Genomic DNA, 262,598 nt, shown 5'->3' on the forward strand with positions numbered 1-262,598 from the left:
TTTGACCTGAGCCCTAAAGGAAACTAGCAAATCTAACCAGAGGATAGAGTGCATTCTAGGAAGGAAGAACAGTAAATATAAAAAACCAAAAAGATATGAGATATATGAAGGAGAGAAAACAAGGTTAGTTTGACTGAATTGTGATACATTTATCTCAATATAGAATGATGCTAAAAAAGAAGATTGAAGTTAGGGCGTAATGGATTCTAAATGCTAAATAGAATTTATATTTGATTCTTGAAGTAGCATAGAGCCACTGGAGTTTGCTGAATAAGGGAATGATATAGTCAAATCCACAATTCAGAAAAACCACCTTGGTGGTTATGTGTATGTAGGTAGGAGAGAAGAGGGATTTAAAATAGGGAAGTCAATTAGCAAACTTGCAAAAATCTAGGCAAGAGGTGATGAACAAATGGTTTTACAGTTGTGGATGTGTGAGTATTAGGGGCAGGTAAGTGCCAGCACTCTCTTAGTTCATTTTTGAGATGAAATGAAATACTTGAAGGTCACTGAGAAATTATATATATACCATATATATTATATATATATATATATATATATATATATAAATATAAAGTCATTGAGCATTTAACAAAAAGAGACTATGCTTTGCTCTACCATAGTAAAAATGTACCCCCAAAAAGATATATAGCATTTTTCTTCATTTTTGTAAATGAAGTCTTTTTTGCCTCTTGGTTTTCGTATTATATGCTTATAGGGGGAATTAATGATACAAAATTCAGTGTATTTTATAATGAGTTTCTTAGATTTTCTAGGTGAGCTCAATGAACCAGGAGGTGAGAAATTCCTCCAAGTATACTTGGACTTTTAATGTTGTGTGTGAGCCTCTGAAACAAGGGTTACACGTATGTATTCTTTTCTCCCATGGCATCATGACTTTAAAGCACAACTGGGTCCTCTTTATTGCTTTTTCTATATACATTAATGGATATAGTTCATCATCTTTGTTTTATCATTGATGGTTTTACTCCTGTCTTTCCCCATCTCCTCCCAACTACTTGGAAAAAAAAAACAGTTGTGATTGCTACTATATGTCATTGGGCACACAGCATAGTCTAAAAGCTCTCTCTAGCCACACAGCCACTACCCTAGTTCATTGCCCTTATGATCTCTCAACTGGATTCTTGAAATAGTCTTTTGATTGATCTCCTTGTCTCAAGTCTCTCTCCAACCCAGCCTCTATACTAATGTTGTCCAATTCAAATAAAAACAGGACATTGAGCCATATGCAAGGATCCCTGGGGGCTGCTTATAAACTTAGAAAATAACAAAGCAATGTAGTCACTGTTGTTCAGTCATATCCAACTCTTTATGGCTCTATTTTGAGTTTTCTTGGCAAAGATCCTAGAGTAGATTACCATTTCATTTTCCAGTGGATTAAGGCAAATAGGTTAAGTGACTTGCCCAGGGTTACACAGCTAGTAAGTGTCTGAGACCAGATTTGAAGACAGATTTTCCTAACACTCTATCCACTGAGCCATTTAACTACCTCAAATAAAATAAAATTATCATGTTCTATTGTATTTTGACTCTTTTGCTAAATATTTCTTAATTACATTTTTATCTGGTTCCCAGGACATCAAAGCAATTTTCCTAAATCTCAAGTCTGACCATGTCATCACACTATTCATTAAACTCCTTCTAATAAAAACCTCTAATATAAACTCTATTTTGGCATCTAAAACTTGTCACAACCTGAGTCCATGCTATTTTTCCAGTTTTGTTACATATGATTCTCCCTCCATGTATTGAATGGTCTAGTCTTGTTCTACTTGCTGTTCTTCTCACATGGCATTCCATCTTCTATCTGTGATTTTGTATAAAGCAAGGAAGAAATATGAACATTAAGAAAAAAAGACAAAGCCACAATTAGAATCATGTAAGACTTAGCAATTGCTACATTAAAAGATTGCAGGTCCTAGAACACTATATGTCTAAGAGCAAAAGAACTATATATCATACTCAGCAAATTTAAGCATAATCCTAAATGAAGAAAAAAAAGGATATTCAATGAATTGCCAGACTTTCAGGATATTTTGTTTCATATTTTGGCCATAGTATTCCTGTAGGTTTTCCTTACAGGATCTCTTTCGAATTTTTAAAATTTCTACTTTTCCCTCTTGTTCTGACATTTCAGGACAATTTTCTTTAATTGTTTCTTGTATTATTGTATCATTTTTTTTAAATCATAGCTTTCATGTAGTCCAATTATCCTTATGTTTTCTCTTCTTGTACTCCACTCTCTAGATCAGTTGTTTTTCTTATGAGATATTTCACATTCTCTTCTATTTTTTCATTCTTTATATTGTTTTATTATTTCTTAGTCCCTTATAACTTCACTGGCTTTTCCTTGCCCAATTCTAATTTTCTTTTTTTTTTAATTAAAGCTTTTTATTTTTAAAATATATCCACAAATTTCATGCTGCACAAGAAAAATCAGATCAAAAAGGAAAATAATGTGAAAGAGAACAAAATGCAAGCAAAGAACAACAAAAAGAGTGAAAATTCTATGAAAATGTGGTCCACATTCAAGTTCCCACTGTTTTTTTTCTGGGTGAACATGGATTTCTTCATTACAAGACCATTGGAACTGGTCTGAATCATCTCATAGTTGACCAGAGCCATGTCCATCAGAACTGATCATCGTATAATTTTGCTGTTGTTATGTACCATGATTTGGTTCTGCTCATTTCACTCAGCATCAGTTAATGTAAATTTCTCCAGACCTCTCTGAAATCATCCTGCTGATCATTTTCTATAGAATAATAATATTCCATAGCATTCATATACCATAACTTGTTCAGCCATTCTCTAACTGATGGGCATCCACTCAGTTTCTAGTTTTTTGCCACTACAAAAGGGGCTCCCACAAACATTTTTGCACATATAGGTCCCTTCCCCTCCTTTATGATCTCTTTAGGATACAAGCTCAGTAGAAATACTGCTGGATCAAAGGGTATGCACAGTTGGATAGCCCTTTGGGCATAGTTCCAAATTGCTCTCCAGAATGGATCTATTCATAGTTCCACCAACAATGTATCAGTATCCTAGTTTTCCCACATCCCCTCTAACATTCATCATTACCTTTTCCTGTCATTTTAGCCAACCTAAAAGGTGTATACCTCAAAATTTTCTTAATTTGCATTTCTTTGATCAATAATGATTTAGAGCACCTTTTCATATGACTAGAAATTTTCCATCTGAAAATTGCCTATTTATATGCTTTGACCATTTATCACCAATTCTAATTTTCAAGGAGTGATTTTTCTTCCTTAAGATTCTGGATTTCCTTTTCTAGTTGGTTGTCTTTCTTTTCATAATCTTATTTTTTTTCTTGAATTGTTCTTATTTTTAATTTTTCCTCAACTTCTCACATTTGATTTTTAAAGTGTTTAAAAAGTTTTTTATGAATTCTTTGAACAGGTGAGGTTTTTGTTGTTTTGCTTCAGTATCTTCTTTTAAAGATCAACCCTAGTCTTCTCTACTCTCATAGTAATGTTTTATACTTGTGTTCTTTTTCCTTTGCCTGCTCTTTAAATTTTTTTTTTAAATTATAGCAGATTATTATAATCATCACTAGTTCTGGAGTGTGGGGGCTGGTTCTACTTCTGGTTCTAGGTCCTTCTTTCAGGTCTCTCCTCCGGCCTGGAACCTAAACCAAGAACCAGCTCTCCTCTAAGTTCCCATAGCCAATAGCATTCCTGCCCCATTGTTTCTGTAGTCATTGGACAAGTGTGGATTACTTTTTCAATCTAGGCCCTATTTTGTCAGCACAGCTTGGTCTGACTGCCCTTATCAGCAGAGGTTCCCTCAATTTTTCCCAGCTCAGTTATCCAATTCCCTAAACTGTTCAGGAGGTGAAAATTCCTGTAGCTGGGACTGAGGCTACCTCCCAACCCAGTTAACCTCAGGACTAGTCATTTTCTGTTTCAGGTAGCTAGTCTGGAGATGTTTACCCTTCACATATCCAAAACTCTGTCCTGATATGTTTCTTTTGATTTTCTTTGGTTGTTCTATGAAGACCACTTTTCTGCCCTAACTCTTGTTTATTTTTTTCCAGCTCTGTATTCAATCTATGGTGCTATTTTGTCTTGTTTGTAAAGGGCAATCTAGAGAGCTTGGTGTTTTCTGACCTATTCCTAGAGCTTCCCAGAATCCTCTCCAAAAATGTCTATTTTTTCCCAACTATCCTTTATGTGACTCTCTTGTTATATACTCTGATCTTTTTTTTAAACATGTTCTGTATTTTGATTTTCATTCAGATATCACTTCTGCCTCAGTTAGGGATTTTCCCTCCAAGACATTGTAATTACATTCCAAATATTTCATTAGATGTAAACTGCATTTGATAAAATCCCACAATTTAATATAAATTCCATAATGCATATTTTATTTTATAATATATTTTATATGTTATAATATTTTATATTTTGTAACATCGATTTCACCTTTTAAAAGTGGTTAAGTGATTAATCTCAGAAAAGGAAAGGTAGGAAGAGAAATTGGTGGCTACAAAAATGATTACAATATAAACTATCACCAATAATCTCTTCTCTAATCCCAGGGGAAAAAGAATACTGGACTGGTAAGGGGATAGCCCTGTCCAGCAGAAAGAAGGGAGAAGAAAGGATCAAGTATTAGCCAGCCAACTATCAATGATGTTAAAGCTATATAAACATGTTATCTCCCCTATAAGAATGTGAGTTCCTTGTGAGCAGGGATGTTCTTTATTTCTGCACTTTAGTTTCCAGTATAATGCCTTTAACAGTTGTCACTTAAATGGTTGTTGATTAATGATAATAGTAACCACAAAAACTAACACTGCTCTTTAATTGTAAAATGATATCACATCTATGACTTCCTTAATTCTTGTAATTATGTAGACAAATGGCATGAAACATGAAAAAAATTCCTAGATTAAACAACATAAACATATTGCTCACATCTACCTTAAACAGATGCTCATTGAATACTGTTTTGCTTGGATCTCTTTAGGGGGAAAAGAAAGAAAACTATATAAAAAGTTCTTTGAATCTCGTATTCTAACTTGTTCCCTTGCAAATTAAGTTTATTTTTCCTTTAAAAATATTAAGACCATCCTTGAATTGATTGGTTCAGTCATCTTGACATCATTTCCTTGTTTTCTGATTATAAAACAACCATGAGAATCTCCAGAGCCTCTCTCCACTGACTGTCTCTTAGTGGGCAATGACAGACAATTTAGATATGGGAGCTTTGTTTAGCTGAATCATCTCAGTGTCTTCATTGCCTAAACTTGTTCAATTTCCTTTTCCTGTTATGACCAATTAAATTTCTCTTCATTAATTATTGAATTACCAAGAGTATCTCATTTTGTTCTAATATCAAACACAGACTATAAAGAGACTGACCTGAATCAGGCTCAACACCAGAATATTTTCTTTAATTATGTAGGCAAGAAATCACAGTAGTGTTAGGCTTCAGGAGACCAGACACATGAAGAGATTAAGAATCCCTGCTCCAGAGGGAAAATTCCTCCTAACAAAACTTCCAGCCTAGAAGAGTTATCCATGAGATATTGTGATGGAAAGATTTCCTTTCCTTCTAACATTCATACTAAATTTTCCTTATTTACATATTTTATTAAGTTGATTATGCATTATGTCCATAGCAACACTATGCAAATATTTTTTAAGGAAGAAAAGAGACAGTGAAAATTAACACTGTGTGTATATGTGGGGGAGGAGAGATGTTGAGATGCAGGGTTAGAAAACTAATTTAATAAATACAGATTTTCAGGATTCTGTTTATGCTCTTACTTCAAAAGATTAATGTCTGAAATAAAGAGAGAAAAATACTTTTAAAGGCTTCTCTCTGTGTAGCAGATACCAAGATTGGAAAAAAACCCAAACTACCATGAGTCAAGAGAGCAAATACAGGTTGGCCTAAATCCATCTGGCTCTGGTAATAGTAAAGGTCAATGGTCTTTTACTTAATAACAACTGATAATTTATATAAACAATTACATTCTGTAGTTGACTCTCAGCATAGAGAAATGAAAAACCATGAACATTTAACTATTATGCAGTTGTACTACAAACTTAAGTTATTCATTTTTTACCTTAAATAATAATAATTTTCAAGCAGTGTCCTTGGATCATCCATAAGTGGTCCGCAGTTTGTGATAAATTGGACTACTTGGTTAGAGAATAGTGTCAATAAGACTAATGTTATGGAATCAAACTTCAAATGGAAAAGTAAGGTAGGTGGTGCAACAGATAGAGTCCTGGGCCTGGAGTCAGGAAGACTCATCTTCCTGGATTCAAATCTGGCCTCCGATTTTAAGCTGTGTGACTTTAGGCAAGCCATTTTACTGTGTTGCCTCAGTTCCTTCTTCTATAAAATGAGCTGAAGGAGCAAATGATACACCATTCCAGTATTTTTATCAAGAAAACCCAAAATCGGGTCAAGAAAAATCAGACATGATTGAAATGACTGAATAATAACAAGTGTATAAATCCTCAAGTCACAAATAGGCCCCCCAATTCTGGTTATCATAAAGTGCTATTTATCAGAAGAAAGACCTAACAAACCCGGATGGATGACATAGTATAATTTGCAAGTTAATCATTTGTTCATTTAACAAGTTTATTAAGTGACTACTATTTCTCTGGTACAAAAAAAAACTGAGACAAAAATCTAGCAATCCCTTCCATCAAGGATTTTAATTTGAATTGAGGTAAATAGCATGTACTCTTATAAATAAAAAAAATTTTATGTATGTGTGTGTATAGTGAATACAAAGCAATTTGGGAAATCATTACTAAAAAATTAGAGATCAGAAAAGGTTTTGTGAAAGAGATATCATTTGAACTGAGTTAAGTGACAGAAGTAAAGAGGGAATGCATTCCTGGCTTGAGGAGTACAGAAGAGAAAGATGTAAAGTAATGTGCTAGCATAAACAAGTGAGGTAGGCAAATGGAATAGAGTATACGAGCTGTGTAATGTAGGATTAATGTGTAACACCTGGAAAAGTAACCTGAACTAGATTGTGAAAGGCTTTAAATGTCTGCCAGAGATGCTGATATTTTGTTCTAGAGATAGTTGGGAGATGCTGAAGATTTTTGACCATTTATTAAATACTATGTAGATTCCAGGCACTAAGTGTTGGAGGTACAAAGAAAGCCAAGGACATGGTCCCTGCCCTCAAGGAACTCATAGTCCAATGGAGAAAACAAAAAAGTGGGCAACTATATAACTACAAGATATATACAATGTAAATGAGATGTACTTTCATGCAGAAGAAACTAGTTGTGGATGGGTAGGAGACCAAAAAAGGCTTGTTACAGAAAGTGGAAACTGAGATGATTTTTAAAGAAAGCCAGAGAAGCAAGGAGTTGGAGGTGAAAAGGGAGAACATTCCAATCATGGGAAAGTCAATTAAAAGATACAGGGTCATGAGATGAAGTGTCACATACGAATAATAACAATAAGACTAATTTTGATGGATGATAATGTATGTGGAAGAGATTAAAGTAAGAAAAGATTGGAAGAAAGAGGTAGAACTGAGATTATGAAAGGTTTTAAAAGCCAAAGAGAGGTTTTTATATTGGATAATGGAAGTAATAGAGAGGCACTGGAGTTTATTGAGTAGGGAAATGGTGTAATCAGGCCTGTACTCTAGAAAGATCATTTTGGAAATTGAGTGCAAGATGGACTGCAGTGAAGAAAAACTTGTAGAAGGGAAGCAAACCAACAAATTTTCTTCAATAGTTCAGGTGTGGAGTGATGAGCCTGTACCAGAGAAGTGGTTATATTAGAGAGGAAAAAATGTACATAAAATTTACTGTACATAAAATTTTTTATTGGGAAATGTTATTAAAGAAGTGACAAAACTTAACAATGAACTGGATATGTGGAGTGAATATAAGTGAGGAATTGAAGATGACATGATGTTTTCAGCTTGGGTTACTGAATGGATTGTAGTACATTTAATAGTAATAGGGGACTCCAGAAGTAGGTTCAATTGAAGGAAAAGATGAAGAGTTCTGTTAGGAAGATGATTTTAGCAGATAAGTGGAAGACATGACATAAAATAGATTAGAAGTTATGAAACCAATTAAGACTACTTTGGTCCAAAGAGCGGTGATAAAATCCTTAAGAAGGTTGGTGGGGATAGAAAAGAGGATTTGAGAGATACTATGAAAGTGGAATCATCAGTTCTTGGCAACTAATTGTATAATGAAGATCAGTGGGAATGTTTGAAACTTCAAATATTATTCTGAGGTTACATAACTAGATGACTAGAAGAAGAATAAGAGCCTCAATTGAAATAGAAAGTTTGTGGCAGGAAGATAATGAGATAAATCTTGTATATGTTGAGTTTTGGCAGTCAGTCATGATGTAAGATGGGAACTCAAGGGAAAGACTTGTATTTCTGAAGTTAGGGATTGCAGAAATGATAATGAAACTCACAGAAGTTGATGAGAGAAAGTATGTGGAGAGAAAAAAAGGGGGAAAAATCCTAACAAAGTTTCAGGATAAGTCAATAGTGTAAAAGCATGCCCTTAAAAGTGAGTTACAGAAGATGATCCAGCAAAGAGAGTGAGGAGTAATTACACATATAGAAAAAGAACAAGGAGGGAGCAACCTAGAGAAAGTAAGTAAAGGAAAAAGGTGATCAAGGGAATAAAAAAATCAGGGAGTTCAAGAAAGATTAGAAGAAAGTCATTGGATTTAATAATTAAAGATCTTTGGTAATCTGAATCACTTGAGTGATGCAGTCAGAAGCAAGATTATAAGAGGTTAAGAAGTGATTTGGAGGTGATGAACTAGAACTTCATACAGGGCCGTTTTTTGTTTGTTTGTTTTAAATTTGGCTTTGAAATGGAGAAGAAATATGGGATAATGGCTTGAGGAAATGCCAAGGCAAGTAAAAGTTTTACAAAGATGGAAGAGATCTAGACATGTTTGTAGGTATTGGGGAAGAGCCAAATATATAAGGAGAGATCTAAACGTGTGTGTGTGTGTGTGTGTGTGTGTGTGTGTGTGTATGTGTGTGTAAGGGGGTAGAGTTAGGAAGATGATCCAGTGATCAGAGTCCTGAAGAGAAGGCACAAATAGAGTGGTTGATCATGGAAATAGGGGACAATTCTAGCATTTGAACTCAAGAATAGAGAGGAACTTAAAATGAATGAGGAGGAGAAAGAAGCTAAGAAAGCAATTTTAGGGAAAATTTGGGATAATTTGAAGAATAATTTCTTACGAAGAACAAAAAAGAGAAGTATTCAAACTGAAGAACTTGTAAGTAGTACCTATGGAAGAAAAGGAAGACTTAAGGAGAATATAGTTGGGAAGTCAAGTTAAAATGAAATAGTAATAAGATAAAGTAAGAAGCTAATAAGATAATAAGAAAGATAATTATGACTGTCAAGAAATTGTCATGGTGTTGACAAGAAGCCAAGAAGGTGATTTGTGAGCACCCTCAATCTGAAAGACAAAGATTAAGTATCTCATTCATTAAGTATTGGTTCTCAGTGACATATGGAGTATGAAGCTAATTAAGTTAGTTAATATATGGAAAATGTTTTGTAAACCTGAAATCAGTGTATAAATGCTAAGGGTGATAATGATGGTCATGGTCATGGTCATGGTCATGGTGACACTTATATTCTTGAAATGGCCTAATTGGTCTCCTTGCCTCAAGTCTCTTCCTACTTCTCCTGACCACCAAAGTGATTTTTCCTAAGGTATAGATCTTAGCCATGTCATTTCACTTCATAATAAACTCCACCGAGGGGAATCCCAGCAATTCATCTTCTTCAACCTAAGGCAATCAGGGAAGATCCAATGGTCTTTTGTATTTATGTTCAATTTAGACTCAGCAATCAATTAAAGTCTTTGCTCATCAGACAACAGAGAATAAATTGTACTTAGAGCACCTACTTAAGCTGTAAAGTGCATGTGAAAGTTTGCTTTAGATAGGGAATAAACATTACACTGTGCATGTTCAAAACAAAAGGAATTTTATTGGTCAGTGATGTAATATGTCTCCCATTACATAGCCAAGACAGAAAGTCACCAAGACTAGTCAAAATAGGTGGAAAATATTCACTTGGGATGATGTATATGAAAATGATATTACCATAAGTGACCCAAATTTTTTCAAAGAATATAGGGTAAAAAAAACTGAAGACTATAGGAGAAGAAGAGAGAAAGGAAGAAATAGAAGAGGGAGAGAGAAGGAGGAGGAGGAGGAGGAAAAGGAGAGAGAGAGAGAGAGAGAGAGAGAGAGAGAGAGAGAGAGAGAGAGAGAGAGAGGAAAGAAGGAAAGAAGTGGGAGAGAGACAGGGAGAGTTTACCATTGCTGTTCATTAAAGGAAAGGGATATAAAAGTGAAAATCAGATTTAAGAAATAGATGATTTTAAAAAGTGATTTCTGATAATGGTATTTAAATTTTTAGACCTTAGTTTAAAACATAAAAATGAAAATTTCTTGGCTGTATATGGAGTTCATTAAGAGCTATTGAGAAGGTGTATTTTGTTTTGTTTTGAAGGGTTAATAATAAAAGTTAAAAAGCCAGAATGCAGGGCTACAATGACACACACCTATACAAGTATGTCTATATTTGTCTCATTCTGTCTTCTCAGGCCTTAACTTCCCTATTAGGAGACAAATAGAATGTTTTGTCATTAATCCTCTAGAATCATGGTTAGTCATCATACTAATAGGAGCTTCTAATTCTTTCTAAATTGTCTTTACTCTATGACTGCATTGGATATATTTTTCTCCAAATTTTTCATGCTCATGTTTATATGCTTTCTTGGATTTCTCTGAAACATTCCCCTTCATTAATTCTTACAACACCATAGTATTCCATCATATTTATTCACTATAACTTGCTTAGCCATTCCCCAATTATGGGCAACCCCTCAAATTCTCATACTTTGCTACCTACCTCAAAAAGAATTATAAATAGTTTTATGCATATTAGGGCATGTTTTACTTAGAATTAATCATTCCCTTAATCTATCTTCCCTGTAATCTCTTTTCTCCCCCTTTCCTTTCTATTTTTTTTAGCAGAGGCAATTGGGGTTAAATGACTTACCCAAGGTCACACAGGTAGGAGGTGAGGAATGATTTGAACTCGGGTCCTTCTGTCTTCAGGGCTGGTGCTCTACCTACTGTGCCATTTAGCTGCCCTGCTATTTTCTAAATGATTGAAATACATTTTTGTATCTGGTTGTGTGTGCATGTCTTTCCCTCTTTAATTCAGATAAGACTGGTGTTCAGTGTCAGCCACTTCCCCTCACTCCCTCCACATTTGTCTATATGTCTCTGAATGATTATACTCAGCCTTGCTGGATTGGTTGTGATTCATTCTTATGAAAGACCAAAATGATGTCACTATTATAGGGTCAAAGTATAGTGTCCAACTGTGGCTAAGCAGACCTGTGTTATCACAACACAGTGATAGTTTATATGAACATTTGGAGTGGAGATGTTTAAATCTTCACATTTCTTTTTTTTTTTTTTTTTGAGCTACTGAAATTCTGCTTTGCTCATAGAACACACAACACTTTCCTTGCTAAGGGCATACCATATTGGATGATCCTGTGCCATTGTTTCCCATGTCTCACAGTCAACTCCAAAGTTTTTCAGATAGACTTAGAGTATCTTTGTATTGCTTCCTCTAACTTCCATGTGAGTGCTTGCTGTGTATGAATTCTCTTTAAAATGATCTTTTAGGCAAATGAACAAATGTTCAGACAATGTGGGCAACCCGTCAGAGTTGCATTCTCTGCAGTAGAGTTTGGCAGTTCAGCTTGAGAGACGGCCTTGTCTTCCCAGGTGATCTTCAGAATCTTCCATTATTATATTTGTTTTCCAGGGGAACACTCCAGGTGATCAGATTTCTTGCTGTGAGATTCTCTTCTGCAATGATTCTCCTCACTTTGTCATGTCTATTGGAATGCTGGAAAGAGGCCATCATTGGATAATCTACTTCAACAAGCTCATTTATCACATTTTTGACTCAACTCATAGATTTTGATTCCCCCCCAGCTGCAGACCACCCACCCGCCTGCCTAACAAGTTTATCAAGTGTTTTAAATTGAAAATAAAGATAAATCTTTGTGCATGTCTCTGGCAATCTAAATAACACAAAGTGGCTAGCATTCAAAAAAGAATAACAGATAGGTAAAAGTTAACAGAAGGCAAAAAATCAAAAAGGGGAATAATAGTCAGTGGCTTCAACTGCAAATACACAGACATAGAGTAAAGACAAAAAGTAAGATGAACTAAAATTCTTAATATAATGATGTAATTATAATTGAAACTTAAGGGATGAGATTAGTGAAAGGTATAGGGCTCTAGACGACTTATCTTTGTCATAATGCATATAACAAGCAAAGCAGGGAGGAAGTAGAGAAGTAGTAGTATTGAGTAAATATACATGTGAAGGAAAATCTAGGACCCAGAGAGGTGAAGAATTAGAAAACGTTAGGGTGAATTAATGGAAACAGAGCCGGAGTTCTAAAGGGTAAATTTAACTAAAGATAGCTACTTTTTAATCTGCTCATGTCTTAGCCTTTCTGGGTTGGCAGATGTTTAGAGAGTCTAGAATTGACAGGCCTTTTGACCTAGATTTCTCTAAAATCTGTCTTAGAAATATATCTGTAAAAAGACACAGGGATAAGAAGAAAAAAGAAGGTAATTCAAGCAGTAGTGGGAAGAGCAAAATCCTAATTACTTTACCCATGCAAGTTAGACTAGATTTTCTTTAAAAGATATTGAGACCACCCTTAAAAACCGCTTCAGGATCCTAAAGGCTTAGCTTAGGTTGTTGACGTGATTTCCTTGTTGTCCCCATACAAAACAGCCAAAAAGATCTTCAAACACTCCTGATGCTTAATTAGTGGAAAATAATAGATAGCTAAACCAAGAGAATTTCATTCAGTTGAATCAACTCAAGACCTCAAGTCTATTCTGGTTAAATAATCTTCCTGTTTTGGCTTAGTAAATCTCCTTTTGTTAATTATTGAATGATCTCTAAGTATCCCATTTTGTTCCTACATTAAACCTAAACTCATAGGATACCAACCCAAATAAGTATCACCATTAACAACCAGAATCTATAATAATAAGGAATATTGTGAGAATCAAGTCACTATCACCCAATTTGTTCCCAAGAGCCAGGATTAAAGTTCCTGCCAACGGAGAGTTTTCCAGTTCTGACAATAAATATCAACCATGCCTACTGACAAAACCTAATATGACAGAAAGATTTCCCTCTTCCCTCTTTGGTATGATAGCAAAATGTGTAATAATGTTGCTATGAATAAGCACATGCAATTCACTTTAGTCAGGGGATATTAAAGCAAGTGATGTATTACTGTCCATCACAACACTAAAAATATTAGCTTATAGCATTACAAAAAACTGGTAAAAGATTTATTAAAATAGAACCAGAGAAATCAAATTCAAAAATCCTGAAAAACAAAACAAATATGGTGTTTGATTTAAAAAGTAATGAATATTTAGTAAAATCTTCCTTAAATTTATGCAGAAAAAAATTTAATGAAGTGAGTAGCACTGGAAAAGGATGTAAAATAAAAATAAAAATAAAAGCAAGGCAATCCAAGCAAAAATCCAAGCAAAATCATGTACCTTCTCAATTATCTTTTGAAAGTTATCAACACATTAATTAAGAGAAACACTAAAACTAAACAAATTAAGAGTATTTTAATATATAAAAGAAGAGTGGTAGATGGACACATCTTCTGAAAAGAAATAACTTTATTGCATCACAGGTGAAGAAATTGCATCAGAGAATTTAAATGGGTTACCTATAATCATACAGCTTGTGGTAGAATCTAGTTTCCTCACATAATTCATTATCTTCCAATTATGTCATGCTACTTTCATATTAGATGAATTCAGAGATTCAAATGATACCCCAAATAGAATTTTAACCCCTTCATAATTTTAGTAGATGATGACTGCCAAATGGTTGTACAAGTGGAGAAATAATTCAACTTGTAAAAGGAAATCTAGAGAAAAAATATTTCTTTGAAAATTTCATTTTATAACAATGAATCAATTATATTTGATACATGAACTTGTACTTTTTTGGTTTTTTTACAAACATCAAAGAAAATTAAGGATGTAGATGATTTTTTTTCATTTAAATATAGATATATTTATGTTTAGAAAAAGTTTTTTTTTCCTTTTAAGAACTCACTCATTTATTTAAGAGATACTGTAACAAAATAAATTACTAATACAACTGAATAATATAAAAATCACTTTCATCCATTCAGGGCAGTTGTGGTTATCTACTCAACTTCAATGATTCACAATTATAGGTGATATTGACAACTATTAGAATGGTTAGATCAGTTAATGACTTTAAACTGATTTTGTGGGCTTGTATTTATGGTGGTTGCATTAGCACTTCATGATATGGTATCTTATATTTTCAGAGGGAATTACAATGTGCCCTTATAATTTGTATCACAGACTACATTACAGATTTCTAGACTGATAACTTTATGAGCATAGGAATTGTGACTTGTGTAACCTTAATATCTCCCTAGAACCCTTTATAGTACTCTTCACATAGTACATACAATAAATGTTTGTTGAATAAATGTCTGCCATTATGTCTTTTCTAAGAAAGTATAAGCTAAGAGAAAGAGACATTTCTAGGCAGTCAAGAAGTGAACCAAATCATTATGGTAAACATTAGTGGTTCAGAGACATATTATGAGGCTAGTATATTTTTGGAAAATATTTACAAAGCTTGATTATAGATGGCTAAATTGATTCTAGCCAGTTTTAAACAATGTGAAAAGGGAAAGTTATTTAACCATGTTTGCCTTAGCTGGAGAACAAAATGGCAAACCATTCTAATATCTTTGCCAACACCAAGAAAACCCAAATGGGGACATTAAAAGTCAGACACGTGCTTAAAAATAATCAATATCAGAAATAATTATCTCTGGACTACTTCTGTACACAATTATATGAGAACTTTTTACCAAAAGAAAATTGAGTTTTATTATATTTCATTTGATGCTTTTAGGTTTCAACAATAGAAAAACATTATGCAGGTAGAGAAAGTGTTAAACATTTTTATACGCTTTCTACATATTCATTAAAATGAGATTTGGACAAAAATGGGCTAAAGACAAAGTTTCATCAGCATCATTGGACATTTTTATCTAGAATAAACAAATTTTACTAGATTTAGACCAAACACAAATAACTTTGGCAAATAATGTTTTTGGATTTAGAATACATTGACACTAGAGAACTTCAATGTTCTGAATCCCATATAGAAGACTATAATGTAATCTATATTTTAGAGTATTTCTTTGCTGAGGAGAAGTAAACAAAAGAGAATGAATGAGGTTTTGTTCCTGGCAGATACACATATTAAGGGGAGGAATGTGAACTAAGGATGGAAAGTGATGACTTTTATTTCTTCACTTAGCTTTTGTTTCTACCCTAATTTCATTTACATGCCAAAGTGGGTACTAAACTCATTTCAGAACATAGGCTTCTATATTGTACCTGGTTCTTTTTGTTTGTTTGTTTGTTTTCTAGCACAATCCCTGAAATAAATTTTAGAAACACAGGCTTATAATTAGGTAGATAATTGTAGTTACAAGCAATTTTTTTAACCCTAAGTCAGACAATAGTTTGATACCAGAGACTTTGAATCAACTTCACAAGTAAATAATAAAAATAATAGACCACCTCACTTTGAAGTATTCTATTAGCCTCATCTGTCTGTTTTGGATAATAGTAACCCATAAACTCTACATGAACAGAAGCATAGCTTAATTTATCAGGGAGAAGCCTTCTAGCCATTGCATTTCAGAAAAAGATAGTAGAGATCCTTGAAGAGGCTGATTTGCTGAAACCCAGAAGATGGTAGAGGATAGTAGCTTGGCAAACAAGAGACCACAGAACACATCCAGAAAGACAATTTGAAAGTGAAGATGTGATATCCATCACAGAGACATGATACATAGCAGAAAGTTGTCACCACCAAATGACATCTGTACTTTTTCAATGTTGAAGTGGGAGTTGTTCCAGCTATGCATGTGTCCCTAATATATGGATCCATATTAATGTATTTCTTGCAAGTTTCTTGGCTATGCATGTATGGGTACCACCCCCATCATCTGTTCTTTCCACATGTGTATACCCTATGTGTACTTGAGAGGGCTTTTTCTTACATTATGTTGCTTGATTAAATGTCTTGTTTTGAGCTAATGTATCTGCCTATCTGGAAAAATAAATGCATCAATGAAGAAGCTGGAGCTATATTTTTAAGTAGATACCCAATTAAATAAATCTAAGGTAGTACTTAGGAGCTTACATGTGTATAACATGTAGAGTATATAATTGGTCAGTCACTAAATGCATAAAGATTTATTTTTATCCTAGTTAACATTTGAACCAGTGACTTCTAGTTATATAAGGTAAAATTCATTTATCCACAAACATTTATTAAATATTTGCTAAGTGTGAAGTACTATTTTCAGTGTTATGGGGGAATATAAAAATAATTAAGTAGCAGGCTGATTTTAGAAAGACCTCAAGAGACTTACATGAACTGATGCTAAGTGAAGTGAGTAGAACCAAGAGAACATTGTACACAGCAATAACAAGATTATGTGATGATCAACTATGATGGACTTGGTTCTTTTCAACAATGAGGTAATTCAGGCCAATTCCAATAGACTTGTGATGGAAAGAGCCTTCATCATCCAAAGAGAGGACTATAGGGACTGAATGTGTAATAATATTTTACATTTTTTGTTGTTGTTTGCTTGGTTTTTTCTTTATCATATTTTCCCTTTTGATCCGATTTTTCTTGTGTAGCATAATAAATGTGGAAATATGTTTAGAAGAATTATATGTTTAACCTATATTGGGTTATTGTTGTCTAAGGAAGGGGAGAAGTGAAGGAGAAGAAAAATTTGGAACACAAGATTTTACAAGGGTGAATGCTGAAAACTATCTTTGCAAGTATTTTGGGAAAAAACCTATTATTATTTTTAAAAAATTATTAAGATGCCTAACATCAAGAAGCTCAAAAATATCAAGTCTCAGAAAAGAAAGTGTTCTTGGTCTAATTCCTCTTTTCTTGCTAATTATAGATGAATGAAAGATTGAATATTGTTTTTCAAACCCTTCAGTAGTTTGAAGAACTGCTATATTAGAGTGTGATTTAATACTAGAAATTTGATGACTTTTTTTCTAACAGGGCAAAACAAGAGATAGAATCTTAAGACTAGAACTATTGATATAGGTAAGAATTGCACAATATATAAAGAGTGAATTGTTTTTCCCCCTTAATTTTCTGAAGACATCAGTAACAAAGTATGATTAATTTTGATGTTTAAAAAAACATATTAATACAAATAAAATGGTTATATTGCTGAGCATTTATGGCAAATAACTACAAAACTTGGTTAGATTAAAGCATGACTTTTGTAATCCTTCCCTCATAAGTAGTCTCACCATTCCAGTATGATATGCAATTCTCAAAATTACAGCCTTCTGATCACTATGTTAACAATGAAACCATCAGAAGTAATTAATATCTGGAAGAAACATAAAACATTAGTAAAGCTGGTGCTGGGAACATGTGTATGCTCTTTGGTGAAGTGATATTTTTATTATTTTTAAAATTTTATTCATATGGGAAAGACTTTTCCTAAGCTACAAATTGAGAAAACCTAAAATGACACTTTTTCCCCCAAAGGTTAGAAAAGAGATTCCATTAAACAGACGATGGTTGTTACATTCTGCTTTAACGATGTAAATCACATTCAAGCATTCTTTCACATGTCTGCCCGAACAAAAGAAGCAAATACACCATCTTCCTGAGCCAAGAGGCTTTCTGGGGTATCGTATTCTAAAATATTGCCTCTTCTCATCACGATTACCAGGTCTGCTGTCAGGATAGTGTGAACCCGATGCTGCATGGGGAGAAGACGAACCCAATATGTTATCATTACAATCTCTCATGAGCATAAAATAAATAAATAAATAGTTCTGGCAGATTATCAAAAGCATTTACTATTCTTGGAATATAAGTGGAGAAATACAGAAGATATATTAACTTTTTCGTATAGCAAGGTACTATTTACTTGCAGATTTTTAAATCCTGGCTACTTTGGGCTAAAGATATAAAAAGACCAGAATTTGATTTAGATTCTGACAAAATCTCTGCAGCTTTTCGCATCTTATCTTTATGATGATGTGCTAGAAAATCAAGTGAACTTGTTCAATGTTGACTGATTAATTGAATGAAAGAACATTTAATGAATATTAAAAGGAACTGTGTTCAGAAGCTTAAGTAGGAATTCTGGTGTCCAGGATAGAAGGTTACTCTTGTAACTTAGGACAGAAGCACCAAAATACTATGAAATGTGGGGCTGGCAGATTGAAGGTCTGCTGTGAGGAGAAAGCATGTTCTCTGCATACACTGATACCCCAAGTTAGAGCTCCAGAAATCACACTCTGGTTGTAGTCCTATCAATGTTATTCTATTGTATAATTTTGTATCTCTACCCTTCCTTATCCTGAAGCAGCCTATGCTATGGGCCATGTTACAATTTAAAGTATTATGGCAAGGTGATGAATGATAGGAAGAGATTTTTGAGGGTACTGCCTGCATGCAGTTACAGAACCTCATTTGAAGCAATAATGACTTCCACAAGGGTACAACTGGAAGATCTCAACTTTCCCCAAGTTTTTGACTTCCTTGCAAAGCCTAGTGTGGTGATAAAGTGGTGAATGCTGGGAGAGCTATAAAGTGGTCTTTATCTTACAATTAAGAAAACTTGGAAGAGAGCCTTACTATAAATGCATTTGTCATTCTACACTATGAAGTGCAGTAAGTCCAACAGTATTTCTTTTACTGTCATGTCTTTACTTCAACCCAATAGTTTGTTGGGGCTCCTCAACAATGAGTAGTTTGTTGGGAAAATTTCCATTGTCTAAGTATGATCCTGTAGTTGTCTCCCACAGAACAGATTATACTCGTATAGAATGTAATAAGAATTAGAAGTTGCTCATTAATTTTTTCTAATCTGTACATTGATAAATAAATATGTTCACAAAATAAATACATCTTAAACTGTATTGGTTTTGAATGTACACAACCATGGTGTATTTAAAAAGGGAAAGGGAGGAGAGAGTGAGTTGCTTTTCTTTTTATAGGGACTTTTCTTTGAATAAGGTCAGCCCCTCATGTGTGTGGAAAAAATAGACTTAATGGGCTGTGGAAGATTTACTGTAAACTTTTATGCACTTTAATCAAAAGCAAAACTAAAGTAAACTGTAATTCTCCCATTTTCCTAGCAATTGATATTTAAAAGAAATAATTCAACCATTCACTGAGAGAAACAAGTAAGTCTCCAAATCCATAAATAGATTGTCATAAACATTGGCCTGGTATACTAAAACTGTGTTTACATTAAAAATAAAGACTAAAAAGTTAGAAACTGGCCAAAGAAGCAAATGTTACTTAGTGTCATCTGATTAATCCTAATCATCATTATTATTATTTTACAAAATGCTGCCAGTGGTAATAATGTTGATGAAATTTTCAATTCTTTCCCAAGGAATTAATCTAATAGCCATTGGAAATAATCCTTCTTAATATGTAATTTAAATTTAATACTTCAGTACTTGAGAGTTATTGGTTAGAAAGAAGTCTTTTTTAAGACTTTCACATAATTTTCTAAGTCTTTCAATGAAATCAACAGAAGGATTCTCAGTAAAGGAAAAAAATAGATACCATTACATTATAATAGAAATGTATTCCATTTCTATTTCATTCCCTAATTTTTTTTTTCTCAGCCTACAGAAGGCAGATGGTCTGACCTTTGTCTCCAATGTGATTCTCTCTTGCAACAAGATCCATGGTTAGTTGGAAAAAAAGATTTCTGTTGAGCAAATGATACCTTATTCTCCAAGTGTGTTGAAGAAAGGAAGGTGGTTAAAAAGACATATGGATAATGTAATGGGGAAGTATTAACAACATACAGGAGGAGCAGAAATCAGGCAAAAGATTTATTGTTTCTATCTATAGCAATTCATGTCCAGTTAGTCTTCTAAAAATATACCATGCCAGACTATGCAGTAACCCCATGTTCTATGAATAACGGAAATATGGCCAGCCTTCCAAGATGTAGAGTCAATGATTGAAGTGACACCATTCATTTAGATGATCCTTCCATGGAATAAGGAACAATGATGGTATCATCCTCAACAAAAATAGTGACATTTATATAACATTTTAAAGTTTGCAAAATGTTTTGCAAATAAATTATCTCATTTTTAGCTCATGGAAAGACTAAGCATTTGGACAAATAAGATAGAAGAGGAGAATGAAAGAGTACAGAAAGTTAGATGAGAGGAGAAGGGTGCAAAACACACCAAAACCAACTCTAATTCTCAATTTTGTCTTTATCAACCTTGATGGGGAGCAATTCTTTCCTAATTTGTTTAAGTAGTATACTCTTAAAGGACTTGTCCTTTTCCATCCTTATCCCTAATCACACACAGAACCAAATTAATTCAGCAGAGCAACTTCATGTCACCTTTTCTAGACTTTAAACCACAGAAAATGAAATTCATTAAATCATGCACTCTTCAAAAGCAAACAACATGCATAGCATAGCATTTATGAAAGCATATGAGGAACACACTGAGAAACACTGAAACTGACCCTTTAGATGAAAAATCAATCTGGTGGCAATAGATATACTCATGACATGCATATTTGAAATTATAATTTTATTACAATACATATACACACATATATGATACATACACACATATATCCATGTATATATGTATAATTTACATGATATAAATTTATCCCATTTAGATAAATTTTTTTTTTATTTTGGGCAAGATAGGCCTGTGGCAAGCCATCTTCTCCACTGTACTCCCACACCTTTGCATACAGCCAGTACAGTACATTTGTCTTATAGTAAAGAAGCTGGTAATGTAACTACCAGAGAATGAGGTGCTTTATATGATGAGTTGATTTTGGTGTTCTATTTGTTGGTCATCACCAAAGTGGAAAAGAGGCCATTCTTGTGGGCAAGCAAATTTGGAACAGAATCACATTCCACTAAAATACCCTCAGAAAAGACTAAAACAAGGCCTGCATCCATAATGGAAGACACCCGATGCTGGAAAGAAAAGAAAAGAAAGAAGAACAGGACGAAGAGTCAGCAGGAAGGAAAACGTGCAATTGGTTTACTAAAAAATGTTTTTTGTTGTTGTTGTTGTTGAGTGGCAATGCTGAATAGAAGCAAGAATTTGCACAACAGCCAGTGAAAGGGAAGAGTCAGATTGAAAAAACAATAAAAGTTGACATTAAATAGGCAGTAGGATATATTTCACAAAATTTTGACATGAAGGTGTAACACAAAAATGAATTGACGCTAGTCTTTTTGTAACCTGGAAATAAGCACTTTTCAAAATTAAAGTCCCTAACTATACTATAAGGTAGGACAGTGATTATTTTTCCCTAAATGTGTCAATGAAAGCACTTAAATTAGGTGCAGAAAGACAGTATCAGAATTGGCAATCAAATTTAAGAATCCTCATTCCTAAAATGCTACTAAGACTACCAGGTTATGCTCCTGGAAAAGAAATTTAAACATCTTTTGAAGGGTAGAATTAATCCATATGAATAAAGATCTGTGTTAGGGAAGAACAGCTTTGGACTGTAAAAGAATGGGATTAAAGGCATAAGCATTAGATGAATTGCTTTGTATTCTATAGAGCTAGGTCCATACTTATAACTTAATTTTCAACTGAGGCACCCAAATGTAGTTTGGAAATGCTAATGAATAAAATTTTAAGCTGTAGATGATTTTCCCCTTTTGGGGGGAGGAGCACATGTGCAGTAACTATTAGAGGGATAATAAATTAAATATATAAATATATTTTAATCATTTAAAGGTAGCTTTAAAGGTAGCTAAAGATCAAATTAGCAAATTAACTAAATAAGTTCAAATTAAAATAATGTCTCTCATACTTACAGCAATTGTTACAACTGTACGGTCTGCAAAGGCAGTCATTACAACTTTCTGCAAAATATTTTCCTGTAAAAATAAAGTGTCACAAGTTGCTTATTTTCTCCCATGCCAATATAGCTAAGAAGAAAAACCACTTTTTGTTGTCCTTAATTTCCCCCTCATTATAGCTTTAAAAACATCCATTTTTATAGTTCTTCATTAACCTCAGCTCTTTCTGGGATTTGTAACTATACACAATTTTATAAGACATTTTCTCTCCCTTTTGTTACCTGCTCTTGATTTATCGTTCATATTTTTTAATTCTTTAAAAATATCAAATTAAATTGACCTTTCATTTTTATATCATTCTTATTTTCAAATATGTCCATCTCTCCTCTCAGCCCCAGCAGCATTTCTTTGAATTGAAATTTTAAAAAGAAGAGGAATGAAGGCTATTTAGGAAAACCAATAACATGAATCAATTGTATCTGATAGTATATGTAATATTCCATACTCTTGGGTCCTTTCCACCACATACACACCTTTACAAAGAAGGGATCAAGATGAATTATTTCAAATTCTATAGGGCTAATATCGGTAATTATGATCTCTTGTTGACTCTTATTAAACTTTTTTTATGAGGAAGGGTATACATATCTTTAAAAGACTAAGTTAATTGATGGTTTCTGTATGCACATACATAAGTATAAATAGACAACTCCAATTTTCCTTTTCTTTTGAATTGTTTCTCTTTGTTTCTTCAGAATGTCATTCTTGAGATTTTGCCATTCCTCCTAGCCCTATAGAATTTAGTCCATTGATTATTCCTTTAATCTTTAACATTTGCTTTCCCCAAATCTAAATTGCAATTCTTATTACGTGTTGCAATTATTATGGTTTGTCTCTCCTTTTCAGTCACAAACTCTTCTAAAGAATGGTTACTTCTTTCTTCCTTAAACCCCTAAAGTACCCATGATTTTCTTCTGTGTCTAGTTCTCCTTGCTGGTGAGAACAAATTCAAAACAAAATACATTCTGATTGATTCCTCTACCTTTTGAAGAATGGAACTACCATTAAAGATAAGATAAAAACTTATTAGTTGCTTTTTAACAAAGAGCTCCAGCAGATGACTGGATAATTGAAGTCTCCATTACTCCTATAATGTATCTGCATGTTAGTTTTATTAACCTAATTTGAGGATAATCCTTTTTATTTCATATTCTTTTTTCAAATTACATGCAGTATATGGTAAAGTGAAAAAAATCTCTTCTACTTTTCTCTTTTATTGCTCTTCACACAAATATTTTATACTTTACTTCCCTGCTCTAACTCATAGAAGTCTCTAGAAAAGTAATACATATTATTTTAATAGAAAATATTAAATATATAAAATATTTCAAAACACTTATACTGTTTCTTCATCAGTTTCATCCTACCAAAAATAAGTTAAACCTTTTAAGTGAATTTGTCTCCATCTGTTAGGATCCTTAGTTCCTTTTGCTTGCTGCTTAAATCTTTGTTTCTATTTATCTATGGATATTTGGCACCATGGGTTTTACTTATGGCTCCTTCTATTTTTGTCTCCTTGAAATTCTGGCTGTCTTACTGTTTTCCTCTTCTGTTGCTATTCTATAATTTGAGGCTTGAAAGTTTTATACAGTTTTCCCTACCTTTTATTTTAAAGCCATTTTTATTAGATTCTGAAGGATCCATTAGTAGATAGTATTGAATAAGCAGAATAAGATGATGTGAAATTAGCATTTCATTATGAAATAGTACTTTTTCCATTGCTTGAGAACACCTGGAAATTTTGTGTTCGTTTCTCTTGTTTTTCAAATTCAGAAATGAAAGGAGGTATTGCAAGCAAATGTATTGTTTCATGATATTATAAAGTTTGTCTTTAAGGTTTGTAAGAGGAGAATGTGAACGTGGGGGTAACTGAGAAATAGCTATTAGATACTTTATTACAATTTGCCACAGTTACTATAAGATGGGCTCAATATTTTTCAGTTATCTTCTTTAGTAATCCTATAATGCTTTGAGAATTGTGTGTGTGTGTGTCTCTGTGTGTTATTGACTATAAAATCCACACTAATATATAAAACAGGAAATCATGAATCTAAATAAACACTATTACATAATGATATTAAGAATTTTAATTATTTTCATGCTAATTCAAAAAATTAGTTCATTTGGAATCCCACAAACCAGACTTAGATTTTTAAAGGTTGCTTATTCTTGTCAAAGGAAATGAAAAATTATTTTAGAATGATATAATATGCACTGATTGCCAATAAATTATTTGTACACAAAACCACATACATACACAAATACACAGTCCTACCCTATCATATTGTGAGCTTTCTGAAAAGAGGTCCATATCTAATCTTTATAATTCAGAAGGTCCTCTGGAACATAATACCCTCAATAAGTCATATTAGTTAAGGGGGGTGGTGTAGTGTATGTGAATGTTTATATAGTAATAGGGTAAGTAGATATAAAGCTGACCTCAGAATCTGAAAAATCTAAGTTCAAATCTCACTTCTGATACATGCTGGTGGTCACTTAAACTTCTTAGTGACTCAAGCAACACTGTAGTCCTCTTTGTTGCTGAATAGTCTCAAATATGCTTTGATAAATGGAATGCCTATACTCAAGAGTATTAGAGAGATAGATATATACATATACCTATATATGCATACATAAATATACATATATGTATAAATTTTTTGAATAGTTTGTTTATTGTTGTTGTTATTTACACAGACAAGTAATTTAGGCCAGCTACCTAGGCTTTTAAGAAGTTTAGATCCTCATTTACACACTCCCTTAATCAATAATTAATGTCAACTCTAAAAATTGACATTCACTCACTGTTGCCATATCAATAGAAGCTGTGGCTTCATCCATGATGAGAATGCTGCTTTTGCGGACAAAAGCTCTGGCAAGGCAGAACAACTGCCTTTGTCCCACACTAAAATTTTCTCCACCTTCAGTGACGATTGCATCTAGACCAAAAAGAAGCAAGGATTATATCAGAAGAGTGCAATTGAAAATTTCCATAAACAAAATAGTAGGATATGTTGGGAAACAGCCACTGTGTTCCAAGATAATACAGTAACTTACTTACATTTTCTAGAGGCTACATACCATTTGAAGTGTTTCCAACAAAGATTTTTTTAATTTTTTTTGGAGACAGGAAGAAGCTTAGACAAGGCAGAAAAAGTTAGATTATCTTAATTTTGGCAAAATTAGTTTATCTCTTAACCAGTAGAATGTAAAACCCTAGAGGGCAGGGATTGTCTCAGCTTTGTGTTTTTATCCTCAGCCCCAAGTACAGCCTTTAATAGCTGCTTGTTACTGGCATATTAAGTAAATTTGTTGGTACCAGAAGTATATGATTACTGAATCATAGATTTTTAAGCCTGGAAGTGACCTCGGAGTCAGTGCAGTTTAATTAATGTTTAACAAATGGGGAAATGGAGTTGCAGAAAATGGTTTGCCTAAAGTGACAGACTAAAACCAGGATTTTAGTCTCATAGCATATTATTGCCTTTTCAATGCATTCTTTTCCTCTATTTTTACACTAACATTTCACAAAGTAAATATTATTAAAAGCATCTTTGTCAACACAGAAAATTTGTTACACATCTACTTCTTATTTACCATATAAATGAAGAACAGGTTCTGACTGTGTATGCTGCTGTAATGTAGATCTCTTAGTGATGTGGACCTTAAGTTTACTCTCTTCCCTTGTGAAGAAGAAGTCTATCTGGCTATTAATAGGCATAACCAATTCCCAGACTATCCTATTTGGTTAGAGTGATTTGTAAGGATGGAATTCTTCATCAGACTCCATTGTCTATCCCTCAAAATTCTGGACATCTTTAAACAGTCTTTAATATATTGATTAGCATATCTTTTAGATAGATTTGGGACCTGATGTGCCAGATCCATTCTGTTTCCTTGATCCCTCTCTCTGAGCTACCAGATTTTTTTTCCTGGAACTTCCCTTCTCCCCCCAAGAAAATCCAAGGTTGCATTTCCTCTACAAAAAAATGTGCCCACAATGTACATTTTTGCTAAGATTTGTTTTTTATGATTAAGTCCACTATGAAATACTCTCTCTCCCCTCCTTATAGTATCTTTCCTTTAATGGCATATTTCTTCTTACTCTAGCTAACTCTGATTAATCTTCTAAATTCCTCTATGGATTTAGGCTGCAAGTCAATGGCATACTCAGGCATATTTCTTTTTTTTTTTTTCTGAGACAATTGGGGTTAAGTGACTTGCCTAGGGTCACACAGCTAGGAAATGTTAAGTGCCTGAGATCAAGTCAGGTCCTTCTGACTTCAGGGCTAGTGCTCAATCCACTCCGCCACCTAGCTACTCCTTGATATATTTCTTTAATGGATTCTTCCAAATTCTTTTCCTTGGTAACCATATTGCTCTCCCATATTTATTTAATGTTTATCACTCCTGGTGCCTATTTTACCTCTTCATTTTGTCTGTAACCTCTTCTCTCAAATAAATCTAGCTTTTGGCAAAGAAAATGGCCATTATGAATTTGTCATATATTTATTTCAAAATAGGAATTCTTATTCTGACCTCATCATTAAAACTGGAACAAAAAAAGGAAATGGAAATGCAAAGGGTTAATGTTTACCTGTACACCAATCCTTAAGTTTGGCTAGCTGGGACCTCAGAACAACAGAAGTATTGTGATACTTAAGATACTTAGGATAACTTCTTTGGGACTATCCCTAAAATTCATTGTAAGGCTTCTCAAGCAAAGTTCTCAATTTTTGCTCCTATGACATGACATTTTTAAAAAGTTATTTCAACTTCTGCTCAGAATGGAGACCATCTAATTAGAATTCAAAGGTGGGATGTATTTTCCTCACAGCTAAATTAGGATTGCAAAAACTATCTATCTGCCTTGAATAAATAAATATACCGCAATATTTTTCAGAGATAAATGAACCTGATTTTTACTACCAGATAAGACACATGGGCAGGGGCAACCAGGTGATGCAGTAGATAGAGTGCTTGGCTTGATTCATCTTCCTAAGTTCAAATCTGTTCTTAGACACTTACTAGCTGTATGATCCTATGAAAGTCACTTAATGGAGTTTTTCTGTAATCTGTAAAACGAGCCAGAGAAGGAAATGGCAAACCACTCCAAAAGCTTTGCCAAGAAAATCACAAATGGGGTCACAAAGAGTTGGATACAACTAAATAGACTGAACAAAAGACACGTGGACAGCTAGATGGCACAATGGAGAGAGTGCTAAGTTTGCAGTTGGGGAGACATTAACTGGCTGTGTGATTCTGGACAAATCACTTAACTATATTTGCCTTAGTCTTCTCATCTGTAAAATGAGCTAGAGAATGGCAAACTACTCTAGTATCTTTGCCAAAAAAAATTAGAAAGAGGTCACATTTTCAACTGAAAATGACTAAACAACAATAAGAAGGTACATTTAACTCAATAATTGTGGACTTTATTACTTTAGATATGATGGGCAATAACCTCAGTTACCTGTATATCTGACAATGATTATATATTTGTATTAGATATTCAGATTGGGGTTAGAGGTTATTCTTGGCAAGCTAGTGTTTCAGAATCTAGAGAACCTGAAAATGAGGATTCTATTTCCTGGAAAGTACCCAGAATATGATTAATTAGATCACAAGCTAAACAGTGGCCATCGTGATGGAAAGTTTCTGACTATAATTGAAGGTGGGGGGCAAGGTAAATGATCAACTTGGAGAATAAAATTTACCTTGAAATAACCAAGTAGGTCATCAAATTAAAGAATATAGGTTAATATATATTTATTATCTGTAAATATTCCTGGGACCTTTTCTCCCTAAAATGAATGGGACGGGAAAGATTCCTTTTTTTCTTGACCCACTCTCCCATATTCTCAGTGACTCTCTGAATGGAAATGAAATTAGGAATGTGCTATGTTCTCCCTTATACCAAAGAGCCCGTCCCAGTATCCTCCTCTACCTGAGACAAAGACCAAAAGGCAGCAGAATAAACTTGTAATAAAAATAAGACTTACCAAATTAGGGCTTTGTATTACAGCCCAAATGGACATCCACAAACTAATCTATGAGTCTGAAGATCTAAAATATCTCAGACCCATCCTTTCCATCCCTATCTCTCTTTAGAAGTTTGAACTAGCAAAGCAATGCTATGCGGCCAAGGAAGTCATATTTGGACCTAAACTAGGCACTATAATAAAATGCTCATGTGTTTCACTCATTAAGTACTATATTTCTATATTATTTCAGTATTTCCTTAGTTTGAAATTATTCCATTGGGATTCTCCACTTTTTCCCCTCAATTCTCTCCTCCATTAACAGCGTTAGAACACTTTAGAATCTGAGATAATTAAAAGGAAAAAAATTAAACAATACCAAACTAACAAGATGAAAGTTAAACATATTTCCACAGAGGGAGGGACCATGAGGTTAAAATGATCCCTACAAAGTTTACCTTCCCTGCTTTTCCTAGAGAGCAATTCCATCAGTACTTCAGGCTTTCTCCACCAACCGTACTTAGTATCTCATGAGGTGCAACCAATAAAAATGGCAGAAAGTCAGAAGATAGAGTGTCACAAACAAAAATCAAGACAGTTTCACTGGATCATGGAGTAAGTGTAAGAAGACTAGAAATATAGAAAGGTTCAGGTTATGAAGATGCCAAACGTTCAAATCCCAAACAGATGACTTTATATTTGATCTTGCAAGCAATAAGAAAGAGTTTTTAAGTAGGGGTCTGATCATGTGCTTTGGGAATTACATTTTGTCAGATAAGAGGAGGATGAAATGTCCAACCAGCAAGCTATTATAATATTACAGGAGTGAAATGATGAGGGACAGTTCTGTAAATATAGAGAAGTGTTGAAAATGATAAAAACTTAAGACAGATTGGATCTATGTAGTGAATATAAGTGAGGAACTGAAGCTCACCCAAAGGTTTTGATATTGCATGACTGGAAAGATGGCTATGCCCTCAACACATAGGAATTTCAAAAAAGGAAAGGAAGTGGGAGGAAGCCTGAGAAGTTTTGTTGGGGGATATTAAGCTCGAGATTTCTTTGGGAGATCCAGTTGGAGATGTTCCAAAAGGAGTTAGTGATATGAGACTAGAGCTTAGTCGGAAGTTTAGGAATGGATGGATAGAAGTTGAAATCATCTGCATAGAAATGATTATTACAGGCAGCTAGATGGCACAGTGGATGGAGCTCTGACCCTTAAGTCAGGAGGACCCAAATTCAAATGCGGCCTCAGACACTTAACATTTACTAGCTGTGTGAGCCTGCACAAGTCACTTAACCTCGATTGTCTTACAAAAGAAGAAACAAAAAAAGAACTGATCATTGAAGCCATGAAAATTGATAAGATCTCCAACAGAGGAAGAAAAGAAGAGCACAGGGCAAAGCCTCGATATATTCCTAGTTACTCAATTTACCTAGGTGAAGATCTTACAAAAGAAGTCCAGGAAAGTCTGGCATAATTTAGTTTTAAGGAAACTATGTTAGCTTTTGGCAATTACTGTTCCATTCCTAGATGTTAGCTAGCCATCTATTTAATAATCTGTTCTGCAATGTTGGTAGCAGTTATTTTTAGAATATAATTTAGACTTATCCCATAGACATACCATAAGACATATCTCTATTTACCAACAATAAACTTTCTATCTTACCTGGGCCCTAGCATGGTGCTCTTCAGACAGTAGATGTACATAGTGTTCTAATCGAATTGAATCTAGAAAGTCATACAATTCAGTCCTTGGTATGGTAAAGAAAGAAATATTCTGATATGATAATAATAATAAACAACTAACAGTTATATAGCACTTACAATGTGTCAGGTACTGCACTAAACAACATCTTTTACCTCATTTGATCCTCACAACAATTCTGGGAGATAGGTGCTATTATTATTCCCATTTTACAAATGAATAAACTGAACAAAGGTTAAGTGACTTATCCAAGGCCACAGAGGCTAGTGTGATATGATGTAAATCATATTTTTGATATTAAAGTAAAACATTTTTACAAATGAGTATACTCCCGCTAGCAAATTAAAAGCCACTCTATGAACATTGCAATATCTAATGATCCATTCATTTAAAGTAAATAGTAGTGTGTATTGTATGAACAAGGAATACTCATTTAAAGTATTATGTGTTTCCATTTATAATTTGGTCAGATTGGGAAAAATGTATAGGTTAGCATATTTAGATCATTTTTTTTTCAAAATGTGCTTAGAATACATACAAAACAACCCTGTTATAATTCTCTGGAGCAAGATGTATTAGTATAAAGCAGATTCTCTTGGACATCATTCCAAGTGATTTATCTTCTGGAGAACAATTAAAAAAAAAAAAACCTTGTATAAAGTGATAGTGTAATGAGGCTAATTCCATGTCATTCTAATGAATTTACTACAAATGAACAGCCTACAAATATAACAAATATATGTTTAAAAAACAACAACCACACAATTAAAATTGGAGTATTCAAAGACATACCTAGACCTCCTGGAAGTGACTTTACCATATTCTTGAGTTGAGCAATTTCTAGAGCTTCCCAAAGTCTATCATCTGTACATTTGCATTCAGGATCTAAATTAAATCTGTAGGGGAAAATTAATTAATTTATTAATGAAGTAAAATATTTAAAAAATGAATGTTTATTTTGTTCATGATATAATAAATAGTAAAACATTTTGCCAAATTAAGATAATAATATTGGTGGTAATATTATTAAATATTTATAATATGATGTTTATTTGTTTTACTCAACTATACTTTATTAGGGAAGAAGATGGAATCACAGAGAAGTGACAATGATATTTTTAAAAAGATAATTCAGATGGAATAGCACAGATATGTTGTAAAAGAGAAATATGAACTACTATCATGCCTGGCTTTGTCTTAGGTTTTAATTCTTCAGGAACATTCTGTTTTATATCTTTCAGATAAGACTAACCATAATAAAAATTGGTTAATCTAAGCACTACATTTCTGATGGGAAAACTTTGAACATAACCATTTGGCTATTTTTGTCTTGTATAAACATTCCTAGTCTCAAATTGCAAATATCTTTATACACATACTTGAAAAGAATAGCACCTTCTGTGAACTTTAGCAAAGTTATGCATATTATTTCTTGACTTTCCCTCTCTATTCACATGTGTAATATGTATCCATTTTTTAAACCCAACTTACATGTGAAGTTACCCTAATCTTGAACACCAGCAACAATTTACTTACTCCTTTGAAGCTCATAAGGCACTTTTTTCTAGAAGTTTTTATAAAGCAGTCAACAAGTATATTTTAACATCTATTTTTGAGAAATTTTTTAAGGATGGGAGGAAAAGAAGGCATGTTTATGGGCAGAGGAAAAAGAGAGAGTAGATAAAAGGAAGAGAAGGTTAGAGAGAATGTGGGAATAAAGGTAAGGATTGCTTGACAAGGAAGATAGGAGGAGATGGAATCAAGGTTGACTGTAGAGACTGACTTTAGCAGAAAGAAGGGGCCCCTCTTTCTCGGGCCACTTTTCACTGCAGTGAAGGATGAAAAAGTAGGGGAAGATATCAGAAAGGTATGATATGAGAAAAAGTGCACAAAGAAGGAACTCTTAAAATGGCTTTATGTAATATTATGTGTATTTGCATCTATCTTTCCAGTAGATGTAATCCATCGAGAATAGGGACTAGATGTTATCTAAACTTTATATCCCTCCCATCTCAGCCCACATTATATGCTTAATAATATTTCTTGACTGAAGGCTATCTTAGCACTCTTTACACAGTCAAGGACCTACCGAATAGAACCACTGAATAGTATTGGATCTTGTAGAATGATCGAAAGTCTGGAACGTAGGGTGTGTAGTGGGAGTTTAGAAATGTCTATTCCATCAATGACAATCTTTCCTGTTTAAAATAAAAACACATGTAATAAATATATGACACAGATAATAAAATTATATTTGTTTATTAAAGATTTTGCCTCATATTTGACTAAAACTATCATTTCCACTGCTTTCTATATGGCTCACAGAAACCAACGAGGATGATTTTCTAGGAACTTTTTATATTGTATGAAAAGAATAAGAAATGGTAGAAATGTCAAGTTGGAAATCATGACTGTAGTGTTATTAATATCATGTGTTAAGTGCCAAGCTTTTTAAGTCTAAGGCCATTATAAACGCCATAGATCATCTGTTATTTAGGTAAGGGGGACTAGAAAAGTTTGCTACAATGCCAGCAATTCCTGGCAGAGGTCATTCACTCTGCCCTTGACCTTGCAGTGCTGCCAGTGTTTTCTCTGCAATTTGTCAGAATTTTAGGGATGCTTGCTTGGATTGAAAATGTGTTTAAGTATTAATATCACTCTTTGAAGTGTTCAAGATGAAGCTGGGGTCATAATATCTAGCCCCCTGGTACAGGGGGAAAATTTTTTTTAATTGCTAAAATTCAACTAAGAAAAATGGCTGTGTGACCTTCCTGAATTGTTCCTCCTATGGAATTTTATAACCCTTACTCTTAGTTGAACAACAAATCTAGAATTTGGGTGTCACAAAACCCTTTTTTGGAGGCAACGAGGTGGTACAGTAGAAAGATCACTAGACTTGGAGTCAGGAAGACTTGAATGAAATCTAGCTCAGACACCTACTAACTACATCCTTGGACAAAAGGCTAAACTTTTGTTTACTTTGGTTTGTTCAATTGTAAAATTGGGAAGACAACAGCACCTACCTTACAGGGTATTGTGAGCTATTTGTAAAGATCTTAGCATAGTGCTCAGAACATAATAAATTCTATATGATTATTTATTCTCTTTTTTCCCTTCCCCTCCCTCTCCTCCTTTTTCTTTCTTTTCCTTTCTTTTTTCTTCACTTCTGCTTCAAAAAGATGAAATTGCTAGTCTACAAGGTCATTTGTCCCTAACATCTCCCCTCACATGATTTCAGAACTAGAAAAGATCTAGTCAACTTTATAGGTACCTCCTTGAGCTAATAGTTAAGCTGGGTAAGTGGAACTTTTTCAAGAATATCACCTTGAAATTGTTAGATCAAGCAATATGATGGGTCCTCTTCAGATCTAAATTTATATTATTTTCATGGTTTTATTATTTGTCATAATAATAAGAATTATTAATATTAACAATTAGCATGTCAATTTTATTGAATGAAATATTTTATAAAAACATTGTGCCTTCCTCACAAAATATGAAATTTCATTTGACAAGTTTATATATTTTAGAAGTCCAGTGAAATTCATGCACAGGATTTATTATTATTAAATGTTATTCTGCTTTCAAACTTCCCTATTGCTGTTGGTTCTAGTCACTGAGATTTGAAACTTCAGGGGCCTCTTATATTTCCTTTCCCTTTTTCTCTGCATTCAATCAATTGCCAAGTCCTATTGATTCTATCTCTACAACATCTTTTCATTCATTTATTTTCCTCCATAGAAAGTTGCCTAAACTACAATATCTTAATCCAGTTAAACACGATTTCTAGGGTAGAATCTATGGAAAGGGGAAAAAAAAGACTAAGTGATTTATTTTCTTAAATGCAACAAGCCGTGGACTTTTCTTTCCTATATTTAAAACAGGATTTTTGACCCTGACATGCTTGATGTGGGAAGCCAGACGCAAAACCACTGGGATTTCAGCATACTTCACTGCATTTGGTTCTAGAAATATTTTATTTTCATCACTATATAAATAACAAGTCAGTAAGCAAGTATTTTTTTCAGGGAAGAAAAAAGGACAAAATTCCTAGGAACTCACCATCAAAGATATCCACCATTCTGAAGAAAGCCAGTGATAATGAGGACTTTCCGCTTCCAGTCCTACCACATATGCCCACCTAAGACAATTATAAGAAGCATTTAGGTGAATATTATATAACAATTCAAGGTACTTGGCTCTAGGAGTAAAATTACCAAAAATTATGCCCCACTAAGGATTTATATTCTCATGGAAAGTGGAGAGGTAAGGATGGACCATATGTACAGGGATAAGTAAAGACAAAGTAATTTGTGGGGTTTAGGGAATAGGACTAATAGTAAAAGAATTTGGAAAGTTTTCTTGTAGAAAATAGTACATGATCTGAGGCTTGAAGGGAGATATGGATTCCAAGGAGATGTAGAAGTAAATGTGGAGGTAGAACATTCCAGGTATTGGGGACAACCTGTCTAAATGAAGAGATGAAGAAGATGGATTATTCTATATGGACAATATCAAGAATGCCACTTTGGCTGAGTGAGTAACGAGAAACCAGACTAAGAATGGACTGGAGTCAGATTGTGAAAGATTTTATATGCCAAACAGAGGAAATTATATTTTACCCTAAATATAATGGGAAGCAACTCGAGCTTCTTGAGCATGTGATGGGGGTGGGGTAGAAGGAGTTTAGAGAATATGGTCAGAGAAACAACCATCTTTTCTTGAGATAGAGAAATTGAATCACAAATATTAAGTTAATTAAAAAGAACAGAAATTGAACAAAATCATTTTAACTCAAAAACATCATGATAAAAAAAATGCCCAAACCCTATTTACATACTCATAATAAAATTATTTATTTATAGTCTTTCTTTCCGATCTTCTTCTTCCATGATGTCATAAATTGTCATTAACAAGACACAAACTTGGTTTCTAGTTAATTTCTCTACAAGCAATCCCAATGTACATCAGCTTTCTATGTATCCACTCACAGTTTTGTCATTTCTTTATCATTGATTTCTGTATTTAGGTGATTTCCTGAACATTATAGTCTTATTCTATCTTCAAGGTGGTCATTCCAAGAACAATGACATAGAATAAGACTGAAAGTTCTTGGTTTTCAAATTACTAAAATAATTAAGGGATTAAAATCAATCTAAATGCAAAAATTCTTAAGTGGCTGCTTAGTGAAACTTCAATTCAAAAAGTTGCCTTATTGCCTGCCTGCCTGCCTGCTTTCTTTCCTTCTTTCCTCCCTTCCTTCTCTGTCTCAGTGTCTATGTCTGCCTCTTTCTGTCTCTTCTTAAAGGCCAATATAAGAGAGGTTTTTTGCAAAAGAATGGGCTAGAGATAGAGATGATGGCAAATTCTGAGGTATGAGGACAGCCTTCTAAGGAAACATTGCTGCTATTATTCATTTCTCCCCCTCTTCAGGCCAGTCCCTTGAAAGCTTTCTCTTAGGGATCTTCACTGCTTACTCTTCTTGTGGAATAATTTTGTATTCATAAATGTCAGTGGCAGTTTTCCTCCTATACTATATTTAACACTCAACCAATTTCACTAGATGCCAGGATTCCAGAAACTCTGGGATTTCTGTGGGCACTACCTATCTATGGTAAAGTTTCTTATTATACACATACCCAATTAAAATTAAAATACCATTCCTCTGCATATATAAGTCATTACCAAAGAAAAATCATGATGAAAATCAGTTCTTAGATATAAGAAAAACACAATTGTAAAATTCAGGGGTTGGGATTTAATGAGATAGTAAATAAAGATTGGGATGGGGAAGTCAATCGTTGCATACTTTCTATTCTACTAATTTTGAAAATATACTTTCTACTTGTATTTTATTCCATAGTGCAGATGATCTGAATGTCAAAGTGCATAATATGTGAGATAAATGCCAGCAAAACACATTTGGATAACATGGTTAACCTTCTTGGGTAAATACCATTTCCAAGTAAAAGTACTTTGGATATATCAAGCCCAATATTCAGAACAAAACTTTATTAGCTTTTCTCAAAATCAACCTTTCTTCTGAACTTTCCTACATGATGGTGATTTAGGTGTCATTCTTGCTTTTTACTTTCATTGATACTATAACCAATCAATTAGCAAATCAAAGGATGATAGTGAGAGCTCCCATACCTTTTGCCCTGGTTTGATATAAGCCTTAACATGTTTAAGAACTGGTTTGAGATTATTTTCATATCTGACACACAGATCATGAATTTTGATCTCTCCTTCCTGTGGCCAATGTTCTGGAACTTGAGATGGATCTGGGAAAAGATATACAAAATTTAAAACAATAAACCATATACTTCCTTTTCTAAGATTAAGCTCTTTTTAAATTTAAAGTAATATTGATATGAGTTTTGTGATATTTATTTAAGTAAAGTTACATACTGAGTGAGAAATTCAAAACAAAAACTCTCTTTTTTTCTCTATTTTGGGATAGTTAACAAGGATCCCACCTCTTCAACCTTCAAATACTCCTTCCAGATGCCGAATTTGAAAATCCTGTCAATCATTTTTGTCCCAGCAAAACTCAGAATCATAGCTAAAAAGACACTAATATTAAAGTCTATATCATCTAGCTTTATAAGTTTAAAGAACTAGAAGTCTTCTGAACCCGAATACTACTCTCAGCTGGATAATTAACTTAACCTCTCTCAGACTTAGTTTCCTCATCTGCAAACTGAGGAGTTTGGACTAGATTGCTGTTAAGGTTCACATCTAGGTCCAAAATTATGATTCTTTGGTATTATACTTTTAGAATAAGTAATTAGGAATCTATGTTAGATGGGTACTTCAACCAGTAAAAATTATTTTAGAAGAATTGATCTACTATTTTCCTAGTAAATGTAGGAATGGTTTATTTAATTTTTAATAGTATTTTTATTTTTTCTAGTTACATGTAAAGAGACAAATTGTAACATTTATTAAAAAATTTTAGTTCCAAGTTTTCTCCCTCCCTCTCTCATCTCTGTCCTCCCTAAAATGGTAGGTAAGTTAACATAAGCTTTATATGTACAATCATATAAAACATATTTCCATATTAGTCCTTCTGTGAAAGAAGAAACAGTAAAATGATTGTACATGTGTAATCTATGTCAGATTGTTTGCTGTCTTGGAAAGGGAGGTGATAAGGGCAAAAAGGAGAAAAAACTTTGGGATCCAAAATCTTTACAAAATGAGTGCTGAAAACTCTTTTTACCTGTAATTCAAAAGATAAAATGTTATTGAGTAAAAAAAGAAACAGCTCAAAAGAACCTCTACACACACACACATACATACACACACACACACACACACACACACACACACACACAAAAAAGAAATTAAAAATGTATGTTTGATTTGAATTCAGACTTCACCATTTCTTTCTTTGGATGTGAGCAATTTTCTTCATGAGACCTTCAGAATTCTCTTAGATCATTGTATTGCTAAATATAGCTAAGTCATTCATGGTTGATCAATATAACAATGTTGCTGTTATTATGTATAATGTTCTTTCTGTTCTGTTCACTTCATTCAGTATCAGTTAATGTATGTCTTTTCAGATTTTTCTAAAATCTTCCTGCTTGTTATTTCCTATAGCATAATCGCATTCCATACCATTCATATACATAACTGCTTCAACCATTCCCCAAATGATGAGTATAACCTTAAATTTTTAATTCTTTGCCACCATAAAGAGCTGCAACAAATATTTTTGTACAAGTAAGCCATTTTCCTTTTTTAAAAAATCTGTTTGAAATAGACCTAATGGTGGTATGTTACTGGATCAAAGGTTATGCAAATGTGATTGCCTTTTGGGTGTGATTACAAATTTCTCTCCAGAATGGTTGGATCAATTTGCAACTCCACCAAATAATGTATTAATGTCTCAATTTTCCCACATTCCTTCCACATTTAACATTTTTCTTCTCGGTCATATTAATCAATCCAATAAATACGAACTGGTACCTCAGAGTTGTTTTAGTTTGCATTTCTCTAATCAATAGTGATCTAGAGCATTTTTTCATGTGACCATAGATAGCTTTGATTTCTTCATCTGAAAACTGCCTATTCATATCCTTTGACTATTTATTAATTGGGGAATGACCTATATAATTATTAATTCATTAATTCATTTCTCCATATATTTGAGATATCAGGACTGTATCAGAGACATTTGCTATAAAAAGTGTTTCATAGCTTTGTGTTTTTCTTCTCATCTTGTTGTGTTGGTTTTACTAATGCAAAACCTTTTTAATTCGATATGTGCAAAATATCCATTTTACATCCTTCTTTTGTTTGGTCATAAATTCTTCCATTCTCCATTGATTTGACAGACAGTTTATTCCTTGTTCTCCTAATTTATTTATGGTATCACTCATTATGTCTAAATCATATACCTATTTTGACCTCATCTTGGTATATGGTGAAAGCTATTAGTCTATATTTAGTATCTACCACACTGTTTTCCAGCAGATTTTTGTCAAATAGTGATTTCCTCTGAAAGAAGCTGGGATCTTTGGGTTTAATACTAAGAAGTGTTCATCTTTAATAATATTTCCATTTGTTAATTCTTTAGACTTTAAATTAACTGTAACTGTTCATACATTGTATATCTTGCAAAGTCTCCATAGCTAAATAAAGTTAAGATTTAAAGCTTTTTTCTGATTAATTCAAACAAAAAGTTCTTTTTTAAATTTGAATGATCAAAACAATTTCTTTCACCCCATTCCTCTTTTGATGAAGAATTTGGTTTTCCAATATAGCTTTACCTAGTTATTAAAATGAATAAGTAACATTCAAATTTTTAGCTCAAAGCAAGGAAAATGAAAAGATGAAGATTACGAAAATAACACATAGAACAATACCCATTGCTCCTTCATAGTTTTCAGACTCCATTGTCAAGAAACTGTTTACTTTTTTTACTGCTCCCATTTGGACCTCCAAATCAGCCAAATTTCTCACAACCCAATTCAAATAGTTGGTTATCTATAGTAGGAGACAAGAAATACATTTTAAATGAACTATTTGGTATTTGACATTTTAAATGAACTATTTGGTAATGACACCTCCCATTTCCCCCTATGGGGGAAAATTATTCTATCATAATATAAAACAAATATGACATGGTATAGCTTCAAAAACATGTAATCTGGAAATAAACCAATATCCAAGACGCATTTGGAAAATACCATGAGAGTAGAGATCCTAAGAGCTAACTTATTCATCAGACGATTTAGCATTTTAGAAGTCTATCATGATGTAGAAGAAGAGCAAAATAGATGATATAGGAGATCATTAAGTGTCAGAACTGCTGGAAAGACTTCATGGATCCTGTGACCTTGAGATAGACCTTGAAGAATGAATAGGGATTATAAAGTAGAGGAGAATGGACTTAGGGCAAATGATTTGCTACAAGTAATAATATCAAAAGGAGAAAGACACTAAACTAAAAATGTTCATTTAAAATTATTTTCTAAAAGAATTCTGAATTAAATTGTGAAAACTGCAATTTTAAACAAATTATTTATATTTTACTTTAATATGATAAAGGAAATTATATAACAACCATATATGAAGAAGACAAAACAAAGCAGAGAATCGGTATTTAACCAAATTGAAATATAAAAAGCTGAGGACACCTGAGGTTGTCTGGTCCACTTCCTTCATTTTACACATGAGGAAACTGAATTTTGGAGAATCTGCGACTTGCTCATAGTCAAATGATTGGCAGGGCAGATGGCCATCTGATGACAAATTTAAGGCTCCTCCTACTCAGTTACACTGACAATCCGACTGATTCAGGCCTTAAAGTGTAATTTTAGCCAGAATTACCTAATTAACACCAAGACTTACACTTGACATTACATATTGAAATGAAACCTATAGAACTTTGTTGTTATTACAGAATAACTTCATATAAGAGATGTAGTCTTGAAAAGTAGTCTGTAAAGAGACTTTCTAAAAATCTAATTATTTATTTAAATTTTTCTATCATAAAACTAAAACTACATTTCAATACAAATAGGAATACATAGTACTATATATTTCTGCCTCCAAGATACGGAACACACTGAAAACAAGAAACCTTGACATTCAATCAAAAATGAAAATTCTCAGATAAATATATTTTATTACAATACCTAAAGAACTCATGATTTTATAATTGTGACTGCATTTCCAGACTATGGCTCAAAATGTAAAATGATAAGTGTCTAGGAATGGAAAACAACAAAGTCTGGCAATAAAGTATTTGCTGCTGTCAAAATCAAAATTAAACTGAAAAAGTGTGAGTAAGGAGGAGAGATAGGAAGCTGCCTACATTTATATATCAAAATAAATTCTGTAGACAGTAATTACAATGTAGGAAGAATAATTGTAATGATACCCAGAAACCCACACAAGACAAAATTCAAGAAAGGAACCTAATAGAAAATAACAAACAAATCCCATTTTCCTTTTTGATAGGGTTATTAGATTGATAGGTCAATTATGGTAGGGCAAATATGTTGATGTTACTCTAGAATGAAACAAAGCAAATTTTTTTCTGCTATTCTTGTTGACAGAAAGGAGAGTTTTAAGTTAGAGGACAGTACAATTAGGTGAATTCAGAGGGACAGATTGGACATATCCCAAAGAATAGTCTAATGATTTAATATAGATGCTGAAAAAAAGGAAAATTAAGGCTTTCTGAACAGAACATTTTACCAATAATTAGAGATATTCAAAAGTAGAATATATTTTAGAAGTTTGTGAGTTCTCCTTCCTAGTAAATCCAAACTAAGGCTTATTGACTGCTTGCCAGCTATATTGCAGATAGGATTTTTTGGACTGAATCTTAACCTTTTTTATAGCATGATCTAACAAAATCTATGGACCCCTTCTATTCTGTTATAAATGCATAAAATAAACATGATTGCAAGGGAAACTAATTATATGGAAATACACCTACTAAAATTAAACACACATACAAGATTTTGTAAGGGTGAATGTTGAAAATTATCCATGTATATATTTTGAAAATAAAAACCTTTAATTAAAAAAAAACTCAGTAAACACTTGCATGGTAACCTCATCTATCACCTTTTTATATACTGTACAATAGACATTTATCCCTTTATATTTAGCTAATTTATGTTTAATGTGACCCTGTTTTGTCTGCCTGTTACATATACAATATTTTAATTTTCTTACAATATATGCTGTGCTATTTTGATTTTTATTTGGTTTGGTTGAATAAACTTGTGACTCTCAAAACATTTGAGGAGAAATTTGTTCAAATGACATCAGTATTTCTTTCAAGTTCATCTCTCAACTATGATAAACCTGGGTATTTTATATGTTTATCAAAGTATTTTATTGGGACGAAGGTAACTGTGTTAAATGCACCTATAACATTTCTGAGTAACCTTTGCTCTAAACAAACTCTTGAATAAAATTTAGTTGATCCAATTTTGGTTCAAATGAAAAAGCATAATATTTAAAATCTCTGAATGCCTTGGTTTTCAGTATTCTCTTTCTTTATTGAATTTGTTTCTTTTTAAAATATGTTGTTTTAGGGGTAGCTAGTGGCACAGTGGATAGATACTGAAGTCAGCAGGACCTGAGTTCAAATCTGATCTCAGATACTTCCTGGCTGTGTGACTAGGCAAGTCACTTAACCCCAATTGCCTTAGCAAAAAAATAAAAAAATTAAAATTAAAATATGTAGTTTTAAGACTTTTTTCTGACACTATTATGTAATTTTGAAAGTAGTAAGATGGGTATATCATTTATATGGTACCATACACGCTGACATGTATTTTGTCTGTTCTTTATTATCTTAGTACTTACATGCTTTGTATGTATGATAACAAACCTATTGTCTAGGGGGAAAATGTAAGATAATATATTTATAGCCATTGTTATATAGTTTATAATGTAATTTTCTACCTTGTTTTATATGTCTGTTATATAGCATTCCAAACATTCTTTTTTGATTTCTTTTCCTGATTGATAAAAGGGTACAAAATGCAAAATCCACAGTTTTGATAACTAATAAGCCAATTGTGTTTATTATGTTGAAAATGTTGTCTTTCTTGGGCTTTAAGTTAGTTACTGAATGAATACATTAGACACATTTCAGTTTTACATAGCTTGCATTTTAATTCTTTGGTTCTTTGTTGTTTCTATTAACCATTAGCATTATTTTAATAAATGTTATAATACCAGCCTAAAAAAAAATTAAACATACACACACACACAGACACACACATAAGTTCATTGACCTTTATTTAAGAGTCCCTGAAACATGGCTTCTGATTCTACCTTCAAATCTGAGTGTATTTAATATAAGTTCTAATTATTATTAAATAATGTCACATGCAACAATATATTTTCCTTATCCAAATGAAAATTCTGTAAATGAAATCTATATGTCTAAGATAATCTAGGAAGGCCTAGATACTTTAATAGTCCAATTGATCCAAAAAAAGAAAAAAAAAACTTTTGAAATATTTTTGGTGGCCTACATTAGGCTAATAATTCATTCATTTCTCCATGTTTAATTAATAAATACAGTCTATATAAAGTATTATGTGGCAACACAGAAAACAGAGTGTGATTAAACAAGTAGTGTCTTTTTTTTTTATAGGTTAGGAGCACTTTGAGTATGAGTGCGTGCATGTGTGTGTGTGTGTGTGTGTGTGTATGTTCCTGTGTGCACTGGGGTATAGGGAGAGGGGAAAGGTCTTGCAATTAAAAAAAATTGGCTCCTCAAGTCTGTATCTACTCCAAGTTGTCCTAAACTTGTTTGGCTTTGGTTTGAATCCAGTGCTTACAAGACAGTCATTTTGCTATTTCTTTCGAGTTCTTCCCCTACCACACATTAACAAGAACAAACCTTGAAAGATATCCATATGTTGGATTAAAAATATATATGTGTGTAATATGTATATATTTGTATATTAATATATATATACATATGTGTAAATATAGGTCTAGATATGTGTGTACACACATATGTATCTCTCTGTGTGTATATATGTGTAAATATATAAAATCTTTTATACAAATCCATTTTCCCCTAAATTAGTCTCTTTCATACATACCGTAAGTGCATATAGGAGGCCCAATCCTACTAGACCAGAATAAGATGTTTCAGTAATCGATGCAATAGATGCAACAGCTGCAGTGAGAACAATGCATGCTCCCAGATAATCCTAAAAAGTAATAAAAATAGGTTATTTCCAAATTTTCAAATCAATGAGACTGGACTACCTTTTTCACTAAGGAATGACCACCAGAGAAAGTACTATTCTACATTTCCCATATGTCTTATAAGCCTAAATACCTACAGTTTCAGAGGAATGTCAGCAATGACGTTAGGTGGAAAATTTCTTTGTTCAGATTGGCAATTCTTTGTGTCTCTAATTTTAGCACTTTGCCTTTATTTGTGTCTGTTTTAGTTCATGGCTTTTCACCAATGTACTGTGACTGCTATGCTAGAACTCTTTAGTATGCAAGCCACAGCCTTGGCAAGACTCTATTCCAGGCTGCCTATTAAAATTTGGACCATTTATCTCTCAGAAACTCAGAAAAGAATGAAGTTGCTGAAATGCCAGTCAGGTTTTTTTGTCTGGGGTATCACATAACATCCCATACTATCATGCACATTCTCATCATTCCAATGAACATTTATTAGTCATCTTCAGAGTATAGAACACTATAAAATATGACATGGCTCCTTCCCTTATGGAGAGAGGCAACATGCACAAAAATAACTATAATATAAAATCATACAGAATAATCACACAAGAGTGGTACATGCATAGGATTAAGTAAATGCTTTAGGAAAACATATCTAATAACTTTTTGGAATAAAGAAAGGCTTTAGAAGCAATTGGATATTTTTTTTTACTTAGAAAGAATTCTAAAGTCATCAAATCCCAGCTCCTGATTTGACTGATGAGGAAACTGAAGCTCAGACTTCAGCTGCATATGTTGCAACCAAAATGGGGTTTAAACATGTCTCAAAAATGCAAATTAAGACAACTCTAAGATACCACTACACACCTGTCAGATTGGCTAAGATGACAGGAAAAAATAATGATGATTGTTGGAGGGGATGTGGGAAAACTGGGACATTGATGCATTGTTGGTGGAGTTGTGAATGAATCCAACCATTTCGGAGAGTAGTTTGGAACTATGCTCAAAAAGTTATCAAACTGTGCATACCCTTTGATCTAGAAGTGTTACTATTGGGCTTATATCCCAAAGAGATTATAAAGAAGGGAAAACGACCTGTATGTGCACGAATGTTTGTGGCAGCCCTTTTTGTAGTGGCTAGAAACTGGAAACTGAATGGATGTCCATCAGTTGGAGAATGGCTGAATAAATTGTGGTATGAATATTATGGAATATTACTGTTCTGTAAGAAATGACCAACAGGATGATTTCAGAAAGGCCTGGAGAGACTTACACGAACTGATGCTGAGTGAAATGAGCAGGACCAGGAGATCATTATATACTTCAACAACAATATTATATGATGACCAGTTCTGATGGACCTGGCCATCCTCAGCAACGAGATCAACCAAATAATTTCCAATGGAGCAGTAATGAACTGAACCAGCTACGCCCAGAGAAAGAACTCTGAGAGATGACTAAAAACCATTACATTGAATTCCCAATCCCTATATTTATGCCCACCTGCATTTTTAATTTCCTTCACAAGCTAATTGTACAATATTTCAAAGTCTGATTCTTTTTGTACAGCAAAATAATGTTTTGGTCATGTATACTTATTGTGTATCTAATTTATATTTTAATGTATTTAACATCTAGTCATCCTGCCATCTAGGGGAGGGGGTGGGGGGGTACGAGGTGAAAAATTGGAACAAGAGGTTTAGCAATTGTTAATGCTGTAAAGTTACCCATGCATATAACCTGTAAATAAAAGGCTATTAAATAAAAAAAAATAAAAAAATAAACATGTCTCAAATCCAAACTGTTCTACCATACAACCTGCCTCCTAGAGATATGACATTTAAACTGGGCATAGATAATTAAAGAGGCATCAAGGCAAAAGCATTCTCATACTCAAATGGACCTGTGATTTCATCAATTTAGGAACTCCCTCCAATAATTTTGATCTTGATTCATCTATGCTTCCTCATTATGTGATTGTTATGATCTGTCATGCTATCCTAAAAATTTACTATAAAGAATTTACCCAGTATGCTAGAAACCTTTCTCAATTTCTCATGCAATTTTGAGGGACAAGTGAAGCTCTTTTTTTTAACTCTTGTCATGTATCTAACTTCTCTTTTCTTCTTGTTAAACAATTCACTGATGATCTCTTTATTCCTGCTTTTCTGCAGAATTCTTCACTGGTTACATGCTGCAGCCTATTCATTTTAATCATATACCCCTTCACAATTTAATTTTAATTCTTTAGAATTAAAGGTGCTCCTTGTCATCTTGACATATAGCAACATTGGTAGAAAAGTAATATTAAAAAGATAAGACTTTACTTTCATGGAAACTCTGGGGTCAATAAAGAAGCCTTGTAATTTTCCAAAAATGTTGCAGTCCCATCTTCTTCACTATTTCCAATCAGGGCTCAACTCATTGACCATCTATATTATCTGTCCAAGAATCGTACCAATAAACAAATGCCATGGGATGTTAATTGAAATATGGGCAGTAGACATTCCTTATCCAATTAGTTTTTACTGTGTTGATGAACCGGTCAAATTACTTTGAATTGTTACAGACTTCTTCCAGGAGATCCTTCTTACCTGTTCTACAGCTTGATGCAACAAATACAACATTATCTGTGAAAAGTAGCATCTAGAGGCATTTGCTATCCACAGAGAATTCCTTCTCAATTTGTACTCTGTCCTGGAGCTCCATCATGATGACCTCAACTGATTTATTATCAAAGCCTCATTGAATATGGTTATTTCTGTTGCTGTACATCCTTGGGAATTCTGAATGATCTTGTTGTATGGGTAGGAGACATTCTGCTTTAAGAATTTTTAGGCAACATTTTGTCCTGCCACATCAAACACTTTTTGATAGTCAACAGATGATAATCACAATGGGTTGTTATAGTCTCTCCTAAATAGTCTCATTCGAATGCTTCATTATGGTATAGAAGTGATTCTGAATTTTAGAAGGATATGTAAGCACATCATATACTCTAGTGCATTGTAATATGCTACAAAGGTATCAATTTTAGCTTAAGTAACAGATTAATGTCTCTTTCTAGTACTAACTCCAATAAGTAAAAAAACAAAATAAAAAACCATGAACAGTAAGCTAACACTTTGTGATGAATTTTTTTTTGGCTATGGCAATCCATGAGTATATGGACAGGATAAAAAAGGAGAAGCAAAGGACACAGAAGCAGAAAAGTGTGGGGGTGTTATGGAGGAGATAGTACAAAATCCAACATGACTGGAGTATTATGGAAAGATATACTATGCTACATATAAACAAAACAGAAACTTAAAACCATAGATTTTTAGAACTGGAAGGAACTTTAGAAGTCACTTACTCTAAACAAGATGGAGAAACTGAGGCCTGGAAAGTACAAATGACTTTCCCAAGCTAGATATGAAAATCTATTTATCTATCTGCCTGATCAGACTCCTTAGAATAAGTACCCAACTTCTTTGAAAATTTCTGAATATGAAAAGTAATGCAGTTCATTCCAGAAGTTAGTTAAAGCCATATGTCTGGCACAATATAGAAGTTGTATAACTGATATTTTTTCTTGAAAATGTAATCTTTTTATAATACAAGGGTGATGAGGCTGAGCAAGGCAACTTCTGTTGACATACATGCTTTGGGACCTTGCTAAAGTGTATATATGACCAGAGACTACTAGTTGTTCCCTATGACAAGGGTGGAAAGTGTTGGAATAGGAGGTGTGCCAAAGAAAAACGTTCACTGAGGCAAGAAGAGCTGTCTATTAACCCCAAATTTTTGAATGTCTGGCTTAGAACATTTCCAACAACTTTCCTTTGAATTTCCCCAATGGATTTTGCTCTTTTCCCTGGAAACAGTTACATACATATGACAATAGTACATATGGATGAGTCTAAGACTTTATCATATATCCTTGGCTTTCTCTTTTGATTTATTTCTTTCCTTGAGAAAAGGTGACTGAATGGTGATCATGAGATGGATGTTTCTAACATTTATGGTGGTTAGTTTATGATCTTAAACTCATGACTTGGGGTATTTTGAAGTTCATGTACTGACTGACAACAGTAGATACTCATTGCAATAGTGCCATTTCTTTGAGGAGCTAGATTATCACTGACAGAATTACTTTAGTGCCTGAAAGCCCCAAATATGATCTGGCTAGGCAGAAAATCTGGACCTTGAACTGCTTTTCAGACAATACAGGCTGAGATAAAAAGGAAAACTGTTCATCAGTCCCCTGAATCAGTTGTCTAGGAATCTTAATCTCCTGGAAGAGCATGATAGAACAAGTAAATAGGCTTTAGTATCTGTTTGTGAATGTCTTCAGTATGAGTCCTTTGAGTGGTTTGTGTGTATTATGTATCTATGGGTTCCTGTAAGTTATTTGTGATAGGTTACTGTTTAATATTTTGTTTCTTTTATGGTTGATGAAATGTATACTATCTTATTTTTGACATCTATTATTTTGTACTTTGAATAACTTTTCTAGAAGGGCCTCTCAAATTCTTTTGGAAAGACTCTGGCCATAAACAAATCTGAAATTTGTTTAAGGAGATTTTCCTGAAATAACTACAGGTGGAGATATGATGAACCAGAGGGTTAGATCTGAATCCTATCTCTATGAGTTTATAAAAGTAGGAACCCTTGTGGGAGAGAGGTATACCTCGGTTTCAAATAATGTTTATTTCAAATAAAATCCTAATACATGAAAGATTCCTGCTTGGTGATTTTTGTGCATCCTCATTAGCAAAATAAATGTAGCTTATTTTTATTCTGTTTGTCAAAAAACTGTTGGTCACAAAGAGGACTGGAAAAGAGTATGGATACATATGATAAATGAATCATCACTATTGAAAACAATTCATACCCTGCTTATGGTGAATTACTAGAATCATCATTCTGCTGGAAGAATGGCAGGTTACAAATTATGTTGGTGCATTTTAATTACATTGATAATCTAGAGTATTCAGAGTAGGGCACCCAAAATATTGAATACATACTACCTCAGGATTAGTTGAAAGAATTAGGCATGTTTAGCTTAGAAAAGAGAAGAGTGGGGATGGGTAGCTAAGATAACTGTCTAAAAGTATTTTAATTTTTGTACTTTGGAGAACTAGACTTGTTCCATTTGACCTTAGAGGGGAATCAACTTGGGGCTGATATTAGAAATATCTTCCTAAGTATGAGAACTATATAAAAATGTGATGGGTTGTCATTAGGGGTGATGGTTCTTCCCTTTAAGAGTTTCAAAGCAGAAGCTGAATGATTAATTGTTAAGTATAAGATGTCTTTTGGTTAGGGATTGCAATAGATAGTGACTGAAGCGCCTTCCAACTCTCAAAATCTGACTTCTGAAGCAAGGATGCTTGAGCAGACCAGCAGATGGAAGATTGAAAAGAAGCTGTGTTGTTGAAATCTTCCTGAGATATAGACTGCAAGGTCAGTATATTCTCTCTTTGGGCTCCATTATGTGCCTTTACTTCTAGACACTAAAAAGTATGTTTACCTTTCTTTTTTTTTAAATACTTGCTTTATTTTAAACACACTGTTAATCATAGACCTTTGCTAGTCTTGGTATATTTATTAAATTCGCGCCTTCCAACTCTCAAAATCTGACTTCTGGAGCAAGGATGCTTGAGCAGACCAGCAGATGGAAGATTGAAAAGAAGCTGTGTTGTTGAAATCTTCCTGAGCTATAGACTGCAAGGTCAGTATATTCTCTCTTTGGGCTCCATTATGTGCCTTTACTTCTAGACACTAAAAAGTATGTTTACCTTTCTTTTTTTTTAAATACTTGCTTTATTTTAAACACACTGTTAATCATAGACCTTTGCTAGTCTTGGTATATTTATTAGAAACAAGAAGGCAATGGGGGTATTTTCAAAGAAGAGAAAGAAACAGATCTATCATTGAAATGTTTTGAAAGAACACTGTCTCTGGTTAAAGTCTTGAAACCACAAAAACACAGAAAAAAATACAGATGATTTGATACAATTTCCTAGAGCAAAGGAGTGTTTGCACAGGAAAACTAATCTGGACCCGGAGTAAGAAAAAGGCAAAACAGAATGACTCAACAACACTGTTTATCACTCTCACCAAGGAACTTCTATACCTATACTTAATGTTTACTTATCATATTATCATACTTATCATATCCTCTAGGAGAATGAAAGCTCCTTGGCAGCAAGGACTGTTCTTACTTTTTACATTTGTATCCCTGGCATATAAAAGACGCTCTCTGCTAGGAATTTATTCCCAGAGTTTAATCATAGATTTATCTCCTTCTTATGACCATGAAATTTAGATTCTTTGTTTCATGGGTGGACCAGATTATATAATTGAACTGAATATGAAGTTCATTATGTACTTATATCTTGAGTAGTTAATATGGAGAAAATGGGTGAGGTTCAGAATTAACTAGAAGAGAGAATGGAATAATTTGCATTTAGAAAATTGCACAGAAATGTCAACAGTTCCAACCTAGGCAGCTCTATACAACTAACAATTATAATTAATAATCAACTGATCAAGATCTACTTAATTGAGACATACCATGTGTTATCAAAGGGATAATGAACACAGATTCAATACCTCACTTTCTTCTGTCCCATACAAGAGGCAAGCAAAGCAATAATTACACCACCTGTGGAATTTACTGTCAAAAACAAGTTGGTCAACAATTGTTTTTAAAAGATCATTGGCAGTTCTGTGAAGCTAAAAAGGTAGATTCAACCTTCTGCATTTTGTAGTATATATGAATTTGTGTACAGTTTTACATCAGAGATGTAAAATTTTTGCAGGAAATGAAGTGATGATGATCTAAAATTTAACACTGATCCTTTATCCTTCTATAGTGCCTTTATAGTGTTTCTTCAAACCACTTTTTTGTGAGGCAGACAAAGCAGATATATTAATTCAATTTTGAGGCTAGAAGGAATTGTGAATTACAAGGATCATCTAACAAGTAGAAGAGCCAGGATTAGAATCCAGACTTTTTGATTCATTGTCTGGTATGCAATTTCAGTGTGCTAAAACTTGGCCATGGCAGGTGAACTATTGGTGTGGAATTGTTTTGTTTTGTTTTGTTTTTAGAAGGGCCAGTGACTTTAAAGAAATCTATTGATCCTGGTTTCAGGTTAGAATGAATAAGGGTAGGTGATGGTGGGAAATACTTTCTGGAGAAGGGAAGAAAAATCACAGCTATTTATTATTTTCAAAGTATGATTTTAAAAATATCTTGACTCGTCATTGAGATAAAAAGTGAACCATCATTTAAGTATTATCAATCATGGCAGAAGTAAATTAAACATTTTATCTTAAAAAGTATAATGACAAAACACATATTCTGGTTCTACCACTAACTTCATGTGAATATGAATAAGTCATTTCAAACCTATGAGCTTATTTCTTCACATATAAAATGAGGAGAATGAATCAGTGGACTTTAAGATTTCTTTCAGTTTAAAATCTACTATCCTTTGTATCATGTTTTTGTTCTTGTTTTTTCTCTTTGAAGCTTTCTTTAAAAGGGCAGGGTCATGTAATTGTTTATTTGCTAAGACAAATTCCATTCCCTGAAAACAACCTAATTAAGCACCCTTCATAATCATAGAATTCAGGAGTTGGAAGTTTCCTCAGTAGCCATTTAGTCTAACTGAAAGGAATTCTCTAACATACCTGATAAATTGTTCTTTCAGCTTCTGATACAGAACTACAAGAAGGGAGGACACATCATCTCTCAAGGCAGATAATTCCATTTTGGGACAGTTCTAATAGTTAGAAAGCTAACTTGACACCATCATTAAAACCCTTTGTTCTTATCTAATTCCTGCTCACTATTGAGATAGTTCTTGTGCAGCTAAAACAGGCACATGATATGAGGTATGTTGATATTCCCATTCTACCATTAGTAATTTGTGCTTTATGATTAAGCATTGCCTTTTTTTCATAGACTATTAAATATATGATGATTTTTTGGACAGGGTGGCAAATAAAATTCATAAAAATTTGGTGTGGATAAGTTAATCAGACCACTTTCCTTTTTGACAGGAAAGGCCAGCATCATGAGACTACAGGATACCTGGAGAAGAAGAGAATGCTAAGGCAAAGTAAAAAGACATTGAAATGAGGTAATAGATCCTGGAGACATATCCTTGGCTTTTCAATTTCATGTAAGGATAGTGTTGACTTGGAAGGCTAAAAAACGGTTTTAAAGAATTCTATTCTAGTCAGTTATTAATATGTATATATGCCAATTTGTGAGTTGTTCTATATAACATTCTTATTTGCCTGGAATCTGGAAATTTCTATGAAATCCTTCTTGACCTTACCATATGTGCTCTCTCTTTTTTGACTTTTAGACTCTTACACGTCATTGGTCCTTCATACCTCCTTTTTTGACACCACTGAAGTTTCCTAATTGTCTTTCTAACATCTCTTCTTTCCTTTAGTAACTTTTAAAAATTGAATAAGAAACCTTATTCAATGCTATGTTTTCATTTAAGATGCAGCTCAAATGTCATCTTCTATCTGAGGTCTCTATTAGTTCACACCCCCCCCCCCACTGCTAGGGCTAACCTGTTCTCATCACAAGGCTACCTTATATGTGTTTTGTACATGTGTATTGTCTCTTCTGATAGAAAATAAGCTCCTTGAAGGCAGAAATTATTTTACCTTTGTCTAGTAAAGTAGATATCAAGCTCTTAAAAATTTATGTTGCTTTACTGATTTCCACTATTAACTCTAAACAGATGATCTGCAAATCTGTATTTCAAACCACAGATTTCTTTTGAGAGTTCCTAATCTATGGTTCCATTAATCTACAAGACATCTATACTTAAGTGCATTACTGGCCCTTCAGATTAAAGATGTTCAAAATTGTATTGTCTAAAATATGCTCTATTTAATCTAAAACTATTTTTAGGCAATGTCACTACCATTGGTACCATGATACCAGTCTATTATGTTTGAAATCTTATACTATTTTGGTCTTCTCTCCCTCATATTTCATATGCAAACTAATTAATTAACGAGTCATTTCAATTCTATCTTTATGAGAATTCTGATGCTCCTTCCCTTCTCTCTATTCCCACTGCCATTATTTTATATACCACATGCTTTGTTCTTATCATATTGTTGCACTATCCTCCTACAATAAGTTTTCCCATCTCTATTCTCTACTTCCTCTAAATCATCCTACATACTCTCTTCCCTATGCATAAATCTAGATATGTTACTCCTGGTTCTCTACTGCCTAAGAAATGAAGTCTCTTTGCATGTGATTCAAGGTTTGACATAATTTATGGATGCCTGAACTTTTTTCATATTTTATTTTGTTTTTCTCTTTTATATATAGCAAAGGATCATAGAAGTTATCACTGAATAATTTCCCAGTGAAAATCAAAGGATATCATGTTTTTTTTTTCTATTTCCTTCTTTTCTGTAGTAACAGGTATAGTAATACAGAAGACTGAGGCTCTTGATTAGATATGGCTTTCATCTAAGCTATGATTTTAAATTAGTTATAGATCTCATTTAAGTTTCTTATTTCTACCTCCTTTATTATTTAAAAAAAACTTTAGTAAAAAGTACAGAATAATAATATTGCCTGTATAATTTTTGGTGTCAATAAATAGGCATTAAAAAAAGTCAAAGGCAATCATATGAATAGAGAAAACAAAGTCAGAAATTCTGGATAACTTCTGATGGGATATTTAGTCTAGATTCTTGGTTTAATGGCATTGGCTAGTTACTGTGGTTACACAATGCCCAAATCATCAATCAGCACAATGAATTCAGTGAAAAGCAAAACTTCCTCCACTGCTGCTGACTGACATTTTCAACTCAAGAGAGGAGTTTCCATGCTTCTAAATGAACTAAACAGAGGAACCTAAATGATTCAGACTTTTCAAATCTGACATACTATCAAGAAAAAATAAGGCTTTGTTTCCTAGCAATAGAGACACTAAAAAATACCTGGTCTGACTTGTAATGGTTCAAAAACACTTATGTGGATTTCTAGTGAAAGTAATTATTATCTACAAATCTGGGAAATATACAAAAATCACAGAATTTAACTCGTGTTGGATAGATCTTTTCTTGGGCATATTAGTGCCCAAGGGGTAGATAGATTTTGGATATATTATCCTGGATATTTGATTTGATAAAAAAGCAATACAAACTCTCTAAATGAAGATCCTTAAAATATGACCATTTTAGACTCCTGGAATCACCTAGAATTGCCTACAACACAACTTTCCCTTTGTTTCACAATCCCTCATATAGACTCGCTCATGGGAGTATTTTAATTTTAAGTCTGTTGACTCTAAAGACATTCTTTCATTTTTTTGGCTTCATTATATGTGAATATTCTTTTATCCTTTCACCACACAGCAAGACAAAGCCTTGGAAAGACAGCTTTTAGATAGAGTTACACAATTTTTGCAAATGGAAATGCAGATGCCAGAGAAGCTGGAATTGTTTAGTGCAAAGGAATGAAGAGAAAACATTGGTTTTTTTTAAACATAAGCAGCTTTCAAAGGTTATGTTGTAGTGATACATTTCACACAAGTAAAGTCCTCATTACTTGGCATACAAAGAAAAAAATACTTAGTTTTCTGCCAGAGCAACTCGGGTGGTCATACTCTAACTCATGTTTCTACCAACCAAATGATTTTCTTCTTTTAGAATTTTATCATTCTTTGATTTGTTGGTATTTTAACCTTTATTTTTAACATTTCAAATTAAATTTGATGGATAGAAAGAGGGATAAGAGACAAAAGTCTCAATGTCAGAGAGAGACTTCAAGCCAATATTGCTTCTCCTTGTTGTGGTCTACCATAGAGTCTACTGCTTCTATTCTTCAAAAGATAATCTATATGTGGCAAGAGAAAGAATTTCTTTCCAGCCATAGGACATTGATTGGGAATATTCTTTCTAGATATTGGGAGGTTTCTGTTCACACCAGAGCTAAGACATCCAGATTTTCTTGGTCTTTGCCTAATGACGAGATCTCTTGTATATGCAAGTCAATCATCAGTTGTGAACTGTGATGTATTGTCTACATACCTTTACTCACTTATGGGAGGGATATCTGTGGGCACTAAGAAAATGAAACAGCTTAGAACTCTTGATTTTGGAACATTCTGTCTATTGTCTAGCTATTATCTGGACATGTGAGAGATGTGAAGCATTGTTGTAGTTCACAGGATATTTTATTTGTATTGTTGTACTACTTTTATTGATTCTATGTCAAACAAGAAAAGCTGTAAATACTATTTTAAAATATTTTACCTTTTCTGTAGATAAGTGATTCTATTATGTTAATGTCACAGTCTAAAATTCAGTTAGGTATATATTAAGTTAATTTTTTAAAAAGTCAGGTTTTCCAGAGGTGAGGGAATTCTAATTGTCAAATCTGCAATAATGTAGGTACCATCCTCCAACACTGAAAAAAAGGGATAGATGATCATTTATGTTCTGAAAGAAATAAATAGATTGGTACTCTTCCAGTATATATGCTGAGTGCACTAAAACATCACTGGAATTATTAGAGTATGAGGTAACCTATCTTATGAAGTAGGATCAGTGGAATGACCAAAAGTGCCACCTTGTGGGTAAACATAATTGTTATTAACTTAATTTAATAAAGGCTAAAACATGATTCTAAAAAAATTAAGTAACTTGCTCAAGATCAAATAAATTAATAAGTATTAGTTCAAGACTTGAACCTAGGACTTCTGAATCGAAGTCAAATGAAATTTCTATTATATTGCTACTGCTATTCAATTTGTTAACATGAAGGGGAAGAAAGCAATGGTGAAGTCACCATCTATTACATAATGAAGTTATAAGTACATTTGGAAAAAACCTATTATTTAAAAAGGATATTTTAAAGTGCTAAAAAATAATGGTTACATATGCATGTGTATGTATGTGTGTGTGTGTGTGTGTGTGTGTGTGTGTGTGTGTACTTTAAAATGGTCTTTTAGACATAAATAAAAAATGAAGACATTATACTGAAAATATCTTGAATTCCAAGTTATATCAAAATATGCCCCAATATTCTTCCAATATATAAACACTAAAACCATTTTTAAAAGTAAAAAGAATTATAAACTATTAGCAATCATATAAAAGAATGCTCCAAATCACTAATTATAAATGAAAATCAAAATATCTCCAGTATTTTCCCTAACATCCAGCAAATTTTCAAAGGCAACAAAAATAAGGTTTATCAGTATTGGAGTGGTTGTGGAAAGATAGTTATTCTTGTGCACTCTTGATGGAATCATGAACTATTATAATCATTATGGGGAACAATTTGAAATCATGCTAAAAATTTTGGCAAAAACATCAACATCCAATGACACAGAAATTTCACTACTTGTCCTATCTCCTTAGAAGATTGGTGCTCCCCAAAGATCCCACATACACAAAAATATTTATAGGAACACTTTTTGCAGCAGCAAATTACTGGGTATAATGTATATTAGATGCTAATTAAACAAACTGTGGTACATAAGCATAATGGAATTTTACTGTTATCTAAGGAAGGATGAAAAATCATGAATTAAGATAAGCATGTTCATAGGACAACAACAGGATTGTAAGACAAAGATTAGAAATAGTAGCTATCACAGGAAAGTCTTTTCTTGGGGAGGTAAAAATTGCTACCATGTAGTCACCCTGGTACAAAGCTTTCTATCCCCATGTTAGTTATGCCTCTGAATATAATACCAAAGAGCAATTCATTACTCAATTAAGTTTAAAATATATATATTAAGAACTGTGAGTAAGACACAAGGAGCAATATGCAGTCTTTCACATACAAATTGCTATATGTATGTGTGTGTGTGTGTGTGTGTGTGTGTGTATCTATGTGGGAGATAAAAAAAGAGAGAAAAAGACAGGGAGAGATGGAGAGACAAAGAAAGAGAAAGATCTCTGGTTTTAATACACAAAATACCTTCAACCATTGTCTGGGAGATTCACTTAACAAATATTTTCATTCTGAGTACAAATGAAAACTTAGGTTTTTTTTTCTTTGATGTTTTTGCCTTTCTATTTTTTTTTTCTTAACTTTTCTTTTCTTGGAAGACTTCAGTCACAAACACCTTTCCTTTGGGTCATGAGAAATGAATACATGGTTTACTTGAAGATTCATACAAAACTCTTGCCCATTAGCCTGACTTTCTACTGAAAGTGCTAAAGGGTAGAAACCCAAGACATTAGTCAATGCCCACTCACTTGAAGTTCAAAGCAAATATACTTTTCCCCTAGAAAATACATTTGCTCTCCATGAATTGGAGAAAAACAGATGCAAGGCTATTTTTATTCTCCCCTTCCTGTGGACAGCATATTTTTACTTGACCATTTTAGAGAATTCAACTCAGTTTTTAAGAAGAGAAATTATTTTCTTCTGAGAGGATAAAAAACGAGCACCTAAATAAAAATTCAGGTTCTGCATGAGAAATGTGAAAAAATACTTTTTAATATCTAAAAGTCACATGGGGGGAGCTTTTCCTCTCCATTCATTCTGAAAGGAATTTAATACTGATGGCTAGTCATTAATTTAAATGTGAAACTTAGTAATATTAATTCAGCTGAGTTATTTTTTGCTCAGCAGGGAATCTGTGTCAACAAAGTGAGGGAATATGGGACACTAGGAGGAACTTGAGTTACCAAGTTTAGCATAAATCTGTATCTGTGAAATAATTAGACATTCTATCTTAGGTGGATTTTTCTATCATCCAATGGATTTTTTTCATTTCTTCTAAATCTCTTATAGAAGGAACTACTTGATATAAACCTAAACATAGTTAAAATTCATTGGGAATGTACTGATAAAAAATACTTCAATGAAATATATCACTTGCTGAATAAGTGAGCATTCCTTTTTTCCCCCCAAACTTGTAGACAATTTAAAGCTATAGCATCAAACCATCATTATTTACAATAGCATTGTTCATATTTCATAAATAGGAATAATTATTACTCTGTGGCTAGTGCTTTTTCATCATTTAGCCACCATACCCTTAGGTACTTCAGTACCTCTTTCAATACCAGCCAAGTTTTCAATGTGGGCCAAATGTCAGTGGATGAACCTTCCCCTGGGCCATTGTGTTTAAAAATAACTGAGATTTAGCATCTTGAAAGCCAGATTAGGAATGAGGATACTCCTTGAACAGAAACAATGGCAGAAGTAGAGAAAGAAAAAAAGAACAGAAAAACTGGGGTAGAAGGAAGCAAAGAACATGAACACATAAAAAGGAACTCAGAACAAGTAGCACAGAGAACAGAGAAAAAAGGGAACAATGGATTTACTTGAGCTAATAACATCCTTCCAATCAAATGGACAATGGAAAATCAAATGTATCTGTCAAGTAAGTACAATGAAGTAAGAAAATTAGTCTATCTGTTCACTTACAAATTTATTCAGTTGAACACTACTTTCTTTCTGAAGGTATATAAATATTTGTCTTTCCATTAACTTATGTAATCAAAAGACAAATGTGGCACAGGTGAATTGTTGCAGGGGGGAGGTTGTCTTACTATTAGCTGGAATAATAAAACAAATTTAATGTAAAATATAAATAAACCTGGTCTATTTTAAAGGACAGTTAAACCCAAAGTTGGTACTAAATTTCTGCATGAGATGGGTTCTTAGTATTGTCTCCCTCTTTGTATTAGACCACTTTTATTTGATTTCTATTTCGAAATTAAGAAATGAACGTACCGTCCTGACCTCCAGCCATCTGTTGGCAGCTGAGAGAAATAAATAGGCTATGTTGTTTGTGTCTGTCAGCTCTAACATGCGTTGCCTAAATCTGGTTTCATGCCTGCAGAAAACAAAACCAAAAAAAAAAAAGTTATGATGTTAACCACACAATGGGAAAAATAATAAAAAACAGCCACTTACTACTACTTCACTGCTTGCTCAACATAGTGACAAATTAATGGAGATAGAAAGAATAGTAAACGGGCTCCTACTTAAAATAAAGTTCAACTGCTACTGCTTTATTGTAGAGTTAATACAGATGGGGCAAACAGAGACTTTCCTTTCTTGCCCTACAGCTGAAAAAAGAGAACTTCTGGAAAAAAAGTTTAAAAATGACTCCAAATGACTGTAATGCAATCATATAACTTTATGTGATATTTGCTAAGAGAAAAGGAAGCTATTTGTTTTTATTTAATAAGACAGTGACAATATTATCCATTGTATTTAACCAGTTTTGTTTTATCTGGTTTTTGTTTTTTTGGGTTTTTTTGCTTTTTAAGGTAGTCTTTATTTACATGATCATAAAGTTATTCTTTTGGATTTTCTTTCCTCACTTACCATAAGTACTTCTTTCATATTATTTATATCCATTATTCCTTAAAGCACAATCATATCTAATATATTTATATGGCACAATTTTAAAAGATTTCTCTAATTGTTAGATATAGTTTATTCCCAGCTCTTTGAATTTATAAAGTTTGCTTTTATTAATAATTTTATACATACAGGTCTTTTCTTAATGTTGGTATAAATCTAATATTGATAGGATTGATGGATCAAGAAGTGTGGAAATTTTCATGTTACTTTCCAAAGTAGTCATTTATAACTCCACACATTCATACCTCCAAAAGGAATAGCAAAAAAATTAACATGCTGATTTTCCAATAATCCTTCAATTTTTTTTCACTTTTTACAATGTTTGCCAACTTGATAGGTAGGAGGTAATAACTCAGAGTTTTTTAAATTAGCATGTATTTGAATATTAGTAATTTTGAAAAATCTCAAATAGCTTCTGATAGTTTTTTTCATTCTCATTTTGAAAACTACCTGTGTAAATTTTTTAATTGCTAGACTAGTTGGTGTAATGGATATTCATCTTACAAATTTAGGTATCTATTCAATAATCTGGGTATCTGTTTAAAGGAAAGATTTTCCTTTTAGAATTTCTTCAATATCCTATTTGCTTAAGAATATTTCCCTTCTCCCACATTTATAATTATGAAAAAAACCTTTACTACTTTCCTCTTATTTTTTATCATGTAACTTTTTATATTTGGTCTATATATCCACTTGGAACTTATGGTATAAAGTATAAAATTATAAGTGAAATTGATCTTCCATCAAACAGCACCCAATTTCCTCAAGTTCCATATTAAGTAATTTGTGATTTTAAATATACTGCATATACACTACTGTATTATTCTCTTATAAATCTTACTAAATAACTCAATGCACTGATCTATTTGTCTATCTTTTATTCAGGATCAGATAATTTTGGTAATTACTGCTTTAATTTTTTACTTGAGATAATAATACTATACTCCCTCCTTATTTTCTTCTTCTTGTCCTCCCTATTCTTGAAGTTTTCTTCTTCCATATGAATTTTGGTATTACTATGTCTAATTATTATTATTATTTTATTTTTATTTTTTGCTGAGGCAATTGGGGTTAAGTGACTTACCCAAGGTCACTTAGGAAGTGTTAAATGTCTGAGGTAAGATTTGAACTCAGGTTCTCCTGACTTCAGGGCTGGTGCTTTATCCACTGCACCACCTAGCTGCCTCCACTGTGTCTAATTATATAAAATATCTCCACTTGTATTTTGATTGATATAAAATCCATATGCTAATTTGGGAGGCTAACCATTAAATATTTAACATATTTTGTGGTTATTTTACATGGTATTCCTCTTTATATTCATTTTCTAAGTAAAATAGAACAATGTTGATTATTTTGTGATTTGATTTTGTTGAAATTCCCCAAGATGGGTTGATTTATATTTGTATATACTACTCAGCCTATCGGACACTACAACAATAAAATTATATTATTTTTATATCAGTTCTAATTGATGTATTGATTAGTCAGTGATCTACAGTTCTAATTCCTGTTTTATCCTTCCCTGAGTTGTGCACAGAAACCATATTTATCACATAGAAATAGTAAGGTGAAGTGTAGGTCTTTTGATGCATGATAAAATTCACTTCTAAGTCACTCTTATTCTGAAATTTGTTTCTCAAGGCATTGCATTTATAACTTGTTGAATTTCTTCCCCTGATATTATCTTTTTATTCAATCTATTGCTTTGTTAATTTGGGCATTTTAAAATTGTAAATAATAATTTCAATATTTTCAAATTTATTGGTATATAATTTAAGTATAAAAATATTGATATTTTAAAATCTCTTCTCACCATTTATTGTGATTTTTCTTATTTTTTACTTTAGTGACTTGGTTTTTCAAATTAAATTAATGGTTTCTTTAACATTTTTGTTTCAATATATTTTTCTCCTTAAATATTAAAATTTCTCCTTGTTTTGGATTTATTAATTTGTTGATATTAAATTTTTAAAAATTTTAAGTGCATTCTCAATTCAGTTATTTTTTTTCTTGCAAGTGTTTAGGAAAAAATTGTCCCTGAAGATAGGAAGTTAGAAAGATAGATTTAGTTGCATTTAACAGATTTATATATGCATACATATATTGTATACACACACATATACTACCATTGTTATGTTTATTATAATTTTTGTGGTTTCTCTGAATTGATTTTTAATTACACTCATTAGATAACAAAGCTATTTACTTGTTTACTTATTTATGTTATTTTTTTAGTCTCCAATTCGGCCTACTTTTTCTGTTTTCTTTATTGATTTCATTTATATGTTCTACAAAAGGATCTTATATTAATTTAATTGCACAATGATTCAATCAATCAATCATCAACATTCATTCAAAACCTAATATGTGCCAGGCACTGAGTCAGGCAGTAAGCATACAGAAAGAAAAAGTAAAACAGTCCCTGCCTTTAAGGAATTTCCATTCTATTGAAGAAAACACTACTACAGATAAGGATATAAGCACTTGTCTCTGTCCTCCTATAAGTATGCCGTCTCCTGATATTGTGCAAATAATAGTAGTGTACTCTGGCTATCCACCTTTCATTCCTCACCCTTGACAGATAACTGGCTAGACCATCTTTGCTTTCTAACATATTTTCTTGATATTTTCCATTCCATTTCTTTGAAGTTTCCCACATCCTCCACGTAACTCTCTACTGCCCTTCTGTGTAAGCATTTTTATTTTTCTTAAGATATTCCATATCTATCTGACCTACAAAAACAAAAGCAGAATGCTGATATTAAAAAGATAAGTCTTTGTTTTCACAGTAATGTTAGTACCACTAAAGGAGCTTTGCAACTTTCTAAAGCTTTGTTATAATGTAGCTTGCTATACTGTTCCTAGTTAATCCTGAATTAAACTCACTATCCACCTGTATAGTCTTTCCCAGGCATACATATTAATGGAAAAGTTCTATTGATCACATGCAACAGATTCTTTATTTCATTTGGTGTTTCTTGAATATTCTGTCAAGTCAAACTCTTTTGAGTAGCTATATATTTCTTCCAAGAATTTCTAATATTCTAGGGCTTGAAGAAACCAGCACTATGTTTTATGAAAACAGTAGCATCTGGAGAATTCAACATCTACAGAGATATTCTCTTCAATTGTGACTCTTCATAGGATTTCCTCCACCACAATAGCAAATCTATTTCTTAAAAATAAATTTTATACATTTTATTTCACTATATTTACCACTTTAGTACTTTCCCCTTCTATCTCAGGATCATTCCTTACAATAAAACCTTTTTTTTTTAAAGCAAGGGAAAAAATCTGCAAAAATAAATAGCACATCAAAAAATCTGATGTCACATCCATTATCCCCCACTTCTACAAAGGAGATGAGAAGGCAACTTTGCATAATTTCGATTTGAGACCAATCTTGATCACTATCATTTTGAAGCCTTCAGTTTGTTTGCTTTGTTATTTGTATTTATTATACTAGTATTGATCATTTTTGCTCTTTCCATTTCTTCTGCAATAGTCATGCATATTGTTTTCCAGGTCTGCTTGCTTTACTTTACATAAATTTCATATAACTATTTTGAGGTTTCTCTGTATTCATCATGTTCATTCTACAATCAATGGATATGAACTTTGTTTCTAGTTCTTTGTTACTACTAAATGTGTTTTTATAAATGATTTGTTATACACAGGGCCTTTCTTTTCTTCAGTGACATTTTTATATTACTACTAGTAGACTAATTTCTGGCTCAGTAGATATGGATATTTTAGTAATTTTCTTTGGCAAATACTTGACAAGAACACATCTCCCAATTTTATGCTTTGGTTATTATTATGATGAAGTAATTGAATAGTTTTTATTTTGTCTTATTCGTGTTTATAATGTGATCACTGAATAGAGTTATTTATGTGAACTTATGAAAGAATTTTGACTGATTTGGATTGTAAATTGGGAGAAACTGCTGGAAAAGAAGCCTTTAAGGTGGACAATTTATTCTACAGAATCAAATACTTCTTTGTCATCAATAAACAATAGCATTTGGAAGCTTTCAGTTTCTACATCTTTCATTTGAGAAAGGTATGATATTGCATAGTATTAGATGATATAATATAAAGTATTCCAAAACCTGAAGAGATGTGGTGTAGATAGTAGCATTTGAGTTGACTGTTGGAGTGAATTTAGTATTCTAAAAGGTAGAAATAAGGACAGAGTACATTGCAAGAATAGGGGACAGTCTATGGGCAAAAAAAGTGTGTGAGAAACAGAAAGGGGCTAAATTTGGATGAAACATAGTGAGTGTGGGGCAGCTAGATAATACAGTGAAGAGAGTACGATCCTTGGAGTTAGGAGGACCTGAGTTCAGATCTGGCCTCAGACATTTAACACTTGTGAAACTTGGACAAGTCACTTAACCCCAACTTCCTCATCAAAACACACACACACAGAAACATAGTGAGTGTGAAGAGAGCTGATATATTATGAAATTAATCTATCTAAAGTAAGATTACCAAGAGCTTTAAATGGCCAAGTGAGGAGTTTATATTTTATGCTACAGGCAATTGAAATCTAATGGCGTTTCTTGAACAAGAGAATTATATAGTACACTCTGTCCCTGAGGAACATCAATTTTGTAATTATGTCAAAGATAGATTGGATAAGAGAGAGAATGGATACAGAACAAGTAATTAGGAAGCTATGGTAATGGTCTAAGTCAGAGGTGATAAATGCCTAAATGTGTAAATGAAGGAAAATAGTTTGATATAAGAGGTATTATGGAAGTAGAATCAACAAATATTGGAGGTTAGGTAGAATGAGGAGTCAAGATGAGTCCAAAACTGGAAATATGAATGATCTGCAGAATAGTGGTGCCCCTCAATTGTAGACTGGGTTTGAGTAGAAGGTAATGAGTTCTTTGGATATGCTAGATTTCAGTACAGTTCTTTAATGTCTTAGGGCTATGACCTGCAATATTTTTCAATGTGGCCTAAACCAGATTAAAAATAGAATTGCTAAATACTTCACAAAATAAATAAAAATACAATAACATATAGATAATGTTAACATATAGTTTTCTAAGTTAATATGTAGTGCATATAGATTCTGATCTTTTAGTAATTCTTATTTCAATTGAGTTTAATACTACTTCCTGTAGATCAAAATCAAATTTTATAAAAATATAATGTATTAAAGAAAAAAAGTTCTACATAAATCCTGTTCAAATATCTATATATAAAATTAATATCAATAAAATTTCTCAACATTTTGGTCAATTTTTTAATTGCATTTTATTTTTCAGTTTTATTTGTCAAGATCTGATAGAGAACCATTTGATTCTGCTTTAATAATGTCTTACTATCCAATTATTTTAGCATTTCAGTTCATCAGATATTTAAATGCTAAACACAGGGAATACAAAACCAAAAATCAAAATAATATTTACCCACAAAGAACTTACATTCTTCTGCTAAAGAATGACATGCACACACACAAGCAAATACAAAATAAAAAATGCTATTTGTGGGTGGGGAACATTAATAACTGGGAATATCTGGACAGGTCTCAGGAAGGAGGTAAAATTCAAGGTAAGCATTAAAAGAAACTAGAATCTCTAAGATGCAAAAGTAAAGATAAAGAGACTTCCAGGCATAGGAAATAGTCTATGGCAAGGAAAAACAGTGAAAGGTAGAACATCATATAAGAGAAAGGCAAATAAAGCAATTTGATTGTAGAATTGATGAAGGAAGAATAATTGGTATTATTTTAAAAGACAAAACAGTAGTCAAACTATTATGTTCTTTAAATGCAAAACAGAGGCATTCATATTTTATCTTATAAGCAAGAGAGAAGCACTAAAGCTCCTTGACCAGTTTGGCAGACATGTAACAGCTGGATTAGAGAAGGGAGAGACCTGATTCTCAGAAGACAGGAGATTATCGTATCATGAATTTAAAGTTAGAAGAAATACTACAAATCATTTCAACCAATCTCCTAACTTTTTGGATTAGTAAAGTAAAGTCTAGGGAGGGGAAGTGACTAGACTAGACCATGCAGTTAACAAGTGATTGGACAATTTTTGATGTGACATGTTTGTTCCTCAAGGCTTTTAATATCGTTTTCTCACTGAAGAAATGGAGACTAATGATTACATTTGAGGATGAATTACTTGGGATTTCTGTTAAAATTTCATGGATTTTATATACTTGGACTTCATCTTCCCTTTCCAATGCTTCCAGGAAACATGTATGCTTTTTTTAAAGTATGGCATTCAGATGATTAGTTCTCTCTATTTTTTCCTGAGTAATAATTTTCAATTATGTCTTGACAAGCTATGCTCTCTAACTATTGTTTCTTGAATTTGCAGCAATCACAATTCTTCCAGTTTAATTTTTTCAAATGAACTTTGCCTCTTGTCTTCCATTTGGACCATTATATTTCTTAGAAAATCCACTCATTTATGAAGATCTTCCACCTGCTATTTTAAGATGCCAAGACTCATGTCATTCTTTTTAATTACTTTTTTTCTTACTGATTTTAATTGCATTTTTACACATGCCAGAAGTTTCCTATTTCTCCAATTCACACTTTGAAATTTCTTGCAAGTTCTGATTTTACTTCTGGGGATTTTGTATTTGTTACATTATTCTTTCTTTTTTAAGCTGTCTTTTTTTTTCTTTTACTCCTAAAGTATTTATTCATTGTATTCAACATTATCATGATAGATGACCTCTAAGATCATTTCCATCATTAAATCTTATCATTTTACAAAACTGGGTTATTGAATTAAAAATAATCTCAAATTTTACAATGACCTACATTCTGCCTGTATATGAAAAAAAATATCGTGCAGACAACTTAAATATTTATCTATGATCAACTAAGTTCATTCTGCATTCAAAGTTTTCATGATAATTTTTCCATAACCTGATTTACAAATGAAACTGTTAATGAAAACCTTATTCATTTGAACATGTGTTCTATTCTCTCACAAAAGTCATGCTATGTGGTAATAAATCTTTCATAAATTACAAAAATAGTGTCTTTTCATTTTTCCATTATTTTCCCCTGACGATAGCAACAATAGAAAGACTGCATAATACAATCACAAAAGCTGGTTCAGATCTTGATGAAATGCCAAATCAAAGTAGTGAAGTTTGTTCAACCTCAGCAGCAATGAATCATCTTGCACAGATTTCGTGTTTAAGGATTATGTTGAAATAAATAACTCAAATATCACTCTAAAGCCTGAGGTGTTTCTATTTGACCATTCCAGAAATTCATTTTTTAAAGATATAAGACTTTTAGATAAACCATTACTTATATCTGATGATCAAAGCATAACTCATGAAGTATATAGTAATTACAATCTCCTTGATCTTTCAGCACAATAAATTCATATATACAGGACAAAGTCTAATTACATGATCAATGTAGGTGGCCAAATCAAAGAACTCAGTATAATTCAATGTCATTAATTTCTTATTTCTATTAATCAAATTATTAACCTACATATTTTATTTGTACTAAATTATTACTTCACTGTATTGCACAGATATAATTTGAATGTTATGCAAAATAAAATAGGTCCTGTATATTCGTACACTAGTAGATGAGGTAAGGGGAAATGAAAAATATCACATTACCATAAGATCTCAGAACTGAAAGATCAAAAAAATCTTTTCTAATGTTTGTGTTTTGTTTCTACTTTTCTGTTTCTACACTTCTATTTTTAGTGAAAATTCAGAAATCATCTTACCAATCCCATATTTGAACCCAAAACAATTTTATTATATGCCAAGAAGGGATCACTCAGATATTAGTGTGTAGGTCTTCAGTGTCAAAGAACCTACTGGTTTCTGAGGAAGCCCATTTCATTTTTGAATCATACTAATTGCTTTTTAAACTTTTAATGAACAAATATCCATTTCTCTCTTTTACTGCCTCTCTTAGCAGAAGTCTCTAACAAATATACATAGTCAAACAAAACAAATGGATTGTTGCTACTTGTGCAGTATGTCCATATATCCAGATGAAATATGCCTTTGTGTAATTTCTCCCCAATGCTTCTAGTTCTGTCCTCTAGTCTCAGTAATATAAGTCTAATCCTTTCTCTATATGAAAGTCTTGTAAATACATGAAGACAACAATTATGTCCTCTTATTTAAATAAAAGATCAAGATGAAAGAGTATTAAGACACGGATTAGTTAGGAGGATATCATACCATGAATTTAGAATTGAAAAGGACCTCAAAGATCATTAATCCCCTTGTTTCTCTTTTCAGGTTATATATCTTTAGATCCCTTACCTGATCCTCTGACAAGATTTCCAATATTCTTCTATTAATATATCCCACTGTCCTAAAATTTTTCTAAAATGTGGCTCCCAAAATAAACATATCTTCATATAGTTTGAGCAGGAAGCCCATCTATCCAACTTGTGATAAAATTTGCAACTTTTTCCATATCATAACTATTAGAATATAACAAAATGCTAAAAGTAGGGTTCATATACTACCTAACTCCCTTCTCCAATGCCACAGTTAGCATTACAATTCAATTGAAGCAAAGCAATAACATCACAGTGAAAAACTTTAAAAACTGCCTTTTCTGACACTATTCTGTTTCTTACTATTTCTTAAGTTTTGTAGTATTATCTCAGTTGCACTTTTAAACCATTCGTAAGTAGATTTGGCAGCAACTAACACGGCAATGAGTGGGGAGGGATGAAAATGCAGTGAACATTCTTTCTGTGTATTTCTATTTGGCAAGAAACTTTTTGTTTTCCTAATGGAAACTCTGACACACTCAATCTGCATCTTTTCATCCATATCCAGCTCATCTTTTTGAACATTCCTAGACCTTTATTCTATCAGACTGCAAATAGGAAAGGATCCTAAAATCTTAGTCTAATTGAACTGTGATACTTTGTTGAGCTACTTGAGGGAGTTCATTGTTTCATTCTAGTTTATGATGAACTTGGAATACAAGGGAAGGGAAAAGTACGACCAGTAAATATCAGTTTTCCAACAGAACACCAAGACACTAGAAAATTTGAGTGACTTGAATGAAGAAAAAATAGAAAAGGATATGGCTGATTTATAATATTACCAAAATGGAGAAATTTTTGTTCCGACAACAGAGCAGTGACCTTATTCCATTTTCTGAATATGTATGAAATCTTGTTATATTCACTTTTCAAAATACAGCCTAAAGGACTGCTACTTGTAGGAATAAAGGGCAACACTCCTTTGATGTAAGGCAAGTTACTAGTTAATTTACTGTTAAGATTACTCTTATGTTCATGGGATTAGGAACACCTGAAGCAAAAAAATAATAATCTTTTCTTTTTCCTATTACAAGAATTTTGGATCCAAAAAAAACCCCTTATATTTGAAAGAGTAATAGTAAAGCTCTGCTTGGGTTACTAATGCCTATGAAAAAGGTACCTTTTAGAAAATCTGAATCTTGACTTATCTATCATCAATTTGGCCAAAGTAATCCTGGAAAGATGATTAGTTCTGGAACCAGAAGCCAGAGTTCAAAACCAGGTTCCTGCCAGATGTTTTATCTTTGACAAACTACCTAATCTCACTAAGCCTCAGTTTCTCCATTTGTAAGATGATTTTTATATTTGTGCTACTTAATGCAGAGGGTCACTGTGAAAAAAGCAAACCTTAGAACTCCATATAAATGTCAGTAATCATTATTATCTGTTTCTTTCAAGCTACTCAGAGTCTCTAGAGCTTTGAGGTTTTCTTGGAAAGCTAATATCCACTGATTAGTAACTATTTGGAAGGATAGCCTTCTTTCTGGTAAATATATTTCTCTTTTTGTTGAACAAAGAAGTTCTGAATGTAGTGTTGCTTTGTCATTAGCATGGTTATCATATATCAGTGATAAGTGATTGGAATGAAAAAATAATACCTAGAGCTTGTTTTGAATACCAAATTTTAAAACCTGCACACTTTGACAGGGAAAGTTTCCTGCTATGGAAAGTTTACATATTACATGAAAGTATATATATATATATATATATATATATATATATAAACTCAACTTTATGTGTCATAGAATTTTTGCTTCTATCTAAAAGTTGTAGTATATCTACTTTACTACAACTTTTAGATAGAAGATATACTACAACTTTTAGATAGAAGCAAAAATTCTATGATACATAAAGTTGAGTTTAACTTTATATTTTGGATCCAATTTTGCTTTCATTATTCAAGGGAAATATAATTATAGAAATCAATATTATATTAATATGTGGATGTTTAAAGCCTTTTCTGATTTCACATAAATAAACAGCTCTATTCCTGCACATAGTAAATGCTTAAAATTCTATAAAAGGCAAGGAATATGGTTAGACAGGTAAGAGAGACAATGACCTTGTTTCATGGTCTTATTTTTATCTACATTTGAAAGAGAAGAGATTTTGAAGTTAAAAAATATTGGAAATCATGACTCTCAGAGCTGCTTGGCAACCACTAGACAAGTAACCCCTACATGAATAATGACTAGTCTTCCGAAAACAAAATCAGGAAAAATAAGCTATAATATGGTCTTTAAAAAAAAACCAAACCCAGTAACTGAGAATCCAAGTAAAAGAATAAGCTTGAGGGTATTAGTTAGGTGGAAGGACCAGGCCACTTTTCCTGTGTAAAGTCTACTAGCCAAAAAGAGATAGACCACTCTATAAAGGGAAAAAGTTGAAAAGGATCTTTGTTTATTTGTTTTGGAATTGCTTTTTTTTTCATGACTAACAAAGGGAGCTGCTTCTCTTAAATAAATAAAAAAAAAGGCTGGAAAAACCTTACTAAAAGAACATGGCAGAGCCTCTTCTTATGAAAAAGAAATGGCATTATAGTTGAAGACTTAAGCTGAATCTAGAAACTGGAAACAGAGGGAACCTGCACAGAGGCATATCCAGTGGATGTTATTCCTGGATGCATTTGTCCCCCAGTGAGGAAGCAGCTTTGCAGAAAAGTGACTTTTTAGGTAAGCAGGATTCAGTGGAATAGGGTCTAGAATAGTAGCTTCCAAAGACTCTAGAAGAGATCAGTTGGTAGCAGGCACAATGGAAGCAATATAATGATATCACCAGAAGACATCAAAATTCCTGCAGAATTGGAACAGGTGTTCCCTACATGTTTGTCTCCATGAATCTTTGTGTGCCTTTACTTCCCTCTGATGGCATATGTGTTGGTGGAAGAAAAGGGCTCATGGTTATGGGAGCAGATATTTTATTGCTACTTTTCTTATTATTCCATCTCACTAAATGACTTAGATTGGATCCAACTGTATCTTTTGACTTACTGGTAAAAGTAAACTTATTAGTGGGAGCTTTGGACTTAATGAATATGGAAGTAAAGAGTGCCTTTAGCTTGAAATCATCTTTGGGGAGCTCACATTAGGAATCAGGAGATTTTCCTAGATGCTATAAAAATAATATATCAAAATAGGAATATCCAAAAATTGATTTAAATATTTTAGATTATTTAAAAGATTTAAAATTCTATAACCATTTCTGCTCTTGGTTTTATTGACATTCAAAACAGAAAATTCTAGCAAACAGTTGAGGACTTGAACTCATCCCTGATACTAAAGAAAAAGTATAAATGCCCTAAATGATTTATTTTTTATGTTTACACTTTTCTAATTTAATGAAGACATTTTTATACATATATGATTTATCTTATTTGAAACATTTTAGAGCTTGGTGCAGTGAAAAGAGTGGCAAACATAGAATCAGAGAACCAAAACTTTTTAGGATAATTATATTTACATTAGGACATGATTTCCCATCTATCTCACTATTTTGGTTGCAGCTCTTCCCTCTTTCTGTTTGAGTTCAAGTTTGTCAATTTCCCTTTTAAATTGTGGGTCCCACAAACGAAAACAATATTTCAGATGCAGTCTGACTAGAGCAAAAAACTACAAAGTTTTCACCCACCTTTTCCTGGAGATTAGGTCTACTTAAAGGCAGCCCTGAAAGCCAATTAGCATATTTTGTTGTGGTTGCCATTGTAAAAGTGTTTAATTATATTATGTTTAGAGTTCACTAAATTCCCATATGTTTTTCAATAACATTGAATAGTGTGTAATAATAAGAATGATAACAATGATAATAAAGATGCATATTCATTGGATATGTAGGTTCTCTCTGCTTCCAGTTTCTGGCTTCAGCTTAAATCTTCAATTATAATGCTGTTCCTTCCTCATAAGAAGAGTAGACTTTGCCATTTTCTTTTAGTTAGGGTTTTTCTAGTCTTTTTTTAAAAAAAAAATTTATATAGTATTCTAAGATTTTTAATGCACTTAAACTATAAGATTATAAACAAAAATAAATAGCCATATTTAATAAAATGAAAAGATAAATGGCAAAGTTTTACAGTAGGTCTTGGAGTCAGAACTGGCATCAAATGCTATTTCATACACTTACTCGCAGAATAATTCTGAGTTAAGTCTTGTAACCTCTCAGTACTCCACATTGGTGGAACAAAATTTCCAAATGGGCAATTATTTATGCTGATAAAATCACAGATTTGTACCAACTCCCCCCAAAATACTGTTTCATAGAAGGTGGTGTCTTGCCACATTTTATGCCTGTTCCATTCATTTTCTGAATCTAAATATATACTTTAGTTTTGTCTTTATTAAATTTCATCTAATTAAATTAGACTCAAAATTTTAGATTTGGTGATCATTTTGGGTACTGATACTGTCATCCAACATATTAGCTGTCCTGCCAAACTTTGAGGTATTTTCATATTGATAATTATGCCAGAAGTATCTTCATCTATCATTGATTTAAAAAATATTAAACAGCATTCAGCCAGTTCTCCTTCCTGGTTCTTCAACATTGCATAGAGTTAATATGTACTGGTATTCTGAAAGTTTAGTGGTACTTAAACCTCCTTTTGGTTTGGTAAAGACTATACCTGTAGCACCCAGTTATTTCAGGAACATCAAATGATAATCAGCAAAGTCACTGTTTGTCATGATTTTTGTATATAAGAATTGTTTTTATGTGGCATATATTGTGTGCTCCATAATGATATGTTTATTATTTTGATAAAATTCTCTATTTAGTATTTCAAGAATATATTTACAAACCGAAAAGCTCGAATGGTGGTGAGGCCTTCAGCAGTTTCTGAAAAGTGACAAAGCAGAGGGAGCTGAGTACTGTCATCAAGCTCCTGGAGATCCCTAAAAAGGGAGGAAAAAAACAAAAATAAAGAAAAGAAACTATTAGGATGTCAAAGGCATAAGTGTACATTCTATGATAAAATCATCAATATACTCATCTATATCAGATATGAGACCAGATATGAAATAGAATCATAGCTTGAGAGCTGTAAGGAAACTCAGCAACCAGGTAGTTCAATTCCCTCTTTTTAAAACTAAGAAATTAAAACTAAGAGAGATGAAATTACAAAGGTCAACCAAGTATTAAATAGCAAAGTCAAAATTCAAATCCAGGTCTCCTGGCTCAACATCCAATCTTCTTTCTTATCCAGTATATACTTTTAGTCATTCTCTTATTAGACTCTTACTAAAGTTTCATTAAAGTATACATTCACATTCTTTTTACAAATGAAAAGATATTAGCTATAGAATAGATAATGAAATTAATACCATGTGTTTCAAAAACCACGATCTCACTGTTCCCATTCTTTGATTCTCTTATGAGTATCTTATATAACAGAATTTTAGGCATATGATTGGTATATTATATAGCAACTAAGTGATGAATTCAATAATAGCATCTTTGGAGATGAATTTGAGACCTTCTTGGCAACCAGTACAACATGACAAATAGTATAAACCCCTGACTTACCCAATTTTGAAAAAAATAAGTTCATATTCCCTAAAGATAGTACATGAAGGTAAAGATTAAACATTAAAAAAGAGAGCCTTTCTTACTTGCATAACATATATTGTATTTAATCTTATCAAGTACCATTCGTCTGAAATTCACTATCTTCATTTGGTCTCAGGATGATCTCATGGAATAGCATCTAACAATTGGTTTTGTTCCTGGGGTCTACTCTGGTAAGAAGGTACCCTTTAAAGACTGGTATGGCCCCTAATCAGTGTCTTATGGGGAAGACTAAAAAGACTTTACCACACATACATACACTTGCTTTATTAAAGGCTCTTCAGTTATGTACTGCTTATATAGGAGTCACGTAAATGACTTCCAGACCTATATTTCCTAGTTTTATTTTCTCTCCTGAGCTCTAGTAATGCATTATCATGACTTGGCATTTGCAAATGGATGTTCCCTAAGCATTTCAAAATTTATATACTTAAAACAGAACTCATTATCTTTTTTCTCACAATCATTTCCTCTTCCTAACTTCCCTATTTCACCCAGATTTGCAATCTCAGATTTTCCCTCAACTCTTCCCTCTTTCATCTCCCCACTATATATTATCAGTTCCTCAGTTTTATTGAATTCACCTCTCCAAACAACATTAGCATTTGGCTCCTTTCAACATTATAAAAACCTTCAGGAGTTCAAACTTGAACTATTGCAATAGTTCCATATCTCCAGGCTTTCTTTTCAACATGTCATCTTCCACATAGTTTCCAAATTAATATCTCAAATGTGATGATGTCACTTCCCTGATCAAGAAGCTTCAATGGTCTCCTATTGCTTCTAGAATAAAATAAAACGTTCTTCATGCACTTTAGCTGTTAACTAAAGTAGTAAACTTATTGTTCCCTGCATCATTGCATCTCTTGATCCCTTGCACATTCTGTATTCCATGCCTAAAAGACATTCCTTCTTCACCACAGCTTCTCTGAATCCTTAGCTTCCTTCCAAACTCAGCTCCAGAGTCACTTCATACACAGACTATTCAGATTCTACCAGCTGCTATCACTAACTCTCATGCTTAGAAATTATTTTATGTTTATTTTATCTAGATTTTGTATGTCCTTGTCTGTGTTAGTGTTGCTTGCTCCCTAATAAAATTTAATTTTGTGGAAGACAGAACATATTTCATTTTAGGTACCTACTATGTGGTAGTAGTAGGTGTTTATTAAAATCAGAAGAATAAGATACATCAAAGATTTTAAAATATATTTTTATAATTATACTGTGATTTATCTTATCTGTGCAAATATACACTAAATACAAATAAGTACATGCAGATATTACAATTTTGTCTTGAAATAAAAATTTTCATCCTACTAGTTCTAGTATGTAGAAATGGCAGTTTGGTCCTTTGAGGTATTCTTAAATTCAGATCTAAGTAAATCTTTTTTGTACTGTTCACTCATTTTCAAAGATAATAGTTTCATTTTTTACAAATGTAAATACATAATTACAATTTAAACAAATATTTTCTAGCAATATCTTATTTCCTTTTTCTCTTTACAAATGACAGAGCTTCACCCAAATATTGCTAAAGGACCAGGCTGGCATAATAAACTACGTTATATGTGCATGATGGGACTAATCACTGAATCTTAGTAGTGTCTCTAACACAGTGAGAAAGCAAATAAAATACTCATGGGAAATTTTCAATTGTAAAGAATGATGATGATGATAGAGATGACAACGACTAATTTGAATGTGACACAAACACTTTACCTAGACTATCTCAAATATCTTATTTTCCTGAGCAAGGAATAATAGCAAGAACACCAGAAATAGAAAGAGTGAGGTTAACAGTTATGTTTTTTGATACAGATTATGCCCAATGACATAGATTAAAGTCTTCTGGTGAGAGTGAAGTCTCCATACTATATAGGAAAACTTTACAAACAAAACATATTTGATTTGATTATTTGACCAATTTTAATATGGATTATCAAAATAATAATGAACCTCAAAAAAAGGAAGCAACAATTACAGAGCCAGAATGGTTTCCTCAAGAGCAAGTCAAGCCAGAATAATTTTATTTATTTCCATTTTTGTTGTTTTGAAAGGGTTACTAAATATATAACCATAAAAATGCTATAAATATAGTTCAACAATTTTTTGGCAAAAACATTTGGTACAATTTGTCATTCTGTTCTTATGCAGGGGGATTGGGGAATGGAGAGATGAGGATTGAACAACAGAATTAGGTGGGTTTTGTTGTTTGGTAGTTTTAAAGATACTGTAATATTTATCATTTCTTCCTCACTTTACAGATAAGAAAGCTTAGAAAAACAAAATTAAATGACTTGGTCAGGGTCATATAGGTAGTAAGTGATTGAGCCAGATTTACATCTTGGGAAGATGAGTCTTCCTAACTCTAGATATGGCAATCTATCCACTCTGCCACCTAGCTGCCCCATCTCTTCATTAGAACTATCTAAATAAAGGTTGCACGACCGTTTTTTCCCAAAGCTGACATAAATGTTAGTTTAGAAGATCTTCAAAGTCTCTTCTAATTCTAATTTGGTTCTAATATAGAGTAGAATTCTGTGAGTAAAAAGGCTATTCATCTGAAATTCTAAAAATTTATCTCATTCTATGATAGCCCTATTTATAGATTGATGAAACAGTAACACAAGCTTTTATTTTCACATGAACTAAATAAAAATATTCTAATTTAGAATTATGGATCTCCAATGATTCTAAATATATTTATTTATTTGATATTTATAACTATAGTAAAATAAATTTTCTCAGGGAGTCTACTCAATATGCATGGGAGCTTCCTTGTTTTCTTACAATTTCATGCTAATAACAAGGAAGTATATAAGTAAGATTTATTGAGTACTGCTATATCCATTTTATTGCTATGCCTTAAATTATACCAGGAAGTATAGTACATTTTATCATTCCTGGATTTCAGACACGATCACATTCAGAAAATAATCTGGGCAGTTGAAATTGCTGTATGAACTAAAGGAATTGATGGAAATTATAAAATTCAGTGCATTTGTCCATATAATTCCTGAATTATAATATTTTTGAGTGGTTGGGTTTTTTTTTTGTTTTTTTGTTTTTTTTTTTTGGTGAGGCAACTGGGGTTAAGTGACTTGCCCAGAGGAACATAGCTAATAAGTGTTAGGTTTCTAAATCTGGATTTGAACTCAGGTCCTCCTGACTTCAGGGCTGGTACTCTATCTACTGAACCATCGAGCTGTCTTGGTCTATAAACAAGTATTTATTTCATAGCTACTTTATGCCCATCACTATTAATCTCTATAACCAATTATACATTTAATACTGATTATAAAGTGAAAATTTGGGGGGTTAATTAAACATTTATTACATGTTAAAGACTATATACTTATCTAGAAGAAATGTACTTTTAATCACTTGGGGAAGATAGATTTTGATAGTTTGAAGAAATAGCTTTTTGGGGGGCAATACTCAAACCTTGTTTTATTTACTTACTTGGAGGCCACACGGAAGTATTTCTGAATGAAGTAAAAGGCAATTCCAAGAGGTACAAGAGCAACCAGGAATACAGGGGTCGCATATGAGATCATCCCAATGGCAGACAGGCAGAGTAAAGTTGAGCGGGTTAAAGACTCCAGAGTAGGAGGGATGTGCTATTCAGAACATAATTTGAGAAAAAAAATATCCTAGGTCAAATTAAACACATTATTATGTAAAAGTAAGTCACTGTATTTTTAGAGACAGTAGACAACTTATTTTCAGTTTCAGTGGGACCATAATTAGATAGCAGCTATACGATATCTGAGTTTACAATATCTGAGCTGTGTAGAATTTTCCAGTAGAATATACTGGAATATTTATCATTTCTTCCTCACTTTAAAGATAAGAAAGCTTAGGAAAACAAAATCAAATGACTTGGTCATTTGATCAATTGTGTGGGGGCCCTTCATAGCTTGAATCTTGAACTATTAGGAGAGTAAGGGCAAGACTTTCCAGTCACCCTATTTCATGCTAATATTTTCCTCTTGGTCTTGGACTCAACCCCCTTTACCCTCCTCAGGAAAGTCCTAATGATTCTAGACTAAACAGAATATTTCTGGTATTCTATTTCTCTTCTGACATTGAAATATCAGGATAATCTTTGGATGGTCAGACTTGAGAACTTCCAGGAAAGATCAATGGCCTTTTTGTTCATGATATACATGCTTAGGATGTATTCACATCTTTCTAATGTATGAACCTTTAGGAATGCATTAATTCCCTCATCCTAATAACACTTATTAAGCTTTATTACAGGCAAGATTTTGTATTAGGTATGGATCTGCAGAGATGTAGTCTCTGACCTCAAGGTGCTATTGTTTTTGGAAAGGAGGGATAAAGCATGCACAATTAAGGAAATCTAAGGAGAGAAAATTGTACAGGGTCACCATCCTTCCATGGAGGAAGTACTGGAACATAAATTTAGTGAGAGATTAAATATCAAAATCTTACTTAAAAGAAGACACAACAATGTACATGCTTACCTGGTCAATAATATTTGTGTCAGCTGAAAAACGATTTAGGATCAGCCCCAAGGGTGTTGTATCAAAGAACCTATGGAATAATCACACTTAAAATTACATATTTAAAAGATGAAAGGTTAGGCTTTTCTTGCTGTCTTGGTATGGCTATCAGACTTTTGTGGTGATATCTAGTATTAATCCCATGGAACTACAGAAAGCCTTTCCCACTACGCTACAAAAATAAATATAATAAAAATTTTCTGTTTTGGTGAAATGACTATTTCTGTACCTGATTGGTCCAAGAATGATCTTATTGAGGAGGTTGTGGTGAAGATTTTTGGCAGCTGTGAGGCCCATCCATTCTACAGTAAGAGATGTAACAAGGCAAAGGAAAATACCTGTTCCACAAAGGATAGTAAATCCAGCCACATAATAAGACTAAAGAGGAGAAAATAACCAAAAAGCAGACATTCATCACCAGAAACAAAATAAGATTCCTATTAGTAAAAATTGCAAGTCAGAAACACATAAGATATGTCTAAATTTTCAGTGACTTGGTGAGTTGTCAAAAACACTTCCAAAGTATTTGCAATGTCCCCTTCCTCATCACTTCTTTAATCACAGCTCTAGTTTTTACCTTGCCCTTCCTGGGTTTTTCTAAAGAAAAACTGTGCTTTCTAAAGGAAAACTGACTTGTGAATTTTTCTAAAGTTTCAAAATGGTTCTTCCCAGATATTATTCTATACTAAATATCTGATATATGAAATAATTTCATCATATTTTTCTGTCTATTCTAGTACCTACTAGAAAACATAATAAACACCACACAGAGTAGATGTTTAATAAATGCTTATTGAATGATCTAGTCAACCTAAGGACTGACAATAAATCAAAGTAGGGAAGTTCAAATAACACAGCACTAGAGTTTAGAATCAGAAAACTAGAGTTCAGAGTCAGGCACTATTATTATTCCTTATCTTGGATAAGTAATCAAATCTTACTAAGCCTCTCTTATCTAATCTAAAACATGAGAAGATTAGATTAATGATCTCTTCTCATTCTTAAAATGATGACATTTTGCTTTTTAAAAAAAATCTTTCCTTTTAATCAGGAAAAGTGCTAGGTCTCATTTGAGACCACTTGATGGGTGACTAAAGCAGTACTTGCACAGTATTTGGTATTTCCCATGCACTTTCTATAACTTTAGCTTTTTCTTACTACTCTAATGCATAAAATAGCTAATAATAACATATCTTAATCTAACTGAGCCCATAATGCTATAATCCATAATAAATCCAGTTTTAGATATTACTAATATCTATTTTTTAAGCTTCTTAAGCCCTAGAAAGTAGAAATCATCCCCCAGTATGTATTCATTTCTATCTCAATGCTGCAGTCCACAAATTAAAACTAAGACAATTTTTCTAATAGGATTTTTCTGAATAATTATAATTTTCTGTTATTCCTCTTGGTCATATTTAGTTATCATCACACTTAGAGCTGAAAGTGATTTTAAAGATCACCAAAAGTACTATTGTTGACTAAGCCAAGATTTCACTGCTTTGTATATTGTTCAGAGTTAACAAACTATTTTTCAAAAAGGATCCATGATTTCTTCAGCAGAGAGATCTTGCAATATCAAAGCAGATTAAATCCTAATAATGACTTAGTAGATTGAGTCCTAGTAATTTGTAATGTCACATAGGATTTATGTATCTTGTACAAAATCATGCAATTATCATATCAGAGGCAAGATATGAAGCCAAGTTTTATCTACTCTCTAACCATTAAATCACACTAATTCCACAGCAAAGAAAAATTGGCTAGAACATCAAGGCATGGGTTTAAATTTAAGGAGATTCTAATTTTCTATAATTTCAATTGGTACTGGCTTTTGTTAAGCTATTAGCTGACAAAATTTTAATTTTTACTATGTAATTTACATTTAAGCCAATTTTCAAAGAACACATATAAAACAGGCAAGAGAAAACCTCTCAAATATATTAAATTTAATATTTAATATAAGGCAGTTGTTAGTGAGATAAGAGGATGGGTGAATTAAAAAAATACAAAGCATATCTCCCTCCTACATTATTAATCAATATTATTAAATGATTATTATACGCAAAACATTGTGCATAGTGCTATCCCATCATTATAGTATGGGTACTATCATGAAAAACTTAGTATTGAAAGAAATTTTGATATGAAGATTGGTTTCAATATGTGATTATAACCAGGTAGTAAGATATTAATGATTTCTCTCCTACATTTTCTTTAGTGATTTAAAAAAAAAAAAAAAACTTTCTACCTGAAAACCACTTATGCTATCCTTTCCATTAAGGTCAGATGTCCATGTAGCTAGCCAGTAGTCTATAGCCACAATAACTGAATGCTTCAGTAGTTTGGAAAAAATCATTAAAAAAAGGAAGAAGAATCCTCCAGAAGTAAGGTATCTCCAGCAAGTCTTCCATGGCATTTTAGTCCTGAGTCTCAATACAGTGGACATGTTATCTTCTTCATCTTCCTCTTCTTCTTCCTCTGAATACCAAAAATGTAATAAAGCTTCATGTTGGTAACAAGTATTAAAAAAATTCTATTTTTCCTTAATTTATTTTAAAACTCAAAAGAAATCTATAACCAACACCTTAAATTACTTTAAAGCAGCTACTCTGGACAGGGAACCATGTCTTATCCTCTAAAGCAACTTGCTTTGGGTTTTTTGAAAAAGTTATCAATTTCTAAGGTATTTTTTTTTAATCATACTTTCCCACATATATCAGCATCATATATATGTTACTTCTGGTCATGGTGATTACCAGAAGCCTGAAGAAGTATTGCAATATATATGTATGAGATATAAATACATATATATTGCAATATCTATATATACATAGTATATATAGATATGCATATATGTGTATGAATATATACTCTATATTTTTAAAAAATTCTATTGGTTGAAACTTTTTATTCTGGTCTAATTCTTTAATTTGCTGTATAATATAGAAATAAATTAATTTTTATATAAAATAAATATGTATGTCTGGCAATATAATTCATAATTTGATTTATAATTTATAATTCCTACTTAAGAAATTGAGGATCTGTATATTTGTGTGTACATATGTATGCTAGATGAATAACACTTGCTAATAATCTTCAAGTCCATATGTAGATAAAATTGAATATGTAACTACTTGAGAATTCAAAATTAAAGATTTAGTTTTGAAACTATTCCATAAATATTATTGTTCTGTAAGAAATGACCAACAGAATGATTTCAGAAAGGCCTGGAGAGACTTACATGAACTGATGCTGAGTGAAATGAGCAGGACCAGAAGATCATTATATACTTCAACAACAATACTATATGATGATCAATTCTGATGGACGTGGCTCTCTTCAACAATGAGATGAATCAAATCAGTTCCAATAGAGCAGTAATAAACTGAACTAGCTACATCCAGTGAAAGAACTCTGGGAGATGACTATGAGCCACTACATAGAATTCCCAATCCCTCTATTTTTGTCTGCCTGCATTTTTTATTTCCTTCACAGGCAAATAGTACACTATTTCAAAGTCCAATTCTTTTTATACAGCAAAATGACTGTTTGGACATGTATACATATATTGTATTTAACTTATACTTTAACATATTTAACATGTATAGGTCAATCTGCCATATGGGGGAGGGGGTAGGGAGAAGGAGGGAAAAAGTTGGAACAAAAGGATTTGCAACTGTCAATGCTGAAAAATTACCTATGCATATATCTTGTAAATAAAAAGCTATAATAAAAAAGAAACTATTCCATAGCTTTCTAAAATACATAAAAGCCAACTACCAACAGAGAAATTTAAGTAGATAATTCTGAATAATTATAATCTATTATTTATTACCTGTTATTTAAATGATCAAAGAAAATATTTGGGGGTTAGTTTTTTCTGTGAATTTATAATCATCATAATCTTGTTTTTCATTTGGCTTGCTTAAATTTGGCCAAATATGAAAACAGCCTTAAAAAGGATGGAATGTTGTAGTAAATTTACCCTATGGACTTAAGTGACTTATCTTACAAACTTTTTGTCAACACATGTCAAGGCAATATAAATAGTTCATCTTGTTTCTCAAAATTCCCAATGCATCTCTTTCCCATACCACTAGTATTCATTCCAGAAAATTACAACAAAATAAATAGCTTTCTATTCCTCAATTCCATTATTTCCAAATTTGCCATGAGAACTTCATAAGGGTGATACTGCTCTAATCAAAATATGATTATTTTAACCTATATCTTTACCTCTATTCATTTCAAAGGGATTAACATCTTTCAAATGTATTGCCATAATAATCAACAGCTTCCTAGTGAAATGATTAGGTCATTATGGAAGAACTTTCTATATTTCTTTATCCTACTTTTGTTCTATTTATAGCTATCATACCTACAAGTTTAGTGGAATGAAAGGCATCAGATGAGTGACCTATATGTGTTTGTTTATTGTCTCACACTGTATTCTTCAGATCTCATTATTTCCAGAATTTCCCACTAGAATCAATATACTTTCTCTAAAATTTTTCAAACACTTCTTTTTTGTTCATCATATCTAAGACATACACATATTCAGTGTCCAAAGACAAAAGTCTGAAATCCACAATATCTATTCAAATTATCTTTATGAAGGATATTCTAAGAAATTGTCTACCTTCATCTTCATCTTCCATTTGTGCTTTGGCTTCTCTTGAATACATAGCTCTTCTGAGAGTTTTTCTTTCCAAGGTTGTTTGGTCAGCTTCCATATCCTATGATTAAAATTGTATAATGATTTGAGAATATTAAGACGTAGAGCTAAAAGATACCTTCACTTTAGAAAGAAAGAAACTTGGCCCAGAAATGTTAAGTGACTGGACCACAGTCAAAAGAGATAGGGAACAGCAGAACCAAGATTCGGACCAAAATCTTCAGACTCAACCATCGATCAATCAGCACTAAGTGTTTATGTGCTCTAGGAATACAAAAAAGGATGGAAAAGAACCAGTTCCTTTTGCCAAAAGTTCATAATCTAATGGGAGACAACATGGAAACAACAATAAATATATGATACATAGAGAGATAGAGAAATGTGGATAAAACATTAAAATAAGTCTTAGAAAGAAGGCACTAATATTTTTTTCCAGGAAGCTAGGAAAACCAGGAGATGAAATGAGAGACAGAGTTCCAAGCACAAATGACAGCCAGTGAATTCAGTGTCCAGTACATGAAAGAGTAAGAAAGCCAGTCACTGAATCACAGAATATGTGGAAGAGAATAAGGTGTAAGGAAATTGAAAAGGAGGAAAGGAACCATGACTCTTGCTCTACTGTAATTGTGTTATCTAAGGCAATCATTGATTGAAGAATCATTTTTATTTATGAACTACTAATTTATATTGGGTCTTTCTTGGTCCCTTAGCTGCTAGTGTCTTCTTGTCCTCCTAATTATCTTGTATCTTTCCACTGTATTTAAATATTATTGTTTTGTTATCCCTGAGAAATGGCAGAGGAAATTTTACTTTTTTCTTTGAATCCCCATTGATGAGCACAGTGCCTAGAACATAAAAGATATTTCATAAATATATTGATTGATTGACTAATCTTCCCATCCATGTTTTTAAAATTTCTTTAGTGTATTAATTGCTGAGCCAAGCAAGTATAAATTGATATGAAAATATGAACAAATCTTATTAGAATACATCATTCAGGCTATTATTCCTACTAACTTTATAAAGATATGGATTCATAGCATTCAAATTAGAACTATTCTTGAATAATGTTTTATAGATCAGGCTCAAAAAATCTCTGATCATTTTTGTCCTTTCCAGTTCCCTCCCTTCTAAACTCTTCCAGTTCCCTTTTAATTTACATTTAACTTTTTAATACATTTTTTCCTTGTACATCTGTGAATCCTTAACCTATAAAGCCTTGCAATAGATCAATTTCATTTCTCTCCTGCCTTGTGTTCTTTCTTATCCAACCCATTGTGCTCTAATACTGTGTAATTGTTGCTTCTTGCCATAAAGCAAGTAATACAAAAATTATTTGTTTAAAAAAAGATTCATTGTTTTATACCTAATATACTGTCATAACTATGATTTTCATATATGAAGAATTTAAGTATATATATGCATACATATATATATGTATATATATATATATATATTGCAGCCCATATTTCATTCTCTCCCCAGGTCCCCCAGATATCTACATAAGTAAATATTTTTCCATCATATCTAAATACATTTAAATTAACATTACTCCTGGCCTGTATAACACTATTGCTATAAAAATCTGGCCAGGGGTTCTCATTTTTTCCAGATATGTCTTCCAAAGTAAACCATAAATTGCCCTACTCCTAAAGCTTACATCATACACTTTTGTCCCTGGCATCTAATCCTATAAAAATGTGTCTTGGAGTCATCCCCAATAAATATATAATCAAGGTTCCCACAACACAATCCCTAAGTAGGCACTTGCTGACTATTCCTCAGAATCTTACTTTGTTAAATCCTCATTTGAAATAGCTCTAATCTCTTCATATATTTTAAATATATCTTTTCCCCCTGTGGGGACTCCTCATGTTATTGCGGTATGTATATTTCTCCTTTTTTTTCAGTTACATTATAATTTTTCAGCAATTACTTTTAGGAACTTGAATAACTTTTCAGGGTTAGATATCACCAGAACAATTTCAGCTATTCCTTCAGTCAACTTATAATTGAATACTCTACAATTATTTTTTTGATCCACCTTCATTCCTTTCTTTCAATGTCAGATTGGCTCTTGTCTGTGATTCTTTACTTAAGAAATATAAGGTCTAAATAAGTTCTTATTGTGTGAATGAGGAAAAAGAAGAGAAAGAAATGGAAAATCTTAAGACAAACCAGATCATACAAATAATATTTGAGGCCTAAACTTAAATTTACATATATTATATATATATATGTATATATATATATATATATATATATATATATATGTAACTATATATTTGGCCACTATTTCTACAGTAATATCATTAGAATTCTTTGTGTTTACTTATACTATTATTTTGATTAAAGAAATAAGTATGTACAATATTTTGATTTGAAATTAACAATTGGTGATATTTTTCTTAGGAAGTTTTATGAATTAGAGAATATGTTATCCTGCCCATCTTGATTTTTCAGTACTATTTACAATTACCTTTTCTAATTCTTGGTCTTGGCGATTCATAAGTGTTTTCCAGTGCTCATAAAGCTCAACATCTTTGTTTTGAATATCCTTCAAAGTTCCTTCCCTTAGTACATTACCATCCTTCATAGCTATGATCTAAAGGAAATAGATTATACATAAATTACATTTGCAAATTAAATAGCAAAATTTAATTTTCTTTATCTTTAAAATCACTGAAAACATTTTCAAGTCATTAGTTGTATAATTTTGAGAAAGTCATCACTAAACGTTTTTTCTCAGCTCTTACCCAATCAGCATGTGTCAGGTACTGTAATTTGTGGGTCACAAGTACAAGTGTCCTCTTGTCCTCTTGTAGAAATTTCAAAATCCCTTCCTGCATCAAATGATCACTCAAGTGAATATCCAATGCAGAGAATGGGTCGTCCTGAATCACACAAAGTTGCGAGAGAGAAGAGAACAACAAGTTATATTTTAGAAGTTGGTTTCTTATAGAAAATTTTAGTGGAAATTATTGGTATAATATTATTCTCCCAAACTGTCTCTAGATTGTACACTATCTTTTAAGTATTCATAAATTGTCACTTATTTACTTAAAACTCTTTCTTACTATGCTGTATTCTCTTCTTTCCTCTACTTAATTGAAGAAATTTGGCCTTTCTCTCTCTTTTGTCAAGGCCAAATCTCTCTCTGTTACTCTCTCTGTCTGTCTGTCTCTTTGTCTCTCTGTCTCTGTCTCTCTGTCTCTGTCTCTCCTCTCTCTGTCTCTCCTCTCTCTCTCTCTCTCTCTCTCTCTCTCTCTCTCTCTCTCTCTCTCTGAGGCAATTGGGGGGTTAAGTGAATTGTCCAGGGTAATATAGCAAATAAGTATTGAGTATCTGAGATCAGATTTAAACTCAAGTCCTTCTGACTCCAGGACTAGTGCTTTGTCTATTGTACTATCTAGTTGCCCCATCTCCTAAAGCTCTTTAGCCTTTCCTAGTTAAATACTCAGAAAGAATCTTCTAACCATCTTCTATATTTTCCCTCCATTCTCTTTCATTTCTCATTCTCCAGGATTAATTTTGATCCCACCACTCTCCTGAAATTTCAACTTTCAAGATTAAAAGTCTTCCCTTAAATATTAAGTTCAATGAGTTTTCTCTCCTCGATTATTATACTGCTTGCCTTCTTCTGACACTATTGACCAGTTCCACTCCCTGATCACTCTTCTCTGACTTCATGAATTTTGTGACACTTCCCTCTCTTTTCTGTTTGCTTGACTGATTAACTCCATGTTTGTCTCCTTTCATGGACCATCATTCTTCTGTGGCCCATTAAATAATTACTCAAAACTTCTGAATCTGCCTCTCTCTGTTCCTCTTCTCTGGTGATCTTATAAGTTCCCAGGAGTTCAGTTATCAATTGTGTGCAGGATATTATTCAATCCACATGTCTAGCCTTGCTCTCTTAATTGAACAACAATCCCATATTATCATCTGCTTATTGACTATCTCGAACTGGACATAGGTAGATAAAGATATTTCAAACTCATCCTATCTGAATTATATTCACATTTTCCCAAAATTTATCTCTTTGCAAGACAATAATTCTTTTAAAATCAAAACAGTCCTCATCACAATCCTTCAACTCACTGAGATTCAAATCTGAGAATCATATTTATTTTTTTCCTTTTCTCTCAATACCTATATCAAAGCAAGCTTCGTCAATTTTTAAAATTTGACTTTTTGTTCTGTCCTCTTCTTTTGTCTTATGTAACAAATAAATTAGTTCCTAGTTTGTTAAAAACTGTACTATTGAACACCGAGCCTGGAGTCAGTAAGACTTAATTTGGCCCCAGATACTTACTATGTGACCCAGAGCAAGTTACTTCCTCAACTTGTAAAATGGGATAATCTATCTCAAGGTGTTGTTGTCAGGATCAAATGAGATAATATTTATAAAGTGCTTAGTGCTTATTCCTTTTTCCTCCTCCCTTCCCTCTTACAACAAACTCTTAATTGATTTCCATGTCTCTTTGTTGTTCAGTTATTTCAGTTATGTCCAGCTCTTCATGACACTATTTGGGGTTTTCTTGGCAAAGATACTGGAGCAGTTTGCCATTTCCTTCTCCAGGTCATTTTATAAATGAAGAAATTGAGAGAAACTGGTTTAAGTGACTTGCCCAGAGACATCCAGCTAGTATCTGTGGTCACATCTGAACTCAGATCTTTCTGGCTCTAAGTCTGGGACTTCATCCATTGTGCCTCCTAGTTGCTGTCATCAGAATGTCTCTAATCTGCCATCTTCCACAAACCAACTACAAAGAATCCTTGTTTGGATGAAAAAGGAAGGAACAACATAGAATAAGAGCTATTGGGGATGGTAAAAGCTACTGAGGGATTTTTTAAAGATAGGGATGACACATATTTTTATAGTTTAATAGGGAAGGAATCAGATTATTGGGAGAAACTAAAGATTGATGAGGGAGAAATTACAGTAGTGGAAATATGTTAGAGAAGATGGGAAAGGAGGAAATTAATTAATTAATAAAGAAGGATTTATGTGTCAGGCATTATGTTAGGCTCTTGGAAAACATTAAAAATGATAACATCTATTGTTAAGGAGCTCATATTCTATTGGGGAATACAACATGTACATATGTAAGTGTGTACAGAATAAACAAAATAAATAAAAGAGATTTACATACAAACCAATAATTATTTAAATTATTATTAAAGACACAAGTAGGTAGGAAAAATTTGATATAGGATAAGGTAGGGTAAGGAAGGGTGTTTAGATTAAGGGGAATGAGATAAAGTATGTAGATTAATGAGAATGGGATAAAGATGAAGGGGAAAGGTTAGAGAAGATAAAGGAAGGATTCATTGGTGGGGAAAGTTAAGTAATGGGAAGGTAAGTTAAGATGTAGAACTAAAATAGGAGACTTAGCAGGGATAGGAAATAAGATATCTATCTATCTATCTATCTATATATGTATATATGTATGTAAACGCAATAACAATGATCAGTAGTAGTAATCTTGATCTCAAATTCAAGTTTAAAAGATTCAATCAAGAGAAAAATCTAAATTATATGTCAGTGTCTATATATATGGAGATATGTATGTATATATGTGTGTGTGCATATAAATATGTGTGTACAGGTATGTAGTGTATACAAACATATAAACTTAATTAGCTTGCTTGGGGGAATTGGGAGGGATGAAAAAGGGGCAAAGAATAAAGTAAAAAGTACACAGCAGATAACAAAAAAAAAACCTATAATGAAGCAAATGGACAGTCATGAATATAATGTCTTCTGTTATTATATAGGTTTTCTTGAAATGGAAATTTATTGTTGTATATTTTGAATTTTCCTTAAATTCTTCTGGGCACATGACAGTTTTTTTTCCCTTTGTTTTCCTTTTTCTATTTTTCGTTTCTTATTTATGTTGTTTTAAGTAAATTTTTTTAAAATAAAAAAGACACTAGTAGCAGATGTGGAAGAGATTAGGGCAGGCATCTTGTAGAAGATTTGACCTGTCTTAAGGAAAGTGAGAAATTCAGAAAGGTAGGAAAAAGGAAGAAGCATATTCCAAGCATGAAGGATAGCTAGTGCAGAGGTACAAGAGGGATTTTATAAATTAGGAATCCACTGTAATGATCTAGGAAATAAGTGATGAGGCTATGAACTAAGGTGGCAATTGATAGAAAATGGTAAGTTTAGTAGAGGAAAAGGACTATGGAAGGACAAATAATGAGGGTTTTTTTGGACATGATAAATTGAAAATATAGAAGACAAAGTGCATATATATATATATATATGTATGCATGTGTGTATATATATATATGTATGCATGTGTGTGTATATATATATATATATATGTATGCATGTGTGCAGAATTTTAGGGCACAACTACATTGATGGTATTAGGTATATAAATGATCATCTAGGAAATTATTAAAGAACATTTATATAAATAAGAAGAATTCAAGAAGTGTATCACAAGAACTCAAAGAGAAAAGAGCATCCAAAGGGAAGAAGCAGTGAACAGTGTAAAATATAGCAAAGGTCAAGGAGGATGAGGGCAAAGAAAAGAACATTAAATTTGGCGATTAAAGATTTTTGGTGACTTGGGAGCAGTGATTTAAGAGGAATGAGATTATAAGTCAGATGGCAAAGGAATCAGGGTTATGTATAAAGGCAGTAACCTAGTGAAAAAGATCAATCTCTTCAAAAAAAAATCCGGGATAAAACAGTCATAAATTAAATCAAAGTATCGTGAGGTTTGGAAAGGGGAAAAATAAGCTCAGGGGAAATGGCTCATTAGATAAAAATGGCAATTCTAGTCGATATTGTTATATGATATCCTCTATGATGTTCATCAACACATAAATAGGATCACAGAATTTGGATGGTGGGAATAATTCAGGAATGGGGGTTGGCAAGGCATAAGCAAAGATATGACAAGAGTTAAGGAATTCAAAGTCAGAAGATAGTGTACACTGAACCAGATTCAACAAAGGTTTAAGTTTGGGAAGGAAGGAGAATATAGTCAAAGCAGAGGTGATGAACAGCTCAAACTACATATACAAATACTGGTTAAAGACTTTTCAAGTAAAGGTATTCTCGTCTAGGTACAGAGTAAAAACAAAAATGCATGTTTTAGGTTTATGTGAAACACCAGCTAACACTTTCATCCAAATGTTTGTTTCACCTAGTATGGTTTAACTTATAACAAGTAATAAGTAATATAAACTTATATGGCTCCATATGATCTATAGAATGAAAAATAATATCTTGTTTGGCTTTCTCAATCCTTTGCAAACCATTTCTTACTTTTTGCTCCTTTTGTATTTTATTCCCTTCCCCTACTCTATGATCTAGCAACACTATCTTTCTTCTCTTGACATTTGATCTTTTTGTTCCATACTTTTTTACTGGCTGTCTCCAATACTTTCTCTACATACTTCTACTAATAGACTCCCTAATATTTACTTTCTGTGAGAGATCTCACACTCCTTTTGAGATTATCCAATTATTTATACACATGCACATACATGAGTATATGCATTTGTATATGTGCCTGTTGTATATCTATATAGTTATTTGTAGGTTAAATGAAAAACGTGAGCTTCCTATGGGGAGGAATTATGATTTTTTACTTTCCTTTGCATCTCTAGTGCTTAATAAAAGCACTGGTATAGAAAAAACTAAATATATGCTATTTGACCTACTGCCTTACTGAGAAGGCTTTATTCCACCCCTTCTGAGATGTCAATCATTTATTCAAGGTCATTCTTGCAAAACTGAGAGAAATTACAAAGTTCAGGTTTCCCATACAGGTAACATCCTATTACCTTAACTGGCTTAGTTCATTGCATCTGTGTCTTGATACTATACAGACCTCAGAATATATCTCAGCTGCATTTAAAAGCTAAATCCCTAATAGATAAATATGGCATGGAAGCAAGCTGTTTTTAGAAAAATTAAAAAGTATAATATTCAAAAGCAGAAAAATTCTGGTTATTTATAATTTCATAAATGGAAATATCACCAACATATAAAATGTTAAGTTACACTAAAGTTACTATGACATATTAGAATTATTCATTGATAAAAATAGCATAAAAAGTCTAAATATATATATTTTTAAGATTTACATGAAGTGAAACCAATTCATATTATAGAATACTCTCACTACTGAGGATATATTTCAGTAGTCCATTTAGTCAGACTTCAAGGCAGCTGCATTTATTCAGACTGAATCTCTAGGAAAATGCGAGTTTGGGGTAATTCAGGAAGCCACTATGGTTATAATCCAGATGTCTTTAGGACTTATTTCTGGCTCCAGTAAAGCAGAAGAAAATATTTCCTTTTGTAACAGAGACTAAAGAATTCCCAGAGTACTCCCCATTTTCTGGTAAATTCTGAGCGTGTAAATAAGCAATATAAAATGGATTTCAGCTGAGTTTTCATAATCTAGTTTCTCTGGATTGTCTATAAAGGTATAATGGTAATAGCTTGGTGGACTAAATTCAGAACCTTGGCTCAAATACTGTGGGTAAGTCATTTCATCTCCATGGACATTTGTTTCCTCATTTATAAAATGAGGGTAGACTGGTTTTATGGAATAAATGACCTCTGAGATTCTTTCCAGCATGCTGGAACTGGCTGATCCTGGCTCATAAGAATCAGTTTCTAAATTTTTAGCACAAGCATTTATGCCTTGAAAATTGGCAAATTAGGGCTAGATTTATTGTTTTGGTGATTGTCTAGACTTAAGAAAATGAAGGAGAAAATGTTAATTATACATTTTTTAGAGAGCCAGTTGTAAAACCTTTACCAGCACAACCCTGATTCTCACTCTAGTTCTGTACTCTCTCTTCTTTCCCTTTTGACAAGTTCAGGTGGTAGTAATTTGCATAGCAAGCAAAGATTTTATGGCAAAACAAAGGGAACGTCTATTTCATTGGGCCTTTTGTTTTGGTTACTGATTACATTTTAATAGGAATGAAATTCGATACATTACAATATTATTTACTATCATGTTGCAATTAGAGTTTATGGAAATTTAAAGATTTGTAGTTATAAAAGTTCTTAAAACCATCATCATCTAGCCCTCTCATTTTACACTTAAGAAAACCAAGGTCCATTGAAGGATAAGTGACATTTTTAATACAAATATTAAATGGCAGAAACAAGATTCAAAGCTAGATGTTATTGTAGAGTTCATGTTCCTTCCACTGCAAATTGTTACCTTGAGTTAATAAGATGAATTAAAATGTGGAAAAGAGTGTATTTTTATCTCTGAAGGAGTTTTCTTGTTATTTATCCATTTTTCAGTCGTGTCCAACTCTTCATGAACCCATTTGGGGTTTTCTTAAAAGAGATACTAGAGTAGCTTTTTTATTTCCTTCTCTTACTCATTTGACAGATGAGGAAACTGAAATTCAGGGTCCAGGGTCACATAGCTAGTAAGCGTCTGAAGTCTGAAATTTGAACTCAGGTTCTCCAGGCTCCAGGCCTTTTTGCTCTATCCGCTATCCACTTGGCTGCCCTTCAGGGGAAGATCATATATTTTTTCTAGAAGTTCCAAAGCCATAGCTACATTTTCTATTTAGACTCATGACCTTGAGACTATTCTTTGGTCCTATTTGGTCCCAAATACTGAGTCTGGGGGCAAAGTTTATCTAATTCCATCTTGTTTGCATGATTGTGAGAGTGGGAGACAGATTACTAACATGTCTGTGATACTACAAGACAACTGTAGATAGAGGCCTTCCTGGGAGTTGGGGAGGTTGTGGATGAAAAGAATAGGGGGTGCATTAAGTGTAGCAAAAATAAGGCACATAAGCAGACCCGTGAGAAAGGAGGCAAGCCCATATCCTGAACATATTTTGCTTATACCCTTTTGTTTGCTAATTTTCTCCCCATCACACTGTGAGATTCTTGAAAGCAAGAACTATCTTCTATGTTTCCTTGAGTTCCCAATACTTAGAATAATACATAACATATAATATTTAATTTGATAAATGTCTACTGACTGCCTGAGACTATGGCAAGACTGTCAGCAAAAAGAATCATGAACTCTTAGGGAAGGAAACATATTAAAACGTATTTCCATTGTTTAACCAATTAATTCTTGTTATGAATAAATTTGAACTGTTTTCAGTTGAATTATAATAAAGAAAATACATTTAGGGTAGTTTTTAAGAGATATATAACCAGGGTATTTTTGGTTACCTAGCCTACCTAGCCATGTAAAATAAATAAGAATAATAATAAATAATAATAATTAATAAATTAAATAAATCAATTAATTTAATTAATAATTAAATAATGATTAATTATTGTATTATATTATATATTATATAATTATATATTATATTATATATTAATAATAACAAATAATTAATAAATTTAATAAATTAATTAAATAATAATTATAATAATAATAATAAATAAATAAATAAATAAGAATATTTCTTAATAAAGAACATAAAACTTTAACAAGGCAAACTAAAATAATCATATGGTAGAAGATGAGGGTAGTGCTACAAAAAAGTAAAACATCAAATACATATTGGATTTAATTTATTGACAACTTCATTTGTCCAAAAAAATATATAATGGAAAATTGGACTCTGGATATGGTTTTGATAGACAAAAGAAAGAAACCCTGAAAGAAAGTGACTACCTCAGCTTGTCATTCACAGTATCAGATAAAGACAACACTACAAATAAATATTAAAATAGCTTGATTTATAAGCATTTACAAATTAATACAGAAGTCACTAAGAACCACTATGGGTTGGCTAAGAACAAATCAGGTAAAAATACTTCCTTTCCATGTTTGATTCATTTTTGTAGATCATAGACCTGTCAAAGAATTTGACAAAGTCTCCCATATGTTTGTCAAAAAATATAAACTTGGTACACTTGTTGAACATATGACTAAGAATTCTTATTAGTGGGTCTATAACAATTTAAATTGATATGTGTTCTTAAGTTTTGTTATTTGTTCTTTTACAACATGGGCCATAATGGTATTCCTGATAAACTTATAAGTCTGACATTTTAAATCAATGAATGTAGTCAGTGACACAAAAAGGTCATGGTAAGTAGCTATTCTAATGACAGAAAACTGAGAAATAAAGTCAATATAACTGATGACACTCTCAATGTTTAAAATTATTACATAAAACTGGGCCAAAACAAATCAGATTTGATTTGACAATAATAAATCAGAATTCCTGCAATTGGCTTCAAAAACTAAACTACTGAAATACAGGATGGAAGAAAGCTGTCTTGGAATAGTTAATGTGAAAACTACATAAAATTTTAGTTATGTACAACACTAATGTAACTATCAAAAGAAAATGCAAATTTAGGCTGAATTAATTTAAATATAATTAATAGGTTATCTAAAATACAGAAATCTGCATTTACCATAATATACATGCAATAGTTTGGAGAGGAGGATTTTAAGAAGAGTGTTGACAAACTGGAATTGGCTCAGCAGTAGGGGAGGACGGACGATTTTTATCTGACTCATTGCAATTCACTGTTCTGTCAAAAGCACTACCATTATTCTAGTCACTCAGGTTGGAAATATCACTTTAGATTCTCTACTTTTCTTTACAACTCACATTGAATCAGTTACCAAATCCTGTCAATTATATTCTTATATCTCTCACATCTGTCCCCTTGTTTCATTTATACTGCCCCCACCCTAATATAGGTCCTTATCACTTCTTACATAGATTATTGTAATGTCTTTCTTACAATTTTCCTAGCCAGTAATCTCATCATTCTCTAATCCATCCTTCATATTGTCACTGGAATAATTGTAATATTCAGGTCGTTAAAACCTTTCACAATTCTTCTAAAAAATTTCAGGAGCTTTCTCATTTCTTACAGGATAAAATACAAACTATATGTAAAGTTTGACACAAAGCAAGAAAAAACTTACCTATTTCATAGTTGTGGCATATTATTTTCCTATATGTACTTTAAGTAAAAATCAAACACTCTGGACTACAGCCTATTAAGCAACCTTTGTTCTATTGTCTCTGAATACTTTAGTTGTTGTTTGCCCTTTATTTTCAGAGAAGACCAGTGATCTAACAGAATGATTTCTTGACTTGCATGTGAGTTAGATATAAGTAAGTCTGAACCGCACAAACTCATCAGCCTTATTTTTTCTTCCATAGCCATCAAAGCACAATGGCAAGTTGAAAGCCCAGGATGCATGGAAAGACCTTGACATCTTTGACATCTAACCAAGCTCTAAGCACTCCACAGCACCTGCTTATGCTACTTTTATGGCCATTGGAATAAATCACCTGCCCATTTCTTTGAGAAAAGTCTTAGTTTTTAAATACTTTCCCCTCATCTTCAACTATTGAAATCTATTTCTTTCTTCAAGTTACAGCTCAGACACTGACTCCATGTGCTGGATCTTGGGTCAGAAGATTTGGGTTTAAATCCTGTTTTTCTCACTTAACACTTTACTATTCATGTTACTTTCCATGAATCATTTAAGTTCCCTGAAACATTGTTACCTCATCTGTAAAATGACATGCTTAACTAGAAAGTCTTTGAAGTTCCTTCTAGCTCTGTATTTATAGTCCTATTCTTCTCAAAGCTATCCTAAGTCTTCAAGTTGAAAGTTAGCTCTTCCTCAAAAAATTTCCCTAAAACACTAATTTTTTTCTCTGCCATGATTTTTGCATTATTTATATTTATATTCTTTGACCTTTATTTTATATTTATTTATGTTCATACCATATTCCTCTTTTAGTCTGCCCAGTGCAATGCCTTGCGCAAAATAAATTTAATATGTGTTTTCTGACTAGTCTCAGAAGGCAATATTGAACAAGCCATTGAAAATCTACCTTCCCAAAGATCATTTTTGTACATCCAGATAGACTTAAAAATTAATTCAGTAAAACATTTAAGAAGCACCCATATTTATTGCAAAAATTATTTTAATAATTAGGGAAATAAATATTTTATCAAATTCTTTCTTTAAGACAACTATGCTTCTAATATTGGTGGAAAATGTTCAATAAAATCTTAGCACAAAAGACGATAGGAAAATATCCAATAAATTATTTATTATACAAAATTGAATTATACTAGAAATACAAAGATAGCTAAACATCAGGAAAACAATTAGACTAAGCAATCTTTTAGCCTACAACAACCAAAATCACATAACGCAAAAGCAGTGTCTGACAAAATATACTCAGTTAGGCTACACCATACACAAACACATAAACACACGTACATATGCATGCTACTAGAAAAGAAAGGTAGGCATAGAAGGTCAATTTTAAAATGTTTGAACTGTATTGGCATAAAATTTCAATTGTTTTATTCCATAAATCTACTTAAAATACTCATTATCAGTATATTCCAACTTAGTACCCTTTTATATTAACTTAGTTAAGTATACCTACTTTTTTTGCTGCGGCAATTGGGGTTAAACGACTCAGGTCCTCCTGATTTCAGGACTAGTGCTCTATCCACTGTACCACCTAGCTGCCCCAAGTATACCTCTTTTTTCTTGCTCCTAAAACTTGTTTTTAGACCCAGATGCAAAAGACAATAATGAAAAACCTTTCCCTCATTCCAAATAATTGCATTATCTTGGTTTAAAATTTTGCAAAATATAGCTTTTTGGAAATATCCACAATTTTTTTAAGTACTGCCCTTGCTTATTGAGACTAAAGATATTCTCAGTTTTTCTAAAATAAGCAATTTTAATATGATTTTTAAAATGTGTCTAAAGCCGAAAGTTATCATTATTTGCAATGGAAAAATCTTACTCGCTTTCCCAACAAGTTTCCCAAAACAAGATCTCCTTATCTTTTTTAAGTGACATGGTTTTAGAAATGCCAATAATAACAAGTATGACAAATTTAAAAAGTTAAAGGTAACCACATTAACAGAAAAGAAACAAAACCTATTTGCAAATAATATGATGGTTTACATCAAAGACCCTAGATAATCAGCAAAGAAAACACCTGAGTCCATTTGTAGCATTAAGATATATGAATCCTGACATGAAATCCTGAAAATTGTCACATTTCTAATAAAGCGCAGGGACAAGTGGTGGCCCTGGGGGGTTAGAGGTGTAGAATGCTGGGCCTAGAATCAGGAAGATCCACATAAATCAATGTTCTGAAAATATTTGATGAATTAAAATTATAGCACTGAAACTTTTCCACGTGTATTACTATAGTTCAACAAACTACTTGTAATTCCTTGAAATACTTAGTTCTCTGGAAGGAAAAACTTAGTCATTTAGCACTGATCCCATAATGTTGTGTGCTGTCCATATTCAGCACTATGGCTCTCTGTTATCTTTCTCCATCCCCTCTGCCTGATCTAACTCTGTGTTCTATAAATCCATAAATTTAATCCATGTTTTCTTGGATAAATGAAGACTCCTCTTAGTCTCTAAATATTTACTTCTTTATGATGAAAAAAATTAAATATAAAACCAAAAGGAAATATTCTTACCAAGAAGACAATGTTGGTGTTTTGATAGAGAGCTCGAGCTACACAGATTCTTTGTCTTTGACCTCCACTTAAATTAATCCCCTAATAAATATAATAGATCATAAATATCAGTCATTTGAGCAAACAAAATGATTTGTGTACAACAAGTTATAAAAATCAAAACTATTTTTTAAACAAAATCATCCTTCTTAATATCAGGACTTTAACAATTTCTAATACTATAAGTTTAAATCACTTCTAAGGAGAATGAAGGGGGGAATAAGCATTTAAATGATGTCACCTACATGCCAGGGGTTGTGCTAAGAAATTTACAAATATTATTCAATTTAATCCTCACAACAATCTTGCAACAGAGGTGCTGTTATTTTCCTCATTTTACAGTTGAGTAAATTGAAGGATAAAAGCTTAGTCACTTGGTCAGGGTCACACAAATTATAAGTAACTGAAATCAGATTTGAATTTAGGTCTTCCAGACTCTAAGACCCACAGTTCTATCCACTGCACCACTTAGCTACTTCTTATGTTAATGGTACATTCATATGATAACTCTCCTGACCAAAACTTAATTATGTCAAGATAAGTTTTATATTTACTACTGAATAGAACTTTTGTTTTATAGATATATGACAAGTGAATAGTAATGAATCAATGAATGGTATTATGTATAAAAAGAAATGTAATAAATAATAATGAGTATTATATAGTTTTATTATCACTTTTTTCTGAAGCTACTAATTGATTCTTTACTTTAGATTTATGTTATGTTAATATCTCAGGAAAGATCTTCTGCTTAGCAACATGTTCTTCTGGTAGTCAAATAGCTAAGGTTTCAGGCTGGAAAGGTATTTAGGGTTTTGCTTGAATAGCAGAGATAAGTCTGAGGCAATTTTTACAAAATGATAAAAAGACATTCTGTCAGGGAAGAAACATTAGAGGATTGCAGAGGAAAAAGTTATAAGTACCAATCTTGATGCACAAAACAATGCATAGCTAACAAAATACTGAATAAAAACATTTTAGTCAACATGAGGATGTAATACTGGTACAATATTAAGAAAATAATGATCATCTAATAGACACTTTTTGGACTGAATCAAGCATTGAACATCAGTTTCTGCCAAATTATGTTTGTGAGGATCTGTTATAAGCAGTCTATATTTAACCCAGTGACTAGAAGAGATGGATACAATTATTCTGGAGATACTTAAGGAATACTAAATCTTACCTGAAAACTGTTGTCTGGTATTCTTACCAAGGACACTTCTTAGTCCCTCTATCCCAGTATATTTATAGCACAGAATTCTATAACAATGGGAAACTAACTGTTCCTATAAGTTCATTTCTCTCTACTTGCTTTGATTCACTAATCCTAGAAACAGGACTACAAATGACCTCTAATGCTGGACTTTGGAAATAATAATCCCAAACTTGCAATACCTGAATCAACATGAATATTTAAGAAAATTGCCTGAGACCTCATTTCTTACATAATACCTCCCTTCCCCCCCAAAAAAATGTAATTCTGTTTCAGAAAGGCTTTCTTATGGAACCATTGAAATGATTTTGAAAGTCTGAGTAAGAGTGCTCAGGATGAAACAAAGCAAGTAGAGAGAAATTAACTTATAGGAATAGTTGGTTTCCCATTATTATAGAATACTACTTAGGTTATCAGCTCTTATTATATTTTATGGAACATTAATGAAAAAAGTCAAAGGCTTTTTTATATTGTTTTTTAAATAAATTATAGATTAACAAGGATTATATAACTTTTAACTTACCCTTTCTCCAATTTCAGTCTGGTCTCCAAATGGTAACAAATCAATATCTGGTTGAAGGGAACAGGCATCAGTGACAGCTTTGTACCTGCAGAAAAAAAGATGAATTTTAGTTCTGGGTTCAAAGCTTAGTAACTAATTTTGGAATCCTGGTAGTTATAAGTTGAAGTCTCACTAATTTTGGGTAAAGATAAAACTAGACAATATAAGCTATTTATAAATATTAGTGAAAGTTTCATACTTTTTAAGATCTGTATGCACAGAAAGTGAAACATAGAAAATTGCTTAAATATATATGTGAAGAAAAGAGCCAAATGGTGAAAGATAACCTTAGACTTCCCATTGAATCCTATTTTTCATGAGGAGACTCCATTTATCATGATGATATATCATATAAACAAGCATAGAAAGGGGAAATCGTGGAAATGCAGAAACTATTGGATCCACCATTTGAAAAACGTTAGTCACATTAATTAAAAATATTTAGTAGTTTATGTTTTGATTAGTATTGATGCTGAATTCATAATCACCTCTGCTTATTGAAAGGACTCCCAAAAGTAATATTTTCTTCCACTGTAGCATTCAGTAGCCAGGGCTTCTGAGCTGCATAGGCCACAGAGTATCTGCTCCTGCTGCAAAATTGAAGGGGGAAAAAGTAAATAAAATGACAACAGGGTGATGCAAAGAAGATACTTTTTTTTTTTTCATTTGTAGCTGAAAGTCAAAAGGTATTAAAAACAAATTAAAAAGGATCTAAAGGGGACATTTTCAAAACCCACTAATCTTGTTAATTAGTTGTGTTGTTAATATCTAACCTAAAAGTTCTAAACATTTGATCAAATTGGAATGGAAGGTGCACATTTTTGTGTAGAAAACTTATAGATGTAAAAATTACATTTAAATGTAAAATTTTTAACTTTAAATGTCCAAATTATAGAAAAGTAAAATTTAAAATATAAATTTTGTTCATGGATAATGTAAATAAATATATATGCAATCCTGGAGTCATCAAATAGAATAGCCATGAATTATCTTCAATAGCCACATACCTTTAAAATTCTATTTAAGTCCTGTCTCTATACATTGATTTTTTTTTCTGTAGATGACTCTTTAAAAAAGGGCAGCAATAATAACACCATAATAGATAAATATGTTTTGTGGCTTAGTCATATTTTAAAAGTATGTTTTGAATGCTTATATACTGTATTAAACTAAAAAATCATTATTGTAAAGAATATTTAGAGAAAAATTATATTTAAGTAAAATGCATTTTAATTACAAATTGAAAGAGTGTACACACCAGCATGGTTACAAAGTTACCTTTTTAAGTCTTGGAAATTATACCAGATGTCTATACATCAGATATCAGTAGTTAAGAAACTATTCCTGAATTTAAATAAAGAAGAAGATGGAATTTGTGGGCCAGTTCAGTTTGAAGTCAAATTTTCATTGTTAGTTTGGAATCAGTAAGTGCAACTTAAGGTTATGAAAGAAAGAGTATTTGTAGTATATGGAATATTAGTTAAAAACACTATTTTCCTATAATATCAATTTCACAAATTTAAAATATGTGAGAATGTAATTTATGCAAGTATTGTTTCTTAGATAGATGTATTCATACTCATACAGTGGTGACCAACCTTGAGCACAAGAACCCATTCTGATTTTTTAGGTTTTTACCATGCTGTTTCTGGGTCTTCTTTCTTATCTGAATGGAAGACTCCAATGCTACCTTATTATTTAGCTCCCATATCTACTTGTAATTTTATGTGAACAGAATCCAAACCCAATTTGATTTTAAAAAAAAGAGAATGAGCTTTAATTAAGATCAAGATGTCTGCAACTTGATGTGAGCAAACTCTCTGGTTAAGATTATTTCTGTAAATTGATAATTGTGCCTAATCAGGTTGAGAACCACTGCCCTTAAATTTGGCTAACACATTCTCATGAATGATTTGTTATATGAAGAGAAACAACAAAATGACTAAAGAGTAAAAGGTTAAGTTTCAAGGAAAGTTTGAGAAAGTTATTTTTTATTAAATACAGTTAAAACAGAAATAATACCTTCTGATTGCTTCACAAGAAGGCTCTGATTCATTTACACTGCAAGTATGGTAAAAAATGTTCATTATTCAAGAAATGGGTTTAATGAAAGTGCATACATTTTATGCAAGGGGAGAATTAAATATTAGGTATTTACTTAATTCTTAAATTCCTAATATAATTTTATTTTTATTTCAAAGAGAAATGCAGCTTAAAAGTGATAATAATAAAAGACATAAATGTTAAGTTTTTGTGATATCAGCTAAACAACAGATGCTAAGCTCATATTTAGTAAATAATACTATTCATTTTCATAACAAATACTCATTGTGACTAGGTTTGCATGGTTATGGAGATATCTACCCCTAGCATTGTTACAAATCAACCAGATAAACTATTTTATATTTTTTGGTAATATTTTCTTGATTGCTGTTGAAGTCTCTTCCATTTCTAACATTCTAGGTAGAACTATCTAATCTGCTAAAAAAAGAAAAACAACACAATATTCCAATAACAAGATATTCCAAAACTAATTTCCACTTGAAAGATGAACATATAACATGGCTTTAGGCTATTTTTATTTGAACTGTGCTCATATAACTATTTTCTGAATAGATACCAACTCATTGATAGTTATCAGAAGTATGCTTTCTAAGGGATCATGTTAGCTATTAGTAAGCTAGCATAGGTTTAAAATAATACCAGAAGTAATTAAGGTCATCTATAAAAGAATAAATCTATTTAGAACTAACCATTAGCTTTCCATCACTACAGTAGAGGCAACTGACTCAAAGTAAATAAACTAGTATTGTTACTGTGAAACTTTATATCACTACTGATCATATTTGGCATAATGGTGAGGCTTGGAATCAGAAACTGTCAAATCCCATCTCTGATGCTTACTACTACTTTATCAGCTAAATCATTAATTTGTCAAGGTCTGTATGGTTGGAGGGGATGATATTCTAGAGCCAATGGAACAGGTTCCCTACATTGTTGACTTTCGTTGTCAATAAAAATTATATCTCCATCACTTTATTCACAATTGATTTCTATAACAAAATAACTGCCAGATCAACTGTTTGACCACATTTTATTGTGTCTATTTTAATTCATTTCCTGAAAAAAATAATTAATTATTCCAAACATCATAAAATAAATAAATTTCAGGAGTCTTTAAATATTCTCAATATATAAACATATGATTTCCTCAGGAAAGGAGAAAGATAATTTTTTGCTTTTAAAAATAGGAAGAGAGGGAATTGACTAATTACCTTCTTCTATATTTACCTTACACTAAAGTCATCTGAAATTGTCATTGAAATTTTCTTTTGGTCAGTTACATTATTCATTTCACCTATTCCACATAAGCAGCTAATAAGTACTCATATTCTGAAGAAAATAACATCAAAAATTTGAAAAAAATTAAAGAATATACTATGTGTTCAAAAGGATGGGCTAAATTGCACAAGGAATTCAGTCAAAAGTATTCTATTACTAGAATATAAAAGAAAGAATAATTTAAAAAACACTTGAAATCTGAAGATTAGGTACAAAATCAAACTTTTAAGTTCTGTTCATTTTGTTCCTCTGTAATGCTAAGTACTTTTTGAATTGTGATCCCTCCCATCTTTTAACATTCTCCCAATTCATTCATTTAATAAACACTTATTAAGTACTTTCTATGTATAAATCAAGAAATATGAAAAGTTCAGAAGAGATATGGGAATTTAATGGGAAAAATAAGAAGTTCCACTTTGGATGTGTTTCAGATAATGATGAAACATCCAGATAAAAATCCTAGTAATCAGGGGAGAGATAAAGGGTGAATTATAGTTTTGAGTCATTCGTGTAGAATCTAACAAATTGAATCTAACAAATAACTAAAAAGAACATCAGAGGATGGATAGACAGAGAAAAGAGAAAGAGACAGAACAACAGAGACAGACAGAGAGGCAGAAAGAGAGACAGAGACAGTAAAAGGGACAAGTATCCAGCAAAGGATACTGAGGGGTAGCAAGACAGGAAGAGGACCAGGAAAGAATCACAAAATGTCAGGAATAAGAGAGCATCTGAACTTTAAATCTCTACTCCTGTAATTTTATAGAAAGTGGGGGGAAACAAAAATAAAGATGGAAAAGCTCTTCCAGATCCTAAAATATATTATGGAAGAAGTATTCACTAAAATTATTTATTATTATTTTAAAATAGAAAAGCAAATCAGTGGAACAGACTACCTAAGTAAAAATAAAAAACAAATCTACTTAAGAAGAACAAGATCTGCTGGAAAAACTAGAGAGAAATTTGTCAAAGTAACCGATTTAGACTAGCATCTTAGGAAACAAACAACAAGTTCCAAATGGGTACACAATCAAAATATAAAAAGGACAGCTTTTTTTTTTAAATAGAAGACAATGAATGAAGAAATGCCTTTCACAACTGTGGATGTTGGTGATAGTCCTTAACCAAACAAGGATAAAATTTTATGAAAAGAAATTATAGTTTTTACATGAACAAAATCAATACATTTGATGTGATAAAGAAAATTGTTGACTAGAAAATATTTTTTTTCAGATGTTTCTGATAAGGATATGACATCAATATATAGGTTATAATATCATATACAGGGAATTAATACAAATATATGACTGTAAAATGCTGTAAACATTCATTCCCACAGCAGACAAGTGATCAAAACAAATTAATAAACAGAAGAATTTTTTTTAACTCTGAGGATGCTTTATTTTTAACAGTAAACTGAGAAATTATAAATTATCAAAAGCCATAGGAAAGATTGCTCCAAGATGTCAATAATAAGAAATAATAAAATTTAAACAATTTGGAGGTTTCATGCTTTAACTTTTAATGGGCAAAGATGACAAATGAAAACAATAGTCAAAGCTAAAGGGACTACAGGAAGATAGATGTACTAATACACTATTGGATAAACTTATGGATTAGTCCAACAATTTTAGAAATATAATTTAGGAATAAGTGAAAAAAGATCCTAAAATATTGATATAGTGAATGATATATTCCAATGACATTAAAAAGAGAAAGATCTTATATATACCAAAATATTCAGAGCAACATTTTTGGTGATGACAAAGAACCAAAAACAAAGTGGTATTCATTGATTAGATGATAGTTAAACAAATCATAATATATTAATAAAATGGAATATTACTATGTCATATGAAATGATAATTGAGGAATTCTGAGAATATAAATAAGTCATGTATGAATTGATGCAGAGTATACTAAATGACAACAGGTAAACAGTATAAGAATAATGAAAACAACATAGAAAAAACAATGAAGAAAACTATACTGTTAAATTATTATAAACAACTTTGTCTCAAAGAAAAAGTTGGAGAGATAGGGAACTATAGACTTAGAAGGTTAAATTTGCTTTCAGAAGTAAATGATGTCTAGATGACTTCAATGAATGAGTGAACCAATGTTTAAACACACACACAATACATATAGATGTGTATATGTGTATTTTTTTTTTGCAAGGGAATATTCATTGAAGTGGAAGGAAGCGGTATAAAAGAAAATAAGAGACAAGAAGCTGTTTCAGGAGTATAGTATCCTCTACAAAAGAAATTGCCACTTCAAGAAAATAAAGTGCTTAAAAAAATTTGCTATTCTAGAATCAAATCAGAATGCTACTAAGTAAATTTAAGAGAGGAAGATGGCAGATGAGGGCAATGCCATAGATAATTTGTTTATATTTCAACATAACATTTGATTAAACATCATCTTCTGTGCTTGCATAAAATATGGGAGAGATGTGAGCTAGATGATAAAATATTGAGATAACTTCAGAAACGGTTGAATGGAAGGACTCAAAAGTAATGATTAATAAGCCAATGTCAATTTGGAAGGAAGTCACCAGTGAAGTGTCTTGGGAATCTCTGCTTGGTTCTATGGTTTTTACAATTTTTATAACATACTTTAGATAAAATCACAGGTGGTAAGCTTCTCAGAGTTATAAGTGACAAAAGGCTAGGAAAGGCAGCTGAGACACATAATGAAGGCAGCTCCAAAAGGATCTTGGCAGATTAAACAATGGGTCAAAGATAAAAATTAATAGGAATAAATATCTTACATTTGAGTTCTAAAAACTGACATTATAAGACAGGAAAAGCATGGTTAGATAGCAGTCTGTCTGGAGGAAATCTGGAAATTTTAATAAAACATTAGCTCAATATGGATCAAAAGTTAGTTGTAGCAGTCAGAAAAAAAAGTTAATATGATCTTGGATTGTATCAAAAAACATAATTTCTAGGAATAAGGAATGATAGATTCGTTGTACACTGCCATACTCTACCTGTAGTACTAGCATCAATAACATATACTAGAGTTTAGGAAGGACATCAATAATCTCATAAACATACAGATAAAAGAGCCCAGAATAGCAAAGAGTTTCTAGTGCATGTCATAAGAGTTTTGGTTGAAGGGTTTGGAGTTGTGTACTAGAGAGAAAAGAAGAGTTAGGGAGAACAGGGAAGCTGACTTCCAGTACTTAAAATCTGTCATGAAGAAGAGGTATTTGATATGTGCTGCCTGACCCAATATTTTGTAGAAGTGGAACAAAGGTAAAAATATTCTGAACATCTGGTAAAACTTACTTAAAATGTAGCTATCCAAAATTGAAATGTTAACCTTAGGATGTAGGGGACTCTCATACAACATAAGTCTTTATGCAGATGCTGGATGACAATTTGCCGTGGTGGGGATTTTATTTTGTCTATGGTTGAACAAAGTTGTTACTGAGCTCTCTTCAAATTTTGAAATTTGGTGGTTCTGTCATAGTGAATGAGCTGCCCATCCAACTGTGTAGTATAATATAGACAACATATATTTTTCTTAAAACTGTTTTTTTCCCTTTTTGAATAACTCAGCTAAACTCTCTTAAATGAGTATAGATCTCATTTAGAAGGATCTCCAGTATTCCAAGGCTTGATACAATTAACAACTAGAGATGCTCATCAAGCATAAAGAATCCTTTTCTATTTAAAATCTTTCCTAGTATCCTCTAAGATAATAGCAAATACCTTTAGCCAGCACAAGTCTCTCTGTTTATGTATTACTTCAAAAGTTTCTCTGTTGCTACTTTTTTTCTTCTATGAGATTTGGGTATATGTAGTAGATTCTTTACTGGAAAAGAATACTTAAAGAAATATTTTACTGCAACAAAAGAAATGCTTTTTTTATAGTTAATAATAATTAATATGGTAAACTCTTTTACACTCAATAATTTCAGTCAAACTTATAAAAATCTGTTCCTCTTGACAGCATAATTTTTGAAAGTTTATTTTCCTTTTATTAATCTTCAACAAGGAAATTCATCCCAACTTCATCATGCCCCATCAAGAATGTACATACTACTTATCCTCATATAATCTCCATGAAGACTTGCTTCAGTCTTGCTATTCAAATTTCATCAGTTGCTGTTTCTTCTCTAAAAGGCAGAATTTAGAATTTCCTCCAGTTACCTCTTTTTATAGAAGGCTCAAAATGGCAACCTGTTCTTTTGTTTTACTTGATTTCATGTCTTGGTGCTTTATTCTTTCTCTATTAGATTGTAAGTTCATTGAGGGAAGAGACTGCCTTTTTTTCTTATTTATATCTTTAGTACTCGCACAGTACCTGGCTCATAATAGAAACTCTTTTTTAAAAAATTTTGTAAGACAATTGAGATAAAGTGATTTGCCCAAGGTCACATAGTGTTAAATGTCTAAGGCTGAATTTGACTCAGGTCCTTCTGGCTCACGGGCCAGTGCTCTATCCATTGTGCCATCTAGCTTCCTCACAGCTAAATAGAAGCTTAATAAATACTCATCATGAAGTATACTATTGGGGTATCCAGAGAAAAAACTGATACTGTTTGAATAAAGACTGAAGCATACTAATTTTCACTTTCTTTCTTTTTTTCTTTTATTCAAATCTTCTTGCACAAAAGTTTACATGATTGCATTGATATACCCTAAATCTGATTGGGAAGAGTTGGGAAGGATAAAATTTGAAAATCAAAACTTAAAAAAAAAAACACAAATGTTTTAACATATAACTGGAGGCAGGGAGAAATAATATATATATATATATATATATATATATATATATATATACACTTATATGTGTGTTTATATGGCTATATGTAATAAATGTTCAACATGTAATTTTCATAAAAATTTTCTAGAGATATAAATAGGAATTATTGGCCATAGATATTCTCTCACGATTTCATCCACAATAAAAAATTGTTTAAGCATTTGATATGTTCTATTTTTTCAAATATCTTGAGAATTTATTCTTCATTGTCTTCAAAAGCATGTCACTTCCAACACAGACTTCTCCTTTGTTAGCCTGATGTGACCCAAAAGTACTTTCCATTTTCCTTTTCTTTAGGTTCACTGATATTGTCTTTGTTGGGAGATTGAGGATTGCAGAGTTTATATATGGTAGATATACTGTTATTGATGAAAAAAATGTTATAAAATACTTAAGGATTTTCTTCCTTTTTTTTCTTTTGTTTTGTCCTTAAATGCCCCGAGTACAATCTGGCTAAATTGAGCTTCTCATAAAGCTTTGTGTAAACTTGTTTTTTTCTATCCACTGCTTCTCTCCATTTTATGAGGTGATACCAGTTATAATCTTCTACACACTCCTTCATAAGACTTTAAAAACCAAGTTTATGTTCTAAACTGGTGTTGCCCTTGACAACACTTGTCAAGGAGAAAATGCTCACTAAGATATTTTTCTAGACCCTTTTAAAAAGTCTTATAATTGTGACAGTTGATTTATATTACTTAAATTTTCTAGGGAAATGGTGATAGTTTTTGTTGATGTCTAAATTTTTACCAATTTTCCATTTCTGACTGAGTCAAGAAGAAACTTCCTTAATTCTTGGTCATGATTTCAACTTATTTTTTATTTTATTTTGATATTAATTTAGATTTTTACTCTAACTGCAGAGTCAGCTGATTTGATAACTACTCCCATATCAGTAACAAGTCATTTTCTGTTTGTTTTAAAAGTATTAATTTTATTTTTTCAAAGATATTCTATTGTTACTATATCTAACTCTTCTTGCCTTTCTTTTTGAAAAAAAGAAATATAGGCACTTGCCTTTTAGGCCTGTTCTTTTTCTTATTTCTAAGACATGTTCTCTTTTTTAATGTTTAAAAATAACATTATACTGAAATCTTTTGTTTTAACATTCCTTAAATTTCCCCATATATCTTTCCCCTTCTTTCCTTCCAGAGAACTGCTATAAATTTTTAAAAGAAAAAAGGAAAAAAAGACAAAAAAATAATCAAAATGAAATAATTTCTTTTTTAAAAGCATGTCTCTCTCTATATATAAAATCTATTCATACACACACACACACACACACACACACGTGTGTGTGTGTGTGTGTGTGTGTATACATATACATAAGTGTTTGATTCTCATGTGCCACACATGTCTGCAAATGAGTCTTGGGAAGTATTTTTAATAACTTTTCTTTGGGTTGGTTGTGCTTGTTCTTTATAATTTTTGATATACCAGTTTTGATTATATTGTGGTTATTCTTTCCACTGCATTGTTATCGTCACCAAGTATATTTTTTCACGATACTGCTTATTTTACTCTGCATCAATTTATTAAAGTCTTCCTATGCTTCTCTATATTCATCATATTTGTTGTTTTTTATAACACAATACTATTCTATCACATTTAAAGATCACAATCTCTTTGCCTTTTCCAAAAAATGGGCACCTCATTTCTTTGCTAATACAAAAAAAAATGATACTAGAAAAGACTTCTTTGAGTTTTATGCTTAGTAGCAATATTTCTGGGTTAACAGATATGAATATTTTAGTTACTTTGCATAGTATCAAATTGATTTCTATAATGATATAATAATATATATAATAATAACGCAGTAGTGTGTTTTTTTCAGTACCTCACCAAATTGACTATTCTTTAGTTATCTTTGCCCATTTTCTTGGTGCGAGCTGAAATTTCCAAAGTTGCTTTGATTTGCATTTCTAGTACTATTAGTACTTTAGGGTGTTGTCTCATATAATTTTAATAATAATCCTTTTAAGAACTCTTTGTTCATATTTCTTTGACCATTGATCTATTGAGGTCAGGGAGCAGAGCCAAATAGAAGGAAGCAAAAGAGTATAACAGAGGACAAGAATAACAGTACAAGGGATCATTACTGGAACAAACAAAATGACTATGGAAAGAAAGGTCCATGATCTATTATAGAAGCTCCAACAGAGGGGAATTGCTAGTGAAAGAGCAAGCAGCTACAAAGTTCCTGGTGAAAGAACAAGGTAGACACCTGTCTTGTTAGGACCCTCTCTCAGGCGATACTGTAAAAGATCTGACCATTAATATGATACAGTGAGAAGAATAAAGGATAAGAAATCAAAAGGTTAGATTTATAGCCAGCTTGACCACTTCCTAACAAAGGCTTTAGGTATGTCACCTAACTTCTTTGGATCTCTGTTTCAATCAGTCAACTAATCAAAAGTATTTATCAAAGTCCCTACCATGTGTCAGATGCTGTGCTAGGCAATGAGAATAAAAGTATCAAGAATGCATCAATACCTATTTTTATGAGCTTATGTTTTAATGGAGGAAGAGAGAAGATAGGCCAAAAGTAGATATAAAATTAATAAATACAAATATATGCAACATAGTTAAACAATAAAGCAATATTTATTAAGTATCTACTATATGCCTTTCCCTGTTCTGGGTATACAAAAAGAGGAAAAAGAAAGCCCCCTGATCTCATTATAGTCTAATGAGTGGATAACCTGCAAATATTTATAAAGGAAATCCTACACAAAAAATAGAAAAGAATCAAAAGAGGTAAATGCTATCAGTCTATTTCTGCTATAGATGTAATGATATAGTAGAAAGGACACTGAACTTGGTGATTTGGGAGAAAAGGCATTACCAATTTGGGAGGGGTTAAGACAGATTTCATGCATTATATTGTGCTTGAGTTATATCTTGAAAAGAGAGGAGGACCTGTAAGGCAGAGAGGTAAAGAAGGGATGCATCTTAAACATGGAAAGCAAGCAGAGCAATGACAAAGAGATGGAAGATGGAGTGTAATGTGTAAAGAAAATGGTGAAAACCAATCTGTCTGGACTGTGGAGTGCAAGATATGAAGAAGCATTCAGGGGGACTGGAAAAATAGAGGAAACTTGTGTAGGGCTTTGTATTCTAGCTTGAAAGCAAATTGGAAGGCACTGCAATTATTTGAGTGAGAGAGTAAGATAGCTATTGACCCATGCTTAAAGGAAAATTAATTTGGCAGTACACAGGATGAATTGGAGTGCTGAAAAACTTGAAGGAGGGAGACCAAGGCTAATGTGATAATACAGGTGAGACTTGATGAAGGCCTGAGCTATAATGATATCTATGTGAAGAGGACAGATAAGAGATGTTGTGAAGGTAGAAAAAGGAAGATGTAGCAATTAATTCAATATATGTAGTGAAGAGCATAGAACATAAGAAATGCTAGAAATTATGAACCTGAAAGACTTAAAAGAAGTTTGAGAAAAGGGAAAGTTTACGAGGAAAGACAATGAATTCAGTGTTAAATGTAAGATATCTCTAAAAATACTAGGCAATTGGTAATGTATTCATTGAAGCTCAGAAGAAATACTAGGGCTGAATAAATAGCTCTAGAGAGTCATTGGCATAGAGATTAAATCCATGAAATTGAATGGGGAAAGAAAGTGGAATAGGAATGATCAACTAGAGAAGGAAACTCAGAAGGGGATCATAAAAAAGGAGGCTCACTAAGACAGAAAAGTATCCTGAAAACTTAGCAAGGAAAGTGGGTACTAGTATCAAAAAAAAAGCAGAAAATGCTTAAGACTGAAAAAATGAACATCATATTTAGCAATTCATTTGAAATTTTAGAGAGGGCAGCTTCAGTTAAGTGACATTAAAATTTCCTCAAATTTTAAAAATTCAGGTTTGAACAGATGCCTTTAAGACTCTTCCAGCTCTAAATCAATGATCCTATGACCCCACTGGAAGGGAGTTTCTGGTCAGATTTCATCCTTTGCCCTGTGTAAATAAAGTTTTTCTGAAGCTTTATAAGCATGAATGTATATGAGGGATGTTGGTAGTCACTAATAGGGACTGTTAGATACTAATATTCACCATCTCCTTGGATTGAAGCAATGTTCAAGGACAGTGAGAGATTCTGAAATTGTATCTGGACTTTTTGTGTCAAGCCTGAGCCTCTAATCCAAGAGTTAAATTTGTATTTATGTCATAAATTCTTGTCATAAGAAAATAGGATTTCTAGTAACAGAAAGAAGCACAGTAATTTACAGAAGATAGTGTCAAAGAATAGACAACCAAAAAAAAAATCCATGCCTTCAGATATCACTATTCAAACATAGTAAGCATGGGTAATTTAAAAAGTAATTAATTTAAATTCTTGGGTATCACTGTTTTTGAATGGGAGGAAAAAAATCCAACTATACTATGGTTGAATGAGACCATATTTGTATTTTGGTTGTTTACTCTTAAATATTTCAAAAAGGATATTACCTATACAGAGTTTATTTCTGAGAACATGACTTCCAAATCCATCACTTTATATTGTGCTTTCATTTCCATTTTTCTTGGAAATTAACGCAGTTTAAACATTAACATTTTATGACTACCATATTATCTTTTCATACTATTATTACATCATATATCTGGAGCAACAGGGTTTTCAGAAACCCTCTTTATAACTCATTTTATAGTTTAGGAAACTGAAGCCAAAGGTATTGTAACTTGCCCAATTCATATAGGAATTAAATGGCAGAGGTGAGATCTGAACCCAAATCCTTTGACTCCCAAGCCTGACCCCTTTCATTATACCATGCTGGTTTATATGAAGCTTGTTTTGCCCTAAAACTTTCTAATCTTTTTCATGCAAAATGTTTTTCAACCAAACCAAATCCTTCTCCCTCCATATGACACTTGTACAGTTGGTTTTTCTGAAGGTCCATGTGTAATGTCTCAGACTCTTAATGGATATTACCTCCCAGTCTAAATGCTCATAAGACATATTTTAACTAATAAATTCTAGATTTTTGTTAAGAAGCAAAGTCAAGTTAACCAGCTTATAGGTCAAAGACTTTCCTTTTGCTTATCTTGGAAATAAGAACATTTTCCTCCCTCTTGTTTTTCACCACTTCCTCTGAAGGACCTGAGGGCCATGCTTATCAGAACCATTTTAAGGAGATGGAAGAGAGCACTTAGGGGGGACATGATAGTGATATACAAATACTTGAAGCTACTGGAAGAGGTATTAGTTAAGGTTTTGCCACAAGAATCAGAATTAGGACAATGGCTGCCAGTTTCAGGAAGACAGATTTTAAGCCCAATATAAGGAAAAATTTCTTAACTATGATACCTGCCCCAGAATGAAATGAGATGTTTGGCAAATAGTGATTTTTCCTTCACTAAAACTCTTTAGTGGAGGCTCACTTATCAGGAATATCCTAATGGATGTTAGTCTAAATGACTTTTGACATCCATTAGAACTGTGATATCAAGATACTGTGATACCAAAGAATGGCTATTAATAAAAACAATAATATTAAATATTAAAATACTATATTATAATCATGTAATTATTATATTACTTCTCCATTCTGTAAGCATCTCTCTGAGACTCTAGAGAAAGTGTAGACCTGTATTGGTAAAAGCAAATTTCCTCATCCAGGAGTTTTCTACCATAGTTTTATTTAATAGTATTTTGTTGTTACATAGGTGAATAAGTGCTGTACTGTACATTTAGGCAAGAAAAAAACATTGGCTAATTGTCATTGGCTAATTTCAGTTAATAAATATTTTCTATCAAAAAAGTCAATTTTAACAAGAGTACAATCATTAAGAACAAATAAAGGATGATATATTATCATCAACCATGTTTATCTACAATGACATTTCCCCAATGGACAAAATAAACCACAAAAAGTGTTTTTCAAGATCCTGCCAAGTCATATCACAACTCCAAAGTCTACATTTAAAATATTTTTCTCATATTTTAGAGTCAGAATGCAAAGCCAAATGGAGAAGTCATACAAATCTTGACTTTTGAATATAAAAATCTATGAAGAAGCCCATTTAAATTTTTCTTTGGCATTCCTACTTCCTAGAATTAAAGAAATTCTAGGATTTTTGGAGTTGTTCATAGGATATATGCCTGGAAAAATCTGCTAAGTTGAATTTTAGATGTATTCCCGTTTTTCTTGATAGAATATTAACATACAGAAGTGTTATCGTCAAAGAAGAAAAAGGACTGGTCTTTCAATATAATAGGAAATGCATGTGACTAGCCATGGTAGAGAATGGAAAAAGAGGCCAAAAATCATTTCAACACTGATTTCCTTCATTTTTTTAAAATTGAAAAAAGCTACTGTCTTATACAAAATACTACCAAAATAACCTCTGATGATATGAAAATGGATGTGTCTGATGGAGATCACATATATTTTCTCCGTAATCAACACCACAAAAAATAGAGTAAATTTCAGATCATGCTATTAAAATCTGTTCATTTAATAATTAAAAAGATTTTCTTTGTGTTTATAATCCAGTGTTAAGTCAAATAAAATGGTAGCTCTTCTGCTATTATAAACATCCTTTTTTCAGAAAAAAAATGGCTCTTCTCAGCAATAGGCCAAGATAAATATTCTTCCTAAAGGAGAGACTTTTTGCATAAGGAAATTCCTGATATTCTAACTGGTCATTATCATCATTTTCATTGAAAGCCTCACAGAAAACCTCCAATTGGATAGGCAGCTGGTGGGCTGACCAACTTCTTTCCATAGCAACCACACTAAAACTGAAGAGTACAATTCAATCACTTGCACATCAAACTAAACATTTGATTATAATTATATTTTTTAGAATAAAAATTCTATACAAGAGAAAACATATATTGAATATGTTTCCAGGAGTACAATTCAACTACTCAAGAGTACAATTCAATCACTTGCACATCCAACTAAACATTTGATTATAATTATATTTTTAGAATAAAAATTCTACACAGGAGAAAACATATATTGAATATGTTTCCAGGAAGCATATATATATATATATATATATATATATATATTACATACATACACACACACACATACACACATACACACACATACACACACACACACATATATACATATATATATATATATATATATATATATTGACCATGAAATCAACTTTTACAATTGCATCACATTAAAGAGTACAATTTATAAAAACTTATTTTGGACAAATCTTTTGTCAAAGATAAAAACACTATATAAATTTCCCACATAGTTTGGTTTCTAAAATAGATGATAACCACAATAATAATAATCATAGAAATAAAATCACATTTTAAAGGGTTCAATCAGAAAACAGATACATTATTTATAAAGTACAACTCAATCTGCCAGAGTTGTAAGGAAAAGCAAAAATGACATAAAACTTCATGACACGGAAGTTGTAAAGTTAAGGAAGCCTTCCCAATAAACAAGAGACTCCAAAAAATAAAACCTGAAAGAATCTTCCATCTTGTTTATTGGATAACATTCGGTCAGTGGCAGTGTTCACTGCCTGAATTCATACAAACATACATTCAAACTAACAGCAACTTGAAGAGCTTTATTTTCCTATTCTAAAAGTCATTCCCACTATGTCAATGCTGTGCAAAATTTCATTTAAAACAATGATTATTATATTCTTCCTTCAGGTTGACATCTCGATGAAAAGAAATCAGACATTTTCAACTAAATTGCTGTTTTAAAACCACTTTCAGAGAACTCTTTATGTGAACAAAAAACAACTCAGGAAGAAAATGAGTTCGTTCCTGGGGGGAGGTCCTGTCCATTGCTCAGATATAGTATAGTATCAAGTATAAAGTGTATTATAAAGTATCAAGTATAGTATAAAGAAGATTTGAAAGATAGAAAGGAGAAAGGTTTTGAAGAATTTTTCATGGCAAACAAAAGATTTTATATTTGATCCTGGAAGAAACTGGGCACCACTACAGTTTATTGAGAATATAGGAGGAGAGTGACTTGTCTTGAGAGATATTGCAAAGGAAAATTCGACAATTTGGCAACTTATTAGATATGTGAGGAGAATTGAAAGAATCAAGGGTGATACCAAAGTGGCTAATGTATGGCAAAGAATAGGACTTTAGGAGTATTCATAATATGTGAACATAGTTTGAAAGAAGTTTAACAAAAGAGACTGAATCAGAATGCTCTTAACAGACAGAAAACAAAACTAAAATAAAGCACTGAAATTCTATACCATTAAACTCTTAATTTTTACAAATGATGTAAGCTTTCTGCATTGCTTTTTAATTAGAAAATGGAGTTTAAAATTAACTCTTTGCATGCTAGTCATATAATTTAGGTTTAAAGCAAAATTAAAAAAAAAAACATACTTGCTCCAATGAACTTTTCCTTCTAGTGTTTGCATTTCACCAAGTATTGCAAGAAGAAGGGAAGATTTTCCACAACCTACTTGACCCACAATCATTGTAAGTTGACCTATAATAATCAAATAAAATTCATTAATTGCAGAAGATGGAAAATTCTGTCTTTAATGTATCTGAAAACATTTAAAACAGCTAACATTTCATTTTATGTATCTCAATGTGGATATTCCATGATTCAGATTGTAATCTATCTACCTGTATAACTGCTATATGGTGTAATTTAATCCAAAGGGTGTCTACTAAATGTACTAGATGTCTTGCTTAATCTTTTTAGACTTTGTGAGAAAACTAATGGAACATATCAACTTTTTAATTATCAATTGCTCTTATCATATATACCTGTTTTCTAGTGTGATTTTTAATCATACGTTTCCTTTGTAACATCCTTTACATCACTCTTCTGTTAACATTTTTGTAATATTCCACACCCTTTCCACATGCTGGTTCTCCACTACTCTTTGGGTGATCCTAATCTTTAATTCTTTAGAAACTACAGAGTTCTATGGCTTATATATCATCTCTGAAATAAGACCATTATAAAAAAGGATATACTTTTTTCAGAAAGAAGCTTGAATTTATTAAGAGAACTTTGCTATTTTCCAGAAACAATCCAACCCATTGTTCTGTTCAATTCTTAACTCATCTCGTTGTCCATCTGATATATCTAGGATATGTATTTTGTATGTACTGTTTGATGCACTATAGGGATTTTTAATCCAACTACATATCACAACTTATAGATATTCATCAAATGAGATAAAATGCAAAGTGCTTTGCAAACATTATTTATTTGTTAGTTATTGTCATTATCATAGTAGCTGGGTTTGAACTCTAGCTTTGCTACTATTACCAACGTAACCTTAGACAAGTTATTTCACCTTTCAAGATGTGAGTTTCTCACTTGAATAAGAGAGGTCTTAGACCAGATAACTGAAAATTCTCTTCAATCAATAGTCATAAGTGTTTACTATGTGCTTAATTTGTACTCAGCAATAGAAGTGCAAAGAAATAAAAAGAAAGGCAAATCAATACCTGACCCCATAGTGCTCTAAAATTTAAATATCTCTAAACATCTCCAATATGGAAATACAGAAAACAGGTCTCTATTCAACTTCCAAAAGACAAAAATTTAAATCCTGACTTAGCTGTCCTATGGATATCTCTTACTCTCTCCTCATGCTTTAGATTAGATTTCAATGGACTAGACAGTCCATTCAATCTCAAAATGCTACTATTCTGATGAAAATATGTTTTGAATGAAATACTTGGGAAACTGTAGCAAAAGCATCATTGGTTCTTTTTGTCTGTTTTTTTCAAAACAAAATCCTACTATTATGTATTTACATTTATATGGTAGAGTCTTAGCTCCTAAATTTTAATTCATCTCAAAAACATTCAAATATCTTGAAATATGTCATTTAAATAATTCATTGGTTTTTGCCTGAATTATACTGAGAATTGACTACATTTTCTACTTCACTTTATGTCATATAATTTCCCCATCAGGTAAAAACTGAGTAGGAGGTAAGTTCAAATACAAATAAAAACAAAAGACATAACTTAGTGAAATGAGAAATTCAGGAAATAAAGTAAATATTTTCCAAAGTTATACTCTAAAGTATGTCCAATTTCATAACTTCCATTGAAATGGAAATCATTATACCATGATGTTATATCAATCCACGAGTTATAGTATAAAAATGATTATCTTTTACACTGGCTCCATTTTGGCCACATCAAGCTGTAATTCTTTACATTTTGGTGCTGAGTACACAATTTAGCTGTTGAACATTACACAGCACAATCCCTATGTGACTCTTACCTGTTGGGATTCGTATATCTATATTGGATAATGTGGCTAAACCACTCCCCCATGAAAAATACCCATTTGTCACCTAGAAAACAAGGTTATAGAAAAAGAAAAAAAAAAACAAATTTGTTAGGAAAAGACAAAAAGATAAATATGACTCAAATTAAATCTCTTTTGCTCAAAATAATTGAAGAAACACTTAAATACAAATATAAAAAGTTATAAAAAGCACTGTGAATTTTATTTTTATGTGGACACATTATAAGGTAAAAGTCTCCCAAATTAGTGATATTTTGATAATCAATAAGGAAATGGCATACACAATAGTTTAGAAGAATTAAAGAAACTAGAGGGGAAAGGATATTAAATTATACAGTTCATACTACAGCCAGTGTCAGAACTTGCCTCAAATTACCCCAAATTGACAGAATCTTTCATATGTCATACTTATTATCCAGGAAAGTAATACTCCTACTTCTTTTTTTTTTTCAAATACAGTTCTTTTCTGTTATTAAGTTGGAAATAGCTCTAGTCCTCATTAATTTTCACATATCTCTTTACATGCTCATATATTCCCTAAACCTGCAACTCTTCAAGTCAAACCAATGACGTATCTTAATCCTTTTCACATACTTTGGATTTTTGAGAAAAAAATTAAATTATATGTGTATTTTTCTAGCATTCATATTCTTTGAGGTGTTTCATGATTTTGAATGACAAAAATTATGTCTGATTTAATTTTTAAAGTTTGAGATTAGTAAGATTACTTTGAAATCACAAGACTTTAGAGGCCATTTAGTTCAATTCCAATATTTTATTGGTGAAGAAACTAAGGCCCACATAGGTTAATCAATTTGTGTAAGACAAGATAGTGTCAGAAGTAGAATTTGAATCCAAGTCCTCTGACAATAGAGAGGATATCTTTGAAATAATATATTTGAAATATCTTTGAAATAAATATATTTGACATAATAGTTGTCAATTATATAGACTGACCATCCCAAATAAAATTATCCACGTTGTGCATGAGCAGAATCAGAAGCCCAGAAAATTACCTAGTGATATTGCAGATTCTAAAATAAAACCCACTTCTAATCAAGGACAATAATATTATTTGCTAAATAAAATTCATGATAATAGTATTGCTGCTTACTATAAATTATTTTAATCTGACACTATATTAAATGAGGAATTATGTTAAATATGTACCAAAAAGAATAAGTCTGAAATAAAAAAGTGATAAGTAGGGGTAGTATTTTTTTTAACTATTTCAAAATACATTGCCTTCCTTGAAGCAGGAAGCAGCTGGTTGAGGGGAGGTAGGAAAGGGATACAAGAGAACTAAAAATTATATAAGTAATTTCATTTTACTGGCTAATTCTAAAGTGATAATTTGTGGCAAGGATATTTGGAGGATGATTTGACAGAATTTTACTATGAAAACAGTAGAAGTGTATGAATCAAGAATGAATTTAAGAAATTAAATAACCTTAATTGCAATATCTTCAGTCTCAGCTGGACGAATTCGTCTAATTGAGTGTTCATAGCTGTCCAGGTTATATCTTCCAGGCTGCTTCCTGTTTATAGTTTTAGTTTGCTGTATTCCAAAGTATAAAAAATAAGACAAGCTGTCTTTATGACATAATACAAGCTTTTTTTATTAAAAAGAAATTCACATTTTTATTAAAAAGAAATTCTCTGACATCAGAGAAAAATTTCAAAAAGAACATATTTCAACTATTTCTGTTTATATACATTCATTTTGGTAATGAAATGAACTTTTATTTAATTTTTGTTACATCTGCCATTGGAGAGACAAAAGAAAAAAAGAAACTATTTAGCATTATGTCATAAAACAAATCAAATATAAGAAGTTAATAATATTTTTTCTCACATGTCTATCCAGCCTAACTTATATTCACATATGTTAAACATATACTATTTTGGTAAACTTGAACATAGTAATTTAACCCCATAGTGTCTCAGGTCACCCACTAAAATCATAAATTTCAGAATAATTGCTTATCTTAACTGACAAAGGGAAATTCTTTACCAATAATGCCCTATATCACTAAAAGCATCATTTCAAAAGCAAAACTACCAAAAGAAGCATAATATAAGGTAGTATTGTGGTTACAATGAGATACTACATCTATGCATTTGTGTACTTGAATGTATGTATATGTGCATGTACCTACATTTTTAAATGTAGATAAAATCCACTATCTAAAATATTTCATTTTTTCCTAGAGTGGATGAATTTATAAGCTAAGTTAAAAACTAACTGATTAATTGTTAACTGGTTAATTTTTAAGAGATACTTAAATAAAAGAATTTATAATCTTATAAATCTAGAGTTATAATTATATTCCTGTTAATAAAATTTGAAAGCAATAAAAAATTAAGATAATGGTGGGGTAGTTCTTCCCACATACAATGAAATTGAGTATGCTGAGCCAAGAATTTAGAATATTCTCTCTCATGCAGCACCACAGCTGAAGGTGCCCAACCTAATACAGGCTAAGCAAAATTAAATATTAAACAAATATTTGGTGAATATACAAAACAAAACCAGTTAATCAAACTAATTTTAAAAAATTAATCTTACGATCTGATTGTAAAACTACCTTGTTAGGCACATATATCCCAAGGGGGTCCCTGACCAAAAAAAGACTTTAAAAATTTTATAGAAGAATTTTGAGGCAAAAAAAAATTAACAGGGAATGGCTAAACAAATTTTATTACACAAATGCAGCCAAATATTATTATATTGTAAGAAGTGACAAACATGATGAATATAGAGAAGTATAAAAAGACTTACATAAACAAGTGTAAAGTGAAGGAAGAGATAATCTAATCTAATATATAGATATAATCTAATATATAGATAGATAGATTACTAAAAATTTAAGCATAAAGAATAACTGCCATTAAATAATCAAAACTGGAAATTGTGAAATTTTAAAGAATAAATTTCAAAAGAAGAAATGTGAGCACTTGACATCCCCTATTCCTTTAAAGAAGTCAATGTCCATGAATGTGGAAAGTTGTATATAATATACAACAGATATGTATATAACATACAACAACTTAGTTTACTTTTTAAATTTCTTATTCTTTTTTGTAATTGTACTAAGTTTATTTATTTTTAATACACAATGCTTTATGAATCATGTTGGGAGAGAAAAATCAGAGCAAAAGGGAAAAATCATGAGAGAGAGAAAAAATTGAAAATAGAAGTAAACATAGCATATGTTGATTTACATACAGTTTCCATAATTCTTTTTCTGGATGCAGATGGTATTTCCTGTCCAAAGTCTACGGGATTATTTGAATCACTGAATCACTGAGAAAAACCAAGTCTTTCATAGTTGCTCATTGCACATTCTTGCTCTTATTGTATACGATATATTCATAGTTCTGCTTGCTTTACTCAACATCAGTTCATGTAAATCATTCCAGGCCTTTCTATAATCAAGTTTCATCATTTTTTGTAGAACAATATTTTTATAGAATAATATTCTATTATCTTCATAAACCACAACTTATTCAGTCATTCCCCAATTGATGGGCACCTACTCATTTTACAACTCTCTGCTAACCATAAAAAGCTGTTACAAACATTTTTGTACATGTGAGTCCTTTCCCCTCATTTATGATTTTCTTGCCCAGTAATGGCACTGCTGGATCAAAGGGTATGTACAATTTTATAGCCCTTTAGGCATAGTTCCAGATTGCTCTTCAAAATGGTTGGATTGTTTCATAACTCCAACAATAATGCGTTCGTTTCCCAGTTTTCCCACATCCCCTCCAACATTTATGATTATCTTTTCCTATCATCCTAAGCAATCAGAAAAGGGTGTAGTGATACCTTAGGGTTTCTCTATTTCTCTAATCAATAGTGATTCAGAGCATTTTTTCAATAACTATAGGTGGCTTTAATTCTTCATCTGAAAATTGTCTGTTCATATCCTGTGACCATTTATCAATTGGGAAATGACTTGTATTCTTATAAATTTGTGTATTTTAGAAATGAGAACTTTATCAGAAATACTGGCTGTAAAGATTTTTTTCCAGCTTTGTACTTCTCTTTTAATCTTGTTTTTTGTTGTTTTTTGTATAAAATCTTTTTAATTTAATGTAATCAAAGTTGTCCATATTGTCTTTCATAATGTTCTATAAATCTTCTTTGGTCACAAATTTCTCCCTTCTCCAAAGATCTGATAGGTAAATTATCCCTTGGTTTCCTAATTTGTTTATGGTATTACCTTTATGCCCAAATAATGTATCCATTTTGACTTTATTCTGTATGGGGGGTAAGATGTAGATCTATGCCAAGTTTCTGACATGTCATTTTCCAGCTTTCCCATCAATTTTTGTCAAATAGTGACTTGTTTTTCCAGAAGCTAGAGTTTGGGGATTTATCAAATTATCAAATCAAAGCTATAGGCTCTAAGTATTGTATAGTGTGTGTCTAATCTATTCCACTGATCCACCACTCTATTTCTTAGCCAGTACCAAATGTTTTTGATGACTGCTGCTTTATAATATAGATTTAGATTTGGTACTGCTAAACCACTATCCTCTGTATTTTTTTCATTAATTCCCTTGATATTCTTGTTCTTTCAGATGAATTTTGTTACTATTTTTTCTAGTTCTATAAAATAAAGTTTTGGCAGTTTGATTTGTATTACACTGAATAAGTAAACCAATGAGGAACAATTGTCATTTTTATTATAGCCCTGAACAATTGATATTTTTCCAATTGTTTAGATCTGATTTTTTTTGTGTGAGAAGTGTTTTATAATTGTGTTCACATAATTCTTGGGTTCGTCTTGGCAAATAGATCCCCAAATATTTTATTTTATCAACAGTAATTTTAAATGTAATTTCTCTTTCTATCTTTTGCTTTGTCAGTAATATATAGAAATGATGACAATATATGTGGGTTTATTTTATATCCTGCAACTTTACTAAAATGGTGAATTGTCCCCAGTAAGTTTTTGGATGATTTTCTAGGATTCTCTAAGTATATCATTATATCATCTACAAAGAGTGATAATTTTATTTCCCCAATGCCTATTCTAATTCCTTTAAGTTATTTTTCTTTTCTTATTGTTAAAGCCAACTAAAGTACAATATAGAATAATAGTGGTAATAATGGGCATCCTTGTGTTACCCCTGATCTTATTAGGAGTATGTCCTGCTTCTCTTTATTACAAATAATGCTTCCTATAAATTTTAGATATATACTGGTTATTATTTTAAAATAAACTTCTTTTATCCCTATATTCTCTAGTGTTTTTTTAATAGAAATAGGTGCTGCATTTTGTCAAAAGCCCTTTTTTGTAGCTATTGAGATTATCTCTATGATTTCTGTTGATTTTGTGATTGATATGGTTTATTATGGTTATAGTTTTCCTGATATTGAACCAGCGCTACATCTAAATCCCATTTGATCATAGTATATTATCCAGCTGATAAGTTGTTGTAATCTCTTTGTTAATATTTCATTTAAAATTTTTACATCAGTATTCATTAGGGAGATTGGTCTGTAATTTTCTTCCTCTGCTTTAGCTTTTCCTGGTTTAGGTATAAATATTATATATGTCATGGAAGGAATTTGGCAGTACTCCTTCTTTACCTATTTTTCCAAAGATTCATACAGTATTAGAATTAATTGTTCTTTAAATGTTTAGTAGAGTTCACTTGTGAATCCATCTGGCTCTGGAGATTTTTTCTTAGGCATTTATTAATGACTTGTTCAATTCCTTTTTCTACAATGGGACTATTTAAGTATTTTATTTCCTCTTCTGTTAAAATGGGCAATTTATATTTTTGTAAATATTCATTTACTTTGGTTAGATTACCAGACTTGCTGCCATAGAGTTGGGCAAAATATCTTCTAATTATTGCTTTAATTTCTTTTTCATTGGTGGTTAATTCACCCCTTCCAATTTTGATGCTGGTGATTCGGTTTTTTTTTTTTTCTGATCAAATTAACCATAGTTTTATCTATTTTGTTATTTTTTAAAGACCCATTCTAGTTTAATTATTAGTTCAATAGTTTTCTTAGTTTCTATTTTATTAATCTCTCCTTTGAGTTTCAAAATTTCTAATTTAGTATTTAATTGGGGGTTTTTAAGTTTGTTTTTTTTTTTTTTAGCATTTTTAGTTTCATGCCTTATTCACTAATGTTATCTTTCTTTATTTTATTTATGTAGTTATTTAGAGATATAAAATTTCCCCTAAGAACTGCTTGGGCAGTATCCCATAGGTTTTGGTATGTTGTCTCATTATTGTCATTTTTTTGGATGAAATTATGCATTGTTTCTGTGATTTGTTGTTTGACCCACTCATTCTTTAGAATAAGATTATTTAATTTCAATTGATTTTTAATTTACCATTCCCTGGTCCTTCAATGAATATAATTTTTATTTCATTGCAGTCTAAAAAGGAAGGATTTACTATTTATGCCTAATTATGTGGTTTTTATGACGTAATATATGGTTAATTTTTGTATAGATACCATATATTGTCAACAAAAAGGTGTATTCCTTTCTGTTCCTATTCAATTTTCTCCAGAGATCTATCATATCTAAACTTTCCAGGATCCTATTAACCTCCCTAATTTCTTTCTTGTTTATTTTGTGGTTAGATTTGTCTGATTCTGAGAAAGGAAGGTTGATATTGAATCACCTAGTATAGTTTTGCTGTCTATTTTTTCCTTAACTGGCTTAAAATCTTCTCTAGGGATTTGGCTGGTTTACCACTTGGGGCATACACATTTAGTATCATTACTACATTATTTATGGTACCCTTTAACAAGATGTACTTTCCCTCCTTATCTCTTTTAATAAAATCTGTTTTACTTTTGCTTTATCTGAAATCAGAATTGTTACCCCCTGTTTTTTTTTTTACTTCAGCTGAAGCATAATAAATTCTGCTCCAGCCTTTTACCTTACTCTTTATGTTCCTCTCTGTGTTAAATGTGTTTCTTGTCTCTTTTTCTTTTTAATGTCATTTGTTAAAAGATAAAAGACATGATTCTTGGGAAAGGAGATAAAGAAACAGAGGTAAATCTAGAAGATTTACAAAATACAATAAATGGGCAGGGGGTGGAGGTAAGGAAGGGAAAAAATTTGGAACCCAAGTTTTGCAGCAGTGGATGTGGAAAATTATCTATGCATATGTTTTGAAAATAAAAAGTTTTAATAATAAAAATGAATATAAAAAGTGAAGTGAGTAGAACCAAGAGAACACTGTACACACACCTACAAGATTATATGATGATCAACTGTGATGTACTTGGCTCTTTTCAACAATGAAGATTCAGGCCAATTCTAAGAGACTTGTGATGGAGAGAACCATCTGCATCCAGAGAGAGAACTATGGGGACTGAATGTGGATCACAACATAATATTTTCACCTTTTTTGTTGTTATTTGCTTGTTTTTTCTTTCTCATTTTTTCCCTTTTGATCTGATTTTTCATGTACAGCTTGACAAATATGGAAATATGTTCAGAAGAACTGCACATGTCTAAGTTATATCAGATTGTTTGCTGTCTTAGGGAATGAAGAGGTGGCAGAGAAGAAGGAAAATTTGGAATACAAGATTTTGCCAAGATGAATGCTGAAGACCATCTTTCCATATATTTAAAAAAATAAAATACTATAAAAATAAATTAATTAAAATAAATTTTAAAAAGAAAGAAACTATACTAGCCCTTGCATCATTATATCCTTGAGTACTCATTAAAGACTGGGATAAGGAAGAAAAATTTCCCCACCAGATAAATATAATTGAGCCATCTATCTCCACACTGTAGCAAAAAGCAAGAAAAGGACAAAAAAAAAGAATATTGTTACTATGATTTCCTCACTTCAGTCCTGCTGAGCTCACATTTCTTGTCTTAGAGATTAGTAAACTGAACAATTTGTTCTAAATCCTAGAGCCATAATTATGATTTCTCTAAAGATAATTAGAATTATTTCATAATCCTGGTGAATCTCAGAGACATTCTGTTTTCTCCCTATCCTCCTGACATTCCTCTATCACAATACTCTTATCATAATTAAACAGTAAGGTTATTTTTAGGAGTAGCACTATTACTAATAAGTTTGACATAGTGAACAGAGAGGTGGCCTCTTAGTCAAGAAGATCTGACTTCAAATCATGCCTTTGATATATAATGGTTATACCACAAGCAAATCATTTAATTTCTCAGTTTTCTAAACAGCTCTATGACTAAGCTCAAGAACTGCTGATCTGCATTAGTAGATGGAGTTTCTCACTGTTATTTGTGCATAAGAGTGAAATCACAAGCCTGTATACAAATAAATCAAACTACTAAGATTAATAATAAGTAACTAGGATTGTGTCAACCCAATATTTGAGTGAAGGTATTCATTTAAAATGTATTTAGTAAGTCTTTATTAAGAAATAGCTTCAAGAATGAATACAAATTCTACTTTCCCCTGCTAAATCTACATTAAAAAAAAAAGAAAGATGACAAATTGGGAAAAAAAGCTATTTTTTTATGTTTAATACATCCAAAATTATCTCATTCTGCTGTTGTTCTTTGAACTTATTTGAAGTTATCTCTTCCATATAACACAGCTTTAATATATCATGGGTTGGCATAAAAAATTAAATGGGAATTTTGGGGGAATTTTGCAGAAGCTTCAGATGCCACGGGAAGGCCAGAAGCCAACACAGAGCCTGTAGCCATTTAACCCAAATTTTACAATAAGGTAAACATGGTACACATCCCATAAAAGAAAAATGGAAAAAATTTCAGACTTCTCTGGTACAAAGAGAAGGCCAAAATATTTACACCTTTTCCCCCACAATGTGGAAGGGATAACTGTAATAAATGTAACCAGTCTAATGTTACTCATAAGATTATGTAGATATCAAAGACTAATAAAAAGCACTTTTATATGTTATTGACATCATCAAATTTACAATGATCCTAACCAAAAAAAAGTTTACATGACAAAAAGAAATTCCTTTTGCAACTATTTAAGTGCAATCAGATCTATACAAAATATAATTATAGTTGTCTTCAGCAGAATAACAAGTAACAAAGCATAAGAGATAGAGCTGGCCCCTGAGCCAGGAAAACTGGGTTCAAGTTCCCCCTTGACACATCCTGGCTTCTGCATCCCTGAGAAAGTTCCTTAATCCATGAATCCTGTGTGATTCAGTTGTTTGGGTCATGTCACTCTTTGTGACACCATTTTGGATATTCTTGGCAAAGATACTGGAGTGGTCTTCTCCAGCTCATTTTGCAAATAAGGAAACTGAGGTAAACAGGATTAAGTGACATGCCCAGATAAGTGTCTGAAGTCTGATTTGAATTCAAGAAAATGAATCTTCCTGACTTTAGGCCTGGCACTTTATCTACTGTGCCACCTAGTTAGTTCCTTCATTGAAAGCTCTAGGTAATTCTGTAAAATAGTTACTGATAGAGAAGGTGCTGATCAGCATTAAAAGAGGAAGTTTCCTCACCAGGAACTTTTATCTACCTGCTAAATTCCAAGGCAAGTTCCTATCCCTCAGTAGAAAATCCAAGTATATTTAAATCTGTCTGAGATTCAAAACTGAGTATTCAAAAAGCTATGATTTTCCAGATATGTGTTTTCTTTGTAACAATATCATGTGTTCTTTTTTTTTTTCCTTAAGAGTCAATGTTTTTAAAATGATTCCCAGCACAAGAATGCCATTCCAACGAAGATGGCTGCTAAAAATTTGACTTAAGGTAAACTAAAGTATTTGGAGCTAGGTTATGACTGGAAATGATTTACTGCCTTTCTCCAGAGTTTCATTTTGGCTCCATTTTTGATAAAAATAGGCAAAGGTCCTTATATCTGCAAAAAAAAATTATCTTTGTAAATTTGTGATAGAAAAGCTTAGAGGCCTTGAAATTTGACTCAGGAAATTTCTGGGGGTAGTTTTCAGCATAAAGTAATTATCCAATTCAATAATTTTAAAAAGTCATTTAATGGAATTGTAGAAGGCAAATAATATTGGATTTAAAACAAAACAAATTAAATGAGAAAGCAAATATCATGCCCATTACAATGAGTGGGCCATGACACAAAAAGTTCAAAGTTCCTGACCAAGTTTCCAGAGATAAAGAGTTCGAGTTTGGGGATTTAAGATTTAGCCTGAATGGATCACAAAGACTCACAGAAAAGTACTTAGTGTAGTTATTTTTATGAACTGTGCTGTGTACCAAGAGATCAAATAAGCACCTAGTAATGTCTATACATGATAAATTTATAAAGAAGTCATTCAATAAACTAATTGTTTTCCCGAATCTAGGGGTTTTGCTTATGATACACTCATATAAATCTACATACATTTATATACATTCATATGAACCATAATAATGCCCTGGATGAGATAAATTAGAAAAATATCATGTACTGTAAAACTAAGTTTGCCCTCCAATAATAATACTGACAATAACACATACGCACAAAATCACTGTCTTTTAGACATATTCAGTTCTGTAGTAGTATTGTCCCCCAAAGACGGTCAGCAAAAATTACTTCATGCTCTTTTCTAGACTATGGAGAGGGTGGGAGCAAGGAAAGTGTTGACAGAGATGTGAGTTGGAGTTCCACAGATGTAATTTGAAGAAACTTTGGCACTAAAATGTCACTAATGTTCCATGGAATTTCTACAGCCAAAACCACTTAACTCTAAGTTTTGACAAAATACATAGTATATTTAGTGAACTCAGGGAAGAGTTTCCATTAGTGTTATTTTAAAACACACAGCTTTTTTCACTCCATTTTTTTAAGATTTGTAGTTTTGTGGCTTGGATCTAGAACAATGACAAATGACCCTAAAAGAAAATAGTTCAATACTTCAGTACTTTGATGGATCTGTGATCTTGTCAATGTTGACCTTCCCTCCAACAATGCAGCTGTCACTCTATCCCTGTCTGCTGAACCTGTACAATTTTAGTTTGGGTATTACAAGAAATTTTTGACAGCAACTCTACCCAATTTGCTGGAGATTTTCCTCTCAATGTCTTGACAATGTGTAGATAGTAATGAAGTATCCAGGCTGTGCATTGATTGTCCCATGTTTCCTGTAGCTGTGTAACCAGTCATTTTTTCCCAGTTGATGACATAGTTTAAACCATTCTTAAGTTGTAATATGTTGCAGCCTGTTCACTCCTACAATGTACCTTTCCATTATCCTTTGGGTGACCCTGAATTTAACTTTTTAGAGATTTGTATTATTCCATGAGTCACTACTCTATAATATCACTGGAAGAATCCTCTGTTTCAAGATAGTGTAGGGATATTAAAATTACTCCAAACTATGTCCTTTTCCTGTTCAACTTTGGTCCTAACTTACTATGCAATCACATTTTCAGGATGAGGTATAAATATTATGGAGGGATAAGTTCTATGATGATCCATTTATCTGTACATTTTTATCTGGACAAAAATAAAGAATTTCTCATCCACTTAGTTTTTATCATGTAGATAATTAGATCAAAGTTCTTTAAATGATTTAGGAGTAATTGTAATGTTCCGGGATTTGATATCATTAACATATTGTTGTATACAAAAAGAAAAATCCCTCAGACCACAAGATCTATTAAAAATGCATCAATATTATATATATCTATTGTAAACATACCACTTCCTTTGGGGGACCTCAATTGATATTAATAATAAAAATATATAGTATGTTTTCAATAATTCTGAAGAATCTATATGTTCTTTGGACGTGTTTCTTTTTTAATACCAGCCTCTACTCAATTAAATTTACAGTGTTCTCCTCCAATTTAGAAGATTTCCTCTGAGAACCTTAACTGGATGCTTATAACTTTTTCATGTTATACAATTTAAGGGATCTCTTTGTAATATTTCAAAATGCTCTTTCAATAAAACTTTGTATTTGATAATAGCTATTTTGATTAATAAATTTATTTTGCAGTTAGTTTTGGATAAAGTTCAAATGAATTGAAAACTTTTCCATTTCTTTTTCAACTAAATAGTTGTTGATTATTCAGTAAAAGAATGTACATGAATCTACACTAAAAATTCTGAAACTTCTTAAAAGCAGGAACTATATTGGTTTTATATTTATCTTCCCAGTGCTTACCTCAGGATCTGGTAGATAATAATCACTTAATAAGTACTTTTTCATTTATTTATTCAAATAATTTAAAGAGGAAGAAAGCATCTACTTCTCAGGGCATTAAGGAAGGTTTTGTTTAGGAAATGACATCAAAGCTTTTTAAAGGACTTCACAAGACACCTTGGATATGGGAGATATACAAAGGCATATTCTGCATTCTTCTATGGCTCTTTTAGATCACCTGAATATTTAATTCCTCTGAGTATATTAAGCTTCAAAATCATACAGTATCACCAGGATCACTTTGTGTGTGATTATGAAAACACAGATCTTTCAATCTAGAGACCATCTTGGAATCAAGAGAAGTACTGAACAATTTTCCAAATGTAGTCCACTCTAGTCTTTTTTTCCTTTTTAGTTCTAGTCCCAACTCACTGTCCTCCTGTAGTGTCTATCACAAATATAAGTACTAATAGGAATTTTTCATTCATTTGATTTTTTCCCTCTAAGGATTGTTAAGATGAATTTTTGCATAATTTATATATTTCATTAAAGAAACCAAGTAACATCCTGGGGCTTGAGGCACTATAATAACATCTAAAAAAATGAGTAGATCTCTTCCATAAAAATTTTATGTAAGCTCTCCAGGAAATTAAGTAGATTCTCTTAGAGAATTTATAGAAGGACATGAACAAGAATGGAAAAAATTAAAATGTCTGTATGATTTATGATTTACAGTAAAAAAAAAATACCATGAACAAGATTCATTGAAATAACTATTATTATACAATTTTAAGGGCTTTTTCATAATTAAACTTTACATTTTATAAAAATTAATGTTATCTTGTAAGTTGGTTTTGTTTTTAGGTGTGGCTAAAGCTTGAATAACTAAGAAACTTTTCAATTTCCTTTTGAATTGGACATGTTTTGTTATAGAGTAACTCTTACAATGGACAGATATCACATAAGAAGGTAATATTTACAAATGTACTTTGAAAATTTTAAAATTCTAGGTAAACATAAAATATAATGATTAAAGTAATTTTACAAAACAGAAAGAGTAATAATCTGGAAGTTAAAAAAAAAACCTCAGTTCAAGTTTGCTACCACTTTGCTTCCTGACAATTTGACTGACTTCTTTTGAATTATAACTACTCAACTTCAGTTTGCTCATCCATTAAATGAGAATAATAATAATTATTATATATTACATATTATATGTTACATACCTATCTCATGTGTTATTGATGAGAATCAGATAAGACAATGTACCTTATAAACAGAAAGGTATATATCATCGTAAAAGTACTGTTACTATACAGAAGGATTTTTTGTTTGATTTGGGTTATGTTTTTATTTAGTTTTATATAATCCATGAGTTTTTAAACCCAGTGACAACTGTCCTTGCTTCTGGGTAAAGAAAAAAAATTACCTCCAAATTGAGAACAGAACAATTTCATACCACAATTAATTATGTTCTTTTAAAAATACTCTTCCCTTTAAAAGACAACAAAATACAATAACCCATTTGGTAAACAGAACTTACTACTCCTGTGTGTTTCTTACAAGACTCAAAGGTTAGAGAACCTTCACCACTTCGCCAGCTGTCATCACCAATCTCATCACTTAAGAGAAACTCATTTAACTTCTGAACACTGCAAAAAGAAAAAAGAAATAAAATGGAAAAACATGCATTGATACGCTCATGACTCAAGTTATATAGCAGTCCCATCTCTGCTTCTTATTAGCTTTGTGATTTTGGACAACTCATTTCCCTTCTCTGATTCACATTCAGTTTCCTCATTTGGATTAATCAGACAGTTGGACAAGATAATCCTTACAGGTCCTTTCAGATCAAACTCTATGATCATATGGTTAAAATTGAATTTTAGTATCAAGTCCTCTCCACTCTCATTCACTTTTTTTTCTGAGTTACTTTTAATTTCATTGATTTTGCCCCTCACTATAAAGAGCCTATTCTGAATATGAGGAGATGAAGTTAGGGATGAACTTAATACGTGGTGAAGTACAATAAATTTTCTGAGTCTAGTAAATTGGAGTTCTTCCAAAGCTGCTTCCAACTCGACCCTGGCTGGCCTCTTCTGGCTTTGGCCACCTTATTGCAACCAACATAGAAGTACACAGAATGAATACACAGGACTCTTAAATGTCTCCTAACTACTCATCACACCACAAATAAACTGAGTTTAGGAGAGAAGACAATCTTCTCAAGGTCTGCCACTAGTAATATGACTAATGACTGGGTTGCTTAGTGAGAAGAGGCAGTCTTCGGGATAAATCCTGGTGAAAGCCCCTCTGACTGAGTCCATTTTTCTAGGAAGCTCTTTTCCTTTTTGCTGTCCTTTAATAGTCATTTGCTCAAGATTGGAGGTGCCCAAAAAAACTAACCCACCTCATTGACTATCATCATCATCATCATTCTGTAATATGTAAATATTCCACATATTAATTATACATATTTTACATATCAAGATATTATCTCCTCTCAAGACCTATAAATCCAGGAGTTGCATCTTAACTAAATATACCTATTCCACAGTTCAAGGCACAGTGCTTTACACACAGTATGCAATGAATAAATGTTGGTTGAATTAGACTAAACAGAATGCAGGTGACTCTCAGATCTATTTACTCATATCTAGCCTCTCATCATCAACTTCCTACCGGACATATCCAATTCAGTGTCCCAGAGACATCTCAAATTCAGTGTATCTGAATAAGAATTAATTATGTTTTCTCCAAAACCCAGTCTTCCTCCAATCTTGCTGTTTCCTCAAAGGTACCACTATCATCTTTCTAGTCAATCTCAACTCCTCACTTGCACTTACCCCACATATCCAATCTGTTGACAATTATTTCACATTTCCCTCATATGTTCCCCACCTCTTTGTTTATATAGTAACTTCCTTATTTCAGCTTCTCCTCCCCTTTCACCTGAATTATCTTAATAATCTCCAATTGGTCTTTCTATCTCTAGTCTTTTCCACTCTAAACCAAGCCTCTACACAGTAACCAAAGAGATTATCCTAAAGCATACCTCTGACCATAACCCGTCCATACACATTCATTAAACTGCAATAGTTCCCTTTTACTTTGGGGATCAAATGTAAACTTTTCTGGCATTTAAAGTTCTTAAAAAACCTTGCCCTATTCTATCTTTCCTAATTACTATTTCATCTTTCACAGCCTGTACAGTCTAACCAATCTAACCATCTTGCTATTTTTCACATAAGATGCTCCTTGATTTTTGGTGCCTTTTATTCTCATATCTGTAATATGCTTCATCTTCCTCTCTATCTCTAGGAATATCTAGTTTGCCTCAAAATTCATTTCATGTCACCTTCTATATGGGGTCTTTCCAATATTAGAGCATCATCCTGTCTAGGTGCCCTTGGATCTGCCATGGATGTGTTTCTCATATATCCATGTTAGTTTATATTGTCTCTTCCATTAGAATAGGAGTCCTAAAGGGCAAGGTCTGTTTTATTTTATCTCTGCATCTCCAGTCCTTACCATAATGCATCTTACACAAGTGCTTAATTAGTGCTAACTGACTGATTAATTGTTACTGAATAAATGGAGCTGGATTAAAGAGTAAGCTCCCCCCCAAAAAAACTATACAAGAAAACCATATGGTATTATCCTAAAATTTCTGAAGATTCTTTTACATAAAATCTCACTTCTTCAAATTAAACTCTCATCTATGATTATCTCCCTGAGGGCATGTTGATTTAACAAGTTTTCAAATAAAAAAAAAAACAGAATCTGGTGGGGAGAAAGAAGGAAAAAACATTAACAATATAATTTTGTAATTATCTTCTTTTAAGAGTTCACCAAGGCAAAAAGATGGATCCATATTAAGATGGAGATATGGAAGCAGGCACAATCATGGTATGTAAAAGAATAAAATTGTAGCCTTTTTAAAATATGTAAACATATTTAGATATTTTTAAATACCAATGTAATTATAGGTAGGGCTGAATCATCTCATATAAAAAATGAATAAAGATCAGTTCCATTCAAGATGTTAACTGTGAATCATAAAATGTGGACCTATTTACATTAGAAATTGTGTCTCTCCATAGCAGCACTGATATACATAAAATCTATTATGGCAGACTACCTTTAAAAATTTTTCATATTTTATCCAGGTCTTATTTATAAAGACATTTGTTCAGTCATCAAAAATCTACTTTGCAAATTTTCAAGGCACAGTACTCTGGAAGCACATGTTTTCTTCCCCAGTAAATATATGAGATTTCTGAGAGCAGTAAATATTTTATTTTGTCTTGGTAAGCTTAATGACTAGAAGAGTGCCTACATGGAGTAGGTATTTAATAAATATTAATTGATGGATCATGATCAAAATAATATTTTGTTATTTTATTCTCAATATATACTACTCATTTCTTCTCCAGTTTTATCAACTTTATATTAAATGTGTTCTTGTAATGTGCTTAATTGAGTTGATCTTAAAAGGTAGTTTACACATACAGTCTTTTAAAATTAAAAAAAAGACTTCCTGCCCTCACATCTTTCAGTCAGACTGTCATTACACAACTGACATACAGGTGAAGCCATACTCTGATGTTTTAAGCAAAGTTGGTTCATTTCAGTTCTTAGCTCCATTTCCCAAATGTCAGAAAAATCTTACTGAAATCTGTGGAAGATTATTAAAACACAAAGATGAGGTTTTGTCTGTCTATCCCTGCACATAAAAAGAAAGTTTATCTTCCTCTACCCTTTTTAATGTTCTCTTCTGCAACTCATTTACACTTGGCATGGATATGGAGATGGCTGACATTTGAGAACTGTCAAGAGAAGTAAAGAGAAGCACCCTTTAGGGATTCACTTCTGCAGAATTCCTAGGGTCACATGTGACCACCTACTTAGAAGAAAACAAACTTTCCCTGCTTCATTTTAAGATTTTTTTTTCTTTCACCTCCCTCCATCTTCTGGCTCTTATTAAGGCCTCAATCTCTCCTGATAGTGCAATATTCTTGGCCATTCTTTCCAGCACCTTTACTCACATTCATATTGTCTAATTTACTGGTCATGGTTAGAGGAAGTCAATTTAGTCATCTCAAATAGGTAGGTAAAATAGTATAGAGTTATTAACTTGGAGTCAGGAAGATCTGAGTTTGAATTCTGCCTCAGAATTTTACTAGCTGTGAGACACTGGGAAAGACACTTCATATTTCTCAGTTACATTTTCCTCATCTCTAAAGTTCTAGGTTTGTTGTAAGAAATGAATAAGACTCTGTGTGTGTGTGTGTGTGTGTGTGTGTGTGTGTGTGTGTAGTACTTGGTAAAGCACTATATGAAATGCTAGTCATAATAGTTTCACTTTGCCACTCAGTAATCTCTCATCCTTTGATGTTCATTCAATCCAAATTTATTGGAGTCCAGTGATTGTTACTTACTGACTTCCACTCTCTTTCCTTCTTCAATGAGTCCAAAGCCTAACTCAGTCTTTCTTTGACAAGATTATTTTTTTCTGATTCAGTAAAAATCATTTTTGGTAATTTTATTGGGATAATATTGAGTATATGAATTAGTTTAGGTTTAATCATAATTTTATTATATTGGTCCTACCTACCCATGAACAATTAATATTTTTCCAATTATTAAATAAAAGATTTTTTATAATTTTGTTTATATAGTTCCTGGGTTTATTTTGGCAAGTGTATACTCTCAGATATTTTATGTTATCTAGAGTTTTTCTAAATGGGGTATATATTACTTATCTTTTCCAGTTGGGAAAACTGGAAAGTGATATAGCATAGGCCATTTACCAAAAAAAAGTCAGAATGGATACATGATCTAAATATAAAGAGAGATATTACAAGAAAATTTGAAGAATATGGAACATATTACTTATCAGACTTATGAATATGCAAACAATTTATGAGTAAATAAGAAATAGAGATCAGAGTAAGATGTAAAATGGCTAATTTCAATTATGTTAAATTAAAAAGGTTTTATACAAATAAAACAAATGTAATTAAGATCAGAAGGAAAGAAGAAATTGGGGAGGAATTTTAAGAGTTTTTCAGATAAAGGTCTCATATCTTAAACATATAAAGAGCATTGTAAAAATTTGCAAGAATATAAATCATTCCCCAATTGATAAATGATCAAAGACTATAAACAGTCTACTTAATACTCATTAGCTGTTTCTTCACATCAACTCAGCTACACACAGAGATAGCCATAACTTTGACTTTGTCATTATGCACAGGCATTCCACTCCCATGTTTGTGAATTCCAAAATTCCTTTATCTGGTCATAATCTTTTATCATCTTTCCCTCTGCTTTATAACACCTAACTTTGAGCTCTATATTCAGTCAGCTCCAATCCACCAACCTTTCAGTTCCCTCCTAAGTCATTACAACTAAACTACACTGTCCCCCACCCCTGATGCCTTGATGAATGAGTTCACATCTCCACTAATCTACTGAATGTAGTCTCTTGCTTCTTTATCCCAACACTCATCATCATTACTTGCTAAACATAGACCTTGGATTTCTCCATCCCTTACATCTCAGTTGCATGATGCTGCATGCTCACTGGATGCACTATAAATTTATGTTATATTATCTCAACTTAGCTCAGGTAATTGTTTTTACACCTTCCTAACTGATGTCAAATATTTTAGTTCTTTTTCAAGACTGCCGATGGCATCCTCTCAGCTGGAGACTTAATCTCATACTGCACTGAAAAAAAACAGGAAGTGGAAGTAAAGAGGGAAAGCTTTTCAGGCATGAGAAAAATCCAGTAAAAAGAAGTTGAAAGTTGGTAGATGGATTGTCGTGTGGGAGAACAGCAGAGAGGAAGGTGTGAGAAGACCATAAAGGGATGAGGAGGACTTTAAAAATTAAACAGAAGAGATCTTGAAGGTAGTGGGAAGACATTAGAATGGACTGAGGAGAGAAGTGACATGGTCAGAGCTGAACTTAAGGAAGAACTCTTGGGCAGTTGAGAATGGCCTAGAAAAACTTGAGAAATAAACACAGAAGCCCATTGCAATAATCTAAGCTTGAGGTGATGGTGACTGCATGAAGTGATGACAGAATGAGTGGAGAGAAGGGGACATGTATGGAAGATGTTATGAAGATAGAAACAGGCAGATGTAGCAACAGATTGGAAATGTGGGGTGTATGTGAGTGAGTTGAGGATGACATTTAGATTGCAATCATGGAAGACTGGGAAGATGATGATGCCCATGATAGAACTAGGGAAGTTGTGAAGATGGATCAAATTAGGGGAAAAGGTACTGAGCTTTGTTTAGACATGTTCAGTTTGAGATGTCTAAGGAAACCTCTACTTTGAGATGTTTAAGAAGGCAATGGAAGATGTCAGGCTTAACCTTAGGGGTGAGTTTACGACTGCATGAAAAAACCAGAGAGTTATCTGTTCAGAAATGGTATTTGAGGCAGCTAGATGGTGCAGTGGACAGAGCACCAGCCCTGAAGTCAGGAGGACCTGAGTTCAAATTTGACCTCAGACACTTCCTTTCTAGCTGTGTGATCCTGGGCAAGTCACTTAACCCCAATTGCCTTAGCAAAAAAAAAAAGAATTGAATCCATGGGAGTTGGTGATATCTCCTAGTGGGATAGTTAGAGGGAGAAGAGAAGAGGGTTTAGGATTGCACTTTGGGGGACACCTATTTTTAGGGATTGTTACCTAAAGAAAGATCCTGCAAAGAAGTGGAGAATATGATGGATTGTTCAGACATGAAGGAAGATAACCAAGAGAGATCAGCATCATGAAAATCCAGAGAAGAGAGAGCATTCAGAGGATCATGACTGACAGTGTTAAAGTTACAGAGAGATCAAAAAAAGTAAAGTCTGAGAGAACCATTAGATTTGGAAAATTTTGAAGGGAGATTGTCAGTTGAATGATGACTGAATGGAGACTGAATTTGACTGAAGCCTTGGGAGGAACCACAAAATTTTCATCTCCTGGATAGCTTGAGGAGTCACCGGTCTAAGTCTGGGAAGACCGACAGAATCTCGGCTGATTGGGAACATACAGGTCCAGTTGTGGCTACTGAGACAAGGCTCTGGGGGAGAAGGAACCAGTATACTTGGTGAATGCAAAGGCAGTGGAGGAGGGACGCTGCTGGCTGTAGGAACTTGCAGGAGGGAGGAGCTTTTGGTTGGAGTTCCAAGTCTGATGGGAAAGTTGAAGTAAACGTAGAGGTACCATCCTCCCCACCCCAAGATTAAAGGAGCTTACATTAATAGATGTTATTTTTTTTTTAAATGAACCGGCAAAGAAGCAAGAACCCCACCATGGGAACAGGGAAAACTGGAGTTCATCTTCAGAGGAAAACATTGAAGTAGAAAATGCTCTTTCTAGTCCAGAGAGTAATGTTAAATGGCTTGCTGCCCAGAAAGAATTTATAGAAGAACTCAAAAAAGAATTTAAAAATCAAATGAGAGACATTGAGAAAAAACTAAAAAAAATACAAGAAAAAGAAGATTATAAGTGGAAAGTTACCAACTAGAAAAGGAGATACAGGGTCTCAAAGATGAAAATAATTATTTGAAAATTAGATTTGGACAAGGGGAAGCCAGTGAAGCTATCAGAGTCCAAGAAATAATAAAACAGACTATAAAAATTGAAAAAAAAATAGAACAGAATGTGAAACGTAAGAAAAACAACAGATCTGGAGAACAAATCAAGAAGAGAAAGTATAAAAATAACTGGACTACTTGAAAGCTGTGACCAAAAAGAACCCTGACACAATAATGCAAAAAATAATCAAAGACACAAAATCCACCAATCACTATATCAGAGAAATCCTTTGTAGAAAACACATAGGAATAATATTGCCAAATTTTGAAACCCTCAGATCAAAGAGAAACTTTTGCAAGAATGAAGAAAACAACAATTCAAATATGCTAGAGCTACAATTAGGTTTGTACAGGACTTAGCAGCAGCCACAATAAAGAGCACAGGTTCTGGAATCATATATACCAGTAATCAAAAGAACTCTGCCTGAAGCCAAAAATATCATATACAGAAAAATTATCCATAAAATTGAATGAAAAAAAAAGGATATTCAATGAACTTGCAGTTTTTCAGGACTTTTAACCAAATCCAAACTTAATAGAAAATTTTACAAATAAGAGCCAATATCAAGGATTAATTTCAAGGAACTTAACATAAACAAATAGTGTTTTTTACATGAAAATGTATACAATTGATACCAGTACTTGGGTAGCTCAAAAGAAAGATTGGGGCAGTTAAGTAAAAATAGTAATTATGTTATACAAATGCAGTGCAGAGAAAGAATAGACAAAAGGCATTAGAAGGGGGAGGAGGGCTCCTAGTTCTGAAAACCTACTCACATTGGTAATGGGTTAAATGGGAAACACTACATATATACTATGAATGGTATAGCACTCTCCAAAATCTATAAAGAAATAAGGGGAGAGGTTTGGATAGAGGGGGAGGCAAAGGATGGGAGAAGACAAGGAAGGGATCCATGGGTGAGAGAAGATTAAATAATACAAGGCAAGTTAAGGAGCAGAAATACAGCAAAGTGTTAGCAGAGTTAGCAAAAGCATATAGGGGAGAAAGGAAGAGGTATGTGTGTGTCTGTATGTGTGTATATGTATATATCTATTTATCTTTATATAGATAGATATATAAATATATTCTTGCTTAACTATAGCCTGCTTGGAGGGGATGAGGGAGGATGGGGGGGGGAAATAAAATTTAAAAAGTTTGCAGTCAAGAATGAAAGAACAACCTACAAGGAGGTACAGAAAAGATGGACACTCGTGAATATAATTTCTTCTACTATTATATATCCTTTCTAGAATTGGCAATTTATTTTTTATATATCTTGAATCCTCCTGAACTTCTGTTACCACATGACAATGTTCCTTTTTGTTTTGCTTGTTTTCTTTTGTTTTCCTTTTCTGTTTTTCTTATTCTGTTTCTTTGATAAAATAAAAATAAAATACTTTATGAATCTTAAAGCACTAGATATTATTATTGTTATTGTTATTGACTATAAAAGGAATAGGTTGAAATATAAATATTCTGTCATGGATAACAGTAACATCTGATTGATGTCAACAACCAAAGAAGGGCCAAACACTTCTTTAGGAGATATGTGAGAACAAAGCAACAAAAAGTAATTTTTCCCAAATTTTTTTTTGAAAAAAATAACTGAAATGTATAGTTTCTTTTTTCCACTAAAGGAATGACAGTGAACTTGGGCTGGAAACAAAAGTGGACAGGAGACAGAAAGTGATGTAAGCCATTTGTGATAAAAAGGTACTGTATTTAGGTCAGAGAAGGCAAGGATGGCTTCTGCTTGGTGAAGCTATATACTGAGTCTGCCTATCCTACTCTCCTGGCAATGAACTTATACATTCAGAGAAACTTAATGTTTCTTATAAGTGACAGGTCATTCCAGAACAAAAATACCTATCTTCTTCTGAGCCTACTTAGATTCCAGATCTCATTTCCTTGTTCTTAGTCTCAAATTAAAAGACCAAGAAGCCAGAGTTTCTGTATTTGTATCTGATTTTTGTGGCTTGTTTACAAAAAAGAATAAATAAAACTCACTCTTGCAGAAATATCTTATTTATATTCTGTATGCTTAAGGAAGAATACAAATTGTACACTTCCAATGTCCTGGGTTCACCAATCCTATCTATGTTTAGAGGAATCTCCTACCTTTGAAAGAGTCGGGTTCCCAAGTACTTGGTAGATGTTTTATCATTTTGTTGTTCATTGTTCCCTTTTTTTGATTTACTATCTGTCTATCAATTCTATGCGTACAACAATAAGTATGCTTGTTTGCTTCTATGTAATCATAACTTGCTTTCACAGAATAAGATCAGAAAGAAATTAGAGTTCACCAGTATTTAGAATCTCAGAGCTTATTTCTGACTGACAAATCCACAAACTCCTTGACAATAAATGGGTACCATCCCATGAAAAGAGATAAAGTCAGAGGAAAAAAAGCTATTGATTCTCTGAGAACCTCAGAGAACAAAGTATTTACACAGCATGACTGCCTTAAGGAACAAGTGCATGATACCAGGTGTGTGACTCCGCAGAACCCAAATGCTTTTTGCTGAGCATGATTTAATGGACTGCTACAAAATCCATTTGGAAATTAAAAATCTTTGAATATCTTCAGCGTCTTTCATGATGATAAGTAAAAGACTGAAAATATTTGAATATCTTTAGCATGTTTCATGATGAAAGAAAAGATATCTAATTCAAGATTATTTTAAAATGTACCAGAAGACTGGTCAGTGAGGACACAGTTCTGAAAGCACTGGTGAATCTGCTTCAGAGTTTATATAATGGAGGGGATTTTGCCTTGTCTCAATTTTTATGGACAAATCTACTTTGCTCTAAAATATTCAGAAAGTTCAAAGTTCAAGGGTTTCACAAAGTTGGGGTTATAATTTAAATTGTTAGATAACTGTCTCAGATAATTATTGGATTTTATAAAGAGCACAATGATGAGAACTTTCATTTTTTAGGATGACCCTTTTATAAAAAACTTTTCCCAACATCCACCATTATGTAAAATTTTCTAGTAAAATAGTGGATTTAACCAAAGTATGGAGAATATCCTCCACACCTTGAATATTTTTTCAATAGGGATCACTTATATAAGCTAGTCAAACAAGTTTTAAAATCAAATATTGCTGTTTCTCTAATCCTATATAGGACACTATGAAATCAGTTGACTAGTTTCCCTGATTATAATGATACTGTCCAAATTGCGATAGGCCAACTGGCATCAAGATTGCTCATAGGTCCCCTAAGCACAGTTGAAAATGCAGACTGATTCTGGCCAATTTGGCAAAATGCATCAATTTTTAGGGTGTCTCTAGTTTGGGTTCCCAGAATGAACACACAGTGAAAGTTGGGTTGGCTTGCCTAAGTCTATGAACTAACATAAGCAGACATCTTATTCTGTGGAAGATTTGAGGTGTCTGGAGCAGAGCCCTTAAACCAGACTGATCTTTATCAAGCTGGCAAGTACCTTTTCACTCCACTGAGGAAATGAAATACAGTAGATCACTGTTAAATTAATGTTCTCATTTTTCAGTACCTGCTAAATTAGAATTGTTTGCAGAGGGTTTAGAGATTCCCAAATATAAAAGATAGCTTATTCAATTCTGTTATCCTTTTCTCTTAATATATGCAATCTGGCTGAAATCAGAGTTTTTATGTTATCATTTTTTCTATCTCTGTTGCTAAACAGAGGATAATATTTTGAATTTAAAATATAACTGTTAAAGGAACCAATTTTAATGAAGAAAATGAAAAAAGACCAAAATAATAGATGCTCTATAAGTTACTAATTTTATTGTTTGAAATAATTCCTTGCTAGAATAAGACCTAATTTTCAAGTTTTGCTGTAAAAATCAGTAAGAAATCTACATTTTTTTTCAGAAGATAGAGTAAAAGGGCAGCTGGGGGGCATGGTGGATAGAGCAATGGGCCTGGAATAGATCTGAGTTCAAATCCAGCCTCAGTTACTAATTGTGTTTCCCTGAGAAAAATAACTTAATCCTATTTTACCTCAGTTTCCTCATCTGTTAAAGGACCTTAGGAAAGAATTGGCAAGCTACTTCAGTATCTTTGTCAAGAGAACCCCAAAGTAAGATCGTGAAAAGTTAATTGGATAGGACTGAATGACTGAACAAGAGTGAAAGAAGATAATAATGAATAGGGAAAATCAATATATGAAGGGTTTGCAAGGCCTGAGTTCTAAATTTAACCTAAAGGGCAGAAAAACACAACTAGACCCAGAGTCAAAAGATCTAAATTCAAACTTCCTTCAGTTACTTACTGCCTGTATAATTTCAGTTAAATCACTTTGCCTTTGTAAACTTCAGTTTCTTTATCTATTAGGGTTTTGCACTATATTATCTCTAAAGATAATATCCTATCATGGTTAACATCATATTACTGAGAAATTAATTGTGCTAATTTTATATCTTTAATCATTTAATTGTTTCATACAGAGCAACTTCCATTAGAGTAGGTGAATGAGCACCCATATAGAAAGTCAGGAGAAAAAAATTTTAAGTACTAGTTCTGTTATAACAGAGATTCTAGAAACCTTAAATAATCTGCTTTACCTAGTTGAGTCTCAGTTTATGTATTAAAGGAGGAGGTTCAACTTGATCATCTTTGAAGGCTCTTTTAAATAAAAAAAAATACAAATAGAACTTTAGGTTAATTTTGCTGAAAGCTATTACTGCTTTGCCTAAAGACATACTACAAAACAGATCACCTAAAATTCTAATTTCAGATAATTCCAGTGTGAAATTTAGTCACCAAATCAGAGAGGGATGGTCCTTTGTTGAAGGTTGTGTATGGAGGGAAATTCTTGAGCCTTGATTGACAGAGAGAATGATGACCATAATGCTGAGCATCAGCAAAAGAGGCTTAGTTGCTTCCAGAAGATCTGGATAGATGGACAAAGGATGCTATAGAGAAATGACAGAGAGAGGAAAATGCTGGAATGTCAGATATTCATGGGAAGCTAGCTTCATCATGTTCCTGTACTCATTTGAAACTTTAGAGGCTGGCAGAGAAAAGATTTCCTCTGGGTTAAATTTTTGTGTCCTTGTTTGAGCAGAGATCTTATGTTACTTGCAGCTGAAGAGTACATTCATGTATATATAATCTTTGGTTATAGTCTTTTCTGTGTAACTTCTCTTATTTCTATGCGCTGTTTTGCGTTGGGATTTACTCCATATATTATCTGTGATAGTCTTTGATGTAACCAGTGTTTGGTAAGAAGGAGCTAAGTAAACTAAGGATTATTCTTTCCCCTTAAAAGCAACCAAAGAAGTGCTTTTTGTTCCTAAAAGCCGTTAGATTAAAAATATTGGAGAAGGGAAGAAGGGAAGAAGCTATAAGTATAATTGTAGCTTGATATTCACAGAGCATCATCTATCTGGAAGGCATTCCTGGATCACATCTAGCTTTTCTCCCATCTAGCATGTTGGCAATGCAGACAAGGCTCTTAGATATCCTCCTCTGCAAAAGTGGGCCAGACCTCAGATCATATCTATTCATATCATCCACATCAATATAATGAAACAACCCATGTGCACACAAATGTTACACTAGAAAATCAGTGTATGCTCTTTAGATATTATATAGACACTAGAACATAGTTTTAAAAAACCTTAGAACATATTTTTATAATTACAATGAGTAAGAACAAACCTTTCATATTCCTCAAAAAATTAGCCAGCTATTCCTAAAGTTTAGGTATACTCACATTATGTCTTTGGTCAAGAAGGTTCAATAACTCCCCATTGCCATTAAGATAAGTACAAACTGTTTGGAATTTCAAACCTTTCATCATCTAGCTTCAGACTATCTTTCTGGGTGGATTACATATTATTCTCTCATACATATTATGTGTTATCAAACTGGCCAATTTGCTATTTCCTGTATGCAACATTTCATTTCTGACTTTACACCTTTATGCAGGTCACTTGCTCCGCCTGGGATGATTTCTCTCTTCACTTTTGCTACTTGGAATCTCCAAATCCCTTTGAGGCTCAACTCAAATGTCCCCTCCTTCAAATTCCTGATTATCACAGTTGTCAGTTCCCGTCCTCACATATACCTCAACATACCTTATATTGATTTATCTGTGAACCTGCTTTCTCCTTCTAAAAGAATGTAAACTTCTTCAGGGCAGAGATCAAAAGACTGCCAGAACATTTTTATTTTCTTTAATTGATGATTGTCATTGATTCTTTCTCAAAGAGGAATAATGACATCACAGGATGCTATCTTGCCTCACTCATGAATTGGATTTAAGTGAAGCAGAATTACACAAAGGCATCACCCTTAACTCTCTTTTCTAGAAACCAGAGGCAAGACAAAAGTCAAGATAACTGGTGATAGCCCCCAGATGCATTGGATGACCTTAATATCTTTGATTTCTGAATAAGTTCTAAGCACTCCAAAGTGCTTATTTGAGCTGCCCTCCAGGTTGTTGAAACAAACTGTTTTCATCTGTCCATTTTGCCAAGGAAAGTCTTCACACGCTTGGAAAAGATGGTTCTGATGTATTCTGGATACATTCATGCAAATGCACAACTACTAGCATAAAATTCTTATAAAAATTCATAAAATTATTTTAGATTACTTTGGCAATAGTATTTCATAAATGCTAATTAATTGATTCCATTATGTGAGAGTAGGTAAAAGTAGGAAGGGGAGATAAAGAGGAATTATATGTCTTTGAGACACATACAACTACAAAATTGCAAAAAATTCAAGAATTATTCCCAAATATAAAACAGAATATCTATACTTAAAATCATTCTTCATATTTAAATATCATTCTGCGTTCAAAGAGACCATAAGTTAAGTGAATAGTTTTCATAGACTAAGACACATATAATATTTCTAAAGAATCAAGAAAAACATAATCTTGAAGTTTTCAAGAAATGACATACCTGATAATGGCTTTGACTGCAAATCTGACCACTGTGGAAAGCAGGAAAAGAGGTGTGACCAGGATATGAAAGAGTGACAAGGAAGCGAAGGCCTCTGCTGGTTTTAATAGTTTTTTACTTGTATAAGCATGAGTCACAAAAGTCTACAGAATTACAAAGATTTTATTAGGAATTGCCCCCCAAAATTCAACAACAAGAAATTAGTCACATATCAAAATAGTCTAAATTTTTTCATATATTATCTAATAATGCTAAAATTAGAAAAGAAAAAAGAACAAAATAAATTCAGCCAAATCATCTCATTTAAACAAATAGGAGCTTTACAAATGTTTACTGAATTGAATTTTGTAATTTTAAGTGTAACCATCCAGGGAAACAAGAATATGTATTTTGATGTTTCTCTTAAGTATGGTCTCATCATTGAGAATGCCAACAGGCTAATATGCAAAATATAGTAGAGCTACTTCCATTTCTATAAATAAGTTGTTCACTTTTACTTTTCACTTGAAATACAATGTAACAATCAAAATTATATTAACAATCAGATGGTTTCAGAACTGATAAAATATAGCTTTTTAAGCAAGAAGGGAAAGAGACAATAGGGTTGATATAGGCACATTGCCAGCTACTCGCTCCTTCCCGAGTCATTTCTACAAATACTGGCATTTATTTATTATATATTTTCTAAAATAAAAAAAAAGTTTGCTTACTGCAAGAACCGCTGCTATGGGGATCGCTGCATTCATAAAAACTGTGGGAGAAAATAAAATATATGTGTATATATTAGAATCTTTGAATTGTTATTTTTTAAGTTAAATTAATAATTTATTATTATTTTAAGGGTTCGCTAAAGACACAAGGAGCAAAGCTAAATATCATTCCACCAAACTTTCCCTAATTGGTGCTTCCTATCCACAATCAGCCAAACTCCCACATGGGTACTATAATAGGATATTATTCTCCTCCAATTGCAAAATTATAAATAAATAATATATAAGATAATATTTAAAGCATTGTAAATAGCAAGAGTTCAGGAAATAAATAATCTTTTGTTAGTAAAATGCAAAAGGAAGGTGAACTAAACAGCTATGCATATTTAAGAACTATATGACACACTATATATAATATTACATAACCTGGACTATTTTCTGTTCTCATGGAAAGGAAGTATCTTTTATTAGTTTCAAATAACAAAAATGACGAGTTTGACAAGAAGATAAAATATGTTGTACAAACTAGGGGCAAGGTTTTCACATCATTTGTAATTTTGTTTTGTATTTTTTTGTTGTTGTTGTTTTTGTTCTTTTTTATTGAGATACTTTTCACATAATGAAAGCAGTTGTTCATACAACACTTCTAGTAGCCTAGAAAATTGTTCACATGCTTACTGTTTGCCTATGAGAAATGCATTATTTAAAATTAAAAATAGGAGGAAGATGCATTTCATATTTTGTCCTCAACTACTGACAGTGATACCAGTTATACTTTTTGAAAATTGTATTTTTAAAAACATCTAAGATAATAATGTAATATGACTATTTTCCATAATAATGACACTGAAGCCTTAGACAGAAAGATTCAGAGATGATGAGTTACACAAATAGTCAAAGATCTGGAACTAGAATTTAAGTTTCCTAAATTGTATTTTTATGTCATTATGCTGCTGTCTTCATCATACCTCATTTGTAACTTAATTTGTGACATTTAAAACTGTCAATGAACAATCTTTTTTTTAACTCCTAGATAGCAGAGTCAAAGAAATATGTTGAATTCCTGAAATGAATCAGTATTCACTTAACCCAAACTACTACTAATAGAGGTCTAACATCTGATAGCAATGTCAAAGTGACTCAATTATCATGGGGACATGTTTTAGGCAGGGGCCACATATTAAATTCAACTCTTTTATTCTTTGAGCATTATCATGGCTACTACTATATTAATTTTAATATTTCTTTTTCCTTTAATTCATTCCTATAAATTACTTTCTATTCTTTCAAGTTCAAATTAAAAATTTTCCCATTGGAATAAACCTAAAGTTATCTCAAACTTAATAAAAAGATATAGCTTTGTCTTTCTTTTGATTCACTCATTGAGTAATGAAATACTCTATATATAAATTCTACACAAGGCTGCTTGGCAATGGAGAGTTGGAAATTCTTTTATGGAATAAAGCAAAGAAACTTTGCCCTTTCTCCCAGATATCTATCATCTCAGCTACCAGGAATGTAGGCTAGCTCCTCTAGCTGAGAAAAGATAATAATCTAATAGGAGTCTTTGACTATCAGTAAGGCACTTAAATATAGAGTAACAATTGATTGTTCAGTTTCAAGGATACTGGTGTAGATAGAACATGATTCAAAATGTAGAAGAAAAACAATTTGAAAAAAAATTGCATCTTCTATATTTGACCCTCCCTTGTGCAGTTTTATAGGTCCTCTTATAATACACTCTTTACATCTGTCCTCAAGTACAATTGTAGTAGATGACTAGTAGTACTTGGCTAAAATTATAATAGCACTGGCATTAAATGATATTGGTAATTTTTTTCTTTATCTAGCTCCTTTATCTAAGGTATAATTTTGTTTCAGATTTGTTTGGCTTAAATTAAGAATAGGCATTTTCTGAACTTGCAGAGTACTACAGTATAGGAAAAGTGGCTAAGAAGTGATTGGGATAAGTTTCTTCCAATTGGAAAACAAAAATTTTTTAAAGACAACATAATAAAGTGAGAAAAAGTAAAAAAAGACTTGGTAGTTTATATTCTTTGCAAAATAAAAAAAAAGAATACACATGGAAGTAATATACAAACAATTTTCAGTTATTGTTAACCCTATTCTGAGTACAAGAAATAAAGAGATAATTGATGGAGACCTAAGTCAAACAGATCCATATTCGATTCCAAACTTTGCTATTTAATACCTAGGTAACCTTAAGTAATCACTTCACCCTCCTGGAACTCAAAATTTCTTCAGCTGTAAATTGAGGGAGATAGAGGAGATCATCTCTCATATCTTGACCAACTTTTAATCTTATGAACTTACTAGAAAGTGATGTGTAAAGTGCAAAGGTTTTGAGACTGGTAAGTTCCTTCATTCTTGTTTCCTCTACGCTTTTGCAAAATATATGTTCCCAAGCATACAGCTTTAAAAGTTTGATGCCTTTTAGTATCTCATTTGTTTTCTTCAACCTTTCAGTAGAATAATCCTGCAAAATAATGAAACAAGAAAATGTGAAAATAGTTTAAATGAAAGATAGTGATGTATATTAGAATTCTGGACTGAGAAATAAAAGACTTAGATGCTATTCTGGCTGGCCCTATCTATCAATCAACTGTGTGACCTGGGGATAGACATTCTTTATTTCTGCATGTTAGTTTCTTTATCTGTAAAACCATGTGGTAGATGACATGATTTCTAAAAAATTCTATACCTCAAAAAATTTCTGTCTTGATTCTTTGATGAAACACTAACACTAATATAAGAAGACTACTAGAAGATATAAGGTCACAAAAAAGTGCATTTGTTCTATCCTACCGAGGCACTTGATTTTCCTTTTATTTAGAGCCATAAATAGAAATTTTTAGATTAAGGGAAAACAAAACATGCCATGGGCAAGAAGTAAGAAAAATGTCCTCAAATCAACTTTGTAACATATTCCTTGGGGACATGAGGAAAGGAGTAGAAGACTCCTAGACAAGTAGGAAAGGAAATAAGATTAGACAGAGACACCAGGACACCATATAGGAAGAGATAATGGCTGGCTCATCTAGAAGTTAGAGTATAGCAAGCAATATGATGATATTTTTAAAAAGGCATTAGTGGCCCTGAACAATCAGAAGCATGAATTGCCCTTCCACACTAGAGCCATGGCCACACACATTCCTTAGACATGTGACCCTTTGTGTGTCCACATTTCCCACTAATAGATGAGTATTATGGGCAAAGTATGTTATAGATTTACCAAAGCCATGTTATGTTGCTATTTTTATTTCTGTAGTAAATTATGAAATGTTTTTGCTTAGAAAAAATGTGTTCTCTGGCTGATATTGAAAGGGACTTGTAATGTTTTGAGTGGATTGAGTACCTCAAATATCATAAAACTATTCTAAGGTCCCACCTTCATGCAAGAAGTTGTCTATCTATGTTTTGAAGACATAATTTAATCATATGATACTTCTATCAGGAGTCACAGAGATGCATGGTATAAAGTACAGGAAGTATAAGATATGCATGCAACAGACTAGTCAAAAAATTGATCACAAGAAACAGTTCTTTTAGCAGCAAAAATCATGTTAAATGTTACAGATTAATAGAGATCACTTGCTCATATTTAAACTTTATTTCTAAATGTGTTGTCAACCATTTCATAATTCTCAAATATTCTTTCAAAATGGGCCAATTCATACTCAAATAAGAAATGTTTCCAGTAGAGTTAAAGAAGGTCAAGAATTTTTTTTCATTCCTTGCTAAGCTGACCAGGAGCATATTTAACAAAAATAACTGCCACTGAAATCTTTCTCTTAAGTTCCTACCTCATCACATGTTATGATGCTACTCTTGGGAAATTTACTTTTCAGAAGCATCAAAACTGACCCTTTTCTTGTCCTTTGATTGTTTTATTCCATTCATCAAAAAGCTATAAGTATATTACACTAATTTTAATTCACTGGGCATTCTATTTTAGAATGGGGTTCAAAGCCTTCTAATTTCAGAGTAATTAATAATATCAAAATCTGTTCATGTGGGGTTTGGGAACCTACGAGTTTCAAGTCCTGGATTTCTAATTCTTTTTTCAAATGATCTTTATAACATGAGAAATTCATGTTTTCTGTCTTGATAACACAAAAATTTAAGAATCAAGATTAAATACATGAGCAATATCCTTCCAAGATATCCCAAGTGATATGTATCAATTTCCTATATTTGAAAATAAATAACAGCACGAGATTTTCCTAAGAAAGGAGCCAAATGATGGAACTTACCAGAGTGCTCTTCTGAGCCTCTGCCAACTTTGTAGCTATGAAGTACTGAATTGGCGCAAGCAACACTATGACAGCTGCACCGACCAACGCACTTAATCCAAGTAAGTTATAGAGCAGAATCACTCCCATTATGATCTAAGGAGAAAAACACATGTAAAGATGAAGAAACAGAAGGAAAACTCTTATGGGAATTGTTTTTAATGGAAAACTTAATACTCTTTAACTATATAATAAGTAAACAAAAAGAATCAGGTATTAGGAAATCAACTCCCTTTTCAACAGTTCAGATTATTATGATTTATCTAGGGAAATGTACATGAAAGAATTCATTCTTCACTTGACAATCTATCATTTTTCTATTCCATACAATTTTACCTCACAAAGCTGTTAAGAATGCTCGATTTCCTGTCTTGACCTATAGCAATGTCTGAAGTGTTGGAAATATTGAATTTGCATTTTTTTCCTTGAAGATGCTGTCACCCACTGAAAGACTGAAGGTCCTCACAAGTATTCTTTTTATCTGAATCATATTAGACATTAAAAGCTGGTAGGACCAGAATATAAGTGATGAACAATACGTAACAAAAGGGGAAGAAGTCAGTTTAGCCAATATTTGGCAACATCTATTAACAAATGCTTGGGTTCTAAAATAATAGTCTCAGTAATGCTTAACATTCATTCCTCTGGGAAACCCAATATATAATTTGAGAAATTATATTGAGAAATACTGCCTACTTGCCCTTAGACTTAACTGAGAATATTTCTAGGCACTCAACCAATCATTTTAAGTCTATGACCTTCTTCCTTCCAACCCCACAACCACTAATTTATTTTATTTTTTTTTTTTCTGAGGCAATTGGGGTTAAGTGACTTCAGGGTCATACAGCTAGGAAGTGTTAAGTGTCTGAGACCAGAGTTGAACTCAGGTCCTCCTAACTTCAGGGCTAGTGCTCTTCCACTGCATCACCTAGCTGCCCCCTCACAACCACTAAATTTAATTCCCTATCTCCAATGCCTGAATATTTATCAAATACTCAATCTCATAAAATTAAACATCTGAATGTTGTTATTATATATTACTAATATTATATGTACATATATAGTATATATAATGAAGGAGAAGTATGAAAAGGCTTTCATGGCAATAATTAAAGGTGGCTCCACAAAAACATTGCTCCAATGCCTTTATAAAATAGGAGGTGCTCTGGGTTCTTGAAAATTATTCTAGGGGACAACAAACTTTGACACATAGGTTTCAAATCTCTTTAGCCACTAAACATTTGTTTTTTTTTTTTAAGCAGAGAAAGATGACAACCAAGGAAAACTTGTTCCAGATTATCATTCCACTCTGTACCTCCCTACACAATTCATGTTCTAACCATATTGACCTGCATGATGTTGCATATATATATGACATAGAACAAAAGTTAAAATAGGCATAAGTTTTTTAAAAAGCTAAAAATAAGAAAGCAGTTATTTTAATAGTTTCAACTTGATCTATTGCAAATAAGATATGGAAAGATACAGAATGAAGTGAATAGAATTATAACAATTTATAAAATGACAACAACATCCTAAGGGGAAAAAAATCTAAAAGAGATTTGAATGCTGGTCACTTCAATAATAAACCCTAAAAAGAAAAAACTAAAGATAAAATGTGCGATTCCTCTTCTGCCTGAGAGGTAGTAAATACAAAATACAAAAAGAAACATACATTTGAAAGTGTATCTAATATGAGAATTTGTTTACCTGTACTATACATGTTTACAATAAAAGTTTTCTTTTTTGTTTCTTTAGTAGGAGAAATAGATTATAAACATTTGTAAAAACAAGTAATTGTAAAAAGATATATATAAGTGTATACATATACATATGTATGTATACATATATGCATGTATATGTATATATCTACATATGTATATATACTGAGGACCAACCTAATTAATTTTTGAAGTTTTATCAGCAGATGGCTTCTGGACAATGAAGTTCTTTTGGTCACAAAAATTCCCAAAAACTACTTATAAAGTTGTAAAAGAGTTTCAATACATATTATCAAAGGGAATACCCATGATGATGAAATTATAATAATAATAATAAATATTGAATATTTTTATGTGAAAAATATTTTACAACACAAATATTATACTCCATTATCTAGTTACCATGGTTTTGGGGAATCCACAGAAAGGGTTGAAAATGACCTTAGAGATCAATTGGCCCAAATTCCTCATTTTACACATTTTTACAAAATGAGTGATTTACCCATTTACCTAGTTGACAGAGGCAAGACAAAAAATCCTGGTACTTTCAACTCAGTGTTATTTTTAGATCTAATATCTTATAAAAAAGCAAGATTTTCTTAAATATTTCCTACTTCAACATTTCAAGAATCCATTTCATTGTAGCCACTAACACACATTTCAATTCCTGATTTGAAAGATGGTCTTTAAGAAATGATTTTGCCAAAAATTCATTACAACTTAGTGAGATTTTTTTTTCAAACTTAACTGAGTGATTCTTCAGAATGCAGACACACAGTCACTAGGATTATTCTTTAAGCATTATTTCTATTTAAGACCTATCACAGTTTTTCTCCATTGTCACAATTTTCAGTAGTCCTATGTCTTGCCCAAGCCAAAATGAGGCATTGGACTAAGACAAAGGAAGGCTTACATACTTAAGATTATATTTCTGTTCTGAGGGAATTAAGGGGATTATGACAGCAAGTAGTTTATTATGGGAATTAAGTGAACTACACTGACTCAGTTCTGGAGCTAATTCAATTCTCTTTCTATTCAGTTATGTCCAATTTCTGTCCTATGAGAAAACTTTATTCAATTGTGGAAATTAATAGAAAATCTTATTTTATTGTTTGAAACCAGCTTGAGTAGTTAGGAAGCTGGACCACCTCTACCAGCTTCTGAGTGACCCATTACCAAGAGTTTAGATTATGTTCACCAGAAACAGAGTCTAATCCTAATTTTCCTATAATTAAACATCTTAGACAACTAATATATTTTCAATGATAGCTGACCTCATGGTGATCAGTTAATTATTTTTTCCATGTTTCTTTGTTTATAGATATAGAGAGAATGGGAAACATCTTTTCTGATTTAAGGGAATTGCACCTGTTTGGTTTTCCCTTCCCAATTTGGAAAGTCCCTAATCTTTTCTCCAACTAGAAATCAGATTACCTAATGTTGTATTGTTTCTTTTTAATTAATTGATCTTACTTAATTGTTTTTAATATATAAAAGTCTGAATTTTCTCTTTATTTGGGGTCCAGGTCTAAGCTGAGACTGTCTGCTGACAGTTTGTTGGGAAATTGCCATGAATTGCTTAATAAATCAATATGTTCAGAAAATAGAATCTTTTTTTCCTCAGTCATTTCATCTTTCACCCTCCACAGTTGCCTCTTTCAGTATGGAAAACTAATACTAAAGCTAAGAGTTTCTTTTAACAACTTCCTTCAAAGCTCTTATTAAGATAACTGACTTTCCACTTCTTTTTTAAAACCTTACTTTGATGCTCTACCTGAACAGGCATGGCCCATAGATTAGGACACAGGAACAAGAACCACATGAGCTGATTAGTTTCTATGGCGACCAAGTTATTGATTTGTCCCAGAGTCATCTCACCCATGGATAAATTAGATGTAGAAAGCCTCAGGATCTTATTGTATATCATAGCCTATAAGAAAGAAATGACACAATAAAATTATAGTCTTAATAAAGATTAGTTCATTCTTAAATGGGGAGGCTAAGATCAAGAGATGTACAGGATTCAAAAATCTTTTTTTAAGCTTGCTATTTGGACTGAAAAAGCCATGCTTTATTCATTTTTTTTCTATATGATTTCTATGAAATAGAATTCCTATAATAATGATCTTAATATACATTATGGGATGATATATAACATCTCCAAATACCCAAAATCATAATTTCTTGGCACAAAATGGATTGTGATAGAGAATACAAAACAACAAATATTTCTATTATTTATCTTCATCACATTTCCTTGGAAGTATATATAAATCCCTTGGAAGAAGATATAAACTATCTAATTTAAAGGGAAAAAAGATCATATAAAATCAAGAATTTTATAATTGGATATATTTTGAAGACATGAATATATTAAAGAACATATTTACCAGCAAAGCTCCACGAAGATTAATGCCAGTTTCTATAGTGACATAGTAGGAGGCCTGTAAAAATGTTCTTTGTAGAATCAAGGCCAGGAACAGAAGAACAGCTAACACATAAGCATTTTCAAGAAATTCCTTTGAGGTAAGTGAACCTGAAGACTTGCCATAAAAAAAGAAAAAAATAGAAAAGCTAATGTACCTGGTGTGACAACCATAAAATTATTTAGAGGATTTAAAAAACATGCAAGATATGTAATCAAAAAAGTAATCATAAATTATGCTTCACTTCCAGAGGCCACTAATGGTACTTTCCAGCTCTCAATTAAGATCCTTTAAATTTATTTTAAACATTTGTTTAAAATTACACAATGATCTCATAAATACAAGTGTTTCATATTCTCCACGTGACTGCCAAAATATCTTCCCCAAACCCATGTCTGACCATTTCACTTTTTGTCTTAATAACCTTCTTTTATTCCTTATTACCTCTAGAAAAAAAAAAAAAAAACTTCAATATAAAGTCCTTTAAGAACTCTCATAGTGTGACTACAATTGATCTTTTCAAACTTATTTCATTATCCTCTACTTCATACTCTATAATCTCAGTTGGCCTATTTGCTATTTTTTTGACCTTGACATAGTCTCATGAAGCTACACATACCTTTTACACATACCTAAAATGTAGTCCCTTCATCCCCTCTATCTCTTAGCCTCTTCTCAACTTTCTTCAACACATTCAAGTGCCAGAGGAAGCCTTCCCTGATGACCCTAGTCATAGTGTTCTCTCTTTCATCAAATTTTATTAAATTACTTGTATAAAATTTCATATAAATATAATTTAATATATAATAATATAAATACAATTTAATAGAAACAAAATTACTTGTAGATTGAATTTCCTAATAAAATGGGAGATATTTGAGGCTAGAGACTGTTCGTCATTTTGTTTTTGTAATCACATTGCCTTGAACGTATTAGGCATGTTAATAAATGCTTTAAGAAAAAATCTAGGCTCATGCTTTCATCTATGTAGGTAGTTCTTAGTGAGGAATTCTCTCTGCTGACATCAACAGGATCTAGAGTTTAATGTCTCAGAGATGCTTAGAGCACTAAGAATTTCAGTAACTTGTATAGGGAAACAAAACTAGCATATGTCCGAATTCTGATTTAAACTTAATCTCCCTTAATCTCACAGTATATATATATATATATATATATATATATATATATATATATATATATATACTGTGAATATAATATAATATAATATTTGATCAATTGATTGACCAATTGAAATTATAAAACTTGCTACAAAAATAATAGCAGCTGTGAAAAAAAATGTCAGCTACACAGAGAGTTAAATCAAAAAAGCTTAATGAATATAAGAAGATGAATTTCAGTTGCTTGTGAATCTTTTTTTCTCTCAAATCTTAAAGCACTATACAATGAAATGTATATTTTTTTCCACCAATTATTTTGAATTTTTCACCAATAGTGACAAGTGAAGCACATGATGATTTAGATTGACTATTAAGATAGATATGGGATAGGGATGGTCTGAACTATATGTCCTTTGAGGTCTCAAATTTTAGTAGTCAGGAGTGTGGTGGTTCAATTAAGATGACTGAAAACCCTTATCAATTATCATAGCAAAGAGGTGTGTGTGTGTGTGTGTGTGTGTGTGTGTGTGTGTGTGTGTATACATTTGTGAGTGTGTTTAAAGACTGTATTTTTCTCCATCTTGTCTCTGCTAGTACTCTGCTAGAGTACTCATGGAACTCATTTCATAAGTGACCAGCACAAGATCTTTAAACTATTCCATTTCCAGTTTGCCTTTCCTTTAGAAATATGGTGGCTCCCCCTTCCCTAAAGCTCACTATCTTGTTGCCAAATTTCTTGCAGACACCAGGTAAGCACAGCTTGCTGAAGTTAAGAGGTCTCTAGTAAGTCTTCCCAATAACTGGGATTTCAGACACATAGCACCCTTTCTGCTGATGAGCATATATGATGAAAATATATTATTATAGGTTATATTTAGATCAATGAAATAAATCAGTTTGAGGGTAATATAGTAGTAAAAAAGGAAAAATATACTCAAGACCAGAGGAAATAATGATTTTTGAAAATCTAATTTATAAAAAGCTTATAAACCTGATTTAAACTAATAATCACAAAGTAATATTTGCTTTAAAAATCAAGTATGATTGATGACTATAAGAGTTGACTCAATTACTAAAGTATCAAAAACAATTCCTAATGTTGATATACAACATGACAATCCATTTCTATTAATGGCACCATCACACAGCCAAACATCAAAATTTGCAAGCCTGAAATTATTTTTGATTAATAAAATCATGTAATTTCAGTGTTCAAAGGGTCCAAAAAACCATATATTTGAACAGATAAACAGCCCGTATTCATTATTTGCTATCAGGATGAGAATGGAGGAAGTAAGAACCCATTACCTCCCAAGGGATTCTTGTCCTGTTGAGATTTTTTTTTTTTTGATACAAAGTCTCATTTAGTGTTTTGTCTATCCCTTCTGATTTTAGCTGGCACAGTGGACAGAATCCTGAGCCTGGTCAAGAAGACCTAAGTTCAAATCTGGCTTAGACATTAACTAGCTGTGTGAACTTGGGCAAGTCACTTAAACTCTTGTTTGCTTGAGTTTCCTCATTCCTCCTTCCTGGAGAAGGAAATGAAAAAACCGGTCTATTATCTTTACCAAGAAAACATTCAAATGGGATAACAAACATGACTGAAACAAGTGGGGACAAATACAATTTATGTTTTTTTTAATAAATTTGATGATCATGTCATCTACACCTTTGTCCCAGTCACTTAAAAACATTAAACACATAACTCAATAGAGATGCCCAGCACATTCTATTAAATACTTTATTCCAAAGAATGTTTGAGTTCAACCATTCAACTAAGTCCTACTTCTAAGTTGTAGCATCATATAACCCATTTCTCACTATCTTTTCTACTAGAATAACATAAGGTACACTGTCATATATTTTGCTAATATCTGGGAAACTATTTCTATGGCAGTCTTGTAACCCTGTCATAAAATGAAACAAGGTGATCGATCATCTCACTTGACAAATTTTTTACAAAGAAATTTTGGTTTTTCATAATCTATAACTTTTTTGTCAATTATATGCTCTAGAATTATGCCAGGAATTGAAGTCAAACCAACCGATCTCCCTTGCTTTTTTTAAAATATAGAATGAAGGAAAGATTCACCTTTCTCCAACCATGGTGAACTCCCAATATCTAGGATATTTTGAAGACTACTAATACTACAGTTATCACATGCATTAGTTTTGTCAGTTCTTCAGGACATAGTTCACTGATGAATTCATCAAAACTAAGTAGGCACTTTCTTAGTATGTCCAATAGTTAACCAACTCTATTATCTATTTTTAATTTGTCCTTTCCAATCGAAAAATTATTGCCTTTGTAAGAAAAAACAGAAGTAAAATAGGAGTTGAACAGTTTTGCATTCTCTCCATTTCTCTTACTATAACACACATACATACATGCACTACTCTGAACATCAGTCCTCTTCCTTTTTGAATTCTCCTATTCAATAAGGAGAACCAAAAATACCCTTTTTTATTGTCCTTAGCATTTTTTCTCAGCCTCTTCATTCTGAAGCTTGGCCCACAAGACAGTATGGATAGGCCATACTGTATTATACCTATTATGGAGTTTTAAATATTTTACAAATTCTTTTTATTAACCAATCCAATATTTAAGCTAAAATCAAGGGTGTAGGCTTTTGTATATTTCTAAACCAAGAAAAATTACTGCCTAAACCATTTAGAAGGTCCTAAAGGGTATTTTTTTCCTTACCAATGTTAATACCTCTTCTTTCACAAGCATTAAATTCTCTGCAAACATTTTAGAAAATGCAAAAGAGAAAATAACAAAGAAAAATGTTACAATAATGCACCATGAACTTACTCTAGTTGCTGAATATGTGGAATTTGTAGTGTCATTTACACGCTGAACTATTCCAGAAATACAAAGAGGTCCAGCAAAGCCCAATAAGTCAGCCAGATAGCGGAATGTGCTACTCAGTAGGATTGGTCTCCCAAAGGCCTTGTACATTGCTAACCATATAGAAGGAGTTCTTTTGGGATGGTCTGCTGCTTTTTTCTGAAAGAGAACCATTAATTTCAAACGTCATTTATTAATCTAGTAATTGATTCTAGCAACTCAATATTGTACTGTTTCATATAACATTGCATGTGGAAATATACACCTTTCCAAAACATAAAATATTCATACAAATAATCTGAATGAACCAATTTTTTAATCATCACATATACTAATATTATGTCTTACACCTTCATTTCAGGATTTGTGTATCAAGCTGAAGTAAGAGGGCTTTATAGAATACTGCATAAAACCTTTTTAATCATAATATAGTGGCATACAAAAAGTGAAAACTAAATAATATTAATTAAAAATTAATAGATAAAGAAAAATAAATTTATGATTCCCATTCATTGATAAACCAGTGATTTTGGACCAAGGATATGATATTTAATTGAGATTAAATCCATACCCCTCTTTAATTTAAAAGAGGTCTTGAAAAGTTGCTAAGACTAAAAATATGTATATAATCCTGTAACCAGTTATTTTAGACTGTGCAGAGCCTCTCCAAATTTAACAACAGTTAAGTTAAACCTAGTCCGTGACCAACAGTCATACAAACTACTATCAAGTGAATATTCAAAGCCATTCCAGTTTAGTATAAACTTTCAGAGATTTTTGCCTTACTGGCATAGACATTGAAAACTCAGGACAGAGAAGAGAAAACATCACGTGGTATCATATATAATCACAAAATATATTTTGTTATTAGCAATAACAATAATAATGATTAATTATATTTATGGAGTATTGATTTTTTGTAATGGTTGTAAGGCTCTATTAAAAACTTCCTAAAGAAACATGAATCATTTTTCTAGTAATAATCTGCATTATTTAAAGGTACAAGACACATGATATACTGAGAAATGGGAAATAAACCAAAGAAACAGATTAAAAGATAGATATTCAAACTAACTGTTGAATTCTATAACCATGATATTTTAGAGTAGGTTTTCCAAGTTGATTATAAGTTATTTATCAGTCCCTAAAAGAGGAAAACAAACATAACTGCTATTTGTTTGCTGCACCCGATTTGCCTTGCTTAATGCAATATGTGTGTATATTTACGAGAGAGAGAGACAGAGATAGAGAGTTTAATTATTATACAGTTCTTTCCAGATCAGAATAAATAATTTAGTTCCTGTTACATCTTTTATCACAAATCAAAAACATTATACAGAGAAGTTAATTTTTTTCTTATTATATAAATTAAACTTAACTATGATGTTCTTCATCTTCTTTCAGAGAATAATTTTTAAAAGATATGGTAGTAGAATATTATTGTAATATAAGAAGTAATAAGCAGGCTGATTTTAGAAAAACCATAGAAAAACTGATGCAAAGTAAAGTGAACAGAATCAGAACACTGTATACAGTAACAGCAATATTGTATGGTCAACTGAATGACATAACTATTTTTAGCAATATAATTATCACAGACAATTAGAAAAAAACATGAAAAATGTTATCCCCCTTCAGAGAAAAAAAAAAACTGATGGAATCTGAAAATAGATTAAAACATATTATCTTTCACTTTCTGCATTTGTTCATGGCATTTACCTTTGAGTTTGTGTCTTCTTTTACAACATGACTAATATAGTAATACATCTTGCATGATTGAAAAATATCATCTATCAGGGGTCCTCAAAGTTTTTAAATAGGGGGCCAGTTCACTGTCCCTCAGACTGTTGGAGTGCAGGACTATAGTAAAAACAAAAACTGTTTTGTGGGCCTTTAAATGCAGAAACCTCATAGCCCTGGGTGAGGGGGATAATCATCCTCAGCTGCCACATCTGGCCCGGGGGGCCATAGTTTGAGGACTCTTGAATTCTATATAAAATTGTTTACCATCTCAGGGAGAGAATAGGTGAGAATAGAAGAATGAAGATTTCTTAATTCAAAATTTCTTAAAGCTGAATGTTAAAAATTGTCTTACATGTAATGGAGGGGATAAAATATCTTTTAGAAAAGATAGTTGTGGAATTTCCCCCAAAATGACATGAAACCAAGCCCTCTGAACAGAGTCTGATAGAATGAAATCACTCTCCCAGTCAAGATAGACTGAAAAAACTTCAAGAAAGTCAAGTCTCACTGAAGGGAAAAGGGTGTTTAATTCAGCTTAGACAGACTCTGGGAAAGCTTGTGAGAAGATCTTAATCACAGAAAATTTGTAACTAAGACCCTAAGTGTTAGCTCAGTAGAAAAGCAAATCAGTGGGCCAGATTCTAGTCCCAGCTCAGAAGGCAAACTCTGGGAAACTGTTTCCTGAAAAAAGCAAGCAAAGGTACCCCCTGTAAACAGTGGGGCTCCTATGCTCAAAGCCAAGGCTCAGAGCAGCTCAGGAAGCTGAGGATAATGCTCCCCTTTGCCCAAGGAACAGAGCTCAACCATAAAAGCAGAAAAAAAAAAAAGAAAAGGAAAGAAAATGAATAAGAAACAGAAAAGAACCTTGACCATAGAAAGTTACTATGGTAACAGGACCAAAACATCAACTAAGATGAGGACAAAATATCCACAGAAGACATCTCAAACAGTGATATGAATTGATCTCAAACCCAAAGAGGCTTCTTAGAAGTGCTTATAAAAGACTTTAAAAGGAAAATAAGAGAGGTAGGAAAAAAATGAGAAAGGAAATGAAAGATCTATTACAATTGAGGGAAAGAAAGGAGGGGGTGAGCATTGTCTGAAGGCTGCTCTCATCAGTTTTGGCTCTAAGAAAGAATAAATTAATCATTCAGTTGGATGTACAAATTTATCTAAACCTATAAAGAAGAGGAGAAAGAGGAAAGTAAAGAGAGGGACAAGATAGAAAAGGAGGGCAGAAAGATAAGAGAAGGGGGGAAGGAATAATAGAAGATAAAGTAGTGGGTGGGGTGGTTAAAAAACACAAGGGAAAGAGAGAACAAAAATATATACAGGGGAGAAAATAAAATGTAGGGAAATACAGAGTTGGTAATCATAACTATGAATGTGAATGGAATGACCTCTCCCAAAAACCCAGAAGTAAACAGGATAGTGGATTAAAAAACAGAATCCTACAATATGTTGTTTACAAGAAAGACACTTGGCATAGAAACACACACACAGAGTAAAAGGTAAAGGATGGGAAGAGAATTTATTATGCTTCAGCTAAAGTTTAAAAAAAAAACAACAGGGGTAGCAATTCTGATTTCAGATAAAGCAAAAGTAAAAGTAAATCTTATTAAAAGAGATAAGGAAGGAAAGTATATCTTGATAAAGGGTACCATAAACAATGAAGTAGTAAAGATATTAAATATGTATGCACCAGAGAAGATTTAAGCCAGTTACAGGAACAAATGTACATCAAAACTATAATGGTGCTGGACCTCAACATTCCCCTCTCAGAGTCAGACAAATGTAACCATAAAATATAAAAGAAACTGGGTTGGTTAATAGAATCCTAGAAAGCCTAGATATAATAGAACTCTGCAGAAAATTGAATAGGAACAGAAAGATATACACCTTTTTCTTGGCAGTAAATGTTACCTACACAAAATTAGACCATGTTTTAGGGCATAAAAACTTCACAATCAAAAGCAGAAAGACAAGAAATAGTAAATGCTTCCTTTTCAGAACACAATGCAATAAAAATTATATTCAACAAAGGGACAGAGAAAGATAGATTAAAAACCAATCAGAAATTAAATTATCTGATTCTAAAAAATGAGTAGGCCAAACAACAAATTACAGGAACAATCCCATATTTTATTCAAGAGAATAACAATAATGACACAATATACCAAAACCTATAGGATGCAGCCAAATCAGTTCTTAGGGAAATTTTTATATCTCTAAATAATTGCATGAATAACATGGACAAAGAGGAAATCACTGAATTGGGCCTGCAACTAAAAAAGCTTTTTTAAAAAAGGCAAATTTTTAAAACTCCAATAAAATATCAAATTAGAAATTTTGAAACTCCAAGGAGAGATTAATAAAATAGAAACTAAGAAAAACTAAGGTATTGAACTAATAAATAAAACTAAGAATTGATTTTATGAAAAAACCAACTAAATAGATAAAGTTTTGGCTAATTTGATTAGAAAAAAAAGGAAAAGAAAAAAACCAAATCATCAGCAACAGAAATGAAAAGGGTAGACTTACCAGCAATGACAAAAAAATTAAAGAAATAATTAGGAGCTATTTTGCCCAACTTTATGGCAGCAAGTCTGACAATCTAACCCAAATGGATGAATATTTACAGAACTATAAATTGCCCAGATTAACAGAAGAGAAAATAAATCATTTAAATTGTCCCATTTTAGAAAAAGAAATTGCGTAAACCATTAATGAACTCCTTTAGAAAAAATCTCCAGGGTCAGATGAATTCACAAGTGAATTCTACCAAACATTTAAAGAAAAATTAAATCCAATACTATATAAACCATTTGGAAAAATAGGTAAAGCAGAAGTACTGCCAAATTCCTTCTATGACACAAATTTGATGCTAGTACCTATACCAGGAAGAGACAAAACACAGAAAGAAAACTATGGACAATCTCCCTAATGAATATTGATGCAAAAATTTTAAATAAAATATTACCGAAAAAATTACAGCAACTTATCAGTAGGATAATACATTATGACCAAGTCTGATTCATACCAGGAATGCAGGACTGCTTCAATATCAGGAAGACTATGACTACAAATCAATAACAAAACCAAAAGAAATAATATGATAATCTCAATAGATGCAAAAAAGCTTTTGACAAAATGTAACACACCTATTCCTATTAAAAATACAGAGAGCATAGAAAGGGAGCTTTTCTTAAAATAATAAGCAGTATTTATCTAAAACTAAGAGCAATCATTATTTGTAATGAAGCACAGAAATTCACATTCCCAATAAGATCAGAGGTCAAACAAGGATGCCCATTATCATTACTATTATTCAACACTGTATTATAAATATTGTCTTTAGCAATAAGAAAAGAAAAAGAAATTAAAGGAATTAGAATAGGCAGTGAGGAAATAAAATTATCACTCTTTGCAGATGACATGATGATATACTTAGAGAATTTTAGAAAATCATCCAAAATCTACTGGAAACAATTCACAGCTTTAGCAAAGTTGCAGGATATAAAATAAACCTATACAAATCATCAGCATTTATATATATGTGTGTGTGTGTGTGTGTGTGTGTATACGTATATATATATATATATATATATATATATATATGTATATGTATATGTATATATAGATAGATATGTATGTTTGTATTTATATATATATATATATATATATATATATATATATATATATATTACTGACAAAGCCTATCAACAAGAGATAAAAAGAGAAGTTCTACATTTCAGGAAGACCTGAGTTCAAATCTAGTCTCAGATACTTAACACTTCCTAGCTGTGTGACCCTGGGCAAGTCACTTAACCTCAATTGCCCCAGCAAAAGGCAAAATAATAAATAACTTAGACAAAATACAATATACTTGGGGGGTCTACCCCAATATAAAACCAAGAACTATATGAACATAATTACAAAACACTTCTCATACAAATAAAGTCAGATCTAAATAATTAGAAAAATATCAATTGTTCATGGAAACTCTGAGCTAATATAATAAAAATGACAATTCTGCCTAAATTGACATACTTTTTCAGTGTCATACCAATCACAGTGCCCCCCAAAAATTTAGAACTAGAAAAAATAATAACAAAATACATCTGGAAGAACAAAAGGTCAAGAATATCAAGGAAATTAATGAAAAAATACAAAGGATGGTGGCTTAACAGTACCAAACCTAGAACTATTATAAAGCAGCAGTTATCAAAACTATTTGGTACTGGCTAAGAAATAGAGTGGCAGATCAGTGAAATAGATTAGATATACATGATACAATAATCAAGGCCTAGAAATCTTGTATTTGATAAACCTCCAAACTCCATTTTCTGGAATAAGAACTCACTATTTGACAAAATTGCTAGGAAAACTGTAAAACAATATGTCACAAATTCAACATGGACCTATATCTCACACCACATCCCAAAATAAGGTCAAAATATGGGTATATGATTTGGACATAAAAGATGATACCATAAACAAATTAGGATATCAAGTCATAATTTACCCATAAGATCTTTGGAGAAGTGATGAATTTATAACTAAAGAAGAACTAGAGAACATTATGAAAGACAAAATGGCCAACTTTGATTACATTAACTTAAAAAGTTCTTGCACAAACAAAAACAATAGAAACAAGACTAAAAGGGAAGTATAAAGCTAGGAAAAAATCTTTATAGCCAGTGTATCTAATAAAAGTCTGATTTCCTAAATATATAAAGAACAGTGTCAAATTTATAAGAACACAAATCATTACCCAATTGATAAAGGGTCAAAGGATATAAACAATTTTCAGATAACGAAATTAAAGGCATCTATAATCATATGAAAAAATGATCTAAATCACTACAAATGCAGAGTAATGCAGATTACTGATCGGAGAAATGCAAATTAAAACAACTCTGAGGTACCATCTCACGCCTTTCAGATTGGCTAAGATGACAGAGAAAGATAATGGTATAGAAGATATGGGAAAACTGGGATACTAATGCATTGTTGGTGGAAATGTGAAATGATCCAACTATTCTGGAGAGCAATTTGAAATTATGCCCAAAGGACTATAGAACTGTGTATACCCTTTGACCTAGCAATGCCATTACTGGGTCTGTATCCCAAAGAAATCATAAAGGAGAGAAAGAACACCCACGGTGGCAAAAATTTTTGTAGCATCTCTTTTTTGTGGTAGCAAAGAATTAGAAAATGACTAAATGCCCATCAATTGGGAAATGGCTAAACAAGTTGCAGAATATACTGGAATATTATTTTTCTGTAAAAAATGACAAATATGCTGATCTTAGAAAGTCCTGGAATGATTTATATGAACTAATGCTGAGGGAAACATGTAGAACCAGGAATACATTGTACACAATAACAATATGTGATGGTAGACTAAAACATTTGGTTCTTCTCAATGGTTCAGTTATCCAAAGCAATCCCAATAGATTTTGGACAGAAAATGCCAATCTGCACCCAGAAAAAGAACTATGGTGACTGAATGTAAATCAACACATGCTATGTTCACTTTTTTTCTGTTTTTTAATCTCTCCCATGATTTTTCTCTTTTGTCTGATTTTTCTCTCCCAACGTGTTTCATAAAGCAATGTGTATTAAAAAATTAATTTTTAAAAATAAAAAATAAAAAGATAGTTGTGAAATAGTCTTCCCAGAGGTATAACCAGAGAGATGACTCAGGTTAAATTGTAAGAATCATTTCCTGAAACATTAATTTCATAATGCACTTCCAAAACAAAGTTTTTTTTTTTTAGAACAATTTTCATCATTTCCCATAAATGCCTAATTGGTTCTCATTTGCAAATGTTATAAATTCTTTCCCCCCTTTTTTTTTTTAACATGATGATAATTTCCACCATTAGACTCTCAGGTTAGACTGTAGTAATCGTTTCCTAAAACATTAATTTCATAATACATTTCCAAAACAAAGTAATGTGTTTGGGGATAAGAATTCATTATTTGACAAAAATTGTTAGGAAAACTGGAAAACAGTCTTGGCAGAGAGTAGACATAGAAGATTAGTTCAAAATGGGTACATAATTTAGACATAAAGGATGATATCATAAGAAAAATATGGAAGGATGAAAAAAATTACCTGTCATATCTATGGATAAAGAAAGAGTTTATAACCAAATAAAAGCTAAAGAGGATCATAGGGTGAAAACCAAATAATTTTGATTGCCTAAAAATAAAAAAAATTTGTGCAAACAAAACCAATGTAATCAAAATTAGAAAGCAAACATAAAATTAGTGGGGGGGGACTTAGAAAAGAATTTACAGGAAGTTTTTTTTGATAAAGGCTGAATTTCTGAAATATACAAAGAAATGAACCAAATTTATAAAAATAAGGATTTCCCCAATTGATAAATGATCAAAGGATATGAAGAGAAAGTTTGCAGAAAAAAATCAAAGCTATCTCTAGTCATATAAAAATGTTCTAGGTTACTATTGATTAGAGAAATGAAAATTAAAACTCTGAGGTACTACTTCGTACCTATCAGATTGGCTAACATGATAAAAAAAAAAGTGAAAATGAAAAATGCTAAAGATGTAGAAAACAGGTACAATAATGCAGTATTAATGTAGTTATGAACTGTTCTAGCCATTCTGGAGAACAATTTTGAACTATGCTCAAAGGACTGCAAAACTACAAACTCTTTGACCCCAGCAATACCAAAAAGGCTGTAATTCGAAGAGGTCAAATTAGAAAAAGAAGGAACTAGGTATACTAAAAAATATTTATATTTTGTAGGAGTTTTAGCTCTGTTTGAATTGGAAATTGAGGGGATGTCCATCAATTGGAGAATGGCTGAAAAAACTGTATATATGATTGTGATATAACACTTTTATGCCATTGGAAATGACAAGGGGGAAGGATTCTGGGAAGATGGCAGAGTAGGTTAATAAATTTCAAGCTCTCTATATTTCCCCTATAAATAGAACAAATTTGTGCCTCAGAGTAAATATTGGTGAAAAATCAAGATTTGGGACAGAACAGGGCTCCTTCTGGTACAATCCAACAAGATCTGAAGAAAGACCTCAGGCTGGGATTAATCCATGCGAAGTGCAAACACCTCCCGGCTAATTCAGAAGAAACACCACTTGGGGACCCCTTGGACTAGCTAGGTGTAACTGGAGCTTCAGCTGCAACCACAGACTTTCACCTCCTGGACTGTTTGTGGAGTCAGTGTTTGAGTACAGAAGACTGAAGGAACCTCTGCTGAATAGGAGCCAAGCCTAGCTGTGGCACTGAGAAGGTCCTGGGCAAGATGGAACCAGCACTAGTGAGAGACAGTGGGGCAGGGATGCTGCATGCTGTGAGCACTTGCAGGAGGGTGGAGCTCTTGATTTGGAATTCCTGCTCAGAATGAGAGTTTAAGGGAAGCTTGAGGTACCATCTCCCCACAAATAGAGGTACTTACACTAACATGAATTAGCAAAAGAAAAAAACCCACCATAGAAACTCACTATGGAGACAGGAAAGAACTTGGATCATCTTCAGAGGAGGACACTGAAGTAAAAAAAAAAAAAAAAAAAAAAAGCTTCTACCTCAAAGAATAATGTGAAATGGCTCCTTGCCCAGAGAGCATTTATAGAACTTAAAAAAAAAACTTAAAAATAAAATGAGAGACACTGAGAAAAAACTTTTTTAAAAAATCATGTAAGAAAAAAAAAGATTATAAAAAAAAAGTTAACTACCTAGAAAGGGAGATACAGAATCTCAAAGATGAAAATAACTCTTTGAAAATTAGAATTGGGCAAAGGGAAGCCAGTGAAGCTATCAGAGACCAAGAAATAACAAAACAGATTAGAAAGAATGAGAAAATATAACAGAATGTGAAACATCCTATAAGAAAAATGACAGATCTGGAATACAGATCAAGAAAAGAAAATATAAGAATAATTGTATTGCCAGAAAGTTGTGACTAAAAAGAGAACCTTGACACAACAATGCAGGAAATAATAATAAAAAAGGGAATAGTTTCAAAAAAAAATGGAGATAACTTATGCAAACTGTTGCAAAGTGAAATGAGCAGAACCAGGAAAACATTGTACATAGTAACAATAACATCTTAAAAATGATCAACTTTGAAAAATTTAGCTATTTTAATCAATACAGTAATCCAAGACACTTTCAAAGGGTTCATGCTGAAAAATGCTATACATATCCAAATTGAGAACTGAAGAACTCTTAGGAGAGTAAAGGATTCTTTTTTCATTTTTTTACTTTATTTTCCTTATTTTTCTTGCTTTTTTTGCAACATGGATAACATGGAAACATTTTACATGACTTAACATGTATATTGAAAATCATATTGCTTGCTTTCTCCATGGGGGAGGGATTTGAAGTTAAAGAAGGGAGAAAATTTAAAACTTGCAATAAAAAGAATGAATAAATTATTATTTAAAGTTTTTAAATACAATTCCTTTTGATTTTGAAAGATTTTTTGTAGCCTACAAAAGAGCCTGAAGCTATTGTTTCAATTGTGATATTTGCTAATTCCTTTGGATTTTCTAAGTAAAACATCAAGTCAGAAAATTGGGATCATTTCATCTTCTCTTTACATATATTTATGCCTTCAATTACCTTCTCTTTTCTTATTGACATTGCTAGGATTTCCAGATCTGTATCAAATAATATTGGGGGAACACTCTTACTTTATTATCACATTTATTGAAAAAATTTACAGTGTATCCTTACAATATATGTTTCCTTTTGTTTTGATACTTTTATACTTTTTAAAAATCACTTTATGCCTTTTTTTAGGGGTTTTAGCATCGATGAATGTTGTACTTTGACAAAGGCTTTTTCTATATCCACTGAGATGCCAAAGTTGTGTGATTTAGGATGTTTTTGTTTTTCATCCAATTAATATTGTCATTTACCTAATTTTGATCTATTCTTGCATACCTGATATAAATCCAACTTTATAATAATGAAGGAATGATCTCTTGTATGAATTATGTATTTGAAATTATTTTATTTAAATTTTTGAATCAATATTCATTAATAATATTGTTCTGTAGTTCTCCTTCTCTGATTTAGATATTAGGACTGCATTGGTCTGATAAAAGGAATTTTGAATAATTTGTGTTGTATTGGTAGTAACTGTACTTTCAGAATTTAAATTGTTTTATAAATCTATCAACATATTTGTTGGTAGTTCTTTTATAACTGATTCTATTTATTTATCTGAAAGTAACTTAAGATCCCTAAATTGTCTTCTGTCAGTTTTATTATTTCATATGTTTGAAATTATTCCATATGTTCTTTGTGTTCTCTATTTTGGTAATATGTAACCATTCATATTAGGTGCTGATAATTCCTTTTATTTGTTCTGACTTTGTGCTTTTACCTTTGTTTATTATTTTGTTCATTTGATTTTCCTATCCTCTTTTTTAATTAGGTTAGCTTTCTAAATGTTTACCAATGTTATAAGTCTTTTCAAAGTAGACTTATTTATCAGATCTATAATATTTTTGGTTTCTGTTGTATCATTTTTTTACCTAAATATCTCTTTTGTGCTTATTTTAGGTTTATTTGTTGACCTGGTTTTTCAGGTACACGATAATTTTCTCTTTTTCTATTTTGTTTTATAGGAATATTAGTTTTTCCCTGAGGATTTCTTTAGCTATATTGACTATATTTTGGCATGTCTTTATAATTTTCTTTTACCCAAGTATCAATTGCTTCTGCCTTATTCCAGGACCCACTCATTATTTAACACTTATTTTTAAATCTGCATTTGAGTCTATGTCTTTTTGTGCTGATGCTCCCTTACTACTATTAGAATTATGTCATAATTTTTAAAGGACATATGTATTTTTTCTGTCTTTGTATATTATAATACCTCTGTGCCCTGACTTATGGTCAGTTTTTGTAGAAATTCCATACTGGTGTTTAAAAATATATAAAATTTTTTTAGCAATTCCATTTAAAAGATTCTATAAATTTTTAGCTTTAAATTCAATAATATTTTCAATTCTATAATTTCTCTTCTTTTTCTATTTGATTCTTCCAAAATGAAGAAAGAGTCCCTCAAATATATTTCCACTACTTAATTATTGATTACATCTTTTTCTAACCAACTGATTTAAAGGCATCTAATCTCTTATAAATTTAGATGCCTCTAAATCAGTTGGTTAGAAAAATACATATTAAAACATCTCTGAGTTACCAGCTCATATCTCTCAGGTTGGCTAAGATGATGAAAAAGATAATGATAAATGTTGAAGGGGATGTGGAGAAACTGTTGGCGGAGTTGTGAACTAAGCCAGCAATTTGGAACCATGCCCAAGGATCTGTAAAACTGTGCATATCCTTTGATCCAGCATTATCACTATTGAATCTATACTCTGAAGAGAACATAAAATAGGGAAAAGAACCACATGTGCAAATATGTTTGTAGCAGCTCTTTTTGTGGTGGCAAGGAATTGGAAATTGAATGGATACCTATCAACTGAAGAAAGACCGAATAAGCTATGGTATATGTATGTAATGGGAAATTATTTATTTTAAAATGGTAAGCAAATTGATTTCCGAAAATCCTGGGAAAACTTAGATGAACTGATGTTGAGTGAAGTGAACAGAACCAGGGCACAGTAACAAGATTATATGATGATCAACTGATAGACTTATTTCTTCTCAACAATACAGTGATCCAAGCACTTCTAATGGATTTAGAACAGAAAATATCATTGGCATCCAGAGGAAGAACTATGGAGATTGAATGTAGACTGAAGCATCTTTTTGTACCTTTTTTTGTTTGCTTTTTCTTGTTCATGGCTTCTTTCCTTTTGTTCTCATTTTTCTTTTGCAATATGATTAATATGGAAATATGTTTAAAAATGCTGTACATGTACAGCCTATGTGAGATTTCTTTCTTTTTTGGGAAAGGGTGAGGTAAGGGAAGGAAGGGAAAAAATATTACTCAAAATCTTACAAAAATGAACATTTAAATTTATTTTATTTTTGTTTTTGCTTTGTTTTATAAAATGATTTCACTTCTTGGGTTTTTTGGATTCACTTGATACATAATAAATTTTGATTCATCTCCTAATTTTTTTATTTTGTGTATGCCTTAATCTTTAGACATATTTCTTATGAGCTACAGATTCCAGGGTTTTGCTTCTAATCCAATATATCAGTCTTTTTTCATTTGAATTGGATTGTTTAATACATTCTTATTTAAATATATGAGTTAGGTTTATACTTTTGAATAAATTTACACATGGGAATATGTATAGCCAAAATGTTTATCCATTTTTATAAATCAAACTCATTTGTTTCTAATAAGGGGATAGCAAAAGATGAGATAGGATGATGGAAACAACAAACATGAATTTGGACAGATTTCAAGACATAGTAGAGGATAGAAGAGCCTGGCATGCTATGGTCTATAGGGTCACAAAGAGTTGGATACAATTGAATAAATGAACAATGGGATTTCTAAATTAGGATTTCTCCCTCTTGTTCTTTGAAGACAATTCTTCGTTTCATCAATTATTTTAGCTTAATATACTTTAAGACAACTTTATTTCTACTAGTTCTCTTCGCTTCATCCTCAAATGTTTTTGCTAACTTAATTGTTTTATTTTCTTTTTTTTTCCTTTTATCTAGTTATTTAATTCTTTTTCTTCCCTCTCTTGGTTAGTCAATCAAGTAAAATCTCCCTCCCTATCCTCCTCTTCAATGTGTTTTGTTTGTTAGTTTTTTATTTCTTTTCTATGCCTTTTTTTCTATAATGGATATTTCCCTCATCCTCTTAATTATGTATCTTCTTTTTCTCTGTATTATTTGATACATGACCCTTATACTTAATTATTCCTTCTTTAGTCTCTGAATTCTTCATAGGATCAAAGTTTTTAAGGTATTTATTTTGAGTTCTCTGTTCTAAACAGTTTCTGCAAACAAAACCTTATAGATCTTGCCCACTAGAATACTAATTATTGCAGGTGATTAGAAAATAGAACTATTGTCCCAAAGCAAAATAATTTCTTTTCTCATAAAATAGCATTAGTGTTCTATCTAAGCACTTTCTAATTCTATTATTTTATTCCCCAAAAAACATTGAGTCACCTGGAGGTGGGGTATTGAGAGGTCTGGTCATGATTTCTCAGGCTTGTTTTCTTATCATTTCTTTTATTTGATTTCCACTTTAATTCTTGTGTTTTTGTATACTTTGAAGATTAAATCTTTTAATTGTTTCTCTGATGTTCTTTTTTTGGTTGCCCTTGGTTGCTGTATTAGTTCATTTCTTGTATTTCTGCTGTCTAGAGTGTCTGAAAATTTGTTCAGATCCAGTTTTCCTTCTAGGAATGCTTTGAATTTCTCTTTTTTAGTTAATAGTTTTATTTCAATAAAAATTAAGCTAAAGTTTGATAGGTAAGAATTGTTAAATTTAACTACTAAGTGTCTTGGAGTTTGCAAAATAGGGTTGTTGGTTTTTCCCCATGGAAGATAATCTATGATTTATTTTATCTGGCATTTTTTTCTGTGTTCAGAAGTCCTGGGTAGTTTTCTTGTATTATTTCTTGAATTCTGGTGTTCAGGTTTTTGGACTTGTATCCTTCTGGGAGATTTAGGATCTTCTAATTGTCTCTATACACCCTATCTTGAAGATCAGTATCCTTTGCTGGTATGAAGATAGTATCCTCTTTTAACATTATTGCATTTTTGCTTCTCTCCTTCTATATCCTTCTTCTTTTCTATGTATTTATATTCCCCAACATTTGTTCTTTTATTTCTTTAGTGATGTTTTGCTATTATTGTTTTAAGTTCTTCTATTACATTTCAATATATCCTTTTCTATTCTAATAATAATAGCTAAAATGGCCTTCATTTAGAATCTACCATGTGTAATGCACTTTCCTAAGCACTTTACACATAATATCTCATTTAACACATATTTACACATATTATCTAATTTAACCCTCACCACAACCTTGGGAGGGGGGTATTATTATCCTTAATTTGCAAAACTTAGGCAAAAAGTTATGACCTGCCCAAAGTGATACTGATAGTAAGTTTCTGAGGGTGGATATGAACTCATTTCTTCTTAAATCCAGACCCAGGATCCTGTCTATACTGCTCTACCTTGATGCCCAAATAATTCTACCAGTAACTTTTCCTTTAAAGTAATAAATTTTGCTTTTTTTACAATTTAACCTTCTTTTAAAAATCATTTGAGAATAACCTGCCATGGTTCCATGCTCTTATGAGAATGCAAATATTCCTTTATCTCATCAGATAATTGGTTCAAGTTCAAAGTATCGCTGTGATCTGCACATTGACTTAATTTTAAAGTGTGATGTTATCTTTTTTATTATGTTTTTATTTACTTTGTTTTAAATATTCCCCTATCAATTTTTAATTTGGCTCAAGCACAGTTGACCAAGTGTTCCATCCTTCTTTTCAACATCTCCAATATTTTCTATTTGAAGACTTTCATTGACTAGAGTACTCATTTCCTTGTTCTATGCTACTCTGTTTAGCACAAAGTACAACATGCCATGAATCTAATATGTATGGTGGGATTTAATCTACTGAGGAAAGAAGAACAAGATAATCTATATATCCCCACTGATAAACTTGTATAAGGAAGATTTATCTAACAACTCATTGAATTCACACAGAACAAGACATCATTCTTTACCTTTTGCTCTTCATATGCATCCTTAAGGGAAACATAATTTGTCATTGCCCTCATTGCTATAGGTAGTTTTCCAATTGCTTTCAAATCAATAGGCTTTTTGTGAGCTGATATAATAAGTGTGTTCATCCACCAGTATGTAGCCTTTGAAAGCAAATTCACAAATGGTTGAAGAAATCTCACACCTAAATCTTGAAGGTCTTCAGGAGGCTTTACTTTTTGAGGCTTCATAAAAAATACATATCTCTGTAAAAAAAAAAAAAAAAAAAAAAAAAAAAAAAAAAAAAAAAAAAAAAAAAAAAAAAAAAAAAAGGAAAAAAAAAACAAATTACCACAGAATAAAATTATCCAAAAAAAAAGACCCACGTATAACTTAGACCAAATATATTTTGATACTTTTTTGAAAGAAACGTTTTTTGGTTTGAATTTTGCTTCTGGGTTGTTGTAATAATGTTATTTTGGGGACTGGGTGAAATCCTGCAAGAAATCCTGCAAAGTAAATGTCATGAAGATAAGAAACAAATCTATAACTTGGACTTTAAGAAAGATGTCTTTGGAACTAAGAGATTAAATTATTTGCCCATGATCACCAGGCTAGTGTGTGCCAGAGGCAGTATTTGAATCTCCAACTGCCTGACACCAAGAAAAACTGTCTATCCACTAGACATGTCCTCTCAATCACTTTGGACACTTTAATTGATTAAAACAACCCAAATAATAGCAGCCCACATACCTATAGTATCTTACAGTTAAGAAGGCACTTTTGTTAAAACCTTGAAAAGCCATTGCTTTCAGTTTTACCAGTGAGGCAAAAGGGTGAAGAAAGTTGGTTGCTTTGCACAGTCACATGGCTAAAAAATGGCAAATAAAGAATTCAAACCCAGGTTGACTGCATTCAATCCAACACTCTTTCTTCTTGAGACAATTAAATGGCATAGTAGATAGAGAACTGGGCCTAGATTCAAGATGACCTGATTTCAAATACAGCTTCATATACTTTCTTGCTGTGTCTTAAGACTTAAGACTAAACAATCTTAATACTGAGTAAGTCACTCAACTTCTGGCTGCCTCAATTACCTCAATTGTAAAATGAAGGTAATAGCATTGATCTTCCAGGACTGTTGTGAAGATAATATTATGAGATAATATTTGTATAATGTCCGACACACACAAAATAGTTATTAAATAAATGTTTCTCTCCTAAAAACAAAGGACTTTGACTGATCCTGAGCCTGCCTGATCCTGAGGAGCTCCAGAGAGCTAGCCTGGGCATCTGGACAATAATTTTACTTAAGCTTAATTTTATAAAAATCAATTAACCTCCTATCGGTCCTTTCAGCTATAGTCATTTCAGTCATTTCTCTGTTCCTTATAGCAATGATACAAAACAAACACTTAAATGTATGCAAATGACTATTTTATTGAAAGTCATTTTTATTTTTATTGATATGAATTGAATCATAAGATCAGAGATTCAAAACTGGTAGAGACGAGCAAACACCTAGTTTATTCTCATTTTGTAAAATGAGGAAATTGAAGCATAGAGAGATAATAATTAACCCAATATAAAATAAGTAGTAATACAAAGAGCTGAGATTTGGACCCCTGCCTCTGATTCCAGCACCTTTTTCCTTATACATAATCATATATGCACACACACATACACCCAACACATATACATATATACATAAATTATCAGGTTAATAAATTTTGATTTTTAATGATTCAGTTTTCTTAAAGTACACATATATTTACAATTATAGAATGATTTAACATCTATACAAGGGATCCCAAAAGTCTAGGTACAGTTTTAAGTTATAATGATTTAAAAGTTAAATAACTTGAATTTACCAATTTAAAGCTCAAAACTGCACTAAATTTTAAGCTTTTTAGATTTAAGATTTAGATTTTTTTTTAGATTTTCAAGATTTTAGAGATTTCTTTTTACTCCCCTTCTGGCAAGTAGATGGCATAATGGATGGTAGAATACCAGACCTGGAATCAAGAAGAATTTAAATCTGGCCTAAGATACTTATCAGCACTATGATCCTGGAACATCACAACTTGTTTGCCTCAATTTCTTCAGATTTGGGGATAATAACAGCACCTAACTACCTTGCAAAATTGTCCTTCCTATTGTCCTTCCTTCCTTCCTTTCTTCCTTCCTTCCTTCCTTCCTTCCTTCCTTCCTTCCTTCCTTCCTCTTTCTTTCTGGCAAGGCAATTGGAGTTAAATGACTTGGCCAGGGTCACACAGCTAGTAAGTGTTAAGTATCTGAGATTGCATTTGAACTCAGGTCCTTCTGTCCTCATCCACTAGGGCATCTAACTACCCCTTTGCAGACTGTTGTGAGGATCAAATGTTAATGAGTTTAACACAATGCTTAGCACATAGTGCTTAATAAATATTTATTCCTGCTATGCTACCAATTCAATTTCTGGGCACTTAAAACCCTGGTTGAAAGTAAGGAGGAAAAAGGGAAGGAAGAAATCTCTGTGTATTTCCTGGTGGAAAAAAAAGCAACTTAACACCTCCATAAATATTACTTTTGTCAGAAGTTGAGAAGGGGAATTAGTTTTTTAAAAGATTGAGAATATGCTAGTAGTCACACAAAAATATTATAACTGAGGCTATTAATCAGTTCAACCATTTTGGAAAATAATTGAGAATTATGTTATACCCAGTGATCCTCCATTAGACAAATGTCCCAAGGAAGTCAAACATAAAAAAGTTAGATATATTAAAATATGTTTGTACTTTGCTTTTGGGAATAACAGAAAGCTAGAAAGGAGGTGAGTATCCAACTGAGTAATGGCTGAAAAAGGTAAGGAATTAATGCAATATAATTATGACAAATGACAGGTATGGAGAATTCAGATTAACTTGGAAAGACGTCTGCAGATTGATGCAGGATCAGGAGAAAATATACACAATTACTCCAATTGTGTAAAAGAAAACAATACTGAAAGACTTCAGAACTACGATCAACATAGTGATCAGATATAATATCTGAGGAGTAATAATTTAGCTTTTTTACAAAGTACTTGGATATGTGTAGAATGAGACACACATTTATGGCCAGTGTTATTTATTCTGCCTTACAAAGTAAGATTCCACTATATAATTATAATGACCATCTTGGCCCACAGAAGAATTAAGAAAATACATCTACCCCTTTTTGCTGATGAGGAGAGGGACTATTAATGTAAAACACTGTCTATATATTTGGACATAATATAGTTATTACTTTGGGGGAACTATTTTTCCCCTTCTTTATAAAATATTTAAATCTTTGTTATAAATAATGGTCCACTGGGCAGAGAGGGAAGAAAAATATATTCAAAATTTAATGTGATTTTAAAACTAAAAAAAACATATAAAAACAAGAAAATTAAAAATAAATAGAAATATTTTATGCAAAGTGACAGCAGGAAATATCTGTAGTACTTCAAAAGCATCGATAAAGAATCATTAAAAAAAAGAATACTATGTCAAAAGAGACATCACAGTTTTACTCAGCATTTAACCTGTAGTCACATAGATTCAAGTCTTGGCTCTGATATTTATCTTTGACAAGTTACTTTGCCTAGCTTTCCTCTTTTATAAATGGGAATAACCCTCTTTATGCTCTTGTAAGTATAAAAAATTATCGAGGTTCTATAGGAATATGTTACCTGATACAGCATAAATCAGTTTTGCAATGGCCTGGTGATGCCTCATGTATCTGCCCTTTCAGAGATAGTCTAAAACAATGCCACTACTCAGCCATCACTGGCTATCTTCACACAATCCAATGAAGAAGCTTGGGTAATTGTTTGGTTTAATTTAATCAATATAGGCTATTAAAATATAAATTCTATAAATATATATAAATTTATAAATTAGGACTTCAAAAATTCTGAAGACTTGAATGATCTGCTTTATATACATTGAAAATAACTGTGCAATTGTCAAAAAAACCTTATAATTTTTGCAAATTAGTTATTGTAAAAAACTTCATAGCATTCAATGGTCAGTGGTTTCATTAGTTAGCTTATAAATAAGATTGAGAATTTACCTAAGCAAAGTAAGTTTCAATAAGGGATTCTTTTAAAGTAGTTTTTATAAATATTTTATTGCCAAAAAATTTTGCTCTTCATAACAGGCAAATAATTATTTTGTAATAAGTTTAGTTGTGGTGGAAGAGTAAATCTCCTAGTAGATACCAATACAAATATAGAGCATTTTCATTTTTTTTCCTCAGGCACAGAAATGCCTTGTGTCCTGATAGAAATCTTGTTTATTATTAAAAAAAAAAAAAGAAAGAAAACAAAAAGAAAACTGATTGTCCAGATTTAACATGGCTTTAATCAGGTCTAATCATTGGACTCTCTGATCTTGGTTCATTGTTTTTAATTACTCATAGTATATCTTTCCTACAATTAATCCAGAAATGCTCTTTTGGAAATTAAGCAGTTTCAAAATATACATATCCATAATTCACTATAAAACAGTCTAGTAGGAGTTAGAATTAAATTCACCTAGATCTGATTTATACTCTGTCCAAGGTACTATATAACAGAATTATCAGGTATACACTACATAATGTACAACAGCATGGGCCCTGAAGACATTTACAGTGATAAAATAATTTGTACCATAATAGAAACCCTTGCTTGGTCCTGAACTTCAAAACTAATTCAAAACATGAATATTCTTCTTCCTCTCTGTCTATCTCTATCTCTCTGTCTCTCTATCTCTGTATCTCTATCTCTCCTTTTCTCTCTCACCCCCCTTCTCTCTCCTCCACTCCTACCTGATTTCAGAATAAATAGATTGTTCTGATTGGATTCAATGATACCTATGAAATGAAACAAAAAATCATAAAACACTTACCCTTACTCTAATGACATTGATCTCCACAGCCATCAATAATCCATTGAGGATGACCATCATTCCAGTGATGCAGAAGCGAAGTTCAGATACTCCCAAACCAAGCTGACAGTACTTAATTAATTTTATTGTTTTTGTGATAAAGGCCATAACCCAATAAAGAAAGAGGGCTGAAAATGCAATAACAAAAGAGTTAGAGTATTATTTTTAGCTTAATTAAGGCTAAAATGAACAGATAATAATTTTCTATAAAATGTATTCAAGTGTTCAACTGGATTGGGGATACAAATACAAAGGAAATGAGATCTAATTTGATCACAATTACAAAGGAAATGAGATCAAATGAGATCTCTTTGAAAGGAAATCTCCATAGAGAAAAAGAAGCAAAAAAGGATTTAGTAGATAGAAAGCTGGCCTCAGAATCAGTGGTTCCTCAGCTCAATTCTTACCTCTTACATACTTAACGTCTCAGTGTGCCAGGCAACTATCTAAATCTACAAATTGCAGATTAGGTGCTGAGCTAGACTGGTAGAGAAATGAAACACTATGAAACCACAGTTCCAGACTAAAGAAGAAAAGGATGTGTATGATCTTCCCACCTTCTCATAATACTATTTTTGCTATCACTTGTTGCTAAAGGAAGTATTTTTTTAAGTTGCAGATAATAAATTTAAGGGAGATTTTTTTCCCCAATTAAAACTGTTATGATAGAATACTAAACTTCTCTGTCATTTCCCCACCTGTGGCACTAAAATATTATTGTACATTACACTTGGGCTTTTTTTAACCATTAATTAAGGGAAAAGTGTGTCTTAAATTTAAAGCAACATCATACACTTGTCTACATAGATAATGCCAACAATTTTGTTTTTTAGCCCCCATAAGAATACTGGATTGAGCATTAGAAGACCTGAATTCAAGCTCTCACTATTCTCTGCAATATTACTATATATCAGGGGAGGGGTTCAAACCCAGTTCTCTCCTGACTCCAAGAAGACGGCTCTTTCTATTGTGTCATACTGTTTTCAGTTGGTATAATCTCTACTTACTGCTATTACCCTAGAGGCTTAGAGCCAAGAGTTGCAAGAAACATAAAGCAGGTATAAAATGAAGATTGAACAATAGGAGTTTCATCTTTTTAGTACACATAATGTTCTTGCTGTATACCTGTTATGGGCCAGAACTCTGAACTTGAAACAAAGGATTCTTACAAGGTGCTAAGTCAGTGGAATTGATAGAGACACTGGTTATCTAATTTAGTATGGTTGAGTATGATTGATTTAATCCTACAAGGAGATGTTATGGGCCAGAACTTGAAACAAGGTACTAAGTGGAATTGAGGAGACAATGATTAAATCTAGTTTAGCGCTGATTTAATCCTACAACAAATAATGGTTTCCTAGGGATACAGCATATAAGCAAGAAGCTCTCAGGACCAAAAGAGACAAACACACTATAAGCTCTTGGAGGCTGAGACAAATTCATTCCATCCTCCACCTTTGTGGTGGCTGCAGGCTGAAGCACAAACCTTTGGAGTCAGGGAGATTCAGAAGTCAGAGAAGGCAGGCAGGAAGCTCAAGCTCTCAGAACCAAGGACAAAGATAGGCCTCCAGAAAAAATTAGCCAAGCCCCAAGTGAAGGAGACTAGACTTTGAAGAAGACAATAAAGGATTTGGACTTTAACCCCTGGCTGCTCATGTGGTGATTACTGAACTGAAATGAAGGCTACTCCCAGAGACCCCAAGAAAACCTCAACAGAAAACATTACATTTTAGAGAGAGCATTACACATATCCATGAAAAACCTAATTTTTTTGCAAAAATAGAAAATGTGAGAGAATAATGGGGAGGCTTGACTTACACCCAAAATCTCAGATGACATCCTATCAGGAACAATCCTCTAAGACTTGAGAGGGAATATTGAGTTGAATAAATGAGGGCAATTTTAAAATTAAATACTTTATTGAAAACTTATTGGATATAAGTGCATAATATTTGTTTTTATAATTGTAATTACTTTAGTTAATTTCAATAAATAAGATATAATTTGTTTTTTATTGATTTGAAAGCATTTGGGGGGAGGGAGAAGATGAATTTTTTTTTAAAAACCACTTTACTTTCCTGTATTTTAAAACTACTTCACTTACCTAAAAGCAACTTAGGAAAGTTTGATGTTTCAATATTGTGATAATAAACTATAGATGTAGTAGTGGCCACAAATCCCATGACAGCAGGCATGAAAAGATGAAGGTGACGAGATTCCATTTGTCTAAAAAAGAGAGTAAAATATCAGTGCCCAAAACTTATACTGCTCATCTTTTCATTTCATTTCATTAATATTCATGTTGGTTCCTCTTTCAATTTCATTTCTTGAATGGAAATCATTGTATAATATATGATGAGATATACCTATACCTATCCTGGTAGATAGTTGGATAATTAACAATTCTTTGAATAAAAATAAATAAATAAATAAAAATAAACACAACTTGAAACTTTCCTCAGCTATAGGATCTTGAGAAAGCATGTTCCTTATGAAATTTTCTGTTATCCTATTTTGAACTAAGTTATTACTTTTCTAACCTCCTCAGATAGCCATATCATTTATATCCCCAAAGACCTGTTCTGTAATAATAACAGCTTACTTTAATTTTTAGCTTTTTAAAAAAATCTAGCCCCAATACATAATATGGTGCTGAACAAATAGTATTAGCTTAATAAAATGCATTGGGTTATTTACTTCAAAGGACTGCATATTGCCTTAAAACCTTTGTGTTTATTCAATCTATCATCCAATTTTAGAAAATCAACTGATTCAATCAACTGATCACCCTACCAATCAAAGACATTACAACTAGGTGCTGCAATAGAAACTGTGTTGAGATTGATTGAGGAGACTTAGTTATATCTTGGGAAGTGTGTATGAAACTAGGAAACTACTTTGGAAATTGGAATTTGAGCATCTTCCTACATAATGGCAAGCCATTTTAGCTAGCTCTCTGAGAAGGAATTGACTGCAGGGAGGAAGAAAACTTCAGCCTTGGCCTTGGATTCTTTTTCTGGCACCTCTCAATCAAAAAAAAAAGTGACCTTGTGAACTTCAAAGGATCATGGTATTCTGGAGTTTCCATAAGCATCTTGGTCCTTGAAGCTTCCTAGAACAGCTGATAGAATAATGAAAGGTCACAGCAGGATTTCTAGAAAAAGCATCTCAGAGAAACTATAGTATGCTTAAAAGGGACTTCAGAAACACCCCACAAGGAGAGAAAGGAGATATGAATTACTTCTTGACCATATATGATCTCTAAGCCTTAGCCCACTTTCCCTAAAATTCCATATATATTTATGTAAAAGTGTGATAAACTTTTGCACAGAAGTTTGGTAGCAATTCTCCTAAATGTAAATTTTATAAATAACCTTTTCAAAAAGCTAATTAATTCTAACTAACTAATTGTTATCAAGTGATAATCATTATTGGAGTAGGGGAAAGTATATAGGGCTTGTGAGCTACAGCATCAGAAAACCTCTCCAATCTCTCAAGGCTACTTCTAGAACTCTGAAGGAAGATGAAGCATTTTTGCACTGAGACTCCAGACTGCCAGTATCAGAAGTCCTAGAGCATGCACAACAAAATGATACCTCAGTGAACAACCTAGAAGCATTTAACAAACCAGTATTAGCAAATAGATAGTTGAATCATTTCTGAATAAATAACTGATGGGACAAAGACAGTAGTCTTGTCTCAAGAACATATGTCTATAAGAAAAGTGAAAAGATAGACCCAGTTAAGGTAGGGTGCATACTTCTACTACTTAAACCATCTGGTCATTTGTGAATGTGGAACAAAAAAACATGCTAGATTGCAGCCATGGGCAACTTCAGGTTTAATGAGTAAAGGAATAATAGACTGATAAAAGAAAGCCAGCACTGTGGAGACCACGAGTCAGGTAGCCACTGCCTGGTCACTAGTATGAATGGTCCCATCCTAAATATCCAAAGTTGGTCAAGGACAGACCAGTCCTTATGTCTCTACCTTTAGTAAAGTAACTTTTGACAGTGACCTAATTTATTCAAGCCAAAATTTAAGCTTTGTCCCTTGGCTAAAGTTTTAGAAGTCTCCTCTTTCTCTCTTATTTTCACAGTAAACAAACCAAAGGATAAAGATGACTGGGTAGTAATATATTTTCAAGATGTGAATTTCATACTTTTAATAATTTTAAAGCTATTCTCGGATTAGCTAAATACATGAAAGTTTTAGTATATGAACATAATTTTGTAGACAAGAGGTAAAATTTTAGTATTTTTACAGTCTCTGAATTTAACTGCTATAACATTTATTAAGGAAATAACTCCTGGTTATTTTCTGGACAATAAAATAGTAGTTACTCTATGCATGATGAAAATAATTTTACAAAATATAGCTTTATGGGTAGAACTAAATCTAGAAAGCTTTTATGGATGGTGTAAATATGTAAATTATATCATTCTCCTGGGCTTTAGAGTGCATCCACCTTTTTCACTTGAGAACTAAAGATAGAGGAAACAGAACAGTGTATGAGGGGTATTGAATTTATATAAAAAGGGCAAAAAAATCAAAAAGTTTAAGTAAGCAGTGATAGATATATAATACAGAGGGAAGAAATGAAGAAATAAATACATAAGTAGCAAAGATTTCTATATGCATTATGCATGCATGTAAGTATGAAAATTATTAAGAAGAAACAGTTATATACCATATTGAGTAGAAGAGAAAAGGAACAAAGTGAACGGCAAATATTCAAATCAAAGAAGTACTAACATAAATTTCTAAACAAATCACGTCCCAGGAAAAGGATAAAGACATATTTAATGCCATGACATGACAGGATATTAGTATTACATCTGTTCCTCATAATGACTTATGACAAGAAGATCCCACCTTTAGTTGCACTCAACTACATTCCACATTTATATATCTACCAGAAATCAAACTATTGTTAGCGAACTATTGACTTACGCATCCGAAACAATGCCCTCTGCTATTTCACAAACATGCACAAATAGGAGAGCAAATGTAAGAATCCATCTCAGGTTATGTCCAGGGAAATGAAGCCAAGTGTTGTGATGAATTTGTACTTTTGAACTTTGACTTCCCCACCCTGAAAAGGGAGAAAAAAGGAAAGGTTTTAATAATAAGGTTAGAATCCAATATTAAAATAATATTTAGCCAAATATTTATAAATTATTCCTTTAATAATATAAAAACTATCATTGAATCATTATTGTTCAATTAATGAATTGACACCTCTCAAGAATAATTGCTACTTCTTTGGGTGAGTATGTGGATTTCATATTTATCTCTATTAAATTCCTTTTTCTTACACAGGTGAGAAGACAAGAAAGTATCTCCCCAATAAAATATATAACTTTTCCTTCACCATTATAAAATAATTAATTATTCAATATATATGAAGAAAAATATTCCCAATTTCTGATTAATATTTTAAACTCTCTCATTAGCAAGGAAATCTAAGAATATTATGTTCTGTGGGTGACAGATGAAAAAATATTCTTACTTGGGAACCAAATTATACAACCTTATAAGGAGGGCTTTTTAATAATAATTTATAATAAAAATAATTACATGAATTTGTGGTATAGATATTAAATATCTATTGAAAGAGGAGTTGCAGACAATAGTGTGCACATTGTTTCTCCAGGTGCAGTTGTATATGACATTCATTTTTCAGAAACAACAAATAATGATTATTAGTTCATTACAAAGCTCAGTCTAATAACTATCATAATAATAATCTTTTATATAACACCTTATTGCTGTTGTTGATTGTCTTTCATTCTTAAAGAGGACCAAGACATCGGAGAAGTGGTGCCATGACATGCAAGCGAATTGGATTTAAGTGAGGAAGGGCTGTGCCAAGTCATCAGCCTCATTTTCCCTACCAGAGTCCTCATTTGTTTAGTAGCCAGATAAAGGTCAGAACCACTGGAGATGGCTCTTGATCAAATGGGAGATCTTGACTTTTTAAAGCTAATATCTTCAACAGGTCTCAGTTTGACTGAGGCTGCAACTATTCTGCAACTAAGGCTAGATAGCAATTGAAGCAAAGAATTTCCTCTTTTACCTAGTCCAAAATAATCTAAATAAATAGATAAATGAAATAAATGAACGAATGGTTCTGGGAGGGGAATATCCTCAGAGTTTCTGGCCAAAACAGAAATAATTGCTACTTACATTTCATCTGAGACAATTAAGACCCAAACAAATGACCAAATGAGGCTTGGTAGATGGGTAGTACAACAGATAAAATACTGGGACAGGAATCAATTCAAATATTACCTCAGATACTTACTAACTATATGATCCTAAACAAGTTACTTAACCTCTATTTGCCTCAATATAGCTCCTACTATGTACCAGTCACTGTGCCAAATGCTTAAGCAACATTTCATTTGATCTTCATGAAAATTATCCCCATTTTACAGATGACAAAACTGGTGAAAACAAACTAAAATTTCTACTAGGATCACACAGCTAGTAAGTGTCTAAAGCTATATTTAAACTCATTTTTCAGTATCCATCCATAGACATTGTTTTCAGGAATAAATTACTATATAGTCACAAAGCATCATTATAACATTTATAAAAATATTTCATTTCTTAGTTTTCTCAAAAGCATTTTTATTTCAATATACTGGTTAAAATTTTTATTTCTTATCTTCCCCTCATATTTTAAATTCTTGAGTCTAGAGAAAAGATCTGCTAAATTTCTCTGCAAATTTTTCAGTTTATATTGGGACTCATTTAGCATTAAAAATGTATTCAATTAAGAGTTTCCAAATTTGAATATTAGTGGTACTTTTAGTTACCTATGCAAAAAATGCTGCTGCTATCTCTAGCTGAAGACAATTATCTCATTTTTTCTTGATGGAACTATCCATTTTAGCACACCAAGAATTCAAGCTTTCAATTAATTATATCATTGAGACTTTCTTTTAAGTTTTAATTTTTCTAATATGAGTAATTTGATTCCAAAATGAAAGCACTTCTCCAGTTCAACATTCTTAGATTCTAATCATAGAGATCTCTTAAATTTTAACCATGAATTGGGAAGGCCTTTTCTGATGGTGGTGGTGGTGGTAGTGGTGGTAGTAGCTGTATCCGACTTTTCATGAATACATTTGGAGGTTTTCTGGCAAAAGTACTAGAGTGTTTTGCCATTTCCTTCTCAGTTAATTTTACAGATGATGAAACTGAGACAAATAGAGTTAAGTGACCTGCCCACAGTCACTTAGCTAGTGTCTAAGGCCAGATTTGAACTCAGGAAGATAAGTCATCCTGACTTCAGACCCAGCACTCTATCCACTGAGATTCTTAGCTGAGGGAACTTTGATATATTCCTTTGATTAGATCTTTTCTATGTCCCAACCTGATGGTATCAGATGCATTGTAACTCTGCAGATATTAAAATTTTATACTTGGATAGAAAACATCAGCTTCACAATTACAAAGTTGAAGAATCTGTGCCTAGAGAAAGATACAGGTTTTTTCCAGATCCAAATGGGACAATAGTATGCTATAACAGCCAAGATAGTTAATACAATCTTAGAATTCATTAGGAGAAAGCATGATGCCTAGAATAAAGGAGGCAGCAATCCTACTTTATACCAACCTGTTCAAGCAACATCTAGTTCTGATTCAAACTACATGTTTTCTGGGAATATTTTGGGAAGGATATTGCTAATCTGGAGAGTATCCAGTAAAGATGAAGTTTGTCTTACTGAAGATAGGAATAAGGAATTAAAGTAATTTAGCCCAGAGAAGAGTAGACATGGGGAAGGTGCCCTACCTAGTATATTCAAGCCTCTTAATACCATCACTCAGAGAATGATTAGCCAGATTCTTCAAGGTCCCAAGGACCCAGTAGAATAGAAAGCAAAGGATGGAAATTATGAAAGAGGCAAATTTAGATTTGAAATAAGGAAAAAACCTAAGAAATTTATGAAAGACCAGAGGAAACAAACTACAATAGCATTATATTCTAAAATTAACTTAGCTGTTTTCCTCTACATTTACTAATGTAGGCACCATGTGTGTTTTGTTATTTTATATTTATTTCATATATATATATGTTTGTTGTTTCCCCATCCATGTCCATAAGCTCATTGAGATCAAAAGATAGTGTTTCATTTTTGTCTGTGTATCACCAATATCTAGCACAGTATCTAATATTGGGCAGATTTTTAATGAATGTTTGTTGAATTAAAGTCATAATTATCCTTAATGTAATATATTTCCTTTTGTAGATAAACAATCCCAACTTCTTTAACTTTTCACATATCAGTGAACCTACCCTCCTCATAATTTTGGTTACTTTTTAAAATTTTCTTTAATTTCTCCATCATAATTCTACATATCATTAGAGTTATTTTACCTTTACTACATCATATACACTAAAGTATAGAAAATTATATTCAAACATTAACCAAATTTTTCTAACAGTCTTTACTTTCATATTTTAAGGAATCAGACTAAGGTTTTATCAAAACTCATCTATGGACAATAGATATGTTTTATCTATGAGATATACTTACCAATGAACAATATTGGAAAAGTAATAAATAACAGGAAGACATGAGGGACCAGATTAAGGGCATCCACAAAACAGGCATTTTGTAATACACCCTCCTTGATATCATAAGAAGAAATGTTGTCACCACAAAAAGAAAGGCTCATTTTTTCCTGTTGATTTTCTGGAAAAGGAGAAAAAAACAAATTTAAGGGAATAATATAATATTAAAATATTAAATTTTGTTATGAGCTGCTCGATTTTTAGAGTATGAAAGGATCTTAGAAATTTATAGACAAGGAAAAAGGGAAATATCTATAATAGTCTCTTATAGTATCCTTAATAAGTCTGTTTCAGAGAAAAGAATTATCTACAGAACTCACTGATTTTAAGGAAGAAAAAAGATGGGACTACAAGGGAAAGAAAAAAGGGTACGTTGATTATTGAAGAAGCATATAGGAATAAAGATTTCAAAAATATGAAACCAATTTAGTTTAAAATATAATTTTTTAAAAAATATAACATTTTATGTAATAAAATATTTGAGAAGAGATCCAATGGGCACAAATCTATGGGCATGAATTTTCCTATCAGAAGGATACCAAGCAGAGTTTTTTTGTGGTAGCAAAGTATTGGGAGAGGGAAGTAAAAGCCCATCCATTGGGAAATGGCTAAAAAATGTAATAAACAAATGTACTTTTAAGAAATGTCAAATATAATCAGTACAGTTAGGCATGGAAAGAATTCCATGAATTGATTTAGAGTGAAGTAAGAGCCAAGAAAACAATAAGCACAATGACTACAACAATGCAAATGCCAAGAACTACTACAAAACAACTGAAACTAAACATTTGAAAATTACATAGGACAAGACTATCCCATAATATAGATATGAGAAAACATCTTCCCCTAGTCCATTACTGAGGTGGGAGATTCAAAGATATAACTGAAAATATTTCCAAATTTTTTGCATATTCTTTACTTTTGCTTTTTTTACTTCTTTTTTTTCTTTAAAATATACTCTTTGATAAGAGACTAAGGATGTGGAACATTATGAATAGTTTTAGAATTGGTTTATGAGTGGGTTAGTTTTGCCGAATTGTTTTTGGCCTTTTTTTATTCTTTGTCATTAAGTATGACTCTCTTGACGGAAAAAGAAAATATTCAGAAATAAAGGAAATATAAAAAAAAATTAAAATATACTCTTTATTAAATAGGATGGATATCTGGAATAAGAGGAGGGATAGAAAGGAAAACAGGATTTACAGAAATAAAAAATATATCAAAATTTCCTTTAAAAGAAATCATCAGTATCAAAGCTGATATTTTTAAAACATCAAACTTGATCAACATTTAGCTAAACTGATTAAAGGAAAGGCAAGTTTAGTTGCTAAAATCAATTAAACAAAGTAGATTTACAATAAAAGCAGAGCCAAAAAAAGCCAGAGGAAAATCTATTATTACATTATATGGTAGCAAAAGCATGAATTTAAAAGGACATGGATAACAAACTACAAAAATATCAAAATCAAAAAATTAAGTTGATGAATCAAGTCAGACACCATGCTAAGTACTAGATAGAAGAAAAGAAAAAAAAAAGAAAAAAATTTACAATTTGATGAGAAAGACACATGCAAACAACAGTGCAAAAGTGAGATATATACAAGAAAAATTAGAGATAATCTCAGAGAAAAGGAACTGAGATTAAGGAAGACCGTGAAAGGCTTCTTGCATTAGGTAGGAGTTTAGCCAAGAAATGAAGCCAAGAAAGCCAATACATAATGCAAGATTACAAGTATCGCTAATAACATCTATCCTAACCAAACTGGCCAATAAACCCAAATGACTCCCTACAAGGAAAAGACAAAAAGTAGACTGGGTCAGAAAAGCTATACTCAACAGAGGGGAAAAAATGAAATATATCATATGTCAAAATGACAAATCTCCTAAATTATTTGGAAAAATCATTTTCTCCCCTTTCCTGCTTTCTCTTATGTTTCTATTTCTTTTCATTTTGTCTAGTAAAAGGAATGTAGGATAAGACTCAAGCTCAGATGTGCTGTTTTCCATGATTCATAGACAATATTTCTAAGTCAAAAAAATTCATATGCCCATAATTTTTGAGGAGGTAGACTTAAACATTTTAGACAATGATCTATCTCATCTGAATTTTAAAAGGGACACTGAAGACCAAAAACACTTGTCAAGAGCTTCAGTTTTAGTCTTGTTGCCACCAGCACTAATCAAATTTTGAGTGACCTATTCCCTACTAAATCCTGTCTCAGAGAGAATAGTTTCATAGTCATTGCTAGCACTGACTTGGCCCTAGTTCCTACTGATATGAATGCAGCATCTTACTATATCTTTTCAGGTGGAAAAACCAAAACTTAAAATGAATTAATAAGATATAGGCCAAGATTATTCATGAGTATATCTGAGGGAATTTTACAATTATTTATATGGATCTTGTTTTGTTTATAAGATACTAAAAATATAAAGTTCTTCTGTAATGAAACAAGGTACAGACATTTAAACAATCTAATCTCATAAAATGGCATTGAACAAGTCATAAAGGAACATAAATGGGAAACATCCTTTTCTGGATATATTTACAAAAAAAGTTCTATCAAGTTTTAAAAGGAATTAATATTTATGCTATCAAAAATTTTAAAAATAAATACAGAAGATATTCTATTAAATTTCTTTTGTGGAGAAAATGTGGTGCCAATATTTAAACCAGAAAGGGGAAAAGTAGAGAGAAATCTCTAGAGCAATATTACTAAAATTGATGCAACATTTCTGAATAAAGTTAAAGCAAAAAAAGACTATAGTAATACATACAAAAATTATTCACTCTAATCATTAAATGTATGTCAACAATGTAGGGATAGCACAGTATTGGAAAATAGCTAATTGCATAAACCTGAGATTGGCTGGAGTCAACTTTGGCCCACTGCCTCTTTATGCAGCCCACAAGCAAAGAATTTTTTTTTAATAATGGTATTTAATAAAGGCATTTCAGGATGTAAAAAACAATTTTAGTCCAATGGCATACAAAAACAGTCCATAGAAATTGATCCTTTGAAATAAACAAACAAAAATTCAATTAACATAACAATGACTCTAACAATAGATGCAGGATGTCTGATTCAACATTACAGTACAACCTAGAAAATATAGGCAAAGAAGTTTTCATTTAGATATAATACCTATGAACAAATGTCAATGTCATTAGAAAAACTTTTACAATAATTACATGAGCAGGGCAAGGATCATCTCTCCACTGTTATTTAACAGGTTTAGAAATGCTAGTGATAATAATGAAACAAGAGAAAGAAATGGGAGGCATGAACAATGGGAAAGAGGAAACAAAATAATTCTTTTTAATACATGAAAACTTGAAAAAAATACATGAAAACTTGAAATAATATAGCTTCAATAATATATAACAATAGTAACAATAATACAAAATAAATCCAAAAGCCTTGTTTCCTCCCCATGGAAGTCAATATCCTTATTAGTTTATATGGTGTTTCCATTTTAGGTGAAAAAAATGGATATTAAATCCTTATAAGTTTCAAAGAGTCAAGAAAGTAAGAATTCTGGAAGTCCAGCACTATTTAAGGAGCAAAAGCTAATCTTTGGGAGTGACCTAGCATTAGCTAAAACAATCATAGAGCAGCAATGACACCTTCAAAGATGAAGTTAATAGGATCAAGGTACATAGTAACTGAGGTAAATCTAAACCAATTCTCCCCAGAGATCAAGGTGAAATAAATGAGAGTGTTTTCCTGAAATGTTGGAGGAAAATATTTTTACTTTTGTTGTTTCTGTGTCTTCAAAGTAAATTGCCTTTTGTAAAAGTTAAATATGTTAATTGTTGAATGAAACTGAGGTGTTATTGACTGATGATGAATAACACAACTGATGAGATCTCAAACTTAGGGCAGTAGAGAAGAGATATCCCAGCCTCTTAGGGTACCCCAAAAGCCCTGAGGCATAGATGTGGCTGACCTAGCTCAAGAACAGTCAATCAGAAAACATAGACACTACATAAGCATAAGTCAACTGCCCCAAGTCCCAAATGGTTATACAAAAAAAAATTTTTTTAAACTTTTAGCATTCATTGTTAAGTAGCTATTATATGCTAGGCATTGTGCTAAGTGCTTTATACATATTAACATATTTTATCCTCACAACAACCTTGAGAAATAGGTGCTATTACTATTCCCATTTTTCAGATAAGGAAATTAAGGAAAACAGAAGGACTTGCCTAAGATCACATGGCTAGTAAGTATCTGAGACCATATTTGCAGTCCGGTCTTCCTGACTTCAAATCTAAGACTCTATCCACTGTGCCACCTAGCTGCCTTTAATATAGACAATTACAGTATTTCTCTTTCTCTGTCTCTCCATTTCTATCTTTTCCCCATACATTCTTCATTCAGGCTCTATGCTTACTTACTTCACCTAACATGGAGATGCCCATGTGGAAAAAGAGTAGAGACTTGCTTCTGGAAATATATGCCCAGCCATATGGGTGGAATACTCTCTTACTTGACTGGGTAACCTAAACAAACTACATCTTTAAAACTGCCAGTCTTGCATTCTCTCTTTTTTTTCCAGAAGCATGGGGAAGGAAGAGCAGTGAAGCTTTACCTACAGAAAAGGTGTTATTAAACTAGGATAGATTTCCTTCGTTAGCCCACCTTTGAAGCCCTCTGGACCTGAGAATTGGGGTTGAGGTTTTGCTTTTTCCTTTGTCTTTTTAGGTTCTAGGTTCAGGTCAAAGAGTCTCTGGATCCAAGAGATCGTGCCATGGTAATCTTGGAAGCAATTTTCCATGCTGAATGCTGCTGCTAGACTGGCAAGAAAGCTTTAGGAAGCCAAAGTGCTAAGATTCAAGTCAGGGGAAGAAGGGTTAACTTGGAAAGTGGCAGGACCCATCCCATGTTCTATAGGAAATGAACCATCTTGTGAATCAATCCCCCTTCTCTTCCCTGTATCTGAGGTAGGATAAAATGATTGTTTCTCAAGATGTTGGATGCTTTATGTTTTTTTTTCCTTGTCATAATTTCAAGGCAAATATCCCTTTGTAAAAATTAATTTATTAACTGATTAAATGTAATTAGGCAGGGGCTGCTAGGTGGTGCAGTGGATAGAGCACCAGCCCTAAATTCAGGAGAATCTGAGTTCAAATATGGCCTCGGACACTTAACACTGTCTAGCTGTGTGACCCTGGGCAAGTCATTTAACCCCAATTGCCTCAGCAAAAAAAAAAAAAATATGTAATTAGAGTTCAGGGTATCTCTCAAAATTGGAGAATCCAATTGACTTGAGCCATTGGCAAGGACTATACACCCCAAACCTCCTGAAGGATACCAGAGAACCCTGGAAAGAAGTAAAATGAACATAATTAGCCAGGGTAAACACTATTGAGATAGATGATCAAAGAAAAAAATAAAGACCTCATATTTGGTTAAATGTTCGTAGGACCATCTTGTGATAGCAAAAACAAAAACTGAAAACAAAGTAGATATTCAGCAACTGGACTGGGGAATATCTATACAAATTGTTGATATATGAATGTAATGGAATATAACTGCTTCATAAGACTATAAACATATAAGGAACGTAGAGAAAAATGGAAATACAAGTTTAAACTGAAATTCTAGAATAAGCAAAACCAGGAAAACATAATATAAAATAATAATAATGTAAATGAAAAAATATTAAAATAAAACTGAACAGCATGTGATTATAGTACCAAATGTCCCAGGATATGAGATGAAAAAATTGTAGTTCTCTCCTTTTGTTAGAGAGGTAGGAAAATATGGATATGAAAGGCTGTATATAGTGTCAGTTATGGTCACTATCAGGTGGTTTATTTTCTGTTTAAGAGAAAGATTATGGGATTGGATTAAAAGATAAGTGAGGAGAGCTAAAAATGACTGATTTTAAAACAAAATGCATCAATAAAACTTTAGAAATAAAAATATATTTTAAAAATCTGAGAATGAGCATATAACCAATGTATTATAACAAAATGAAAAAAAATCTCTGTAGCATTATTTAGAATAATATAATAAAAGTTTGCATTTAAAATTCACCTCATGAGTCTACAAACTCAAGAAGCTCCAGTCACATAAACTATCATGTGCCTAAGGTGAATTTGTCAGAAATCTTTGTCATCTAGTAAACAAGTTTTGAGGAACCAAAGTTGAAATTCAAGACCTTAGAGAAAAACTAAGGACTACTAAGCTAATTAACACTGAAATAAAAATGAATAGTATTTGCAAGAAAAATAAAATATAGAAATATTCAAAGAAAAAGAAAGCTGATGTCATACAGAACAATCAATAGTAAAAATAATCTCATTGATGCTCCTCTTTGGACTCATGAAGGAAAGCGTCCCTGAATATCAAAGGAAAATTCTGAAAAATAACTATAAAATAAAGACCCTCTCTCTGTCTCTGTTTCTCTCCCTCCATTCCCCTCCCTGAACCCCCCCCCCCCCCCCCCGCGTGTGTTTATGTTTCTCTCTCAACTAAGTGTCATCAAATTCATAGTAACTTTATTTGGTTATTCACTTCTTCTGATGGTGTTATTACTGCTCCAAATATTTATTTGACTTATTCTTGAAACTACTTTCAGAAACAGGAAACAAATATCACAAGAAAAACAAGTCTTATTATTTAATATTTATGCTCTCTTCTTTTTTGTTTATGATAAAGTTGTTATTCCACTAAATACACATCTTATTCATAGACTTTACTTTAAATGGCTTTTGACTATATCTAAAAGTCAAATCTACTCATAAAGGACAAGGATTTGTCATCATCAAAAGTATGATCTTTCCCTGTCCACTTTTTCCTGATATTCTATTTATATTTCTCATATCATATTCTACCTTGTATTACTGTTATTTGCATTCTCATACTCCCTATTGGATTGTAACTTTCATAAGATAAAAAAATGTTTTATTAATCTTTCTCTTCCTTGCAGTATCCACTACAAAGTATTTAATTAATGTTTACTAAATTGAACTGAACAGCATTTAGACCTTGAATTGAAATCCAAAAAAAAAAAAATACAGCTCAAAAAATGTTTGGAGCTTTGGCAACTTGGTTGTATCAAATGCAAAGAAGCTCACAAGATTAGCACTTTGATGTGAAGCCACTTTTGTTTAGATTTGCAGGCAAAGATGAATTTCAAAGTTCCCTACAGACTCTGCCTGTCCACACCTACTATGTGTATCCATAGGAATATGGCTAGGAAAGTGGAAGAGATAATAACCTTGTTCCTCTCTATAGTTTTGTCTAAACATTCCATTTCTCCGATGTACAACATTCTTATTCACCATAATCATCCTTGTCTCTGCAAATAACCTATTCCAACTTTTCATTGGATGAGAAGGTGTAGGAATTATATCATTTATACTCATCAGAAGGTGGTTTGGGCGAACCGATGCAAACACTGCCGCCCTACAAACCATCCTTTACAAGCAAATTGGTGACATTGGGTTTATACTAGCCATAGCATGACTAATAATTAACAACAACTCCTGAGATATCCAACACATCTTCATGACAAACATCGATATCCTAGCTCTACTAGGACTGATCATTGCCGCATCCGGAAAATCAGCTCAATTCGGCCTACATCCGTGACTACCTTCAGTCATAGAAGGCCCCACCCCTGTATCAGCATTACTCCACTCTAGCACCATAGTTGTTGCAGGCATCTTCCTCCTAATCCGATTCAACCCTGTTATACAAAACAACCGAAAATAGAAAAGGATCAAGGTTTGAAAACTAGGGAAGTCTTGACCTATAGAGCTGTTTTGTCTTCATTGGCAAATAGGATTACATGGTTTATAGCCAAGCCTATAAAAATTAAAATTGAGTGGTATGTGAAATGTCCACCAACAGCAAGAATGAAGTAGCTTACAGAAACCCACCATCCCCAACCCTAGGGATTATGAAAATTAATCAAAAAGATTATAGTCTTGAGTCTGAGAAAACTGGTTAGGAGGAGTTACTCTAACCTGTGTTCATGAGTTTAATGTCTGAGGCTAAGAATCACCTTCTGGAGAGATGAGAGAAAAATCATGACTAAATTCTTAGAGGAACAAAATAGTTCATTTCACAAGTTAAAAAGAAGGTTGAAAAGCTTATTTCCCACAGAGAAGTCTCTTTTGAAGACTAAAATAATGGTTTCTGCACGTTCTAAAGAAATTGATGAAAAAAATTGTATGGGTTTTAAGCTAAATGATTAATTAGCACCTGCGTTTTTCCTGGAGAAGGAAATAACAAATTACTCTGGTATCTCTGGATCAAGAAAAGGCCAAATGAGATCACAAAGACTAGGACATGACCAAATGACTTAATGACAACAATTTTTCTTAAGACAGAGAAAGCCAAGAATTTTAGCTGACCCACAAGCATCTAAAGAGCTAGATCAGATAGAGGTTGTGTCCCACTGAATAGCATTCAGTCTATCAGCATCTGATAGAAATCATACTTATGACTAAATGGCATCCAAAAGCATTGCATATGGCACATACTATGAAATCAGTCAGCAGGGAGCAGGCCCAAAACAAGGAGAAAAAATATACACTTACACAAAGTTAGATACAGAAATATATTTCACACAACAGTGAAACAGGAAGAAAAGGAGGAAAAGGGTAACAAAGAGGAAATTAAAAAGGAGACAGATTTGGGAAAGGATTAATCTCAAGCAAAACAAACTTATCACTGGTGGATCATGAAGAATGTTTTAAAAGGAAACAAAGAAAAGATAACAACCTAGAAATGGGCTCTGAAAAGTGTGAGAGAAGTGAAAATAAAAATTGCATCAAATCTAGACTACAAATGCTGAGTATGTTCTATCTTAGTCACCATCCTCTTCTTTGTAAAGAAGATCTAAATCAAAAGCAAACATAATGTGAATGAAAAAAAGTTAAAGCCTTTACAGTAATATCAACAGTAAAGCAAGAGTGCCCATTTCAATACTGTTGAATAATAAGAACAATAACAAGAAAAAGAAATTGAGGAAATAAGAATTGTTGAAAGGGAAACAAAAATATTATATTTTGCAGATACTATGGTCTACTTATAGAACCCAAGAGAGTCAATTAAAAATTAATTAAAATGTAATAACTCTGCAAGGTTGCAAGGAATAAAATAAGCTCATATAAATCATCAGAATATGATAATGTATATTGCCAAAAAATCCCAACAAGAAGAGAGAAATTCCATTAAAATGACTACAAAATATATTAAATATTTGCAAAGTTACCTTAGAAAGACCACACAGGAATTACTGAATTCAGTGACATAATATTCTGGAAAATAGTCTGAAAGAACAATACTTCACACTACATATTACGATTTAGACATAAAGGGAGATATAAAAAACAAATTAGATTAATAAGATTATAGATCTTTGGAGAGGAGAAAAGTTCATGACCAAAGTACTAATAGCCAAATGAAAAAAAAAATGCTCCAAATCACCAATAATTAGAGAAATGCAAATTGAAGCATCTATCAAGTTCCATTCCATACCTAACACATTAGCAAAAATAAAGATGGAAAAATGATAAATGTTAGAACTGTGCAAAATAAGTATATTAATTCATTGTTAGAATTATAAAATTGTTTCTGCCATTCTACAAAACAGTTTGGAATTATAACTAAAACTTAACTAACTTTTGTATATCCACTCCTATTAAGGAGATCAAAGAAAAAGAAAGAGAATTTATATGAGCACAAACATTTATGGTAGCTTCTATTATGATGGCAAAAAAAATGGAGCCCTTTTTGTGTGCTCACCAATTGAAGAGTGGCTGAACAAATTATATTAGAATTATAATACTATTCTCTTGGGCTATATGACATACTGAAGGAGATTTCTGAGAAACCTGGGAAGATTTGTATGAACTGATCCAAAATGAAATATGCAGAACACTGAGAACAATTTATACAATAATAAAAACCATAACACATTTTAAAGATTTAAGAACTTTGATGACACAATAACCAAACATGATTTCAGAGAACCCATAAAGAAACATATTACCCACCTTTTCAAAGAGAAATGACAAACTTTGGGTACAGATTGAAACTTTTTTTTACGGGATACTGTAGAAAATTATTTTGTTTGCTTATGTATAAGTTATACAAGGGTTTTGTCTTTCTTTTCTTTTAATGGGAAAAAGTGGAAACGATTCAAAATCAATGTTTGTTAACTGAAAACCTTAATTTAAAAGAGGCAGTATGATGTACAGGAACCTAACTCAAATCCTACCTTTGTTACTAAATACATAGTATGGGTCTCAGTTTCTTCATCAATGAAAGGATAATGCTGGCCTAGATGACCTCCAGGGTCCCTTCTAGCTAATAAAAAAAAAAAATCTGTGAATCCTATGTGCTATGAGATTCAAAAAAGTCAGCCAGATTATCTCAGAATCATGCTTTGGTATCTTCAATAAATCAAATTCAAAATTCACAGATATTATAAGTTGGAAAAGTGCACTTGCCATGTGGGAGAGAATTTTGAGTAATATGAAAATATCCTTACATACAATAGATGCTAAGAAAGTAAATTGCTATATTGTTCCTACCTGCAGCTTTATAAGACTTGCCCCTTCTCTACCAACTCAGAAGACCTTCCAATGACAATATTAATTATATTCTAAAATTAATTATACTTATAATTAAATATATAAATATATACTAGTTAATTATATTTCTAATTGAGTTCTTATTGATTATATTTAAAATTAGTTAGAAATAAAAATATATTCATGATTCTTTTACAGCAAAAGCATACAACTGCAATGGAGCATCGACTATGTCAAGTGGATAAATAATATGTGTTAAAAATAAGTTGGAAAATATTATGAAGTAGAAAAAGGTGAAGGAACAAGGAACAGAACAAACAGCATCCAAATTCTACAATCATTCAAACAATAAAATGATAGTTATTATAGACTATATAATAGACTATAGTCTATTATAGACTATATATAGATAGACTCTATAACAGTCTATAATATAGACTACATAATAGAAGTTTATTTCAGATCCATGGTATATAGAAAATGTCACTGGGTTTAGGGACAAAGGACCTGAAGATAGTTCACATTCGTCATCATTTCCTCCTGCATAGCTTACTAGAGTTAGCTAGGAGGTGTTATCCTACAGAGAGTCATGGACCAGGAATCAGGAGGCCCTGAATTCAAATTCTACCTCAGAGGCTTACTACCTCTGTTCCCTCCCTGCCTCAGTTTCCTCAGAAGATAATAACAGCAACAACCTCCCAGGGTTATTCTAAGTATCAGATGAAGAAAATTGTAAAACATTTTGTGTCTGACATATAGAAGACACTATTTAAATGTGAGTTATTATCATATGATTATCTTATTTGTCATTTTATGACTACTCCCTAAACCTTCCTCGGCCAAAGTTTCATCTGTAAAATGAAGTGGTTGGAACAAATAACTTTTAATATCCCTTACAGTTTTAGATCTATGTTGTTGCAAGGTTTTTTTAGATTAGGCAATTTTGAGATTCTGCCACCTGAAAGGGAAATATATACACACACATATGTATACATATACATTCACACATATGCATATACATATGCAAGTTATATGTATGTATTCTTTTAGTGGTCTTAAAAGTTCCTTGATTTTAATCTGATATACCAAAGTTTTTTTTTTTTTAATTTTCTATAAAGAAGTTGTCCAACACTTTCTGAAGTTACCAAAAGTATATAAGATTCTAAAATCACAAAATATCTGTTTCTCTATTCTATGTACAAAATTTCACTAACTTCAGAGTCCAATCTTTTTAAAATAACAAACTGGAACATCAGCTAGTCTCTTTTCTTCCACTTTTAGAGAACAGCATAGAAAAGATTGTGTATAGTGGTTCAACTGTTGAGTCATTAAGGGCTACTTAAAAAGAACCCTTTCTAAGTCATCTAAGTATTAACAGCTTGTCTTTTCACTTTTAGTATATGAGTCACCACCACCCCCTTATACTGATATCACCATCATCTTTAAAAAGATACTTCTCAAATGTAAAAAAAAAAAAAGCTAAGATAAGGTAACATATTTGTTAAAAGGTAACAAAACAGCATTGCTTTGGGCTGGAGAAAAAGAGAAATAAATATGGCTTGAAACATGAATTTTAAATTAGAACTATTCCTTTCCTTATTCTTATACCACCATTCATTCTTTCACTGTGAAATTTTTCTTAGATTGTTATTTTAATTTAGTAGAAAAAGATATTGGGAGAATTAAAGTATATTTGCACAAATGTGTAAATCATTCAAATGTAAGAAACTGGATTACTAGTTACATAGCATTCCAATAATTAGATGGGACAGGTGTTGTTTTTCTTTAATTAGATTTTAAAACTTGAAACTTCATCATTATTATTGCTATAAGAAAAAATATCTTGAATTCATATAATACATTTTTAATGATTTCTGAATATTGAATGTATTGTATCTTAGTCCTAAAATATTCTCCTGGAGTAAAATGGGATTGGATTTTAGGAAGAATTAAGAAAATAACCAAGAAATATAATGACTTGTCAAATTTAAAAACTTAACATGAGGGACTGATGATCAGGGATCTGAGATTCAAAAACCAGTCAATACTGTCTATAAATGTTATGTTCACTTTAAATCATCCTTGATTTATTATCTAAAATATCAGAAGCACACTCAAGCTTCTTCACATTATTAACTTAAAGATTTGATTTCTTAATTTAAAGATTTAATTCCTTCCAATTTCAGTCTTATCAGCTCACATATTGCCTTTAGCTCTCAATTTCTTCCTTCAAACCAAATCTCTCATTTAAATCTCCCCTCCCACTTCCTGAAAGCCTCTTTTCCCTTTTCACTCAATTATTTCTTTCAATACTCCATCGACATTAATACAACCTAAAAAACCATTAGTGGTCATCTGATCCAACCTTTCCCACTCCTTAAATTTAGGAAAGGGAAATCTTTCCAATATTTTTTATATACTTTTTTCATATATTTGGATGATAGCATCTTTAACCCTCTTCCTTTTAAATATGTTTCCCAAGACCCTGTTTTCCAAATTGGTGAACCTCAGTATACTTTTCATCTCTCTTTATATGGAGGGCTTCAAACTAAGGGTAGAACACATGTCAAATACTGACCAATGATCAATATATACAGAAGAACATCAAGCAATAATTTATTATTTTCTCTAATGAAAAAGGTCCTCATGGACAAGGACCCGTTTTAATAAATGCATGATGAATTTTCATCACATGAGTACAATGAGTAATATCAGAAGACTTTAGAGCTAAAAAGGACTTCAGAAATCACTTAATCTAACTATTTATTTACTAAGAAAGAAACAAGGAGTCAAAGAAAGAAGGGGCCTGCCCATGAAAACACAACTGATTTGCTAATACATAATCTAGGTCCCCTAATTCATCCTTTCCATCATGCTATTATATATATATATATATATATATATATATATATATATGACTGTGCCCATGTTGGGCATTGATAGTGAGGGATACATGTTAATAATATTGTTTGTATATTTAGCAAGATCCTCAGAGAATATCATTCAAGGTTCACATTCAACATTAATTGATGACAAAGATTATCATAATAAAAGATGTAGAGAATTACATCCTAACTAGCCATCTCTAACTATAAAAATGGGTATATTCTAGGAAAAAATTCATTATTCCTTTAGACAGGCATGTGAAAGATAAACGGGAGACTATAATTCTAGTAAGGGATTCTTTCTATTTATTTTGGTATACTATCTACTCTGACCACATAGCTCGATAGGTATTCAGCTTTATGTGCTGATAGGGACTCCCTGAATAACTACGCAGTGCATTAGTGGTTGCTATTCAGGAAGCAAAATCTCTGTTTCTGAGTAAAATTGACATTTTTCAACCACACATATTCCTTTGAAAAGCTGTAATGTTAGAGATTGAATTTGACCAAGTGGTCCTATCTTAATTTTTTTTCCCTGTGAGCTGCTAGTATAGTAAAAGGGCATAATCCAGTACTCCTGATGAATTTCAAATCATAAAATACAAGTTAATTTCATACTTTTGTAGATTTTTGATGACCCATAAGGAAAAAGATTTAGATTTACTGAATTTTAAAGACATAGGATAAGAAATCCAGATATTTTTAATGGATGATAATAGCTCTTTCAGGCGAGTAGGTGATATTCATTTTTTATTTACAGGTTCCCAAATGTATTTGTAAGACATACCAATGAATAAAGTTTGGTAATATAAAAAAAAAATTCACTCAAACTTATTTTAAAAATTAAGACATGCCAAATACCTTTGGGATACTTGGGAACATTGATGTTTTCAAGCAATATTCTTAAATCAAGGGTGTACAAGGTGTCCCAGAAGTCTTTATGACATTTTAAACATTAGTATGACTAAAACTTCTGATACATTCTGAACAAAAAATGTAGAGACATGCAGTTGAGCTCATTTTCAACAATATCCATAATCTTAAATTGGCGACAGGAGAGAGGTGGGATAGACCAATATAATTACTAAAGGTTGCCAATTTTTTAGCAGAATTACTATTAGAAATATTCCTTTTTTAAAAAGCATGAATATTTAAAGTTAAGGGACCTGAATTCAGTTTTTGCTATCAAAATACCATGTAGAAATTACCATATCGCTTGGCTCTTAGATTTCTTCATTTCTTCATCTGCAAAATGGGAACAAGGCAGTCTGAACTATATATTATTGCTTCAAATTTGTAAATAAGTATCATTTGATAATCATGTCATTTATTTTGCCAATAATCTCTTCCACTGGAAGTGCAACATATAGAATTAAAAAAAGAATCCTCTGAAGGTTGTAAAGACCAAAGGGAAATATTATTGTGAACTATCTTGTTAAATTCTAAATGTAAAATTATTATTACTGATATAATTGTCCGTTCTTCTCCAGTACTTCACATAAATCATTACATCTGAATGAGTTTCTATTTTCAAGGCTATTTTCAAGTATTCTCACAACCTAAAAGAAGTTTCATAAGCAATATTAAAAACCTCCATCTTCAATACAAAGTAAATTTGTATGTAAGTTATGCAATTCAATTCAGCAAATATTTATGGTTTTATCTATACTACAAGCCATTGTGCTTATTCAGAGATTATCTAAATCTGTATAGGTGTGTATAGTTTTTAATATAGTCTTATTCATGGCTAGAGCTTCTTCAGCAAGAGGTTGTAGAAGCTACCTCATAGTTCTCAATTTTGTAGAATCAACAAAAGAACAAATAAAGTATTTTTAAAGAAAAGATTATTGAATAAATGTCTGAGAATTCAACTGTGATGACCACTAGTCAAAATAAACAATAGTTAGCTACTTGGCAGCCTGAACTTAGTTTACTTTTCTGTTTTTAAATGATTGTGGAGAGGGATTCCAAAACTCTCAATTTTTTGAAGGATTTAAAAAAAATACAAGAATTGGCCGCACTAAGTACCAAAAGTTAAAAAGCCAAAGGCACCGCCACGTGCTTGCTATTATTTGAAACCACTACAGGGACACCTGTGCTGCTACCTAGTCCACGAACACTAGTTCACTAAACTTTCTCAAGATCTTGTTTCCAGTCAACACAACTGGACTCCAAAAATCCCAAACATTGGAAAACGAACCGAAAAAATCATTCCACGAAGCTACAGATGTCAAGGGGGAGCGGAAGAGAAGCACCCTGAGACTTCTGAATGTTTTCCATTGGTTCAGGAGAAGCAGCTTTTAAATTTCGCATCCCCCCTCATTCTTCCCCTCCCCCAAGACTCCGCGCAAGCCCGCACAGGGTCTGTAGACAAAATCACAAGGGTTAGGAAAAGGGGATGGGGGTGGGGAGGGAAGAAAAGGTTAGACCCATTCTCAGGGATTGCTAAAAGTTAGATCAATATGTGACGCTTACCTTTTGTCTTAAAAGAATTTTTAAGAACCCGTGTTGCCCTCTTACTATAGAAGTATTAACTCGGATGGTAGAGTTTGCCTTCGCTAGTGAAGCACGTAGAGCCCGGCCACGAATTATTTTTAGGGTGGTCTGAGATCAGCTGCTGCCTCCTATCGAGTTTCTAAATTGCACGAAGTGCTCTCTCGCCCAGACAGACACTGTTGCTTCAGAGGCAGGAAATGGAACGAGAGACATCGAGCGAAAGGCATCCGATTTAAGACCCCCCTCCTTCCATCCTCCACCCCTACTCTTGTCCCAAATCCTGATCGCCTCCTTTCCAGCGACCCCATTTGAATTACAAACTTTGCAGGGTTAAATGTTCTCTCGATATATTTTAAAATTTGGAATAGCATTCCTTTGCTAAACTAAGTTAAGCTCTGAAAGTCACTCAATATGAAGATTCTCACGAGTGGTGTTTTCAATATAAAAGACATATATATATATAGTACTGATTTGTAATGTGATTTTTAAAAATGGAATCTCTCCGTGCATGTAGATCCATTGTCTTAATTATCACACAAGGAAACAGATTTGGACAAGGAGCACTGATTCCACTGTATTTTCCCAAAAAAATGCCCTTAAGTGTTTAGGTAGCTATGCTGCCGCTGTAAGATATGTGACAGAAACATTTCTTCGGGTCCTGGGTGCCGTCTAAGATGCTTGATTACTTTTGAGGTTCTCTTTGACCAAGATCGCAACTAAAGGGGATTACTCGAGCACAAAACTCAGCTCCTCAAAGGGGGCAGGTTGGTTGCCATGACAGAACTAGGTGGCTCTCCACCTCTTCGTCTCTTAAAAATCCTCTATAAAAACTCCAAAAGTAAACCTTTTTTTCTGGACCCTAAACAATTCACTCACAGACGTCCTAATTAAAGTTATTGGGAAAACAGACGGTATAGGTCTTAATCTCTTCCTCTCCCTGACATTCAGCATGTCTCACTAACTATATTTTTAGTTACTATATTAATTTTTAAAAGCCGGGTTCCCAGGGCCACAGGAAAGAGCTAATTAGAAGGCAGTGACGACTCTCACGTGATGTCGAAATCAATCTCAAACACCCAGTGTGGTCACCCGCCTCAAAGTTAATTCCAAGAGACAGGTGAATGACAATCGCTTTCCCAACTGTGGGATTTAAAAAAAAAAAAAAATGAAATGAAACAGACCTAATTACATCAGCGGAGTTGTACTCCAGCACTTCCAGGAAAGGAAATAAATTCTCTGCAGAAGGTAGCAGTACTTTTAGAGGAAAGACTATTTTGTCTTTGGCCAAGGAAACCATGAAACATTTACTGACTGCAGTGTCAGGCAGAGCTTAGGGGGAAATCGGGACTCTATGCAAAACAGCAATTCACGATCGAGAGAAATCAAGATTTTATTTGCTTTCTGGGCAAAATAGAGAGAGGGGGGCCTAGTCTTAACTGCATGTTTCTCTCGGGGCTCAAGAAAAAGATCAATTTTATTATCCTTGACACAGTTTGTTGATTGGTCCACATACAAAAAAAGTGGGAGGGGAAGTGAGGAAGGAATCTCTCCTTTCTTCTTTTCCTTCTCCTCCTCCTTCTTCTCCTTCTCCTCCTTCTTCTTGTTTCTTCTTTTTCTCTCTCTCTTTTAGGACAATTTGATCTATTAAAATTTCTACTCCAGGTGAGTAAGGACCAAAGAAAATACTCCCCTCTGTAGTAAATTAATCATATAATTATCCTCTCTTATCCCTTCATTTTTGCCAATATGTTAATATGGCTTTACATTATCATCTGAACTGTCAAGTCAACCTATAAACAAGCATTTATAAAGCACTTAATATGTGTCAAGCACTGTGTGAAACCCTAGAAATACAAAGACAAAAACTAAAGAAGGACCTTAGTTGTAAGTTGGAAAGGAATAGACATTTTACAATTAGTAATGATGGTTTTCCCCTGGTAAAAAAGGAATTGTGAAAGAGGTTGTTTCAGAGTTAAAAAGACAGACTGAAGTCTCATGGCTTTGCAACCTTGAGAAAATAAAATAACCCATCAGTGTTATAACCTTTTCTAAGACTTAAATGGACAAAGTAAACTGACATGCATTAACAGAGGGAGTTTCTTCAGGGGAACTTTCCTAACATTAAAATCTTAGTCCAGTTTAAAAAAAAAAACCACTTTATAGTAACATCCCTCTAGATTTAATTTGTAGTGATGTTGAGCTAAGCCGGTGGGAAACTGACATTGTTATTTCACTATCCATTCACCATCAAACCATGCCTCCCTACTCTTTTATTATAACATTCTCTCCAGTCATTCCCTCTGATTTACCTCTCTGGGGAGGGGTTTTTCTTTCAAACCAGGCCTAAAAAAGAAGTAGTGAGTGCCACACAAATAAAGGAACACATTGTCATCTCTAATATTGAAAGCTCCTTGAAGCCAGAGTTTTGTTTCAATTTTGTCTTCCTATCCCTAGCTAGCACAGCCCTGGTACTTACTAGATAGATCCTTAAAATTCTTTCTTGCTTGATTGAAATAATAGACAATCAATAACTATTTGTTGGGATGATTTGCCTTTCTGAATTTGTGTAAAATTTTCCCATAAAGAATTCTATATTATAAAAATTGGAGATTTTTAAAATAACTTAAGACTAAAATATAGTGGATTTTAAGAATTTAAGACTAACATTTCCAAGGAAAAATAAGAACTTAAGCTACCTGAGCAATTTGAACATGAAAACGTAAGAAAAAAAAAGAATTTTTTTGTTTTAGACCTTAAGCTTTCTTCACTGGATGTCTCTATTGAGTGATGTTGATTATGATAATATAATCATGATGATAATAGTGCCTAGAAAGATATAACAGGTGGCTAGAAGGAAATGGCAAACCATTCCAATATTTTTGCCAAAAAAAGGGCTCCTAAATGACATAACTGAGCAACAACAGAATTATGCACCACAAATTCACTATCTTTTTATAAACCATGCACTCTAAACTACAGACCCCCAAATATACTTGAAAAAAATGTTGATATAATGTTGTTGAGTTTTTGAATTTATATTCTTTAGAATTACTGAAAACATCTTCAAGACAACTCCAGTAGCAGATAGATTGAAAAAGATGATGTGTATCTCATCCAATTTCCACATAGTTTTAATTTCTTCCATTAAGTTTTTATATTTCAGAAGTTTTTCATTACAAATAATTTAGATATTATGAGATATGGTATTTAGCTTTTAAAAAACATTCATCTTATATGCTCAAAAAGTTATCAAACTGTGCATACTCTTTGATCCAGCAATGTTTCTACTGGGATTATATCCCAAAGAGATCTTAAGGAAGGGAAAGGGACCCACACGTGCAAAAATGTTTGTGGCAGACCTTTTTGTAGTGGTAAGAAACTGGAAACTGAATGGATGCCCGTCAGTTGGAGAATGACTGAATAAGTTATGGTATATGAATGCTATGGAATATTATTGTTTTGTAAAAAACAACCAGCAAGTTAATTTCAGAGAGGCCTGGCGAGACGTACATGAACTGATCCTGAGTGAAATGAGTAGAACCAGGAGATCATTATACACGGCAAAAACAAGACTATACAATAATCAATTCTGATGGATGTGGCTTTCTTCAACAATGAGATGATTCATATCAGTTCCACTTGTTCAGTAATGAAGAGAGCCATCTACACCCAGAGAGAGAACCATGGGAACAGAGGGTGGAAGACAACATGGCATTCTCACTCTCTCTGTTGCTTGCATTTTCTTTCTCAGTTTTTCTTTTTCTTCCTTCTTGATCTGATCTTTCTTGTGCAGCAAGATAACTGTATAAATATGTATACATATTGGATCTAACATGTATTTCAATATATTTAACATGAATTGGACTACTTGCCATCTAGGGGTGGGGGTGGAGGGAAGGAGGGGAAAATTTGGAATGAAAGATTATGCAAGAATCAATGTTAGAAAAATTACCCATGCATATGCTTTGTAAATAAAAAGCTTTAATTTAAAAAAAAAACATTATTCTTACTGTTTATAGACAAAGCATTTTATTTCTTTGTGGCTGTGGGGACACTTTACATATAAGGTCCCTGAGAAGAAAGTGTTCCATTTTTGTCTTAGTATCCCCAGCAATGAGCCCAGTGCTTGGTACATGTAGACTCCTAATAAATGCTTGTTGATTGAGTTTGAGCAATATTGCCCATTGTCCGATGGTTCTGTCTGTACTGATGCTTCAGTTCTAGTAAAGTATATTGGGCTATAAAATTAAAACTATGTGAGATATTGGATGAAACATATATTTAAAGCCATATAGCTTATACACAAATTCAGAAAGGCAAATCATCTTTTTCATACTGTCTGCTACTGGTATTGTCTGGGAGATGTTTTCAGTGAGTTTAAAGAAGATGAGCTTATATGTCAACATTCTTATTAAATTGTTTTTTTTTAAGCAGTCATTTTCTTACCTGTGTAATAGAATACAAAGTATTAACTTTAAAAGAATAATACTTGGATCATTAATTGCCCTCTGATTGTTCCCATTTGAATTCCAATAAAAAAGATAAGGAAAAAATAATAGACTTTTAAAAGTTTTAATAAAGTTTTTAGCTTTTATGTGACCATAATTTTAATCATGCCTTTCCAGTCATACCACAAACACTCCCATAGTTATTCCTTGTAAGAAAAAAAAACTAATCCTAACAAACCTGTGCAACATATGAAACATTATATACTCATTATTCCCTACTTCTGTAGCAAAAAGAGCTGCTCATCCCTTCTTTGAAGCCAAGCTTGGTTAAAAGATGATATAGATTGTGTGTTTTTTCCCTTTATATAACTAAAGCCATTCTGTATGTTGTTTCATGGATAATGCTTACTTCCCTCTGCATTAGTTCATACTAACTTTCCTATGCTTTCTTCTTTATATCCACAAGTCTTTTATTATGCAATAAAATTACATATGACAAATATGAATAGCATGCAAAAAAAACAGAGCTATCATCTTGCTGACAAAAGCTCATATAGTCAAAACTATGGTGTTTCTAGCAGCAATGTATGGGTTTGAGAGTTAGATTATATATAAGGAAAGCTGAGTGATGTAGAATCAACACTTTTGAATTGTGGTGCTAGAGAAAACTTTTGAGAGCAAGGAGGTCAAATCAGTAAATATTTAAAGAAATTAATTCAAGTTACTCATCAGAAGGTTAAATACTGAAGCTCAAGATTAAATACTATGGCCATTTAATAAGGACAGGACTCATTAGGAACGATTCTATGGTTGGGAAAGATTAAAGACAAAAGAAAAAGAAGGTAACAAGGATGAGATGGATAGATAGTACCATGGAAACAATAAACATGGATCTGGGCAGAGTTTGAATAATAGTGGAGAATATAAGGGCCTGGTTTGCAATGGTCCAAGGGGTCACAAAGAATTAGACATAACCGAACAACAATATTCCATTTCTTTCCTGTTATGGGCCAGAACTCTGTACTTGAAACAAGGATTCTTACAAGGTGCTAACTCAATGGAATGATGAGACAATGGTTATCTAGTTTAGCATGGTCATTAATAGTTCTCTAGTTCAGTATGACTGATTTAATCTTACAACAAATAATGGTTCCCTAGTGATATAATGATTGGTTTATACTCAGAGCATATAAGCTGGGACAAACTCAGCCAGAATGGGATTCAGAGAGAGATTCATTCACTTCATCTCACACCACCATGGTGACTGTCCTGCATTTCCCCAACTGAGACCAAGGCCAGTCTGAAAGACTCTCCAAAAAGCTGCCCAGCCCCAGCAAGAAGAAAAGAAAGACTTTGGACTTTAACGCCTGGCTATTCTCCTGATGATAATCCTGATGAAAAAGCGGCTGCCCCAGAGACCTCTAGAAAACCAACAAGAACATTGCACTTTCCTATAACACAATTTGTTTAGTAATTCCTCCATTCATGGGTACTCCTTTTTCCAGCACTTGGCTATTACCAAAAAAGTAACATTATGAAGATTTTAGCAAATATGAGAACTTTGTCTTTCATCTCCTTGGAGACTTAACAACGCAGTCTCTGCATCAAAGCCATAGAAATTTCTACCATATTTTTGCATAATTCCAAATTATTTAGCAAAAGAGACTAATTCACAATTTTACCAGGAGAATAGTTGTATATCTGGGCCCCCCAAATCCCACCAACATTATTTCTATGTTTTGCCTTGATGACAATTTCTGGGTGTGAAGTAAAACTTCAAAGTTGTTTTAGTTTAAAATTATTTTATTTTTTGGTGATTTGTCTTTAGTCATGATTATCATAATAACTAACTTTATTATAGTTCTTTAAAAATGACAAAACACTTTACACATAAGGTCCCTGAGACAAGAAATTGTTCCATTTTTGTCTTAATATCCCCAGCAATGAGCCCAGTGCTTGGTACATGTAGGATCCTAATAAATGCTTGTTGATTGATTGAGTTTGAGCAATATTCTTAATAGTATGCTGACAATTTTTCATGTTCTTTGATGAGTTGCCTATTTGTAAATGGTAAGAAGCTGTCTAATGTATTGGGCTGAGGCTTGAGTTGATGCACTGAGGTCCCAAGCACGTGAGGCTAAATAGTAATTGGACTATACTCTATTAATATACATGCTTGGAGAAAGAATGGCCTCCGCCCACTCTCTGTGCAAGTCCTGATTTGTTGTATAGGAAATGATTATTTTGGTGGGTGGAGGCAGAGGGGAGGAAGGGAAGGAGAGAGAGATGGCTGGCTGGGTTCTGTTCTGGTGGCTGCTGGTCTCGTGGCTTCTGCCCTAGCTAGTTTCTTGACTCAGCTGCACACATTGCTATTGCCGATTCCCTTCTACCTCCAATCTTTCTTCATCTCTACTGAGAATAAAGATTGAATATTTTCCCCTAACCTGAATTCCTGACTCCAGCTGATTTTAAAATATGCGGTCAACACAGTCTAATAAGAGACTTTATATATTTGATGAAGCCATATCGCATAGGGAATAGTGCACTGGGCCTGCAGCCAGGAAACCTTGAGTTCAAATCCAGTCTCAGATACTTGCTGGCTGAATGATTCTAAGAAAATCATTTCACTTCTCATTGCCTCAGTTTCCTCATCTGTAAAAATGAGGAAAATGATAGCAACTACCTCTTGGGATAATTGTGAGGATCAATTGAGATAATAATTACAAAACATTTACAACAGTGCCTGACACACAGTAAGTACTACATAAATATGGGCTATTTTATTATTTGTGTTAATTCCCAATCTTCCTTGAATATCAGATTTTTCATGATGATATTTGATGAAAATAATTTAATTGCCAGTTTTCTTCTTATTCTATCTGCATTTATTTTGCTCATTGAAAAGATTTTCAATTTCATATTATTAAAATTGTCTATTTTATTTTTATGATCATCTGAATTCCTTATTTGGTTTAGAATTCTGTTTATAACCATAGTTATAAAGGCTACCTCTATCATTTTCCTCCAATTTAAAAAAATGTAATATTGCATTTTAACTTGGAACTAAAACTGTGGTAAAAAACTGTAAAAAATACTGATCTATTTTTAATCAAATTAATTTCTAGTTTTCCTAGCAATTCTTATGAAATAAGGAATCTTTCTCCAAGTACATTTTGTTCCTGGGTTTATTGAACATTGTTTTATTAATCTTGATTGTTTCTGATTCTAGCCTCTATAATTTATTTCACTGATCTACTTGACTATTTTTGAACCAGTTCCAAATAATTTAGGGTAGTCTTTTATGACCTACTATTTTATAACATCTGAAAGTACTGCTCTTCTTCATTCCCTTGAGGTTCAAAGACCTTTTGTTCTTCTAAATAAATCTTACTATTTTTCTCTACCTTGAGTAAAAAACTCCTTAGTAGTTGGCTTGGTAGCAACAAATTTGACAATTAATGAATCATAATTTTATTATATTTAAAATTTCTGTCATTCTGAAACAGTTCTCACTTTGCCAGTATATTTATCAATTCATCATTCTCTCAATGAGGTCAAGGAATCCAGGAATATTGAAAGTAAAAAATCCCACCATATTTGACATTCATATATAATGTTAAAGTTTGCAAAGCACTTTAATATGTAAAGTTATGTTATTATCTAACTTTATTCTCAAAATAACTCTGGGAGGTGATACTATTATTTTCTCTGTTTCACAAATAAGGAAATTGAGTTAGACAGAGGTTAACTTATTTATACAGAATTCCACAGTTTGTAATGTCAGACACTGCATTTGAACTTGTTTTCCTAAACAGTCAGTCCTCTATCTACTGTCCCATTTAGTTCTATTGCAGGGAAATAATTGGCTTCAAACCCCAGGAAAATGCTGATTCAAGTTTTGCTTTTGATATATACCAATTGTGTAACAATGGACAAGTCATTTAACTTTTCAGTATCTAAGCAATTCTCTAAATCTTTAATTGCAGTTGTTGCTGTTTTTCTTGCTGAATCACATCTAACTCCTGATGAGTCCATGGGCCATAGCATACCAATACTAACCAGTGGATTTTCTTGGCAAAGATACAAGAAAGCCAAATCATTTCCTTCTTGGACTTATTTTACAGATGAGGAAACTGAAGCAAACAGGATAAGTAACTTTCCCAAAGTCATACAGCTAGTAAGTGTCTGAGGCCTAGTACTCTATTTACTGCATCACATAGTACAGGTTCACTTAATAAAAAATAAAGAAGTTTGGAGAAAGAATAGGAAGAGAGAGAAGAAATAAGGATCATAATAAGTTTCAAAAGTATGGAATGCTTTAAGAATTTGTGTGAATTGAAACCAGAATAACTTTGATCCATTTCTCTTTACATCAAAGGATTTTTTTCACTTTAATGTATCCATGATTTCATAGATTTGGGTTTTTTTTTTTTAACATATCTCCACTGCTACCATGATGCTTGATATTTAGTAGATAATTCTATCATATATTTAGTAGGTAATTGCTGTTTTTTTAAAAGAAATAAAAGCTTGGCAAAGTTTAAAGAAATATTGGCAGTAATACAATAACAGTATGACACTTTAATGGTCCTTTCATAAAGCTAAATGAAACAAACAGAAAAAAATAAACAAGAAAAATAGAAAAGCAAATGAATTGTTGTATAGCCAACAAATCATAAATTTTAAAGATTAGAAAAATGAATAAATTAGAACTAGAGATAGGATCTATAATTTTGTGGACTTAGAAAACTCCCAGGAAAGAAAACCAATCTACTTATTTACATAAATACCTTGTTGACACTCATAAAGTTGAATGATTTCCCAAGATCCCACAGTCGATGTATGTGAGAGAAAAGATTTGAGCGCATTTCTTCCTGTTTTGGAAACTAGCTCTATATCCATACTGCCTCTTTAGAAAATAAACATATTAGTATCTCTAATATACAATGTCAAAATCTTGAAAATTAATAGTTATAGATAGATTTGAAAACTTAAATAAAATGATAGCTGTGATGGGACATCTAGGTGGTACAGTAAATAGAGTTCCAGGCCTAGAATCAGGAAGACTCGTGTTCCTGAATACAAATTTGGTTCCAGACAACTACTAGCTGTGTGATCTTAGGTAATTGTTTGACATTATTTGCCTTCGTTTTCTCATTTATAAAATGATCTAAGGAAGGAAATGGCAAACGACTACAGTATCTTTGACAAGAAAACCCCAAATAAAATCACAAAAAGTCAGATATGACTGAAAGGACTGAGCAACAACAAAATAGTAATAAGTAAAATTGACCTAGTTTTTTTAAAAGAATAAAAAAATTGATAATCCAAATGAATTAATGCTCTAACATCAAGAAGAAAGAGACAGACATCAAAGTAAACTCACAAAATAAAGAAAATAAAAAGAATTGCCAGAAACTGCTATACACAATTATGTGCCAGCATAAATGAGAATTCACAAAATATCAATGAGTGTCTACAAAAATTACAAAATATCAAAACTAATGAAACAAGAAATAGAACTTTTAAACATACAATCTCATAAAAAATCAAGTTGCCATAAAATAATTCCCAAATAGACAAATTAAAGTAAAAATACTTATAAATGAATTATATCACACATTTACATAATAAGTAATACCTAAAACACAAAAGACAGTCTCAAGAATAAAAACAGAAAGCATTTTTCCAAACTTTTTATGATATAAATATGATCCTGATATCCACATCAAAGAGAAAATAAGTAGAGAAATCAATCCATCTCAAAAACTCGTGTTTATGTAAAACTTCTGAATAAAAATAGAAATAAAATTTCTGATAAAGTTCCCAGAGGGATATTATATCAATAAATCTAAATAACACTATTACTAAGTTGGAGGGAGTCATAGAAAGAATAGTTCACCATGAAGAAAACACTTATCAATCAAACATATGAACAACCAATATAATAACAACAACAACAAAGTTTAGGGGCAGTTAGTTTGTTGCAATATGGGAGCCACCTGCCAGTGACTGATAGATGTCTAACTCAGACCTGTAGAATGGATCTCTTCGTGTGAGAGGATGCTGCTGCTGCTGCTGCTGCTGATGATGATGATGATGATGATACAAGGAGACTGAGAGGCAGTTGCTGTTCTCTGACCTCTTTCCTCTTCCTCTTGCATCCAATTTATTTCATTCCCAATCCACAAGGAACAACTGCATCATCAAAGGCTGATTTGCAACTCCTTCAAGTGTTATGATCCACAGCTTCGGAGGCTCTTGGAGAATTGACCTGCCCCTTCACTTAGACATGGTCCTTAATCCTGATTTCAGGAGGACCTGAGTTCATATCTGCCCTCAGATAATTAACAATTCCTAGCTGTGTGACTCTGGGCAAGTCACTTAATCCCAATTGTCTCAGCAAAAAAAAGTTTATTTGAAGAAATGTTGAAAAAGCATTCATTACAATGCAATTCATTTATTTTAAAAAACACAGATATGAAAAGACTTTAATATAATCATGTGTGTTTGCTCATATACTCATGTATGTGTATGTATAAAATTAAGAAGTATCTATTTGCAATTTGTTAAAAGCTTTTTAGTCATTCAGTGAATAATTATTAGTTACCTACTACATGCTAAATGTCAGAGATATGAAGAAAGGACAGTATCTATTCTCAAGAAGTTCATAGTCTAACATGGGCATCAAAGTACAAATAACTATGTACAAACTATATACAGGATAGATTTGTAATAATCACCAGAAGGAAGATACAAGAATTTAGGAACATCTGGAAAGACTTCCTGTAGATGGTGGGATTTTAGATGGAACTTGAAGGAAGGAAGGAAATACAGGAGGGAGAAAGAAGAGAGAGTATTCCAACCTTGGAGAACAGCAAATGCCTTGAACTGGAAGATGAAGTATCACATTCCAGGAGCAGCAAGTAGGTTTGAGTCACTGGATCACAGATTATATGAAGGACTCAAGATATAAGAAGATAAGAATGTTAAGGAGGGAGTCAATTTATAATGGGCTTTTAATGCTAAATAGAAGCTTTTATATTGCATCCTTCAGAGAGTAGAGAGTCACTACAGTTTATGTGGGGGGAGGGAGGCTTGGTCAGAACTACCCTTTCAGCAAGATCATTTTAACTTCTGAGTGCAGGGGGAAGAGACATGGCAAGAAGATAAACCAGTAGGCTATTTCAATAATCCAAAGGTGAAGTTATGAGATCCAGCACCAAAGCAGTGGCAGTGCCAGACAAAAGGAGTTATATTAAAGAGATATTATAAAGATAAAATTAACACGCTCTAATGACAAATTGGATATTATTTTGGGAGTGGGATGAAAGTGAGGAATTAAGAAGACACTTAGATTGCAAGCCTAAGTGGCTGGGTGGGGATAGTGCTTCTCAACAATAATAGAGAAATTCAGAAATGGGGAAGGTTTGAAGGGAAATATCAAAGGTATAAAAGCTATGTGGAGACAAAATTATCACTATTTGTAAAACAACACATAATCAATAGATTAATTGAAACAATAGCTTTAGCAAGCTATCAGGATAGAAACTAAATCCCCAAAGTTATCAGAATTTCTGTATATTACTAATAAAATCAGAAATAAATAACCCTCTGGACCACATTACATATTCTATTGTCCATGGCTTTTCTTGTCAAAGATACTGAAGTGGTTTGCCATTTTCTTCTCCAGTGACTTAAAGCAAACAGGAGTTAAGTGATTTCCCTAAGGTCACATAGGTACTGAATATCTAAGGCTACACTAGAACTCAGATCTTTCTGATTCCAAAACTAGTGGTCTATCTATGAAGTCAACTGTCTAGCTCCATTTTAGAAGCATGACAATAAAATTAAAAAAAAACCTTATTGACAAGACCTGCTAGGAAGATTGAAAATCAATTTGATGGAAATTATGTCATCTTATACCATATGCCCCAATAAAAATAAAATAAACCTGAATGTGATAAAAGATTGCTTTATTTTGTGTAAAGAGAAAGACAGAAAGAGAAAAAGAGGAGAGAGACAGAGAAAGAGAGGAAGAGAGGGAGAGAGAGACAGAGAGAGACAGAGACAGAGACACAGACACAGAGACAGAGACAGACAGAGAGAGAATACCTTTCAACTGTGGGAAGGGAAAAAAAATCTAAATTAAAGGAAAAAGCAGATCATGAAAGATAAGATCATTTTTTTCTGCAAAAAAAACCACTTTTTTTTTAAGCTTTTGTCTAAAGTCAATGATGTCAACTACAAAACCAACAATAGTGAGAATATTTGTGTAGAGAGCTGGAACTTTGAAAAGGAGTACTTAAGATTCAGTACAGTTAATGAGATAATTCTCTAGCTACTGATGTATTCACTCTAGACAAGTACATATACTTATGGTAATACTGTGATGTGATGGCTCTCCTGACAAGTTGGCGCATGCTCAACTGTGGTTGGGCATGCTCTGTGTGAGGTAGTGATGTAATTGTACTGGAGTATTTAAAGGAGTCACAAAGGACACTCACCATCTTGGCCACAGAGAAGACTTCAGGCCCCAGGCTCCAGACTCCAAATGCCAGACTCCATCTTTGACCAGCCACGTGGCTGCTCTCCTGCCTTCTTCACTTCACTTCCCCACTAAGCCCAAGGCCTCAGGCTAATACCAGGGCCCACCAGAAAACTAGCCCGGATATTAAATATTTGCATCAAAATTAAGCCAATAAAATCAAATACCCAAAATACAGAGGAATTTGATCAAAAAATTTTGATATCATAAATCATTCCTCAACAAAATAAGTAATCAAGAGACATAAAGAACTTTCCAAAATAGTGAAAGAAATAACACTGATATTTCATCTCACAGTGTGCAAATGGGGAAAAAAAAGAGAGGAATGGTCAGTTTTGGAATGCCTATGGGAAGACAAGTAAAAGTAATGCACTGTTGATAGAACCCCGAAGAGAGCTAAACTATCTACATTTTATTCTAGTATTATTCAAGAAAAATAATTAAAATTTTCATGCTCTATGACCAGTAACACAATTTTGTATCTCCCCAAAGAAGTCAGGTAGAAAAAAACAAGTTGAATATATACTAAAATATTAATAGAAACACAGTGTTTTATCAAAGGACTACAAACCAAACAGAAAGTTATCATTTGGGAAGTTCTGGGAAAAAAAAAAAAAACCTTTCACATGTGGATGCAATGAAATATTATTCAGTAATAAATAATGACTATTAGGAACTCAGAGACTTATGAGAAGATTTGTATGCACAGAAGCAGAGTAAAGTAAGTAGAATCAAGAGTACAATAGACAATGATTATAACAATATAAATCTACAAACCACTAAATTGAATTTAAATTTAGAGTAATAGAAAAACCAATGAAACTTCAATAGAAAAAAAAATACAACTATATATCTCCTCCCTTTTATATATGTCATGTAGGAAGATTCAATTTTATAACAGAATATGATGATTATGGAAAAACAAAAATAATAAGAAAATGCATTTTTTGTTTTGATATAGCTTTTCTTTCATTTAAAAAAAAAAGAAACATTTTTTTTTTGGCAGTACATGGCACCTACACAAAAATTGATGATGTATTAGGAAACAGAATCTTCACAATTAAATGCAGAAAGGCAGAAATAGTAAATGCTTCCTTTTCAGATCACCGTGCAATAAAATTATATTCAATTAAGGGGCAGGAAAAGATAGATCAAAAACTAATTGGAAATTAAATAATCTAATTCTAAAAACTGAATGGGTCAAACAACAAATTACAAAAACAATCCATAATTTCATCCAAGAGAATGACAATAATGAGACAACATATCCAAACCTATGGGATGCAGACAAAACAGTTCTTAGGGGAAATTTTATATCTCTAAATAGCTACATGAATAAAATAGAAAAAGAGGAGATCAATGAATTAGGGATGCAGCTAAAAAAGCCCAGAAAAAGGGCAGATTAAACCCCCTAATTAAATACAAAATTAGAAATTCTGAAACTCCAAAGGAGAGATTAATAAAATTGAAACTCAGAAAACTATTGAACTAATAAATAAAACTAAGAGTTTGGTTTTATGTAAAAACAACAACAACAACAAAATAGATAAACTTTTGGTTAGTTTGATTAGAAAAAGGAAAGAAAAAAAGTAAATTGTCAGCATCAAAAATAAAAAGGTTTGGGGCAATTAGGTGGTGCAGTGGATAGAACACCAGCCCTGAAGTCAAGAGGACCTGAGTTCAAATTTGAACTCAGATACTTAATACTTCCTAGCTGTGTGACCCTAGGCAAGTCATCCCAATTGCCTCAGCAAAAAGAAAGAAAAGAAAAAGAAAATGAAAAGGGTGAATTCACCACCAATGAAAAAGAAATTAAAGCTATAAGAAGAAGCTATTTTGCCCAACTCTATGGCAGCAACCTGGCAATTTAACTAAAATAGGTGAATATTTTACAGAAATATAAATTATTCAGATTAACTGAAGAGGAAACAAATCATTTAAATAGTCACATATTAGAAAAAGAAATTGAGCAAACCATTAATGAACTCCTTGAGAAAAAGTCTCCAGGGTCAGGTGGATACATAAGTGAATTCAATCAAACATCTAAAGAACAATTAAATACAATACTATATGAATATTTGGGGAAATGGGTAAATAAGGAGTACTGCCAAATTCCTTCTATGGCACAAAGATGGTACTGATACCCAAACCAGGAAGAGCCAAAACATAGAAAGAAAACTATAATCTCCCTAATGAATATTGATGCAAAAATTTTAAATAAAATATTAGCAAAGAGATTTTAGCAATTTATCCTCAGGATAATACACTATGACCAAGGGTGATTTATGCCAGGAATGCAGGGTTGGTTCAATATCAGGAAAACTATGACCTTAAACAATCATATCAATAACAAAATCAACAGAAATCACATGATAATTTCAATAGATGCAGAAAAAGCTTTTGACAAAATACATTCTTATTTTAAAAATATTAGAGAGCATAGGGATAAAGGGAGTTTTCCTTAAAAATAATAAGCAGTAACTATCTAAAACCAAGAGCAAGTATTATTTTTAATGGAGAATGGAAATTCCCATTCCCAGTAAGATCAGAAGTGAAACAAGGATGCCCATTATCACCACTATTCCACATTGTACTGGAAATATTGACTTTAGCAATAAGAAAAGAAAAAGAAATTAAAAGAATTAAAATAATCAATGAGGAAATAAAAATTATCACTTTTTGCAGATGATATATTTAGACAATTCTAGAAAATCATCCAAAAACCTACTGGAAACAATTTACAGCTTTAGCAAAATTTCAGGATATAAAATAAATCCACATACATCATCAGCCACATATATCATCAACATTTCTATACATTACTGACAAAACCCATCAGTGAAAAATAGAAAGAGAAATTCCATTTAAACCAAGAACTATATGAACACAATTACAAAAAACTTCTCATACAAATAAAGTCAGATCTAAACAGCTGGAGAAATATCAGTTGTTCATGATTAGGCCAAGCTGATTAGGCCAATGTTCTTCTCTAAAATATAATGTTCTCTGGGTGCAGTTTTGTTAGGGGCTTCTGGAGGCAGCCTTAGTTTCAGTTCAGAGTAATAATCACTTCAAATGCAGCCAGGAGTTAAAGTCCAAATCCTTTAATTTCTCTTTCCTTCACTTGTGGCTCGGCTAGCTTTTCTGGAGGCCTTCCAGACCTTGGTTTCAGTGTTCTCCACAGGACAGCCTGCCACCACTTATCTGCCTTCCTCAGTTCTGCCCGACTGCGTTCTCTGACTTGTGAATCTCCTCGACTGAATCCTGGCTTGTGAATCTCCTGAAGTCAATCCTGGTTGAGGCTCCTAGCTTATACATGCTCTTAAAGGTGTGAATCTTGTGGATCTGTAGTAAGTACTAAGTACATTTACAGAATTGTTAAGCACCCTGCTAAACAACCATTGTCTCTATCAATTCCACTGACTTAGCACTAACACCGAACTAATATAATAAAATGACAATTCTGTCTAAATTGATCTAATGCCATACCAATCATAGTGCCCAAAAAATTATTTTATAGAACTAGAAAAAATAATAATAAAATTCATCCGGAAGAACAAAAGGTCAAGCATATCAAGGAAATTAATGAAAAAAAATTACAAAGGATGATGGATTAGCAGTACCAAATCTAAAACTATATTATAAAGAAGCAGTCATCAAAATCATTTGGGACTGGCTAAGAAAAAGAGTGGTGGATCAGTGAAATAGATTAGATACACAAATACAATAATCAAGACCTATAGTAAACTAGTATTTTTTAAACCCCCAAACTCCAGCTTCTGGAATAAGAATTTAGTATTTGACAAAAATTGTGAGGAAAACTGGAAAATAATATATCAGAAACTCATCATAGACATAGACCTCACACCCCATGCCTAAATAAGGTCAAAATGGATACATGATTTAGGCATGAAAAATGATACCATAAATAAATTAGGAGAGCAAGGAATAATTTACCTATCAGATCTTTAGGTAAGGGAGGAATATATGACCAAAGAACAATTAAAGAACATTATGAAAGGCAAAATTAGAGTTGTAACTCTAATTACATTAAATTAAAAAGGTTTTGCGCAAACAAAACCAAGAAAAACAAGATCAAAAGGGAAGTACAAAACTGGGAAAAGCCTTTAAATCTAGTGTTTCTGATAAAGATATCATTTCTAAAATATATAAAGAACTGAGTCAAATTCATAAGAATACAAGATATTTCCCAATTGATAAACGGTCAAAGGATAGGAAATGACAATTTTCAGATGATGAAATTAAAGCCATCTATAGTTATATGAAAAAATACTCTAAATCACTATTGATCAGAGAAATACAAATTTTAAAACCTCTAAGGTACCACCTCATACCTCTCACACCTGACTAAAATGACAGGAAAAGATAATGATAAATGTTGGAGTGTATATAGAAAAACTGGGACACTAATACATTGTTGGTGGAATTGTGAAATGATCCAACCAGTCTGAAGAGAAATTTGGAACTATGACCAAAGGGCTATCAAACTGTGCATACTCTTTGATCCAGCAATGTCATTATTATGTCTATATCTTAAATCTTAAATCTTAAAGGAGGGAAAAGGACCCACATGTTTAAAAATATTTGGCTTTTTGTGGTAAAAAAAAAAAAAAGAAAAAAGAATTGGAAAATGAGTAGATGCCTATCAATTGGGGAATAGTTGAACAGGTTGTGGTATATGAAGAAAATGGAATATTATTGTTCTATAAAAAATGATGAAAAAGCTGATTTTAGAAAGGCCTGGAAAAAATTTACATGAACTGATACTGAGTGAAAAAAAGAAGAACCAGGAATACATTGTATACAATAACAGCAAGAATGTGAGATGATCAATTATGAAAGACTTGGCTTTTCTCAGCAATTCAAAGCAATTCCAATAGATCTAGATAGAAAATTCCATCTGCATCCAGAAAAAGAACTAAGGAGATTGAATGTAAATCAACACAGGCTATGTTCATTTCCTTTTTTTTATTTTTTTTAATCTCTTCCATGGTTTTTCCCCTTTGCTCTGATTTTTCTCTCCCAACATGATTCACAAAGTAATATGTATTAAAAATAAATAAATTTACTTAAAAAATATTTTGATGAATGGATGGTGAGGGAGTTAGCTCTGAGGAAGTACAAAGATAGTCATAGACCGACACCTTAGATAAAACCAGGGATTGGGAGAGGGAGGAAAGTGTATACAAGTTAGAGAGTGAAACTTGGTAGCAATAGTACAGTCACAGCCCTAAGCCAGGTAACCTTTGTTATTTAAACAATGAACTTTGGTCATAATTATGCAAGACTGTCATGAAGAAGCAAAAAAGCTCAGGAGTTTTGAGGTCGTCTTCCACAGACAATTTTTTTTTTCATGAGTGTTAAGAACCTTCATTTTTTTTCAAAAGAAAAAAATATTAAAGGTACACAACCACATACATATATGCATCTACCCATAAATACACCTATATGCTGCACATGACTTGACAAGTAGTGAGATTCAGAATGACATATTCATAAACTTCCTTAGGAAATAATGAAGAGTATATAGTTAAAGAAACAAGAACTTGATGTTATTCCTGGAACAGTGGAAAACAAAGTCTAATCTAGGAAATAGATCCTGAGGGTATTTAACAAGTTTAAACAAACACTAAAGATCATGTAGACTCAGTCATGTAGTAAAAGTTTAGTTTCTCATTTTCAATTGTGATACATCTAAAATGTTTATTTTATTCTTTTTTTTATTCAGTTAGGACAACAAATTTTTTTCTCTAAATCCCAATAAGTTTTCAACATGCTGCAAATACATCTTAAACTAATGTCACTAGATCTACATAGTAAGAAGTAGTATATAAGAAGACTGAAAAGATAAGGAGGAGTCAGGTATAAAGGCTTTCCAAAAAAAAAAAAATATATATATATATATATATACATTTATATATATATATATATATATATATATATATATATTAGACATCAGAAGTGATAAGAACAAACAAGTGTTAATTGAATGGGGGATTGGGAGGTGGACTGGGTGGTGACATCATTAAGATTGTAATTTAGAAAGATGCATTTGGTTGCTAAATAGAGGATGGACTAGAATGATGTGTTAAAGAAACCAACAAGAAGAGTCTTGCAAAATTCTAGGGGGCTCATATGACAGTATTAGAGGAGAAAATGAAATTTTTACTAGAGATGCCTACATGCATCCAACCATTCTTTTTCCCATACAAATAAGAGTGAGGTTCAGAATATGTCTTATCCTGGATCCTTACTGCATATTTTTGCATATTTTTTGCGAACTTTGAGAAAATCCTCCCTATTTTTGAAAAATAATGAGTTCTTCCCTCTTCTTCCTCACTTTTTTTTAACATATTACTTTTTTGCTCCTTTACTTATTTCCTTAATACAAACAAAATAAAACACAACCACTCCCTGAGTTTGATTTTCTTTCATCCACCTTTGATACTTGAAGGCAATGATCTCTTTTTCTGTCCTTAGACTATAAGCATTTGAATCATCATTTATTTACTTTAATTTTTTTAATTTACTTTTTATATAATTCTCTTGTCTCTTGTGTTTACAAAAATTCTTTTCCTTGGGGTTTTATCTTCATGAATTCAAGAAATCTATTATTCTATTTCCCCATGATAAGGTTAAACTTTTGCAGCATGTCATTCTTCGTTGAGGCAGTTAGGTGGCTTTAGTGAGAAAACTGGATTTAGGATCAGGAAGATCTGACCTTAAATCCAGTCTTACATACTTCTTAGATTTGTGGCCTAGGCAACAATTTAAACCTCTTTCAGTTATAGTTGCCTTATTTGTAAAGTGGAAATAATAGTACCTACTTCATAAGATTGTTATGAGAATCAAATGAGATATCAGATGTATAAAGTTCATTAAATCTTAAAGTACTATACAAATGCTATCTATTATTGTTATTAGCTATTAGTGGTCATAAGCCTTTTTCTTTTGAAGTTGGTATATTTTATCCCAAACTTTCCTTTTCTTTACAATATCCTCTGATTAATAATCTTGTATGACTATGACTATAGTTCCTTTTGATTTGATATTTTTCTTTCTAGTCGCTTGCCTTATTTTTTCTTCAGTTGAGAAACTCTTGACTTTGACTATGAAATGAATAATTGCATGTGCTAAATTTCAAATGTTGATTGAGTATGAAAATGTGTAAATTTCAACCTGCCAGTTTATCTCTTTGTTAAGGAGCAGGAGGCATGCTTCATAATCAATTTTCTAAAACCATAATTGGTTTATGCACTGATCAAATTCTTCAGTATTTCAAAGTTATTTTCCTTTAATTATCATAATCATTGTATAAATTGTTCTGATTCTGCTCTATATCAGTTCATACCTTCCTTGTAAACAACATATTGTAGGATTCTGTGTTTTTAATCCATTTTACTACTATTCACTTCCATTTTATGAGAAAGTTCATCTCATTCACATTCACAGTATGATTACCAGGTCTGTATTTCCTTCCATCCTATTTTCTCTCCTGTATATACTTTGGTTCTCTCTTTCCATCCTGTCCTTAGTCATGTTTTTAAAGCCACCCCACCCACTACCTTATCTTCTATTACCCTTCCCTCTTCTCTTACCTTTTTCCTTAATGTTTCTACCTTCCCTTCTATCTTGTCCCTCCCTTTTCTTTCCTCTTTCTATATGGGGTTAGATAAATTTCTATACCCAAATGAATGATTAAGTTATTCCCTCTCAAAGCCAAAACTGATGAGATCAAGCTTTAGACAATGCTCTTTCCTCTCCCTTATTTCCCTCAATTGTAATATGTTTTTTCCACCTCTTCCTGTGAACTGATTGAACCATTATACCTCCCCTTTCCTCTTTTTCCAATACAGTCTTTTCCCTACCCCTTGATGTCTGTATTGTCATCGCATTAGAGTCCATTCATAACTATGCTCTCAGTCTATGTGATGCCCCCTCCCTGTCTGTCCCAGTACTAGATACAGTCATTTTCCCATCTAGGGATGTCAACAGTTTAACTTTTAAATAATATATATATTTCCCCATTTATCTCTCTATGTTTTTCTTCAGTTCTATATTTACAGATTAAATTTTTTGTTTAGTTCTGGTTTTTTTTTTTTTTAATAGAAATGATTGAGTCTCTTACTTCATTGAAGATCTATCTCCTCCCCTAAAAGATGATATTGAGTCTTGCTGGGTAGTCCATTCTTGATAGTAACTCCATGTCCTTTGCCTTCTGGAATATGATATTCCAGGCCCTCTGATCCTTGTAGAAGCCTTTTTTAATCCTGACTGTTGCTCCTTGATATTTGAATTGTTTTTTCTGGCAGCTTGCCGTATTTTTTCCTTGAGGAGTTTCACAACAATGTTCTTGGGTTTTCCTTGCAGGATTTCTTTCTGAAGATGATTGATGGATTCTTTCAATGAGAATATTGAGGCAGTTTTCCTTAATGATCTGTTGAAGAATGTTATCCAGGCTCTTTTTTTGGTCATGGACTTCCAGTAGGCCAATAATATTTAAATTGTTACTTCTAGATTTATTTTGCAGGCTGGCTGTTTTTCCAATGAGGTATTTCACATTTTTTTCCATTTTTTCATTTTTAAAAATTTATTTGACTGATTCTTGCTGTCTCATAAAGTCATTAGCTTTCATTTGCTTCATTCTAGCTTTTAATGTGTGATTTTCTTCATTTAGCTTTTGTATCTCATTTTTTGTTTGGCTAATTCTACTTTTTAAGGAGTTGTTCAGACAATTTTTTTCCTTCCTTTTCCAAACTGTTGTCTCTCTCATACATACTTCTCATTTCTTTTTTAGTTTTTTTCTTTTACTTCTCTTATTTGCCTTTTGAAATCCTTCATGGGCATTCACAAGAAGCCTCTTTGGACTTAAGACCAATTTAAATCACTCTTTGAGATTTCTTCTGTGAACATTCTATCCTCATCTGAGTTGGTGTTTTGGTCTGCCCTACCATCTTAGTAGCTTTCAATGGTCAAGGTTTTTTTTTCTGTTTCTTGCTCATTTTCTTTCATTTTCTTTTGGTATTTCCTCTTTTTTTACTTTTATGGTTAAGTTCTGCTCCTGAGGCAAAGGGGACATTGTCTCAAGCTTTCTGTGCAGCTCTGAGCGTTGGCTGTGAGCACAGGAGCCTCTTGTGTTCATAGGTGGTCTGCTCTGTTCAGGAAACAGCCTGGTTTCTCAGCGTTTACCTTCTGAGCTGCCCCCTGATTTGCTTCTCTATTGAGTCAGGACTGAGGATCTTAGTTACTGATTTGCTGTGATTAAGACCCTCTCACAGGCTTTCCCAGAGTCTATCTGAGGTGAGCTGAACACCCTTTCAGTGAGACTTTCCTTTCTTGAAGTTTTTCCAGTCTATCTTGAGCTGGAGAGTGGTTCTATTCCATCAGACTCTGTTCAGAGGCTTGGTTTCATGTGGTTTTTGAAAGAAACTGGCAAAGATCAAGCAGCTGCCTGGTTTTACTCTGCCATCTTGGTTCCACCCCCACCCCCCCCGGAAACAATATCAGTTGTTCCAGGTATCCTTTAATCAATACTTCTTATGGTGCAATAATATCCTATTACATTCCTGGACCACAATTTGTTCAGCTATCCAGCAACTGGTGGACATCTGACTTTTTTCTTAAACAATGCCTTATTGTAACAAAAATTAGTAATATAAATATGTTTATGCATATGAATATTATACTTATTCTAAATAAGACAACCTCTCACATGGACTATGGATCCTAATTGATCTTCTTTCCTCCAGTCTCTGCCCATTCTAATTCATCCTGCACTCAGATACCAAGTGATTGGTATGGTGTGATATAAATGTGAATTCTTCCATTTCCCACAGGCTAAATGGCCAAATGATAAAGAAACACAAGCTATTAGTAACCATATTAAAATACTCTATATCATTAAAAATTAGTGAAATAAAAATCAAAACAACTCTGAGGTATCACCTCATAGCCATCACATTGACAAACTTGGCAAAAAAGAAAAATGACAAATACTAGAGAAATTTAACATTTATATACTTTGATGTAACTATAAAATGGTCCAGACATTCTGGACAGTAATTTGGAACTATGTCAAAAAGCTATTAAAATGTACATATCTCTTGACTTAATGATATTATATACTAGGGCAATATACCACAGAGATCAAAGAAAGATTTTCCACATGTACAAAAAATTTTACATTTTTACAATGGCATTTTATGCATTGACAAAAAACTAGAATTTGAAGGTCATGTACATTAATTAAACAATGGTTGAACAAATTATGGCACATGTATGCGACAAACTATTATTATGGTGCAAGAAATGAGGAAAAGGATGATTATAGGAAAAAATCTGGGAGGATCTATATAAAGTGATGCAAAGTACAGTATGAAGAAATAAGAGAACAATTCATATGACAGCAGTACCATAAAATTAATCAACTTGCAAAGACTTAAAAACTCTGATCAACACAGTGATCAACCACATTTTCACAGAACTCATAATGAAACATACTTCAAAACAGAGAGGTAATGGACTGAGACTATAAATTAAGTATTAAATATAAATTATAATTATAAATTATGTAATTTAATTGTATAAATTATAAATATGATATAAATATAAATTAAATATTCAAACTAATGAAGGGATTTGTTTTGATTTTATATGCATTTGTAATGGGTTTTATTTTACTTACTTTCTGGGAGGTTCAGTTATTTCTATTTCTGTCTGGGAAGTTAAGAAGGGAAATAATGTAAACCTAAAAAATAAAACAAAATTGAAATAAAAGATAAAATGTGAATTATTGTTTTTATCATCAAGATTCTTAATTGATCTGTGCTGAATGCTTAGGGGAAGAAATTGTGCTGTAGGTTGAACTAGGAAGGAAATATTTTAGATTTCATAATATATACCTTTTAGGAGGTAAGCAACATTTGCAAGCATAATTTGTGCTAATTTCCTTGATACCATTCAAATTTGTGGACTTGAAATTCCAACCTTGGGAACTTCCAATCTCCCCCAAAACAAAACACTTGTGCTGCTCTGCTCATATTCAATGTTCTCATCAAGTTTAGCCTCATCTTTTCCTTTAAAACATCTAAAAGGTACTTGGCCTAATTAGTAATGTAGGTTTGCCTTTAATGACTGAGATGGTTCTATTATTTATTAATTTTTCTTTTTCTAAAATTTTGTAGTTGTCAATAAAATATTTTGTATCAATTTTAAAGTTCCAGTTTTAAAATGTTGAGTTTTCATGTTCAGCAGTATTGCACCCTCTAGTGCTGAGTTAAACAAAATAGTATGTGGGACTAAATCTAGACCTTTCTGATGAGGTGAATCACAGAGGTTTGAGCTAGAAGAGATCTTAAAGCCAATTTAACTCAGCCCCTCATCCTCCCACCACAGATAAAGAAATTGAAACCCAAAGAAATTACACAACTTTAAGTAATTTATGACCCTCCTTTTCTGAATCGCCTATAGTCATTTTGTCCCTTTCTAATGAACTAATAATAGAATCATCAATTTATGCTTCATAACTAATAATTATTATTAAAATCTACTGTCTAAGAAACTTCTCCACTCAGAATTCCTGTGATGGAGATGTAGGATACAGAGATGAAAACTCCTTTTCCTTGTTACCCATATTTCACTTCTAGGTCAGCCTTACTCCTCCTATGTCCCATGAAGATTCCCTTCTGTTGCTTCTCTAGTAAGAAACTATCTTTCATATTTGAATTCTTTCTCTTACTCTTCTTCCATCTTGTCAAAACTACAGAAACTTTGCAATATGCTCACTCTTCCACTCCAGCAAAGCACTATATTCTTGATCTCCTTCTCCATTATAGGATAGTCCTTCTTTCTTCCTTACCCACAGACACAAATATGTAGTATCCCTTCCCCCCCCCCTCTCTCTCTCACACACACACACACACACACACACACACACACAGAAAATGGAAGTAATCTTTTCCTCCCCACTGCTACTTTTAGACCTTCCAACTACTTACAATTACTCAGAAATCTCTTGACATTCACTCCAGATATGTGTGTAGAGAGTGAGATTAGATAGATAGATAGATTGATTTTAATATAGATATGTTTATAAATATGGAGCCTTGTCTAGATCCTAGTGCTGAATCTGCTGAATTTTAATTTCATTTCCCTTCCTTTCCCAAGGAGTTTGGTAACTAGAACATAATCTTCCTCTCCACTCCAACCTTTTCCTTCTTCTTAGAGACTTTAATATATGTTGATGTTCCCTCAAATACTCTTGCTTTATAATTCATTACATGTTTAATGTCAATGATCTGAATCTTCCTTGTATCTCAGACACAAAGAGAGATGGTCATATTCAATATCATCATCGTACCTCTACAAGTCTTCTACCTCATGATGCAGAGTTACATCTGGAATTCATCTATCTGGCCTAACCTCCTATTCTTCTATCTCCCTGTGATCCAGCTCTCCAAAACCTGTTTTCAATTCTCACCACAACCTGCAAACACTCCCTTTTCTGCTTTGCCAAATTACTATCCCTGCTCTGGCTCCTTCAGCATCTTAATCCTGAGATTAACCACATAGTTCTTTGTTCTATAGTCATTCATCTTTTTCAAATACCAACTCTGATTTTCTCCCACTATTCACTTTCTTCACTCCTATTCCCTTGTATCTCTAACTCTACTAAAGAAAGTCACACAAGGCTGCTAATCTATACACCCCAACTTTATATAGTCTAGCCTCAAATGAACCCTCACTGCTACATATCAAATTGTCTACTCTTCTCTTGATTCTTTATTATACTACCCACAATTTATTTCAAATTTTTCTAACCCCCTCATGCCCCTTGCCTATTCCTGTACTCTTTATTTCAGAAGCGATATTTGTTCATACCTTTCCCCTGGGAAAAAATAGAATTGAAGCCATCTGTGGTGAGCTCTGTCTTCTCCCCAGTTCTATAATATTAATTCTCTTACCATCATTAACTATTCTCTTCTCTATTGCTTCAAAATTTGAGAAAAAATTGACCTATACTCTTACCAAAGCTGACCCCTTTACTTTTGTTGTTAATCCCATTTTCTCTGGGAAATTTATATATACAGTTTAGAAGAATTGCACAGAAGGCAAGAAGGCAGGAAAGCAGGAGGAAAGGAGGAAGGAAGGAAGGAAGGAAGGAAGGAAGGAAGGAAGGAAGGAAGGAAGGAAGGAAGGAAGGAAGGAAGTTTTGGAGGCCTGGAGTGACTTACATGAACTGATGCTGAGTGGAATGAGCAGAACCAGGAGAGCATTGTACAGGGCAACAATAAGATTATACAATGACCAATTCTGATGGACTCTTTTGAACAATGAGGTGATTCAGGCCAGTTCCAATGGTCTTGTGATGAAGAGAGCCATCTGCACCCAAAGAGAGGACTGTGGGGACTGACTGGATCACGTCATAGTATTTTCCTTCTTTTTGTTGTTTGCTTGTATTTTGTTTTTTCTCATTTTTTTCCTTTTTGATCTGATTGTTTTGTGCAGTATGATAATTGTGAAAATATGTATAGAAGAATTGCACATGTTTAACATTTATTGGATTACTTGCCCTATAGAAGAGGGGAAAAAATTGCAACATAAGGTTTTGCTAGGGTGAATGTTGAAAATTATCTATGCATATGTTTTGAAAATAAAAAACTTTAACAATTAAAAAAGAAAAAATATGACACAGTAGTCATAATAAGTGTCTATATTTTAATGATTTAATCATTTCATATCCCCATCATTTCTGCTTTGTCTAAACAACTTGATCAAAGTTCATAGCTCTCAGCAAGACAATCCTAATGGATTTCTTGAAAGAAAGGCATAGTGGTTTTTTTGTTTCCATTCAACTCAGAATGAAGAACCTAGTCGATAGCCAATCTCTCAAAAGCATAAATAGCCTCCAATGCTGAAATATACATTTCTGAATCACTATTTGGCCAAGGGCCCATGGTCCATACTCAAATTCACTTGAATAACACATTTTCTCATTACCATGTATGAGTATCTGCCATAAGTGCAGTAAATGAGGTGGGTTCAGAGTAAGAAAAGCTCCCCACTACTCATTCACAAAGAGTCCAAAAGAGATACTCATAAATGGAAAGAGGAAAATGGAAAGAGAGAAGAAAGAGAGAGTCCATTCACTTCTTTTCAAATCTAATGAATGGGCCATTTATTCTGCTTCAGTGCCCAGTGTTGTGTACAGCCTTGGCAAGTGAAAAAAAGACTCTCCTACTGCCATCACAAGCACCAATAGATTGCAGCATAATTCCAAAGATTTTCAGCCCTGCTTCTCTGTTTCCTCAAAAGTGGGCCAAGAGAAATTCAGCTCAGCTCTCCATGCACTCTCCTGGGTGTGTTCTGCTTCATTATACTGACGTGCTTTGCCTCTGGCTTCTCATCCACTGCCCACTTCTCAACCTTGTTATTTGGCATTTGACCTTATTGGGCAGTGGATGAAGATAGAAAAAGTACCTGCTATGTGTCAAGGACTACACTAAGTTTTTCATAAATACTATCTCATTTTATCCTCACTACAATCCCGGGCAGAAGGTGCTATTATTATCCTTATTTTATAATTGAGGAAATGGAGGCAGACAGGGGCTGTGTCTTTCCAGAATCATACAGTTAATGTCTCAAGTCAAATTTTAACTCAGGTCAGTTTAACTCAAACGCTCTAACTCAGGTTAAAATTTGACTCAGGTCTTCTAGCATTCTATCCACTGTACCAACTGATTCTTTCTATTAAAAATACTCTTAATTGTTAAATCTAATTATGTTTTTTCTCCGTACTTATTTTCCTGAACTCTGCAGAATTTTGAAATCAACTCCTGGATTCTTTGTCCTCCGTGATTCTTCATGATGATGTTCTTTTCTTCCCTGTTTGATTATTCCATCTGCTTCTCTTTTGCAGGATCATTATCTATATTCCATCCCTAATGAGTAGACACACACCCAGGATCTGGTCTAGGCTCTCATCTCTTTTCTCTTGACAATCTTTTCCTTGATGATCTGATAAGATCCCTTGTTTGCAAATTATTTCCAAGTCTACATATTCAGACTTTATCTCCTGCCTGGTATTCTGTCCTGTGTCAACAACTCCCTCCTGGGGAAGTCTTTCTGAATGTCCCAAAGGCATCTTAAAGTCAACATGTCCAAAATAGAATTCATAAGATCAAAGATCTGGAGCTGTAAAGGACTTCAGAGATGATCTCATCCAGTCCCTTCATTCCTAAAGCAAAGTTCTGACCCTGCTTCAGAAGCTCCAATGTCTTCTCATTATTTCTTGGCTGAAATATAAGCTCCTTTCTTTGACATTTTAAGCCCTTCTCGATCTGGCTCCAACCTATATTTTCAAAATAATTTCACATTGCACTCCTTCATGTTTTCTGCCTGGTAGCCAAACTGACCAACTTGATTTTTTCCTATACATGACATGACAGACAGCTGGATGGTGAAGTGGATGGAGTGCCTTAACCCTATTTGCCTCATTTTCCTCATCTGCAAAATAAGCTAGAGAAGGAAATATTAAACCATTTTGGTATCTTTCCCATGAAAATCCCAAATGTGGTCACCAAGATTCAGACATGACTGAAACTACTGAACATATATGACATTCAATTTTCTGCTTCCATTTTTTTTAATTCTCCTGCTTGAAATGCTTTCCCTCTTCATTATCGTTTCTCAGAATAATTAGCCATATACAAGACTCAAATTAAAGACCATTACCTACATGAAACCTTTCTTCATTTCCCCATTTGTGAATGCTTACTTTCCCCCCAACCCACACTTAATTGCATGTGTATGTGCATGCATCGGACATTAGAAAGAACTCTAGATTTGTTATTGAAGGACTTGGATTTGAATGTACCTGTCTGACCTTGACCAAGGTACTTCCTTATTCTTAAACTTTAGATTCCTCCTCTGTAATGTAAGGATTGGACGAGATCACCTATAAGCTTCCTTCTAATACAGCTATGATCTATTCAAATTACTTCATATAATCACTTCTGTATATATTATTTATTCCCAGTAGAATATTAGCTGTAATTGGAAAAATATCAATTGCTTATAGGTAAGCCAAGCTAATATAATAAAAATGACAATTCTACCTAAATCAATCTACTATTCAATGCTATACCAATCAAACTGCTAAAAAATATTTTATAGGGCAAAAAAATAATAACAAAATTTATCTGAAAGAATGAAAGATCAAGAATATAAATGGAATTGGAGCAGCTAGTTATGAATAGAGCACCAGCTCTGAAATCAAAAGGATCTGAGTTCAAATCCACCTCAGACACTTGATACTTACTAGCTAAGTGAGTTTGGACAAGTCATTTAACTCTAAATTGCTTAGCCAAAAAAAATATATATATCAAGGGGAATTAATGGGAAACAAGTACAAAGGAAGATGACCTAACCATACAGATCTAAATCTGTATTATATAATAGTAGCCATTAAAGCTAAGAAATGGACTAGTCAAACAATGGAATAGTTTAGGTTTACAAGACACAATTGATGACTATGATAATCTATTCTTTATAAATCCAAAGATTCTATCTTCTGGAATAAAAATTCATATTTGACAAAAATTGCTGGAAAAACTAAAAAATAGTGTGGCAGAAATTAGCCAAAGACCAACATCTCACACTCTATGCCAAGATAAGCTCAAAATGGAATCATGATTTAGACATATAGGGGGATATTATAAGCAAATTAGGAGAGCAAGGGATAGTTTACCTGTCAAATCTTTGGAGAAAGAAGGAATTCGTAACCAAATAAGAGATAAAGAACATTATGAAATGCAAAATGGATAATTTTGATAACATTAAATTAAAAAGGGAAGAGAAGCAGAAATCTGGGAAGCAATTTTTACAGTCAGTATTTCTGATAAAGGTCTCATTTTAAAAATACATAGAAAACTATGTCAAATTTATAAGAATACAGTTATAAAACTGTGCATATTCTTTGATCCAGGAGTGTTACTACTGGGTCTGTATGCCAAAGATCATGAAAGAGGACCCACATGTACAAAAAAGTTTGTAGAAACTCTTTTTGTGATGACAAAGAACTCGAAACTGAGTGGCCGCCCATCAGTTGGAGAATGGCTGAATAAGTTATGGTATTTGAATGTAATATAACATTATTATTCTATAAGAAATGATGAGCAGGCTGATTTCAGAAAAGCCTAGAAAACCTGAATGATATAGGCAGAGTCAGGAGGACATTGTACACAGTAACAACAAGATTATGTGATGACCAACTATGATAGACTTAGTTCTCAGCAATGTACTTATCTAAGACAATTCCAATACACTTGGAATAGATAATGCCATCTGCATCCAGAGGGAGTATTATGGATTCTGAATATAGATGGAAGCATACTATTTTCTTCTGTTTTGTCATTGTTACTTACTATTTTTCCTCTGATTTTTCTTTCACAACATGACAAATATGGAAATATGTTTAAAAATGATTGTATGTGTATAACCTATATCAGATTGCTTCCTACCCTGAGGAGTGAGGAAGGAAGGAAAGGAAGGAATAAAAAAATTGGAACTCAAAATCTTGTTGAAAACTATCTTTATATGTAATTGGAAATAATAAGATACTATTGAGTATCTTATTTACTATTTATTTACTATTAAGTAAAAAAGAAAAGCAATTAGATATATGATGGGAGTACTGGACCTGGAATCAAGAAGAATTAAGTTTAAATCTAACCTTAGGTACTGACTAGCTGTGTGACCCTGAAGTTACTTAATATGTCTGCTGAAGTTTCCTTATCTATAAAATAGGGATAATAATATCCTCTATTTTACAGAGTTGCTGTGATAATATTTGTGAAGTACTTATCACATTCCCTGTAATATAACATATTGGTTTCCTCTCCTCAAGATTGTTCCATCTGGCCCATAATTCTGTAGTTTGCTATAAAATTCCATGATTTCAAAACCATTCAATGAAAACTAAAAAATTCAGACGATCAGTTCTTTTATCACTTGGACACCAAAACATTTCTTCTGCTTGTTTTCTTTTTAGTAAAATGTCCTTTTCTGTCTATACTAACTGATTTCCTAATCCTCTTAATGTATTGACCAAAATATTTTGGCATCTTGGAAATAAAGCCAAAATGTGATAGTTATTTTGTTGACATGTACTAAGAAAATTGATTTTAGATTTCTACTTAGAATCTTGGCAATCCATATATGACAACAATCACTAAAAGGAGATTTTCTTTATAATCTTTTGCTCTGAATGTGTGTGGGTAGGCCAGGGATTCTAAATACCCATAATGACTTAACAAGAATCCAGGTTCAGATATGGAATTTGTTAACAATTTTTTTTTAGTTTCTTCCCAATACTCACATTCATGAGATTCCATTCCCAAAATTCAGTATCTCAGGCTCTCAGGTTTATCACTCTACAAGAATCCCTGGAGGACTATTTTTCTTACCCCATTTTGCTATGAGTCACCTATTGATTCAAGATAAAGCTATATCATGAAATAAAAGGATCATAATATCACAGCTTTAAAATGGAAGAAACTTTAGAAGTTATCCTGTATAACCTGCTCATTTTAAACACAAGAAAACCAAGGCTCAGAGAAGATACTTGCCCAAAGGCATGTATGAAGTAGCAGCAGAATCATAGCTACTTCCACCTCACAAAAATCTTCAAGTTGACCCCAAAGGATCATTATGCTATCCATTGATGGTTGATTGGGGTTTATTTCAAGAATTTAAAATGTTATTCATAGAAATCATTCTCTAGAGATGCCAGAATAGTTATAGCTCCTATTATACCAAATTAATTGACCAAAAGTCATTTCTTTGTCAAGTTATTATTTTATCAGTAAGGTGGTTTGTTTTCTTTAATTTGTATCTTCCCACCATATTCTCCAGATGAAAAGCTCATCAAAGTTTGTTCTCATGGGAATGATCATGTTGCTAAAACAGATACTAATGAATGACAATCTGTTTAGAAGGAAGAATGAGCAAAAACAAAACAACTGTGGGAAAGGGTTTTAATCCTCTTTGGGGTTAGATAAATACCACCATACTGGACTAGCATACTTGTAACTCTATTTATGAAATTTTTCCTATGATTATTTCTTTACTGTCTGAATGATTTAGATCTTTAAGTGATCACTGAATACAGTAAGAAAAAAAATGCCTCTAAAATTATACCATAGTAAGTTAAATGCAAAATATTTAGACATTCAAATGGGTCTGTGATTTCAGCAATATGGGTAGTGCCTTCAGGGATGTGAATATCAACCTATCATACCAATCAGACCACCAAAGAATACACACACACACACACACACACACACACACACACATATATATATATTTTTTTTCATATATATATATATATATATATATCCTATAGAGTGATAAAGAAAATAATAATGAAATTATTCTGTTGATACAATATATTAAGAAACTCAAGGAAAATAAGGCAAGGGGGAAATAAAAAAGAAAAGGGCCTAATAATACCAGATCTCAAACTATACAACAAAGTATTAATAGTCAAAATGATTTAGAGCTGATTTTTTTAAAAAATAGAGAGGGTTTGATCAATGGAATAGAGCAGATACTCAACACTTAGAAACAAACACAATAATTGAATGTTCATGAAGTCCAAAAATCAAAACTATTGCAATAAGAACTTACTATTTGAAAAAAACTGTTGGGAAAACTAGAAAGGTATAAAGGTATGTAGCAGAAAATAGATTTAGATCAACACCTCACACCATATCTATTAACAAACACAAAATAGATATATGACTTAGTTATAAAAATTCTTATCATAAACAGATTATGATAATAAAGAAGAAATTACCTTTGAGATATATAGCTAGGGAAACAGTTTATGACAGAAATAAATAGAATTAAAAATATAGATAGAAATTACATTTGAGATACATGAGCCTTAAAGGAACAGTTCATGACTAAAGTGACAAAGAATCATAGAAGTTTAAATAGACAAAAAAATTTTTCCTTAAGGGTTTGCACAAGCAATATCCTAATGGAAAAATAACACATAAAAATAAATTTAAAAGAGATAGTTGGACAGAAGAGGAAGGGGATGTTGTAGAAATTCAGATAAGTAGTCTTGTCGGAAATGAAGAAATGACTTGGGTACCCTCCATTAAATGGAAGTCTGGGAGGAACCTTCTAATGGAGAAAGGGGTCTCAGAAGCAGAGGGCACTTTCTAAAATATGCTTTGAGACTGATGAGATTTCTGAGTTTTGGTGGTACCACCTGATGGGAAATGAGGAAAGATCTCTCTAAACTGGTGCAGAGTGAGGTGGGCAGGAATATAAGAACAATTTACATAACATTTATAAAACAAATATCTTGAAAGTCTTAAGAACTTGAATCATAGTTATTTACAGCCACATTCCAAAAACATCAGAAATACTAACCATCCCTTAAATGAGAACTGAGAGATTCAAAGTGCACAATGAGATACACATTGAGAGGTAGTTAATATATGGAGAAAATAAATGCTTGTTATTGAAAAAAAGTAAATTAATACTACATTAAAAACAACCCAATCACTTCTCTTCATCAAGAGGGTAACTAAAAGGCTATTAAATAAATAAAAAGAGAGAGAGAGAGAGAGAGAGCAGGGGGTGGAGGGAAGGGAGGGAAACATTTGGAACACAAAGTTTTTTGAGAGTAAATGTTGAAGATTATCTATGCATATGTTTTGAAAATAAAAAGGTTTAATAAAAATATATAATTGAGGAAATAGAAGCTAATGATTTTGTGAGAAATAAAGATACAATAAAACAAAATTTAAAAAATAGAAAAAAAAGAGGGTACCAGTGGTGGCACATATAGGCTGATACTGCAATCTTACCCTAAATCTAACCCATTTCTTTCTCTATCCTATGTTTATTTGAAGGCAATTTTTTATACTTTCTTTTATTCAGTTTCTTGTTTATAAGATATTATAGCTTGCACACACCTGCCATTACCATTTTGGGCTACCCTTTTGGGTGCTTTCAACTTAAATTTCATATGGTTCCATGACTTACAACCTACTATCACCTCTAAAAAAAATGTTATTAGATAGATTTTTGTAAGCCAGTGGTTTGACTGGTATGACTTCAGTTCCCAGAAGGTATGTATGTTAAAACTCAACTAACCCATGAAGTAGATGTTACCTTCTACCTCAACCACCTGCTTGCTGTGTATGAAATTTTCTGGTCTCCTGTCTCCCATTCCTCAATTCTTATTAGGTAATTCAGAAATTTGAGTGGTCTAAATTATCCCATTGCTTTCCACCACAAATGAGAGGGCTGTCTCCTACAGTGTCATATCTAATGGTAATGTCTTTTAGTTTTGAGTGGCTATGGAGCCTTTAATCAGAATGTACGATTTGTACATCCAAGCTACTAGCTTGCCAAGGGAGTTAGGGATAGTTGTCAGGAGGGGAGGAAAGAAAAAGGGAAGGAAACACTTTTGCATAGTGTTGGTATCTATCCATCTCCCACTGCACTGTCATTCTTCACATACAATTTCCTCCCCTTTTGTCCTATTATCTTTATATAAGAAAGAAGTTTGATGCTATTAAAAGAATTTTGCAGTTTGAGTTTGGCAATGCAATTCATTTTCCTGCTTCTGTTTTAACTCTAGGCCTAAGTTATCATTTTCAGGCTTTGTCCAATATAAATATAGATATATACTGATAGACTGATGGACATGTTCTAGAGGTTTTCCATCCAATTGTATATTGTGAATTGAACTATGAGTATTCTTCATCCATCAGTTTGTTGTTCTTGTTGAGTGTTTTTCTATTTGAATAGTTTGACCAAACTCTGTAGGGTAACTATGGATTAAATTCAAGAAGCTTTTCAGTGTTCCAATAATAGGTACAATCAGCACAATATCATGTGTAAAGAAAATATCTACAGAACTCCACGATCTATGAACAGTCCTCTTTCACTTTGGAATCTTCACTGGATCCCCTCTATCAGGGTTGTGATTTCCTCTAGGGAGCATACATTTTTCTATCTTATGCCTTGGTTGATCTTCATATTCAGAGATGGAAATACAAGGTTATCTCTGTTGTGATATCTTTTAAGGAAACACATACTTGTTACAAAATTTGTATTTTTATTTTGCCACCAATGGAGTGGTGGATAGGTAGGAAAGAAAATAGATTTCTGTTAGTTCAAAATGTTTAATTTTTAAAAATAAAAAAAATAAAAACCCAGACCACAGAAGGACAGAAAAGGTACTTGGTCATAGTAAGCAAATATACTTTTGACTCTATTGATTGACTATGTATATTTGTTAAAAGCCTTAATTTTTTTATTGTTATTCTTATTTTTATGGGGAAGGGAAAATGAGATGGAAAGAAAATCAAATGCTTGCTAATTGCAAAAAAAAGTTAATTTAAAATTAAAATTTAATTTATTTTTATTTTTAAAATGCTTAGGAGTTATATTGTTGGGAAGAACATTTGAGGTGACATTTTGCTGTGTCATGTCACATGCTTTTTTATAACTAATAATCAAAAAGCACAATAGGATTTTGCACAATCTTCAAGTCTTCCTCTGCCATGTGGATCTAAAAACATTTATTGAACAGGTCCAACACTAAGAACCATTAACTGCCTAGCAAAGGTTCTAGTCTATCTTGAACTTGTGGAATGGTAAACAGTTCTTGCTAGTTACCTCCTTCAAGACCTAATAGCTAACGCCCAGAGAAAGAACTCTGGGAGATGACTAAAAACCATTACATTGAATTCCCAATCCCTATATTTATGCCCACATGCATTTTTTATTTCCTTCACAAGCTAATTGTACAATATTTCAGAGTCTGATTCTTTTTGTACAGCAAAATAACGTTTTGGTCATGTATACTTATTGTGTATCTAATTTATATTTTAATGTACTTAACATATACTGGTCATCCTGCCATCTGGGGGAGGGGGTGGGGGGGTAAGAGGTGAAAAATTGGAACAAGAGGTTTGGCAATTGTTAATGCTGTAAAGTTACCCATGCATATATCCTGTAAAGAAAAGGCTATTAAATTAAAAAAAGACCTAATAACTATATCTCCAAATCTTTTCATGACCCAAATGATCTCTAAAATATTAAGATATTACTTTGCTATCATCAAAAAGCAGGAGGAATCATGTAAATTCCCTTTTCCTAGCAATTATCAGCTTAAACTGTCTTCCTAATCTTGTGGAACTATCAGAATATAGGAAAGAAAGGGAAAGAGCTCAATGTTTGATAGCTAAAGCTAATGAAGCCATTGCCAAAAGGAATGTTTTTACTTAGCATCCAATACCTCTCAGACCCCACCCCAGCTCTTACTATCATAACTTCTTCTTGCTGTGAGAATAGCAATCATATCAATTCATTATTACTACTAGAAAATTTGTGACAATAAACTGCCTTTATGACTCATCTCATAAACCCTGTGACTTTCCAAAACAGAACTCCTTCACCTGGCCCTAACTCTCTTATATGGTTTACATTTCCCTAATAAAATATAAACTCTTTTAGGGCAGAGACCATGTTTGTTTTGAATTTGTATCCTCTTCACCTAATACGGTACTTGGGAAATAGTAGGCACTTTATAAATACTTTGGTTTATTCTTTAATTCCTACCATCTTCTCCCTTTCCCTACACCCATCTCTATTTTTCCTCTTTGCCTTTACTTCCCATCTTAACTTTGTCACTATGTATTATATCACCCCTGGTTATGCTTGGCTCAGAATGGGGAGCATTCTGTTAGAGCAGTCTGGGAAAACATCAACAAAAATTGCCACAAACATATTCAAGTGTGTATGTACCTCCAATCAGTTATAACAAGTGTGGTCTTTCTTAAAACAATGAATATTTATTATTTGGTCTTTTGTTTTATATGATATTACTGCATATATTTCAAGGATCCGTATTTTTATCCTTGTGGTTATCTCTTACATTAAGACAAATTACAAGAATTCCATGTTTTAATAGGCAAGTTTCACAAATTGCTCATTTAAAAAATCCATTGCTTTGTCATCAATGTTCTGGAGATTAAACTCTCCAGATTTAAGTAGGTGGATACTGAGCTGACAATAGACTATGTTAAGAGCATTGTACTTAAAAGTATTTGATAGGACTTGCAAAATCTTAAATTCCACAAACATTGATTTTAAGAACCCAGAATTACCTCTATTCCCTGAAAAAGATTGGGATAAAATGTTAGTGGATCATTAATACAAATCAATAATGAATCATTTTATAGAGAGATGAATGGATGGATAGATAACTAACAGATCTCAATGTGAGGTCGAAGGGCTGGAAATGTTCACTCCTACGTGATTTATCTTCCACAGGAAAGTCTGCTACCATAAGTGTGAGGGGCAGGATCCTCACTGTCTCCCATTCAGAAGAAGTCCCAGAAGTTCAAATATTTCAGAAAGAAAAGAGATTGAGAATATCTCTATCTTTAAAGTTGTCTTTACCTTTAAAGTCTCTACTTTTAGACATTACTGAATAGGCACTCTCCTTGGATCAATGGCCAGCTGTCAAATAGACCTGTAGAGGAAGGGGATTGTTTAATCATCTCAAAACTCCAGGTTCTTTAGCACTGAGGCAATTCTGGAAGTAACTCCTGGAATTCAACTCAGCTCCATAAATATTCATATAAAATGGCCCCTAATTCCTGCTACAAACACCCATACACACCCATATGAATATGTGAATATACATACTCTATAAATAAAAGGATTAAACTATTCTAAGATTAGCATATTTTTTTAAATGGCTTTTTGCTGATTCCTTAGGGCAGCTAGATAGTGTAGTGGATAGAGTGCTGGACCTGGAGTCAGGAAGACTCATCTTTCTGAGTTCAAATTCAGCCTCAGACATTTACTAGCTGTGTCCCTGAGTCAGTCATTTAACCCAGTTTACCTCAGTTTCTCTGTAAAATAAACTGGAGAAGAAATGGCAAACTGTTCCTTTAATTTTGCCCAAGAAAACCCCAAATGAAGTCATAGAGAATCAGATATAATTGAACAACAAAAAGTAAAATTTTTCTCTAAGTTCTTGACTCATGTTGAAATTCAAATTTGTTTTTAAATTCCTTCTTTTGCTTGTGGAAATGCAATTATATTTTACTTAATAATCAGTAATAAGAATAGGGGAAAACATTTTTAAAAAAGGAAAACATAAACTTAAATGTAAATTTTTTTGGCGGGGGGGGGGGGGGGGTAAGGCAACTGGGGTTATGTGACTTGCTCAGGGATAGTGCTCTATCCTCTGTATCATCTAGCTACCCCTGGATCTAATTATAAACTATAATTATATAGTTTAAAAAGCCTATCACATCATTGTTCAGAAAACAAGGAATAATTATTATTCTTACTTTATAAAGTTCTCTACCAAGCATTCTTTTGAAGAGCTTAACATATTAAACAACTCTTCAAAAAATATTATTTATCGAATTGTTCTGAGTTCAGAAAGACCAGCCTCCATGGAGACTACCCCTGCCCTCTCTATGCCACAATCTTCCCTTGCCCAGAAGAAAGAATAATCAAGAAAACAAACTATCTGTGAACCTTTTAAAGCACAAGATACTGGTAGAGATTAACAGAGGCAAATCTACTTCAAGATTAATTTACTATGATTGTCTCTTCCCTTCATGTCTCTTTATTTTTTGATGGATCTCCCCTTAGTCTACTCCATGTATTACCAGACTTGGTGATTGTACAAGTTTGGTTCTAGGTACAATGCCAAGAATAGTACCAGTGATAATGTCCTTTTACTAATTCAATGGGGTTAGGGAAATTATTTTTCTCCTTTCCTCTTTCATATGACACTAAAGGACATCTGGGGTTGTCCTACTCCTGTCCCTAGAGAATTAAATGGAGTATGTTTTAAGCACGTAATCAGTTCATGTGGGAAGTATTGTTCCCATGGGATCTTTGGCAGGATTTTTCAAATTTAAACAATATATGTGGGAAAGAATTGAATGTGGGAAAGATATAATAAGATTTCATTGCTATAGGTATAATTTCTTTTTTTAATGAAAAGAATATGCAGTAAACAGTTCCATATTTTTCAGCCTTTGGGTCTGAGCCAAATTGAAAAATAGCTCTTAGTGTAACTCCAAGTCTTTTGAGTCTCCTTTTAATGATTCTTTGGTGAGAACCACATCTTAAGATGTTTCCCTTGTTATGAAATTGAGAAACTGTATTGCAGACCTGAGTACTGTGGCCTTGTCATTAACACTCCCCAGCTGTCTCAAGACTTATGACCTTAAGATAAAAGTGATGTAAAACATCCCCTGGCCTAGAAGTCATTCTAATAAGCACTGGAGCATGAGAGAAGAAGGAACTTTCTGTGACTCTTGGCTATTGCCTAAGTACCAAGGGAAAGAGTACATCTCCCAGTGGGTGCAGATATAAAGGTAATATGGGAGGATGTGACCTTGTGTCCTGTCATCAAGACTATCCAAAGCTTTGTTTCCTTGTAGCTAACTTGTGAACAAGGTTATTCATTTTAATTTTGAAAACGAAATACAATTTGTACATGTGCTTTCTGTCAAAGCTTTGGTTTTTAGGTCATCAGCTGGGGAACAAAAGCAAAAATAGGAAGTTTTCTACTAACTTGCTCGTAGTATTTTCCCATTCAGAACTGGATCAAAAGAGAGGATGATTTTTATGGGAAGCAGTAGAAGAGAACATAATATTTGTTCTCTTGATAAGACCTCAGAAAACCCAATCAAATGATTTAAAGTTGAAGATGCTTAGGCTAACTGTGAAGGAATAAAAATAACAAAACTGACCTTGTCCTATTTTCATTACTTATTCAAAAAGATGTGACCTACTCCAGATATCTCAGTATAATGTGGAAGTGCCCTTCCAAGTGCTGAAAGATGTTCCAGCACAGTAGAAGAGCTGGGAGAGTTCTAATATGCTGGAAAGGCTTTGAGTATCACCCTGGCCCAAAAATAAAGTGAGAATATTGTTATAGAACTAAAGAGCAGAGAAGTTCAGCTGCAACAGGTTAGCCACTGGGTAAGGAGTTATTTGGTTCAGGCACTTCACATAGTAAAAAAGAATCTAATCTGAGTCAATTACTTCTTCATGAGAGGAAGAACGGGCCCAGTTAAAAATATAAGTATTTGGCTGTAATTCCAGACTGGGTAGTATATATATTTTGTTTTCTTGTTTCGCTTGTTGGCTGGTTCTTACTAAGGGACAGCTTTGTAAATAGAAGTAGGACTGGAAGCCAAATTGGGATGGAACAAATAGTTCTGGAACATATGGATTTTCTCATATATAGTTCAGATATATAAGCTTCTACAGTTGATCTGCTATATTTTCTCTTGTGGATCAACTTGTTAAAACTTGATGACAAGTGGAGTCCCCATTTGGAGCAAATTAACTTCAAAGAAAAAAAATCCATACAACTGACTATATTCCTAAACCCAGACAGTTATCTCATAAGAATATCTTTCACTTTGCTTCACTGGGATAATTAAGTGACCTGGTTTAATATACACTAATAAACACCTCTGGATAAAAAATGTTTTATGCATTTTTCATTGAAAATAAATCAGTGATTTCACCTTCAGACTTGCAAATCATAAAGACTCTCACCCCACAGTGTTCTCGTCCTCAAGGATGCCCCGATCACTCTTCCCAAGTAGCCTTTTCACACTAGAAATACTCTGCAATTGTATCCCTTTCCTATGACTGGTAAGCTGTTCTCAGAATTTCCACATTAAGGAAGTACTCAAAGCATCTAGGTTCACTCCTTCATTTCTTTTTAGGATCTATTCCCGACTCTGGACTTTTCTCCACCACACTCCTATGCAAATACCTTACCCCTTTTTTGTCTCCTTTTATGTGCTTCCCACATTAGAGTATTTGTTTCTTGAGGGGAGGGACTATTTTTATTTTGCTCATACTTGTATTACAATGCTTGGCACATAAGTACTTCATAAATGCTTATTGATTTGACGAGTATCTGTGACTACAATGACTTGGCTACAAGGCATCCAAGAGGTATAGATAGCATTCCATTTAAATGTGTATGTGACAGGTCTTGTTCATGCTATATAAATCTATCACAGAGTATTTACCCATCATAGTAGTGGGATTTCTCTTTAGATTTGTTGATATCAAATATATATATATGTATATATATATATATATATATATATATATATATTAATAAGGCTCATAGACTGTCCATTTTTTTATCTCTCATTCCTTCTAGACAATCTCATTTTCAGGTGTCATACATTTTTCTGGTTTCTTTTTAAATTGTCATATATGTATATCTTCACTGGCAATATGATATACCTATTTATAGCCAAAATATATATTTCTGTTGCTCTTTAGATACCTGCAAGTTTTAATTCTTTAGAAACGGATATTCTAAGTATCATCAGAAGAATATTGATATAAAACAGGTATGTTTTGTTTTCTTTCCAGGAAGCTTGGAATCTTTTAAAAGCACTGTGTAATTTTCCAATCCAAATCCAAACCAATACACTTTCTTGTTGCTGTTTCATTGACTTCCATCTACTAAGGTCTATATACTGATGGACCATTTATTCTAGTTATCCTTTTGAGTGTGATATAATCTGCCAGTTTGTGCAAGATCCACTTTGGAATAACTCTCCTGCTCCTTGCACTCGATCACATATTGCTATACATTGGTTTTAAATTAAAAAGAACTATAATTTCCTAATTTTGTCATCTAGTATGACAAAATTGTATGACAACTAGTTGCCAATATTGCTCTCATAAGGAAATACGGCCACCTAGTGGCCAATAGATATTTTAGCCACCATTTTCTCATGAATAGAAAATGTGTAGATATTCACTCATTAGTAAATCACTTTTCTAGAATTGATTTTACTGGAGTTGATGCTTAAGATTGTCTGTAATCTTTTTGCTAGTATTTTATTTAAGATTTTAGCATCAATATTTATTAAGGAGATTGGTCTATAATTTTCTTTCTCTGTTTTTGTCCTACCTGGTTTAGGTATCAGTACCATGTCTGTGTCATAAAAGGAATTTGGTAGGACTCCTTCAATCCCTATTTTTTCAAATAGTTTGTATAGCATTGGAGTTAATTATTCTTTAAATATTTGGTAGAATTCACATGTAAATCCATCTGGTCCTGGGATTTTTTCTTAGGGAGTTGGTTAATAGCTTGTTCTATTTCTTTTTCTAAAATGGGACTGTTTAGTCTATTTACTTCTTCCTCTGTTAATCTGGGCAAGCTATATTTTTGAAGGTATTCTTCCATTTCATTTAAGTTGTTGAATTTATTGGCACAAATTGGGCAAAGTACCTCCTAATTAGTACTCTAATTTCCTCTTCGTTAGTGGCGAGTTCTCCCTTTTCATTTTTAAGACTAACAATTTGATTTTCCTCTTTCCTTTTTTTAATCAGATTTACTAAGGGTTTGTCTATTTCGTTGGTTTTTTCATAGAACCAACTCTTAGTTTTATTAATTAATTCAATAGTTTTTTTTTTTTTTTTTACTTTCAATTTTATTGATCTCTCCTTTTATTTTTAGAATTTTAAGTTTAGTGTTTTACTGGGGGGTTTTAATTTGTTCCTTTTCTAGATGCTTAAAATTTTCAGGGCCTTTTGTCAACCTATGGTAGAAGATGCAAAAATATGCTCTAAAGTAAATGCTGTTGAACTAACAGCATTTGTAGGAACCTGGGTACGGAAAGATAGGAAGAAAGCTGTAATCAAGGTAGCAACTTTGGAGAGTATATATTGACTATTTGGGTCCCAACTGCTGTAGCCAAATAGGCTTAGGTTTGAATTATGAGAACATTTAATGATCATTTACTAGTTGCATATAAAAAATAAATTTGCATTATAAATATAATATAAATAAATTTGCATAATAAAAATATGGGCAAAGGGCAAAACTTCCTTCTCTATCATCTCATTTTGGTAATCAGTTCAACTTTCCACTATCTTTAAATTCCTTACTTCCTTGTTTGTAACTGATAATACCTTGCCACATCTCAACTATGAATTATTCCCCTATCTACCTCATTCACTCCCTTTTGCTTGCTGCTAGAGAAAATCATGAAATGAGGCTTATTGGATCCACCACTGTTATGGGCCAAAACTCTTGTATTTGAAACAAGGATTCTTACAAGGTGATAACTCAGTGGATTGATAATATAGTGGTTATCTAGTTTAGCATGGTGCTTAATAGTTCTCTAATACATGTACTTAGTACTTAATATAGTTCCACAAGATTCACACTTACGATAATGTAACGAGAAATAGAGCATATAAACTGGGAAAAACTCAGCCAGGGTCACACTTGGAGAAGACAAGAGGAGTGGAGGCAGGAGCTCAAGCTCTCAGAGCCAAGGAGAAACAGATTCATTCATTCCATCTTCATCAGCCTAGTGGTGATTGGCCTGTCCTACTACTCCCCCCACTGAGACCAAGAGCCTCAAGAAAGCTAACTGGGCCCCTTAAAGAATGTGAACTTTGGACTTTAACACCTGGCTATTCTCATGGTGATTAATCTGCTGAAAGAGGGCTAGTCCAAAGACCTCCAGAAAATCAATAAGAACACTACACACCACAAAATTATGTTACATGATTTCAACTGGGTCCTTACTGTCACAAGGTAATCTTTTCAAACTTCTCCAATTATTTGCTTTCCTAACACCACATTAGCTATTCCAAATATTTCATTCTTTCTCCAGTCACTAAAGCACTCCTTTCTGTCCTCTCAGCTGAGAAATTTGCTTTATAATTCATTCTCCAAAATTGGAGTCATTTTCTATGAGCTCAATCTTCTCCTTTCCCCTTTTAAAATCATTCAGATAACTTTCCCCACAATCTTTATTCCTCTTGCATGAAGAGGTGGCCCTTCTTCTTACTAAAACAAATCTCTCTACATTTATCCTTGATCCCATCCTACCATATTCTGTCACAAAGAGCTACTACTATACTCTCTAAATCACACTCCCGTTTGTCTGTTCTTTGTCTCTATATCTCTGTCTCTCTCTCTTTCTCTTTCTCTCTCTTCTCTTTTTTCCTCTCTTCTTTCTTTCTTCTCTCTTCTCTCTCTCTCTTTCTCACTCTCCAATCTCTTTCTCCCTTTCAATCTCTCTTCTCCTTCTCTCCCTCCTTCTCTCTGTCTCTGTGTATCTGGGTCTCTGTCTCTGCCTCTCTCTGTGTCTCTCTGCCTCTTTGTCTCTCTCTCTGTCTCTCCTCTCTCTGTGTGTGTCTCTCTACTTTTCTCTGTCTCTGTTTCTCTCTGTCTTTCTGTCTCTCTCCTTCAATCTCTCTGCTGACTGGTTCTTATGCATAGCCTACAAAAATGTCCATGTGTCCCCTCTTCTCACTAGATCTGAGCAACATCACTAACTATCAACTCCAATCTCTCCTCTTTTTGCTTAAAATCCATAAGAGAGAAAGTTATACTAGGTTCTTCTATTCTTTCTCATTACTTACTTTTGTAATCTGAATTCTAAACTCTTCATCTAATTGAAACTGTTTTTCTGGTTATCAATGAATTTTTAACTGCCAATGTAATAGATTTTTCTCATTCCTCATCCATTTCTGAAAACTTAAACACTAACAATCACAGTTTCCTGGACATTCTCTTCTTTCTAAATTTTTGTGACACTATTCTCTCCTGCTCTTTCTATCTCTTAGACTACTCCTCAGTATTCTTCACTGAATATTTATTTTAGTCATATTTAAAGGATCAAATATATATAATTCTAGTTAAGAACCCTTCAAACTCTCAGAATAGAGTAGTCAAGTTTCTGGCCCCAACCTCCCACTTTCCTTTCCTGGAAGGAATTGAAGTCTCCCTTAGAGAAGAGTGGGAAGAGAAAATACAAAAGCTATATTAATTCCAGCTCTCATAAGAACCAACTGAAGACATCTCATGCTTCACATGGAGAGACAGCCCCATTACACATACAGAGTTATTTGCTGATTTATTTTATTTTTAATTTGTGGAATAAAACAAGCATTTCTTTTTTATGAAAGCTTTTTTTATTTTTCAAAACATATGCGTGGACAATTCTTCACCATTAGACCTTTCAAAACCTGGTGTTTCAATTCCTCCCCCCCTTCCTCCATACCCTCCCCTAGATGGCAAGTAGTCCAATATATGTTAAACATGATAGAAATATATGTTAAATCCAATATGTATATACATATTTATGCAATTATCATGCCTCACAAGAAAAAAAGAGAAGCAAAATAAAATGTGAGCAAACAACAACAGAAAGAGTGAAAATGCTATGTTATGGTCCACACTCAGTCCCCGCAGTCCTCTCTCTGGGTGTAGATGGCTCTCTTCATCACTGAACATTTGGAACAGGTTTGAATCATCTCATTGTTGAAGAGGGCCAAGTCCATCAGAATTAATCATATAATCTTGTTGTTGCCGTGTTCTGCTCATTTCACTTAATATCAGTTCATGTAAGTCTTTCCAGGCTTCTATGAAATCATCCTGCTGATCATTACTTATAGAAAAATAATATTCCCTAACATTCATATACTATAACTTATGCAGCCATTCTCCAGCTAATGGGCATGCACTCAAGTTTCCAGTTTCTTGCCACTACAAAAAGGGCTGCCACAAACATTTTTGCACATGTGGGCCCCTTTCCTTCCCTTAAGATCTCTTTGGGGTATAAGCCCAGTAGAAGCACTGCCGGATCAAAGGGTATGCACAGTTTGATAACTTTTTGAGCATAGGTTATATAAACTGCTCTCCAGAATGGTTGGATCCATTCACAATTCCACCAGCAATGTAGCAGAGTCCCAGTTTTCCCACCCCCTCCAACATTTGTCATTATCTTTTCCTGTCATCTTAGCCAATCTGAGAGATGTGTAGTTGTATCTCAAAGTTATCCTAATTTACATTTCTCTGATCAATAGTGATTTGGAGCACCTTTTCATATGACTAGAAATAGTTCAATTTCTTCATCCAAAAATTATCTATTGACCATTTTTTCAATTAGAGAATGGCTTGATTTCTTATAAATTTGAGTCAATTCTCTATATATTTTAGAAATGAGTCCTTTATCAGAACCTTTGAATGTAAAAATATTTTCCCATTTATTGCTTCCCTTCTAATCCTGTCTTCATTAGTTTTGTTTATACAAAATCTTTTAAACTTAATATGATTAAAATTATCTATTTTGTGATCAATAATGATCTCCAGTTCTTTGGCCACAAATTCCTTCCTCCTCCACAGATCTGAGAGGTAAACTATCCTATGTTCTTCTAATTTGTTTATAATATCATTCTTTATGTATCTATCATGAACCCATTTTTAGGTGTGGGTTACCGCCTAGTTTCGGCCATACTAGCTTCCAATTTTCCCAGCAGTTTTTGTCAAATAGTGAATTCTTATCCCAAAAGCTGGGGTCTTTGGGTTTGTCAAAAACTAGATTATTATAGTTATTGACGTTTTTGTTCTGTGAACCTAACCTATTCCACTGATCAACTATTCTATTTCTTAGTCACTTCCAAATGGTTTTGATGACCACTGCTTTATAATATTGTTTTAGATTTGGTACATCTAGGCCACCTTCATTTGCTTTCTTTTCCCCATTAATTCCCTTGAAATTCTTGACCTTTTAAAACAAGCATTTCTATAACAACAAAGATGATTGCACATGAAACTCCAAATCTAGCATATACCACTCTTTTAAATATACGATAGTTATCATATAACTTTTCCCTTTTTTCTTTCCTCCCCCACCCTACCCTAGAGATAACAACATTAGTTACAAATAGGTATGTATACATATATATATAAAGTTTTTTCTGTTCATGCTACTATTTATCAGTTCTTTCTCTGGCTGCAGATAGTATCTTTCTTCATATTTCCTTTATAATTAGTTTGGGTTTTTATAATTTGTATAATAGATAATTTATAATTTAGGTATTTGGGTATAATTAATTTGGCTATTTGTAATATATATAATTTGGGTATTTATAATATATCAAAATGACGTATTTGCTCAAAGGCATTCTCAGTACAATATCATTGTTACTATATGTTACAGTGTTATCTTGATTCTACTCATTTCAAACTTTAATATTTCACACAAGTCTTTCCATGTTTTTAAAATCATTGAGTTCATCATTTCTTATAGCACAAAAGTGTTCCATCACAATAATATAAACAACCTGTTCAGCCATTCCACAATTGATTCCTGCAATTTCCTGTTCTTTGACATTACAAAGAGAATTGCTACAAACATTTTAGAACATAAAAATTCTTTTGCTTTTTTCCTAATCATCTTTGCAAATAGAACTAGTAGTGGTATTTCTGGGTCAAAAGGTATAAGCAACTTTATAACTCTTTGTGCATAATTCTAGATTGCTCTCCAAAATGGTTGGATTCCATCCAATTCACAATTCCACCAGCAATGAATTAGTGTTCCAATTTTCCCACAACCTATTTCTATTTGTTACTTTCCTCTTCAAACATTTTAGCCAGTCTGATGGAAAATAATGTCTTAGGGTCATTTTTTGTTTTGTGTTTGTTTTTTATTATCATAGATTTATTAGCACAGTTATGAAATTTTTTTTTTCAGAGTGGCTGGACCAACTAACACCTTCACAAACAGTGTATTAGTATACTTGTCTTTTCACACTAGCTACAACATTTGTCATTCTCTTTTCTTTTTTGTCAAGTTTGAAAATCTGGTGAGTATGATGTGATATCTCAATGTTGGTTTAATTATTTATATTTATTTATTTATTAATGACTTAGAGAATTTTTTTCATATGGCTACTGATGGCTTAGATTTTTTCCTCTGAAAACTGCCCGTTTATAATCCTTTGACTATTTGCTATTCGGATATATGATTTTTATTCTTATAAATTTGACTAAGTTTCCTTTTTATGTTTGAAATCTGACCTTTATCAGAGAAAGTTGCTGTAAGGATTCTCCCTCCCCAATTTCTTGCTTCTCTTATAATTTCATAAGTATTGCTTTTGTTTGTGGAAAAAAACTTAATGTAATGAAAATTGTCCATTTTGCCTCCTTTGAACTTCTTGATTCCTTGTTTAGTCATGAACTCTGACTCTATCCATACATCTGTCATGTAATTCCTTCCATACTCTTCTAATTTGTACATGATATTATCTTTCATGTCTGAATCATGAATCATGTATTCATTTGGAACTTAACCAACTATACATTGTTAGATGCTGGACCTACATTCTGACAAACTGCTTTTCTCAATTATTTTTTTTTTTAAATAGTGAGTTCTTGCCCAAAGAGCTGAGATCTTTGGGTGAATAAAACACTAAGCTCTTGTGCTTCCTACTTGTTTCTGTGTATTTTGTACCTAACCTATTCCACTGATTGACTTTCTATTTCTTATTCAATGTGCAATTATTTTGATGATTATAGCTTTGTAATATAGTTGATATTTGACACTACTGGGCCCCCTTTCTTCCTACTTTCTTTTCATTACATCTCTAATATTCATGACCTTTTGTTTCTCCAGACAAACTTTGTTATTTTTTCTAGATCAATAAAATAATAATTTGATTATTGTAGCGCTGAAAAGATAAATTAATTTAAATAGTATTATTATTTTTGTTATATTGGTTTGAACTATTCATGAGCAATGAATATTTCTCCAACTATTTAGATCTGCCTTTTTTGCATAAAGAGTATATTATAATTTTGTCAGTATAGTTCTTGTATATATCTTAGCAGATAGACTCCAAAATATTTTACATTGTTATTTATTCTAAGTGGAATGCAACTATCCCTTCCAGTTGAATTTTTTTATGGTAATATACAGAAATGTCAGTCATTTCAGGATATTTTATATCCTAATGTAGAGGGTCACAGTCAGTGGGGAAACTCTAGGTGAGGTATAAGACCCTTCAACCCAGAGGGAACCTGCCAATAATGTCACTATGTTAGAGTCAAATTAGCGTTTCTAACTATGGCTGATCAGACCAATACAAGCTCAGAAGGCTCTGCCACAACTCAGACACAAATAGTCCCTATGAACATTTGAGGTAGACTCTAACTTTGAGCATCTCCAGTTTCTTCTGAGTTACTTCAGTTCGGCTTTGCTCATAGGGCACAGCACCTTCATTGATGAGGGCACTCCATGCTGGGCAGTACTGTGCCAGTGTCCCCCATGGCATACTAAAGTTCTTAAGTTCTAAACGTTCTTGAAGAGAAACCTTGAGAGTGTCCTTGTATCGCTTTTTCTGATCACCTTGTGAGTGCTTACCCTATGTCAGTTCTTTTTAGCAAGCATACATTTGGCATTCAAACAATGTGGCCAGGTCAATGGAATTGGGCTCTCTTCAGTAAAGTGAAAGTTTAGTTCAAGAAAGGATCTCAATACCTAGTAGGATTTTACCCTGACAGGTGATCTTCAGACCTGCTTCAATTCAGCTTCCTGGTATGGGACTATGATAGCTTTTGACTCGTGCATAAATTCTATTTCTTATTTTCTTAATATGGGTACTTGATAGTTTTGTAAGTGTCCATCTATTTTATTTAGATTGTCAATTTTGTTGGTATAGAGTTGAATGAAATAATTCCTAATATTTTATTTCTTCTTCATTATAATTAACCTTTTCATTTTTTGAAACTAATAATTTGAATTTCTTCTTTCTTTTGAAAATCCACCTCACTAAAGATATCTTGTTTTTCAAAAACAAAATAAAACTGAACTGACAGTTTTTTAAGGTAAAACACCTAGTCTCAACAATCATATAAAGATGGGGCAAATATCTAATAATTAGAGAAAGGCAAAATAAATTCACTATCTTTTATGGTAGAAATTGTTGATATCATTTTACAGATTTTCAATCAGGACTTCTTAATCTTTGATTCATGAATTTTAAATACATATATTTTGATATAATATATAATAGTTTTGATAACTATTTGTATTTGTAGGTGATTTTTTTTCTATTTTATTTGATACATTTAAAAACATTACTCTGAGAAATTCTACAGACCCATCATACATACACAATGTTAAAAAAAAAAAAATCTTGATCTAAGTCTGAGTCCCAGACTTTTTTTCTCTAATTAATAATGATTTGGAGTATTTTTTTCATATTTCTTCATTGGAAAGCTGCCTGTTTAATATCCCTTTGAACATAAATCAACTGGGGAATGAATTGTATTCTTATATGATTAACAAAGTTCTTTATATATTTGAGATATGAGACCTTTATTTAAGAAACTGTCTATAAAAATTTTTCTCAGTTTTCTCCTTTCCTTCTGATCTTGGCTATATTGGTATTGTACAAAACCTTCTTAATTTAATGTAATGGGAATTATCCATTTTATATATTTTACTCTTTATTTCTTACTTATTCATAATTTAAAATGCTGAAAAATAGGAAATAATATTCAATATGATATTCATTTTATCAAGAAATTAATGCATTCTAAAGCACAACTTCATTTCCAAAATAGTATAGTTATTTCTACTTCTCTCTGGCTCAACCCTATCCCCACTTCAAGAGTAATTCAGGACTCAAACTCAATCTATTACTACTATAGTGAAAAATGAATTCAGTTTCTCTCTGTAGCCTGAAAATACTCTTGGATAAATAGTTTAGAACTTAAGTTTTGATGGAAATACTGAGTCTGTCTATTGTGAGGCTCCTGTGAAAATTGTTTTAACCATGTTTATTTTAAAACCAACTCTCAGATCTGCCAAGAAGACTTTCCTAATTCTGAACAACAGAACGTGAAGAAAAATCTAATAAATCTGTTAGGAACTCATAGAAGGCACTAGGTGGCACAATGGATAGAGTTCTGGGCAAGTCAGGAAGACTCATCTGGCCTCAGAAGACACTACTGGAGCAATCATAATAAATTCCCTCAGTTCCTCATCAATAAAATGAGCTAGAAAAGTAAATGGCAAACTACTGCAGTATTTTTGCCAGGAAAACCTCAAATGTGATCACGAAGACTCAGATATGAAATGAAACGAGTGAACAAAATAAAAACCCCAACAGAGAGTAGTCTTTGTAGGAGAAAATGGTTACTGAAAATATCATTGGCCACCAGGTGGACCCAGCCCCTTATAAAAATCAATGACTAGGTAATGGCAATTCTAACAAGATTAATGGAATGAAAATCCCCTAGATCACAAAGTTGGAAGACCATATTCCATTGAATATAAAAATAATATATAGTAGTAATATCTAATGCAATGGAAAGAGCAGAAAAGCACTAGTCCAAAATCAGTCCAACCACAAACTAGCAATCTGAACTTAAGCCATTTAACTGTGTTTTAGTACCTATTTCTCTGCGGTATTTAATTACCATACTAAAGGCCTATCATCCGGTTTGGGGGTTTGATGGAAGCGATAAAATTTAGTAAGGGGGACAGGGGGGTTTAGCAGTAAAAAACTATTTGTACCTGTTTGTCAAAAAACAGAGAACTTTCTATAATTGTTATAAGAATTTTTAATTTATTTATATATATATATACATATATATATACACAATATACATATGAAAGTTTTAGTAAAAGTACCTTATTGATATTCTCTTATTTATGAACATCTATACAAATATATAACTTTCCATTGGCTAAAATTATCTGTGGAACAGAGTAATCTTAGCTACTGGTAGCCAGAAACTTTTGTGAGCTATTACGGGAAACTAGCCACTATTTCTAATTTTTAAAATATATGTTCTAAATTCTTGAAAAATGACTTTTAAATGAACTTTTAGAACACAATCTATTCTCAAAAAGGTTATTGAAATTATTAGTATTAATGGGTTGTTCATATGAATCAGGAAATAGAGGAAATAGCATTAATGTAATTTTCAAATCCAAATAAAAACAACATAACATTAGGTTATTCATACTTTAACTGCTTTTGTAATACCCAGCTAAGCAGGCTCATCACCATATACAGTGTCAGGACCAGAGGGAAATTTTTAAATATCTTTCCAAGCTGGGTTATGTATGACTTTGAGGTTCCAAAGATCACTAACAAAATTAAGAGTAATCTCATCTTCAAATGGCAATTGTCTTAGTTTGCGGACAGGGTAATCTAGCATTTACTCTGTGCCAGGCACTGTATAAATTACTTTACAATTATCTCATTAGATCCTTATAACAACTCTTTGAGGGAAGTGTTGTTAATGTTGCTTTTGTTCAGGTTTTCTATTCCCAAGCCAAATATTCTCTCCACTGTGCTACCTGCCAGAGAAATTTAATTTAATATTGGAGTTCAAGTTTATCTGTGTCATCTGTTAAGTTAGATAACTAAAGAACATCCTAATTGGACAATTTGGGCACTGATATCTAAGAAGCATCCTATGTTTGATAGGGAAAAGACTTCACTTACATTGAAGTGAACCTATACTTTCTCATGGGCAGAGTAGCAATCTACAATAAAACTACTACTTTCATTCTAGTAGAACTCTTCCAGGGTTCAATTTGTATAGAAATGGAAAATGGAATGTTTCTTTAACACCTTCTTAAGGATTAATTAAAGATTAAAAGGAGAAAAAGAGGGGAGAGGGCTTTTATTTAAAAGAATAAATTTGTAATTATTGTCAAAAATATAATGATATTGCTTCTATTGTGGATGAATAGTTTAATATCTAATAGAGTGGGAAAAGAACTTTAGTTTTAATATAAACTATTGAAAAGTGTATGAAGAAATAGCTTGTAGATGAGATTTTAGCAAGTTTTGGAAAGAAAATGATCTGTAGGAGCAGCTAGGTGACACAGTAGATAAGAGTGCCAGGCCTAGAGTCAGAAGAACCTGAATTCAAATCCAATCTCAGACATTTGGTGCTTAGTAACTTTATGTGACCCTGAACAAATCACAACCTCAATTGCCTTTCCAAAAAGAAATAGCCACCAAAAATATTTATTTTTTAAAAACTTGAGTAACTTTAAGTGTAATGAAACTTTTAGAGCACAAAGACTACTCTGTTTTTCAAGGATGCCACACTCTAATAGAAAAGCCAATGTGCAAATAACTATGTACAAACAAGGTATTTTTTCAAAATAATTTGGGGGTAATCTCAGTGGGAAGGCACTAAGATTAAGGACTAGGAAAGCTTCATGAAACAGTTGGAACTCAAAATGAGATTTAGAAGAAGCCAGGGAATCCAAGAGGTAGAAATGAGGACTCATTCCAGACATGGGAGACAGGTAATAAAAATGCTCCATATTGAGGAGTGTCCTGTTTGAGTAACCATTAGTGTCACTGGATTGCAGAATATGGGAAAGGAAATAAGGTGTAAGAAGCCTAGAAAGGCATAAAGTAGCCAAGTTGCGAAGGGCTTTGAAAAACAAATAGAAAATTTTATATTTGATCTCAAAGGTGATTTTTGAGAAGCACTAGAATTTATTGAATAGGGAGATAATATGATCAGGTCTACATTTCAAGAAGACCAGTTTTCTGAGAGAGAGAGATTGAGATTCCCCAGTAGTATAGTTTTACAATCTTACTGCAACTCATTTAACTTCTCCTCTAAAAGTTGGATGCTATACCACCTGGTACATATTTAGTACTTGATATTACTTCATTATCTATGGTATCCTTTAGCAAGATATAGTTTCCCTCCTTATCTCTTTTAATTAGATCTATTTTTGTTTTTGTTTTGTCTGAGAGCACTACCTCTGCTTTTTTTTTTTTTAATTTCAGCGGAAGTATAACATATTCTGCTCCAGGCTTTTATCTTTATTGTGTATATCTCTCTGCTTCAAATGTGTTTCTTGTAACCAATGTGTGGCTTTTAATACATTCTACTATCTGCTTCCATTTTATGGGAGAATTCATCCCATTCATATTCATAGCTATGATTATTAACTTTGTATTTCCCTCCATCCTGTTTTATCACCCATTTATACTTTTCTCTCTCCTTTCACCCTTTCTCTTCTCACCAGTGTCTTGCTTCTGACCACTTCTCTCAATTTGTCTTCCCTTTTATCAGCCCTGTCCCTTTCTTACTCCTTTCCCCTTCTATTACTGACTTTCCTTCTATCAGCCTCCCTCTTTTCTTTCTCCTTTCTTTAAAGGTTTATTAGAAAATTATGCAGAAAATCTGAGGCAGAGAATCCATTGAGCATGCCAGACCAAGTGTGAGATAATGTCAGAAAAAAGAATAGGACATATAGTATATAAAAGATATTTCCCTAATAAAATCGATAGTACTTGGTAATTGATTATATACAGATAGGGGGAGGGAGGAGAAGTGGGAAGGAGAGAAAAAGAAAAGAGGAGGGAGAAAAGAGTTGAAAATAACACCTAGATTACAAGCCTCAGTGACTAGAAGGAGGTGGTACTTTCAAAAATAATTGGGAAGTTAAGAAGCATGGAATGTTTAAGGGAAAAAAATAAGTTTGATTTTTGACATGTAAGTTTAAGATGTCTAGGAATATTCTATTCAAGGTATCTAAAAGACAATTGTAGATGAGAGCTTACAGTCAGAAGAGATTTTAGGACTAGATAAGTAGATCTGAGATTTCTCTACATAAAGATAATTGAAATAATGAGTGCTTATGAAACATTAATAAATAAATGAAACTGTGGGAAGATACTGGCCTGGCTTCAGATGTAGATGACATTGATTCTCATTTTAGCCATTAGCTAGGGCTGTTTTTTAGAAGTCACAACTTCTCTGGGGCTTACTTTCCTTACCTGTTAAAAAAAAAAATGACACTCCTCCATACCTAAGATTTTCAGTATTCTCTGAAATTTTCTTTTGTTTTAAAATTAGAAAATAGACCCAGGAAAGACAGCATTTTATAGTGGGAAGGAATTAAAAAATATCTGGATTTAGAGAAAGAAAATGTCTTGAAATGCAAGCTGTGGGACTTTGCATGGAAAGGCAATCACTTCCTTTCCTTGGGCCCTCTTTTCCTCAAACTGTAAAATGAGAGTTTAGACCAATATAATCTCTATACTCCCTTCTATTTCTCTGATTCTAGATGTGTGTAGCATAGTCCCCTTATGTTTTTATTATATCTTCCCTTTCTATAATGAAATTCATTCAATGAGCACTTTTCAAGTACTTTAATCCCTTTGGGCTTCTGTATCCTCATTTATAAAACGAGGATAACAGATTAAAGGATTTCTAAATTTCTTTTTAAATACTAAAATTCTATGATATAAGCATTCAAGGAAATATTAACACCTGGCAGGAACAAAGATAAATGATTGAAATGAATTGAATTAAATGATCCCTGACTTTAAGCAGCTTATCAATTAGTAATAAAAATAACACATATATATAAATAAGCATAATTTCAAATAAAACATAATAAATCTATAACAAAACAATAAATAAAAGCAGAATGAAAGAAGTGGGCTTTAGAAATAACCTCTCTTTATAATGTCTCTCCTGTCTATTTTCTTTTCATCACTCATATCACAGCCTCAAGAAAAACTCTCAATAAACTCACATGATCATTGGATACAATGTCAAACCTTCATTTTGTTATTTTTTTCATCATGTCAGAGTCTTCATAACCCTACTTAAAGTTTTCTTGACAAAGATAATGGAGTTATTTGTCATTTCTTTCTCCAGTTCATTTTGCAGATGAAGAACTAAAGCAATCAGGATTAAGTGACTTGCTCAGGATCATACAGCCAGTAAGTATCTGAGGCCAGGTTTGAACTCAAGATGAGTCTTACTGATTCCAGGCTCAGCACTCTATCTGCTGTGCCACAGAGCAGCCTGGGACATCTCTAGCAATCTTGACTTTTTATGTCAAGTGAAGACATTTTCATGGGAATATAGCCTTAAACTAAATCCTTAATTGTGACTTGAGATTTTATAATACCAAATAGAACTATAGCTAAAAAAAAAAAAAAAAAAAAGTGGCAGATGTTTGTCCCCTCCTATTTCTCACTACCTCTTAATCAGCATTTAAGTACTTCTTTTTTTATTCTCTTATTTCTGGGTCAGATTTCCCCCAACAAAGTGTAAGCCTGGATTCCCCCCAAAATGGGAGAAAAGGCTAGGCTGGGGTGGTGGGGGATTTGGGGGATTCTGCATTCAGGCTATTTAATCTTGTGTTTTGCAGTTTTTACTTTGTGTTCTTTTTACTGACAAACACCTTGTCAGGTGGGAGATGCCCTTTTGTAATGCTGGAGAAACTGAGGCAAAATAGAGATTAGAGAGTATTTAATAATTTATTTAAAAGGGAGAGATTTACTGGGACCAAATGGATCCATGGCTCAGTCCCAGGGCTGAATGAGACTATCATCTCCAAGAATCCAGCCAACAATGTGAGTTCTCAAAGACCTATATACACATGGCTCAGACTCAGAGGGTAGACTGAGGCAGAGGCGGAGTCAGGGTGCTGAGATTGGGAATGGGACTCTGACAGGGTGGGATTAGCTTCCAGAGATGGGATGACCTAATGGGGGAAGAACCTGGAGATGAGAAGAAGCATCTTGATAAGACATATCTGACATTCTGATAGCTTGGGATGGGGAGAGGCATTCTGATATTCTAAAACATAAGATCTTTTATCTTTATCAAATATTCTGGTAAAGAGGGAGGGGAGGTTTTGCAGGACTGAGCTTTGGGCTGATAATTATAAACTGAAGCAGAACAATTTGAGAAACTAAGTCAGGACTGGGTCAGGATAGTTAGGGACACTGAGTTAGGGCAATAAAAGAGAACTGTGGCAGAACATTTTCTTTTTTTTTTAATTTTTTTTTATTTAATAGCCTTTTATTTACAAGATATATGCATGGGTAACTTTACAGCATTAACAATTGCCAAACCTCTTGTTCCAATTTTTCACCTCTTACCCCCCACCCCCTCCCCTAGATGGCAGGATGACCAGTAGATGTTAAATATATTAAAATATAAATTAGATACACAATAAGTATACATGACCAAACCGTTATTTTGCCGTACAAAAAGAATCAGACTCTGAAATATTGTACAATTAGCTTATGAAGGAAATCAAAAATGCAGGTGGGCATAAATATAGGGATTGGGAATTCAATGTAATGGTTTTTAGTCATCTCCCAGAGTTCTTTTTCTGGGAATAGCTGGTTCAATTCATTACTGCTCCATTGGAAATGATTTGGTTGATCTCGTTGCTGAGGATGGCCTGGTCCATCAGAACTGGTCATCATATAGTACCGTTGTTGAAGTATATAATGATCTCCTGGTCCTGCTCATTTCACTCAGCATCAGTTTGTGTAAGTCTCTCCAGGCCTTTCTGAAATCATCCTGTTGGTCATTTCTTACAGAACAGTAATATTCCATAATATTCATATACCACAATTTATTCAGCCATTCTCCAACTGATGGACATCCATTCAGTTTCCAGTTTTTAGCCACTACAAAAAGGGCTGCCACAAACATTCGTGCACATACAGGTCCCTTTCCCTTCTTTATAATCTCTTTGGGATATAATCCCAGTAGTAACAACATTTTCTTGCAAGATCATAATAAACCCCTTTTTGCTTTTTCTTACTCTGAAAGTCTCTGATTATTTTTGTGGTCAATATTGTCCCACACAGTTTGGAGGCTTATTCTCGGATATTTCCTGTTTATGAAGGGTCTCTCTTATACAGGTGCTCTCCAGAGAGTTCCCCAGTGGTCCTTGAACTTCACTCAGGAACTCCCACTTTGATCGAGTAAACTCCCAAAGAGAGACACTTGAAGAAAGCACAAATGCAAGTTGTAATGCCAGAGAAACTGAGCAAGACAGAGATGAGAAATCAATTCAATAGTTTATAAAATGGAGAGAGATACTGGGACCAATGGACCCATGTTTGTTCCTAGGGCTGGACGAGACTATCATCTCAAAGAGTCCAGCCCTCAAGTATCAGAGGGCAAGCTTTTTATAGAATAACGAGAACAATGACATAATAGGGGAGGTACCTAGGTGGGGATAACCTAATGGTGGGAGGCCCCTAAGATGACACAAGGAAGGGAGGTTACTGATATTCTAATGACATCTAAAATGGATAAACCTTTATCCTGTCAACCTTAAGAAGGAATGTCTATAACCTAAAGATATAAAACCTTTATCTCATCAACCATTTAAGAGGGAATTATTATAGCATAGGGTTTGGGAGCAGAGCAGCTGAGGTAAACCTTGATCTCATCAAACATTAATAGGGAAAGGTTATAACCTGAGGCAGAATAAATAGGACTGTGGGGAAACTAGGTCAGGACATCAAAAGGGAACTTTGGCACAACATTCCCCACTCTTTCTTTTGTAACTATTCAAATCTTTGAATTACCTTCCTCTAGAAGGTCTTAGCACCATAATTTTGAACAATCCTATGTGAAGTAAATAGACCAAATAAAAATTAAAATAAAGCTAGAACAATGCAAGGACTTAAGGCAAGGTCAAGTCTCTCCCTGATAACCTCAGAGTTAATCAGCAATATACAAAGTTCCTTATTGCAATCACTTCCCTAACTGCAGAGGAGAACTTTGGTCATTTGTGCATGACTCGGCCTCTGCTTACAGAGCAGCAGGGCTCAAGACAGTTGTGCTGCCCATTCAGAGGGATAACCTGCTCCAGAGGAGAAAGGTGAGGCTTGGAGTAGCTCTACCTGTCCCTGCCCAGAGGAAAAGACAGGGCTGCAGAAAGGATAAGATTTCTGAACAGATTATGCACAGTTAGACAACAGCAGGCAAACCCCAAACGTTTAGAGGTCTGATATCAACTACAAGGTTCTTTTAAGTACACTGAAATACTAATTAAGGACCTGGGGTAATAGGAGTGGAGAGACAAATCAGAGAGACTGCCAGTCTCAAGACAGGTATCCAATTTCTGGTTGTTTCTAAAAAGTAATCCCCAAAACTGAGTCTGCCAGGGCAATTCCAACAGAATAAGGGATTTCAAAGTTAAAGCACAACCAGCAAATCATAGTCTAGGAAATTTAAGCAAGGAGTAAAAAATGAAAAGGACTGTTTAAGGACTTCCAATTAAATCTGAACTAGTAACATAGGGGATAGGGAAGAAGTGCCTAAGAAAATACACCAGTTTCCCAATTTCCTATTTCTTCCTCCTTTTTTTCTTTTGGAAAGGAATTATCAAATGACCATCCCACATATAAATCATACACGTATGCATATACATAACAGACTAAAAGTCCCTCAAACATAACAGCAATAGTTACACGTTTAACAATTTCCATTCCAAGTCTTAAACACACAGTAATACAGTTAAAATTCTAACAAGTCAACCATTTTTCCACTCCCCCATATCAGTCCAAATTACATCAGGAAAAGGGGCGATGATTCTCAAAAGCTGCTGAAGATGCTCAGTCCAGAGAGGGGGATGTGTGTATGTAGTGTGGCGTGTTGACAATCAAAGCTTGATGTAGGTCCCAGAAGCAAGTCAATATATCTGTAATTTGACCAAATCTAGAAATAAAAACAAATCTAACAAAGAAAAGTTAGAACAGTCTGAGATAGAAAGACTGGTCCTCAAGGACTGCTACAAGATGTGGCCTCTCATTAGTTATAAACCTTAAAAAAAAATCTTGAATATCGACAATATCTAGTAACCAATAGATGACCAGACTAAATACTTATTTGCTCAAGTATTTAGGATATAATGATTACAGATTGTAAACAGCAAGGTATGACATAATTGAATTGCATTAACAATTTCTTATTGACTATTGTTCTGATTATAGAAATCAGTTACAGGAGGAAAAAATGCAGTGCATATTAACTACAAACCCAAGAAATTTTACCTCTAGTAACAAATCCTAAACAGATATTTACCATAGCCTTATTAGTTTGCTGCTTTTAGCCAAGAACCAAGTAGCTACAACTTGATAAAAAACATCTGGAACAGTTTAGAGGGAGGGGGGAGGAGAGGATTCCATATTACTACCCTTCCCCCCACTCCACCTCCAAAGAGACAGGGGCAGGAGGGAAGTTGAACTAAACTTCACTCCAGGCTAACTAGATGCTCCAATAGCTGAAGTAACAGCAGTGGGGGGCAAATTTAAATCTTTACAAAAGATCGCTACCCCACCCAACATTTAAAGTAGCAGAAATCAGTGGGTGTGTGTGGGGGGAGAATTCCATAAAACCCACATGTCCAGCAGAACTGGATTTAAAGCATAATTTACAATGTTATAATATAGGTAACAAACAGCTTTAAATTCCCACTAATATAAAACTGCTTTTCCTATCTCATTTCACATAATGAAACAGCACAGTTTCTTTCTCTCCTTCTGGCCCCATGTGGCCATTATTCCCAATGGACTCCCCCTAAGGTCCAACTTGGCCAGAGTTGAAGCTTTCAGAAAAGTCAGATCCTTTTTGCTACATACTTTACCTAATTAGAGGCACAAGACTCCTTTCAGGCAAGTTAACAGAACTTCTTTAACAATCTATTGTTCTTTTAAGATCTTATACTTAAAGATATCCAATTCTAGCCTGCATAGGCAACAGTAAAATTTATTTCCCAAATTTAGAATCATCTTTAAATTCCTAATCAAATGTTTTTTCCAGCTGGCGTTCAGTATTGAAATAACCAATTCCCAAATTTGATCATTGTTCTTAAATTTAACAGAGCTCTTAAATTAACAAAACAGACAAACAAATTACACAGAATACAGCAGCCATTTAACACAGACAAAAAATAACACAGAAAGACTATCCACTAGCCATTTAACATTTAACACAAACCAGGGCTATCTGGAAAGAATAGCCCTGAGGTGGTGTTGTCTGCTCCAGTCTTTCCTCCCTCCCATAATCCAAATGGAGCCTTTTTTTTTTAACCTTAAGCCACAAAACAGGAAATAACATACAAGACATACAGAACACTGATCACACTTAGACTACA

The 262,598-nt window shown here is 32.6% G+C and overlaps 1 protein-coding gene across 2 annotated transcripts; it reads right to left on the reverse strand.

The window, feature by feature from the left end:
• Positions 1-17,784: 17,784 nt before the first annotated feature.
• Positions 17,785-201,962, reverse strand: ABCC9 (ATP binding cassette subfamily C member 9). 2 transcript variants are annotated; one of them, XM_023504488.2, is made up of 39 exons: positions 201,727-201,962; positions 185,768-185,926; positions 182,172-182,313; positions 179,323-179,444; positions 177,180-177,346; positions 172,308-172,550; positions 156,844-157,038; positions 152,875-153,027; positions 152,259-152,414; positions 148,725-148,859; positions 146,785-146,947; positions 144,451-144,491; positions 143,741-143,883; positions 129,780-129,888; positions 117,611-117,718; positions 116,134-116,206; positions 114,258-114,363; positions 99,803-99,841; positions 98,269-98,370; positions 97,742-97,826; positions 95,964-96,044; positions 84,238-84,375; positions 83,961-84,086; positions 81,446-81,542; positions 79,052-79,281; positions 77,030-77,178; positions 76,762-76,831; positions 75,734-75,891; positions 71,503-71,595; positions 57,762-57,864; positions 42,919-43,029; positions 38,698-38,818; positions 35,978-36,108; positions 33,887-33,965; positions 31,914-32,022; positions 30,617-30,720; positions 24,940-25,073; positions 22,090-22,152; positions 17,785-18,000 (listed from the first exon to the last, which is right to left on the reverse strand). In XM_023504488.2, the coding sequence occupies exons 2-39, from the start codon at positions 185,907-185,909 to the stop codon at positions 17,863-17,865; spliced, it is 4,659 nt and encodes a 1,552-aa protein (XP_023360256.1). In that variant the 5' UTR covers positions 185,910-185,926; positions 201,727-201,962; the 3' UTR covers positions 17,785-17,862. The 2 variants fall into 2 exon arrangements, with proteins under 2 accessions (XP_023360256.1, XP_023360257.1); XM_023504489.2 differs by lacking the exon at positions 99,803-99,841.
• Between the last annotated feature and the right edge of the window lie 60,636 nt (positions 201,963-262,598).

This window comes from Sarcophilus harrisii, chromosome 5, assembly GCF_902635505.1.
Source record: "Sarcophilus harrisii chromosome 5, mSarHar1.11, whole genome shotgun sequence".
Classification (NCBI taxonomy): Eukaryota; Metazoa; Chordata; class Mammalia; order Dasyuromorphia; family Dasyuridae; genus Sarcophilus; species Sarcophilus harrisii.

Bases quoted from the DNA above. Each gene is read 5' to 3' on its own strand.
- ABCC9 (XM_023504488.2), bottom strand. From the start codon at position 185,909: ATGAGCCTTTCTTTTTGTGGTGACAACATTTCTTCTTATGATATCAAG. The intron at 157,039-172,307 runs GTAAAGAATGAT...GTTCTCTTTCAG, and splicing joins ATGCATATGAAGAGCAAAAG to AAAAAAGCAGCAGACCATCC. The intron at 97,827-98,268 runs GTGATTATGAAT...TTTTTTCTGCAG, and splicing joins AGTCCTTTCAATAAGCAGAG to GTACAAAGCTGTCACTGATG.